The sequence below is a fragment of the Bubalus kerabau genome, chromosome 19 (genome assembly GCF_029407905.1).
Source record: "Bubalus kerabau isolate K-KA32 ecotype Philippines breed swamp buffalo chromosome 19, PCC_UOA_SB_1v2, whole genome shotgun sequence".
Classification (NCBI taxonomy): Eukaryota; Metazoa; Chordata; class Mammalia; order Artiodactyla; family Bovidae; genus Bubalus; species Bubalus kerabau.
The window spans coordinates 26,911,188-27,199,545 of record NC_073642.1 but is presented as its reverse complement, the minus strand read 5'-3'; the positions used below and the strand labels follow the sequence as shown (position 1 = coordinate 27,199,545).

General features: G+C 46.1%; 1 protein-coding gene and 1 long non-coding RNA gene across 2 annotated transcripts; one reads left to right on the top strand and one right to left on the bottom strand.

Moving 5' to 3' along the window:
* Nucleotides 1–2,468: 2,468 nt before the first annotated feature.
* LOC129633601 (uncharacterized) lies at nt 2,469–6,450 on the top strand. The gene is made up of 3 exons (XR_008705100.1): nt 2,469–2,558; nt 2,971–3,135; nt 6,304–6,450. It is a non-coding gene; the product is annotated as an uncharacterized LOC129633601 (long non-coding RNA).
* Nucleotides 6,451–74,078: 67,628 nt separating this feature from the next.
* Nucleotides 74,079–225,336, bottom strand: ARNT2 (aryl hydrocarbon receptor nuclear translocator 2). Its single transcript, XM_055556223.1, has 18 exons — nt 225,224–225,336; nt 217,620–217,667; nt 205,198–205,411; nt 199,829–200,042; nt 162,919–163,021; nt 160,226–160,291; nt 159,620–159,705; nt 125,542–125,618; nt 114,605–114,739; nt 112,028–112,102; nt 105,413–105,564; nt 95,731–95,803; nt 94,404–94,527; nt 89,528–89,627; nt 86,769–86,907; nt 85,899–86,064; nt 78,092–78,228; nt 74,079–75,744 (listed from the first exon to the last, which is right to left on the bottom strand). The coding sequence occupies exons 1-18, from the start codon at nt 225,334–225,336 to the stop codon at nt 75,646–75,648; spliced, it is 2,121 nt and encodes a 706-aa protein (XP_055412198.1). The 3' UTR covers nt 74,079–75,645.
* Nucleotides 225,337–288,358: the final 63,022 nt, after the last annotated feature.

The following is a 288,358-nucleotide window of genomic DNA, read 5'->3' as shown; positions in this document are numbered from 1 at the left end:
CAGTTTAAAAGCATCAATTCTTCGGCGCTCAGCTTTCTTCACAGTCCAACTCTCACATCCATACTGGAAAAACCATAGCCTTGACTAGACGGACCTGTTTTGGCAAAGTAATGTCTCTGCCTTTCAATATGCTATCTAGGTTGGTCATAACTTCCCTTCCAAGGAGTGTCTTTTAATTTCATGGCTGCAATCACCATCTCCAGTGATTTTGGAGCCCCCAAAAATAAAGTCAGCCACTGTTTCCCCATCTATTTGCCATGAAGTGATGGGACCAGATGCCATGATCTTCGTTTTCTGAATGTTGAGCTTTAAGCCAACTTTTTCACTCTCCTCTTTCACTTTCATCGAGAGGCTTTTTAGTTCGTCTTCACTTTCTGCCATAAGGGTGTTGTCAGCTGCATATCTGAGGTGATTGATATTTCTCCCGGCAATCTTGATTCCAGTTTGTGGTTCTTCCAGCCTAGCATTTCTCATGATGTACTCTGCATATAAATTAAATAAGCAGGGTGACAATATACAGCCTTGACATACTCCTTTTCTTATTTGGAACCAGTTTGTTTTTCCATGTCCAGTTCTAACTGTTGCTTCCTGATCTGCATATAGGTTTCTCAAGAGGCAGGTCAGGTGGTCTGGTATTCCCATCTCTTTCAGAATTCTCCACAGTTTATTGTGGTTTCCCTACTTTCTTCAATTTAAGTCAGAATTTGGCAATAAGGAGTTCATGATCTGAGCCACAGTCATCTTCTGGTCTTGTTTTGGCTGACTGTTTTAGAGCTTCTCTATCTTTGGCTGCAAAGAATATAATCAATCTGATTTCAGTATTGACCATGTAGTGATGTCCATGTGTAGAGTCTTCTGTTGTGTTGTTGGAAGAGGATGTTTGCTATGACCAGTGCATTCTGTTGGCAAAACTTTGTTAGCCTTTGACCTGCTTCATTTTGTACTCCAGAGCCAAATTTGCCTGTTACTACAGGTAGCTCTTGACTTCCTACTTTTGTATTCCAGTCCTCTATAATGAAAAGGATATCTTTTGGGGGTATTAGTTATAGGAGGTCTTGTAGGTCTTCATAAAACAGTTCAGCTTCAGCTTCTTCAACATTACTAGTTGGGGCATAGACTTGGATTACTGTGATATTGAATGGTTTGTCTTGAAAGTGAACAGAGATCATTCTGTCATTTTTGAGACTGCATCCAAGTACTGCATTTTGGACTCTTTTGTTGATTATGATTGCTACTCCGTTTCTTCTAAAGGATTCTTGCCCACAGTGGTAGATATAATGGTCCTCTGAGTTAAATTCACCCATTCCAGTCCATTTTAGTTCACTGATTCCTCAAATGTCGACGTTCACTCTTGCCATCTCCTGTGTGACCACTTCCAATTTGCACTGATTCATGGAACTAACATTCCAGGTTCCTATGCAATATTGCTGTTTACAGCATCGGACTTTCTTTCCATCACCCGTCACATCTACAACTGGGTGGTGTTTTTGCTTTGGCTCTGTCTCTTCATTCTTTCTGAAGTTATTTCTCCACTCTTCTCTAGTAGCATATTGAGTACCTATTGACCTGAGGAGTTCATCTTTCAGTGTCACACCTTTGTGCCTTTTTTTTTCCTTCAGCTAAGACAGCGAAATAGATGATTTATTGTACACGTTACATTCAGCCACAGCTGAGAAGAGAGCTAGTCCATAGTTATCACAGGTCCAGGGCAAAGAACCAAAAGGGACGGCTTTGATATGAGGTAGGTCTCTCAAAGGTGGTCAAGGGGATCAGAATGGCCATAGATGTTCCAGATCCATTGAGAGGTTCTAGATAGTAGGCATGCAGTCCACAATTTGTACCAGCGTCCCTGGCCTCTGGCTTCCCTTGTTTCTGCTTCTGTGGCTTCCATGGGTGTACAAGCTTACTTGGACCTCTGCCTCATCTTTCTTCTTTTGCGCTTCAGCCTGCGCATTCGCTCCATCCTCCACTTCACTCTCATGGCTCAGAGGTTTCTCAAAAGATGGTGCACCTTTTTGCCTTTTCATACTGTTCATGGGGTTCTCAAGGCAAGAATACTGAAATGGTTTGCCATTCCCTTCTCCACTGGACCACGTTTTGTCAGAACTCTCCACCATGACCTCTCTGTCTTGGGCGGCCCTACATGGCATGGCTCATAGTTTCATTGAGCTAGACAAGGCTGTGGTCAATGTGATCAGTTTGGATAGTTTTCTGTGATTGTGATTTTCATTCTGTCTGTCCTCCTATAAATAAGGATAAGAGGCTTATGAAAGCTTCCTGATGGGAGAGATTGACTGAAGGGGAAACTGGGTCTTATTCTGATGGAGGGGGCCATGCTTAGCAAATCTTTAATCCAATTTTCTGTTGATGGGTGGGGCTGTGTTCCCTCCCTGTTGCTTGACCTGAAGCCAAACTATGGTGGAGGTAATGAAGATAATGGTGACCTCCTTCAAAGGTCCCAGGCACAACTGCAACACTCAATGCCCCCGACCCTGAAGCAGGCCATTGCCGACCCACACCTCTGCTGGAGATTCCTGGACACTCCTGGGCATGTCTGGGTCAGTTTCTTGTGGTGTCATTGCTCCTTTCTCCTGGGTCCTGGTGCACACAAGGTTTTGTTTATGCCCTCCAAGAGTCAGTCCTGTGTAAGTTCTGGTGGTTCAATGGTGGGGTTAATGGTGACCTCCTCCAAGAGGGCTTATGCCATACCCAGGTCTGCTGCACCCAAAGCCCCTGCAGCAGGCCACTGCTGACCCATACCTCCACAGGAGACACTCAGATACAGTTCTGGTTCAGTCTCTGTGGGTTGGGTGTGTGTTTTTTGCCCTTCCCAGGTCAGAGCAGCTCAGGCAACCAAGTGCTTGGTGAGTGCACTGTCCCAGGTGGGCCATGCATCTTAATCACCTCCCTAGTCCCAATCACCCGGTTTCCCGGGTGCGTTGCGAGAGCACTGTCTCAGATGTGCCGTAGGTCTCCTCTGGAGAGCTGATCTCAGGCTGCGACCCTCCTGGCAGATGTCAACCATCCAGGATCTCAGGAAGACAAGGTTAATAGCTGGGAGCCTGCTCACAGTTTGGTGGAAGATGCCATCTCTGGGACTGAGATTGTAGCAGCTCCTTGCCTTCGGGCTTGAGAGTAAGGTCTAAACTCCTTCATATGGCCTCTGAGTTCTTTATCTTCTCTTATGTTGTCTTTAATCATGCCCTACCTCATGAGAATCTTCTCTCAATTCCTTACATATGCTACCCTCTCTACCTTTAGCCCCACTAGCCTGGAACCTCCAAGAGGGTGGGAACTCTGTTTGTCTCAAATATCATCATATCTTCAGGGCCCGGTGCAGTTCCTGGCCCTCAGTCTATGGTCATGCTCTGTGAGTCTGTAGCACTAGTCCAATTTCCCATATAAATGGTCATTTAAAAAGTGTATATGTTTTTGAATCTTCATATTCTTATCTTGAGTTCCTATCACACCAATCACCCTATTCTTGCAAGGTTGCCTTTATTATACTCTACTGTGATCCATATCGAGTCTTCTCAGGTGGCTCAGTGGTAAAGAATCTGCCTATTAATGCATTAGACGTTGGAGATTCAGGTTCAATCCCTGGGCTGGGAAGATCCCCTGGGGAAGGAAATATTAACCCCTTCCAGTGTTTTTGCCTGGGAAATTCCATGGACAGAGGAACCTGGCAAGTAACAGCCCATGGGGTCACAAGAGTTGGACATAACTTAGCGATTATTGTTCTGTTGCTAGCTCATTTCCAACTCTTTGCAACCCCATGAACTGCAGCACTCCAGGCTTCCCTGTCCTTCACTATTTCCTGGAGTTTTTTCAGATTCATGTCCATCGAGTCAGTGATTCCATCCAATCATCTCACCCTCTGTTGCCCCCTTCTCCTCCTGCCCTCAATCTTGCCCAGCATCAGGGTCTTTTCCAATGAGTAAGCTCTTTGCATCAGGTGGCCAAAGTATTGGAGCTTCAGCTTCAACAGCAGTCCTTCCAATGAATATTCAGAATTGATTTCCTTTAGGAATGACTGGTTTGATTTTCTTTCTGTCCAAAGGACTCTCAAGAGTCTTCTCCAACACCACATAAACTCTTTCAAATAATAGTCTCTTGTAAATCACGTAGCTCTTTCTGTATACGTTGAGCCTGTCTTCCACAGTAACTGCTTTCACAGGTTTTCTGGTTTTGTCTCCCTCTTCTTCTTTTTTTAAAATTATTATTGATTTATTTTTTGGGCCGCACCACAGAGCTTGTAGGATTTTAGTTCCTTGAGCCCTCTGTGGTGAAAGCGTGGATTCCTAATCACTGGACTGCCAGAAACTCCATCTCCCTCTTCTTCTAAATTCAGTCAAAAGCCCTCTGATCTGGTCATACTGTCCCTGTGACATGCGTAGTGGTCTCACCCTCTTGAGGGGCATTATTTCCTAGTCAGGTATAGTTTGCTTTTTCAAAGAAGGTCAGTGTTTGGCTTTGTTGTGATGTTGTTTAAAGACTCTGATTGTCGGACATTGTTCCTTTATGGTGAACAAATTACTCCTGCTTTAATTTTCACCACTCTCTTTCTTTGAAATGGTCAATCTAGTAAGGGAGGGTTTTACATATGCACCCCAGTCCCCACCCCCCATATTCTTCCAACCAAGAGTAGAGATCTAGAAGGCCCATTCCTACCCTTCATGGCACCCAACCTGGGAGCCTGATTCTCACACACTTACAGAAGAACCCTAGTCATAGATGACTTAGAAACTCCACTTCAGTTCTGAAAGTCTGAGGAGACAAAGTTTATTGTATCGTCTTGTGCAATCTCTGTTAAAGGGATCATGAATGTATCCAATTTTAAGCGACATATTATAGGAAAATAATGTGGAAGGTGTCTTATCATTTGCTGTGCCAAATAAGGAGGAGAAATAGATTTAAAATATATACCAGTTTGTCCTGAGAATGTAGAGAGGAAAGCCTGAACAAATTCAGTTTTTTTTTACCATGCCATGTGGCTTGTGGAATCTTACCTCCCCAACCAGGGACTAAGCCTGTGCCCCTCAGAGACCTAATCCCTGGACCACCAGGGAGTCCTCTTCTGTCCAAGGACTCTGTCCTTGCCAGTCTCCAGCCCTGGATAAACGCAAACACCTGTCTGATTCTTGCTCATGGGCTGCTGAACACCGCTATGACTATCTACAGCACGTTAACGCAATCTCAACTGTGCCCTCAATACCACTGACGATTCTTCTTGCTCATTCCTGGTTGATGTCCTTTCCCCAGTCCGACCACACCTGGGTGCTACGTGTCATTTTGGAGCCACATATCCAGATTCCTCCAGACAGGCTGAAGCACGCTCTCACACCCTGCCTTCTGAAGAGTTCTTGAAAGAACGCTCGATATTGAGTCTGAAGAACAAATCACGAGGGCTGACTTGGGAAGTCTGATTGTACTTCTGGAAGTTCCAAGGGCTAGAATTTGGACTCTGCGGGCATGGATGGCAGAGAGCAGGATTCAGGGGTCAGTCAAAGGGAGAACCACATCAGAGCTCTGGAAAAGCTGGATGGGTGGCATTAGAATAGAGTGTCCTCTCACAGCATCTGATTATATCAAACTTTATCTTCAATAGTTGGTGGAATGGGAGTTTGGGGATCCCTTGTAATCAAGAGAGCCTACTTTGTGTTGTAGCTTTCAAATTCACCGAGACATTTAATCATTATTTTAGGTGCAGGGGAAACACTCATTGTGATTGCAACTGGGTTTCTGCATGGGGGTCAGAGGATGCAAATGTGATCGAACTCCAAGGGTGTGTAAGATAGCACCCGGAAGAATGAGCGCTGCTGGGGAAGGGAGGGAATATTTTAGGAAAGGAGGTTGGTTTTAAGTTCAAAATTGTAGAATTTGACCAATATGTTCATATAGAAGAAGTAGCTAGGCAGAAGTATAGAAGAACAAATATCTGATGTAGAGACCCAAGTGGGTACAAATGGAAAGAAGCTTTAAAATTTTTTTTTAACTGGGGACTTTCCTGGTGTTCCAGTGGTTAAGACTCTGAGCTTCCACTGCAGGGCACCTGCTTTCAATCCCTAGTTCAGGAACTAAGATCCCGCAAGCTGTGTGGCTTGGCCCTCCCCCAGAAAACTGATTTAAGACCAGATTTTGAGGGACTTTCCTGGCAGTCCAGTGGTTAAGACTTCACCTTCCAATGCAGGAGGTGCCCGTTCAATCTCTGATGCAGAGAACTTGTGACCAAAGAAACAAAAGCATAAAACAGAAGCAGTATTATAACAAATTTAATAAAGACTTTTTTTTTTAAAAAAAAAGTATGTAAAACAACGGATTTTGAATGGCCCTCAGCAGCAGCAGCACCTAGAGCCCGTGCTCCACAAGAGAAGTCACCACAGTGAGGAAGCCAGAACTCCACAGCAGAGAGGAAACCCTGCTTTCTGCCTGTACGCAGCTACGACAACCCAGCACAGCCAAAAACAGATGAATAAATAAAAATAAAAATTTAAAATCTATGAATTCCATGAGCCCAAAATCTCCTTTTCTGCCTTAATGAGGAAGTGGGTTGAGTATCTGCCCCTGACAACCAAGTCCCCTAATTAAGACACATCAGCATCACCCTAACGATTAAAGCCCCATTAGCAAGTGTGTCTGTGTCCTCTCCTATAAAAACAGCTTCCCTCCACCTCTGGTTGTCTAAATCCTTCAGCACAAAGGCCACCTCTTAATGACAGCCTCCCTAAGCCCAGGAGCAGGAAGTGACCACTCCCATCTCTGAATCACAGGACACTGTCTAAGGATTCTCATTCCATGACCCACATTCTCCTTTGTTCTGTGGCTGCTTGGATGAGGGTATTAGCTTTCTGCTACAAACTGTAAGCCCCCTGAAAACAGGAACTATGTCAGTAGTTTTTTATTCCCCATCTCACCCTTCCACATCACTTACAGTGTAAATCCTCAGGAAGTCTGCTGACTGACTGTGAAAAACAAAGTTTCATTTTGTTAAACAAAGGCTCATGTATGTGTGCTAAGTTGCTTCAGTCATGTCTGACTCTTTGTGGCCCCAAGGACTATAGCTCGCCAGGCTCCTCTGTTCATGGGATTCTCCAGGCAAGAATATCGGAGTAAGGTTTGACAGAAAACAAAATTTTGTAAAGCAATTATCCTTCAATTAAAAAGTAAAAAACATTTTTGAAAAGAATACTGGAGTGAGTTGCCATGCCCTCCTCCAGGGGTTTTCCCAACCCAGGGATCAAACCAGCCACTCTTCTGTCTCTTGCATTAGCAGGCAGATTCTTTACCACCAGCACCACCTGGGAAGCCCAAACAAAGGCTCACTACCATATAAAGCTTGAGAGAAAGGAATGGAAAGAGATTTAGGACTGTTTCTCTGGAGACTTTTCAATCAAGTGTATAAATAGATAGAGAGTTCATAACCATTCAGAAATACAGTGACAATAAAATTGAGAAAATAGCATTACCGATACATAATAGTAATTTAATGAAAACATAACGGCTACCAACTTAAAGTCACAATTCCTGCCACTATCAACAGCCCTCCATAATAAAAATGGATTGCTTTCTTTTTGTCTAAAAGCAGAATAGCATGTTTTATATAACTGCTTCTCAAACTTTAGTGTGTACTGGACTCACCTGGGGCATCCTATTATAAGGTGGCTTCTGTTTCAAATTCCCAAGTGGCTCTGTGGCAAAGAATCAGCCTGCAATGCAGGAGACTCTGGTTCAATCCCTGGGTTGGGAAGATTCCCTGGAGGATGAAATGGCTACACACTCCAGTATTCTTGCCTGGAGAATCCCATGGACAAAGAAGTCTGGTGGGTTACAGTCCACAGTGTCTCAAAGACTCAAACACAACTTAGCACGTACTCTGTTTCAGTAGGTCTGGCTGTCATCTGAAATCCTGTCTTCCTTCCTTCCTTTTTCTTCCTTCGTTCCTTTCTTTCTTACTGGCTTTTATTCCTTTCTTTCTATTGAAGTATAGTTGAATTATTTTGGGTGTACAACATAATGATTCAATGCTCTTTACAACCCCATGGACTGTAGCTTGCCAGGTTCTCTGTCCATGGAATTCTCCAGGCAAGAATACTGGAGTGAGTAGCAGGGATTGAACCCGGGTTTCCTGCATTGCAGGTAGATTCTTTACTGTCTGAGCCACCAGAGAAGCTCTTTTATTGATTATACTCCATGTAAATTTATTGTAAGATATTGGATATAATCTCTGTGCTGTACTGAGATGATACATTTCTTTCTTTAAGATTTAAAAAAAATTATTGCATTTTATTTATTATTGTTATTTTTTGGCCACACCACACAGCATGTGGGATCTTAGTTCCCTGACCAGGAATCGAACCTGTGCCACCTGCATGGAAGCACAGAGTACTAACCACTGACGCACCAGGGAAGTCCTGAGATGATGCATCAAGGCATTAGCTCTCACCCACAGCATCCTGAAGAAGGTTCTCTACTCCTAGCTGAGGGAGGAAGGAAAAACTGATGCTTGGGTCATGCATGAATCAATCAGCTCTGCATGTTGGTTGTAGCCCAAAACAGACTGCTGTCCCCACAGGGACACTCACGGGTGGTCCTGAAAACAGTACTAAGGGAAGACACAGCTTCTCAGTGGACATCTGGTCCTCAGATGGACATGGAGGGGGAAGTAGCCTGACTTAATAAAACTGTCATCTTGAGGAAGAGAAAAGCATATTTACTTTAAAAAAAAATGACTTGCCACAGGATGATGCCTGACTGTTCCAGCTTGCGGTTATGACTTTTAAAGTGAACTAGTCAGGCTTCCCTGGACAAAGGATAAGAATCGGCCTGCTAATTCTTGGGGGCACAGGTTTGATCCCTGGTCCAGGGAGATCCCACATGCTGCAGGGCAACTAAGCTCATGCACCATAACTACTGAAGCCCCCACCCATGCTCAGCAACAAAAGAAGCCGCCACAATGAAAAGCCTGGGTATGGCAACTAGAGTAGCCCCCGACTGCCTCAATTAGAGAAAGCCCGAGTGCAGCAACAAAGACCTAGTGCAGCCAAATAAATAAATAAGCAAAGTGGACCAGACACCTAGATTGTGAACTTTCCTCCAATGACATTCAGGGGATCAGGAGCAAGGACAAGGAAAACCACAAGGGGGAATCAACCAGAGTGGGAGTTTTGCCAGGGAATGATGACAGAGGAAGGAAGAACAAGGGAAGTGAAGATATTTTAAAGAATAGATTGTGATAATGACCCACAAAGATATGAGGAAAGTAAAGGGATTTTGGAATTTTAATGGGGAAAAGAGAGAGGGGAATTGAGGCATTCAGATCAAAGAATTATTAGATTGGGGTGTTATAAAAGTAAGTTGAAAGGAGAGCAAGATGCTTGAAATGATTTCAGCAGCCCTAGGTCAGGAGGGTGATAATGGGAAGAGAAGGGCTGTGCTGGGTTGGAGGTAAGAGTCACCAAGGACTAAGGCAGGAGTGAGGGTGGAGAGGAAGGCAGAGAGCCAAGGAGACTTCATGAATATGGGAGGAGTGACAGGGAAGACAGTGGGCAGGTCAGGTTCTCAGATGGAATGAGATGGAAGGAGCTGATGTTGGGAGGGAGTGAGGGAGGAAGGAGAAATGACTCATTAAGAGACAATGGGGATCAAATAAATCTTTTTAGAAAATTTTTTTATTGAAGTATGGTTTATAATGTTTATGATGTTATGATTTATAATATTTTGTTAGTTTCAGGTGTACAGCAAAGTGAATCAGTTATACACGTACATATATCCACTTTTTTGGCCACACTGCATGGTATGTGGAACTTCTCTGACCAGGGATCGAACCCATTTCTACTGCAGTGAGAGTAAGGCGTCTCAACCATAAACAGACAATCAACATTGAAATCATGACTGAAATATTTCACATTCTTTTTTTTCTACTAAGTCTTTGAAAGTTGGTGTATATTTGACCTTTGTGGATGTGAAAAAGGGAAAATCACTCAATTGTGTCCAACTCTTTGGGATCCCAGAGGACCCGCCAGGCTCCTCTGTCCATGGGGTTTCTCAGGCAAGAATACTGCAGTGGGTTGCCATTGCCTTCTCCAGGGAATACTCCCCACCTCGGGATCAAACTCAGGTCTCCCGAATTGCGGGCAGATTCTGTACTATCTGTGGCTTCTCTTGTTGCAGAGCACAGGCTCTAGGTGCATGGGCTCCAGTAGTGTGGTACTCGAGGGTTAGGGCTCTTGGCCTCCAATAGTTGTGATGCACAGGTGGCATCTTCCTGGACTAGGGATTGAGGACCCATGTCCCTTTCATTGGCTGGCATATTCTTATCCACTGTGCCAGCAGGAATATCCTAACCTCATGCTTAAAGGATGCAGAGGAGTGGTCCAGGGAGGTAATGAAAATAAAGGTGTTCTTTGCAATGCCAGCAGCACGTGTGAAGACCTGGGAGGAGCACAGCATCTCTGGAAGCTGCTAACTTAATCCAATATTTCCAAGCAGAAGGCATGTGAGTGGAAAGTGACAGAGTGCATTCTGGGGCCTGTCAGTAAAGATCTGAGTGATCAATGAACATGGACGGATGCTCTGGTGAGATGAACCTAATGGCAGAGAAGATTCATGTCATTAAAATGAAAAGGCCGAGATACCACAGAAACTGACCAGGCACCAATACCGGAAGCCTTGTATTTCTCAAGCAGTCATCATCCCTCACGTGCCTGAACAGCTCATCTTTCAAAAAAAAAAAAAAAAAGAAGAAGAGGAAATGGGATTTATTGAGTATTGAACAATCGGATTTTCCATTTTATCCTAAAGCGAAATGTACTTCTCTCCCGGAAAACCACAACCCACTGAGGAGGAGAATAAACGAGACATAAATATAAACACACTCCCCTGAAGGGCAGTCAGGAGACAAAAGTCTTCTTGAGAAGATGTGCCAGTTGAGGTCATAGTGGAGTCAGATGCAATTACTCATTCCCATTCTATCCCCTGGAGGATGAAGGGGGAAAACCTGGAGAAGGTCGTGAAAACCGTGTGGATCGCAAATTATTCCAAGCAGTGCTGCCGCACCAGGCACTTCTGCTTATGTTGTTTTGCTATTTAGTCATGTCTGACTCTTTGCAACCCCATGCACTGTAGCCTGCCAGGCTCTTCCATCCAGGGGATTTTCCAGGCACGAATACTGGATTGGGTTGCTATGACTTTCTCCACGGGATCTTCTTGACCCAGGGTGACATCCTTTTGACAACAATCTCATCCAGGCACAGAATCTCTAGCAGAACAGCATCTAAGGGGAGCTGCTCAGCCACCCTCTGCCTTATCCTGAGGGTGCAAACTCCCCAGCATGCATTTCTCATTCAGTTCAAGCGTGTGGAATCCTGTCCCCAATTCCAACCCCCTGGCCAGTGCTACTGCTTCACAAGGGGCCCCTGGATGCCCTGCAGTGGCCTCCAAAAGCCCCTGAGGACTTCCAGACATCTGTCTGGCCTGGCAGAGCCCTGCAGGGTGGTTCTCACTGCCCCGGTGGGCCCTCCGTGGTCTGTGTCTCCTGTGAGCTCAGCCCAGACAGTCTCCTCTGGGAGGGCATACTCTTTTGAGGCCCCTCGCCCTCCTTATCATTCCCCTCTGAACTCACTCTTTGGGAAAGACCCTGATCCTGGGAGAGATTGAAGGCAAGAGGAGAAGGCAACAACAGAGGATGAAATGGTTGGATGGCGTCACCAACTCATTGGACATGAGTTTGAGCAAACTCTAGGAGATGATGAAAGACAGGGAAGCCTGATATGCTGCTGCTGTCCATGGGGTCGCAAAGAGTCAGACACAACTGAGCAACTGAACAACAATGGAACTCACTCTAGGCTTTCAGTGGCTTAAAAAAAAGGTTATGTGGGACTTCCCTGGAGGTCCAGTGTTTAAGACTCTATGATTCCTATGCAGGAGCCTTGGTTTGATCCCTGGTCAGGGAACTAAGATCCCACAAGCCCTGCGGGTGAGATCATAAATAAATAAATAAATATTTAAAAGGCAATGTGGCTTTAATTTTCATTAGCAGGAGCACAGAACCCAAAGGAGAGTGAGGATAAACCAGCTCTGAGTAGCCACACTCACCTGCCACCAGGGTCCTTGTGAGGGTTACCTGTAGAGTGCTTTGTTACACTTTTTAAAATAGAAAATATATTGGGGGTTTCCCTGGTGGCCCAATGGTTAAGAATCTGCCTTGCAATGTGGGGGACACAGGTTCAATCCCTGGTCCGGGAAGATCCCACAAGCCCCAGAGAAGCTAAGCCCGTGACTAAGCCTGCACTCTAGAGCCTGTGCTCCTCAACAAGAGAAGTCACTGCTATAAGAAGCCCAAGCACTGCAACTAGAGAGAGCCTGTATGCAGCAACAAAGACCCAGTGAGGCCAAAAATTTTAAAATAAATAAATTAAAAAAAAAAAGACTGTAGGAAACTAAGAAGAAATAACACAAGAAAAAAAGAGAAATTATATCTATTGTGCCTCTATAATAAATAAGCAATATAAAATTAAAAATTCAGAAGCCAACCCTAAAACTGTTATAATTCATTAAATCTAGAGAGATGATTCTTGCCCAGAGAGTCCCCAAGGACAGAGAAGCCTGGCTGGCTACACTCCATAGGGTGCCGAAGAATTGGACATGACTGAAATGACTTAGCACGCATGCAGAGAGATGATAAATTCAGTTTTTATAACTGGATACCCTATGTACTCAAGCTTATCAACCAGGGTGCTGTACCCAGGCAGGAAGCTGGAGGCTGCCCGCCAGCCCAGGGCAGACACTGTGTGGGGACTGACAGGCTGTGTTTGCAGGAGCCTCCATCTGAACTGACGCTCAGAGTTTGGTCCATTTGCAGTGGGATGAGAGGGCTGGCTGCCCAGCACAGGCCTGGAGGCATCACCTGCCCCAGTATACACACCCAGACAGACACAGTGCGCACTCTCCTCTCGGTCAAACCCTGTCTAGAACACAACGCCAGTCCCTCCCCACCTGACCTCTGCTTGCTGGGGTCTGCAGCACCTTGGCTGATAAGCTTGAGGAAGAGGCAAGGCAGGGTACCTATATGTGGGCACAGCCACTTGCTCATTACTGGCACCTGTGCGATCACCAGCCGATGGTGTCACCTACACCCAGGGTGACAGAAGCTCTCAGGGGCCTCCCAAGAAGCAAAATTCTCTTTCCTGCTCCAGAAGCCACAGACATTGTGAGGATGATGTCAGTGTACAAAGAGTCAGCACGTGACAGAATTTGAAAATTAAGAAAAGCTGATCTCCAGTGTCCATGGATCAACCTCCCATCAGCACCCAGCTCCTCATAGAGGAAGGCGATTCCAGGTTCTGTGGCCAGCTGGCTCAGCCCCTCATGACCTGTGTCATTTGGGCAAATTTCTTTTCCTTTAAGTCTTTACTGAATGTGTTGCAATATCATTCTGTTGTATGTTTTGGTTCTTTGGCCATGAGACATGTGGGGTCTTAGTTCCCCGACCAGGGATCGAACTGCACCCTCTGCATTGGAAGGCAGAGTCTTAACCACTGGACCACCAGGAAAGTCCCTGGGCAACTTACTGAAGTGCTCAGAGGCCCTGTTTCTCTACATATGAAGCGGAGCGTGTGGGGATGACAAACTGTCAACTGAAAAAAAAAAGCACAACCTAAATGTTGAGCGTTATGTTTTATTCGGTGGAAATTTTAAGGACTTAAAGCCAAGGATATTAAAAAGCAGAGACATTACTGTGCCAACAAAGGTCCATCTAGTCAGGGCTATGGTTTTTCCAGTGGTCATGTATGGATGTGAGAGTTCTGTGAAGAAAGCTGAACGCCGAAGAATTGATGCTTTTGAACAGTGGTGTTGGAGAAGACTCTTGAGAGTCCCTTGGACTGCAAGGAGGTCCAACCAGTCCATCCTGAAGGAGATCAGTCCTGGGTGTTCATTGGAAGGACTGATGCTGAAGCTGAAATTCCAATACTTTGGCCACCTCATGTGAAGAGTTGACTCATTGGAAAAGACCCCAATGCTGGGAGGGATTGGGGGCAGGAGGAGAAAGGGACGACAGAGGATGAGATGGCTGGATGGCATCACCGACTCGATGCACATGAGTTTGGGTAAATTCCAGGAGTTGGTGATGGACAGGGAGGCCTGGCGTGCTGCGATTCATGGGGTTGCAAAGAGTCGGACACAACTGAGCGACTGAACTGCACTGAAAGCCAAGGAGACACGGGACTCTCAGAACAATCTGAGGTTCTGCTCCAAAGAGGCAAGGGAGGAGCCAGGATATATAGGAGTTTTTGCAACAAAGATCAGGTAGTCAGAATATCAAAAGATTTCCAGACAAGCAAAAATTAAGAGAATTCCGCCAAACCAGCTTCACAACAAATGCTGAAGGAACTTCTCTAGGCAGAAAACAAGAGAAGGAAAAGCCCTACGCACAGAAAACAAACCCCCAAATTAAGAAAACGGTAATAGGATCATACATATTGATAATTAACTTAAATGTAAATTGGAGAAGGAAATGACAACCCTCCAGTACTCTTGCCTGGAAAATTCCATAGATGGAGGAACCTGGTGGGCTACAGTCTATGGGGTCGAAAAGAGTTGGACACAACTAAGCAATTTCATTTTCACTTTCGCTTTCGCTTTGAATGTAAATAGATTAAATACTCCAACCAAAAGACATGGACTGGCTGAGCAGATGAAAACATATGCATACATGCACTTCCACTTACCCCATCACTCTGCTTGACCCGCCAAATTGTATGTAATTATTTTATATTGTTAGGTTAATCATGTTCCTATTATGGGTTAAACAAAAAGAGAGAGGGAGAGAGAGAGATTACCGCTAATTAAAGAAACCAGACCTCTCAAGTAAAGGAATTTAGCACTTTTCTACGTATGGGATGGAGAAAGAAATGGCAACCCACTCCAGTATTCTCGCCTGGAGAATCCTATGGACAGAGGAGCATGGAGGGCTACGTCCATAGAGTGGCAAAGAGTTGGGCATCACTGAAGCAACTTAGCAGGAGCATGTGTGGGAAGATGCGAGTGGGCTCACTGAAAATCATTCCTTTTATATGCATCCTAACTGTCTGGGGCCAGCATCCTGTGTTTTCTCCTCCCGAGTCCCCTCAGGGCCCACTGTTGGGGCCATTATAATGTGATGAATGGATGGCTACAACAGTATTTCTTTACTGATTTGGCAGCAACATTTTTCATTCACAGAAGTGAAATAATATTTTTTTAAACTTTATTTTGTGTTGGAGTATCGCCAATTAACAATGTTGAGTCTCAGGTGGACAGCGAAGGGATTCAGCCATACATATACATGTGTCCATTCTCTTCCAAACTCCCCTTCCATCCAGGCTGCCGCATGACATCGAGTGAGTTCCTTGATGTCCTTGTTGGTACCCCTTTTAAATATAGCAGTGTGTACAGGCAAAGATTCCCTGGAGAGAATGGACTGGCAAACCAACTCCAGTATTCTTGCCTGGAGAATTCCATGGATAGAGGAGCCTGGCGGGCTACAGTCCACGGGGCTGCAAAGAGTCGGGCACGACTAAGGGACTAACACACACAGGCAACCATAAGTTCTTTCTCTAAGTCTGTGAGTCTCTTTTTGTCTTACATTTGTATCATCTCTTTTAAGATTCTACAAATAAGGGATGTCATACCACATTTCTCCTCTGTATGAAGAAGTGTGATAATTTAACCTTCTTGCAGTAGTTGGTTCACCAGGAGATACAATTTGCCAATAAGAGAAATGATACATATTTCACCTTCCAAGTTATCAAGGAAATGAGAAAAATATAACATGAAGTTCAGTGTTGAATAAGTGAGTAAACCTTTTGAATCACATTAATAATCGGGCTAGCTTCAGGAAATTGTACAACTCATCTATTGTGGAGGCATTGACGAAAGCATCCAGTGATGCCCGGTGCAGCTATTAAACTGGTGAAGTTTGTGTAGCAACATGGAAGAATGCTCGTATGTGAGGCTGAGTGGGAACAGCTGAGTTCAGAGTCAGGCCCTGCTGTGTTTAGTGCAACAAAACATTTTTGTATAAATGTCACCAGGGCCTGGAAAAGGACTTGGAAAAATAGAAACATCTGATGTATTAAGGGGAAAAAATTGTGGTTGTTTTATTTTTTTCCCCCTGATTTCTATTGTTGCTGTTTTACTTGTTTGTACAATAAATGCAAAGGAAGACCAACACCCCACAGTGACCCACTTTTCCTTCCTTACTGGACCTGTCATTCAGGATAGACTCTGCCAGACTGGCTGGGTGTCTCCACACTGAGCAAAGTTCCTTCCTCCAAACCCCTCTGGTTCTTGGTTCCTCCCCTCCAGTGGCCCTCATCTGGCTCCATTGCTGACTGTGTCTTAATCTGGGGCCTTGAAGGAGAGAACAAGATTCCACCCACTTTGTACTCACTCCACAAGTCTGACAGCCAAATGCTACTAAAGTTTTATTTGTTGAAGCCAAAAATTATTTTAAAAAGTATTTATTTTTGGCTGCTTCAGGTCTTAGTTGTAGCAAACAGGATCTTCGCTCCAGAGAGTTCAGGCTCAGTTGCCCCACAGCATGTGGGATCTTAGTTCCCCAACTAGGGATTGAACCGATGTCTCCTATATTGCAAGTTGGATTTTCAACCATTGGACCACCAGGAAAGATTCTGAATCCAACATTTTGCTTTCCTGTTTCTAGTTTCTCTGTCTGCAAGATGCAAACAGGATGGTGAAAGCCTGGGTGAAGTTGGAAAGGCCTGAAGTGTGTCAAAGCTATTGGAAGAGAGACAGTGGGTTTGGAGACTTTTTAGGGAACTTGCAATTCCTCGTAACGGAGGTAGGGAAGTGGAGGGGGAAACACCAGTATATCCCATGAATCCACAGACCCACAGCAATGGGTGTTGAGATGTTAAGGAGGATGGGAATACCGGAGCTGCATGTTGCGTCAGCCAGCACCTAGATCCATCTTCGGTACAGACGGAGAAGCTGAGGTCAGAAAGTGGAGTGCAGTACGCCCGATGGTGAGCCTCTCAGTTCTTCCTTAGTTCCGTGTCCCTTCCACCCTCCAGGGGCCAGCTCCATCAACAGCAGCAGCTGTCTCTCTGACCTGCCAAGGCACCGGAAATCTCTGTCATGCACGAGTCAGTCATTCTCTTCTGGAGTGACATTTCATCTGAGGAAGTCTTGCTAACTATTTGTTTAGTTTCCTGACAGTGGTAAAGGATGAACCCACTGTGGGCCAGACTGGATCACTTTGTCTAAAGTCTGCTAAGTCACTTCAGTCATGTCCGACTCTGTGCGACCCCATAGACGGCAGCCCACCAGGCTCCCCTGTCCCTGGGATTCTCCAGGCAAGAACACTGGAGTGGGTTGCCATTTCCTTCTCCAATGCAGGAAAGTGAAAAGTGAAAGTGAAGTCGCTCAGTCGTGTCTGACTCTTCGCGATCCCATGGACTGCAGCCCACCAGGCTCCTCCGTCCATGGGATTTTCCAGGCAAGAGTACTGGAGTGGGGTGCCATCGCCTTCTCTAGCCTCCTTTAAAAAACTAAAAAATAGGGCTACCATGTGATCCAGTAATCCCACTCCTGGGCATATATCCAGAGAAAACTATAAATTGAAAAGATACTCACACCCCTATGTTCATAGCAGCACTATTTACAACAGCCAAGACATGGAAGCAACCTAAGTGTCCATTGACAGATGAATGTATAAAGAAGATGTGGGACATATATACAGTGGAATACTACCCAGCCATAAAAAAGAATTAAATAATGACATTTTCAGTAATATATGTGCAACTAGAGATCAAGATACCAAGTGAAGTAAGTCTGACAGACAAATATTCACATTTGTGGAATCTAAACCTTACATCGGAGAAGGCAATGGCAACCCACTCCAGTACTCTTGCCTGGAAAATCCCATGGATGGAGGAGCCTGGTAGGCTGCAGTCCATGGGGTCGCTAAGAGTCAGACACGACTGAGTGACTTCACTTTCACTTTTCACTTTCATGCATTGGAGGAGGAAATGGCAACCCACTCCAGTGTTCTTGCCTGCAGAATCCCAGGGATGGGGGAGCCTGGTGGGCTGCCGTCTATGGGGTCGCACAGAGTCGGACACGACTGAAGTGACTTAGCAGCAGCAGCAGCAAACCTTAGATACAAATGAACTTATTTGTAAAACAGAAATAGACTCACAGACTTAGAAAATAAACTTATGGTTTCTGAAGGGGAAACCGGGTTGGGGGATAAATCAGAGTTTGGGATTAAAAATATACACACTACTATTTATAAAATAGATAACCAACAAGGGCCTACTATCACAGGGTTAATATCTTGTAATAACCTATAATGGTGAAAAATCTAAAAAAGAATATATATATTATATACATATATATATAATTGTTGTTAAGTGGCTAAGTTATGTCCAGCTCTTTGCAATTCCATGGACTGCAGCACTCCAGGCTTCCTTGTCTTTCACTGTCTCCCAGAGTTTGCTCAAACTCATATCCATTGAGTTGGTGATGCCATCCAACCATCTCATCCTCTGTTGCCCCCTTCTCCTCCTGCCATATTTCCTAGCATCAGGGTCTTTTCCAATGAGTCAACTCTTTGCATTAGGTGGCCAACGTATTGGAGCAATATATATTGCCTTATACCTGAAACCAACACAACATTTTAAATCAACTATCTATATTTCAACAAAAATTTTTTTAATAAGTCTAGCCTTAAACTAGGCCCTGGTGGAGAAAAAAGGTAAACTTCCATGGAAAAGGAAGGACTGAGGAGAGAAGCCCAGGCTGGTTGGCCAGGATGGTGGGGGGAGAGATGGGGGCATGAGGTCAGCCCATGGAGGTGGATATAAGAAAACAGGGTAGCATTGGGTGGCTGCGGGCTGCTTCCTCTGTGCCTTTTCCTTGTATTAAACCACAGCCTTGGCAAGTTTTCCTGAGAGTCGGCTTCTCCTTTCATCACATGGGGTAACAACACCTGCCCCCACTACCAGTCATTGTGAGGATCAATTGCAACAAGGTCATAGCACTTTATAACCAGTGGAAGCCATCTGTACCTGCTGGGCCAAGAGGAAGAATGAGTCAGAGAAGCCTGGTGTCCAGCCAGATGTCTCATGGCCCATCGGGGGCCAAACCATGGCCGCAGCAGTCTCCATGCTCCAGGCCAAGTCTCTGATGATGGAGAATTCTTGGATCACTGTTGAAAGGGCTCAAGCTTCTCCTGGACCAAGGTCATCATCCCAAGCAGCCCAGTTGGCAAGGTTTGCTGATGGCCTGGATATATCAATATGTCTGTGCTCCGAACAAGAGTGCTCAAAAATCCTCATCTCGGGTGCCCTCCTCTACTTCTGGATCCCAAACTTCTACCTACTGACTTTACTGAGCAGCATTTCCCACTACTGGGGTGTGAGGGTCCAGGCTTTTTGGCTTAGCACACAGACCCCCAGGACAGAGAAATAGAGTGCCAGGAGGGGGACGTAAGGCCAAAGTGAGAGAAGGGCTGGAAGCTGGTGCAGAAACAATGGGGCAAAGCACCTCATGGACCCTAGGAAGGACTGTCACTTACTTACATGCAAGCGCATTCTGTGTGCCTTACCTTTAATTCCCACAAGAACACTGTGCATCCCCGTTTAAAATTTTTTATTGATTTATTTTTGGCTGCCCTGGGTCTTTGTTGCTGCAAGGGCTTTCTCTAGTTGCAGCAAGTGGGGGCTACTCTCTAGTTGCAGTATATAGGCTTCTCATCGCAGTGGCTTCTCTTGTTGCTGAGATGGGCTCTAGGGCAGGGGAAGTAGCGGTGGCTCCTAGGCTCTAAACACATGCTCAATAGTTGTGGCTCACAGGCTTAGTTGCTCCCCAGCATGGGGGACCTTCCTGGATGGGGATCAAACCCATGTCCCCCTGCATTGGCAGGCAGATTCTCAACCACTGGACCGCCAGGGAAGTCCCAATCCCCATTTCACAGATGAGGAAACTGAGGCACAGAGAGAGGAAGTCACTTGTCAAAATTCTCACAGCTGGCATCTAGTTGAGCTAGGATTCGAACCTGGGCATGCTGATGCCCAGAGGCCCTGCACTTTCTGATTGCACTAGGAAAAGTTCCAGTGAAATGTTTACTGCCCATATAGTGTCATCTGGAAAAAATAAACCTGGGGGAGGTGGCAAGGGCTTGGCCCTGCTCCCAGCTCAGCTATAAATGTTCTGTTCATTTCCAACAAGATATCTGGAGGCTCTCTGGGTCTCGGCATCCCCGCCATAAAATGGGGTGGGGGCAGGGTGGGGTGGATTGCAGTGGCTGAAGTTGAGCACTTTCAACTCTGATGTGAAAAATATCCCCATTAAACCAAACATTTTTCCAACGGCATTATGTGGTTGTCTGCTTAGGTCAGTAGAGACAAAATCTAGAGGAAGTTGGAGGCTTCCTAGTAGCAGAAAAGTTGTTTCGCAAAGTGTTTTCAAAGATGAAAAGAACTTGTCAAAAACAATGGAGGCATTTTCTCTTATTTCCAAAGGAAGTGATTCAACCTAACCAAAGGTCACTAACGAAAGACATGAATTTAATTGCGTTATAAACATTAGAGATGGTGCAACTCTGCTGGGCCAGCTGGAGCTCCTGCTCTGTGTGTGTGTGTGTGTGTGTGCGTGCGCATGTGTGTGTATCCGTGCCCCTTCTAGAGGATTCTGCTCAAGGCCACCTTTTTTTAAAAAATCTAAGGTTTTCATATGTTTCAGGGAACTCAAACCAGGGCTCTGGGACAATCTAGAGGGGTGGGATGGGGTGAGTGGTGGGAGGGAGGCTCTAGAGGGAGGGGACATTCGTATACCTATGGCTGATCCATGATGATGTATGGCAGGAACCAACACAACATTGTAATTATCCTTCAATTAAAAAATTTAAAAACCAAGATTTTCTGACCTGGTGGCATTAGAATCACCAGGAAAACTTAAAACAAACAAACAAACAAAAATAACCAATGACTGGACCTCACTTCAAGCGACTGAATGGGGATCACCTTCTGAGGCCTAAGCTTCAGTACTGTTTTCAAACGAAGTCTCCCCTACCAGTTCTACTGAACAGTAAGGTTTTAAGACCGTTGTTTTTAAACAGCAGGGGAAGGAAATCCAAAAAGGATGGGATATACGGATGCATATAGCTGATTCACATCGCTGTACAGAAGACACTAGCATAACTTTTAAAACAAGTACACTCCAATAAAAAAGAACTGCTATGTGCTTGATTAAAAAAAAAAAAGAAACAGCAGTTCTCCCATTTTTTCACTTCAAGAATCATCTGGAAAGCATGTTAAAAAATACTTGAGTCATTAATTGCTAAGCCTGAGGTGAGACTCAGTAGTTGATACTTCTAACAAGTTCCCAGGAAGGACAAGTGTTTTTCAAACTCAGCTGATTCTGAAACCATTAGGTGTCCTTTTGGGCGTTCCAAAGAGCTCTGGTACCGTAGTCCTTTATGTCTCAGCACAGAAAAGAATTCGGCAAGAGAAAGGTGATGGATAAGAAGTGATTTATTAGAATAGGACGCTTGTGAGGTTTACAGGCAGTTGGGTGAGAAATGCCATGCCCTGAGAATTTATTGGGCTACAGTTTTATAATCAGAGGAAAAATGGAGAGGGGGAAAAGAACCTCTTTGTCTTTCTTGAGTAGACATCACGTTTTCGTCATCAGCTCCTCCTCCAGGTTGGGCAGGAGAGTTTTCTTGTCCCTACATGGTCAAGCTGAGTCCACAAATTATTGTTTTTTTATGTGTGCAGAAAGCATGTCCCAGGGATCATTAACTTACTGGGCTCATTGGACAGAATGTGGGGCTCATATTGTTGTTGCTGTTTAGTCGCTCAGTCGTGTCCAACTTTTTTTGACTCCATAGACTGCAGCCCACCAGGCTCCTCTGTCCATGGAATTCTCCAGGCAAGAATACTAGAGTGGGTTGCCATTTCCTTCTCCAGGGGATCTTCCTGACCTAGAGATGGAACCCTCACTGGCAGGAGGATTCTTTACCACTGAGCCACCAGGGAAACCCATACACGAGGTGTATATTTATGTTATTAAACTTCTTTTCCCTTGTTAATCTTTTACTGCATACGGGAATCTCAGCCACAGAACTTAGAAGAGTAGAGAGAAAATTCTTTTTCCTCCCCTTTAGCAACAGAGTCTCCGTGGAAACACAGACAGGCAGCAGGTGGTAAGTCCAGACAGACTCCGAGTGATGGGAGGGGTCCCAGTAGTTGGACCAAGCTGGGTGGAGCTGGATGGGGCTGTTTAGGAGGCTTCCACCCTACTGTTGGCCCTACATGTTGAGTTTGCTGAGGTGCTCAATGCCATTTTTGTGTTTGAAAACATTTGGATCCACCTCCTTGCAAAGATGAGAGTCCACTAGACAGCTCAGTCCCCTTGGCTATGCTGTGATTCACCTGACTCCTTACTCCTTTAAAAAAAGCTTGGTGGTGGGAATTTCCTTGCTGGTCCAAAGGTTAGGACTCTATGCTTTTAATGCAGGGGGCACAGGTTCGATCCCTAGTTGGGAAACTAAGATCCTGGGTGCTGTGTGGCACTGCCAAAACATAAAATAAAAATAATAAAAAGGCATGGTGGAATAAACAGAGATAGACGGTTTGTTCTTCAGATGGGGAGCGGGGAAGATGGCTTACCCAGGTGAGGTCAGGATGGCTACAGAGACATTCCAGACACCTCAACCCAGCAAAGTGCTCCAAACTTCTCTGCCACAAGCCTGTCCCATGAGAACTGTCTGTTTTCCTAATGACCAAATGTTCACACACAGAAAAAAAATCAATTGGGATCCAATGGAATTCATCAAAAATTAAATTAGAAAAGAGTCAATTCAATCAGAAGGAACAAAATTTTGATGAAATTAATTAAATCAAACCCATTTAATAAAAAAATTGAAACAGCACTTTAATTTTAGAGGTATCGAGAAGAGTGCATAGATTAAGACAAGGTGTGTTTACAGCACTGCTTTGCAATCCTGACTGTACGTGGTAATCGCCTGAGGTGTTACTGAGGCCTGAGTACTACTAAGTACTTAAACAAAAAAATTTACTGTTTTTATTTTTGGCTGCACTGGGTCTTCATTGCTGCAGTAGGGCTTTTTCTAGTTGTGGTGAGCCGGGCTACTTTGGCGTTGCAGAGCACGGGCTCTAGGCAAGCGGGCTCCAGTAGTTGCAGCTCGTGGGCTCCAGAGCTCAGGCTCAGTAATTGTGCTGCATGGGCTTAGTTGGACCACGGCTTACGGGATCTAGTTCCAAAACCAGGAGTCGAATCCATGTCCCCTGCCTTGGCCACCAGGAAGTCCCCCAATAAATTATTATCATGATTTAATTTGTTTGGGGTGGGACTTGGGCAAGAGGACTTTGAAAAATTTCCCTTTAAAGAAATTTCTTTGACATACATACACGCATGTATTTAGCTCAATGGGATCATAGTGACCATTTGTTTTTTTGATGTGGACCATTTTTAAAGTCTTTATTTAATTTTTTACAATGTTGGTTCTGTTGTTTATATTCTGGTTCTTTGGCCACAAGGCATGTGGGATCGTAGCTCCCAGACCAGGGATCAAACCTAAACCCCTGCACTGGAAGGCGAAGTCTTAACCACTGGATTGCCAGGAAAATCCCTATACTACTTGTTATTAACTTTGCTTTTTCTATTTTATTAAGTCATGTTATTCTGCAAGCATTTTTATATGTCAATAGATTCTTGTTTACAGGATTATTTTAACTTAGACATTTTAAAGGTACTATTCTATATAGTAGACTTAGCCTACATAGTACATTTCATATACTCTAAATGTATGATTTAGACCTTTAAGTTCTAAATAGTATTTCATATTGTCAAGTTACAATAATTAACTAACATCATGCTATTAGGTATATAGTCTTAACTTTTTCACTGTTGTAAATAACATGTCAGTAAAGAAGCCACTACATAATTTATTTTGTGCCTAACAATAATTGTTTCCCGAGAATCAATGTTTATCATATACATTAAACTGTCTACACGAGTAGAAGATGGCATTTCACTATTCTTTGTTTCTTTTTTTTTTAAAAATACTGGTGGAGTTGAACATTTGTGTATGTGCATGGTTGTATTATGTTTTATTTTAACAGCTTGTAGCCTTTTCTCCTTGAATTGTCTCCGAATGCTTCATCCTCCATAACCAGGGAGGAGCCTGGCTTTCCGGACTTGTTCTTGCCCCCTATGATAGTATTGTCCCTGGTCTTCTTTCAGAAGCTGCTGAACACATTTTAGATGACATTCTAGACCTTCTTAAAGAAATACCTTTATATTCACTCCAGACCTGGCATTCCACAGGTGTCTGGTCCTGGGGGACACCCAGAGATGCTGTGCTCGAGCAATTTGGCCAAAAACAGGGAAAAACAGGAGGGAAGTCCCTCTTCCCCTTTCCTCTCTTCAGTTTCTCTCTAATGCTTCTTTTTTGGCAAATTCTAAAAGGACTCCCTCTGGCAAGTGGATCCAAGAAATGGAGTTGGCAGAGTCTCTGCTTCAGCTCTGTTAAGCAGCAAATAAAAGGACGGATCAATAAGTAGCACACAGGGACTTACCTGATAGTCCAAAAGTTAAAACTCCAAGCTTCCAAAGCAGGGGACAGGGGTTCAGTCCCTGGTTGGGAAGCTAAGATCCCACATGCTATGTAGCCAAAAAAAAAAAAATAAATAATAATAATAATAAGTAGCATACAGAAGGGTAAGACCCAAGGGCACAGTGTCCTTGAGACACAGCTCACCTGGATTTTATCACCCATCTATCTCTATGTGTTTATGGCCCTCTGGTAGTTCCCACCATGAGAACGGTTCATTCCTAGTGCCGACAGGTGCCTCCACATATGGTCGGCTTCATGGTCACTGAGATGCTCTTCCTTTCACGAGCTGATCACCAGGTGCCCTCTGATAGGCTATTGGCCTCTTGGTTTTGGAAGACAACTCCATCAAGGTCGATTCCACTAAGTCGATGTCAGCTCCAGATGACAAAATGACACATACCAAACAGGAAATGAAATATTTCCCTTGCTATCTCTACAAAACACAATGAGACTGTCAACTTGACCTCTAGAGAATTCTCATATAACTTACTGACTTCCTGCCATGAGAACGTCAAGTTGCATGCGATGATGGCTTTCCTCTTCCTGCTGAGCCTCTGCATCCGGGTCACTCTGGCCACAGAACATCATAGCCAAGAACAGTAGAAATGTGCTGACCAGCCTTTCGTCCCTCTGGGTGGGAGACACCATGGTTTCTCCTACAGGCTGATGCTATTTAGTTGCTAAATCATGTCTGACTGTTTGCAACATCATAGACTGTAGCCCGCCAGGCTCCTCTGCCCATGGGATTTCCCAGGCAAGAATGCTGGAGTGGGTAGCCATTTCCTTCTCCAGGGGAGCTTCCCGAGCCAGGGATCGAGCCTGCATCTCTTGTATCTTCTGCATTGGCAGGTGGATTCTTTACCAATGTGCCACCTGGGAAGCCCTGTGGTGAAGGGGGAATACATGCAATCAAGCACATATATTTACAGAAGGTTTCTGCTAGTCCTGAGGAGCAGTCATCACCATGAAGGATTTTAGTGCTTTTCTAGATCTGAGGAGATACATAAATTGGGCTTGAGGTAGGAGTTAGACGGGCTCTAGTTTAGACATTTACAACTGCCCTTCTGTTTGCATTTCATGGGACACGAAGAAGTGGGCTTCAGGCTGGACACTTAAAACTAGTTTCCAGTTTGCATTTTCTGAAACAAGAGATAGGTGGGCTCCAGTTGAGGAATTTACAATCAGCCTCCTCTTTGCCTTCCAAAATGGAAATAACAACAAAAACAGGGTAAATAGCCAGTGTTTGTCTCTTGTAAACACCTAACCTGGAGCCCTTCTAACTCCTACCTAAGGCTCATAAAAATCAGCTTCTGAAAATATTTAACTATTCAAAGGCCTGTTCTGCCCATTTTTCCCAAAGCACAGAGTTCCTTTTCCTGTTCTCCACCCAGAACTCCTTCCAGGGGGTGTTAAAAGGCAGAAGCCACAGCATCACATGGTTTAACTCTTGTAGAAGTAGATGGCACGTGCCCATGACAAGTGCCAATTTTTATCTGTCACGTCTTACTCTATGTATTGCTTATTCACTTTGTTTATCCTTCATGTCAGATTCCTTTTTCTGTCTTTTGCTTTCTCCTTGAGACTCAACCTCACATCTCCTCTTGTTTCCATGCCCACCCCACCCAGGGTGGCTCACCAAGACCCGTTCAGCTGCACCAGAATCTCCTCTCTGGAACTGCCACATCTATTCACTGGGGCCACCGTGACCTGCTCCTTGGAAGAAAAGCTATGACAAGCCCAGACAGTGTATTAAAAAGCAGAGACATCAATTTGCCAACAAAGGTCTATATAGTCAAAGCTATGGCTTTTCCAGTAGTAATGGACAGACGTGAGAGTTGGACCATAAAGAAAACTGAGTGCCAAAGAAATGTTTATTTTAAATTGTACTGGAGAAGATTTTTGAGAGTCCTTTTGACTGCAAGGAGATAAATCCTAAAGGAAATCAAGCCTGAATATTCACTGGAAGGACTGATGCTGAAGATGAATGTTTAATCCTTTGGCCACCTGATGCGAAGAGTCGGTGGAAAACACCCAGATGGTGGGAGAGATTGAGGGCAGGAGGAGAAGGGGACGGCAGAGGACGAGATGATTGGATGACATCACTGACTCTATGGATGTAAGTTTGAGCAAACTCCAGGAGACAGTGAAGTTCAGGGAAGCCTGGCATGCTGCAGTCCATGGGGTCACAAAGGGTCAGATACAACTGAGCAACTGAACAGCAGCAGCACTCTGGCCTGCAGGGCATCCTTGTCCTCAGGTGCTTTCGTTCCTCCCCTCAGACTGTCCCTGCTCAGCTCACACAGAGGCTTCTCTGATTCTGTGTAAGGGTCTTGCCAGAGGAGCTGGAAGGGTGATTTTTTAAAAGGGGGATTGGCTTGGCTGAGGGTGAGGGCCATCTCCCACCATCATCAGCCTCCCCTCCCCCAGTAGGCGTCAATGGGAAGCAGGAGACAACTCAGCAGGACAGTGACCCTCCCCGGTGGATGCACCCTCTGTTCATCCCAACCCAAGGGTGGCTCTGCTAGGTGGTTGTGATCAGCAAAAGCTGAGGTTGGAGGGCACCAGGGGGCCTCATCTCATCACAGATACCCACTCCTCCACAATACACGCTCTTCCCCCAAACTCCCAAGTGCCTGTGGGGCCCGGTACTCTCAACACAGAGGACTCCTGTTGGTCCCTGGGCTTCTCTCTGATGCCCCCACTGGAAGTGGTCAAATGGACTTTGCCAGGCCAGTTTGTCCTAGAAAGCTCCACTCAACAGATTCTATTTAGAATTCAGTGCCGGAGAAAGGGCTGCCTCCTCAAGGAGAAGTTATGCTTCTGCCTCTTTAATAGAAAGACTGATGTGAAAGCTCTCTTTGCTCTCCTGGGGGTAAACTTCTAACCAAGCAGGACCCTCTGGGGCTGTCCCAGGACAGGCCTTTCCCCATATCCTCTGCTTTAGCTCCTGTCTGAATAGTATTTGACGCATATAGTGTTTAGTCCCTCAGTCACTCAGTCATATCTGACTCTTTGCGACCCCAAGGACTGTAGACCCCTAGGTTCCTCTGTCCATGGGTATTCTTCAGGCAAGAATACTGGAGTAGGTTGCCTTGCCCTTCTCCAGGGATACAAATAGTATTTGATGCAAATTTTCTGAGATGTTCTGCAGATGTGAAACCCCCCACCAAATGGAAGATGTTAACTACTTGAAGACCTTGAGCACACAGCCCCAGGCCTCTTGGACCCTGAGTTCACTCCTGTGACCCCCATGTTAGCTCACCATCAATCAGAGAATTGTGCATAAACTGATCACAGACCCTTTGACCCCCTGCCTCAGTGGATTTTAAAAGTGCTTTGTTGAAACCCTTCAGAGAGCTTGGGGCTTTTTAGGGCATGAAGGACTGAGCATGCAAGCACCCATCTCCTTGCATGGCCCTGCAATAAACCTTTCCCTGCTCCAAACTCTGACGTTTGGTGTGTTTGGCATCACTGTGTGTCGGGCACATACTTGCTAACACACTGAACCAAGAGCAGTGGCAAAAGAGGAGGAACCACAGCGCCAGCTTTGTAGGCCATTTCCTGAGCTTGTGAGCGGTGCCCAGCGGGGTGTCCGCACCCTCTCTCCATTGCTCTTGGCTCCAGTTTCTGTGCAGGACAAATGGTTACAGGGAATCCTCAAAGCTCACACAGAAACTTGGAGTCAGTAGGGTGTAAAAGAGGAAAAGAAGGACGCTTCCATCACTCACTGTTGGCTGGATTTTTGCTGGATTAATGAATAACTAAATGAACGTGCTTGTGAATGCATGAGTTAATAAGAGAATGGACAAACAAATCTGTTTTTGCTGAGACAAATTCACTCCGAGCTGATTCTCTGCCTGGGGTGCAATTGAGATACAGTCAGTCCCCTACATACAAACAAGTCTCATTCTGAGAGAGAGATCATAAGTCCAATTTGTTTGTTAAGTCCAACAAACTTAGCCTCGGTACCCAATTAACACAGTCAGCTGTATATTAATAGTACTGTACTGTCATAGGCTTATAATACTTTTCACACAAATAATACATGAAAAACAAACACAAAAACTAGAGAAAACTTTTTTTTAATTAATTTTTTTTATTTGGCCACACCATGTGGCATTCAAGATCTTAGTTCCCTGACCAGGGATTGAACCCATGACCCCTACATTGGGAATGAAGAGTCCTAACCGCTGAATTCTTTGGAACTCTGCATTCAGATGGAAATATCTTTCCTTTTCTTCTTTGCTTTTAGCTTCTCTTCTTTTCACAACTATTTGCAAGGCCTTCTCAGACAGCCATTTTGCTTTTTTGCATTTCTTTTCCATGGGGATGGTCTTAATCCCTGTCTCCTGTACAATGTCACAAAACTCCGTCCATAGTTCATCAGGCACTCTGTCTATCAGATCCAGTCCCTTAAATCTATTTCTCACTTCCACAGTATAATCATAAGGGGTTTGATTTAGGTCATACCTGAATGGTCTAGTGGTTTTTCCCACTTTCTTCAATTTAAGTCTGAATTTGGCAATAAGGAGTTCATGATCTGAGCCACAGTCAGCTCCTGGTCTTGTTTCTGCTAACTGTATAGAGCTTCTCCATCTTTGGCTGCAAAGAATATAATCAATCTGATTTCAGTGCTGACCATTTGGTGATGTCCGTGTGTAGAGTCTTCTCTTGTGTTGTTGGAAGAGGGTGTTTACTATGACCAGCATGTTCTCTTGGCAAAACTCTATTAGCCTTTGCCCTGCTTCATTCTGTACTCCAAGGCCAAATTTGCCTGTTACTCCAGGTATTTCCTGACTTCCTACTTTTGCATTCCAGTCCCCTATAATGAAAAGGACATCTTTTTGCAGTGTTAGTTCTAAAAGGTCTTGTAGTCTTCATAGAACCGTTCAATTTCAGCTTCTTCAGCATTACTGGTTGGGGCATAGACTTGGATTACAGTGATATTGAATGGTTTGGCTTGGAAATGAACAGAGATCATTCTGTCATTTTTGAGATTGCATCCAAGTACTGCATTTCAGACTCTTTTGTTGACCATGATGGCTACTCCATTTCTTCTAAGGGATTCCTGCTCACAGTAGTAGATATAATGGTCATCTGAGTTAAATTCACCCATTCCAGTCCATTTTAGTTCACTAATTCCTACAATGTCGACGTTCACTCTTGCCATCTCCTGTTTGACCACTTCCAATTTGCCTTGATTCATGGACCTAACATCCCAGGTTCCTATGCAATATTGCTCTTTACAGCATCGGACCTTGCTTCTATCACCAGTCACATCCACAGCTGAGTATTGTTTTTGCTTTGGTTCCATCCCTTCATTCCTTCTGGACTTATTTCTCCACTGATCTCCAGTAGCATATTGGGCACCTACCGACCTGGGGAGTTCATCTTTCAGAATCCTACCATTTTGCCTTTTCATACTGTTCATGGGGTTCTCAAGGCAAGAATTGAATGAAACCACTGAAGTGGTTTGCCATTCCCTTCTCCAGTGCACCACATTCTGTCAGACCTCTCCACCATGACCTGTCTGTCTTGGGTGGCCCCACATGACATGGGTTAGTTTCATTGAGTTAGACAAGGCTGTGGTCCATGTGATCAGATTGGCTAGTTTTCTGTGATTATGGTTTCAGTGTGTCTGCCCTCTAACACCCTCTCGCAACACCTACCATCTTACTTGGGTTTCTCTTGCCTTGGACAAGGGGTATCTCTTCATGGCCGCCCCTCCTGACCTTAAACTTGGAGTAGCTCCTCTCGGCCCTTCTGCGCCCGTGCAGCTGCTGCTCCTTGGACGTGGGGTAGCTTCTCTCGGCTGCCCCTCCCAAAGCCTTCTTCAGTGATCAATGCAAAGAAATTGAGGAAAACAACAGAATGGGAAAGACTAGAGATCTCTTCAAGAAAATTAGAGATATCGAGGGAACATTTCATGCAAAGGTGGGCTTGATAAAGGACAGAAATGGTATGGACCTAACAGAAGCAGAAGATATTAAGAAGAGGTGGCAAGAATACACAGAAGAACTGTACAAAAAAGATCTTCACGACCCAGATAATCACGATGGTGTGATCACTCACCTAGAGCCAGACATCCTGGAATGTAAAGTCAAGTAGGCCTTAGAAAGCATCACTACAAACAAAGCTAGTGGAGGTGATGGAATTCCAGTTGCTGCTGCTGCTGCTGCTAAGTCACTTCAGTCATGTCCAACTCTGTGCGACCCCATGGACTGCAGCCTTCCAGTCTCCTCTATCCATGGGATTTTCCAGGCAAGAGTACTAGAGTGGGTTGCCATTGCCTTCTCCGGCATTCCAGCTGAGCTATTTCAAATCCTGAAAGATGATACTGTGAAAATGCTGTACTCAATATGCCAGCAAATTTGGAAAACTCAGCAGTGGCCACAGGACTGGAAAAGGCCAGTTTTATTCCAATCCCAAAGAAAGGCAATGCCAAAGAATGCTCAAACTCCCGCATAATTGTACTCATCTCACACACTAGTAAAGTAATGCTCAAAATTCTCCAAGCCAGGCTTCAGCAATACATGAACCGTGAACTTCCAAATGTTCAAGCTGATTTTAGAAAAGGCAGAGGAGCCAGAGATCAAATTGCCAACATCTGCTGGATCATTGAAAAAGCAAGAGAGTTCCAGAAAAACATCTATTTCTGCTTTATTGACTATGCCAAAGCCTTTAACTGTGTGGATCACGATAAACTGTGGAAAATTCTGAAAGAGATGGGAATACCAGACCACCTGACCTGTCTCTTGAGAAACCTGTATGCAGGTCAGGAAGCAACAGTTAGAACTGGACATAGAACAACAGACTGGTTCCAAATAGGAAAAGGAGTACATCAAGGCTGTATATTGTCACCCTGCTTATTTAACTTATATGCAGAATATATCATGAGAAACGCTGGGCTGGAAGAAGCACAAGCTGGAATCAAGACTGCTGGGAGAAATATTAATAACCTCAGATATGCAGATGACACCACCCTTATGGCAGAAAGTGAAGAGGAACTAAAAAGCCTCTTGATGAAAGTGAAAGTGGAGAGTGAAAAAGTTGGCTGAAAGCTCAACATTCAGAAAACGAAGATCATGGCATCTGGTCCCATTACTTTATGGCAAATAGAGGGGGAAACAGTGGAAATAGTGTCAGACTTTATTTTTCTGGGCTCCAAAATCACTGCAGATGGTGACTGCAGCCATGAAATTAAAAGACGCTTACTCCTTGGAAGAAAAGTTATGACCAACCTAGATAGCATATTCAAAAGCAGAGACATTACTTTGCCAACAAAGGTCCGTCTAGTCAAGGCTATGGTTTTTCCTGTGGTCATGTATGGATGTGAGAGTTGGACTGTGAAGAAGGCTGAGCGCCGAAGAATTGATGCTTTTGAACTGTGGTGTTGGAGAAGACTCTTGAGAGTCCCTTGGACTGCAAGGAGATCCAACCAGTCCATTCTAAAGGAGATCAGTCCTGGGTGTTCATTGGAAGGACTGATGTTGAAGCTGAAACTCCAATACTTTGGCCACCTCATGCGAAGAGTTGACTCATTGGAAAAGACTCTGATGCTGGGAGGGATTGAGGGTGGGAGGAGAAGCAGACGACAGAGGATGAGATGGCTGGATGGCATCACTGACTCGATGGGCATGTGTTTGGGTAGACTCCAGGAGTTGGTGATGGACAGGGAGGCCTGGCGTGCTGCGATTCATGGGGTCACAAGGAGTCGAACACAACTGAGCGACTGAACTGAACTGAACTGAACTGAACCGAACCACTGAATTGCCAGGGAAGTCCCAAGAAAACATTTTTAATCTTACAGTACAGTACCTTGAAAAGCACAGTAGGACTGGTTACATCAGTGCTGCTTTTATGTTTGCTTCCAGACATTCTGGGCTTGAAATAAAGATGCTATGCTGTTGTGTACTATATAGGACTGTACAGTGAAGTACACACAAACACAACTGATCTCAGCGAGGCAGTAGTGAGAGGTGCCATGAAGTGAGATGTTAATTCCCTGCCTGGGAGTTGAACCTGGATAGCCTGAAGAGCCAGGAATCCTAGCTACCAGGCCTGCAAGGGCTAGAGGCTAGAAGCTATTTTCCCCTATATTTTGCCTCCAGTGAAAAATGCACTTATCACAGAGGCAGGAACTATAAACGCAGGTACAAAGTTTATTATTACAGACATAGCACAATAACAAGTAGGAGAATACACAGAGAAATTGTTTTTTTAGTTAAGACAGAAGCAAGGCAGCAATGCACAAGTGGAGAGAAGGGTATGGGGCATCCCCCCTAGTGAAGAGGAGCATAGTAAGAGGTGGTTAAGTCATTTAATACGTCTGTTCTTTGGGTCTTTGTCTTCCTGCAGACCAATTGTCTGGTTTCTTTTCTATACCTGATGTACCCTGGGACCCTCCTCTGGGCACATATGCACCCCTCAGCCAAGATGGATCTTGAAGTGAAGGTTTCTGGGAGGAAAAAGACTCATTACAGCCTGGCATTATCCCCTGACTTTTGATCCACAAGGAGCCATTTTCTGTGCATGTATAGTGTCTTCCTTGTCCCCAAAATGGAGGAACAGAGATCCCTTAATCCTTTACTCAAACAGGATTTGCCTCTTTGTCCTTACCGTGACTATTACCTTGACTATTACCATGACTATTACCTTGACTGTTACCATGACTATTTCCTTAAGGTGTTTACAAGAGACAAACATTGGCTATTTACCTTGTTTCTTTTACTTTCATTTCAGAGGGCAAACAGGAGACTGATTGTAAATGCCTTAACTGGAGCCCACCTATCTCTTGTCTCAAGAAATGCTAACAGTTCTAAGTGTCCAGCCTGAAGCCCACTTCTTCGTGCCCCACGAAATGCAAACAGGAGGCTAGTTGTAAATGTCTAACCAGGAGTCCACCTATCTCCTACATCACGACCACTTGGAGAGGACGCAAGCACATGGCAATGTACGCCAGACACATGAACTAACTTACGTGATTGGACATGTGAACTCACATTCAAATCTTTGAGAGTTTGCAGCTTGAAGGTTCATGTATAAGGAACTTACTGTACTTTCCTGTTTAAGTACCTCAGGTCATGAAAATCTCCCCCCTTCACTCTGTGCTGGTCATTTTGGCCCTCAGCCCCCTTTCCATTCCTCCATGCACTGTCTTGTGTGAAGGGAGGCTGGGCCCTGCACACTGAATTTAGATGCTGGCCTGGGGGGCACTAGGGGAAGTTTGGAAGATGGGGGATAGAAGGCTTTCCTAGCTGTTGTTCCTGCAGCAGCAGTGGGGAAGCTGGACTCCTGGGTTCCAGTTCAGGTTGCTGTGATGTGGCAGGAATGTAGGCGTTGACTTCCTGGAACACCAAAGTGTTGGCAGTTGTAGGGGTGCAAGCTGCCACTCAGGACTGTCTAGATCCCAGACTCCAGCACCCGCTCCCTGTCAGCTGTCTCCTGTAGGGTTCATTCCATTTCTTTTTCTGCTTCTCTGGCCTTTTCAGTGCTTTTGTAATCAACTCCCTGTATCCAGATCCTGCAAGCTGGTACAAGCTGGCTGCAGCCCACTACGGGAATGGGCGTGTCTGTGTGCTGCATGCTCAGTCGTGTCCGACTCTTTGTGACCCTGTGGACTGTAGCCCATCAGGTTCTTTTGTCCATGGGATTCTGCAGGCAAGAATCCTGGAGTGGGTTGCCATTTTCTCCTCCAGGATAGAACCCTTGTCTACTTCATATCTTGCATTACAGGCAGCCTGGGAAGCCCCCTTTGAAGCTTCCAGTTGAGCCTAAAGTGCAGATAAATTTGAATTCCACTGCTTTAGAAAAACAGCTCTCAAATTTTAACATACTTTGGGATCACGTGGGGGGCTTGATGAAACATAGACTACTGTGATAGGGACAGAATAAAGGGACAAAGTAGGTGATTAAATAGTTAACCCCACCAGGGGTTTATGGGGACCTCCCCTGTGGCTCAGGGGTAAAGAACCTGCCTGCAATGCAGGTAGACCTGGGTTGGGTCCCTGGGTCAGAAAGATCCTCTAGAGAGGGAATGGCAACCCACTCCAGTATTCTTGCCTGGAGAAACCCACGGACAGAGGAGCCTGGAGGGCTACAGTCCATCAAGTCACAGAGTCAGACATGACTGAAGTGACTTAGCACAGGGGATTATAAGTAGAATAAATATGGGATACCTGTAAGTTAATGATTACTCAAGAAAGCAGGTTTGCTTAACCACGGAACCAAGCAGGCTTGCTTAGCAACAAAACCATGCAGCAGAAGCAGGAGATATGCCCCCAAACAGTAAAACAGCGGTGGCATGAGCCCCACATCCTGCCCAGTGAGCTCAGCAAGTTAATGATCCCTAGGACACGCTCTCTGCACACATGAAAAACAGTAATTTGTGGACCTAGCTTGATCTGTAGGGACAAGAAAACTTGCCTGCCCAACCTGGAGGAGGAGTGATGATGGAAGCATGGCGTCTACTCAAGAAAGACAAAGGAGTTCTCTTCGTCTGCTCCACTTTTCCTTTCATTATAAAACTGGCCCAGTCCAGTATGTTCCCAGGGTGTGGCATTTCTCATCTGTCTGCCTATAAACCTCACAAGTGTCCTATTCTAATAAACCACTTTTTATCTATCATTTTGTCTCTTACTGAATTCTTTTCTGTGCTGAGACATAAACGATGACGATGGTACCAGAGCTCTCTGGAGGCCCCCTGAAATGACACCAAATGATTTCACTGTGTCTGCCCCCGCCTCAGCTTCTGACTTAGTAGGTCTACCTTGGGAGGAGAGAGTTGCGGGGGAAAGAACTTGCCCCTCTTACAAGTTCCCGGAAGACATTAATGTTGCTGGTCAGAGAACCATACTTTGATTAAAAATACACCAGCTTCAGTTCCTGGTTAACTTCCTTTCTCAGAATGGGCTGGGTTTGGTTGAAGCCAGTCTGTCTGAATTTCTTACAGATAGCAGTTCCCACCCAGAGGACAGCAAGCACAGTGAATGTCTGATGCCGTGGGATGGTGCTTCAACCTTGAAGATGCCCTGAGAGTTCTGCAGCCCCAGGAGCAGACTGTGAATCCTTACAGCCCCTCCCCCATCACCACTCACCCTCCTGCTCCCAGGGCCAAGGGTAAGTGGGTAGGGGGCGGGGAGCAAGCAGCAAAGCTATCACTCAGAAAGCCATTACCAGCTCCCTGGGGGCAGTTTCAAGTGCCTACCCCGTCACCATGGAGACTGACCATTGGTGGGGAGGGGCTGGGATCCAAAGGAATGATGACTGAGCCTAGACATAGGCAGACAGCTCCCTTAGCCCTTCTTGTCCAAAGACTATGGGAAGTCAGAGGCATTTTACCGTTGGCCTGAGAAGAGGTGTAAGAAAAGCTTATCAAGGTTTCTGCTACATTAGATAAAAAATGGACGAGGAGGTTTCATCAAGTGAGAGATAGGCAAGAGACTTCCTTGGAGGTCCAGTGGTTAAGGAAAGACTCTGTGCTTCTAATGCAGAGGCGTGAGTTTGATCTCTGGTCAGGGAACTAGGATCCCATATGCTGTGCAATCAAAAAAAAAAAAAAAGAAATAGGCAAAATGAAGCTGCATTTATTCTTTAAGGGACTAAGCAAGCAGTGACCTTCCTAAAGACAGGGATCTTGTAGTCAATATTACCCATCTGCCTGCAACAGCCATGCACAGGACCTGCTGTGAGCAAAGCAGGATTTCATAGATGTTTGCCAACAAGATGAAGGATGTACACCACAGAATCTCAAAATCAGAAGGAGCCTTATCTCTGGTTTTCCCACATTTCACAGTGTGATCTGAGAAGGCAGGGGATGGTGACAGATTTCTCTGTACCCTCAGACAACGACATAAACTTCCTCCGTTTTCTCATCTGTAAGGCAAAGACCATGTCTACCATGTGGGACTGATGAAGACATAAGTGACCAGGTTCACCATAAAGTACTGAGCTCAGTGACGGTGAGTAACAAACATTCACTGTTGTGTGACTCAGTGACCTGGGAAGCAAAAATGGACTAAAGCTGGCACCTGCTACTCTATCCCCATTGCTTCTGAGGCATCTGTGGAGCATCTTGCTGTTCAGTTGCTCAGTCATGTTCCATTCTTTGGGACCCCATGGACTGCAGCACACTAGGCTTTCCTGCCCTTCACTATCTCCCAGAGTTTGCTCAAACTCATGTCCATTGAGTCAGTGATGCCATCCAACCATCTCATTCTCTGCCACCCCCTTCTCCTTTTGTCTTCAATCTACCAGCATCAAGGTCTTTTCCAATGAGTCAGTTCTTTGCATCAGGTGGCCAAAGAATTGGAGCTTCAGCTTCAACATCAGTCCTTTCAATGAATATTTAGGGTTGATTTCCTTTAGGATGGACTGATTTGATCTCCTTGCCATCCAAAGGGACTTTCAAGAGTCTCCTCTAGCACCACAATTCAAAAGCATCAATTCTTTGGTGCTCAGCCTTCTTTATGGTCCACCTCTCATATCCGTATGTGATTTACTGGAAAAACCAGTAGTCTGGGGAGACCAGTGGAGCATCTAGGAAGCTGTATAGGAGGAACAGAGAACCCCAGCCTCCTAAGGACCCCTGTGATGGGCACTACACCCTTTACACCTTATGGTATGAGCTAGGATTCCACATAATGCACAGGGTGTGGACAAAAATCAATAAATAAATGTGTTTAATAAAATATGTGGGGAAAAGGCCATAAAGATGTTGTAAAAATACATACCAACATACTAACGATGATTATGGATAATTTTTTTGGTAATGGCTTTTTTGAGATACCATTCACATACTGTAAAAGTCATCCATTTAGAATACACAATTCAATGGTTTTAGTATATTCATAAAGTTGTGCAGTCATCACCACAATCCATTTTGCAACTTTTTTATCCCCCTAAAAAGAAATGGTAGCAATTAGCAGGCACTGCCCCTCAGCCTTAGCCAACCACAAATCACCTTTGTCTCTCTAAACTTGTCTATTTAATGTATGTTATGCAACTGAAATAAAACATTTGTGGTCCCTTTTATTTAGAATACAATAGAGTTAAAATATTATTTTTTTAGTTTTATCCACACTGTAACTTGAATCAGTTCAGTTCAGTTTAGTCGCTCAGTTGTGTCCGACTCTTTGCAACCCCATGGACCGCAGCATACCAGGCCTCCCTGTCCATCACCAACTCCTGGAGCTTGCTCAAACTCATGTCCATTGAGTAGGTGAAGCCATCCAACCATCTCACCCTCTGTCATCCCCTTCTCTTCCTGACTTCAATCTTTGCCAGCATCAGGGTCTTTCCCAATGAGTCAGTTCTTCACATCACGTGGCCAAAGTATTAGAGTTTCAGCTTGAGTCCTTCCAATGAATATTCAGGACTGATTTCCTTTAGAATTGACCGGTTTGATCTCCTTGAAGTCCTTCCCCTTTTATTTATGATTGAATAATATTCTATCAGGACTTCCCTGATAGCTTAGTTGGTAAAGAATCTGCCTGTAATGCAGGAGACCCCGGTGTGATTCCTGGGTTGGGAAGATCCACTGAAGAAGGGATAGGTTACCCACTCCAGTATTCTTGGGCTTCCCTCATGGCTCAGCTGGTAAAGAATCTGCTTGCAATGTGGGAGACCTGGGTTTGATCCCTGGGTTGGGAAGATCCCCTGGAGAAGGGAAAGGCTACCCATTCCTGTGTTCTGGCCTGGAGAATTCCATGGACTGTATAGTCCATGGGGGCACAAAGATTCGGATGTGACTGAGCAACTTTCACTTTCAGTATTCTAGCATATAGACATATCGCATGATTTTCCTTATTCATTCATTGGTTGATTGACAGTTGAGTTGTTTCCACTTTTGGCTATAATGCTGCTATGAATATTAGGCTTCCCTGGTAGCTCACCTGGTAAAGAATCCGCCTGCAATGCAGGAGACCCTGGTTCAATTCCTGGGTTGGGAAGATCCCCTGGAGAAGGGATAGGCTACCCATTCTAGTATTCTTGTCTCAAGAATCTCCGTGGACAGAGGAGCCTGGCGGGCTACAGTCCATGGGGTCGCAAAGAGACAGACATGACTGAGTGACTAAGAATAGCACAGATATGAATATTATTGTACAAATTTCTGTGTGAATACATCTTTGTGTTTCTCCTGAGTATATTCATAAGAGTGGAATTGCTGTGTGTCTTTTGAGGAGCTGCCCAGCAGTTTTCCTGTGTTTGCACCATTTTATAATCCCACCAGCAGTGTCTGGGGTTTTATTTTAGCCCTTACATTTAATCTTTTGATCCATGTTAAGTTAAATTTTGCACATGAAGTTGGACCCCCTAACTCATACCCCGTATGAGGTAGTGCGTCCAACGTTTTTCTTTTGCACGTGGATATACAGTTGTCCAAAACCATTTTGTTGAAAAGACTATTCATTCTCCATTGAATGGTCTAGGCACTCTTGTGGAAAATCAATTGACTTTAAATGTGAGGTTTATTTCTGGACTTTCAGCTCAATCCTATTGATCTATACATCTAACCTTATACTGCTATCACATTGGTTTCTCTATAATTGCAGCTTTATATATATGTATATATATATATTTTTTAAAAACTATATGTTTATATCTACTTATTTGACTGCATCTGGGTCTTAGTTGTGGTGTGCAGGATCTAGTTCCTAGACCAGGCATAGAACCCATGCCCCCTGCATTGATGGGGCGGAGTCTTAGCCACTGAGCCCTCAGGGAAGTCTCCGTAATTACATTTTTGCAGTAAGTTTTAAATTAGGAGGTATGAGACCTCCAATTTTATGTTTTATTTTAAGGAAATTTTAACTAATTTGAGTCCCTTGAATTTCCATATATATATATATATATATAGCCATGCAGCAAGACTTGTAAGATCTCAGTTCCCACACCAGGGATTGAACCTGGGCTCTAGCAGTGAAAGTCCAGAATCCTAACCACTAGACCATCAGGGAACTGCCTTCCATATATATTTTAGAATCAGCTTGTCAATGTCTGCAAAGAAACTAAGAGGAATTTTGAGAGGGATTGCATTGAATCTGTAGCTCTATTTGTATTGCCATCTTAACAGAACTGGCAGAAGGAAATGGCAACCCACTCCAGTATTCTTGCTTGGAGAATCCCACGGACAGAGGAGCCTGGTGGGCTGCTGTCTATGGGGTCGCAAAGAGTCAGACACGACTGACACGACTTAGCAGCAGCTTAACAGAACTGAGTCCTACAATCCGAGAACATGGGATGTCTTTCCATTTATTAGGTCTTCTAGAATTTCTTTCAACAATGTTTTATAGGTTTTGGAGTGTATGTTTTGCATTAAAAAAAATAATTTTATTTATTTTTGGCTGTGCTGGGTCTTCATTGCTGTGTGGGCTTTTCTCTACTTGCAGTGAGCGGGAGCTACTCTCTATTTCGGTGCGCGGGCTTCTCATTGCAGTAGCTTCTCTTGTTGTGGAGCATGGGCTCTAGGGCATGCTGGCTTCAGTAGTTGTGGCTACTGGGCTCTAGAGCACAGACTCAGTAGTTTTGGTGCCTGGATGGAGTTGTTCCTTGGCCTGTGGGATCTTCCCAGACAAGGGATTGAACCTGTGTCTCCTGCATTGGTAGGCAGATTCTTTACCACTGAGCCACCAGGGAAGCCCTGTATTTCTTTTGTGAATGGGTAATTTTTTCATTGTGATAAAATAGACATAAAATTTACCATTTTATTCATTTTTAAGTGGCAGTAAGTACATTCACTTTGCTGTCATCAGCATCCACATTCAGAACTTCATCTTCCCAAAGTGAAACTCTATCTGCAATAAACACTGACTGCCTGGTCCCCTCTTCCTCCAGCTCCTAGTCACCTCTACCCTACTTTCTGTCTTTAGTAATTTGATGACACTTGATACGTCACATAAGTGAAATCATATGTTCTCAGAACCCATCAACATGTCCCATAATTTGGGAACTAATAGATATTTACAATGGCTTCAACATGTGGTTCACGTAATCACTCTGCTGACAACTTGGAAATGTCTCATTTCCTTCCCTGGGGAGTGGGTCAGAACTCGACTGGCAAAAGTACAGTAAGTTCCCTACATACAAACAAGTTCCATTCTGGGAGCGTGTTCATAAGTCCAATTTGTTTCTAAGTCCAACAAAGTCAGCCTACTTATCCAAATAACACAATCTGCTATATAGTACCGTACTGTAATAAGTTTATAATACTTTTCACACAAATAATACATATAAAATCAAACAACACATAAAGGAAATATTTTTAATCTTACAGTACAGAACCTTGAGAAGTACAGGAGTACATAGTACAACAGCAGGCACACAGGGGCTGGCATCGAGTGAACAGGCAAGAAGAGTTACTGACTGGAGGAGGGAGAGGAGGTGGGAGATGGTAGAGCGGACAGGTCGTCAGCAACAGGAGATGGAGGGCAAGCTGAGATGTCACTCATGCCTGACATTGATGGCACAGGTTCTGATTCCTTGCTGGATTCAATTCTATCTACCCTCTTGAAAAAAATGATCCAGTGATGCATATTAGCATCTTTGAAAATCTGCAGCTTGAAGGTTTGTATATAGGAGACTTACTCTACCTTGGACTTTTCCTGTGAGCAGTAAGACCTGACTCTTGTGTCTACTCTGTACCTCTCACCCACCTTCACGACACGGAGTTTTATACCCGTTCCTGGGGCAAGGAGCAATGAACAGAGAAGGTGAGTCCTTTGACCTGTTGATTAGTGATAGCCTCTGTCTTCTGACTCTGGTCCTGCTACTTCCATTCTAACCATGTGGTCTTCCTTTCCCCAGGCGGCACAGAAAACAGAACAGAACAGAATTGAACACAGTGGTTTTGGCAAACAAGTCAGCATGCAAACGGGAATAAGAGCCCTGGGACTTTCCTAAGACAAACAAAGGATTTAAAAGAAATAACAATATTTAACAGAACTCAAAACCCCCAAGTCCAGATTAAGAAAACAACTTGCTACAAACAACGGAAGATAGTAAAATTAGCTGTATTTTTTTTTTTTAACTAGAAACTCTCTCATCACAGCACCCAAAAACAGGTACATCAAGTTTAAGAACTGTTTTATGATGGGAATAGAAATTTTCAGCTCCAGGAAGAATAACTACTGAATCCTCCACTGACTGGAGCTTCCCAAGTGTCGCTAGTGGTAAAGAACCCGCCTGCCAATGGAGACATAAAGAGACCTGGGTTCAATCTCTGGGTTGGAAAGATCCCCCTGGAGGAGGTCATGGCAACCCACTCCAGTATTCTTGCCTGGAGAATCCCACGGACAGAGGACTCTGTAGGGCAACACTTCATGGGGTGGCAAGGAATTAGACATGAATGAAGCAACTCAGCTGATCCACTCAGTGGCCTACCCCAAATCTTTGTTCATTCCTGCTTCCCCAAGTGCCTGGTTTCCTGTCAAACTGCTATTGTCCCGAAGCCTTCACGTTTCCTCTTGATCATGTTTCTTCCCCCAAGCCCTTTTTCAGCAGTGAGTTAAAGCTCCAGACAGTTGTCAAGTATTCCTCTTGTACAGGCCAAGCTTTCCAAGGAGTGACACCACAAAGTGAAGACGCAAACGGATGTGACGAGGCACTTGATGTTGGACTTGGCAGAGCCCTGGGCAGGGAAATGGAGCTGCAGGGGAGGATCCACGCGGAGCCAGGATCCACATTATTTCCAGAAGAGTCATTGGGATATAACTGCACGTGGCTCAAGTTCAGAGTCCTGGGTCAAAGCCCTTGAGAAATCCTATGGTCCAGAGTCTCTCACCCCAGCTGACACTTGGCATCAGTAAACATTCTAGACCAAGGGTCAGAAAACTATGGGCTCTAGGCCAAATAGGACCCTTGCCTATTTTTGTATGACTGGCAAGCTTCGAGTGATTTTTAAGTATTTGAAAAAAAAATTAAGTAATACTGTTGACATTAAAATGGTATGCAATTAAAGTTTCAGTGTCTAAAATTAAAGTTTTGCTGCATACCACCACATCCATTGACCTGTGCCTATGTCTATGGCTGCTTTCTTATTGTGTTAGAAGAGTTGAGTAGTTGTATCAGAGATTGTATGGCCCACAGGAGCCTAAGATATTTACTCTCTGGCCCTCTGCAGAGAAAGTCTGCTATCCTCGTATCCAATTGTTTTTAAAAATGATTTTATTTACTTCTATATATAATGGCTGTGCTTGGTCTTGAAAGGGGTTTCTCTGTTGTTGTTGTTCAGTCCCTCAGTCATGTCCAACTCTTTGCGATGCCATGGACTGCAGTATGCCAGGCTTCCCTGTCCTTCATCATCTCCTGGAGTTTGCTCAGACTCATGTCCAATGGGTTGTTGATGCCATTCATCATCGACTTTGGGATCTTTCTCTAGTTGTGGTAATTGGGGCCTCTACTGTTCATTGTGATATTCGGGGTACTTTTCTCATTTTGGTGGCTTCTCTTGTTGAGGGTGGGCAGGCTTCAGTAGCTATGGCTCGTGGGCTCAGTAGTTGGGGTTCCTGGGCTCTAGAGCACAGGCTCAGTCGTTGTGGTGCACAGGCTTAGTTGCCCCACTGCATGTGGGATATTCCTGGATCAGGGATTGAAATGGTGTCTCCTGTATTGGCAGGTGGATTCTTTACCACTGAGCCACCAGGGAAGCCCCAGTATTCAACTCTTTTTCAGAGACTGCAGTAGCAAAAGAAGAGAAAGGAACAGAGGAGAGCCAAGTCACAACCATCCCCTCTAAGATGGGGAGTCCAGCTGGTCAGACAGGATTAGAGCTTGGGAATCACTACTTAGATCTGGCCACTGTGTTTCCACAAGGGGGCCCTTGGATGCAGTGAGGGATGGGCCAGGCCTAGTGACTGCCCCTGCTGCTGTATCATCTCACCCTGCTACGGCCCTTCCTCGTCACATGGTGTGCCTCTAGACACATCGTGCCTCTTACGGGAGCAGCCATTGCCGTCCTCGTCTCCAGGACAGAAGTCTAAGTTCAGCTCCATTTGGCAGATGGAGAATTTGGGAAGACCTTACGTGTCACCCCAGCAATTCTGAGTGCCAATGACCTCCTCAAGATCGGTCCCCTCTCTCAATTCAACTTCTGTGTTGGCCCCTTGACCAGTCTCTGGGCTCCATTCTGTGTCTTGATAGAGCCTAGGAAAGGGATTAACATCTCCAGATATCCCAAGGGCCGTCCTGCAAAAGATGGTTCTATGAGGTCCCAGAGGTCAAACTAGTGTGAATGGGTGGAGTGAAAATAGCTTTGAACTTGCACGGGGAAGGCTCACCACACAATGTTTGCTGAGCAGAACCCGACCTTGGGAGGCAACGAGTTCACTGCTTTAGCAGAAATTATGTGGGTGATAAGAGAGTGGTGGGTCTGATGACCTCTGGCTGCTAGGATTGTCTGAATCAGAACTCATGGATTTGGGGGCAGAGTTTGACAACTCAGATACTGAATGTTTCCCAGGTGACACAGCGGTAAAGAATCTGCCTGCCAATGCATGAGATGTGGATTCCATCCCTGGGTCAGGAAGATCTCCCGGAGTAGGAAATGGCAATCCATTCCAGCCTTCTCGTCTGGAGAATTCCAAGGACAGAGGAGCTATAGTGGGCTATAGTCCATGGGGTCGAAAAGAGTCAGACTCGACTTTGTGACTGAGTGCGTACACACGTACACACACAGACACACACACACACACACACACTGAATGCAGTAGCTCAGAGCATGGGCTTTGGTGTCAGAGCTGTCCTAAAGTCAAACCTCAGGCTCAGTCACTTACTGACTGAGTCATTTGGTAAAGTTAGTTAACTCATTGTTGACTGGGGGATTTTTGCAGAAACTATCGCCTATGACGGATTTTATTTTGGCTGGCCCCCAAATTAATTCTGTTATTTCACTAACACTTTGCAGGTTATTACATTCAATAGTTATACCTGACACACCTGTAAAGCCTTCTAATTTTCATGAAATGTGTTCAACCCAAAGCAAAGGATTGACGCAAAGGAGCCTTCTCCAGTACGGTGAGTTTCATGTTCACTTTCTGTATCAGAATCAATCACTAAGGTGTTTTGTCTTTTTGTTGGTCTAATATTCACATCATCTGAATCAGAACTATGTTCTGAAGAACTGTCATCTTCTGAGACGTTAGTATATATGTCACTCGGACAATCAGAGAAAGTATAAAATTCACCAAAAACTTCACTCAAAATTTCAGGATGCATCATTTTTGAAATTTTACATTGATGATATATATAAAGTTGGAACAAAGACCTAATGTAACAAAATGTGAGTGATTATGACAATCATAAGTTGCATAATGGACACTTGATCAATTTGAAGCTCTAACAACTTCCCGTGGTGATGTTAATTGTATCTCTCTCTAACAGTAGATTGATAAGTCTCTGGTCAAAAATGCTCAAATAACACAACACGTAGTAATACGTCTCTGGTCAATAGTTAAGATGAGGGACTTTCCTGATGGTCCAGTGGTTAAGAATTCGCCTGCCTAAGCAGGGGGCACAGGTGGGAAGATCTTAAAAGCCATGGGGCAGCTAAGCCCATGCCCAACAGTTACTGAGCCGGCACACCCTAGAACCTGTGCTCCGCAACAAGAGAAACCACTGCAATGAGAAGCCCGCGCACCACAACTAGTGAAAAGCCTCTAAATAACAACAGAGACCCAGCACAGCCAAAAATAAATAAATAAAAAGTTAAGATGAGTCTCACTGAGCTCCCACATCTGTAAAGTGTGAGGTTGGTCATTATGAAACCAACATCCTGTTAGGGATGACAGCACATTTAGTGTCAACAAGAGGTAATTGTTGATGAACAATTTATTACAAGAAATCTTCGTCGGTTGCTGATTGCCTTCTATATCAGTGGAGTCCAAATCTTGGTTGGAAAAAAATTTTTTTTCCCCAAACCATTTGAGGGCCAGGAATGGAGGAAATGAAGAAATAAATGAAATAGCTCTCTTGGATCACACATCAGCCTTCAAGCAGGAGATGGTGACTGTTCTGCGTCACCATCTTCCTGGGGTCAGTGACATCAATGTGTCGCTCATCGACATGGTTGCTTCAAATGGGGTTGTTGAATCTCTCCCCGCGACTCCAAAGGGTTGAGCAGAGAGGAGAGATGCTCACCAGGTGTCTGAGGGGAATATATTGCTGCTGATGGTAGACAGGGATGTGGGAATCAGAGAACATCACATTAACCGCTTTCTTCTATTTTGCCCAAATGTTTTACGAAAGCATTAATCAAGAATCACATTTGGTGGAAAAACCAATGTTGGTGGTGAGTAATGAATGCCAGCTTCCGTCACTTTTGTCCTTTTCTGGGAGTTTCTAAAGTGCTGGACTTGCTGGTTTAATGGTTTACTGCCACCAAGGGAGATTTTTATAAACTGCAGCATCAACAGGCAGCTTTATTGACACTGGGGAGCTGAGCCACTTTGAAGAGAGCACAAAACAGGGTAGCTTAACATCTTCGGCTGGGATGAACGTTTCTTGAATTCATTTTATTTGTTTGCTTTTTTATAAATTATTTAATTAGTTTATTTTAAAGTTTGTTTTTTTTTTTAATGTGGACCATTTTTAAAGTCTTTATTGAATTTGTTACAATATTGCCTCTACTTTATGCTTTGGTTTTTTGGCCACTAGGGGTGTTGGGATTTTTGCTCCCTGACCCCGGATCGAATCCGAACCCTCTTCGTTGGAAGGGGAAGTCTTAACCACTGGACCACCAGTGTGTCCATGCTCAGTTGCTCAGTCGTGTCTGACTGTGACCCCACGGACTGTAGCCCACCAGACTCCTCTGTCCATGCGATTTCCCAGGCAAGAATGTTGGAGTAGGTTGCCATGCCCTCTTCCAGGGGATCTTCCTGACCCAGGGATCAAACCTGAGTCTCCTGTGTCTCCTTCATTACAGATGGATTCTTTATCCACTGAGCCACCTGGGAAGCCACAAACCACCAGGGAAGTCCCTTATTTATTTAGCTTTGCCAGGTGTTAGTTGCAGCACTCAGGATCTTCCATCTTCCTTGTGGCATGCATGAAGGATTTTTAACTGTGGCATGCGGGATCTTTTTGGTTTCGGTTAGTTGTGGCATGTGGTACCTAGTTTCCTGGCCAGGGGTTGACCCTGGCCCCCTGCATTGGGAGTCTTAACCGTGGGACCACCACGGAAGTCCCAGTTGAATTCATCCTAATCCTCTTCTCCTACTGGGTGCCGGGCACTGTATGAGGGTTTGGAGATACGGAAGTGAGCAGGGCAGCCACTGTCCTTAAGAGGACCATCTGTTGAGAAATACCCACAGCTGTTCCATGCAAAGTGGCCCCTGACGCAGATATGAGCCTGGGGGTAGGAACGCCTCATCAGGCCAGGGGCCCAGAGAAGGCTTCCTGGAGGAGTCAGGCCTGAGCTAAATTTGGAAGGACCGTTAGTTAAGGACTTAGGCATCAAAAAGAAAGTTGCTGCAAAGTCAAAGGCAAGGAGGCCAGAGACAGCCTGCAGGAGCAGCCAAGTGGAGGCCAGTGGGTGAGGGAAGCAACAGCGGACAATGAAGCTGGAGTGACGGGTAGGCTGGGCCTTAAGGCAGCGCTTGAAGGCCATGCGCCAAAGCAGGGACTCTGCCGGGGGGAACCATGAAGGGCTTTAGGAAGAGAAGCATCAATCAGATTTGCATGTTTATCTTTTCTAAATTAATTAATGTTTACTATTTGTTTGGCTGTGCTGGTTCTTCGTGGCTGAGCATGGGCTTTCTCAAGTTATGATGAGCGGTGGCTTCTCTTGTTGTGGAGCATGGGCTCCAGGGCGTGCGGGCTTCAGTAGTTGCAGCTTGAGGGCTCTAGAGCACAGGCTCAGTAGTTGTGGCACATGGGCTTAGTTGCTCTGTGGCCTGTGGGATCTTCCCAGACCAGGCATTGAACCTGCGTCCCCTGTGCTGGCAGGAGGATTCTTAGCCACTGGACTACCAGGGAAGCCCCAGATTTATACTTTTAAACAGATACTTTGTGAGCCACGGTGTGGAAGACCAGCTAGAGGGCGGGAGCCTGGGCTGGGTGGTGCTGAGAGGCTGCAGAGGCGCCGGGACAGTGGTGACCACTTCTCCTTTCCTTCTGGGTCCCCACCATCTATCTGCCCGGGTCATGTCCTCATGGTGGGGAGCAGGGTCACTCAATGTTTGCTGACTTAGCAGGAAGTTGTATCAGTAGACCCTAGTGTCCTGGGTGGTGAATGTACGTGAGTGTGTATCTATATCTATTTAAAGGGAGTTTCCACCGACCTTGACAGTGACAGGGAATCCAGACATGCTTGAATTATGCTGCACATCCATCAGATGTGAGTCATTTGCATTTTGAATTGTAGAGGCCCTCACTGAAGTCTGCCAGCAGAGGAAAAATGGTTCCTGTCATGGAGCTGACTTCATCATGGTCAAATTCAGCACTTGTAGGCGTCACAGGTACGAGAGAGCAGGACGTGTTAAGTGGGGAAGGGCACGTGAAGGACAGGAGGCAGATTTCCCAGGTGCACGGGGAGCGCTGCCCTCATGCATCATCCCCATGCATCTGCATAGCAGCCTTGGATGGTTGTTGTTGGGTCAATAAATCGTGTCCAACCCTTTGTGACCCCATGAACTGTAGCCCACCATAGAATTCTCCAGGCAAGAATACTGGAGTGGGTTGCCATTTCCTTCTCCAGGGGATCTTCCTGATTCCAGGATGGAACCCGTGTCTCTGTGTCTCCTGCACTGGCAGACGGGTTCTTTACCGTGGAACCATAAGGGAAGTCCCAAGTTACTGCCTTTTATATTAATACCCAGAAACACCAGAGGATGAGAATGTGGAGTAGTGAACACCCTGAAGGCTCAAATGCAGGGCTCCTGACTGTCCAGGGCTCTGTCCCTCCTCCTTGGTGTGTTGTGAGGCAACTCTGAGAACAGACCGTATTGTAACATGACTGCTTTTTTTAAAAGTTTTTTTGGTGTGGACCATTTTTATAGTCTTTACTGAATTCACTATATATTGTTTCTGTTTTTTGGCCAGGAGTCATGTGGCATCTTAGCTCCCTGACCAGGGATCAAATTCATACCTCCTGCATTGGAAGAAATCCTAACCACTGGACCACCAGGGAAGTCCCAACACGGCTGCTATTTGAGAACTACGGCACTTCTGATTGAATGAGACTCTAGTACACTTGGGAGGTGTGGTAGGCTTAACAATGCCTCCCAAAGAGGTCCACATGCTTATGCTTGCATCCTGGAACTATGTCACTTTATACGGTAAAAGAGACCTTACAGATGTGATGAAATTAAGGATCTTGAGATGGGAGATGACCCTGGATTATCTGGGTGGACCAAGGGAATCACAAACCCTATATAAGGGAGGCAGGAGGATTGGAATTGGTAGTTGAAGATTCTTGACTGTGAAAAGAAAAGGCTGGAGTTATTGGAGGGAGGGGTCTTGAGAGAAGGAGTGCAGGCAGCCCGAGGAAGCTGGAAAAGGAAAGGAATTTCTACCGGAACCGCCTGAAGAGAGCCAGTTGCAGACACCTTATTTCTAGAGCACAGAGAGACTAGGTTTGGATTTTTGACCTCCAGGACTCTCAGAGAGTAATAAACCAAACAAGTAGGGCCACACTGCATAGCGGCTACAATATGTACCTGGGATTTCAGAGAAAATCCGGAGTCTTGCAGAGGTTGATCTAGTGATGAATATGAGTGAGGGGTTGGGTGAGAGGATCTCAGGTCGGCCCGGAGGGGTGACCATTCTGATGGTATGGTTTATCTAGTCAACATGGGCTGAGAGGCAAGTCTAGTGTTGCTGAATACAGTGACAAGAACGCTCCTCTTTTCTCTTTCCAGCATGGAACCATAGGTGTCAGCAGGCTCCCCGCTCATAGCTGGGTTGGCTTTAGAAGAAGGGGGGCAGTCTACAAAATGGGATCAGGGGTGGAAGGCAGTGGTTCTCTGCTTCACAAGCTCCAGCCCCCTGTCGCATGCACACATACACACACACATCCTTGGAGGAGGATACGCCTTTCTATCAACCACCTGGCTGAGGATGCTGTGCTGTTTGGACTTGGCCCCCTTCTTGGACCACCCTCCTCCCTGTGCCTGTGCTGTTCATCTGGTTGTGAGACACAGAGGGAGAAGCAGGTGTCTAAGTCCAGCCTTGCTTTCCCTACTTCCCAGATGGGACCTCACACACCCTGGACAGGTCTGCGGGGGCTCCTGGGGGACACCTGCATCGCTCTGGCTTGGTGGTCAAACACCAAGACAGAGTTCCTCAAAGGCTGTACACCTGAGCGGGTATCTAGCAGTCTGTTCAGTAATGGGGCTGCTTGAAAGAGAGAGACACTCCCACAGTCCTGACTCTTTTCCCAGGGCTCCCCTGGTGGCTCACACAGTAAAGGATCTGCCTGCAATGCGAGAGACCCAGGTTCGATCCCTGGGTCAGGAAGATCCCCTGGAGAAGGGAATGGCAACCCTCTCCAGTATTCTTGCTTGGAGAATCCCATGGACAGAAGAACCTGTTGAGCTATAGTCCATGGGGTCGCAAATAGTGGGACATGACTGAGTGACTAACACAGCACATTTCTTTTCCCTAAAGACACACTTTGAGCTTAGCATCTCCCTTCTAGGAAATCCCAGAAAGCTGGTGTTCCTTTTTCTTTTTCTAATTTCATTTATTTTTGGCTGTGCTGGATCTTCGTTGCTGTGCGGGCTTTTCTCTAGTCTCAGTGAGCGGGAGCTATTCTGTAGGTGCAGTGCTCGGGTCTCTCTTTGCAGTGGCCTCTCTTGCTGTGCAGCATGGGCTCTAGGGCTCTGGGTTTAAGTAGCTGCAGCATGTGGACTCAGTAGTTGCAGCTTCTGGGCTTCAGAGCACAGGCTCAGTAGCTGTGGCACACGGGCTTAGTTGCTCTGATGCATGTGGGATCTTCCCGGACCAGGGCTTGAACCCAGATCTCCTGCATTAGCAGGTGGATTCTTTACCGCCAAATGCCTTAATTCCCCATCCACACTTCCCTTGTACTTGATGGCTGGATGCACACAAAGCCACACAGCACCGCATCCGAAACAAACAGACACATTTTAAGTTCTTTGCTTCTGTCAAGGCTATGCCCACATTCAGTCAAGCTGCTCCAGCCTTTTCACAGAGATGACTTCTGTGGCTGCCAAACAGTCTCTCGTGTTCAAGTTTCCCCTGCTGTCATGGAGGCATGGCAACAAGGTATAGCCACACCTCTCTTGTGTGTCAATACAACTTTATTTTTCTGAGACTGGACTCAGGTTAGTTCTGTAGATGGTAGGAAACTTTTTCTTTCACTCAACTCTGCTTTAAAAGTTAGTATCTTTGGAATTAAATCTGGGACTCTCCTTTCGCTTTTGCTCCACTTTTCAGCTCCCTGAAGGTGGTCTAATTTCTAGGGGATTAAGAGAAGTCTTGATCCCTAGACATTGGCAGGGACTGCTTCTCTTGTTGGTGAAATCCTCTGACCTTGCCACTTTCTGTTGTGGGCAAACCCAGGATTGGACACTGGGGGTTAGTATTGACCCGGGATCAGATACTGTGTGTTGTATTGATTCAGGATCAGACACTGGGTGCTGATATTGACCAGGATGGACTTCTCTGGTTGCTCAATGGTAAAGAATCCATCTGCAATGCAGGAGCCTCAGGAGATGTAGATTCAATCCCTGGGTCTGGAAGATCCCCTGGAGGAGGAAAAGGCAACCCACTCCAGTATTGTTGCGTGGGAAATCCCATAGACAGAGGAGCCTGGTGGGCTACAGTTCATGGGGTTGCAAAGAGTCGGACACATGGGGTTGCAGAGAGTCGGACACAACAGAAGTGACAAGCACTTTCACTTTCATGTTTTAAATGAGCAAGTGGCTCCCAAACTTGTAGTCAAAGGACAGATTAATATAAGACAAACAAGTTGGATTAAGGCTGTATAAACAGGAGTCCCACTAAATATGAAACTCAAAGAAGTGACCAGAACAGGTTTATCCCTTTCAGATAAAAAATACATGTATACCTATGGCTGATTCATGTTGATATATTGCAGAAACCATCACAACATTGTAAAGTAATTATTCTCTAATTAAAAATAAAATAAAGTTTTAAAAAAGAAATATTTGTGAAGAATTGACAGAAAAATAACTGGGGCTCAGTACAGTAAGATGATAAAAAAGTAATAAAATATTTTTCTACAGCCTTTTCAGCCCTTAACTCCCTGTCTCTGGTGATAAGGTTGCCTTCTACCCTCCTGGTTGTCGTTGTTTAGTGGCTAAGTCACGTCCGACTTTTTTGAGACCTCATAGACTGTAGCCCGCCAGGCTCCTCTGTCCAGGGGATTTCCCAGACAGGAATGGAAGGGCAATTTTATGGGAGATTTAGCTTCTGCTTTCAGGGGGCAAAAGAGGGTCAGATTGTGCATCCTGCACTGGCTGTTTCTCAAATATCTTTACTTAAAAATAATCACTATGCCAAAATGGCATATTTGGAGGTGACATATTCTGAACCCTTGCAGGCAAAAAGATCATTATTAGGCCATCATGAGTCTTCTGTACCCAAAGGGAAGTAAAAGCTCCTCAGCTCTCCAATCTTGGCTTTGTGTTTTTGTGTCTAGATCCTATAAAATGCTTTCAAACTTTTAGTACAGGCCGAATCTTGCAAAGTCTCTTCAGCATTTTCTCTGCATCTATATATAATCTCTCTTTTTAAAGGTGCTTTCTGGGAGTTTCCTGTTGTTCCAATGATTAAGAATCCACCTTGCAAAGCAGGCGATCCTTGGTTGTAGGTTGAAGACCCCATGTGCCACAGAGCATCTAAGCCCATCCACTGAAACTACTGAGCCCACACACTGCAACTGGAAGACTCTGCATGACGCAGCTAAGACACAACACAGCCAAATAAATAAATACTTCTTTAAAAAGTGCTTTCTATTCCCAAGATAGGGGCTCTTCCTGCTCCCTGAGTGGAGGCTGGGAAGGGCAGGAGAAGACAAAGGGAATGAAATATTCATAGTTTAATATTAAATCATTACTTATTACACAAATATAACTGAAATGAAGAATTCTCTGGGTTTAACTTTTCCTTATGTTGAGTAAATTTGATGTAATAAATTCCCAGCTTCTGAGAGAATGGATCAGAAGGTCTGCACATGGCTCTGTGTGGCCAAGGGTCTATGACTGAATGACAGAAACTCGCAACTGTCTTTTCTAGCCTCATGAGACCAACGCTGTATCCCTGAGATCAATAATGATAACTTAGTGGAGGAAGCACAGTGCACGTAGGTCCCATCTTTTATTCTTAAGACTGTCGTCTAAGGCCGGCACGTACAGCCGGCATGAGCGCAGCCTGGGTGAGTACTCCAATTACAATCCTTAGATGACCTTGAACATGTGCTTGTACAATAAAAAGTGTCCATCAGGGCCTCCCATCTCCCTGCCCCTTGGCTCTCTGCATGCTCCTGGGACCTCTGGACCTCACGACTTCACCCACCGGCTCTGCCCAAAACCATCAGGTCAACTAGATGCTTGTTTCATTCACTGAGTTTTTCTGAAAGCTGGATGTTGCCTTGTGATTGAGGCCTGGGGACATGTTTTTTTCCTGGAGTCTGTGCCCTTGGAGGCTAGTCTTCACAGAAAGGACGCCTGGATCCTGCCTTGGCTACACCACTGGCCTTGCTTTGGCCGGGTCCCCAGTGACTCCTAAGCTCCAAGGTCAGTGGACACTTTCCAGGCCGGATATTATTTGACAGCTGTGTCATTTGACACTGCTGATGGTACTTCCTTAATACATGTCTGTTAAAAAAAATTATGGTTCCCTTTTGGCTTTCTTGAAGGTTGGACACAAATTCATATCAGCATAACTGGAAAAGCATTTTGTAATTTAGAAATATACTGTACTTAAATATGCAGAGTACATCATGAGAAACACTGGGCTGGAAGAAGCACCAGCTGGAATCAAGACTGCCAGGAGAAATATCAATAACCTCAGATATGCAGATGACACCACCCTTATGGCAGAAAGTGAAGAGGAACTCAAAAGCCTCTTGATGAAAGTGAAAAGAGAGTGAAAATGTTGGCTTAAAGCTCAACATTCAGAAAACGAAGATCATGATATCTGGTCCCATCACTTCATGGGAAATAGATGGCAAAATAGTGGAAACAGTGTCAGACTTTATTTTTTTGGTCTCCCAAATCACTGCAGATGGTGACTGCAGCCATGAAATTAAAAGACGCTTACTCCTTGGAAGGAAAGTTATGACCAACCTGGATAGCATATTGAAAAGCAGAGACATTACTTTGCCAACAAAGGTCTGTCTAGTCAAGGCTATGGCTTTTCCTGTGGTCATGTATGGATGTAAGAGTTGGACTGAAGAAAGCTGAGTGCCAAAGAATTGATGCTTTTGAACTGTGGTGTTGGAGAAGACTCTTGAGAGTCCCTTGGACTGCAAGGAGATCCAACCAGTCCATTCTAAAGGAGATCAGCCCTGGGTGTTCTTTGGAAGGACTGATGCTGAAGCTGAAACTCCAATACTTTGGCCACCTCATGCGAAGAGTTGACTCATTGGAAAAGACTCTGATGCTGGGAGGGACTGGGGGCAGGAGGAGAAGGGGACGACAGAGGATGAGATGGCTAGATGGCATCACCGACTTGATGGACGTGAGTCTGAGTGAACTCCGGGAGTTGGTGATGGACAGGGAGGCCTGGTGTGCTGCAATTCATGGGGTCGCAAAGAGTCAGACACAACTGAGCAACTGAAGTGAACTGAACTGAAAGACTCATTTAAAAAAATTATTTTGAAATAATGATAGCCTCATAGGAGGCTGTGGAGAAATGTACAGGGAAGTCCCAAGTATCCTTTTCCTGTCTTCTCTGCCCCCTTGTTTCCCTCTTTCATAGCTTGCATGTGCAGTTCAGTCACTTCACTTGTATCCAACTCTTTGTGACCTCATGGACTGTAGCTCACCAGCCTCCTCTTTCCATGGAATTCTCCAGGCAAGAACACTGAAGTGGGTTGCCATGCCCTCCTCCAGGGGGTCTTCCTGACCCAGGGATCGAACCCAGGTCTCCTGTGTCTCCTGCATTGGCAAGTGGATTCTTTACTGTTGAGCCACCAAGGAAGCCCTTTTCATAGCTTAGATGACTGCAAACCCATGAAATTGACATTGGTGCTATCCACAGAGATTATTCGGATGTTACCAGTTTTATATTCACTTGTATGTGTGTGCACGTGTGTGTAGCTTTATGCAAGATGTGTGTGTGTGTGTGTGTGTGTGTGAGTAGCCTTGCAGAACCACCACCACAGTGCAGATATTGTAACATCTCCACAAGGCCCTCTCATGTTACCTTCCCTACCCACACCCATCTGTCCCTCCTTAACCCCTGGCAACCATTAATCCCCTCTCTGTCTCTGTAATGATGTTATTTCACGATGACTTTCACATTAATGGAATCAAGTAGCATGTATCCTTTTGAGAACGGCTTTTCTCAAGGCTCACCCAAGCTATTACATGAATCAATAGTCTGTTGGGTTTTTTTTTAATATCTTTTTATTGTGGTAAAATCACATAATGTAAAACATTCTATTTTAACCATATTTAACTGCACAGTTCAGTAGCACTAAGTACATTCCACTGTTGTGCAACTCTCACCATCATCCGTCTCCTGAATTTTCCACCTTCCTGAACTGAAACTCTGTCCCCATTAAACCCTAACTCCCTTTTCCCTCTCCCCCACTTCCCCTGGTCCCTGGCATCTACCAATGTATTTTCTGACTCTATGAATTTGACTATTCTAGGTACCTTGTATAAGTGGAATCAAGTAGTATTTGTCTGTATCTACTGCATATAGGGTCACAAAAATCAGACACGACTAAAGCAACTTAGCATGTACTGCATATTGAAATGCATTTTAAAGGTTAACTTTAAGTTAACTTTAGCTTCTTTTTTCCCCTGTGCTACAAGCTATTATGAGCATTCATTGACAGTTTTTTAAAATGTTTACAATTTCTTGAGTGAAAAATAAGTCTCCCTTTTCCTAAGATAAATCCCCAACAGGGCCATTACCAAGTTGTATGGTAAATCCACTTCTTTAGTTTTGAAAGGAGTTGCCAAACTACTTTTCAGAGTGGCTGTACTGTTTTGCATCCTCACCAGCAATGTCTGAGCCGTCTATCTTCTCCACATCCTCGCCAGTGTCTCGTGTTGTCACTATTTTTCATTTCAGCCATTCTGATGGATGGGAATGATGTCTCACTGTAGTTTTACTTTAGCTAATCCCCCAATATGTGAAGGCCTCATATTGTTGATAGGAAAGGCTTCCCTTATAACTCTAAAATAATCTGAATCAAATAAATCTTCTGTTGCAACAACCATAATGCCTAAAGTAGTGTGGAAAGCATTTTTGATATACATTCTAATGTCTTTTCTCTCTTAGTAATTTGGATAGGTTCTTTCTTCTTTTTAAATTTTGGCCACACTGGGTCCTTGCTGTGGCATGTGGGCTTCTCTTGTTGCAGAGCACAGGCTCTATAGGGTAAGGAATCAGTAACCCCGTGGCATGTGAGATCTTAGTTCCCTGACCAGGGATTGAACTCATATCTTCTACATTGGAAGGCGGGTTCTTAATCACTGGACCACCAGGGAGGTCCCTGGATATGTTCCTTCTGTAGGCCTTTCTGTGATTACAAACTCAAGGAACGGGAGGGTGGCTCACACCTAGGACAATGCAGTCCATTGTGTAGGAAGCAGAATGTGAAGCAGAAGAAGTTCTCACCCAGTAGGACGAGGAAGGAGGTGCTTCTGGCAAACAGGAGAGGGAAATTTAGAAATAATTAATTCATTTATCAAACATCATGTATCCATTGTGTGACAGGTAATGTACCCAGCTGCAGGGGAGATCAGTGAACTAACAGAGATCCCCAATCTCATGGAGCTGAGAACGTTGCCCTCCTCCAAAATTAGAAAAAGGAAACAAAAAACAAAGGTGAAATAAACCCCTTGAAGCAACAAATATGAAGAGAGAGTACCCAAGAATAAGATAAAATGATAAAATATCAGGGCTTCCCAGGTGGCTCAGTGGTAAAGAATTCACCTGCCAAAGCAGGAGACATGTGTTCTATCCCTGATCTAGGAAGATCCCACGTGCTGCGGACCAACAACTACTGAGCCTGTGCTCTAGAGCCCAGGAGCCACAACTACTGAGCCCACACGCCCTAGAGCCTGTGCTCTGCAACAAGAGAAGCCACCGCAGTGAGAAGCCCACGCAGAAAATAGAGAGGACCCCCCCGCAGTAATGAAGACCCAGCTCAGCTGGAAATAAAAACATTTTAAAAATTAAAAATAAAATCTTGGTTTAAAATATCTTTAAAAAATGATAAAATATCTAGTAGAAAAACATATAGGTAACCATGGTGATTCTGAGTTAGACAGAGATTTCTTAGCTTAGGAACACCAAAATCACATCCACAAAAACAAAGATTAATCATTGGGACTTGGGTAAAATTAAAGAAGTTTGCTTTTTGAAAGGCTGTTAAGAGAATGAAGTGGCATGTTAATACAAAGGAATGTTATTTGGCAATAAAAGGGATTAAAGTACTGATACACGCCACAACATGGATGAACTTTGAAACCCTTATGGCTAAATGACAGAAGCCAGACACGAAAGGCCGCATTCAGTAGGATTCCATTTATATGAAATGTACAGAACAAGCAAATCCATCCAGACAGAAAGGAGATTAGTGGCTGCAGGGGTTGAAGGGAGGAGGGGAAGAGGAGGGGTATGGGGTTTCCTTATGGGGTGCTGAAATGTTCTGGAATTAGTCACGATGGTTGCACAACCTTGTTTATAGGCTGAAACCACCACATTGGACAATGGAACATGCTATGTGAATTTTATCTCCGCTTGAAAAATGCAACACGTGTCACTGGAAGAATTTCAACAAATGTAATCACCATCCTCTTTCCAGAATAATCCTCCTTCTAAAACACACTCCCTCCTGTATTTTTGTATTCCTTTATGAACAGAAAAAGAGGTAAGATAGCATTGGCTGGTGTACCCATTCAGAAAAGGCAGTGTTCTCTAGCTCCATGCCTTGCCCAGTCACTTTTGCCTTTGACCCATGCCTGGAATGGGCATGGGTCTTGCTATCTTGGGTCCTCTTGCTATCTTATGTCAGCATGGACATCTCCTAGGTTGCTCCAGAATACCTCCATCTTCATCTTGTTTGAGTTGGAAATACCATTTTCCACCCTTCGTTCACCCCATGATAGAAGCACCTTCACAGACATCACCGATGCTGAGAAACGCAAACATGGCAGCTGGAGATTGTGTGTATCTGAACTGGAGCTGAACCCTGTCCACACGTACATTACACTCTACCCCACCACACTGATCTCATCTCCACAGATGCTCTGAGCCTCAGACTCAGCATGGTAGCTGTGACCTAGCTTTCCCCAAATACCCTCTACTATTAATAAAGGACCAGTGACTCCAAGGACTATGGCTTACCAGCCTACTCTGTCCATGGGGTTCTCCAGGCAGAAATATTGGAGTGGGTAGCCATTCCCTTCTCCAGGGGATCTTTCCCACCCCGGGATCAAAGCCTGGCCTCCCGCAATGCAGCAGATTCTTTACTGTCTGAGCCACCAGGAAAACCCAGATAAAGGACAAAGGAATTTATCTCTGAAATCTGAATGTATTTCCCTCTTTCTAAACTCAATCAGACTCACCATCTGACTGTTCCTCCCAAAACTGTGCTCCTCTCTTCTTGCAGTCTTCAGATCCGAACACAAATCGGATAGGCCCATATGGAAGCAAAAAATATACATAATGTAAATAAATAGGAGCAAAAGTCTGTGATTTACAGATCCACACACTGAGTCTCTGAACAACACTTCCAGGTCCAGGCCCTGCCTATCCCAGGCGTTCCTGTGTGGGGTCCCTCCTGGAAGATCCCAGGACTGAGCATCTCATCAGACTCAAAGAGGCTGGGTCAGGCAGCAGGCGCTAAAGGAACTGGAGATGAGACACTGTCCAGGAGATAAGCATGCGGACACCCAGCCCCTCCTTTGAGCTTTTTCCTACTCAACATTTGCCATTGATCCATAATCATCTAGGAATCTCCAGGGTCCACTGGGAATTTCTCTGGGATTTGTTCCACCCTTTTGCATGAATGATAACCCTCCAAAAGTCAGAGTTGTAATTGCAAGTTTAGGTCAACCTCCTGTAGTCTCTGTGTTTTTGTGAGTATGTCACCATTATTTCCAGGCCAAGGAGGTGAATACAGATGGAAGGTAGGGTACCCCAGTGGGCAAATTTATCATGGCCCTTGGATACACTTCCTCATATTCATTCCATCTAAAAACATGATTGATCACTTTTCCAGACATTGTGTTGGGGTAGAGATACAGAGATGAATATACCCGTACTGCATCCTAAGTTATCTATCCGTTCTAGGGTATTTCTGGAGCATAATCTTGGCCTCCTAAGAAAAAAGATTTCAGAAAGATAAGAATGCAATGTTTCTAATGCAAAACAAAACAAAGAAAAAAAGAACAAAAATCCCTAACCTTTGTCAGTGAACCTATTTGTTAGTCTCAAACCATGTGGATTCAGGGACTTCTCTGGTGATCCGATGGTTAAGACTCTGTGCCCCCAGTGCAGGGGGCCCAGGTTTGATTCCTGGTTGGGGAACTAAGATCCTGAATACTCTGTGGAGTGGCCAAAACAAATAAATAAAATAAAGAGATGCTATTTTTAAAGAAAATCAAAACATGTGGATTCACATTTTTGAGCACAGCTGGTCTTTCTCTCTGTGGTACGTGATTTTTTTTTCTCCCACACTGCCTTCTCTGATGGAGATTGCTGGGCAAGAAGAGACAGTTCCGGTTTTAGGGGACTTGTGCCATTTGCTCCTGTCCTGTCAGGGGTCTCCACTGCCCTGTTTCTTTAACCTCGCCATAATTTCTGCCTTCCTTCTGTCCCAACAAATTACAGAGCTGGGGGACTTCCCTCGTGGTCCAGTAGTTGGGAATCCACCTTCCAGTGCAGGGGATGCAGGTTCCAATTCTGGTCAGGGAGGTAAGAGCCCACGTACTATGAGGCAACCAAGCCTGGGCTCTGCAACAATAGAAGTCTGAGTGCCACAACTAGAGAAAGCCTGGATACAGTGACAAAGATCCAGGGCAACCAGAGAAAAATAACTAGTAAGAAAAATAGATCAGATCAGTCGCTCAGTCGTGTCCGACTCTTTGTGACCCCACGAATCGCAGCATGCCAGGCCTCCCTGTCCATCACCAACTCCCAGAGTTCACTGAGATTCACGTCCATCGAGTCAGTGATGCCGTCCAGCCATCCCATCCTCTGTCATCCCCTTCTCCTCCTGCCCCCAATCCCTCCCAGCATCAGAGTCTTTTCCAATGAGTCAACTCTTCGCATGAGGTGGCCAAAGTATTGGAGTTTCAGCTTTAGCATCATTCCTTCCAAAGAAATCCCAGGGCTGATCTCCTTCAGAATGGACTGGTTGGATCTCCTTGCAGTCCAAGGGACTCTCAAGAGTCTTCTCCAACACCACAGTTCAAAAGCATCAATTCTTCGGCGCTCAGCCTTCTTCACAGTCCAACTCTCACATCCATACATGACCACAGGAAAAACCATAGCCTTGACTAGACGGACCTTTGTTGGCAAAGTAATGTCTCTGCTTTTGAATATGCTATCTAGGTTGGTCATAACTTTCCTTCCAAGGAGTAAGCGTCTTTTAATTTCATGGCTGCAGTCACCATCTGCAGTGATTTTGGAGCCCAGAAAAATAAAGTCTGACACTGTTTCCACTGTTTCCCCATCTATTTGCCATGAAGTGATGGGACCAGATGCCATGATCTTCGTTTTCTGAATGTTGAGCTTTCAGCCAACTTTTTCACTCTCCACTTTCACTTTCATCAAGAGGCTTTTGAGTTCCTCTTCACTTTCTGCCATAAGGGTGGTGTCATCTGCATATCTGAGGTTATTGATATTTATCCTGGCAATCTTGATTCCAGCTTGTGTTTCTTCCAGCCCAGCTTTTCTCATGATGTACTCTGCATAGAAGTTAAATAAGCAGGGTGACAATATACAGCCTTGACGAACTCCTTTTCCTATTTGGAACCAGTCTGTTGTTCCAGGTCCAGTTCTAACTGTTGCTTCCTGACCTGCATACAAATTTCTCAAGAGGCAGATCAGGTGGTCTGGTATTCCCATCTCTTTCAGAATTTTCCACACTTTCTTGTGATCCACACAGTCAAAGGTTTTGGCATAGTCAATAAAGCAGAAATAGATGATTTTCTGAAACTCTCTTGCTTTTTCGATGATCCAGCGGATGTTGGCAATTTGATCTCTGGTTCCTCTGCCTTTTCTAAAACCAGCTTGCACATCAGGAAGTTCATGGTTCACATATTGCTGAAGTCTGGCTTGGAGAATTTTGAGCATTACTTTACTAGCATGCGAGATGAGTGCAATTGTGCGGTAGTTTGAGCATTCTTTGGCATTGCCTTTCTTTGGGATTGGAATAAAACTGACCTTTTCCAGTCCTGTGGCCACTGCTGAGTTTTCCAAACTTGCTGGCATATTGAGTGCAGCACTTTCACAGCATCATCTTTCAGGATTTGGAATAGCTCAACTGGAATTCTATCACCTCCACTAGCTTTGTTCGTAGTGCTGCTTTCTAAGGCCCACTTGACTTCACATTCCAGGATGTCTGGCTCTAGGTGAGTGATCACACCATTGTGATTATCTGGGTCGTGAAGATCTTTTTTGTACAGTTCTTCTGTGTATTCTTGCCATCTCTTCTTAATATCTTCTGCTTCTGTTAGGTCCATACCATTTCTGTCCTTTATTGAGCCCATCTTTGCATGAAATGTTCCTTTGGTAACTCTGATTTTCTTGAAGAGATCTCTAGTCTTTCCCATTCTGTTGTTTTCCTCTATTTCTTTGCATTGATCGCTGAAGAAGGCTTTCTTATCTCTTCTTGCTATTCTTTGGAACTCTGCATTCAGATGTTTATATCTTTCCTTTTCTCCTTTGCTTTTCACTTCTCTTCTTTTCACAGGTATTTGTAAGGCCTCCCCAGACAGCCATTTTGCTTTTTTGCATTTCTTTTCCATGGGGATGGTCTAGTAACTTTAAAAAATAATAAATAACATATTATTTTATAAATTACAAAAAAAAAAAAATTAGAGAGCTGGGAGCTCCCTCTCCAGAAATGGTCTCCCCTTCCATCTTTCACTTTTCAGTGAGTCCACTCTATTCCTAGAGAGAATGCAGTTAATTCTCAGCATCCTGAGAACCACCTCTCTGCTGGAGACCTTGCGTTCCCTCCCTCCTGCTGGGGTGAGGAGTCTGTGCCCTGGGGATCGGGGTCAGCTGTCCCGAGGCTTCTGTAAGCACCACGTCTTCTTCGTTGTTATTCAATTGCTCAGTCATGTCCGACTCTTTTCTGATTTCATGGACTGCAGCACGTCAGGCTTCCCTGTCCTTTTCCATCTCCCAGAGTTTGCTTAAATTCATGCCCATTGAGTTGGTGATGTCATCCAACCATCTCGTCCTCTGTCACCCGCTTCTCCTTCTGCCTTCAGTGTTTCCCAGCATCAGGGTCTTTTACAATGAGTTGGCTCCTCTGATCAGGTGACCCAAGTATTGGAGCTTCGGCTTCAGCATACGTCTTCCAGATCTGTGCAACTGTGGCGTAGCGCTGGTGGCAGATGGCGTGCTTGAAAGGAGGGTCTCAGGGAAGAGGCGGAACCCTCACGCCTGGTCAGTGCTCTCTGGCAGTGGGAGTCCAGGATGACCACCATCTGGCACTGAGGATGCCCAGCTGTTTGACATCACTCCTGAGCCTGCTGTTTCTGCATCAGTCATTCCAGCTCATGCAGCTGTTGTCTCTGCTTGTCCAAGTGCTTCTTCAGGACCCGACATGCTTTCCTTGGCTGCCGTGTTGGTAGTAGGGATGTTCTGTGTTGCTTCAGGCACTTCTGCATATTGTTTGAACCATCACACGTCTGAGACAGAAAGTCTGCATTCCTGCGTGTTCTGGTGGAAGACCAGGCAAGTGGAACTCTCCCCCCACCCTTTGCCTTATGTCATGGGTTGATTGTCCTGCCTACCTGCTCTGTTTCTTAGTCGTGTCCGACTCTTTGTGACCCCATAGACTATAGCCCGCCAGGCTCCCCTGCCCATGGGATTCTCCAGGCAAGAATACAGGAGTGGGTTACCATTGCCTTCTCCAGGGGATGTCCCTGACCCAGGGATGGAACCCAGGCCTCCTACATTGCAGGCAGATTCTTTACGATTTGAGCCACCAGGGAAGCCCCTTCTCAGAAATTCAACCTCAAAAACTCAGGGTTGGGTGTGATGAATTGGGAGATTGGGATTGACATATATACACTGTTGATACTGTGCATATATACACTATTGTAAAATAGAAAATTGATGAGAACCTTTAAAAAAAAAGTTATAAAAGACATTAAAATTAAAAAAAACTAAAAAACTCAGGGTTTTCGTCTGTGAGCCAAACTGCCAAGCCAGATTTGTGTTCAGTTGCTACTCCCTTTATGAGGTGGACTCGGGTAGAATGTGCACATGTGACCTAGTCAGTCTTTTTCAGGTCAAAGTGGAAGGGTCATTCTCCATACACCTGTCGCGTTGAATGTGATGCAGAGAAGAACAATGTTTTGCTTCAGTCATGTCCAACTCTTTGTGACCCCATGGACTGTAGCCTGCCAGACTCCTCTGTCCATGGGATTCTCCAGGCAAGAATACTGGAACGGGTTGCCATGCCCTCCTCCAGGGGATCTTCCCCACCCAGGGATGGAACCCTCATCTCTTGTGTCTCCTGCATTGGCAGGTGGGTTCTTTACCACTGCGCCACATAATCACCAGCTTCTCATGGGCTCTTTGTGGGTATGATTCTTGGACTCGTTCATCTAGAAGAATCAGGCTGAGATAAGTTTCCTCTATTGCCCAAGCTTCTGGGAAACAGAATAAACAGAATAAACTTCGGAACTCCCTTTTCCTTATCTGTTACCAAAATTCCCTCCAGCATTAAACTTCTGTGGTTCCATAAAACCCAGTCAGCATCTTCCTTCCTCTTCAGGGGTTCTATCTTTGTCAGGAAATGTTGAGGTCCTGGGTAGGTGACCAGATGTCCTGGTTTTCTTCATTTCTGCGACATAGGACTTTCACTGCTAAAAAGGGAAAAGTTTCAAGTCAACCAGGATAAGTAGATTTCCCTAGTCCTGGGAAAAATAGACTTTTATTTTTTGCTTTTTTTTTTTAGATGACCACTTTCTTCCTCATTCTTGTTTTTCAATTAATCAATCAATTTATTTTTGACTACACTGGGTCGGGTCTTTGTTGCTGTGTGCAGTGAGCAGGGGCTCCTCTCTGGTTGCAGCATGCTGGCTTCTCATTGCGATGGCTTCTTGTTGCAGAGCACAGGCTCTAGGGTGTGTGGGCTTCAGCAGTTGTGGCACCTGGGCCATGGCATGTGGATCTTAGTTCCCAGACCAGGGATCAAACCAGTGTCCCCTGAACTGGCAGGTAGATTCTCAACCACTAGACCAAAAGGGAAGTTCTGAAAAACAGGTTTCTTTGTAGACAAAGTCCTTTCCACATCTACACTATCAAATATTTCTAAAATTTAAGATTTATTTTAATTGAAAAGGAAAGGTGAAATTCTTTGCAGGCATATCTTTAAAAATATTTTTTAATTTCTTGTTTTTCTGACAGAAAAATGAAGTGTGACTGTTCCTATTCTTTGCTGCAGTGTAGTATTTGTTATAAGACTGTCATTGATCATTGGTAAAGGGCTGGTCTTGGCAGATGTAAAAATCTGAGGCACTTGGGCTCTGTATGCTTCTGCAAAGTAGAATCCAGCAGGCTGAGGACAGCCCTTCAATAAGGAGACCCAGATTCTTGTGCCTTAAAGTGAAAGCAGAGAGCTGGGGTGTGTGAACCTGGATGGAGGTCTGTGGGCAGCCACCTTTTTCTCCCTAGCAGAATAACAGAGTCCCAGGGATCTCTGTAGTCTGCTCAGAAGGTCTGAAGTCATGCTGGGGTTCAGTTCCTTTGGACGTTGGGCCATCTCCAGAATCGGAAGACCCTGGGCACACTGAGAACCAACATTCCCATCTTGGCCCTTGCCACACAGCTTGACTTTCTGCCTCTCTCCCATTACTTTAATTTCTTCTTCTTTTTTTTTTTTTTTAAATGGGGACCATTTTCAAAGTCTGTATTGAAGATGTTACAATACTGCTTCTGTTTTTTTTTTTAATGTTTTGGTTTTTTGGCCATAAGGCATGTGGGATCTTAGCTCCCAGACCAGGGATCGAACCCATACCCCCTGCGTTGGAGGGTGGATTCTTAGCCACTGGACCACCAGGGAGTACCTCTGCCCTCTCTTCTTTATCTTCAGGCTGTCTGTTTGGAACACGCCATTTCTCTATCACCTGGCTCCAGCATCATGAAGCTGTCTTCTCAGGCAACAGGAAGTGCCTTCACCCTTGGGTTCTCGTTTCCTGGATGTTGTTTTTTAGAAATCCTTGTTGATCCTGGTTCAGATTAGGCTAAATGCCACCCCTCACTTACCACTCTTCGCACCTCCTCACACTTCCTCCCTGACCACATACCCACAAAATTGTAGGAGAATCACTCAAAGTAAGGGGCAAAGCTCGAAGATTCCAGAGTTGAAGCTCTTACTTCCCCAAACCTCCTGATCTTGGTCCTCTTTCCCTTTGCCCCCAACCCCAGCCCATCCCTCTCACTTGAGCTCAGCCAGTTTTCATCATGACCCAATGCTAACCGCGTCTCATCCCAGCTCGCCACTGCCCTCCATGCGTTCCATCTCCCTGAGGCAGACAGGAATGACAATACAAGTGTGCACACCCATCCCTGGCTCAGACGCAGGGTCTGAGGCCTATCCAGAAACCTCTCAAGCTGCCAGCAGTCGTGATGAACTCACTGTGGAGCTGGACAATTGAGGAACCTGCCTCTGCCTCCTCTGTCCAATGCTTGTGACTTAGAGAAAAATGAATTTCTTATAGTTTTTCCAGAAAAATTTAATTTTTACTTTATATTGGAGTTGAGTTGATTTACAATGCTGTGTAGTTTCAGCTGTCCAGCAATTCCTTATCATTTAAAGACCATTCGCTGAGTTTCATGTACTTTCCGATGTATTGCACAGAGACTGGTGAACAGAAAGCCTGAAGAAGCCCCCACTGAAAGCCTCCTCAGGACCACATCCTGGGTCATTTCTCTCTTCTGTCCCACCTTCCAGGGAGCTGGCCCCTGGAAGAGGCCACACAGGAAGTGTGTGAGCACCCATGCCTAAGACAAAAGTCTCCTCCCCACCCCCCTTACATGGTGACTTGGAAGCGCATTAACACCTCATTCTGCCAGTGGGACATGAACCTAAGAAAACATAACTCCAAGGTTTCTAGCATCTTATTAGTGTTTGGGATCCTGGCTGCTCGCTGAGTTGATGTGACAAGGTGACTTTCCATGGCTTCCAAAGGCAGATCTCAGAAGACTAGCCAGGAGTCTGTCGGATCACCAAGGTTTCCAGTAACCCATGTGTGATGTCATCACGGTGGAGCTCAGTTCTGTGGGTCCAGCTTATGCCCCAATGTGGCCATGATGAAAACATGGCAGCCCTCTAGGGATGTGGAGACTCCGTGAGAAACATGAGCCAGCATGGCTTTTACTGTCAAGGACCCTGGGGGAATAGCAGGGCTCACACACTGATAAACCGCTGTGATGAAATATTTTTTTTCTTCCCCGTCAGCGCCAGGTCACGTTTCTTTGTTTTTGGCATTTTTATTTGAGTCTTAAGTGAAATGTGTGGGAAGAATTAGGAGCTGGGCTGTAGAACCAGAGGCCAGCTGCATTCCAGGCATTTTAATCTGGTGTCCTGCTGAGGGGCGGCTTACCTATTTCATGATTTATAAGGGTCTTGGGCTTGGAGACGGGAACCCATTAAGCACTTTCTGCAAAAGCGGAGCCAACAAGCTGGGCGCCCGGTGGGGAGGCTCTGCTTCTGATGGGCCCCATCTGTTGGGACCTATTGACGAAGTCATGCAAATCACAGCCTTCTGAATTCTTCCCCCAACCCACCTCCCTTTGTCCATCTGCAGGGTGGGTGCTCTCCACCTAAATCCTTAGCACTTTTATTTTATATTGGAGTATAACTGATTGACAATGTGACAGTTTCAGGTACACAACAAAGGGACTCAGCCATACATATACATGTATCCGTTCTCTCCCAAACTCCTTTCCCATCCAGGCTGCCACATAACATTGAGCAGAATTCCCTGGGCTGTACAGTAGGACCTTGTCGGTTATCCATTTTACTTTTTTTCTTCATGTAAAGATTTCTTTTTATTAACATAACCACAATAGAATGTTTTACTTCATATTAGCAATCAAAATGGGCATTTTAAAATGACATTTGTCATTCATTAATGACATTCAACAATGCTACTCATTCAATCATAACAACTAAATAATATCATTTATTAATTCAAACACATAAAGTGCCTTATTGCTGTTGTTGTTTAGTCACTAAGTGGTGTCTGACTCTTTGCGACCCCATGGACTGTAGCACACCAGGCTCCTCTGTCCATGGGATTTTCCAGGCAAGAGTACTGGAGCGGGTAGCCATTCCCTTCACCAAGGGATTGTCACAACCCAGGGATTGAACCCATGTCTCCTGCATTTGCAGGCAGATTCTTTACCACTGAGCCACCTGGGAAGCCCTATCAAGTGCTTGCTGCTTCTGCTGCTAAGTCACTTCAGTCGTGTCCGACATTGGATGAGACAAAGATAAAATTAGAGCAATAATTATACAACATCCCATCACAAATATGACAATAATTTCAGATATTTCATATCAAGGTTTTAAAAAAATTTCTAATGCATTTTTTAGAACTTTTTATTTTGTACTAGGGTATAGCTGATTATCAAAGTTGTGATAGTTTCAGGCGCACAGCAAAGGGACTCAGCCATACATATACATGTATCCATTCTCCCCTAAACCCTTCTCCCATCCAGTCTGCTACATAACACTGAGCAGAGTTCCCTGTGCTGTAACAGTAGGTCCTTGTTGGTTATCCATTTTAAATATAGCAGTGTTTACTTGTCCATCCCAAACTCCCTAACTATCCCTTCCTCCATCCTTCCCCCAGGAGCCATAAGTTAGGAACCTCATATTCTAGGGGTGGGGTTGGGTCTTCACTGTGTAGCTCTAGCCCTGTGTGCAGCAAGTGGCAGGTGCCACACAAATGTTTATTGAAAGAGCATGCTTGAGAGGGTTTGCAGGAGAATTAACTTCATAACTGTTGGGCTTCAACATGGTTAACAGGGAGATGACCTTATTTTCCTCCCAGAGGAAGATAAGGAGCTGTTGGGAGGGGAGGCTGGGAGGTGGCTCTTGGAAGTGGAGGGAGCACCGTGAGAACCTGGCCAACTCTTCCTGCTTTATTCCCCCTCCCAACCTGAGCAGCCTCACGCTTCCACATCCCTGTGCTTCATCCCCATTGCCTTTCACTGTTTATTGGGCCCCTCATCAATAACCTGAATCAGAATACAATCTTTTATTCTTCATGCTTTTCTATATGCTACACTCTTAAAAATAATGAGTGTACATCATTAGTAACATCAGGAAAAGAATTACTATTGCTCTATCTATGATGAGAGTGTATTTCTATTTAGTTGTCTATTGCTGGGGGAGGAATAAAGGGAGGATGCAGGTGAAGCCATGTCCTGGCAACTGTTTGGGCTTTTTTCACTATTTCTTCTCCTCTGAACTTACCTGGCAATTCCTGCACTGCCTGGTCTGGCATAGCTGTGTCCAGACATGGCTCTTTCTTTTTTTCCTTTTTAAGTTCAAAGTTTCAAGGTTCAAAAAAATTATTTATTTGGCCTTGCTATGTGGCATGCAGGATCTTAGTTCCTCGATGAGGGATCCAACGATTTCAAGGTAGTGTGGCTAAGTCATTTATTTTCTTATTCTGACAGGTGATTTGCTTTTCATTATTTTTCAAGACTTTATAAGTAATACATATTCTTCGTAAAACAAATAACATTAAAAATTACAAGGATAGGGACTTCCCTGGTGGTCCAGTGGCTTAGACTCTGAGCTCCCAACGCAGGGGGACCAGGTTCAATTCCCTTTTCGGGGAACTAGATGCTGCAACTAAGATTGGGTGCACTCAAGTAAGCAAATAAATATATATATTTTTTATTACATAAAAGGTAAATTCACTTGAGATTCTATTATGTGCAGATAGGCTACTAGAGTGTCATCTTTAATGAATATAAATGCACACAGAATTTTATATCAATGCAACGGAACATTCCTGGGTCAGGAAGATCTGTGGAGAAGGAAATGGCAACCCACTCCAGAATTCTTGCCTGGGAAATCCAATGAACAGAGGAGCCTGGTGGGCTACAGTCTATTGGGACACATAGAGTTGGACATGACTGAGTGACTAACACTTTTTCTACTATGCAGCAAATTTGAGAAAAGTATACCATATGCTCATCACCAAGATGAAATAGCTGTTTAACATTTTGCCATAACTGCTTCAGATACTTTTCTCCAGATGAATGGATAAAGAAGATGTGGCACATATACACAATGGAGTATCACTCAGCCATTAAAAGGAACAAAATTGGATCATTTGTAGAGACATGCATGGACTTACAGACTGTCACACGGAGTGAAGTAAGAGAAAACAGAAAGAGAAAAACACAAAAAGAGAAAAACAAATACCATATATTTCTCTTTATTTTCAATCAACGCCTCTTTCTTTCCTCTGCCTTAATCTGCTTTAAGGAATTCAACCACACAAGTCACTCTGTCCACTCTTCCTCTCTTTATTCACAGTTGTACCTATCCATTTAGGAGATTCTTTTTAAAAAATGTTTGCTGCATATCTATTTATGCAGAAACACAATACGTAATTGCCCTGAGTTATAAAATATGTACAATCTTTTAAATGTAATAGTATGTTTTTATAAGGTGCGCACACTTCTACAAAATCATTTTAAGTGCGGCACACAAATGTTGTGGGCCTACATCAATCAGTCGATTCATTTCTTTCCTGAAGGATGCTTAGGCAGGTTCCTGGTTTTTCACTGCAACAAGCAGTGCAGTAGGTCTCCTTTTACCTGCCTTGTCTCACACATGTGGGAGGTTTCCTAGGACAGACCCTTGGATTCACTGAGTCATAGGGTTCGTACATCTTTGACGTGTCAGGATATTGTGTAACCCTTCCCAGAGTGTCTGTCCTGTTTCCCCATATGGTCATAACAATTGAGTTATCAGACCTGGTACATCTGAGTGATAGACCTGATCTTGCTTGAATTTTGCATTTCCCTTCATTACTAGTGAGGTTCAGTCTTTTCTCAACATCTAATGCCACTGAGTTTCTATGAACTGACAATTCAAACTCCAATCATTTATCTATTAAAAACAATTCTTTTTGTTTTTTTTGATGCGGACCATTTTTAAAGTCTTTATTGAATTTGTTACAATCTTGTTTCTGTTTTACGTTTCAGTTTCTAGGGAAGTGAGCTCTTGGACCAAGGATTGAACCTGTAATCCCTGCACTGGAAGGCAATGTCTTAACAACTGGACCGCCAGGGAAGCCTCTGGTCACTTAGCTATTGAGTTGTATTTTTCTTATTGACTTTGATGACTCCTTATATTCAGAATAGTCTCTCTCAATGATGTGAATACCACTTCGTTAGGTACATACATTGCAAATATTTCTACCAGTTTATTGGTTGTCTTGTCCATTTCTTTAAGCTGATTATGTTTTAGTGACCTCAAACAAAACTTTTTTTTTTTTTTTCAAACAGAACTTTTAAAAATTTCTGTATAGTTTGTGGTCTTTTTGCCTGGTTTAAAATCTCCTTCGCTAACTGATTTCATGAATATATTTTCCCAGATTTTTTTTCTAAAGATTTTACATATATTGCTTTTCAACACTCAGATGTTTTCATCTGTGGGGAATTTATCTTTTGTACATTGTGTAAGATAAGGGTACACTTACTTCTTTTCCCCATGTGCTTTTCCCTGGCACCATTTATTGGAAGTCTGTCTGGTCCCATGATTTGTAATGCTGACTCTTGTAAATAACAGCTTTGGCTTGCTTCAGCGGTGCACATACCAAATATTCTCCTTTCTGAACATGTGCATACTTTCAGATTCTTTATGGTATTCTACTAATCTAGTTTTCTCTATGCCAATCCCACGTCTTCTTTTAAAAGAAAAATGTAGGCCATTTAAAAAAGTTTTTATTGAATTTTTTACAATACTTGCTAGTTCATGTTTTGATTTTTTGGCCACAAGGCATGTGGGATCTTAGTTCCCTGACCAGAGATGGAACCTGCACCCCTTGCATTGTAAGGTGAAGTCTTAAACATGGGACCACCACTGGACTTCCAGGAAAGTCCCTGGGAAAATTTAAGAAAGAAATGAGTGTTTGAAGAGTACAACAGATACAAGGTTTTGTAATGAGACCTAAGATCAACCTTTTGTGTTCTTAGATAAGTCACTTAACTTCTCTGAGTCCCAATATCTGAATCTATAAACCAGGAGTAATATCCACATCGCAGAGGTTAATAATGGTCACAAAAATAGCATTTGCAAAGAACCTTCCAGAGAGCCTTGCCTAACACACAAAGCTGAGAGTTATTAGCTTCTTTTAAAATTTTATGTACCCAGATCCCCTGACAGTCACTCTTTAGCATACATGCTTTCTACACCCTTTTCTGGGGACAACAAAACACAGCCCTTAGGAAGAGTAATATGAGAGCATCTACCCAACTTCAAGAGCAGGTTCTATAAATTCTTCAGTGAAAAAGCTGGCCTGGGCTATTCAGTGTTCAGAGCAAAGTCATTTTTATTGTAATGAAATTTTAAAAGGCAGTTCCATTAGTTACACATATACACAACTGACTTAATAACTGTTAGTCATAGAGAACATTCAAGAAATACAAATGATTTATCCACAGCACGGTTCACATTCATAAGAAGAAAGGTTAAAAGAGAAACGATTAAGTGCTGAAACTGTCCTCTGAAGCTCATCTGGGAATTATCTTGTTTTTAGAGGAAAATGAGATTGTTAACCAGAAGCAGGCTGCCTTGTTCCCATAAAAGGTGGAAAAACCTCCCTTTTTCCACCTCCATGGTCACCACTCCACAGTCTTTGGCCCCAAGACCCAGGCACACCTACCTATGCATGAAGAGGTGCCGGTATTCCAGCATGATGCCTCTCAAGCTGCTCCAGCCCACAGGCAGCGGGGAAAGGACAGTCAGATCCCTTCATACCCAAGATGAAGATCTGGCCAGGAGAGAGGGCTGAATGGACAAGTTGGGTTGTCCGTGGCAAGTCAGGACATAGTGACTTAATGATCAAACCCGTACTTCCCAGTAAAAGGAGCATTTCCACCCTGACTCATGACTGGCTACTGCTGTTAAGTGACCAGCATGGTCCTGCTTATGTCATATATGTTAGGGAGCAGGTACGTTGTGGGGGGGGGCCGGGGGTAGAGATTCAGGGCTCATCTGCTAGTCCAGGTGCTGACGTAGAGGGAAGGGAACACGGTCATTTCCCTGGGGCCTGACTCATCTCTAGGCTGAGCCTGGTCACAGCACTGACAGTGTCAAGGGTGGCTAGTCTGGGGGACAGAGTCTCTCATGGACTCAGGAGAGTCATGCTCTTCAACGTCAGTCCCATCAACTATCGGTATTCTCATTGCAACAGGTATTCACGAAACAACAAAAGGGTGAATTTGATCAACTGGGAAGCAGAGAAGAATGTGGGTGTCTGTGATGGCTCTGTTGCTCCCTGAAACCAAAACTACAGATGAAGCCAGTGGGAGGCATATGGGGCAGAACGTTCCAGAAGCCCTGTAGCCACCGTCGCAGTCACTGAGCCAGCCTTGGCCAAGCCTCAGCGTGGCTGTGTCTGTGTGCTCACCAATGGTTCAGGCAGCCACCACATGGCTCTTTTTGGGGGAGAGCCTTCTGCTTGCTCAGCCAAAGGAAGCCACTGGAAGGCCTGGGAGATGCAAGATTAGGTGTGAATGAGGAAGAGAGTCCTGGAGCCAAAGTCCTAGTGTTGTTCCCCTTCCCAATCCAGCTTTTTGTCCATCTCCAATAGGAAAGGAAGTTGAGCTGAAGGCCACGCTGACGCAGGGTCCATGGGCATCCTGGTCTCCTGGCTGGGCAGGACCAAGGCTTCTACAAACTGGCATTACTAGGCTCTCCAGGACTTTAATGCTCATTTGTCTCAAAATTCCTTGTGTGTGTGTGGGGGGGGTGGTGGTGCAGAAAACATCCCTCAGACATGTGGTCCTCTGGGTGCTCCCTGTTTTCTGAGTGGCCACATGGTGCTTCTAACACTCACAATCAAAGCGTGGAATGGGGAATACAGAAAACAGAAAACTCAAACTGCCAGTCACACTACAGCCACACACCCTTCCAGGGCTCCTGGGACACAGCTGGGAGGGGAGGTGGGCTTACTTATTTATTTATTTTTTTGGCCACACTGTGCTATGTGTAGGATCTTAGTTCCCCGACCAGGGATCGAACTCAGGCCCCAGAAGTGGAAGCTCAGAGTCTTAACCACTGGACCACGAGGGAAGTCAGGTTGAGGCTCTTTAGTTATGACGCTCTCCATTACATCTGGCTTTCATTTGCTCACGAATCCTTGCCTACTAGGACTAAGAACTGAGAGGTCCTCATCCTAGACCTTGTGTAAGTAGATGAAAGGTCCTGGGGGCAAGACTGTTCTCCTCTGTCCTGCATCCCCTCAGCACCCAGTACAGCCCGGGTGGGTGGCAGGCTCCCAGTCAGCGTGCCGATCAGTGTGTGCGCCTCAGAAAACCCCCAAACTCCCTCCAAAACCAGAAGAGACAAACATACCTCCCACCTCAAACTCAAATTTATAGACTCAAAGTCACAAGAAGTCTGTTTTCATTTCACCGAGAACCCATTCTTTGATCCAAAAGCTATTTTGGTGTCTCTTCTTGGGAAATAATTAAGTCTACCGTCTGGGACAAGTTCAAGGCTGCAGGGGGTGCAGAGGTGACCCCAGGAGCAGGGCACACCCAGGGGAGGCCCCTTCTGGGTCTTGGTTCTGTCAGGGTCAGGGGACGTTCAGCCACCTGCCATTTTCCCAGGAACCAAAAGGCTTCTAAAGGTTAAAAATGACATCCGTGCGTCTAAACCCCAAATCCAATCGCCACTATATACACGAAGATTAAAAACCACTCTAGAAACTGTCAGGTCAGTTTTAATTTAGAGCCCATGACCTGGGATCACACAAAGCTGGCTACCAGCCAAGGGTAAGCTCATGAACAATGCTGGACTTTAACAGCTGGAGCTTCCCAGGCCAGAATGAACGCCCATCCGCTCTGGATGCTGGCCAGTGCTGGGGTTGATGCAGTTTTCAGAGGATGAGAGCAAACACTCTCCACGTGGCTCCTTCCTGCAGATGGGGCTCACTCCCGGCTCAGGTAGCCTAGAAGCGACTCCACCCCGCCGGGCCCCTCAGAACCCCAGGAGGAGGGGTACAAGGATTGTTCCTAGCCAGGCGCCTGCAGGGGGCAGGGCTCCTCTGCCTGCTGCGAGGTGGCCACGGGTAGGTAGCCTGTCTCCCTATGGGTGTCGGTGAGCTGATGGGATGGGGAGGCAGGACAGGAGGGGGACTATTGGGAAAAGAAGAGGACACAGGAGTTTCCTTCCTTACTGTAAAGGGCACGGGATGGAGTGGTGGTAAGTAAAAAGGGGGAATCATCTCAGATCTGAGAGAAACAACAAGCCAGGGACCAGGGGCTCAGAAGTTAGCCAGGCAAGCTTCTAGAAGTCAGCTCTCACTCTGTCTTGAGACAACCTGAGGGATTCAAGGCCCTGGGGTGGGGGGTGTGTGGCAAAACCAGAACTGGAGCCCAAGTCCTCTCCCTCGAAGACCTGCCCTCTGCCCCTCCTGAGAAGCCGCTGTCCCCTGCCTGGACTGAAGAACTGACCTAGCAGAGCAAGCAGCTCTGGACCGGGACTCCTGGGGTTGCCATCAAGTGCCCGCCTGCTCAGTTCAGCCTGTCTGCCTGGAACCCAGGCCCCAGGCCTGGCTCCCTCTGGTCAGGGCATCCTCCTCAGCTTGGCCGGGGCTCCACCTCCACCACACACCCTGGATTCTAGACACTCGCTCTTACCACACACGACAGACACGGGCACAGCACATCCTTCAGGACAAGGATTCACATCACGCGGCACAAAGTACATGCCTCATGGCCACACGGACGGACGGACGGACGGATGTGGCTGAGCCAGGAGACAGAGGAGCCGGCGTCCACCTGGGGGTCCCCGGCTCATGGCCACACGGACGGACGGACGGACGGATGTGGCTGAGCCAGGAGACAGAGGAGCCGGCGTCCACCTGGGGGTCCCCGGCTGCTCACCTCCAGCTCTGAGAACACAGGCTTTGTGCCCTCTCTCCTCACTACTCCCTGAGCCCCACGCGGACACAGAAGTAAGAAGCCAGGAGAAACCAGATTCCAGCTTCCAGGGCAGGCCTGGGCATGCCGCTTGGGCTCTCTGGGCTGTAAGTGAACTTTACATAGACACAAATTGTCCGATAGGAGATTATTCACAACCAGATTTTAGGAACCCAATGGGTTGGCCTCCCAAGCACACACAAGTAAAATACAATAAATAAACCCACCCCTGACGTCTACCAGGCTCCTGTTTGGTGGCGGAGCAGCCACTGCTGAGGGTTAGAAGCTGAGCAATGCGACAGTGGCAGGGGGAACACGGTGGGGGCGGGGGGAAATGAGGTGTCTTCTGCTGCGGGGGGTCCTGCCACAGGACAAGCAGGGCAAGGGGGGCCCCTGTTCACGACGGCGTCGACGTCACAGCAGGGGGGACACTGCTCTGTGAAGCCTGGCTTTGCCCGCAGCTACTCCGAAAACGGCGGGAACATGCCCAGGTCGGCAAAATCTTCAATGTTATAGTTGCCGGTCCCCTGGGTTGGATCTCCGGGCATGGGCAGCATGTCCTGCAGGAGAGAGGAAAAGAGCGCAGGGGAGTCGGCTCATCCCTCATTCTCCCGGGCAGTGGCACGTCCCAGGAGCCCAGCCTGCCCACCACCCTCACGGCATCTCTCCAACAGGGCAGCCTGGGAACACGTACCCTCCCCACCGCCCCCACCATCTGACAGATGCTCTGCTGGGTTCCTCCAATGTCTGAAACCCTGGGAAGCTTTGCTGTCCTGGGAGATGTCATTGCAGCAGGAAGCTCTGTCTGTTTAAAGCCTAGCCAGGACACAGGGTGCACAAGAGGCCCACTGGTACCAGTCTGGTACCAAGCAAGTTATACACACAACCGACAATCAAGATACAACAGCACTGTGGTGCAGGGAAGGGCAGGAGGGCTACGTGGAAGGAGAACTGCGTGGGCTGTCTTCACCGTGTACATCGAGGACAAGGCCAAATCCCTGTGGGGTTAGACTTCACCTTTCACGAGTCCTTCAAGTTCTCTGGGACTCAGACTACCCATCCAGAAAATGGGCAGAGCTATATTTCAATCCTTTACGGCAATTTCCCCAAAGTGTGCTGTGTCCAATTCCCAAAGTGTGCTGTGTCCAATTCTTGGCCCATGAGACACTCTGGGAGAAAAGAATTCTGCGGACAAATGAGTTTGGGAAACGAGGTGTACTTTGCTGCCCTTCTGTAAACCCTCAGTCATCATTAGTACATAAAGGCTCTGTTAAGTCCTGTAGTCATACAGATGAACCTATCTGCAGGGCAGGAATAGAGATGCAGATGTAGAGAATAGACGAGAGGGCAGAGCAGGGGAAGGAGAAGGTGGGACAAACGAGACAGTAGCATTGACCTATATATACCACCACGTGTAAAACAGAGGGCTATTGGGAAGCTGCCATATAGCGCAGGAAACTCAGCTCTGTGATGACCTAAAGCAGTGGGATGGCAGGGTGGGAGGGAGGCTCAAGAGGAAGGAGATACATGTAAACATATGGCGGATTCACTTTGTTGTACAGCAGAAATTAACACAACATTGTAAAGCAATTATATTCTAATTTTTTAAAAAAGAAACTGAATAACTGTTTAATCATGTCTCACAAATGTATTTGACCAAAAATTCCTTTTAGCATCGTGACCATGAAGAGCCAGGTTAGGGAAATCTGCTTAAATGGTGACTGTGAGGCACAAGGAGGGGCCAGGGCTCAGCATGACGGATGGAGGAAGCGGGGATAGTCATCATGGGTCAGGGGTGGTCAGGTGAGGGCCTGGGTGAGGCACCTCTCTGCAAGTATAAAAGGATTTTGTCTCTTCGGGGACCTGGGTTCTACAGCTTTGCCTGTAAAGGTGCTGCTTGAACTGGTGGGAAAGGAGCTTGAGGCATTGCTGCTGTTTAGTCACTAAGTCATGTCCAGCTCTTTGTGACCCCATGGACTGTGGCCCGCCAGGCTCCTCTGTCCATGGCATTTCCCAGGCAAGAATGCCGGAGTGGGTTGCCATTTCCTCCTCCAAGAGATCTTCCCGACCCAGGGATCAAACTCGCGTCTCTTGCATTGGCAGGCGAATTCTTTTCCACTGAGCCACTAGGGAAGCCCCAGCTTGGGGTGAGGGTGGGGTAAATGGAGAGCTCTCCCATGAGAGCTTTGTAGTCCTGTGGGTCCCAGGTGAGCCCTGCTCCAGCCACGCCTTGAGGGGCAGGCTCTAGAATGTGACAGAAGGCACCGGGGGCTCTTGTTATCAGGTGTTTCTCCCTCATGAAGACCTGGTAGGATGGACGGGACACACCCCCACTTGGAGCCTCTTCCCAGTGAGAACTTTCCTGGCTGAAAGTGGGGCTCTGACACCCAAGGGGGCCGAGTCCTGCACTGTGGTATGCCAGCGATATCTGTTACTGCTGCACACTTAGGGAATGGCTCAAACCGGGGGTCCCCAATCTCTGGTATCCAAAGCCTGATGATCTGAGGTGGAGCTGATGTAATAACAATAGAAATAAAATGCACAATAAATGTAATGCACTTAAATCATTCCGAAACCATCCCCTCCCACTATCCGTGGAAAAACCGTCTTCCACAAAACTGGTTCCTGGTGCCAAAATGGTTGAGGACAGCTGGATCAAACAATGGAGGAGTTGCAAGGCACCCAGGCAGCTTCAATCAGCAATACGTGCCTGGGGCTCAAGAAGGGAGCCTCGCCTCTTTCTCCTCCTGGAGCCCCTGGAGTCGGGGCTACGACCTTCCCGGGAGGGGCCAGAACTCACAATCTCTATCAGCAGTCGGTGCTACAGCAGGGAGGCAGAGACCGAGGGGGAAAGGAAGCAGAGAGAAGTCGCGGGTACCTACGAGAAGGCGGTGCTCGCTGATTTACCTGGAACACTTCAGTCTGACCGGGCTGCTGGTGGGAGTGCGGCTCACCGCTCTGCTGTCCGTGGTGCTGGCTTTGCCACTGCGACCAAACTTCCGAGGGCCGCCCTTGGAACTGCCCGCTACTCTGTCCGCTCTCAGCTGAAAGATCCGACATAGAGGACACTTCCTTTAAAAGCCAGCCCATGACTTCGGGAGACCCAAGAACCACTACAGCCCAGAGGACCCCCGCACTCCATCCAGAGCGGGCTGACAGTGCTTGCTGTCCCCCTCTGCCTCATGCTGGCTGACAGATAAGAAGCTGGTTTGGCACCCGAGGCCTGGATGGGTGAAACAGAAACAGGAGCTCTCTGACAGATGGTGCGGGTACTGGGCAGTGAGGGTGGTTCTCCCCGAGCGCATCTGCCAGGGTAAAGTCTTACAGCCCTCAGTCCTTCATGATCACTGCTGGAGGCATGTCTGTGGCCGAGAAGCCATCTCCTAGATGTGCAGGAGAATGGATATGCAGTCTCTGCCACTCCAGATACCCCAGCTCACAGGCTGCTCTTTAAAGGAACCCTGACCTGCCAGTAGAAGAGCCTCACTCAGCAAAACTTGACCTCCACCAGCCTCACTGCCTTCTGGGTAACTCAGCTGAAGCCACACATGGCATTCCATGAGGGTCCTTCCATGGGGGCCAAGAGCCATGGCTCTTTCTGCCCGTCTCTTTAGCAGAGTGTTTCTCAGCTCCACTAGCTAGAGAGGAAAGGCATTTGGGTACAGCTTAGACAAGGAGATAGGTCTCTTTGTGGGAATTGCTGGATAAATTTGTGAACAAGAGCGACCTTGCTTCTGTCCACAATTTACAAAAAATACCTAGTGGAAAAACAAAACTTAGAAAAAAAAGAGCAGAATTTTGCCTAAAACATTTTAAAGACTAACCCAAGGGGGCGAGAAAGGGAATATTTCCTTCCATATATGTAAACAAGGACGTCACAGTCATCAGCAATTGCAGACACCATGATGGGGAGCTGGTGAGCCCTGAGGGAACCGAGGAAGAAAAGAATACCTGCCGTCCAGCCGCCATCAGTCTGCAGCCACTCCCTACTGGGAGCCTTGAGGAAACTCAGGATGTGAAAACATAGGATACTGGCCCCAGATAGGTGAGGTGTACATCAAAGGAATGATTTCAGTGAGCCCAGACTCTTGTATCTTCCCATACATGGAAAAGTGTGAAATTCCTTAACCTGGCTATCTGGTCTTCTTTAACAATAATCTTTTGATGTTCAGACTACCTGCCCTTTGTTGCAAAACTTCTATATCACCTGGCTTCTCCCCTCACCTCTTCTGAGCAGTTCTCTAAGGGTTACTTGAAATGCTGCCTCACAGGCTTGAAGTCCTAAATCCTGTGCATGCTCAGTCATGTCTGACTCTTTGCGACCCCATGGACTGTAGCCCGCTAGGCTCCTCTGTCCATGGAATTTTCCAGGCAAGAATACTGGAGTGCGTTGCCATTTCCTACTCTAGGGGATCTTCTCAACCCAGGGATCCAACCCTGGTCTCCTGCATTGCCAGGAGGATTCTTTATCATTGAACCATCAGGGAAGCCCAGTCCCATCAAATAAAACATAATTCTCAACTTTCAGGTTGTGAATATTTTTTAAGTCTACCAGGGTTGGTTTATCCTAAGGCATATTAAAAACTGCAGGCACTTTTCCTTGTTGCAAACCATTCAATGACATTTTGGAGGTGACAGGCTCACTGTCCAGCTCTAGAGAGCAGAACAAGTCCCATCTTGGCCCTACTTGTTCTTCAACAGTTGTTCTGACCACGGGCGACCCCACTCCCCACCTGATAAGTGGGCACTGGGTTCATCTTGGGTGGAAGTTTAGATGGTGTTCAAAGGGAAGAGTCAATCCCTTTCTATCTCACATCTCACCTACTGCCTGAGACATGAAGGGCTTTAATAAAACATATACTCCCTTGAATGGTTCACCACAGCACCTTTCAAGCTCTGCGTGACCACAGTTGGTAAAGGGATCCAGAAACTCAGGTAAGGATACTATTCCCGATTGCACACAAGAAGGAGTTAAATCCACTGTGCATACAGGATTCTGTTGTTTAAACAAATGCATCTGGCTTTGCTGAAATGCCTTTCCCGAACACTCTCTCATGATATTCCATGGGCCAGGGACAACTTTTTCATAGAATCATGTCCCCTGGCCCGATTTGGGAATGGTGGTGGTTTAGTTGCTAAGTCGTGTCCAACTCTGGTGACCCCATGAACTGTAGCCTGCCAGGCTCCTCTGTCCATAGGATCTCCCAGGCAAGAACACTGGAGTGGGTTGCCATGATTTGTGAATAGAACAATCTAGAACAGTCCTGGTTCAAAACTGTAGCAATATTAAATGCATAGGACTTCCCTGAGTGTCCAATGGTTAAGAATCTGCCTGCCAGGGGAACCGGGTTTGATCCCTGGTCTCGGAAGATCCCCCATGCCACAGGGCCATACCCACTGAAGCCCGTGCACATTAGAGACTGTGCTCCAAAACAAGAGAAGCCACTGCAATGAGAACCCTGTGCATTGCAACTAAAGAGTAGCCCCTGCTTGCTCCAACTAGAGAAAGCCCACATGCGGCAACAAAGACACAGCACAGCAATAAATAAATAAGTAAATAAAATGCTTAAAAAAAGAAGATGAAATGTGCAGCAGCCCCAGCTGGAGCAGTGATGGAAGCCCCACTGGTCAGATACCCACCCCATCCTGGAGGCCCTGAGGTTGAGCACGAGCTGGGCCATCTGCTGCTGGGACAGAGGATGGATGGACACAGGCACCTCTGCTGAAGGTGAGGCTGGGGCAGACCATGAGGGTTGTCCTCATGTATTCAGGGATGACTGGCTTGGTGTCGCTGTACCTGTGTTCTCTCCGGCGTGTGCGTCCTCCCCCTGTTCTGCGCCTGCAGGATTCTACTTGTACTCCGAGACCTGATGGAATGTGACCTTGAACGACTGACTCCATGCTCTCTCCTCAGTTGGCCTGTGGCACTTGTGCTGTCTCTCAGGATGGTGCCCTTCACGCTAAGATGACTCATCCCCAGATGTGAATAACTTAAGGCCAGGGACCTTATCTATTAAAACGTCTGTTCCAGGCTTCACTGAGTACAGTGCCTGGAATAAAGCAGAAGTATCTGCTGGGATTTCCCTGGTGGTCCAGTGGCTAAGAGTCTGCATTCCCAATGCAGGCGGTCCAGGTTGAATCCCTGGTCAGGGAACTAGATCCTACATGCCACAACTAAGATCCCACACAGCCAAGTAAATTTTAAAAAGTATCTGCTGAAGGCAAGAATGAAGGAAGGAAAGAGGAGTATAGGAGGAAGAAATAAGAACGCTCTATACACTTTCACTTCTATTCCCACTGGAGGCTTCCTGGATATCACTAATTTATAATGAAGCTAATACCCATCTTCTCATCAGTCTTCCTTGGTGACAGCCAGAGCCAGGGGAGGGGGAGGATTAGAGGAAGACTAGCTTCCCCAACTTGTGTCTGGGGGTGGTTGTATTCATGAACAAGACAAAATTTCAGAACAAAAATTCTTAAACTTCTGGGAAGGGAAGTGCTTTTCTTAACTGCATGCAATAGAAAAAAAATTAATGAACTGGATTGCTTTATTCATTTATTTATTTTTATAGGGATGTAAATGCAACATGATGACTAAATAGTTAATACTGTTACAGGGTATGCCTATTTATTTATGACCCTGCTGCGCGGCACAGGAGATCTTAGCTCCTCAATCAGGGATCAATCCCATGCTCCCTGCACTGGTCATGTGGAGTCTTAACCACTGGACCACCAGGGAAGAACTGGTTTGCTTTAGAAACAGCATAAGCTAGCTAAGGAAGCAGGGAAAGGGCTTGGTATTTTTGGAGTACTGACTAGGTGCTAGGCATCCCTCGGGATACTTTTTAGACATTCTTTAATTTCTTCTTCACTCTGACGCTAAGAGATGAGTCCATCTTCCACATTTTTCAGATGAAGACACTGGGGCTCAAAGATGTCAGGAAATGTGCCCAACTCATTTAGCTTATGAATACCAGAGCCAGGGTTTGAACCGAGATCTGTCTGATGCTGAAGCCCACGTGCATTGATTTGATAAATAGTTTTCATAGTGAATGCTATGTACCCGACACTGAGCAGTGGCTGGGGATACAGTGGGTTGCAATGGCCCAATTCATTGAGAAAGACAGATGAGTAACTAGGCAATTGGAATTGTTGTTTGTTTAGTCGCTCAGTCATGTCTGACTCTTTACAACCCCATGGACTGTAGCCCACCAGTCTCCTCTGTCCATGGGATTTCCCAGGCAAGAATACTGGAGTGGGCTGCCATTTCCTTCTCCAGGGGATCTTCCCAACTCAGGGATTGAATCCAGGTCTCCTGCATGGCAGGTGGATTCTGTATTGCTGAGCCAGCAGTGAAGCCCAATTGAAACTGTTAAGACTGCTTATAAGGGAAGCACAGGCAATTGGAAGGACAGGGCTGTGAGACTTAAGTCAATCTGCATCTTCCTGGAGGAAGTTATATCCACCGACAATCTAGAAGATGACCTCACCCGTCATGTGGTGGGACAGTTAAAGGGGAAAGTCCGCCATGCAGTCTCTGCTCCTGACATTTTTTTCTGAGCTGTATCAGTGACCTCTCTGATTAAAGAATGAGTAATAACTACAACATAACCTCCCCAGGATGATAGAGCCCTGTGGGGTCTTAGACTAAACCCTGGCCCCGACTGACCAGTACCACAGACCATAAACAGGGCATGTTTGTGGCCCACCCCCAGGATATGTACCTACAAGCCTCTTTCTGGAAAAAGCCCCAGTGTTGCTTCATCGATCCGAAAGCCACGTGTGTGACTGCAAACCTTAAGCATGGGTTCCAGCCACGCCGTGCTTCTTGTGTTCTGCGGGCTGCCTGCGTAAGACCTAGGCTGCTACATCTCCTGGCTGGATGCCTGGGCCACCTGCCAGCCCAGGGATTCCAAACAGAATATACGAGTAGGTTGCTACCATCTGGGCCGACTGGCTGGGCTTTCACAGCAAGAGTCGGAATCTTGGGGAGCTTGTCAATTTCTAGACTGTAGACAAAGGGGATGACAGCTTCCTTAAATTATTGGCACTCAATGTTCTCTTTTCAGCTTTTGCTAACTAATAATTTTGGTGAGATTCATTTGATTTGGAAAGTGCATTAAGACTCAAGGTTTACCTGAAGTCCCATTCAGAGGTCCTAAGTGGTTGAGTTTAGCTCAGTGCTTCTCAGGCATGGGTGATTTTGCCCTTAGCCGCCATCCTGGAGGGACATTTGGCAACGTCTAGAGACATTTCTTTCTTTTCTGATAGGTAAGAAGTAGACCTTTTTAGAGAGACACACTTCACAGACAGGGTGCGGGCCATCTCAGAAGGCATATGTATGTGTGCGCATGCTCAGTCGCTAAGTCGTGCCTCACTCTTTGTGACCCTATGGACTGTCGTCTGCCAGGCTCCTCTGTCCATGGGACTTCCCAGGCAAGAAAACTGGAGCGGGTTGTCATTTCCTGCTCCAGGGGATCTTACCAACTCAGGGATCAAACTTGTTTTTCTTATGTCTCCTGCATTGTCAGGCGGGTGAGTTCTTTACCACTAGCACCACCTGGGAAGCCCTCCATGAGCTTTAAATAAATTCAAGTGTGTAAAGCATTGAGCACAAAGTAAGTATGTGGTATGAGTGAGCTGCTATCATAATTATTACAATATTATCATCATCCGAAGTAAGCTAGCTGCATGGCAGCTGTAGCAGCGGCTGCTTAGCCTGGAGCCCCGTTTGTGCAGTCCTGCTCTTGGTCAGAGAGTTGTGTGGCAGCCTCAGCCCCTGGCTCTGTCCTTCCTGCGTTCCACCTCCATTCGCACTTCAGAGCCCAGCATTTGGTAAGTGGAGACCAGACAGAGGCACAGAGCTAAAGGCTCTAGCCGCTGGGGCAGGGGGTGGCGTCCCCTCATTTCTTGTTAGGGCTGCCCTGAGATACTTCTAGGCATACCAGGGGGAATGCTGACTCTCCTGGGAGCCTCTCCTGACTCCCCCACTCGCTTCCAGCAGACTTGGCTGTTGCACCTTCAGCACTGGCTTGCCCGCCTCTCTGTAGCTGTCTCTCTCCCCGGCCTCGGAGTCTGCACTGTGACCTTCTACCCGGTCAGAGCTGAGTCTCCTCCCAGGGCTCAGCACAGGGCCTGGCATCAGGAGGGCCAGCGAGTAGGTCAGTGCCCGGTGGGCCCTGTGCTCCCAGGATGGACTAGGTGCCTGCATGCCAAGTGTGCTCAGATTGGTCATAGGGGTGGTGTCTCTCCACATGCAGCGAGCAGGGGGCCCTCCTGGGAACCAGGGACCTCCAACCTCAGGGTGGGTCCAAGTTGAGCTCCTGGCTGACTTGAAAGCAGCTGCCTTTCAGGAAGGCCCTCTCCTTCCTGAAACAGGGGGCTGTGCTTCTAAACTCACCGTATCATCTGGCAAGGATATTTAAAGGCTGAGTGTGAGACCCTGCTACAAGTCTATGGGATTCACGCAGAGAGACACCTGAATCTGAGGGGGAGGGACAGATAAAGGGTTGGGAAATGCTTGCCCAACCCCCAGGCCTGGGGCTGCGGGGCCAGAAGTGCTCTATTAGCGGTGGGGTTGGACAGGGGGTGGGGGCAGCTGACGACTCAGGTGTGGGCCAGGGGCAAGGCACCACATACTTCCTAAAGCTGACATAGCCCTAAAAGGACACATGCAGCTCAAATGGAAACGCAGGTGTCTGCTTCATGCTTGCCTGAGAATGATCCATTCTGGAAAGGAAATGCCCCCTGAGCATGACTGTCTCCACAGACAGCCCTGCAGGAAGGGGACACCAGCTCAGGCTTCTTGCCAGCACCAGGATCCTTTCTGAGTTCCTGCTCTGTGACGTGGCACTCAGACCCTGGCAGACACACGGAGTGGGTCATTTAAACACCCGCAGGGTGAGCAGTGGCAGGGGCTCCTGGGAAGTCCACCAGAGGGAGCAGACGGTTAACCCTTTAGGGCCTGAGGTTGTGCAAACAAAGCTAAGCAAAGTGTTCTTCCATGGGATAGGATCCCTCTTGTAATATTAAAGAGAGCGAATTTTATGATGTTTATCATGTACACAATTTATTGACACAATGCATCCTCCCTATGACCCACACTTCCCCAGCTTTTTGAAACAAGATCACAGTAAGTTCCCTATATAAAAACTTTCAAAGATGCGAATATGCCCAGCTATTGTACTGCAGTACTGTACTTTTCAAGGTACGGAACTGTAAGATTAAAAATACTTGCTTTTTTTTGTTTTTTTTTTATGTATTATTTGTATGAAAAGTATTATAAATCTATGGCAGTACAGTACTATATAGCCAGTTGTGTTAGTCTAGGCTAACTTTGTTGGACTTACTAATGTACTCTTGGAACAGAACTCATTCATAAGTAGGGGACTTACTGTATAGGGTTTTTGACTTGGGTGATCTAAAAGTCCTTGCCAAGGGCCATAAATGGTTAAAATAGCACTCAGATGACATCAGTGCACAGGAGACCCAGAGCCTTGACAATAATAAAGTCGATCTACAAAGCCAAGGTCTAGGCAGCAAGTCCCTTAGGGACACCACTGGCCTCCTGATGGCCAGAGAGAAGAGAATTTGGAAATCTCCAGACCTGGTACCAGGGTTCTGAGAGCCTAGGGCTCAGACCCCCAAACCCAGAATGTTCAGAAATGATCTTAGCTGGCTCTCCCAGGAATTCTTCCCCTCTGTCCCCACCTACCGAAACCTGGAGTCCTGTTGGCCAGGCTGGAGTAGGCGTTCCCGCTGGGCGAGGAGGTAGCCGGACTGGAGAGAGGGCTGTAGGACGAGGGGTCTGCGGGATATGTGTGGCTCGTTCCGATCCCAAAGGGAGAAGACTGAGTCTTGCTGGACTGCGAGGGGAGTTGCTACAATCAGGACAAAGCGAAGAGAGGGCCAGCATCACCAGCAGGCCCCCTCCCCCCACCCTCCATGGCCCCGCTTGGTCACTGTCACGCGCAGGTCCAGCCTACACGGGCAGCCCTGCTCTGGGCTGATAGTGACTCCAGTGGCCTCCTGGCCTGCTGGGCACCATGCCCAGGATCAGGCCAACATGTGCTGGCCCAAGAAACAGGACTCAGGTCCTGGATCTTCAGGGTCTGGTTGAAATTGCCCTCCAGGGACTCAGTGGTCTAAGTCCTCTGCCTTCCGCTTAGGGGACCTTGGCAAGGTCCAGGATACAGATGTCCCCACAGTGACAACAGGGAGGCAGGTGCATCCCCATGTTGACAACCTCATGCACTCCGGGGCCAAGGGAACTGAGGTCCTGAGTGGTGAGGGGCTTGCTCCTGATGGACGGTCTCTGAGTGCCTGTCCCCTCCCCTGGTTTCCCAGAGCTGCCTCCAGACTGCTGGGAGAAAAGGCTGTGAAAACAGACTTGGTACCATTGATGGGTACCTGGTTCTCAAAGTACCCTTCGCCTCCATGCTCCCTGGAGCCTGGCCGTGGTTGAGGCAGTCAGCTCCAGCTCCATGCGCTGACTTGTTCTCAGAGCCGGGATCCCCAGAGAGCACAGCTCAGGTGCTCTGCGCCCTCTGGGGACCTGGGGCAATGCCCTTGCTGACGCCCATACCTGTCCTGGAAAGGGCGGACGGCTTCCTGTCCAGGCCACCTGACTCTGGTTGAGCTGCCTGGAGATCTGGGACATGTTCTGACTTGTTGAGGATGAGGACTGGATGTCGTTCACTCCAGGCACGTGCACCACGGCAGAGCTGCGAAGGAAGAAAGAGCACCATGGGACTTTCCTGGTGATCCAGCGGTAAGACTCCACCTTCCAACACAGGGGGCTCAGGTTCCACCCCTGGCCAGGGAACTAAGATCCCACGTGCCTAGGGGCAACTAAGCCTGTGTGCCACAACTAGAGACGCCACAGTGCCACAATGAAGACACAGCACAGCCACAAAAAAAAAATTCCTGCACTAACCGTGATTAAGAGGAACTTCACTCCTGAGATCCCTTCCTCACTTAACACAGGGCTCCTTTCCCATCTCTTGATGTGTGTAAGTGACCTCGGGGCCTTTTCTGATCACTGTTCTCTATTGGGGTGGCGGGAGTCTCCTCCACCGCTTGGCCCTGGCTGCCCTCACAGCACTGACTGGAGAGCTGGCAGGAGTGCTGTGGACCCCAGGAAAGGTGCCCTGGTGCACAGGGCCCGTGGGACCACAGCAGGACTTGGGTGGGGGACAAACTTAGGGACGTGCAGCCACAGCTGTGCCATCCTGCCAAGGGCTCAGTGCCACTCATCCCATGTCCCTTCCCACTCAATCCAGCTCAGGCCCTGCAGATGTACAGGAAACTGGCCATCCTACAAGCTTACAGCTTCATGGCACTCTTTTAACTAATTAACCCATTCGTTCTATAGACCAGTGATCTAGTGAGAGCCTCCCCAATGCCAGGCTCCACAAGGGGACCGGCCCCTTCTTCTGTTTCAGTGACAACAGCTGGTGCAGACTCAGCATCTCTGGCTGGACCATCTGTTCTAAGCACCTGCCTGCAGCCGCAACTCCTCCACTCCACCCCTTACACCCCGTCATCACAAACTTTCTCCAGGACCTTGTTTCCTCAAGCCCCTCTTCTACCATGAGTCGTCCCAGTGATGAGTCCAAACTCCCAAGTCGAGCACAGTAGTCAAGACTGATATATTCATCTCATTCTTTTCCTCCCAGACTCCAGGAGTCCCCATGTCTCCTGCCCCTGGACTCCGCTCAGCACAATCCTGATGCCTATGCACCTACCCTTGCAGCAGGTGGCCATCTGCTTTTTTGCTTCCGGGCCTCCCCCTCCTCCTGCCCCCACCATGCTGTGCCTGGCTAGCCCTCCTCACCTCTGGCCTCTGCTCCATCCTGGCTGCCCTCTGTCCAGATGGCAGGGGGCGGGGAGGGTGAGGGGGAAGCAGCAAGTGCTACAAGGACTCGATGAACACAGGCCTAGGCGGGCCTGGCATGGAACTACAGCAGGTCACCATGTGCTGAGTGGGTGAGTAACCAGCAGCAGGGGAAGAGCCTGGAGCCTTGGCCAGTGCTCTGCAGAGCCAGGTGACCAGCATGGATTATGTCTCAGGGGCAGCTCACAAGGGGCCACCATCTTGTTCTTCCATCCCCAGACTAGAGAGTAGCTGCTCCAGGAAAGAGTTCCCCAGAGACTCAGAACAAGTCACCATCTACTACAGCCCAGCTGCGGGGCTGGCAGAGCTACTCTGTGACCTCAGGGGTTAATGTCTCATGGCGCAGTTGCTGACCACCTGCTGCCTCCCCTGAAGTTGGTCCACTGACCCTTGGTGAGGGCCATCCCGGCTGGGACCTGTTCCTGGGGTGGCTGGCCCACCTGCCCAGTCTTGGTCCCTGCCTGATTCTCAACTGGACATTCAGCTCTGGCCAAGTCAGCCAGAGGCTGGGCTGCTTGGGGAGCCCCATCCCACCAGGCACGGGTCTGAGATGCTTCTGCTAGTGGGTCTGGGGGTACCCGATGGCTACCACAAGTGCCCACCACCCTCCCTGAAGGTGTCTGTGCCCTAGCTGAGCTCCCCAGCCCCTGCTCCTGCTGCCCTGGGAGCCCCTGGAGCCAGGCCCCATCCCTGGTGGTGTTGCTGGCTTCCTCAGTGACTTACAAGAGACCCCTGATGCTAAGAACCAACCCCCGGAAGCACAACATCTTACTTATACCTCCCATGAGCAGCCCTTTAGGCTGAGACCCCAGGCGTGATGGGCTGAGTGGTCCTCTCCCCCTTGGAGTTCGCTGTGGCCTCTAGAAACCCAGGGACAGGGTACTTTCTGCTGCCCTGTCAGGTGTCCCTAGGTCTGTCCTGGCTTGAGCCACCTCACTCCCTTCTCCATGGCAGGCACCTCTGCAAACACAGTGGCTGGCACCTTTCACATCCAAGAAACAGCAGCCGACACTTTGTATTTATGGTGGCTCATCAAGGGCTTGCAGGTCAGAACTGGAGCTCCCGGACCCCTCAGCCTGGCCCTGGCATACAAATGTGTGTGTGTGCTCAGTCATCTCTGACTCTTCGCGACCCCATGGACTGTAGCCCACCAGGCTCCTCCGTCCACGGGATTCTCCAGGCAAGAATAGTGGAGTGGTTGCCACTTCCTTCTCCAGGGGGTCTACCTGACCCAGGGATTGAACCCACATCTCCTGCACTGGCAGGTGGGTTCTTTACCACTGAGCCATCTGGGAAGCCCGGGCATTCGAATGGGTAAGCACTAAGTGAGGTTGGCAGTATTTGCTGCACACAGAGTCATACTCTGAGACCCAGGGCTTCACTGAGTAGAGGCCTCTTCCTGCCCTCTTGCCCACCCCTGCTCCATGTCCCGCACTCCCAGCTTGTACCTGAAGGCCTTTCCCGAGTGTCCAGCAGGGAATGGGCTTCCTTGGGAGTAGATCTGCTGTGTTCCTGCTGCAGAAGCTGAGCTCATCATCTTCTTCTCCGCTGGGAAAAGTAGAGCAAGGGTCACCCTGGAGGAGTTCCCGCCCTATAGACTCCAGGGCAGGGAGCCCCGAGCACCCCCACAGAGAGGCTCAAGAAATGGGCTCAAACCCCAGCTGGGCCTTTAGATCTGACATGAGCAAGAGGGTGGTAGTTTGAGAAACAGCAATGGGGATGGGAGCTCTCTCACTCTCTCTTGTAATCGAGGGGTCCGGGGCTCCCTCGAAGCACCCTCCCATTTCCCCAGAAGCTCAAAGACCCCACTTGCATCTTATTCCTATAATCTCTAACATCTCCACTTGCAGTAAGATACCAGAATAAAGGAGATGCAGATGAGTTACATGGCAGCTATTCTGTGCCTGGACAGACCCCACATCTGCACCTATCTCTGGCTTGCTGGTGGGGAGGTGGGCAGAGCGGGCAGATCCTTCCCTGGGTGACCATGAGCAGAGATGGACACTCAGGATCCCAGACTTGGGGCCCAGGGATTGGGCTAAAGGGACCATGGCTAAATCTCCCACATGTGTCAACAAACCTCCATGATGTTTTTAAAAACACGGAGGCACTGCACAGTTTTACTGCTCCATTGTCTTTTGCTGTGATGACGGTGTTGCTCAATGGGAAATCCCTACAGGATGGAAAGAGATCGGATCTTGGGTGTGTATTTCTAACCTAATCATAAGGCCTTGGATCTTGGAGAGAAAGAGACGAGGCTAAAAGTTGCAAGAGGGGGGCTTCCCTGGCAGTCCAGTGGTTAAGATTCTATGCTCCCACTGGTGGGGGCACAGGTTTGATCCCTGGTCAGGGAACTAAGATCCTGCAAGCCACATGGGGTTGCCAAAAAATAAATAAAATTAAAAGTTGCAGGAATAAGAAAGACTTCTGAATTTCTCTTAACTATAAACAAGCCATTTTTTTTCTCATGTATTTAAGATTTTTGGTTGTTGGTTAAATAAGAAACATTTATTTTTCTCAATGCTCCAGAATGTTTGTGGGGTACAAAATTACATATGTCTATAAAATCACATGGGCTTCTCAGGTGGTTCAGTGGTAAAAAATCTGCCTGCCAATAAGAAGATGTGGGTTCAATCCCTGGGAGGGGAAGATCCCCTGGAGGAGGAAATGACAATCCACTCCAGTATTCTTGTCTGGGAAATCCCATGGACAGAGGAATCTAGTGGGCTATATATATAGTCCATGGGATTGCAAAGAGTCAGACATAACTGAGCACGCATGCACATAAAATTATATATATATATATATAAATTTTAACTTTCTAAATCTTTCTTATTACTTTGAGCTACATGAGTGGTTAGAGATGAAGAAAGGCATATTGAAATCTTCCACTGCAATTTGGCTTTATCAGGCTTTCTTGTGTTTCAAACTATTTTTGGATTTCACATTTCAATGTTCATGATGTATCTTCATTTTTAGGTTCCACCTTTTATCTATATAAAATAAGCTTCTTTCCCCACTGAACGCTCTAACTTTTCTTTGTGCAGCAAGGTCAACATCTCTGCTTTCCTCCTTGGTTTTGGAGCACCATCAGCATCTATTCTTTCAGGTTAAATAGTTTCACTCTGTTATCATATTTTATCATATCATATCATATCATATCACTCTGTACTATCATATTTTGGGGGCATACCATTCCAGAATTAGCAATCAGGAGCCCTTGGACATCAGCTTATTGCACTACTCATGCTATTCATAGTTTCTTCTATTTCACTTTATTTTTCTTCTGAGTATTTTGCAAGTTGCTAAAAATGTCCTTGTCTTTTCTTGGAAATGATTTGGAAGTGAGACCTCTTTCCTTTCCTTTTTTTTTTTTTTTAATCATTCATTAGTAGTTATGTTTTTAATACTTGAAGTTATATATCTTTGTAAATGTCAGAGATAAAAATAGTATAGACTGATGAGAAATTTCTGTTCCTAGTATCCTCGCCCAAAGTATGTATTTTTGCTGAACTGATTTGACTTGGGTTTTTATTTATTTTTACGTATCTTTTGTATCTTCTAAGAATTTTTATATTAATTCTATATGTTACCAGTTTCACTTTTTCATTGCTACTACTTTTCCAACCTATCATTTCCAATCTTGGGTTCTGTATTTTGATTCATTTCACAATGAATTCTCCTGCAAGTGATTTTTTCCAGGAAGTATAAGTAGATGGCATATATCTGAGAAGGTCCTTTTGTTCCTTTTTTTCTTTCTTTGGCTGCACTGGGTCTTCCTTGTGATGTGTGGGTTTCTTCTCTAGTTGAGGCACTAGGGCTTCTTATTGTGGAGCACAAACTCTGGAGTGTGAGGGCTCAGTATTTCTAGTACGTGGGCTTAGTTGCTCCATTGTGTGTGGGATCTTAGTTCCCCGACCAGGGGTCAAACCCACGTCCCCTGCATGGAAAGGCAGATTCTTAACCACTGAACCAACTCTCTGTTGCTTTTTCATATAGGAAAGCAGCTTGGCTGGTGGGAAAATTTTGAGATTACATATTTTCTTTCCCCTTCTTTTTCCTTTTCTGTTAACTTTTTTTTTTCTATTTTGTCATCTCTATGGGAAGATGTCTATGTCTGTACAACATTAAAATTTCAAATGGATTTCCCAGAAATGCTGTGGGTGTGGCCAAATATTTCAGGATTATCTGAGAGGAAGAGGAACCAGTGATATGTGGGACTGTTTCCTCTTGCTGGATGAAACCACATCTCTCTATGAAAGTGGAAGAAATACTGTTATGGGCAACTGGCACATGTGGATGACCAGCGATGGGGAGGAGGGGGAGCACCAGCAGGGAGCCCTCGAGTCATGCTAACAGGTCTGTCCTCTGCTCGGAGCCGGGCGCTGGGCTGCGCTGGCACCTGCTGCCCTCAGTTCAGGCTGTGCTGTGCTTAGTCAGTCAGTCGTGTCCGACTCTTTGTGATCCCATGGACTATAGACCGCCAAGGCGCCTCTGTCCATGGGGTTCTCTAGGCAAGAATACTGGAGTGGGTTGCCATGCCCTCCTCCAGGGGATCTTCTCAACGCAGGGATCGAACCCAGGTCTCCTGCACTGCAGGTGGAATCTTTACCGTCTGAGCCACCAGTTCAGGCAGCTTCCTGCTTTCTAGCATCCAGTCCCCAGCCACATGGGAATAGGGCTGGGGTCTTCCACCGCACGAGCTGACAGCAGGAGGCCTGGGACTGCTTAGGGCCTCTCTGTCCTCCCCCAGGCCACACTGTCCCCGTTCCCTGGTCCTGGGAGGATGGTACCGGGGGGTCCTGTCCCTTTACTGCGTTTCCCACGATTCTGTGGGATGAGTCAGCAATATCTCCCTAAACTGATTCCAACTGTGCTGTATTTTGCTAATCACATGAAAATGGAATCTTTTTTTCTGAATTTTGGAACTGACAACAACATTTCCAAGTTTTATATGTGATCACAGACTGATCTCTGTGGCAGTCTGAGTTGGGGAGTGAGGCGGCTACACAAGTGGGTTCCATGTGACACCTGAACTTTGGACAGCACCATTTTCTTTATTAGGTTTCTTATATTGTTTTGTTATTTATTTATTTTTTTGGCTGCGCTGTGTGGCAAGTAGGGATCTTAGTTCCCTGACCAGGGATTGAACCTGGAACCCTTGTCGTGCAAGCACAGAGTCCTAACCACTGGACATCAGGGAAGTCCCATGAATGGTACCACTTTCTCTAATAGCGGCACTAACACAGGTGGACACTCTGGTGACCACCGCAAAGGATGACTTATGAACACTCATACAATGGAACGCTACGCAGGCAATAACAATGCAGATTATTTAATAACCTAGAAAGATGTTCGTAATAGACACGTGAAAAAGTAAGCTACCAAACAGTATGAGCTCAATTCTGTATATAAAAAGAATTCATATGTGTAGAAAATGGTCTTGCTCTAGTGGGCAGGGCCATGCTCAGTAAATCTTTAACCCAGTTGTCTCCTCCTGGGAGGTTGTGCTCCCTCCATGTTAGTTGTTTGGCCTTCAACATCAAGAAGATCAAGCCAGTCAATCCTAAAGAAAATCAACCCTGAATATCCATTGGAAGGACTGATGTTGAAGCTGAGGCTCCAATACTTTGGCCACCTGATATGAAGAGCCGACACATTGGAAAAGTCCCTGATGAGAGAAGTTGAGGAGAAGTTGAGGCCAGGAGGAGAAGCAGGAGATGGAGGATGAGATGGTTGGATGGCATCACTGACTCAATGGACATGAGTTTGAGCAAACTCCGGGAGATAGTGAAGGACAGGGAAGCCTGGTGTGCTGCAGCCCAGGAGATTGCAAAGAGTCAGACACAACTTAGCAACTGAACAACAACGTGTAGAAAGACAAAAAGGACAAGCTTTAAAAAGTTAAAAAAGATTAAATGTAGGTGGTATGATACTGGATCATTTTTATTTTCCTTTTTATGCATATTTTTATTTTCAAATATGGTCCTCTCTACATTAGAGATTAAAATTTTTTTAAAAATAGGGACATGTCTTTGGCTTGATAATACTAAACTGTACCATGATGAATAGAGCTCATTTACTCCAATTCCTCACATTTTGAAGATGAGATGTCAGAGGCCCATGAGATGTCAGGTGGTTGCCCCAAGGTAACAGGTAAATGAGAGGTGAGTTTAAGAATAGAGAGGATTCATTAGGACCCCTGAATTTGGTGTTCCTTTTACACCTTGCAGTAGTCGCTGAAAATTCACCCTCAAGGGTGGCCAGCTGGAGGCAACTATAAATCCCACCATCTCACCATGTCAGCACTCTTTGTGAACTTACATGCACTGATTCCTGCAAACATTTCGGCAAACCGCGGATCTCTTTCCTGGGAAAAGATTGCATCTGCCTTCTCCACGGACTTCCCTGCATCATGAACTCCAGCTGGTAGGTTGGGGACAGGCACCTGTTTGCATGTGAAAATATAACAGCATCCCTGGGTGTGAGGGGCAGAACAGACACACCAGATCCCTCTCCCTCAGAATTGCTGGCATCTCATGCTGGGGTACTGGGTAGGGCAGGAAGCTTTTGTATATGTGAAAGATAGAACACACAGGTGTGGGTGTGAACAAAGGGTCACAGAAGGCTCACTGGAGTTCCACCGATCACTTGGAGAGAAAGAAATAAAAATGATCAACTTAGTCTAAATATCAGGGAGAGTGAACATAAAGTTTAATTGGAGAGAAACGCCAAGTACCAACACAAGCTTCAGTTTCTCTAAGGCCAGAAGCAGTGAGAAGAGAAGGAAGGAGAAGGGAAGGAGGCGGGCCTGAGGAGATGGCCAGGAAGAGGTCCCCTGAGAACATCAGGGTACAGACTAAAGGTGGGAGGGGCAGCAAGGAGGCTGCAGAGCTGACAAGGTTCAGAGCTGGGTGGTCTCCAAGTTCCCACACAGCCTTTGGATCTCAGTACCAGTAAGTCCCTTACATACGAACCAGTTCCATTCCGAGAGCATGTTCATAAGACCAATTCGTTTGTAAGTCTGACAAAGTTAGCCTAGGTGCCCAACTAATACACTCGTCTATATTGTACTTTACTCTCATAGGTTTATAATACTTTTCACATATATCTGCACAAAAAAATGAACACAAAAAAAATTAAGAGAACATGTGTAATCTTACAGTACAGTACCTTAAAAAGTACAGGAGCACCAGCTACATCATCACTGCTTTTATGCTTGCTTCCCAACACCCTGGGCTTGAAATAGACACTGCACTGCTATCCCCTATATAGTACTGTACAGTAAATACACACGAGCACAACCATTGTACAGGCTGTACACACGTGATAGTGTATGCCAGACACGAGAACTAACTCATGTGATTGGATATGCAAACCCACATTTGCATCTTTGAAAGCTCACAACTTGAACTTCGTATGGAGGGAACTTACGGTACTGGCTGTCCGCAGCTCCTAACGCTTGTGTTCTACACTCTGCATGGGAGAGTCACGGTAGACCTCCACTGCACACACACACTCTCTGGGGGCCAAAATGCTTTCTGCAGTGTGGGTGGAGGGAGCAACACCACCTGCTGGGCGGAGGGGATTTAGTCTGCAGTCCTTTGGTTGGAGACAGTTCTAACTGGGAAAAAGTTTTCCAGAAATTCACCTGCGACAAGTCGTACGATGACAGCCCGTCTCTCTGGTGCACTTCCAGCTCTGCCTGCTGCTGCTGGAGCTGCCTGTGAAACAAGGTCAGCAGAGAGTCAGGAAAAGTAGACGTGGGGATGACAGGGAGGAGCCTGAATGTCCCTTGCTCCCCAGTGGCACAGCGGGTGACACCTGTTGGATCTCTAAATCGTTTTCAGTGTTGATTGATTTTATTTCTTCATGTTCCAAATCAAGGCTCCAAGTCTTATATTTTAAGTTGGAAAGTGAAAGTGTTAGTCGATCAGTAGTGTCTGACTCTTTGCGACCCCGTGGACTGTAGCCTGCCAGGTTCCTCTGTCCATGGGATTCTCCAGGTAAGAATATTGGAGTGTTGCCATTTCCTCCTCTTGGGCCGGAGGCGGGGAGGTCTTCCTGACCCAGGGATCAAACCCAGCTTAGGTTGCCAATATTTAGGAAATAAGTGGGTTTTTTCAAAAAGTCAATTTTATTGAGTATAGTTGCTTTTGTTTCCCTGGTGGCTCAGCTGGTAAAGAACCTGCCTGCTAACACATGACATGCAAGAGACACAGGTTTGATCCCTGGGTTAGGAAGATCTCCTAGAGAAGGAAATGGGATTTCTTGCTGGGAAAGCCCATGGACAGAGGAGCCGAGAGGGCTACAGTCCATGGGGTGGCAGAAGAGTCAGACATGGCTTCACAACTAAACAACAATAATACATAAATATATATATATATATATATATTTATATATATATATTTATATATATATTTATATATATATATACACACACATATAATGAGCAAGTAGGGAAATATTTTCACCATTAAAATAAGCAAAATAAGCGCAAATTAAAATAATCTCAAAGTACAATTTTTCACCTACTAAGTTGGTAAAAGCACGCTCAGTGTGCTGGCATGGTACTGAAACTATCTTGCTCACACCCTGCAAGAGAAGCCTGTGTGGATGCAGTCTTCTCGGAAAACAGGACAGTGGCCACATCAGAAGGGGCGGCTGCGGTCACAGCCTTGCAGGTGGTCGCCCTGAAGCAGGGGCTGTACTAAGGAAATGATTCAGGGGCAGGAAACAAGAGCTGTCCCCGCACAGCTGGCTGTGACAGGGGAGTGGCTTTGTAAACTACATCTATTCATTTGCTGAGTAAACACGGTCAGCAGCGGAGGCCACAGTGAAGACTGGAAACACCACAAGGTATGACAAGAGCGTGCGGGAAAGTTCAGCACCAAATGTTACGGATGCTGTGATTACAGCTACAAACGTTATGTCCTGTGTGGGTGAGTGAGATTTGGAACATGGAAAAAAAATATCTTAAGAGTTTGCATTAACTGGAAAGATTTTCCGTGTTCATTTTCACTATGAAAGTATGAATGATGCTAGGGTGTCCCTTTGTCATTCCTGGCCACACCCTGGACAGGAAGTGGCAGGCAGAACAACGGCTCACAGATCCCCTGCCCTCTTCACTTGCGGCCTGAGGTGTATGGAGGAGAGCCCGTGAGGCCCTTCCTGGAGAGGACAGGCAGCTGTGGAGCTCAGTTAGGGAGTAGGGCCCTGGAGAGGGGCAGCTGCTGAACAGTCACAACCTGAATCAGCATCTGAGGACCTGGAGGGCTCCCGTTCACCCTGCCCTTTCGGCTCAGAGTCTGCATTCATATGGACCACGTTAGCCTCACAATGTAAGCTCACAGCCCTTGGGGTAGAGATATTTAAAACTCCCTTTATATTTAAAACTCCCAGGTGGCTTAGACGGTGAAGAATCTGCCTGCCAATGCAGGAGACCCAGGTTCAATTGTTAGATTGGGAAAATCCCCTGGAGGAGGGAATGGCTACCCACTCCAGTATTCTTGCCTGGGAAATCTCATGGACAGAGGAGCCTGGCAGGCTACAATCCATGGGTTTGCAAGAGTTGGAGACAACCGAAGCAACTTAGCACGCACGCACCTCCCTACGACTCCGAGTTTGAGTTCCAATTCTGCTTTGGAGAAATACAAAATAACTTGAATTGTGGTTCTCAACTCTTTTCCTCAGCATTCAGAGGTGTACAATCTGAACACTGTTCACTCCTCCAGTCACGCCTTTTAATTGGGGCCCCTAGCATGTGTGTCCCCCACAAGGGAAGATGTCTTAAAAGAGGACCCCACCCAGTTGGAAGACGCAGTGAATAGTTCATTTAAAACTAAGCCCGGCAGGGCTTCCCTGGTGGCTTAGTGGTTAAGACACCGAGCTTTCAATGCAGGGGGCGCTCCAGTGTTCTTGCCTGGAGAATCCCAGGGACAGGGGAGCTTGGTGGGCTGCTGTCTACAGGGTCGCACACAGTCGGACACAACCAAAGTGACTTAGCAGCAGGAGCAGCAGCAGTAGGGAAGTAAGATCCCATATGCCTCCAAGTGCAGCCAGAAAAAAAGAAAAAAAAGAACTAAGCCCAGGTGAGCCATGTCTTCAGTGAAGTGTGCTGAGCTATCTATGCCAAGTATCTGCCAGGCACTGGAGAGAAAAGATAACTCAGAGCCTATGTGGTCTCTGGCCTCGGGGAGTTGACAGCCTCCAGGGGCAGACAGATAAGTTGGCAAAAACAATGGCAGTATGCTGAGTTAGGGATCACAACAGAGGAAGAAGGGAGGTTCTATCTGAAAGTGAAAAGTGTGAAAGTGTTAGTCGCTCAGTCGTGTCTGAGTCTTTGTGACCCGGTGGACTGCAGCCTGCCAGTCTCCTCTGTCCATGGGATTCTCCAGGCAAGAATACTGGAATGGGTTCCCATTTCCTTCTGCAGGGGATCTTCCCAACCCAGGGATGGAAGCAGTGTCTCCTGCACTGGCAGGTGGATTCTTTACCACTGAGCCACCAGGGAAGTGCACAGTATGTCTCCCAACCCTGGTGTCAGAGCCTGGAGAAAAGCTTAACAATAAAAGCAGCACCATGTGACTGCCCACCAGTCAGCCTAAGCCCGGCAACACCAGGAAACAGGAGCACTAAAAATAATTTTCAAAAAAAAATGGACATTTCAAAAACATTTTAAAGAATTGATATAATCGTCTATTGAAAAATGACAACTTTCTGTATTTTCTGATTCTGACTTGACAGCTTTGCTGTTTTACTTTGATTTACATCTTGTGGGCACCCTCATCTCTCATTAGCATGCCCTCTAAAATCCAAGTGTGGTACACAGAGCCAGAACCTCATCAATGTTTTCACATCTCTGAAAAACATCCCATATTACAGATAAAGAAACTGAGGCTCAGAGAGTTCAGTGACGTGCCCAAGGTGACATTGGTCAGTACGGCAAACCCAGGATTCAAAACCAAATGTGTCTGGCATCAGCCCCTGAACTCCATTCCAAAGGTGTAACAGGAACCACCTTTCCACGTGTCCCATCCCAGACCTGTGAGCCCAAGACACCATCCTGAGCCGCCAGGTAGGAGAAAACAAAAATCTGTGCTTTGGGATTTTTGTGGGATTTTTGTAGCAGTGAGCTCCCCTCCAGGGCAGGAATCCATGGACCACCCCCTTCTTCCTTTCATAAGCTTTCAGACGCTCAACCTTGAACACAGAAGAGGGTTTCCAGGAAATAAGGACCACTCCTACCTCGTGGTTCAGCCCTGGTGTCCAGCCCAAGCACAGAATCTTGATGAGTGGGCAGCTGTGCTGCTGTGCCGGGGGGCCTGGTGCTTGGGGTGAACAGGGCAGAAACCCAGCCCTTTCCACTTGCCCAGCTCTGCGCCCTGGGGTGTGTCTGTGATGCATGGAGGAGGGCGAGGGCTTTAGTTAGCACAGAAGCATGATCAGACATGATCAGAGCCAGAGTGTGTCTGCTCTCTGCACTGTTGAGCTCTGGGGGCTCTGAGACCGCAGACAGTGACTTTCGCTGGGATGTGGAAAGAAAACAAAGTCTCAGGCCTGGCTGGCAAAGATCCAGGATGCCAACCTCACTGTCCCTGTGGTCTGGACATGAGGTGCTCGGTCTGGGCCTTTGGTTTCCGCTTCTGCAGCTGAGCGCGTGGGGAAGAAGTGCTGACCTGTGGGCTGCCCCATTCTGAGAAGCGGTCCGAGGAGCTTTTTCGGACATTTCATGGCAATGGAATGAAAATAAACCTTGGTGTGCTTGCAAATTCCAGAGAGGGAGAAACACGGTGGCTGGGCTGAAAGCTGACCCATAGCACACGGGAGGGAACCGGATCCCGTTCCACAGACTGCTGCCCCCGCCCACCACCCATTAGCTGGGGTCCAGAGCTAATGATCAGCGAACAGACACACCAAGCATGGGCTTCCTGTCAGAGTGGCCTCTCTGCATCAGGAGGTGCAGCATGCTGGCAGATGCTGTCAATTATCTCTGATGCTCCCAGGACAGAGGTTTTTACTCAGCCAGAGTAAGTGAGCAACCAGCCATTAGGGGAGAAGTCGGGGGCAGCCTGCCATCGTACCCCTGGGAGTAACAGGAATCCGGCTCACAGCCATCAGGGTGGTGGGGGTCAGGGGGTGCGCAAGCTCAGCTGATCAATTTGCTCTCAAGGATAATAATATCCTGCCCCCTCACCCCCATGGATTGAGCACTGTCTGCATGTCCCCTGCGAAGGGCTCTGGGTGCCTGTGAAAGGGTTCGGAATTGGTCTGATCCGGGACAGGGAGCAGCCTGAGTGTGGTTTTAGAGACATGCTTCCAGGGCCGGATGGAAGGCAGGGAGAACCGGCAGCAGGGATGATGGATGGTCACACGGGAGACGGTGAAGCCTTGATGGAGGCAGAAGCAAAGGAGGAAGAGGTGGGTCAGAGGACCCCAGACACAATCCGTGCGCCCCGGCTCTCTGCCAGGTGTCTGCCTCAGAGAAGAGGCAGAGGAGGAAGAGGTGGGCCCCAGACAAAATCCGTGGGCCCTGACTCTCTGCCAGCTGTCTGCTGCAGGTGGACTAGAGGGCGTCTGGACCCAAGATAAGATGGGGCTTGGTGATTTGACAGGGTGTTTCGGCTTCTTTCTGACTCTAAATTCTGCACAGACCAGGAGCAACACCTTCCCTGTAGGTTGTCTTTGCTTCCTTTTACTCTCTGCTTGCACATCCTGCCAACTACCAGCCAGGTGGGCTGGACCCACCAGGAAGCCATCCCGGAAGACATGGGGACCGTGGAGTTTCAAGGACACACATACACACCAGCACAACACGCAGCTGTGGTCATGTAGACCCGCAGTGACTCTGTAAGGGGTGGTTGCACAGGAGGGCGCGTGCTCAGCCCCAACAGATGCACAGGAATGCCTTCCATCCCTAAGGAGAGGGGGGGCACAGGAAGGTACAGCGCCTGGGTCGTGCGAACAGCTCCTGCTCAGCGGCAGCCCACAGCATGTCTCCCTGATGGTGTTTTCCCCAGACACCCAGATGTGGGCACTTTTCAAAGCTGGGCCTCTAGCATGTAAAACGGGAGCCTGTGTTTTATGGACTTTCCCTTTTCTTGCCTCGACGTAATAGGAAAACAGGCAAGCGGGCGACAAAGAGGCCTCCCTTCCAGCAGCTTCCAATGCTAATCACACTCTGTTTCCCTGGGCTGTTTCTTTTGGATGGTCCGGACTGAATGCAACTGGGTTTGCAATTCTCCCTGTCCCCCACAGGCAGAGAGCATGAAAGAACCTTTCCACAACAAGTCTGCCTATTGCTCGCGAGGACAGTCAGGTATAAACTGGAAGCCGGACTGTTCACATGATGGCTGTCACTGCCCTCTGCTGTCCACAGGCAACATTTGCTACATCCTCACCCAGAGGCCCTTAAAAGCCAGCAGACACTAGTTCAGCCTCTGCTGTGAGTCCGTGTGTGGGGTGGCTCCTCACTCCGTCCAATCTCAGTGAGCTGCGGGCAGTGATCGTTCTGAGAAGAGATGTAAGGACATCCCCGGGACAGAGTGTTCTGTTTTGTCCATGATGCCTGACTTCCAGGAAAATAGGTCAGAGCCTCTGCCTGTGGCTGCTTTTAGGAGGAGGGAGCTTTCCTTTCCTTCCAGGCCTCCCTGTGACACTACCTGCCAGGGATGCGTTCTCAGAGGCCCTGCGTGTAAATTGTTGATTCTCTGCCTCCCATGCGCCCTCCTTGTGGCCTTTTACTCCCTCCTGCGTTCCTTCCCTCCTGCCACTCACTTCTCACGCTCTCCATGCAATGGGAGACACCTGGGGTGGCAGGGACCAGAGCAGAGGCATCCTGAGAGTACTGGACGCCTGGCACGATGCTCAGTGACCATCCATTGTGTTGCATCACAACAAAGCATGCAACTGTGAGTGCTGAAGCTTGTATTCATGTTGGAAGTGAATGAAGCATGGGGAGGACTTCCCTGGTGGTCCAGTGGTTAAGAATCCACTTGCCAATGCAGGGGACATGGTTTCGATCCCAGGACAGGGGTCTGGGAAGATCTCACATGCCTCGGGGCACCTAAGCCTGTGCGCCACAACTACTGAAGCTCAAGTTCTGGAGCTCATGCTCTGCAACAAGAGAAGCCGCTGTAATAAGAAGCCTGCACACCACAACTAAAGAAAGCCCGTGCAGAGCAATGACGATGCAGTGAAACAAACAAAAGAATAGTCATAAATATAAAACAACCAAAACCCCCAAAGGGGCAGCTTCAGTCTGTTCTTCTGCCCCAAATCCAGAGGACTCTACCGATCCCCAACCTGGGATCCTGCTCTCTACTGCTGAGTGCAGCCTGCATGTAAGTGGCTTCATTGACAGGCGGGCTGTTTGCACCACACCCTCCGAGGTTCCCTGGATCAGGCCATGGACACCAGGCATCACACACACAGAGGGAGGACCAGGAGAGAGCCCAGGTGTGGGGAGGAAGGCAGACAGGGTGAACAGAAGAGAGGAGGGGCAGGATCATAAGAGGAGGTAGCTATCACTAAAAGCTGGTTAATATGTTGGCATCAAAACCGTGGACGTTCTAGGATGCTGCCCATGGCCTGGCATGGTGGTAGGCTGGCCCATCTCCATAGCTTTGGGCACAGGTAGCTGGTGGGGCTGGGACAGGCGAGGTGAGCCTGCAGATGAGCTGCAATTTGAACAGATGCTGAGCAGACCTGCTCTCTTGTTCGTTTCAGCCTTATTCCCTGGGGCTCCTGCTGCCCAACCCCAGCTTCAGGCCAATGAGCCCACCTGTTACTTCCTCCTAGAAGCCCCTGCAGGTCTGGCCTGTGTCTCACTTCTACACCCCCAGCTGCTGAACAAAGAAGGAGCTTCGAGATTCTACATGCTGCGTATCTCACTCTTCCTCCTGTTTCTCAAGCTTCATCATTTTCTCCAAGGCCAGGGCAGGACACAGGCCCAGCACTAACAGGCACCACTCTGCTCCCTCTCCTGCCCAAGTTGGGAAGAGTGGGAAGCAAAAACTCCTTCACTGGAGTTTACCAAGCAGTGACTAGACAAAGTCAGATATTAAAAAATAATAAAGATATGGGGCTTCCCTGGTGGTCCAGTGGTTAAGACTCTATGCTTCCACTGTGGTCAAGGGGGTGCGGGTTCAATCCTGGTCAGGGAACTAAGATCCCACATGGCACAGGCCAAGCAAAAGAAAAAAAAGTTACCTTTTTGCATTAGTGGATCTACAACTTAACTAGATTTACTCCTGCTATTCTTACCACCAAGAAAGTCTTGACTAGGAGAAGGAGGTGTAAGAAGAATCAGAGCATCAGGTGAGTCAAGGGGTAAGATGTAAAGAGAGAGGAGATGCCCTGACAGTTAGGGAAAAATGACCAGTGAGAACGGGTTATTGACGAGGGTCCCTGGTGGCTTCTGGGAGAGCAAGTTAGCAGAGTTGGTACCACACCAGGTTCTCGGGGGTCAAGGGGAGATGAAGAGCGAGAGCGTCCAATACAAACACGTGGCAGGGCAGGGAGGGAAGCAAGGAGGGTGGCAACAGAGGGGTTTTCTAAGATCAGGAGGCATGTCCCCAGGTGAGGGCCTCCGGAGGAAACCTGCAGCTCAACTGGATGAGTACCAGCCCATGGGAGACAGGATGCACCAGGAGCTAGAAGAAGGAAAGTGGAGGGCTTGGTCCTGGAGGGGGTGGCCTCGCCCTGGCTGGAAGCCAGCAGAGCAGGAGAGGAGGGTACTAGACAGACCCACATGAACAAGGAGGGGTTCACACAGACGGCCCCTGGCTTCCCTGTTCGCTGGAAGACAATACAATGTGCTCAGAGTTAGAAGCAATGCATGCTTAGTCAATCTGGTGGAACTGGCAGAGAACAGCCAAGAAACTGCCGTGCAGCTGCGCCACGTGGCAGGGAGGATGTAGCTGCCTCCATCAAATCAGTAATGATCACTGGAGACCCCCCATCTCACTGCCCAGGGCTGCTGCTCCACCAGAGAGATGCAAAAGCACCATCCACACTGAGGATCCAAGGGTGGGCAGGTGGGTGGGGTCCGTCATTCTCCCCATTTTACAGATGAGCAACTGAGGCTTTGAAAGAGCAGGTGACTTGCCCAGGTGGGAGCTGGGACTGAAGCCCAGGTCACCGGTCCTCTGAGGGGTCTTGTGTGGACCCATCTGTCCAGCTCTGCGCCTTGTGGTCCAGCAGCAGAGCCAAAGCCGAGACACTCAGGGTGGTGCTAGAAAGGAGGCTGCTTCCGGGGACCCAGAGGGGAACCGCCAAACTCAGGGAGCCAGGGATGGCAATGGAGAGCTCTGGGCAAGCCAGGAGGTCACTCACGTGATGGCCTGGAGGTGCTGGTGTCTGGGGAGGGGGGGCTATCATAGATGAGGACAGGGAGGTGGCCAGGGTGGGGACAGACTCCACAGCTTAGTGTGGAACCTGGGAAAGTGGAGGGCAGCAGTGCTGCTGACCGGAGACACGCGGACGCATGGGCACGGTTTCCACCATGTAAGCTCGTCTCACGCCCTGCAGACTGTGCCCCCTACCCCAACACTGGGCACGGCTTCCACGTGCTCCCATGCATGTGGACATCATTTTGCCTTTGTCCATGTTGGTTCTTTGGATTGCTGATATTTCCTCAAAAATAAGTCCAGAGAGGAGGCATGACCTGCCTGTATCTAGAAGCCCGACCTCATCAAACCTTCCGGGGAACCTGAGAGACAGTTGTTATCACCCCTTCCACCAATGGGGAATGAAGGCTGAGAGATGAAGGGACACAGTCAAGGTCACACAGCAGGGAATCAGGGGCCATGATCGGAGCTCAGGTCTGTGTGTTAACACATGTAGGGTACAGCAGCAAAGCCAGCAGGGATCTCAGAGGACTGCGTCAGTGACCAGACAGCCAAGAAGCCCTGTGACCCTGAGGTACTCACCCGCTGTGCCGCCTGCCCCCCATGCCCCAGAACTGCCAAGAGGCTCAGCCTCACTCAGCTGGCACAGCAGAGAGCCCCAAGGAAGCCCCCAGCTCCACTCTGCTGGGTTCTGCACTCGGGGAGGAGAAGATCATGGAAACCAGAGCATCTTGAACTGACCAACCGTGTGATGGAGAGGGAGTACCACCAGGGTCATCAGTCAGCACTGAGGGCTCCCAGTCAGGAAAGCCTTGAGAAGGGGGACCCGGGAGGAGATAGTGAAGAGGGGCCAGTGTTGCCTCGTCCTGCTCCTTAGTCTCCTGCAGGGATCTGCAGCTGCCGGCAGAGCCAGAGCCTGCAGGGAGGAGAGCGTCACAGAACACAAGCAGGCTGGGACCTGGGGAGGGGCGGGTGAGTACTTACTTGACGTTAGTGTTGGTGCAGATGATGTACTCTATCTCGTCGGAATACGGGTTCTGGAAGGTGAAGCTGCTGGTGCGGATCAACACCCACTCGCGGTTCTTAGTGCGGAACCGATACATGACCGACAGCACTTGGCCTTTCAGCTTCACCACCTGAGCAAACATTTGGAGAAGGAAGTCAGCGGGAGGAAGGAAGGTGCCAGACGGAGCGGGGAGGCAGCAGGCAGTGCAGGCTTGGCGGGGGCCAGCGGGAGCCCAGGACAGGAGCATCATGGCCACAGACAGGCATGGAGGGAGGGCGGTCACCCTCAGGGAAAGCTCGGTCCACTCCCCCTTGAGAAGGGACACTGCACTTGGGTCGTTCTGTCACCCCCCAGTGAGAAACCAATTAGTCAATGCCCTTTTTAAAATACTGGCGTATAATTGCTTTACAATGTTGTGTTAGTTTCTGCTGTACAACAACGTGAACCAGCTCTACATAAACATATATCCCGTCCCCTCTTGAGCCTCCCTCCCTCTCACTCCCCATCCCACCTGTCTAGGTCATCACAGAGCCGCAAGCTGGGCTCCCTGTGCTAATCAGCACCTTCCCATTAACTAGCTATTTTACACATGATAGTGGATATATGTCAATGCTCCTCTCCCAATTTGTTCCACCCACCCCTTCAAAGCCCATTTTATATCAGAACATTTTAGCTTTTAGAAATCAGACCATGAAAACTCTATAAGCTGGAGGGTTTCCCTTTTTGCCTTGGCTACCAGGGCACTCTGAGTTTGGTGCCCATGCCCCGGATGCAGTTAACTCAGGTACGTAGTGACGTTGTACTCGTGGGTTTATTTCTTCATGCTTCACGTTAAGAAATTCTTAAACTCCATTTAACATTGCAGATTGGATTAAATATACTCTCTGGGAGGAGATACAATAAAATAACAAATTTCTATGCACTATCTATTATTACTTTTTTGTGGCCCCCTCAATGAGGCATACAAGATTTTAGTCCCCTGACCAGGGATGGAAACTTTGCCCCCTGAAGTGGGAATCTTAACCACTGGACTGCCAGGGAAGCTCCTCTATTATGACTTTTATGTTGCAGTACAGTTTCCAAGATACTTCTCAATGTAATCCCTCACAGGAACTTGAAGAGGTGGGCTTTTACTATTTACAAAGATAATGCTGAGCATCACAGAAATAAAATAAGTTGCCCGAGATCAGACGACTTGGGTAGAAAAGCTGGGACAGGAACCGAAATCTTATTTCCAAACCACGAGTATGTTTCAGGGGACACACAGCTGGCTTTCCAGCTTTATGCACACACAGAACCTATCCCACGTAGAAACCCCAAGATGCCAAGACTAGATGGCACGGTGTGGGTGCAGAAGATGACACCAGGGGCAGTTCTCAGCTGAATCAGGAAAGAAGGAGAAAGGATACAGATGGCTGGTGGGTCCAGGACTGGGTGTGATGATGTCTCCAGGACAAAGCAAGGGGAACAGGAGCACCCCCTTCTGGTCTGCGCATCCCAGATCCTGGGGCTGGGAAGCAACCAGCCTCCTGACTGCAGATCACAATGCCAGAGATAAGAACTGGGACCCAGGTCCTTGCCCCCTAACCCTAGGCACCTGTACTTTATTCTGGTTGAATGTCAGCAGCAGCTAGGGTCACGGACCCCATGGTCACCAAGAGCATGCACCATCAGCCCAGGACCCGGCAGAGAGTAGGTGCCTCAAGCACATTTCCTGAGCTGACTCAACATATCAATGTTGTGGGGTGAGGCCAGGCCAGGATGCCCAGGGGTGCCCGCTAGCAAAACTACAGCCTCAACAGGAAGCTGGCCAGAGGTCAAGGCCATGTGCCCTTCAGGGCCGTTTTCCGGGGGTTCTCTGAGTCTGCACAAAGCACCTGGGATGCAGGCAGCGCCCCCATGGTGAGACCATGTCTACTGTGTTCTGAAGCTTGAGGATGGTGCCTTTTCCTGCTTCCTCCAACCAGGATGCCTGAGATGTGTGAAATTTTTTAACTCCATGGAACACACACTCTCAGGCACCGCCTGTGTGCGAGCTCAGCCCCTGCCGTTAGTCGCTCAGTCATGTCCAACTCTTTGTGACCCCATGGACTGTAGCCCACCAAGTTCCTCTGTCCATGGGATTCTCCAGGCAAGAATATTGGAGTGGGTTGCCATTTCCTTCTCTAGGGGATCTTCCTGACTCAGGGATTGAACCTGCATCTTCTGCATTGCAGGCAGATTCTTTATACCATCTGAGCCACCAAGGAAGCCCCTTGGCCCCTGGAGCCATGGGTAAAGACCAAGGGCGGGAGGGAGCCCAGACTTGTACCTGCCGGGGGCTGACCTACAAATATCTTGTGCAAGTCACCTCCTGTGGTCCTCACAAGTGCCTGGTGTATCTGGAAGCTGAGCCACAAAGGAGGGAACTCTCCTGCCAAAGCCTTGTGACAGAGGAGGTTAATCTCAAAATTAAAGGCCTGCTGTCTTCAACTTGGAAATGAAAAGAGCCCCATTCATCCCATTCACATGGGATAGAAATCTGATTCTGCCCATTGGGCACCATGAAAGGAAAGGTTAGTTTCTTTTTATTTATTTATTGGACTGTGCTGGGTCTTAGTTGTGGCATGTGAGATCTAGTTCCCTGACTAGGGATGAAACCCGGGTCCCACACATTGGAAGCTCAGAGTCTTAACCACGGGACCACCAGGAAAGTCCCAAGAAGCAATTAGCTTCCACTGCATCTGGCCAAGTATCTCCGAAGTATTAGAGAACTAAAAAAGATATAACACAGGGCACTTGAATGGCATTGTCGACTCAATGGACATGAGTCTGAGCAAACTAAGGGAGATAGTGAAGGATGGGGAAGCCTGGTGTGCTGTATGTAGTTCATGGGGTCGCAAGGAGTTGGACATGACAGAGCGACTGAACAACAACAACGAAAATAGGGAACTCTCCTGCCAAAGCCTCATGACTGAGGAGGAGCAGAGGCAGGAAGGAACCCCACGTCTACCTGACCTCTGTCTTTCCCCAACTCGCTAGAGCTGAGACAGAACCATCGTATCATCCCCAGAGAGCCTCTCACCAGCACAGGAGGGGCAGGCACATGGGTAATTGTAACTTGGAGAGCAATCACTACAACAGAAACATACGATCAGGTGCCATGGGTTACCAAGAAGTCAAGGGCAGGCTTTCTCAGGATCCAGAAAGGGTCCTGGAGGGAGGTGGGTTTGGGTGACATGCTGGCTGGTAAAGCTCTGGCTGAAACTGAAACTCCAGTACTCTGGCCCCCTGATGCGAAGAACTGACTCATTGGGAAAGACTCTTGATGCTGGGAAAGATTGAGAGCAGGAGAAGTAGGTGACAGAGGATGAGATGGTTGGATGGCATCACCGACTCCATGGACATGAGTTTGAGCAAACTCTGGGGGATGGTGAAGGACAGGGAAGCCTGGCATGCTGCAGTCCATGGGGCTGCAAAGAGTCGGACACGACCGAGTGACTGAACAATAACAAAGCTTTGGAGAGGGTTTCCCTGGGGCAGAGGGCGCAGATGAGCACATGTCTGGGGGCGGGGAGACCTAAGGTGCTATGTGGGTGGGACCACGCATGTAAGGCAGTGGGGGTGTCACAGTCCAGGCCTGGAGACCAGGCTGGTGCATTCACCTGTGCTTTATTCAGGTATGATGCTAGTACCTGAGACCACCAAGGCCAGGTATAAAGCCAGCCCAGCCCAGCTGTTCCTGCAAACACCTTTACTCATCACCACCACCACCACCATCATCACTGTGGAAGACATCTAAACAGAGAGAAGGAGGAGCCTGCCTTAATCTCCCTGGGTCCCACTCTTCCATCTGACATCCAGGTCACCTGGGATCTAGAGAGGGCATCAGAGTCCAGAGCAGACTCGGGATCTCCACCCCATCGGGGCCCCGTCTGGCATGCTGTCATCTCACCAACCACAAATTCCTCACAAATTCGCGATCCCACTCTAAAGTCTCACATCTGGGTTGTTCAAAACGTCTGTTTAAATCCAGAGTTCAAGGACTTGCTCTGAACTCACACAGCCTCCTCTGTGCTTTTTGCAAAAATAAGTCACTTCCTTTTATCAACATTTGTCCTCCACCCCGACCGCTGGTGGCTGGAACCCAAAGAACACAGGCGAGGAGCCCTGGCCTGGCTCTCCAGCATGTCCTTGTGGCTGCTGGTTGCTGCCTGCTGAGCCAGGTGACCCACCCTGGCCGCCGGCTATCGGGTGCGGCTGTTTTGGTTTCACCTCCTGCCCCAGGAATGAGGTGGCTGCTCTCAGAGCGAGGGTTACTTAAGCAGAATCCTGGGGTGGGATCGATGTCTTACTCCTTCTCTTTCTTTTCCAAACTAACTGGGTTCTGACAGTGTCAGCAGTTTAAAATCTCTGAGGTGCTGTCAGATGGAGAGGTCTGTGTGAGGAGTTTGGGGTTGGAGGTGGACACTTCAGAAGGAGGCAGGCTCTGACTCCAGTTCTGTTATCACCTTGCTGTGTGACTTGGAGCAAATGACTGAATCTCTCTGAGTCCTGGTTTTCACTGCAAAAAGTAGGAATGATAAGATATTGTGAAGGGTTGAGGATTATACAGGATAAAATATGTGTGACAAAGGGTTCATTGTTATTCAGTTGCTAAGTCACGTCTGAGTGTGATCCCATGGACTACAGCCTGTCAGGCTCCTCTGTCCATGGGATTTCCCAGGCAAGACAGCTGGAGTGCATTTCCATTTTCTTCTCCAGGGGATCTTTCCAACCCAGGGATCAAACCCATGTCTCCTGCATTGGCAGGCAGATTCTTTGCCACTGAGCCACCTGGAAAGCCCAAGGAAGCTGTTGCAAAACTCAAAATACATGGCCTGGGCAAGGTCAGTAAGAACAAGAGAGGGAGAAGAGGGCAGGTTACTGGTGTCTTTTGAAGGGGGCTGGAGTCAGGAGGACCGATTGGGCAGGATATGGGAGATCAAGGGAACAGTGAAGACTTTTTCTTGGTTTCTGACCTTTGTATCCAGAAGACCAGTGGTACAAAGGAGACTGGGGGCTGTGAGAAGAGAGTGGAGCACTGTGTTGGAAGGTTCATGGGCACTCAAGTGCAGATGTGGTCTAGGTATCTGCACATTCGGAGGTGATGATCTGGACTGAACTCATCCAGTAGGTAAAATCACCTGGATACTAGGGAGAAGGAGATGTAGGCAGAGATGAAGGATGGACTACAAAGCAGTCTAACAGGTGGAAAGGTAACCAGGAGCTGGTGATATTTGGGAAGAACAGAGCAGCAGGGCACACGTCAGGTCATGTGATCTGCACGCACAGGTGTGGTGTAACTGGAGCCCTAGGTCTGTGCATGCAGACAGCTCCATGCCTTTCACAGGAGAGCTCAGTGTCGGAGGCACTCATTCTGAACCACTTGCAAAGCAGAATGTCAAGGACTTATTCTCTCAGATGAATGACAAACCATGATTCCCTCTTAAAAAGCAATTCAAAGGCCCTTCTTCTGTAACATCACCCATCCTTTTCCCTGCAGGGGCTGAAGCGAGTCCTTGGAACCCTTCGAGGAACTGGCTCTCTCTCTCCTCCCAGGTGGACCCGGGCTCAAGAGGGGGCAGGTCCGCAGTGACAGTCCTGCTCCTGTCACTCCCCACCCACCTGACCTTATGGAATTCCTTCACGAAGCTTCACATGACTCGCCTGAAGCACGAGGATAATCACACCCACTCCTGTGACTGTTGTGAAGTTTCAGGAAAGCAGTGTGTGCAAAAGGGGTTTCCACACTGCCTGGAACACAGTAGGTGCTCAGTAAACAGCATCTAATTCTAACGATGCTCTGGATGCAGTGAGCACAGTGGCCTTTCTCTCAGACCTCCACGGTCACCCTCAGTCCTTCTCTCTCCTTCACTGTCTCTATTCACATTGTCAGCATCGCTACCCAGCAACCACCTCCTCTGCTGCTCCTGCCCCAGTTCTGGTCTCATCACTAGGGCAACCGAAGCAGCCTTCTGATTTGTCTTTTGTTCCATTTATTTCGCATCCTTGTCTCTTCCACATACCTGGGCTGCCAAAACGGTTTTTCAAAAACATCGCTCCACTTCAAATCCTCAAGGGAATTCTCACTTAAACGATTCAGGAGAGATTTTAAGTTCCCGGTGATAACATATGAGGCCCTTCAGAATCTGGCCTCTTCTTTGACCACTGCCCACCTCCTCCCTACAAGCCGGCCAGTGTCGCTCTAGCCATGAGGAACTACTTAAAACTCTCCCAACAGGCTGTGCTCTTCTTTGCATCTCTGATGCTGGCCCCTTGTCTAGAATGTTCTGTCATTTCTTCTCTGCTCATCTGTTAAGACCCATCCTGATTGTTGCCTCCCCTTAAAGACTGTTGCTCACCCTGTCAATCTTGTCCTCCTTTGCTCTTCTCTCAAGACATGGAAATTCCTTACTGATGGTCTGCCCTCCCCACTGGACTGCGAGCTCCTTCATTCCAGGGGCCCTCTGATGCCTTGGAGAGGGGGTCCCTGCTGCCTGCCTGGCAAATGGAAGGACCACATCCACGTGTACCCGGCTTCTACATCAGCTGGAAATGAACATTCATGGTACCTGCTGGAAACTCTCCCGAAGATGGCTCTGATCCTCAGAGTGGCAGAACTCCAAAATGTCCTTTCCTAGAAGATCCTAAAGAGAGAGAGACAAGCTTTAATACTCCCCAACTCCACATTTCATTGTTTCTATATCACTGTTAGACAAGAGTGTTCACATACATCCCCTTCAACTCATCTCCTTTAGCTCACACCATCATAAGGGGGAAAAAGTGGATGGAAATGTTCTCCTTGAGCGATTAAGGAGCTGGCATCTGGTGCTCCATCCTCAGTGCCTCTGGCATGTTCAGTACTGACTTCTAATTTTGCTAAGGCACTAGAGCAGCAGCTTCAGAATGCAATTTTATTTCTGTTTGCCTTGGAAAGGCAGAATGTACAGGCGAGCTCTAATAAACATTTTAATAAACATGAAAGGAACACAAGTGGTTGCATGAAGATGGATGTGTAGCCTATGAAACCTGGAATCGTTTAAACTGGGGGAATTGCAGCTCTCTTGTGCCTGGAGAAAAGCAGTTATCATAAAATAACTAAACTTGTTAAGTCTGTTGACTACCTACCTTCGTTCATCTATGTTTTATTCAAAGGACCCAGCGTTAACCCCAAACAAAAGTGTTTTGCAATGAAACCAACTGGAATGAGAGAAACCGTCCAAAAGCAAATGGGTTATAGGAAACTGGTCCAGTTGGAAGTATCTTCAGCAGCAAAGAGTTTCAACAAAGTCATCGATCAGAACCCAAATCAGCAAATGGCCTCAGTGGGTGCTGACACTGACAGGGGAAAGGAGTCTTATCTGTGCCAAGAAACACCTAGATCCAGATGCCCATGGAAGGTGACCGGCGGATAAATGAATCTGGCTGGAAACAGAAGTCATCAGAGGTCACAGTGAATTTGGAAAGAGATTAATTTCCCCCTTCATTCCATCCCAGTATTCTGAGGTTTACATCAGTCTAGAGATGAAGAATTCGATGAATGGTTCCCATATTTCAATTTGGTCTGTTTCTAGTTATAAAATAGACATGTAATTAAAAAAAAAAACCATCAATGTCACCCAAACTCTGTTTCTCAGAACAAAGATTCTTTTTCTTCTTTCTTTTTTGTTCAAATGCTTTTTATATTGGAAGAAATTTAAATCTACAGAAAAGTTGAAAGGGTAGTGTAATTCACACCTGTGGGTCGTTTTAACTGGATTCATCCACTGTCAGTATTTTGCCACATTTGCATTTTTCTCTTTCTTTCACATATATGCAAATATAAATGTATAAGTGAAACATAAAAAGTAAATACAAATGAAATATCATACCTATGCACAAATATATCTAAAATATATTTATATATATCTTATTTTAAAATACATTTAAAATATATTTATATATTTAATTTTTTGTTGAATCATTTGAAAACAATTAGTAGGAATCACGACACTCCTCATATATGAAATACGTGTCTCTTTGCGACCCCATGGTCTGTTCATGGAATTTTCTTTTCTTTTTTTTTTTTTTGAATTTTCTAGGCAAGAACAGTAGAGTAGATTGCTATTCCCTTCTCCAGGGGATCTTCCTGACCCAGGGAATTGAACCAGGGCCTCCTGCATTGCAGGCAGAATTTTTAGCATCTGTGCTAGCAGGGAAGCCCCATATAAATGACATTTTCTTACAAATCCATAATGTACCATATTATACCTTAAAAGATCAATTTGATAAAATCACCTAACATATTAACATTTCCTCACTTGTCTCGCAGTTGTCCTTTATAGCTATATGTCTTCAGGCTGAGGACCCAAGGAAGGCTTTTACCTTGCATACTGTTATTTTATCTCTTTGGTTTATCTTAATTTGGAACAAACTCTCCTGACTTTTGGTATTTCTTGTGACTTTTGTATTTTTCCACTTTCTTAAAAAAAAGACCTTGAAAATGTGCCTCCTGTAAAAAGAGGATCCATATACATTTGAGAAACAAATGGTGAGACAAAATTCAGGGAACATCTTTAAGACATTTCAGGGTCTTTCACATGAATATAATGTTAAAGTTTCTAAGGAGATTTCCTGTTTGGTATTCATCAAAATTAATTGATAAGAGAGTCTCTTTTTCATAGAACATCTTAATTCTAGTTTGAGAAAAATCTAGAGCGAGATTAAACAAAATGGTTAGCACAAAAAATGGAGAGTTAATTTTAAGCAGTGTAGTTGCACACAATAACCTTTTTTGCTTTGGAAGGCCATTACCCAGGCAAGGAGATGGATTTTTATGCTGTGTTTCCCTGTATCATCACTGTATTATATCTTGAACAAATGAGGTAGGTGCATTTTAAAAGTGAAACTGTTAATCGATCAGTCGTGTCTGACTCTTTGTGACCCCATGGTCTATTGCCTGCCAGGCTCCTCTCCATGGGATTCTCCAGGGAAGAATATTGGATTGGGTTGCCATGCCCTTCTCCAGGGGATCTTCCTAACCGAGGGATTGAACCCAGGTGTCCTGCATTGCAGGCAGATTCTTTACCATCTGAGCCACCAGGGAAGCCCAGGTGCATTTTAAATAAAACTAAATCTCTAGCCTACTCCATGAGCTCAAAACCACCTACCTGAGGCTGGTAGCCAATCACACTGATGCATCTTGGGTCCACAAATGTGATGATCCCATCAGAGTTATGCCGTGATAAGAATTCTGTGGGCACCGACATCCCACTCATGTCCATGCACACAGGAGAGCTGGTCACCTGGAATGGAGAAATCCACAGGGAGGCAGTTTTAATAGAGACAGAGGCAGTGATGGAGACTGAGTTAGAGAACAATCCACGTGGATTTAATTTCACAGATCCTTCCAGGTCATGAGTACAATGAGTTCAAAATGTTTGACAATAAATGCAGGAGAGGGTGTGGAGAAAAGGGAACCCTCCTACATTGTTGGTGGGAATGTAAATTGGTGCGAACAGTAGGGAGGTTCCTTAAAAAAAACTAAAAATAAAACTACCGTATGACCCAGGAATCCCACTCCTGGGCATATACCCTGAGAAAACCATAATTCAAAAGATACATACAGTGGAGAGCAAATAGGGAATTAATTACTGGCTAGATTGCTCTCGCCCATTTTGATTCCCCCTCTTCTCCTCCTGGTCACCTCTATCACCCTCCTCCCTCTTCTCTTCTCTACGTAACTCTGTGAACCTCTCTGGGTGTCCCTCACTGTGGAAAATCTTTTCACCATTAACCTAGATGTTTTGTCATTGGTGCTATATGGATGGAGAAGTCTTGAGGTTACTGTAAGAATAACTAAAGCCAGAGGCAGGAAGCTTAAATCCAAAACTTGAGAACACCAGAAAACTCCTGACTCCAGGAAACATTTATCAACAAGAGCTCATCCAAAAGCCTCTATACCTACACTGAAACCAAGTTCTACCCAAGAGCCAACAAGTTTCAGAGCAAGACATACCAAGCTAACTCTCCAACAACACAGGAACTTAACCCTGAGCACAAAAATACAGACAGCCAAAAGTCACACCAAACCCATTGACTACCTCAACACTCACTACTGGACACTTCACTGCACTCCAGAGAAAAGAGATCCAGCTCCACCCACTGGAACACCAACGCAAGCTTCCCTAACCAGGAAGCCTTGACAAGCCACTCGTCCAACCCCACCCACAGGGAGGAACCTCCACAATAAAGAGGAACCACAAACTTCCAGCATATAGAAAGGCCATCCCAAACACAGCAACCTAAACAAGATGAAAAGGCAGAGAAATATTCAGCAGGTAAAGGGACATGATAAAAGCCCACCAAACCAAACAGAAGAGGAGGAGATAGGGAGTCTACCTGAAAAAGAATTCAGAATAATGATAATAAAAATGATCCAAAATCTTGAAAACAAAATGGAGTTACAGATAAATAGTCTAGAGACAAGGATTGAGAAGATGCAAAAAAAGTTTAACAAGGACCTAGAAGAAATAAAAAAGAGTCAATCAATAATGAATAATACAATAACTGAGATCAAAAGCACTCTGGAGGGAACCAACAGTAGAATAATTGAGGCAGAAGACAGGATAAGTGAAGTGGAATATAGAATGGTGGAAATAAATGAAGCAGAGAAGAAGAAAAAAAATAATTAAAAGAAATGAGGACAACCTCAGAGACCTCTGGGACAATGTTAAACACTCCAGCATTTGAATCTTAGGAGTCCCAGAAGAAGAAGACAAAAAGAAAGTCCATGAGAAAATAACTTGAGGAGATAATAGTTGAAAACTTCCCTAAAATGGGGAAGGAAATAGCCACCCAAGTCCAAGAAACCCAGAGAGTCCCAAACAGGATAAACCCAAGGCGAAACACCCCAAGACACATATTAATCAAATTAACAAAGATCAAACACAAAGAACAAATATTAAAAGCAGCAAGGGAAAAACAACAAATAACTTACAAGGGGATCCCCATAAGGATAACAGCTGATCTTTCAATAGAAACTCTTCAGGCCAGAAGGGAATGGCAGGACATACTTAAAGTGATGAAAGAGAAAAACCTACAGCCCCGATTACTGTACCCAGCAAGGATCTCATTCAAATATGAAGGAGAAATCAAAAGCTTTACAGACAAGCAAAAGCTGAGAGAATTCAGCACCACCAAACCAGCTCATCAACAAATACTAAAGGATCTTCTCTAGACAGGAAACCCAGGAAAGGTTTATAAGCTCGAACCCAAAACAACAAAACAAATGGCAACAGGATCATATTTATCAATAATTACCTTAAATGTAAATGGGTTGAATGCCCCAACCAAAAGACAAAGACTGGCTGAATGGATACAAAAACAAGACCCCTATATATGCTGTCTACAAGAGACCCACCTCAAACCAAGGGACACATACAGACTGAAAGTGAAGGGCTGGAAAAAGATATTTCACGCAAATGGAGACCAAAAGAAAGCAGGAGTAGCAATACTCATATCAGATAAAATAGACTTTGAAATAAAGGCCGTGAAAAGAGACAAAGAAGGACACTACATAATGATCAAAGGATCAATCAAAGAAGAAGATATAACAATTATAAATATATATGCACTCAACATAGGAGCACCACAATATGTAAGGAAAATGCTAACAAGTATGAAAGGGGAAATTAACAGTAACACAATAATAGTGGGAGACTTTAATACCCCACTCACACCTATGGATAGATCAACTAAACAGAAAATTAGCAAGGAAACACAAACTTTAAATGATACAATGGACCAGTTAGACCTAATTGATATCTATAGGACATTTCACCCTAAAACAATGAATTTCACCTTTTTCTCAAGTTCACACGGAACTTTCTCCAGGATAGATCACATCCTGGGCCATAAATCTAGCCTTGGTAAATTCATAAAAGTTGAAATCATCTCAAGCATCTTTTCTGATCACAATGCAGTAAGATTAGATGTCAACTACAGGAAACTCTGGGCTGGAAGAAGCACAAGCTGGAATCAAGGTTGCTGGGAGAAATATAAATAACCTCAGATATGCAGATGATACCACTCTTATGGCAGAAAGTGAAGAGGAACTAAAAAGCCTCTTGACGAAAGTGAAAGAGGAGAGTGAAAAAGTTGGCTTAAAGCTCAACATTCAGAAAACGAAGATCATGGCATCTGGTCCCATCACTTCATGGGAAATAGATGGGGAAACAGTGTCAGACTTTATTTTTTTGGGCTCCCAAATCACTGCAGATGGAGACGGCAGCCATGAAATTAAAAGATGCTTACTGTTTGTAAGGAAAGTTATGACCAACCTAGATAGCATATTAAAAAGAAGAGACATTACTTTGCCAACAAAGGTCCATCTAGTCAAGGCTATGGCTTTTCCAGTGGTCATGTATGGACGTGAGAGTTGGACTGTGAAGAAAGCTGAGCACCAAAGAATTGATGCTTTTGAACTGTGGTGTTGGAGAAGACTCTTGAGAGTCCCTTGGACTGCAAGGAGATTCAACCAGTCCATTCTAAAGGAGGTCAGTCCTGGGTGCTCCTTGGAAGGACTGATGCTAAAGCTGAAACTCCAATACTTTGGCCACCTCATGCGAAGAGTTGACTCATTGGAAAAGACCCTGATGCTGGGAGGGACTGGGGGCAGGAGGAGAAGGGGATGACAGAGGATGGGATGGCTGGACGGCATCACAGACTCGATGGACATGAGTTTGAGTGAACTCCAGGAGTTGGTGATGGACAGGGAGGCCTGGCGTGCTGTAATTCATGGGGTCACAAAGAGTCGGACATGACTGAGTGACTGAACTGAACTGAACAGGAAAAAAACTATTAAAAATACAAACATAAGGAGGCTAAACAACACATTTCTGAGTAACCAACAAATCACAGAAGAAATCAAAAAAGAAACAAAAATATGCATAGAAACGAATGAAAATGAAAACACAGCCCCAAACTTATGGGATTCAGAAATGGCCACCCACTCCAGTATTCTTGCCTGGAGAATCCCATGGACGGAGGAGCCTGGTGGGCTACAGTCCACGGGGTTGCAAAGAGTCGGACACGACTGAGCGACTTCACATCACATCACATCACATCAAGGGGAAGGTTCATAGCAATACAAGCCTACCTCAAGAAACAGGAAAGAAATCAAATAAATAACATAACTCTACACCTAAAGCACTAGAAAAGGAAGAAATGAAGCACCCCAGGGTCAGTAGAAGGAAAGAAATCATAAAAATTAGGGCAGAAATAAATGCAAAAGAAAAAAAGTAGATCATAGCCAAAATCAACAAAGCTAAAAGCCGGTTCTCTTTGAGAAGATAAATAAAATAGACAAACCATTAGCCAGACTCATCAAGAAAAAAAGGGAGAAGGATCAAATCAACAAAATTAGAAATGAAAATGGAGAAATCACAACAGACAACACAGAAATACAAAGGATCATAAGAGACTACTATCAGCAACAATATGCCAATAAAATGGACAACTTGGAAGAAACGGACAAATTCTTAGAAAAGTAAAACTTCCCAAAACTGAACCAGGAAGAAATAGAAAATCTTAACAGACCCATCACAAGCACAGAAATTGAAACTGTAATCAGAAATCTTCCAACAAACAAAAGCCCAGGACCTGATAGCTTCACAGCTGAATTCTACCAAAAGTTTAGAGAAGAGCTAACACCTATCCTACTCAAACTCTTGCAGAAAATTGCAGAGGAAGGTAAACTTCCAAACTCATTCTATGAGGCCACAATCACCTAATATCAAAACCAGACAAAGATGCCACAAAAAAAGAAAAGTACAGGCCAATATCACTGATGAACATAGATGCAAAAATCCTTAAAATTCTAGCAAACAGAATCCAACAACATACTAAAAAGATCACACATCATGCCCAAGTGGACTTTATCCCAGGGATGCAAGGATTCTTCGATATTCACAAATCAACCAATGTGATACAATGCATTAACAAATTGAAAGATTAAAAACCATATGATTATCTCAACAGATGCAGAGAAAGCCTTTGACAAAATTCAACATCCATTTATGATAAAAATCCTCCAGAAAGCAGGCATAGAAGGAACATACCTCAACATAATAAAAGCCATATATGATAAACCCACAGCAAACATTATCCTCAATGGTGAAAAATTGAAAGCATTTCCCCTAAGGTCAGGAACAAAACAAGGATGCCCACTTGTACCACTACTATTCAACATAGTTTTGGAAGTTTTAGCCACGGCAATCAGAGAAGAGAAAGAAAGAAAAGGAATCCAGATTGGAAAAGAAGAAGTAAAACTCTCCACCATTTGCAAACCCTAAAGACTCCACCAGAAAATTACTATAGCTAATCAATGAATACAGTAAAGTCTCAGGATATAAAATTAACACACAGAAATCCCTTGCATTCCTATACACTAACAATGAGAAAACAGAAAGAGAAAGTAAAGAAACAATTCCATTCACCATTGCAACGAAAAGAATAAAATACTTAGGAATAAATCTACCTAAAGAAACAAAAGACGTATATACAGAAAACTATAAAACACTGATGAATGAAATCAAAGATGACACAAATAGATGGAGAAATATCAGGGATCAGAAGAATCAATATAGTGAAAATGAATATACTACTCAAAGCTATCTATAGATTTAATGTAATACCTATCAAGCTACTAACAGTATTTTTCAGAGAACTAGAACAAATAATTTCACAATTTGTATGGAAATACAAAACACCTCAAATAGCCAAAGCAATCTTGAGAAAGAAGAATGGAACTGGAGGAATCAACCTGCCTGACTTCAGACTATACTACAAAGAAACAGTCATCAAGACAGTATGGTACTGGCACAAAGACAGAAACATAGATCAATGGAACAATATAGAAAGCCCAGAGATAAATTCACACACCTACGGAAACCTTATCTTTGACAAAGGAGGCAAGAATATACAATGGAGAAAAGAAAATCTTTTTAACAAGTGGTGCTGGGAAAACTGGTCAACCACTTGTCAAAGAATGAAACTAGAACACTTTCTAACACCATACACAAAAATAAACTCAAAATGGATTAAAGATCTAAATGTAAGACCAGAAACTATAAAACTCCTAGAGGAAAACATAGGCAAAACACTCTCTGACATAAATCATAGCAGGATCCTCTATGACCCACCTCCCAGAGTAATGGAAATAAAAGCAAAAATAAACAAATGGGACCTAATTAAACTTAAAAGATTTTGCACAACGAAGGAAACTATAAGCAAGGTGAAAAGACAGCCTTCAGAATGGGAGCAAATAATAGCAAATGAAGCAACTGACAAAGAATTATCATCAAAAATATACAAGCAACTCCTGCAGCTCAATTCCAGAAAAATAAATGACCCAATCAAAAAATGGGCCAAAGAACTAAACAGATATTTCTCCAAAGAAGACATACAGATGGCTAACAAACACATGAAAAGATGTTCAACACCACTCATCAGAGAAATGCAAATCAAAACTACAATGAGGTACCATCTCACGCCAGTCAGAATGGCTGCTATCCAAAAGTCTACAAACAATAAATGCTGGAGAGGGTGTGGAGAAAAGGGAACCCTCTTACACTGCTGGTGGGAATGCAAACTAGTACAGCCACTATGGAGAACAGTGTGGAGATTCCTTAAAAAACTGGAAATAGAACTGCCATATGACCCACCAATCCCACTTCCGGGCATACACACCAAGGAAACCAGAATTGAAAGAGACCCATGTACCCCAATGTTCATCCCAGCACTGTTTATAATAGCCAGGACATGGAAGCAACCTAGATGTCCATCGATAGACGAATGAATAAGAAAGCTGTGGTACATATACACAATGGACTATTACTCAGCTATTAAAAAGAATGCATTTGAATCAGTTTTAATGAGGTGGATGAAACTGGAGCCTATTATAGAGAGTGAAGTAAGTGAGAAAGAAAAACACCAATACAGTATATTAACACATATATATGGAATTTAGAAAGATGGTGTAATGATGACCCTATATGTGAGACAGCAAAAGAGACACAAATGTAAAGAACAGTCTTTTGGACTCTGTGGGAGAAGGCTAGGGTGGGATGATTTGAGAGAATAGCATTGAAACATGAATATTATCATATGTGAAATAGATCGCCAGTCCAGGTTTGATGCATGAGACAGGGTGCTCAGGGCTGGTGCACTGAGATGACCCTGAGGGATGGGATGGGGAGGGAGGGTCAGGATGGGGAACACATGTACACCCATGGCTGATTCATGTGAATGTGTGGCAAAAACTACTACAATAATTGTAATTAGCCTCCAATTAAAATAAATTTTTTAAAAAGATACAGGCATCCCAATGGCCACTGCAGCACTATTTATAATAGCTGGGACATGGAAGCTAAATGTCCATTAGCATAGGAATGAATAAAGAAGATATGGTACATGTATACAACAAAATATTACTCAGCCGTAAAAAGGAATGAAATTGTGCCATTTAGGCAGGTGGATGAACCTAGAGACTTATACAGAGTGAAGTAAGTCAGAAAGAGAAGAACAAATACTATATAATATCGTTTATCTGTAGAATCTAGAAAAATGGTACAGATGTGCTTGCTGGAAAAACAGAAATAGAGACACAGATGTAGAGAACAAACATTCGGACACCAAAACAGGGAAGGGAGAGTGGGATGGATTGGGAGATTGGGACTGACACTTATACCCTATTCATACTATGTATAAAATAGATAACTAATGAGAACTGTACAGCACAGGAAATGATACTCACTGCTCTGTGATGACCTAAATGGTAAGGAAATCTAAAAAGGAATATATGTGTAGCTGATTCACTTTGCTGTACAGCAAAACTAACACAACGTTACCTGAAAGCAACTATCAGTTCAGTTGCTCAGTCATGTCCAACTCTGCGACCCCATGAATCGCAGCACACCAGGCCTCCCTGTCCATCACCAACACCCGGAGTTCACTCAAACTCATGTCCATCAAGTCAGTGATGCCATCCAGCCATCTCATCCTCTGTCGTCCCCTTCTTCTCCTGCCCCCAATCCCTTCCAGCATCAGAGTCTTTTCCAATGAGTCAACTCTTCGCATGAGGTGGCCAAAGTATTGGAGTTTCAGCTTTAGCATCAGTCCTTCCAATGAACACCCAGGACTGATCTCCTTTAGGATGGACTGGTTGGATCTCCTTGCAGTCCAAGGGATTTAAAATTAATTTAAAAAATAAATAAAATGTTTGAAACTGCCTTGGTCATACCTTGGACTAACTGGAACAGTGGACCACTTTCTCTACATTTCTGAGCTTCTTTTGTGACCCCATGGACTGGAGTCCACCATGCTCTTCTGTCCATGGGATTTCCCAGGCAAGAATACTGGAGCGGGTAGCCATTTCCTTCTCCATGGGATCTTCCGGGACCAGGGATTGAACCCGCTTCTCCTGCATTGGCAGGCGGATTCTTTACCACTGAGCCACCAAGGAAGCCCAAACGAGTCTAAGGCAGTGATTATACTGTTTGGAAATTCTACATTTGTGAACTGAATTCACCCAAGTATTCTTTCTTCCCCTGTTTGCAAGGAATAAACAATGCTTATCATGTGTTAATGAAAAAGCTTATTCATCTGTCTGAAAACAGTGAGATCCAGGAAGCCACAGACATGCAGTATCAGTGTTCTCTGAACTACATCTACTACGGCCTCACCATCAGTAACTGGAAGGCCCTCAATGCCACAGGAAGAAAGACTTAGTGGCTACTGGGTGCGCCAGCCATCAAGCCAGTGGGATTTATGCATTAATACATTATTCAGAATATCTAATTCTCAAAAGATGAAAAAGACACATTTCCTGCCCTTGAGGAGTCTGCAAGGAAGGGCCTTACCCTCAACTAACTATATGAAAACAGCAAAGAAACTTAACTGACATACAAACTCGATGCTGGGTGAGTAGGGAGGCGAGTGATTCATTTTGACTAAGCAGACAAGGGAGTCGTTTCACTGGATCTTGAAGGATGAGGAAACAGAAGTAAACAAGAGGAGAAGGAGGTCTCCTGTTTAAGGAGCCTCCTTTAACAACAGGCAGAAGTAACAGCCTGTGGATGTCCACAATGGTGGGCATGTGCATGGCAGGCTTGTGGAAAGTGGATGATGTAGTTTGGGAATAGGGCATGGGAGAGGGGAGGGAGGAGACGGGGTTGTAAGGTGAGTGGGTGCTTTATCCTGCAGACCACAGGGAAACACTCACAGTGACTAGACATGGGTGCGAAACAACAAGGACTGACAGTATATACAGTACAGGGAACTATATTCTGTATCTTGTAATAACCTACAATGGAAAAGAATTAGAAAAATATATACAATATCATTTATATGTGGATGCTTTCGAACTGTGGTGCTGGAGAAGACTCTTGAGAATCTCTAGGACAGCAAGGAGATCCAACCAGTCAATCCTAAAGGAAATCAACCCTGAATACCCATTGGAAAGACTGATGCTGAAGCTGAAGCTCCAATACTGTGGCCACCTGATGCAAAGAGTCAACTCATTGGAAAGACCCTGATGCTGAGAAAGGCTGAGGGCAGGAGGAGAAGAGGGCAGTAGAGGATAAGATGGTTGGACAGCATCAGCAACTCTATGAATTTGAACAAACTCTGAGAGACGATGAAGGACAGAGGAGCCTGGTGCACTGCAGTCCCTGCAGTCACAAAGAGTTGGACACGACTTAGCGACTGAAAAAACAAATATGTAGAATCCAGAAAAGTGGTACAGATGAACTTATTTGCAAAACAGAAATAGAGACAGAAGTAAACAACAAACTTATGGACACCAAGTAGGGTGGAATGCACTGAGAAATTGGGATTGACATATATATATTACTGATGTGCTAAATCGCTTCAGTTGTGTCTGACTCTTTACGACCCTATGGACTATAGCCCACCAGGATCCTCTGACCATGGGATTCTCCAGGCAAGAATATTGGAGTGGGTTGCCATGCCCTCCTCCAGGAGATCTTCTCCACCCAGGGATCAAACCCACATCTCTTGTGTCTCCCTCATTGGCAGCCGGGTTCTCAACCACCTGGGAAGCCCAATACTATGTATAAAATAGCCACCTTATGCCAAGAGTTGACTCATTGGAAAAGACTCTGATGCTGGGAGAGATTGGGGGCAGGAGGAGAAGGGGACGACAGAGGATGAGATGGCTGGATGGCATCACCGACTCGATGGACGTGAGTTTGCGTGAACTCTAAGAGATGGTGATGGACAGGGAGGCCTGGTGTGCTGCGATTCATGGGGTCACAAAGAGTAGGACACGACTCAGCGACTGAACTGAACTGAACTGAATGAGAACCTACTGTCCAGCAAAAGGAAGTCTACTCAGTGCTCTGTGGTGACGGGAAGGAAACCTAAAGAAGAGGGGATATTTCTATACATAGAGCTGATTCACTTTGCTGTATAGCAGAAAAAAACATGAAATTGTTAATTCACTATCAGATCAGATCAGATCAGTCGCTCAGTCGTGTCCGACTCTGTGCGACCCCATGAATCGCAGCACGCCAGGTCTCCCTGTCCATCACCAACTCCCGGAGTTCACTGAGACTCATGTCCATCGAGTCAGTGATGCCATCCAGCCATCTCATCCTCTGTCGTCCCCTTCTCCTCTTGCCCCCAACCCCTCCCAGCATCAGAGTCTTTTCCAATGAGTCAACTCTTCGAATGAGGTGGCCAAAGTACTGGAGTTTCAGCTTTAGCATAATTCACTATACTTCAATTAAAAAAAACAACAACAAAAACGGGTGTGATGTGAGCAGAGCTCAACTTTGCAATAACTGGTGCATATCAGGATGGGCTGACACAGACTCTCATTGAAGTGAGAACTCTGCCGCTCGCAGGTCACAGTTCCCCCATTCTTCTCCCAGATTCAGCCTCATCTTCTCCCATAAGGTGAGACACAGAACCCAACAATGCTAAGGACACGGGAGATGGAAAAAGTCATCCAGACCACAGACTCTTGCTCGCTGCAATAGCAAGCCATCCTTGGAGATTAAAAAGGCAGTGACTTCCTTCTTACCTGGAGTCGTCCAATTGCCACTAGGCAATATTTACTGCCTTGTCCCACATCGGCATCTTCTTCAGGTATAGTCATTCCTGAAATGAAAGATGCCAGAGTCAGCAACATGTCCAGGGAGACTTGAAAAGAGGTACAGGTGTCCATGATTTTACTTACATGATCAAAAATGTAGATCCACTGTGGACCCTGCAGGGTCTAGGAAATCAGTCAATGAATTAACCAGTCCTTTGCTCATTTCCTGCTCAGCTCTCTGCCTGACGTCTTTTGATAATTTGTTTTTCTAATATATATATATATATTTTGGTGTGGACCATTTTAAAGTCTTTATTGAATCTGTTGCGCTATTGCTTCTATTTTATGTTTTGGCCCTGAGGCACACAGGATCTTTCATGCAGGATCTTTTTTAGTTGAGGCATTCGAACTGTTCATTGTGGCCTGTCGGATCTTAGCTCCCTGACCAGGGATCAAACCTGCATTTCCTGCACTGGAAGGCGAAGTCTTAACCACTGAACCACCAGAGAAGTCCCTCTTTTGATAATTTCATGGCACATTATCATCTGCATCTACAGAAGATGCTGAAGAACTGAAGGAAGATGAAACAAATTATTCATGTATAAATTTGCAAAACTTGGCTAAAACACTTGGTTATAAGGGTAAGTTTGGTAAGAAGTATATACAGACACTTCAAATTATGGAGTGGGTTGCCATTTTTTTCTTCAGGGGATCTTCCTGACCCAGCGATCAAACCTGCATCTCTTGGATCTCCTGCACTGGCAGGCGGATTCTTCACCACTGAGCAAAGCTCCATCTCAGCCTGCATTAAAACTGAGGTCCAAAAAGGTATGATATAGTCCATCGCATGCTGTGAGGCTTGAATGCGAGGACGGTGTGGAACCTCCCTCAGCCCAAGACCCAAATGTCAGCTTCTTTTTCACTTCCCTGACTTTACTCCTCAATTGCTGGTAGCAGGTATATTTGTGGGCATCCCCAGTGGCTCAGTGGTAAAGAATCCACCTAGCAGTTCAGGAGATGCAAGAGACACAGGTTCGATTCCCTGGGTTGGGAAGATGCCCTTGAGGAGAGCACGGCAACCCACTCCAGTATTCTTGCTTGGGAAATCCCATGGAGAGAGGAGCCTGGTGGGCCACAGTCCACGGGGTCGCAAAGATTTGGACATGAATTAGGCGACTGAGCATGCAAGCACAGTGTATTTGTGGACAAAGAGAACAGTGGGTTCAGATACACCTTTGCCACACTAAGGATGAGGGTGCTATGCTACAGTCCAGAACAGGAAGCAGAGGAGACAGTGAGTGGTGGGAAGAACCCTTGAATCCAGTCAGGATGAAAAAATCATGTTTTTCTGTTTTACCCTGTGGAAGGAGGAATTCTGCAGGGCGAGGTTGTCACTGGCTGATCCCTGAGACTATCTGCCTAGAGACACCACAGTTCATTTGCTGATTCATTCTTCACCCCACCAGTGTTGAGTGAGAGCTTTTGTATATTTTTAAAAGTAGTCACAAATGCTCTTTATGTACCTTCTATCAAGACTGGAAGTTAGATTTCCTTGAGACTACTTTGATCAATGAAAGAAGTGGAAGTGATGCTCTTTGGCTTCTAGACAATGAGCCCCAGACATTGTGGAGCAGAGGCAGGTCATCCATATTGCACCCTGTCTCCATCCCTAGCCCACAGAATCTGAGTATAATAAAATGGTGGTGGTTTTATCAACAAAATGCATGAGTGTGTGCTAAGTCGCTTCAGTTGTGTCCAACTCTTTGCGACTCCATGAACTGTAGGCCACCAGACTCCTCTGTCCATGGGATTCTCCAGGCAAGAATACTGGAGTGGGTTGTCATGCCCTCCTTCAGAGCATCTCCCCAATCCAGAGATAGAAATCTCTTACATCTCTTGCATTAGCAGGCAGGTTCTTTACCACTAGTGCCACCTGGGAAGCCCTGTTTTATCATCAAAATAAAATGTCTCGATTAGAAGCTGCATCAGGAATTCTCCAGTGGTCCAGTTAAGACTCTGCCTTCCAGTGCAGGGAGCTTGCGTTCAGTCTCTGGCCAAGAAACCAAGATCCCACATGCTATGTGGTGCAGTCAATAAATAAATAAATGTAATTATTTTAAAAATTAAAAAAAAAGAAGGTGCATCAGCCTAGACATGCAGAGGAGAAGACTTAATGGAAGCCAAAGATACAAGTCCTTTAAGTGTATAAAAACTACATCATATATATATATATATGTATAATATATATTATATTATAACGTGTATAAAGAGTACATTATGCTAAATGCTGGGCTGGACAAGCTGAAATCAAGATTTCTGGGAGAAATATCAATAACCTCAGATATGCAGATGGCACCACCCTTATGGCAGAAAATGAAGAGGAACTAAATAGCCTCTTGATAAAAGTGAAAGAGGAAAGTGAAAAAGCTGACTTAAAACTTAACATTCAAAAATCAAATATCATGGCATCCAGTCCCATCTCTTCATGGCAAATAGATGGGGAAACTATGAAAACGTGACAGACTTTATTTTCTTGGGCTCCAAAATCACTCCAGTTGGTGACCAGAGCCATGAAATGAGAAGACGCTTGCTCCTTGGAAGAAAAACTATGACCGACCTAGACAGCATCTAGACCAACCTAGAAACTAGAGACATTACTTTGCTGACAAAGGTCCATCTAGTCAAAGCTATGGTTTTTCCAGTAGTCATGTAGGGATGTGATAACTGGACTATAAAGAAAGCTGAGTGCCAAAGAATTCATGCTTTTGAACTGTGGTGTTGGAGAAGACTCTTAATCCCTTGGACTGCAAGGAGATCAAACCAGTCAATCCTAAAGGAAATCAGTCCTGAATATTCATTGGAAGGACTGATGCTGAAGCTGAAGCCCCAATACTTGGGCCACCTGATGGGAAGAACTGACTCATTGGAAAAGACTCTGATGCTGGGAAAGATTGAAGGCAGGAGGAGAAGGGGATGACAGAGGATGAGATGGTTGGATGGCATCACCAATTAGATGGACATGAGTTTGAGCAAGCTTCGGGAGTTGGTGATGGACAGGGAAGCCTGGAGTGCTACAGTCCATGGGGTCACAAAGAGCTGGACATGACTGAGTGACTGAACTGAAGTGTATAAATAGGCTCCTTTGTAAGAATGCATTTTAATACACCAGCTAAAATTATGTTACCATAATTTGGCTTTGCAGAAATGAAGTGGAAAGTTGCAACTTATTAAATAAATAGTTTTGGTCTTAATGTGGGCAGGCAATCTTTAGTTGTGAATGAAAGCCAAGTAAGTGTTTGTGAAATATCCAGAAAATTCTTCAGTAAACCCAAACTTCCTTAAAGAAATTGATTTCTGTGCCTGTCTCAAGGTTCTCCTCAGGATGCTGGGCTCAGTTTTCCCATGGAAGGGCTGGCACCTAAAACACTGGGGCTGAATATTTGCATAGGTGGCTCTGACACAGCCTCACGAGCAGCCATAGGGACCCCAGTGCCAAGGAAGCTATGATCATCACTGCTCAGACTACCAGGGTCTGGAGGAGGCTGTGGGTGACCACAGGAAGGCAGGGGTGGGCTCTGGCACCAGCTGGCGGAAAGGATTCAGGATCAAGCTCTCACATGCTTTTCTGACCAAAAGCCTCTGACAGGGAAATGATGTGTAATCTCCAGATTATCATCCAGATTCTGGATGTTCTCTATTTTCCAAATGTTTGGGTAATATTCTCAAGTAATAAATGATCTTTTAAAATGGTTTTGACGGTTAGTACTCATCAATAAAAAGACAAATATAGCCCCAATTAACAAAAGGGCAAAGGATGTGAACATTACTCCAAAGGAAGTATACAAATGGTTAGTAAGCATATGGAAAGATACTCGACATGGTTAGTCATCAGGGAAATGCAAGTCACTACCATAATGAGAATACTTCATATCCATTAGGATGGGCTACAATTTTTAAAAAATGCAATAACAAGTGCTGGTGGAGATGTGGAGAAACGAACCGTCAAATACTGCTGGTGGGAATGTAAAATGGTGCAGTCGGTTTGGAAAACAATCTGGCAGTTCCTCAAAGGGCTAAACATTGAGCTACCATATACCCCAGAAATTCCACTCCTAGGTGTGCACCCGAGAGAAATGAAAACGTATGTCCACTAACATATGTCCATGTGTACATAGATGTTCACAGCAACAACAGCCCCAGAGTGGAAACAACCATGCTATCTGTTAAGGGATGAATGGATAAACAAAATGTGGCAGATCCAGATACTAGTATATTACTAGGCAATAAAAAAGAAAATACTGACACCTGTTACAATATGGATAAATCTTGACAATATCATGCTAAGTGAAAGAAGTCCATCACAGAAAGTCACATATTACATGAGTCTATTTATGTGAAATGTCCAGAACAGGCGATTCCATAAAATCAAACAAGTAGATTAGTGGTTGTCTAGGATTTGGGGGGAAACAGGAGTAACTGCTAACTGCTAATAGGTGTGCAATTTCTTTCTGGGATAACGAATATATTTTAAAACTAACTGCAATGATACAGTTGTAAAACTATGTGAATACACTCCAAACCACTGAATGGTACACTTTAATTTGTACACTTTGTGATACATGAATTATATTTCAACGCAGCTGGTATATAAACAATATTTTGAAAAAAAGGGGGGGTAGAAATAAGGGGAGTAAAAAGCCATCTACCAAAAGAATATAAAAAAATGATGTCTTGGTATATTTCTGGCCAGTCTTTTTGAAGCAAATTTACAAGACTATATGATACCATTTTTTATTTTGGCCACACCATGCAGCATCTTAGTTTCCTGACAAGGGACAGAACCCATGTCCCCCTGCAGTGGATGCACAGAGTCTAAACCACTGGATCTCAGGAAAGACCCTAGAAAACTATAGATAAATAAAAAGATAAACATTAAAATTAACCTTGATTACAGTAAAATCCTTATGTCCTTTACTGTGTGTATATGTGTGTAATAAAATATCTTTTTTTTCTTATATATTTTTTATAACCTGCTTTGGAAACTTTTCAGCTTATTGAGAAACATTTATGTGTTTTCATCTTTCCTCTGTATGGATGTGCTGTGATTTCTGTAACCCCATCTCTCTGATACTAGTGCATTTTATTTTCCCCCAGTTTTTCACATACACAAGAAATACAATCCCATGCATCCTTCTACACAAAATCTTAGAGCATATCAATGATTTCTTTAGCATATAAATCCTTGGAATGAAACTGCCATCTCAGAGAGTACACATGGTATTTTATTATTAGTTATATTTGCTTTTCTTTGAACATATATTTGTTTTCCATTTGGTCTTTTATGGACAGCCTGCACACAATTTTGCCATACAAAAGTTCTGTTTGTGGGTTTTTTCCTTATTTATTTAAAAAGTTCTGTGATGTATTAAGAATATAGGTGGGTCTCTCACAGACTTAGAGAATGAGCTTATGGTGGCTGGGGCAGGGGGAAGAGATAGGGAGTTTGGAATGGACATGTGCACACTGCCATATTTAAAATGGATAACCAACAAGAACTACTGTGTACAGCACAGGGAACTCTGCTCAGCGTTCTGTGGCAGTCTGGATGGGAGGGAAGTTTGGGGGAGAGTGGATACATGTATATGTGTGGCTGAGTCCCTCTGCCGTCCACCTGAAACTATCACAACACTGTTAACTGGCTATACTCAATACAAAATAGTTTTTTTTTTCTTTTTTAAGAATATATGTGGGTCTCATTTAAGTTATTTTTTTGTTTTTCTTTCCTTTAAAGTGTTTTCTTCATTTATTTCTACAATGTTATTAAAGTATAGATCATCAAAACTGTCCGTTTTTACTCTGGTTTTTGCCTTTGGGGGTCATTCTTTGAAAAGTACAACCTCTACCCAAGATCATGTAAAATATTCACTCATGTGTTCATATAGCATAGTTTCACATTTACCTTTAATAAACCTGAAATTTTTGATGTGCTGCATCTCATGGTTTTGCAAATGATCAGTCAGTTGTCCTCACACTGTGCACCACTTTTTCCTGTTGAAAATGCTTCCCTCATCAAACACCACGTTTCTAAAGATACTTGGGTCTGTTTTAGGTCTTTTATGTTTGTTCAATAATTGGATTTAGAAAGTTCATTGATCACATCTTAATTAGTTAGGCTTTAAAAGATATTTTCACATATAGTAAAGCAACTACTCCCAAGTACTGTTAATGAAAATTTTACTAGCTACTTTTATATTTAGTGGACTATACAAATTTCAGAACTAACTTTCTTTTAAAAGAAATTCCACGGGGACAGTTATTAAAATTATATTAAATATACAGATTGGTTTAGAAAAAACTGAAATCTTTGTAATACTAAGCCTTTATATCAAAGAATACATGACTCTCCACTTAGCTATATTCATACATAATTCACATATTAGTTACATTCATATCCCTCAATATTATTTTGTAGTTTAAGAAACATTTTGCATTTCATGTTAAGGTTACTAACATGCATTTTATTTTTTTTTAATTTTATTTTATTTTTAAACTTTACATAATTGTATTAGTTTTGCCAAATATCAAAATGAATCTGCCACAGGTATACATGTGTTGCCCATCCTGAACCCTCCTCCCTCCTCCCTCCCCATACCATCCCTCTGGGTCGTCCCAGTGCACCAGCCCCAAGCATCCAGTATCCTGCATCGAACCTGGACTGGCAACTCGTTTCATACATGATATCATACAACTAACATGCATTTTAAAGTGTTGCTATTTTTTTTAATTAATTAATTTTTTAATTGGAGGCTAATTACAATATTGTAGTGGTTTTTGCCATCAGTTCAGTTCAGTCGCTCAGTCGTGTCCGACTCTTTGTGACCCCATGAACCACAGCACGCCAGGCCTCCCTGTCCATCACCAACTCCCGGAGTTCACTCAAACTCATGTCCATCGAGTCAGTGATGCCATCCAACCATCTCATCCTCTGTTGTCCCCTTTTCCTCCTGCCCCCAATCCCTCCCAGCATCAGAGTCTTTTCCAATGAGTCAACTCTTCACATGAGGTGGCCAAAGTACTGGAGTTTCAGCTTTAGCATCATTCCTTCCAAAGAACACCCAGGGCTGATCTCCTTTAGAATGGACCGGTTGGATCTCCTTGCAGTCCAAGGGACTCGCAAGAGTCTTCTCCAACACCACAGTTCAAAAGCATCAATTCTTTGGTGCTCAGCTTTCTTCATAGTCCAACTCTCACATCCATACATGACCACTGGAAAAACCATAGCCTTGAGTAGACGGACCTTTGTAGGCAATGCAATGTCTCTGCTTTTCAATATGCTATGTAGGTTGGTCATAACTTTTCTTCCAAGAAGTAAGCATCTTTTAATTTCATGGCTGCAATCACCATCTGCAGTGATTTTGGAGCCCAATTGACATGAATCGCACATGGGTGTACATGTGTCCCCCATCCTGAACCCCCCTCCCACCTCCCTCCCAATCCCATCCCTCAGGGTCGTCCCAGTGCACCGGCCCTGAGAGCCCTGTCTCATGCATTGAACCTGGACTGGCGATCTATTTCACATATGGTAATATACATGTTTCAATGCTGTTCTCTCAAATCATCCCACCCTAGCCTTCTCCCACAGAGTACAAAAGTCTGTGCTTTATCTCTGTGTCTCTTTTGCTGTCTCACATATAGGGTCATCATTACCATCTTTCTAAATTCCATATATATGTGTTAATATACTGTATTGGTGTTTTTCTTTCTGACTTACTTCACTCTCTATAATAGGCCAGTTTCATCCATCTCATTAGAACTGACTCAAATGCATTCTTTTTAATAGCTGAGTAATAGTCCATTGTGTATATGTACCACAGCTTTCTTATTCATTCGTCTATCGATGGACATCTAGGTTGCTTCCATGTCCTGGCTATTGTAAACAGTGCTGTGATGAACATTGGGGTACACGTGACTCTTTCAATTCTGGTTTCCTCAGTGTGTATGCCCAGCAGTGGGATTGCTGGGTCATATGGCAGTTCTATTTCCAGTTTTTTAAGGAATCTCCACACTGTTCTCCATAGTGGCTGTACTAGTTTGCATTCCCACCAGCAGTGTAAGAGGGTTCCCTTTTCTCCACACCCTCTCCAGCATTTATTGTTTGTAGACTTTTGGATAGCAGCCATCCTGACCAGCATGAGATGGTACCTCATTGTGGTTTTGATTTGCATTTCTCTGATAATGAGTGGTGTTGAGCATCTTTTCATGTGTTTGTTAGCCATCTGTATGTTTTCTTTGGAGAAATGTCTGCTTAGTTCTTTGGCTCATTTTTTGATTGGCTCATTTATTTTACTGGAATTGAGCTGCATGAGCTGCTTGTGTATTTTTGATAATAATTCTGTCAGTTGCTTCGTTTGCCTTCATTTTCTCCCATTCTGAAGGCTGTCTTTTCACCTTGCTTACAGTTTTCTTCGTTGTGCAAAATCTTTTAAGTTTAATTAGGTCCCATTTGTTTATTTTTGCTTTTATTTCCATTACTCTGGGAGGTGGGTCATAGAGGATCCTGCTGTGATTTATGTCAGAGAGTGTTTTGCCTATGTTTTCCTCTAGGAGTTTTATGGTTTCTGGTCTTACATTTAGATCTTTAATCCATTTGAGTTTATTTTTGTGTATGGTGTTAGAAAGTGTTCTAGTTTCATTCTTTGACAAGTGGTTGACCAGTTTTCCCAGCACCTCTTTTTAAATTCAGTTCAGTTCAGCTCAGTCACTCAGTTGTGTCCGACTCCTTATGACCCCATGAACTGCAGCACACCAGGCCTCCCTGTCCATCACCAACTCCCAGAGTTTACTCAAACTCATGTCCATCAAGTCGGTGATGCTACCCAACTATCTCATCCTCTGTTGGCCCCTTCTTCTCCTGCCCTCAATCTTTCCCAGCATCAGGGTCTTTTCAAATGAGTCAGCTCTTTGCATCAGGTGGCCAAAGTATTGGAGTTTCAGCTTCAGCATCAGTCCTTCCAATGAACACCCAGGACTGATCTCCTTTAGGATGGACTGGCTGGATCTCCTTGCAGTCCAAGGGACTCTCAAGAGTCTTCTCCAACACCACAGTTCAAAAGCATCAATTCTTCGACACTCAGCTTTCTTTATAGTCCAACTCACATCCATACATGACTACTGGAAAAACCATAACTTTGACTAGACGGATCTTTGTTGGCAAAGTAATGTCTCTGCTTTTTAATATGCTGTCTAGGTTGGTCACAACTTTGCTTCCAAGTAGTAAGCGTCTTTTAATTTCATGGCTGCAGTCAGCATCTGCAGTGATTTTGGAGACCAAAAAAATAAAGTCAGCCATTGTTTCCACTGTTTCCCCATTTATTTGCCATGAAGTGAGGGGACCGGATGCCATGATCTTAGTTTTCTGAATGTTGAGCTTTAAGCCAACTTTTTCACTCTCCTCTTTCACTTTCATCAAAAGGCTCTTTAAGTCTTCTTCACGTTCTGCCATAAGGGTGGTGTCATCTTGTTAAAGAGATTCTCTTTTCTCCACTGTATAGGTGACAATAGGTGTGTGGATTTATATCTGGGCTTTCTATTTTGTTCCATTGATCTATATTTCTGTCTTTGTGCCAGTACCATACTGTCTTGATGACTGTTTCTTTGTAGTATAGTCTGAAGTCAGGCAGGTTGATTCCTCCAGTTCCATTCTTCTTTCTCAAGATTGCTTTGGCTACTCTAGGTGTTTTGTATTTCCATACAAATTGTGAAATTATTTGCTCTAGTTCTGTGAAAAATACCGTTGGTAGCTTGATAGGGATTGCATTGAATCTATAGATTGCTTTGGGTAGTATACTCATTTTCACTATATTGTTTCTTCTGATCCATGCTGCTGCTGCTGCTAAGTCGCTTCAGTCATGTCCGACTCTGTGCGACCCCATGGACTGCAGCCTACCAGGCTTCTCCGTCCCTGGGATTCTCCAGGCAAGAACACTGGAGTGGGTTGCCATTTCCTTCTCCAATGCATGAAAGTGGAAAGTGAAAGTGAAGTCGCTCAGTCGTGTCTGACTCTTAGCGCCCCCATGGACTGCAGCCTACTAGGCTCCTCCATCCATGGGATTTTCCGGGCAACAGTACTGGAGTGGGGTGCCATTGCCTTCTCCCTCCGATCCATGAACATGATATATTTCTCCATCTATTGTGTCATCTTTGATTTCTTTCATCAGTGTTTTATAGTTTTTTATATATAAAGTGTTGCTATTTTTATAGATGGGTATTCTTTTCACATTTTATTTTCCAATGTGTTACTGATTTTTTTAGTATTTTATAAATGGCTTTGTATCCAATTCTCTCAAATATTTTCAGTAGATTTGATTTTATATTTTAGGTAATCATATTTGCTGCTGCTGCTGCTGCTGCTGCTAAGTCGCTTCAGTCGTGTCCAACTCTGTGTGACCCCATAGACGGCAGCCCACCAGGCTCCCCCGTCCCTGGGATTCTCCAGGCAAGAACACTGGAGTGGGTTGCCATTTCCTTCTCCAATGCATGAAAGTGAAAAGTGAAAGTGAAGTCGCTCAGTCGTGTCCGACCCTCAGCGACCCCATGGACTGCAGCCCACCAGGCTCCTCCGTCCATGGGAGTTTCCAGGCAAGAGTACTGGAGTGGGGTGCCATTGCCTTCTCCGCATATTATCTGCAAGTAATGTTAATTCTATAATTTTCTTTCTTTTTTCCCTTTCAAGTAATTATGCTTTATTCCTTTTCTTATTTTAGTTCCTGGAGTAAAAATTCCAACACAAATGCTGATTAATAGAGGTAGAAGTGAACATTCCTCTTATATTCTTCATTTTGATAAAAACCCTTCTAATATTTCACCAGTCTGTAAGATATTGATTGTTGGTTTCAGATATTTGTATTGTTTGCACTAAGAAAACATATTTTATTATTGATTTATAAACACTTATTTAAAAACATTAATGATAAAATTAATTCACTCCCCTCCATTAATGAATTATATTAACAGATCTCTTAATATTAAACCATTCAAGTAGTCTTGTAATTAATAAATATATAATTTGATGTTGTATTTAGCACCTGTATGTTCATAAATGAAATTGGGTTCATTGTTTTCCTTTTTGAAGTTCCCCTGTCAGGTTTTGTATTAAAGTTTTGGGAACTTTAAGAAATAAAGCCAAACACTTGCTGTCTTCCTATGCTTTGTAAGTGTTTAAATAATTTGCTCATAAAATCTTGAAGCCTGGCACCATTGGGAGAGCTGTTCTTTGTTCTTGAAAAACTAGCTTTTTCAAGTTATTGCTTAGTTTTGATTTCCTCTCATAAAAAAAAAAAAAGACCTTTCTTTGATTCAATTTTCCCAGAAATTAACTTTCTTCCCAAAGATTTTAACATGTATAAATTTAAATTATGCACACTATGTTTATAAGGTTTTAAACTTTCTTTGATAAATCTCTTTACCATTAACATGCATTTATTTTTTTTTTTTTTAAAAATAAGGATTAGACTTATTAGAAGTTTTCCCTTTTACCAGTCTTTATTTATTTACTCATCTCACACACTAGCAAAGCAATGCTCAAAATTTTCCAAGCCAGGCTTCAACGGTATGTGAACCGTGAACTTCCAGATGTTCAAGCTGGATTTAGAAAAGGCAGAGGAACCAGAGATCAAATTGCCAACATCCGTTGGATCACTGAAAAAGCAAGAGAGTTCAAGAAAAACATCTACTTCTGCTTTATTGACTATGCCAAAGTCTTTGACTGTGTGGACCACAACAAACTATGGAAAATTCTTAAAGAAGTGGGAATACAAGACCACCTGGCCTGCCTCCTGGGAAATCTGTATACAGGTCAAGAAGCAACAGTTATAGCTGAACAAGGAACAGCAGACTAGTTCAGAATCGGGAAAGGAGTACATCAAGGCTGTATATGGTCACCCTACTTATTTAACTTATATGCAGAGTACATCATGAGAAATGCTGAACTGGATGAAGTATAAGCTAGAATCAAGATTGCCGGGAGAAATATCAATAACCTCAGATATGCAGATTACACCACCCTTATGGCAGAAAGCGAAGAAGAACTAAAGAGCCTTTTGATGAAAGTGAAAGAGGAGCGTGAAAAAGTTGGCTTAAAACTCAACATTCAGAAAACTAAGATCATGGCATTTGGTCCCATCACTTCATGGCAAATAGATGGGGAAACAATGAAAGATGACTTTTTTGAGCTCCAAAATCACTGCAGATGGTGACTGCAGCCATGAAATGTAAAAGACGCTTGCTCCTTGGAAGCAAAGTTATGATCAACCTAGACAGCATATTAAAAAGCAGAGACATTACTTTGCCAACAAAGGTCCATCTTTGACCATAGTCAAAACTATGGTTTTTCCAGTGGTCATGTATGGATGTGAAAGTTGGACTATAAAGAAAGCTGAGTGTCGAAGAATTGATGCTTTTGAACTGTGGTGTTGGAGAAGACTCTTGAGAGTCCCTTGGACTGCAAGGAGATCCAGCCAGTCCATCCTAAAGGAGATCAGTCTTGGGTGTTCATTGGAAAGACTGATGCTGAAGCTGGAACTCCAATACTTTGGCCACCTGATGCTAAGAGCTGACTCATTTGAAAAGACCCTGATGCTGGGAAAGATTGAAGGCAGGAGGAGAAGGGGGGATGACAGAGGATGAGATGGTTGGATGGCATCACCGACTCAATGCAGATGAGTTTGAGTAAACTCTGGGAGTTGGTGATGGACAGGGAGGCCTGGCGTGCTTCAGTCCATGGGGTGCAAAGAGTCAGAGACGAGTGAGCAACTGAACTGAACAGAACTGATTTATTTACAGTTGAAGTATAATTCTTCACAATGTTGTGTTAGTTTCTGCTGTACAACAGCATGCATCAGCCATATATGTACACATATATCCCCTCCGTCCTGAGCCTCATTCCCATCTTCTCCATCCCATCCCACCCCCTGTAGGTTTTCTTTTACCAGTCTTGATGAATAACTATTATCAACAGGATAATAATTTTGTTTTCTAATTTAATCTTTTTCATTTATATTTGTTCATTAATTCTATCCTTTTGGTTTGCTCATGTTATTTTGTTATTCTATGTTTGTAAGTTAAATAAACTCTATTTTCATAAGTTAAATTCCTAATTCATAAGGCAAATCCTAGTTTTCCCACATTTAATAAGAAAAGCACTTCAAACCACAGCTTTCCTATAAGCACTGTTTTGGTCACATCCACGAAGTCTTGATATGGAATGGGGCCTTAGTTGTTAATTACAAAATAGTCTGTAATGAGAGTTTAATTTTGATTTCCACTTTTCAAAGATAGGTTTCTTTGCACAAAGGTAGTAGCTGGTTTACCCTTTTATAAGGACACAAGTCGTACTGGATTGGGGCCCACACAACATCAGTATGATCTCATCTTAACTTAATTACATCTGCAAGGGCTCTACTGCCAAATAAGGTCACATTCTGAAATCCTGGGCTTCAACCCATGAATTCTGTAGGGAGCTCATTCCAACCCATAACACCTCTGTGAATGTTCTATGTGTTCATTTTTTAACATATAGGTTAGCCGTGACACAGATCTAACATGTGAACTGAGATACCCCCTTTCTGTATCCAAGACAAGCATCACTAATCACTAATAAATAATGGCATATTTCCCCCCCTCCAGTTATTTTATCCATTCATTCATTCATTTATTTGGGGGCATCAGGTCTTAGTCACATGTGGGATCTTTTGATGTGACGCACAGCCTCTCTAGATGTGGCAAGTGGGCTCCAGAGCATATAGCTCAGTACTTGCTGTGTGTGGGCTTAGCTGCTCTGAGGCATGTGGGATCTTAGTTCCCTGACCAAGGATCAAACCCTTGTCCTCTGATTTGCAAGGTGGATTTTCTACCACTGGACCACCAGGGACATCCCTCCCACCAGTTACTGAAGCAGACACAAAACAGTTCATCAAAGCAGGCTGTAAAATAAAACCTGTTTGCTGCTTCTGTTTCCTTAGCGTAGTGTTTTATTATAAACTTGCACAAAGTCTTTCCATAGCAATGACTAAATAACAGTGTTAAATAGTGGTATTAGTAAACCTGGGTTCCTTCTGGGTAGGTTCTGCAGGGTGCATGAGCAGGAGAGGAAAGAGAAACTCAGTCACCAAACACTCACCGGGGCCCCTCTGTGTTCTAAGCCCTGTGCTCAGTAGCTTAAATAATACAGCAATGTATATGATCTGGTCCTGTCATAAGCAGCAGAGACAAACAGATGTAAAGTATCTATAACAAGAAGTACCATGTGACACACCTCTTGGCTGGGAAGTTGTTGGCAGAATACTCCTGAAGGCTTTATAGACAAGGGTTCATCAGAGTCGGGTGTGTCTCTGTGTCTGGTGGGACCAGCGTTGGCCAGAGAAAGATGTCTCTGGGGATGTGTCAGGGGAAGGAGGTGTCTTAACAAGTCTAGCACAGTTCCTTTACAGCATCACAGTTCTGAGTCCCATGCAGTCAAGGCCGAGGCACCGAAGAAGTATTTCTCATGTAAGAAAAAAGCCTACAAAAGCCACCTCCTCCATGAACAAATTTATATTTATCAGTCTCAGCAAACCAGAACAAGGTCTCTACCAGCCCTAACAGATCTCAAAGGTCATTCACTACAGTCTGGGCACTTCGCTCTCAGGAAAGGCTGTCAGCCCCACTCACAGTCTATTTCATTCCTTCTGTCCATGGTACCGACAAGTTACTATTGGTCTAGACCAGTAGTCCTCAATCTTTTTGGCAATGGGGATCAGTTTTGTGGAAGACGATTTTTTCATGGAAGGCAGTGGGGATGGTTTCAGGACGATTCAAGCCCACTGCATTTATTACGCACTTTATGTCCATTAGTATTACATCAGCTACACCCCAGGTCATCAAGCATTAGATTCCAGAGGTTAGGGACCCCTGGTCTATATCATGAAGGACGGCGTGGCATGCGTGCTCAGTTATGTCCAACTGTTTGTGACCCCATGGACTGTGGCCCGCCAGGCTCCTCTGTCCATGGGATTTCCCAGGCAAGAATACTGGCGTGGGTTGTCATTTCTTCCTCCAAGGATCTTCCCAACCCAGAGATTGAACCTGCATCTCCTGTGTTTGCAGGCAGATTCTTCAGCACTGGGACATCAATTATGCCACCTGGGACATCAATCAGCTCCACCTCAGATGATCACGCTTTGGATCCCAGAGGTTGGAGACCCTTGGTTTAGACGATAAAGGATGAGAACCAGAAATCTGTGATTGGATAGCACAGTATAAAAAGAGACACCTGGAAAGAATGAAGTTATTTACCACCAGGTGAATTTGAAGACAGGGAATCCTTACGGAGCATAAAAAGGAACAAACAACAACCCACACACAAAAAAACAATAGCCGCAAGGGAGACAGCAGTGAGCTGAAAACCCTTGAGGACACCTTTGAATTATCCTTTCAATTCCCATCCAGCTCTAGACTTTTGTCAAGCCAACTCTGAATTATTAGGGGAAAAGACAAGAGCATGTTCTGGGCCCCTTATGTAAGCAGATGAGAAATTCTGTGCGATGAAAGATAATACAGACAAAACGAGAAGAGAAACAACAGCCTGGAAGAAAAGATTTGCAACACACAGTAGACAAAGGTATAATATTCATAATATTATAAAGACCTCCTATAAGTAATGGCAACCCACTGCAGTACTCTTGCCTGCAGAATCCCAAGGACAGGGGAGTCTGGAGGACTACAGCCCATGGGGTCACAGACAGTAGGCTAGGACTGAGCAACTAACATCTGGACAAGTAAATAAGGAAAGCACAAATCACTCCACAGGAAAATGTGCATATATACCATGGACAAGCAACTCACAGTAAAGTACAGATAGTCGATACATCCAGAAAAGATGCTCAATTTCACTAATGAAGACAATCTAATTAAAATATATCATCTCCCCTCACCCCCCCAAAATACTTATCAGATTGGCAAAACTTACAAAAGAATGAAAACATTCAGAGTTGGGAGGAGAGGGGAAAAATGGACCCATTTGCAATCTGCCTTGTAAGGTAATTTGATAACATCTATTAAAATATACTTGCATCATCCCATTCCACTTCTAAGACCATCCTGCAGAAACACAAGTGCTCATGGGAAAAGAATCATGTGCAAGGACATCCACTATGGTACTCTTTGCAAGTGCCCCAAACTGAAAACAATCTTCAAAAACATTTTTTTTGATTTATTTTTAATTTTTGGCCATACCTTTCAATATGTAGGATCTTAGTTCCCTGACTAGGGATTGAAGCTGTGCCCCTTGCATTAGAAGGTGGTCTCAACAATTGGACTGCCAAAGAAGTCCCTGAAAACCATCTTAAAGTTCCAATTTGGGGAGCAGCTGATGGAATACTATACAGTCATTTAAAAGAATTAAGTAGGTGAAAGTGAAGTTGCTCAGTCGTGTCCGACTCTTTGCTACCCCATGGACTGTAGCCTACCAGGCTCCTCAGTCCATGGGATTTTCCAGGCAAGAACACTGGAGTGGGTTGCCATTTCCTTCTCCAGGGGATCTTCCTGACCCAGGGATCAAACCTGGGTCTTCAGCATTGTAGGCAGATGCTTTATCGTCTGAGCTACCAGGGATTGCACAGTTTAAGTACTAACTTGGAAACATTTATGATACCCATGAAAAATTAAAAATGTCTAGAATAGAACAAGGGTGGAAAGGGAGACTTCTTTTTTACTTCATAATACATTAAAATGTTTTAAAATGGGTTTTCAGTGGACTTCCCTGGCAGTCCAGTGGTTCAGTTCAGTTCAGTTCAGTCGCTCAGTCATGTCCGACTCTTTGTGACTCCATGAATTGCAGCACGCCAGGCCTCCTTGTCCATCACCAACTCCCAGAGTTCACTCAAACTCATGTCCATCGAGTCTGTGATGCCATCCAGCCATCTCATCCTCTGTCGTCCCCTTTTCCTCCTGCCCCCAATCAGAGTCTTTTCCAATGAGTCAAGTCTTCGCATGAGGTGGCCAAAGTACTGGAGTTTCAGCTTTAGCATCATTCCTTCCAAAGAAATCCCAGGGCTGATCTCCTTCAGAATGGACTGGTTGGATCTCCTTGCAGTCCAAGGGACTCTCAAGAGTCTTCTCCAACACCACAGTTCAAAAGCATCAATTCTTCAGCACTCAGCTTTCTTCACAGTCCAACTCTCACATCCATACATGACCACTGGAAAAACCATAGCCTTGACTAGATGGACCTTTGTTGGCAAAGTAATGTCTCTGCTTTCCAATATGCTATCTAGATTGGTCATAACTTTCCTTCCAAGGAGTAAGCGTCTTTTAATTTCATGGCTGCAGTCACCATCTGCAGTGATTTTGGAGCCCCCAAAAATAAAGTCTGACACTGTTTCCACTGTTTCCCCATTTATTTCCCATGAAGTGATGGGACCAGATGCCATGATCTCCGTTTTCTGAATGTTGAGCTTTAAGCCAACTTTTTCACTCTCCTCTTTCACTTTCATCAAGACGCTTTTTAGTTCCTCTTCACTTTTTGACATAAGGATGGTGTCATCTGCATATCTGAGGTTATTGATATTTCTCCTGGCAATCTTGATTCCAGCTTGTGCTTCTTCCAGCCCAGCGTTTCTCATGATGTACTCTGCATATAAGTTAAATAAGCAGGGTGACAGTGTACAGCCTTGACGAACTCCTTTTCCTATTTGGAACCAGTTTGTTGTTCCATGTCCAGTTCTAACTGTTGCTTCCTGACCTGCATATAGGTTTCTCAAGAGGCAGGTCAGGTGGTCTGGTAACAGCATGAAAAGGCAAAATGATAGGATACTGAAAGGGGAACTCTCCAGGTCAGTAGGTGCCCAATATGCTACTGGAAATCAGTGGAGAAATAACTCCAGAAAGAATGAAGGGATGGAGCCAAAGTAAAAACAATACACAGTTGTGGATGTGACTGGTGATAGAAGCAAGGTCCGATGTTGTAAAAAGCAATATTGCATAGGAACCTGGAATGTTATGTCCGTGAATCAAGGCAAATTGGAAGTGGTCAAACAGGAGATGGCAAGAGTGAACGTCAACATTCTAGGAATCAGCGAACTAAAATGGACTGGAATGGGTGAATTTAACTCAGATGACCATTATATCTACTACTGTGGGCGGGAATCCCTTAGAAGAAATGAAGTAGCCATCATGGTCAACAAGAGTCCAAAATGTAGTACTTGGATGCAATCTCAAAAACGATAGAATGATCTCTGTTCGTTTCCAAGGCAAACCATTAAATATCACAGGAATCCAAGTCTATGGCCCAACCAGTAACGCTGAAGAAGCTGAAGTTGAACGGTTCTGTGAAGACCTACAAGACCTTTTAGAACTAATACCCCAAAAAGATGTCCTTTTCATTATAGTCCAGTGGTTAAGACTTTGATTTCCAATTCAGGGGGTGTGGATTCGATTCCCTGGTTGGAAAACTAAGATCCCACATGCCTCATGGCAAAAAAAACAAAACATAAAAACAAAAGCAATATTGTAACAAATTCAATAAAGACTTTAAAAAAGGTCTGCATCAAAAAAAATCTGTTAAAAATGGGTTTTAGGTGAATTTTATTTTTTAAGATTTTATAGACTTCTAAATTTAATAAGATGGGCTGTTTTATAGTAATGATAATAAAAAATGATTAAGGAAAAAGGCTGGCCTGTGATGTTCGTATTTAAAAAGGTGGGCTTCACACACCTGGGGAATTTTCCCAGTTCACACCTCATTCTCCAACCATGTCAGAAACATGAACGTATTGTACTTAAATCCAGCCTTTAGAATCCTGCTCCTGATTACCAAACTGAAGGAAAATGCACATGATGATGCTGGACATTTAATTGTCAAATGTTTGGCAGAGATACATTTCTTTCCAAATTAACTGCCATTGAATCATGAAAATTAACACGCCATCTTCTTGTGCCTAAAGGGAAGGCTGTAATAAACTTGGACTCCGAAGATAGAGCTTCATTTCCAGAAAGGCGTCATCTATAAACAAAGGGCTAAGGGCCTGTAACAATAAAGCCACACTGGGGTCCAGCAGGATGTCAGGAAAAAAGGAATTAGGGGGCACAAGGACTGCCCTTTCCAGGCCTGAGTCTCACCAGGGGTATAGAGAGGAATGGGCCACGAGGCTCCCCTAGGTTTCCTGCCCACCTCAAGACTCTTGAGTCCATGTTATCTCCCCCTGACAGAAGAGGGATGTCATTAGAAAGCAGTGGACTGTTTTCCAAAGGAAGCTCAGATGACTGACCCTCTCATTCTCTTGGTGGCTTAGCTGTGGCTCTTCCCTGCTATCTTTAGCTTTCAGTTATAGAAAGTTCAGGCTCAGACGGTAAAGAATCTGCCTGGCAAAGTAGGAGACTCAGGTTCAATCCCTGGGCTGGGAAGATCCCCTGGAGAAGGGCATGGCAACCCACCACAGTATTCTTGCCTGGAGAATCCCCACAGAGTCGCCTGGTGGGCTACAGTCCATGGGGTCACACAGAGTCAGACATGACTGAAGGGACTTAGCATGCAGGCACATACAAAGTTCAGAAATAAATGACATGCTTCATTGATTGACTTCTCCCCCATTTCTAGCTCCTAGAAGCTATAAATCCTCACTGGTGCAGAACAGGCATCTAAAAGGCAGGGCTGTGTCCAGCAGCCCACCTGTCACCCATCCCTGCTCTGGGGCTACACTGTCTCTCCAGCTTCTGGTCACAATACTTTTGTCTTGGGCAGGCTGGGCACTGGCTAGCACGAAGAGTTCTGCCATGATGCTAACTCACCACTCATTGTAGCCAGTCCCCCAGTAGCACTCACATCCTGATTCTGCTGTCATTTCTCACCACCATCAGTGTCTTGCTGCTTTCTGCTCCACATTCCTCTCCAATGAAGACCAGCCTCCACCTGGCCTTGCTCAAAGTAACTAGCTCCCAAATAACCTTCTACATGGTCCTTGGGAACTTCATCCTTTGTAGTTGAAGACTGGCATCCTTGGCTGTCCGCATCTCATGGGCTCTGCGATCTGGGTGCTTCCATCTCCCTGACTGTGGCCCCCTCCCCAGGAGAGGATGTTCCTTTCTCCAACAGCCCCCGGTCACGGACACTGGACCCCTCCAGACACCGCCTTCACACAACCCTCCTGTTGCGTGCACGCTCAGTTGCTTCAGTCGTGTCTGACTCTTTGCGACCCTATGGATTGTAGCCTGCCAGGATCCTCTGTCCATGGCATTCTCTAGGCAAGAATACTGGAGTGAGTTGCCATGCCTGCCTGCAGGGGATCTTTCCAACCCAGGGATCGAACCAGCAACTCTTGCACTCCTACACAGGTGGATTCTTCCTGAACCACTGGGTAAGCCTGACCCTCCTTTTACAGGTGCTCAAAAGTCTCTTCTTCTAGCACGTACTCCAACCATCTTCCCTCCTTGGCCCCACCTCTCCCTATGCTATTGCTACTTTTCATTTTGCCAAAGCACAGCCTTGACCATATTTCAAGCTTCTTTTCCAAAAAACCTCAAAGGCTCCCCACCAGTCACCAATTTCAGGGCCGGAGGGGTTGCAGAGTCAGACATGACTTAGCGACTGAACAATAACAACAACTGGCAGGTGGGGCTCAATATGTCCAGCTCTAGTTTTTGCTATGATGCTGGTGATGGCTTCCCCGACACTAGTCAATAGACACAGAATCATCCCATTCCTGAGTGGCCGCTTGGCATCTGAACTCTGCCTGGCTGCAGGTTTCCCCTGCAGGGTCTGGGCTGTGGTCAAGGGGAGCGGAGAAGTGCTGGGGTCAGCTGAGATGCGGAGTCTTACAGGATTTTAGATTTCTCCTCTGTGGAGAGAAGGGGCTGGCTTGGGGTAATGCTGAAGGTTCTCTTTAACTCTGACTTTCTTAGCCCGACACCAGCTCAGAGTTTGGCCATGGGATCAGTTTGACATACCTGTTGAGCACCTGTTAAGTGCCTGACAGTAAGGGATTCAGCGTGCATTCCACCAGCTCCTGCTCTCAAGGAGTTGCCAGCAGGTGGGGGAAGCAGAGAACCAGAGCATCACAATGCCAGGTGGTTAGTATTACAACAGAGAAAAGAACAGGCTGCTTTGAGGAAGGGCGGGTGGCCAAGGCTGGATGCCAGGGCTGGCAGGGATGGTGTCAGGAGGGAATGCTTCCTGGCAGGAACCTCAGCATTTCTCAAAGTGGTTTTTAATAGGAACGGAATAATTCCAGCCATTTAAACAGATCTCAATGATTTCCTAATTGGTTTCACAAGCCCGTTTTGCCCCACATTCAATTACCTTTTCTTTGGAAATACGCTCCACTAACGCCAGCTCTAAATAAACCCCGAGTCATACAAACAACACACAAGTGAAATGTAACTGGAGACTGCCGTCTCGGATGAAGCTCAGAGTTGTTGGCCAGAAAGGCTTATTCATGTTTAACTAAAGGGTTGCATTAACCCTGTGCAAACACTCACGGAAAGTTGGGTTGTTTTTCAGTAATGCTGGGTGGAGTCTATTCTGGGACTCACATCTTCACATGAGAATTAAGACTTTTTTTTTTTGCATTCCACCAAACACAGGGGGAAAAAACAGCCACTTGTTCACAGTATGTTTCCAAAGTATTCTCTGGGGAACAGTAAAAAGTTTTAGTGGGAAAAAACGATTCTCTGGCCAAATACATTTGGGAAACACGGTTTAAACAAAGACAAAAAAGTTTCATCACTGTAGGCATGCTCAGGAAACATTGAACTTCGGAGTATGAGTCTCTAAGAGAGAGAAAAGTACCCTAATTATTGACCAGGGACTCCTTTCTTTATGAAGTATCTCTGAGACTGAGATCTCAGGACACACTTTAGGAAATGCTGACTTGTAGGTGTTTTGCATTTCAGGGTTCCTGGTGGTGATCTTAAAGACCTGGCTCTCCCACTTTACAAAGGACAGCTTAGAAGTACAACAGGTGCTTTGGGGTCAAAAGAGCAACCTGAGACCACATGAGTAACTACCTGTCCCTCCCAAGTTACTGTGGAAACTCTCAGAGTCTGAGATGAGAGACGAACATCTCAATACCAGAAACCAGGGAGGATTGTTTGGGCAAGATGGGGTGAAGGGAAGTGCTGAGGAAGCTACATATGAAGGAAAAGGGAGGCTGTGGAAGGGTCCCCAGCAAGACCAAACTACAAGCTCAGAACTGCTTTGGCTTGACAGTGGCAAGAACGGGGGCAAGTCTTGAGGGATCGACTCTTCAGGTGCTCAGTGGTAAAGAATCTGCTTGCCAATGCAGGAGATGTGGGTTCGATCCCTGGGTCAGGAAAATCCCCTGGAGGAGGCAATGGCAACCCACTCGAGTATTCTTGCCTGGAGAATCCCATGGACAGAGGAGCTATAGTCCAAGGGTTTGCAAAGAATCAGATACACTCAGCAACTGAGCATGCACACAGGAAGGGCTTAAGTCTGCAAACTGAAAGGGCCCACGTGGCACTGAGACGTGATATCAGATATGGAGGAAACATAGTCCAGAAGCCAGCGGAGGTGAGCAAGTAAAGCAGGAAGATGGAAGAATTGTCAGTAACAGAGTCCTGGACTTGACTGCAAATGGCAGGCCTGTTTCTTGAAAGACAGATGAATAATATAAAATAATGACCACATGCTGCAGTCCATGGGGTCACAAAGAGTCAGACATGACTGAGCGACTGAACAACAACAACAACATATCTAAAATCTAAATTGCAGATCCAAAGTCCCATGTTATTTACACATTAATTGGCAGGGGTGGGGTAGGCAATCTCCCATAGTTCTTAAAACACATGGACTCTGCGGTATGGCCTGCAAGGGGTTGAATTCCAGCCTCCTCACCCACCAGCTGTGTACCCAGCATGGCCCAGCCCTTACCTGTTTTCTCCCATCAGCTCACATCTCCCTGCTGTCCGTACACTCGACATGCACCTCTCCATCTGCACGGCCACTGCCTTCGTTCAGGCCTCACAGTTTCTCCTGAATCAGTCCTCTCTGGCCCCCCCACTGTCAGGCCTATCTTTGCCCCTCCTCTCACTTCAATCCAACTTCTAGAATGATCTTTAAGAACTTTCAGTGGCTTTTAGTAACATTCCATAGAGAGCAGAGGAGGGTTCCAAACCCCCAGGCTTAGCATACAAGGCTTCACCTCCAGGATCTGATTCTACCCACCTGTCTGGCCACATTCCCTCCAGCCACAGTCAATCACACACGATTCCCAAGGCAGCAACCTCTCTTCTCCCCGACATCAGAGCATCAGTAAGGCCTAGATTCATTCCCAGACTTGGCTGCTTACTAACTGTGTGAACTGGGCTGATTAAGTTGCTATGCTGACCCTCCAGCATGTCACCTGCCCGACAGAGGTAATTACAATGCCTGGACCTCATGAGAGTTGTTGTGAACACTGAAGTGGGCTTCCCTGGTAGCTCAGATGGTAAAGAATCTGTCTGAAATGCAGGATACCTGGGTTCAATCCCCAGTTTGGCAAGATGCCCTGGAGAGGGGCAAGGCAACCCACTTCAGTATTCTTTCCTGGAAAATCCCACAGACAGAAGGGCCTACAGAAGCAGGTTATAGTCCATGGGGTCGCAAAGAGTCAGACACAACTGAGCAACCTAACATTTTCACAAACACTGAAGCACAATGCACAGAGTCCTTGGCACAGTGATCCGCATGTTGTGAGCACTCTGAAATGAAGACTGTGATCATTACATACCTCCTCTACACTCACCAACACAACTCAGTATGCCTAGAAAGCAATTTTTTCCACCTAGAAAACTCCTTTATGTTCATGTTTCAGCTTAAACGTTACTCTCCACCTATTAGGCTTTCAGCAAGGCTTGGCCTCAGAGCATAGGAGAGAGCAGACAACCTTGACACTCCCAGTAGACGAGATCTCTTGTCCTTGTGCTTCTCTCATGAGTCCTCTGTGTGACCCTTGATCTGGGGCTTTGCAATGACCCACATGCCTAACTGTCTCCTCCACTGTGCTGTGACTTCTTTTAGTTTAATTAAATATTAACTTGTTCACTTATTTTGGCTGTGCTGGGTCCTCATTGCTGTGTGCAGGTTTCCTACAGTAGCAGTGAGGTGCGGTCACGCTCCTGTGGAGCATAGGCTTCTCACTGCAGTGGTTTCTCTTGTTGTAGAGCACAGGCTTCAGTAGTTGTGGTGCACAGGCTTAATTACCCCAAGACATGTGGGATCTTCCCAGACCAGGGCTCAAACCAGCGTCCCCTGCATTGGCAGGTGGATTCTTAAGCAACGGACCATAAGGGAAGCCCACACTGTGAGCTTCTAAAGGGCAGGTGCTATATCAGACTCCCCCTAGGGTCCCCAGGAACTAGGAAAGTAACTGGCCCATGGCTGGTGCTCAGAAAGTATCCATTGAAAGAAATGGAAGAGTGGCTTTGCCCTGCCTGAGAATGAGGAGGACGGAAGAGGTGGCCAGTGCTCCATCTCACAAGTTAAGGTCATGGCTCTGATGTCCAACCAGAATATCAAACATCAGCATGTCCAGCTTGGGCAGGACAGTATGGCTGAGGGTTGGTGAGACGAGGGAATCCAGCCTTGCGGGTGCATGGCTTCCACACAGAAGACCAGCCTTTGGAGACTTTCAAATGAAGGGAAAAAAAAAACAACACACTGTGTTCAACCAGCAAACTGTGAGAAGCGCAGGGCTGTCGTGGATGAGCTCATGGTGGGGCTGAGCTGTCTGGTGAAGTGGCAACACTGGTCTGACCACTGCAGATTCTAGCCAAAACCCCGAAATAACCTCAGGCCTCTGGCATGCTGTGGCCGAGGCTTACTGAAAGTCCAGCAGCATCGTGAAGGAAAGCATCAGCCTCACTGATGAGAAAGCACCAGAGGCTGCCAAGAACCAAGCCTCTTCCTGATCAGGATGGTCCCAGAGGGAGGTAACCTGATCTCAGTCAAGCACACCCCCTCCACTGGGGCAGATCCTGGCTCTCCTGTGCAGACACACAGCCAGTTAATCAGACATTTTCCACGTATTATTCTGTGGTGATGAACCAAGCACATCAGATGATGATGAATAGAGGAGAAGTCCCTGTGATAGACATGGAGTCTGGCTCAAAGCAGGATGCCAGTCTGAAAAATGCAAGGCGCTGGGGCAGTGACCATGGAGTGGAGGCAATTCCCATCTTCAGAATTTCAAAGCTACCCCTGGACTCTAAGCATACCTCACACACTGGAAAATGCAACCTGCTGTGGGTGATCTCTTCTGCACCGAGGGTGATGTCTCCTTTGCTACGTTGAACACAGAATATTAACTTCTTTAGAAGGAAGGATTGGACAGAGCAACTGTAGAACTCTGTATTTGCTTTAGTCATACACCAGGTTTTTTTTCTTTTTAGCTGCACCATGTAGCATGCCAGAATCTTAGTTCCCCAACCAGGGATGGAACCTGTGCCCCCTGCAGTAGAAACACAGATTCTTAACCACTGGACCACCAGGGAAGTCCCTAGCTCAAATATTTTAAATGAAGCTTATACAGTATACTTGGTGGTTCAGATGGTAAAGAATCTGCCTACAGGGCGGGACATCCAGGTTCAATCCCTGGGTCGGAAGATCCCCTGAAGAAGGCAATGGCAACCCACTCCAGTATTCTTGCCTGGAGAATTCCATGGAGAGAGGAGCCTGGTGGGCTATAGTCCATGGGGTTGAAGAGTCAGATACAAATGAGCGACAAACATTTCACTTTCATAGAGTATACAATGCTGTGAGGCTAATTGGGAAAGTCACTCTGTAATAGAAAGGGTTTCTGGAATATAGCAGAATTTTGGGGGACATTTATGTTTTCGATGGAGTCAACAGGTACCAGGTAAAAGTTTGCCTGCACAACTTGTTGGTTCAGAAATAAGCACAAGTGTTGCCAGCAGGCTGTCAAAGAATTATTCACAAGGTCCTTGCTTGCTTCACAAAGTCTACTGCTTCTACTCACCTTTAGAGACTGCTAAGGTCGCCTGTAGATATTCTGAGCAACTTTGGTGCTTAGGCACCTTCATACCTCCTAACCAAGTCACTGTTTATAATTAAGGAGTCTGAGCCTATGAGCAAGTAGGGACAACATTCCTCGTGGACATTTACAAGGCATCATTCAAGCATCAAGTGAGTGGCTGTTCCAGTGCTCCGGTACCATGACCTTATTATACAGTAATCGTGCCAATGACCTTACTCAAGCCACCTCATCTATGTCAGATGGCTGTCTGTGCCGTCTCAGAAGATTTCTGGGAAAGTGGATTCTATAAACATCTTTGGAAATTCTGGCAAAGAATTCTTTCAAAACCCATTCCCCTTAGGTTAACAACTATTTTTTTTTAAATCAAGGCAGACTCTTTTCTTCTTTCCTTTCACACATCCATCCACCCATCTGGTCTGTTGTTCAGTTACACAGTCATGTCCGACTCTTTGCGACCCCATGGACTGCAGCACACCAGGCTTCCCTGTCCATCACAATCTCCTGGAGACTATGTGAAATGTAATACATTTTACATGCCAGGTCTGAGCTCACCACTGGGTTGAGAAAATGAAGCATGCATTTGGTCTTGAGAGCTCTAAATGTAAAATAGTGTGTGATATGTGTAATGAATGGAGTTATGAATCAAGTAAATATGGTCCACACTATGTCTAAAATGGCAGAGAAGGCAATGGCACCCCACTCCAGTACTTTGCCTGGAAAATCCCATGGGCGGAGGAGCCTGCTAGGCTACAGTCCATGGGGTCACTAGAGTTGGACATGACTGAGCGACTTCACTTTCACTTTTCACTTTCATGCATTGGAGAAGGAAATGGCAACCCACTCCAGTGTTCTTGCCTGGAGAATCCCAGGGACGGGGGAGCCTGGTGGGCTGCCATCTATGGGGTCACACAGAGTCGGACACGACTGAAGCGACTTAGCAGCAGCAGCAGCATGTCTAAAATGGATAACCAACAAGGACCTAGAGTAGTATAGCACACAGAACTCTGTAAAATGTTATGTGGCAGCCTGGATGGGAGAGGAGTTTGGGGGAGAATGGGTACAAGTACAAAAATGGCTGAGTTACTCTGCTGTGCACCTGAAACCATCACAGCATTGTTAATTGGCTATACTCCAGTATATTAAAAAAAGTTTAAACAGAAAAAACAATGGACTTATTAATCAAGAAACAGTATTAACAGCCACAGAACAAGATATATATCAATTCAGGATACTGGAGGCATGATTGAATCGTCATGTGTGCATACAAGCTTAATTTCCAGAACTTTCATCTTTATAGAAACACAGCAACCAAATACAACAACCAAACCAAAAAAAAAAAAAACCAAACAAACAAACAAAATACACAATTTCTGAATTCACAGCAAACCACTCAATCCAGTGGTATGAAATGCTGTTTAGAAAATTCTGCTTGATTGCCTAAAAATGCCGTTTTTTTCTGATGATGGAAGTCATGTAAAAATTTGGAAAATGCAAGACCGAAGACAGAAGAAAAAAGTAATCAACAATCTACTACACAGAGATACGATTACTATTCTACATACAATTTTTCAACACATAGATACACCATTCACTTATAATCTAAAAATAAAATTGGGATCATGATTGCATAAACTGTCATTCTTTTTAATACTTCTTAGCACTTTGCTTCACTCTTTTTTTTTAAGATTTACTTGTGTATTTGGCTATGGCATGTGGGATCTTTGATCTTTATCATTTTGGCATACAGAATCTTTTAACTGCAGCACATGAATTCTTAGTTGTAGCATGTGGAATCTAGTTCCCTGACCAGAGATCGAACCCAGGCCCCACGCACTGGGAGTAGAATCTTAGCCACTAGACCACTAGGGAAGTCTCATGCTCCATTCTCAAATACCTTCTGAAAGCACGCCTGTTTAATGGTTGTCTAGTATCCGATCATGGCTTCCCTGGTGGCTCAGACGGTAAAGAATCCACCTGAGATGCAGAAGACGTGGGTTCCATCCCTGGGTTTGGAAGATCTGATAGACGAGGGCATGGCAACCCACTCCAGTATTCTTGCCTGGAGAATCCCCAGGACAGAGGAGCCTGGTGGGTTACGGTTCATGGAATCACAAAGAGTTAGTCACGACTAAAGCAACTAAGCATAGCACACAGCGCAGTATCCTATCATATAGGCATTTCATGCTAGTTTTAGCCAATTCTTTATTATTGAAATTTAGATATTCCAATATTTAGACTTTGAAATTTAAAACAATTCAAGGTTTTCACAACAATGTTTAACCATACAATACACACATCTCTGATTAATTCCTATATATTGATTGCACATTTTAAGGCATTTAATATATACTCTGAAGTTATTCTACAGAAGATTTGTACTGATTTAAATTCCCATCAGCAGAACATTGACCTTCCCAGGTGGGTACAGAATCCGCCTGCCATGCAGGAGACTTAATGAGACACAGGTTCAATCCCTGGGTCAGGAAGATCCCCTGGGGAGGGCATGGCAACTCACTCCAGTATTCTTGCCTGGGAAATTCCATGGACAGAGAAGCCTGGTGGGCTACAGCCCATAGGGTTGCAAAGAGTCGGACATGACTGAATCAACTGAGCATACACGCACAGAACACAAAAGTGTCCATTTTTCTGAACCTTCCCAATACTGTGTATTTTGTCTTATAAATTTTTTGCTACTTGATAGATAAGAGAAGATGGTATAAAATTATTTTAACTTGCAGTTCTGATGAACAGGAGGCTGAATTCCTTCCAGATGCTTAGCATGTGTGTGTATTCATATTTGTAAATGTATGTAACACCCTGTTCAGAGCTTTTGCTCATTTCTTCCTATTCAGTGAAAATCCGCCTTTTGGTCCAAATTGTGCCCTCTGGAACTATCCTAAGTAAGTTTAATTCCTCCTTCATATGACACCCCCTCAAATACTTGAAGACAAAAATCATGTCTTGCTTTCTCCAAGATAAACACTCCCGGCTCCTTCAACTGTTTCTCATGTGGCAAAGTTTCAAGGGTGGTTGTTGGAGATTTAATGCCTCACAACTCCTTCCGCCCTGTTAGTCTGTACCCTTCAGCTCTCTCGTGTATAGAACTCCACAGGACTCCAGAAAAGCTGGCCTTGAATCACTTTTTAGAATTTTTCTTTTTGGCCACATGACAAGTGGAATCTTAGCTCCCCGACCAGGGATTGAACCCATGCCCCCTGCATTAGAAGAGTGGAATCTTAACCACTGGACCACCAGGCAAGTCTTGCCCTGAATCCTCCTGGCAGACTCTCTGGATGCAGTCACCTGCCTGCACCTTGGTCCTCAGCCTCCTTTCTTGTGATAGGCAGGTGTGGCAGTCAAATAAAATGGTAGAAAAAGAGCACTTTGAGGCCAGAAACGGGAAGAGAAGTTTGCCTGGTATAAGAAGGACGATGAATTCAAATGAGGAAAGCATCAAGAAGGAGATGATCTGCTGGTCCCAAGAGGCTGAATTTGGCAGGACTGGGGTAGCTTTCTACAGAGTCTCATCTGGGGAGCCTCTCCTGACCCTGGGGCAGGTGAAGGACCCTGCCTCCATCCACAGCGCTGACTGCCTGCCCACACTCTCCTGGAGTCAGCTGTGTACCTGCTTGTCCCCCACCAACACATCTTTGCATTCCCCAAGGGCTGGGCCTCTGTCTAGTGCCCAAGAGCCTTGCTCAGCAGATGGCATGGATGAGGCCATCACATGTCACAGTGAGCCACGGCTAGAAGTCTTTCACCAGGCTGCCCACAGCCCTTTGCTCTTCTTTGCTTTTCATCAAACAACCTTCCAGCACAAATGTGTTGTCTCAAGTACTTTCAAACCTCATAGATTTCCTGGACAATAGCCATGGGCATCCATGCCAGTGACGAGGAAGCCCCAGGGCATCACAGAGTTGTACCTGATTAACACGTCAGCTTTGGAGGACTCTGTCTAAGAACCCTGGATCTGATGAGTTCTGCAGCATGGTCAAGACTATGGATCTACAAAGCTAAGGTCCAGGCTCTGGACACTGTAAATGAATCACTGCCCTCTGAGTTTCTGTCCTTGAGCCCAACCTTAAGGCAAGCAACACCTTGATGATTTTATGCATTATGATCTCAGTATGGGCTTCCTAGGTGGTGCAGTAGTAAAGAATCTGCCTGCCAATACAGGATACACAAGAGATGCAGATTCCATCACTGGGCTGGGAAGATCTCCAGGAGAAGGGAATGGCAACCCATTCTAGTATTCTTGCCTGGAAAACTCCATGGACAGAGGAGCCTGGTGGGCTGCCATCCTTAGGGTTGAAAAGAGTAGGACAGTACTGAGCAACTGAGCATAGGCATGAGCATGGTCTAAGTAGAAAAACATATACAAATAAGATATACTATAAATAAAACTGATATATTGATATCTGTCTATCTATATCTCAAACATTAAACATTGCCAACTTCAGTTCAGTTCAGTTCAGTTCAGTCGCTCAGTCATGTCCGACTCTTTGCGACCCCATGAATAGCGGCACGCCAGGCCTCCCTGTCCATCACCAACTCCCGGAGTTCACTCAAACTCACGTCCATTGAGTCGGTGATGCCATCCAGCCATCTCATCCTCTGTTGTCCCCTTTTCCTCCTGCCTCCAATCCCTCCCAGCATCAGAGTCTTTTCCAATGAGTCAACTCTTCGCATGAGGTGGCCAAAGTACTGGAGTTTCAGCTTTAGCATCATTCCTTCCAAAGAACACTCAAGCAAGATTAATATAAAACCTCACAGTAAAGACCTATTTACCTCAGTTCTTATTACCTGATATATCGCACTTGGATTTCAACAAAGATTTACAAGGTATGCTAAAAGGCAGGAACAAACATAGCTCAAAGAGACAACTAAATATCAGAACCAGACTCAGATATGATACGGATTTTGAAATGACTAGGTTGGGAATTTAAAATAACTATGATTAATATGTTCAAAGAGCTAGTGGAAGAAGTAGATAAAATAAAGAACATATGGGTAATGTAAACAGAGAGATGGAAACTCTAAGAAAGAATAAAAAGGAAATCCTAGAAAAACAAAAAAAAAACCACTGTAACAGAAAACAAGGCCTTTGCCGTCTCATCAGTAGACTGGACATAGTCAAGAAAAGAATCAGTGAGCTTGCAGATATATCAACTGACATTTCCAAAACTGAAATGCAAAGACAAAAAAGAATAAAAAACCCAGAACAGAATACCCCCAAACTGTAGTCCAGTTTCAAAAGATGTACATGTAATTGGAATACCAAAAGGAGAAGAGAATGAAACAAAAGAAATATTTGAAGAAATAATGTCCAAGAATTTTCCAAAGTTAATGACAGACCCCAAACCACAGACCCAAGGAGCTCAGAAAAAAATACCAACCGATAGGGCTTCCCTGGTGGCTCAGTGGTAAAGAATCCATCTTCCAAGTAGGAGACGCGGGTTCAATCCCCGCGTTGGAGTGATCCCCTGGAGAAGGAAATGGCAACCCACTCTAGTAGTCTTGCCTAGAGAATCCCATGGACAGGGGAGCCTAGCAGGCTACAGTCCATGGGGTCACAAAGAGTTGGACACAATGGCACCCCACTCCAGTACTCTTGCCTGGAAAATCCCATGGATGGAGGAGCCTAGTAGGCTGCAGTCCATGGGGTCGCTAAGAGTCAGACAGGACTGAGCAACTTCACTTTCACTTTTCACTTTCATGCATTGGAGAAGGAAATGGCAACCCACTCCAGTGTTCTTGCCTGGAGAATCCCAGGGACGGGGGAGCCTGGTGGGCTGCCGTCTATGGGGTTGCACAGAGTCGGACATGACTGAAGTGACTTAACAGTAGCAGCAGGAACTAAAAAACAACAACAATAATAACCAAAAAATCCCACAAAAACTAAGCAAATTATACTATCATGTTCAAACTTCAAAAATCCAAAAACAAAGAAAAATCTTGAAAGAAGCCAGAAAAAAAGTCCCACGCTACATATAGAAAAATGAGGATAAGAATCATGTAGACTTCTCATCAGAAACCATGCAAACAAGAAAGTGAAGTGAATACTTAAAGTGTGGAAAGAAAATAACCACCAACCTAAAATTCTACATCCAGTGAAATTGTCCTCCAAGTGTGAAGGAGAAATAATAACTTTCTATGAAAAACAAAAATGGTGAGAATTTATCACCAGCAGAGTTGTCCTGTAAGAAATGTTAAAAACAAGGTCTTCATGAAGAAGGAAATGATATAGATCAGAAACTCAGATCTCCACAAAGGAAGGAAGAGCATCAGTGAAGGAATATAATTAAGGTAAAATAAAATATTCATATACTATAAAATTTGCCATCTTAAAGAACACAATTCAGTGGTTTTTGGCAGATTTGCACAGTTGCGCAGCTATTACACTATCTAAATTTAGAACACTTTTGTCACCTCGGAAGGAAACACAACCCTGAATATTCATTGGAAGAACTGATGCTGAAGCTGAAGCTCCAATTCTTTGGCCACCTGACGAGGAGAGCCTACTCACTGGAAAAGACCCTGTGCTGGGAAAGAGCGAAGGCAAAAAGAGAAGGGGGCGGCAGAGGATGAGATGACTGGATGGCATCACTGACTCAGTGGACATGAATTTGAGCAAACTCCAGGAGATAGTGGAGGACAGAGGGGCTTGGCATACTGCAATTCATGGGGTTACAGAGTAGGACACGACTTAGCAACTGAACAACAACAACACCAACCATTAGCCATCACTCCCAATTTTCCTCTCCCCCCAGAACCTGGAAACCACAAATCTACTTTTTGTTTCAATGGATTTGCCTATTCTGGATGTTTCACATACATGGAACTGTAATGTGGCCTTTTGTGTCTAACTTTCTTTTACTTAGCATGATGTTTTCAAGGTTCACCCATATTATAGCATGAATCTGTAATTTATTGCTTTTTTTTTCCCCTCTCCAGCCCTGGCATCTGCCAGTCAATTTTAATTGCAGGATAATTCTTTACAGTGTTATGTAAGTTTCTTGTGTAAACAATGTGAATCAGCTATAAGTATACATATAACCCCTCCCTCGTGAGCCTCCCTCCCACTCCCGACATCACACCCTTCTAGGTCATCACAGAATACTGAATGGAGCTCTTTGTGCTATATGGCAGCTTTCCACTAGCAGCTATTTTACATATGGTATTGTATTAATGTATATATCAATGCTACTCTCTCAATGTGTCCCACCCTTTCCTTCTCCTTCACTGCTTTTTATTGCTGAATTATTATTAGCTTAGCTTAGTGCATTGAAGCTATCATATGGGTATACCACTTTTTATTTATCCATAAATGTACACATGTAATTTGATTCCACATTTTGGCCATCAGGAATAATGCTGCTATGAACATTCAGGTACAATTTTCTTTGTGAACATATGCTTTCAGTTCTCTTGAGTATATATACCTTGGAGTGAAACTGCTGAGTCATATGGCAACTCCAGGCTCAACATTTTGAGGAGCCTCCAGATTGTTTTCCAAAGCAGCTGTTTCATTTTACACCCCCACCAGCAAAGGATGAGGGTTCCAGTTGCTCCAAACCCTTACCAACAGGCATTATTGTCTGTTTTAACCATACTAGTGAGTGTGAGAGGTATTTCATCATTGTGTTTTGATTTGCATTTCTCTAGTGACTTGAATACAATTATCATTTCAAATGTCCCTCTGACTTTCCAGAGTGCTCTCAGTGACAGATCACAGAAAGGATTTGTGAAGCGCCAATCACCTTTGCAGGATTGCTCTTTTACAAACCTTTGTTTCAAGTAGCAAGACTTTTTTCCATTACAAAGACCATTACATTCTTTTTTTTTTTTTAACTTTACATAACTGTATTAGTTTTGCCAAATATCAAAATGAATCCGCCACAGGTAGACCATTACATTCTAACTGCAAAGGAAAATAACAGTATTTTCCAGTCTCTTTCTATAAGAATGCATGTCTAACAGGATACATGGTGACATGAATCAGCATTCAGTACCCTAGGAATGAAGATGCAGGTTCTCCTTACCTGCTGGCGGCCAAGCCTTGATGTAGCCTGTGCAGTGGACCACAGCATACTGGGCTTCTCCTTCCTTCACAGGGCCAAGGCCATTCCTAGAGAAAGAACGTCATGAGCTGGCTTTCAGCAGCTGGGGGTGAGGCAAGGCTGCCCATGACTCCTTTAGTACTAAGCTTCTGGGTTCACCTGTTGACCTTGTGTTTCTCAATCTTCACTTCCACGATCCCTCTTTCCCTCCTCCCTCATAGTATGCATATCCAAAATAAATCCACCCAACACCTTTCTCAGCTGAGCCACAGTAACTCTGACGTGTGAGTCTCTTGGTGCTTTCTATGGCTAAGCCTGTCTTTAAGTTCAGCTACTCCTTAGCTTAGTGCATTGAAGCTATCCACTGCATAGCCCCCAAACATCCATCATGCCTACTGGGACTTTCCTGGTGGTCCAGTGACTAGTACTCTGTGCTCCCAATTCAGGGGGCCCAGATTTGATCCTTGGTCAGGAAACTAGATCCCACATGCTGCAACTAAAGATCCCATGTGCCACATCCAAGACCCAGCACAGCCGAATAAATAAATATTTTTAAAAATAAAGATAAAAACGGAAAGGCCTACTGACCTGAACCTCTTCCTCATGGTGGTTAGTCTGTTTAGAGGAAGATGGTCCAAAGGAGCATTTCCACACCTAAGATGTGAGAAACACATTAGAACGAGTGAAGAGCCAGCCAAGCATATAAAGCCCACAGTGCTGCAGGCAAGTATATTTGTTGTTGTTCAATCACTCAGTCATGTCTGACTCTTTGCGACCCCCTTTGGACTGCAACACACCAGGCCTCCCTGTCCTTCACTATCTCCTAAAGTTTGATCAAACTCACGTCCATTGAGTCAGTGATGTTATCCAACCACCTCATCCTCTGCCGCCCCCTTCTCCTCCTGCCCTCAGTCTTTCCCAGCATCAGGGTCTTTCCCAATGAGTTGTCTCTCTGCATCAGGTGGCCAAAGTACTAAAGCTTCAGCTTTAGCATCAGCCCTTCCAACGAATATTCAGGGTTGATTTCCTTTAGGACTCACTGGTTTGACCTCCTGGCAATCCAAGCAACTCTCAAGGCAAGTATATGGACCTTATCTAATGTGACCACACTTACTCAGGTGAGCTGTATAGCTAATTTCTTTCCAAAGTGCAGAAGCAGGGCTGCATGTCTATGAATTCCTATCATCACCAAAGGCAAGGGAGGGGACCCATTCTTCAGTGCACAGGTAGATGGTCTCCGGTCCAGCCCAGAAGCCAGAGACCTATGGACAGACACTCGGAGGATCCTGGCCACGCTCCACCCTGCAGATCACTTCAGTGTAATTTGGGGGCTTTCAGGGAACAAGGGAAGGGTGGTGATGACAGCTACGGCGTCTCTTCAGGCCCGAGCAGAGGCATCAACTCCAAACAGATGTTGCCAGTTGACAAACATCATCTTCTCAAGCTTCAGATTCACAGTGTAGAAAGTCCCTCCTCCCCTGCAATGTTCTGGCACTAGGAATGAGCAGACCACTGTGAGCCTGCGGATGGCAGCAGACAAACTGGGGACAGGAGGAGGATGAGTCTGGAATCAGATCTTTCTATGGGTCCGTCTCTGGGAGGGAGGCGGTGTGAGGTGTCCCATTGCCCTTTCAAGCAGCATCTTTTCTGCCTCCCTTCTCCATAACTGTCTCTGCATCCCAGGCTCCAAGCATCCACAGCCTGCATTGTGGCCAACCTTTGACCTGTGTTCTCAGTTCACACTTCCATTTCCCAACTTCACAGTAGATGATGTCCTCAATGCCTTGGTATTCAGTGCAGCAAAGACAAGAGTCCAATTATACTCTGAGGCCTGGGGCAGCTGCCAGAATGGGCATGTTTTCACAGCAGGATCCATCCAAGAGGTAGCCACCTAGGGATGCTGGCACAGCCTTCTGCCCTCTGGCAGGCTGTGCCCAGTGTCTTCCTGAAATTAAGCTGCTTTATTTGGAGGGGAAGGCCAGGCTCTCAGCAGATGGCAGTGCTCCTTGCTTCATAGGTAAATCCAGGTAGTGTGGGTGTGGCACTGGGAAAAGCAACCCAGAGGTTACCAGGGCAGGGAGGGGACCACCTGGTTCTGGTCGATAGGTCAGTGATAATGGTATTGGAGGGCTTCCCAGGTGGCACAGTGGTAAAGAATCTGCCTGCCAATGCAAGAGACCTGGGTTCAATCCCTGGGTCAGGAAGATCTCATGGAGGAGGAAATGGCAACCCACTCCAGCATTCCTGCCTGGAAAATTCAGGCTCTAGTCCATGGGGTCGTAAAGAGTTGGAGACGACTAAGGAACTAAACACAGAACAGTAATGGTATTAGACTTCCCTGGTGGTCCAGTGGCTAAGACTCTGTGCTCCCAATGCAGGGGGCCTGGGGTCAATCCCTAGTCAGGGAACTAAATCCCACATGCCTCAATTAATAGTTTGCATGCTGCAACTAAAGATTCCGCATGCTATAATGAAGATCAAATATCCTGCTATAACTAAGACCCAGCACAGACAAATAAATTAATTAAATAAATAGGGGCATTGGAGGCTACTTAGGAATGGAATACTTGATGCTTCCAATAAATTTATGCACAAGGCAACTTCTTAGATGGCACAATGAAGAATTCACCTTGCTGTGCTACACTGAATGTCCATCTAGCTAGGATGGGCATTTACTCTACTGGCCAAAGCACTGAGGAAAGCCCTTGCTGTGCTGGACTGCATTAATTGATGCATTTTGTCCCTGGGTGGACACTAATGCATGTGAGTCTGAGCCACTCAGCTTGTCCCTGACGGCTGAACAGAGGGAAGACAGTCTGTGCAGTTGTTAGGTTGCTCAGTTGTGTCCGATTCTTTGTAACCCCATGGACTGCAGCATGCCAGGCTTCCCTGTCCTTCACCATCTCTCGGAGTTTGCTCAAACTCACGTCCAAGGAGTTGGTGATGCCCTCCAACTATCTCATCCTTCGTTGCCCCCTTCTCCTCCTGCCCTCAGTCTTTTCCAGGATCAGGGTCTTTTCCAATCTCTCTGATGTCAACCCTCAACTCTGTATCTTCAGCCCCAAGCTCTCCCATGAATTCCAGAATTCTATGTCCAACTGCTGACTCCTCTTCTCCCTTTACAGGTGAGACAGACCAAGAAGGAGGTAACATGGGGCTGTAGTCAGGAGGTGACGTCACCATGGTGAAGGTGTGATCTGAGAGCCCCTCAGGATGCTCAGCAGCAGAGGGGAAGGGAGTAGCCCCACCAGAGCCCCAGCCCACTGCTTCCCCAAACAGACCTCATCCTGCAGATGAAGGACCTCCGGGAACCCATGCACATTCTCATGGATGACTGCTGCCCTTCTTTCTTGACTGTCCCAGTCTTCAGGTCCAAGATCCGGCCTGAGACAGAGACAGAGAGAGAGAAAAGACAGTTGCATGAACCTCTGTCTTTGACTGTGGGGTGCAGGTGAGGGGAGAGTTCTCCAAGTGAAAACACATGGAGCCATGCAAACTGTTTCTTGGAATTCCCAACATTCTTAAAGCAATGAAATCCACACAGTCCTAACGCTTTGTTTCTCAAAGAGTGGTCTACACTGGACATCTGTACTTTGTCCAATTCCATCACAAGTCCCCCCCAGGTCGGCTTTGTCTTCGGCGGCTTCATGGAAACGGCATTCACCAAGGTCACTAACGACATTCTTATTGCTAAATCCAAAACATGCTTTCCCTTTGACTTATCTGACTGCTTTGGCTAAGGCACAATGATTCTTGAAAATCCTCCCTCCCCTTGACTTCTGACAAGCACTCTCCACTCGCCTCCCCCAGAGGCTCCTCCCTCTCCCAGAGGCTCCAACCTCAGCCATGGTTCTATGGCTTGTTCTATGTATCTATCCCTTATGTCAGGAGTCCCCAACCTCTGGGCCATGGACTGGTCCCTGCAGTCAGATCAGCGGCAGCATCAGATCAGAAATAAAGTGCACAAGAAATGTATTTAAATCATCCCGAAACCATCCTTCCACTCCCAGTCTGCAGAAAAACTGTCTTCCATGAAATTGGTCCCTGTTGCCAAAAAGTTTGGAGACCACTGTCCTGTGTGATTTTAGCCACTCCAAGGTTTTGAGGATCACCTCTACCCTAATGAACCTACATCTACACCTGAAGCACCAAGGTCTAAACCACCAGTGGATGACTGCACACCTCAAAGGCAGCATCAACCCCACCCAGACACGAGCTAAAGCATCTCCAGCCAACAACAATCGAAGTCAGAATTCTAAATGTCATTTCACCTTCCTCTCCCTCACCTCCTGCACACTCAGTCTCGCCATCTTGTCTGGCTCATCATTTATTCCTCAAGGGAGACTCACTTCCAGCCCTCAGCATCCTTTCTCCTTGATCCACCTTTCACATGGCTGATGGCTGTCTAGACAATACATATCTGACTGTGCACCTCTTGGCTTAAAACTGCATTGCTAGATGTAAGTCCCTGTCGATTATTTATTTTATATGGTGTGTGTGTGTATTAGCCACTCTGTCATGTCCAACTCTTTGAGACCCCATGGACTGTAGCCCACCAGGCTCCTCTGTCCATGGGATTCTCCAGGCAAGAATACTGGGGTGAGCTGTCACTCCCTTCTCCAGGGGATCTTCCCAATCCAGGGATCGAACCCAGGTCTCTTGAATTGCAGGCAATTCTTTACCATCTGAGCCATCAGAGAAGCTCCATGTAGTAGTCTGTATATCCTGACCTCTTCATGTATCCCTACTGTAAAGCACAGGGAGCTCTACTCAATACTCTGTAATAACGTATATGAGAAAAGAATCTGAAAAAGAATAGATATATGTATTTGTTGTTTGGTTGCTCACTCATAACCGACTCTGCAACTCCATGGACTGTAGCCCGCCAGGCTCTTCTGTCCATGGAATTTTCCAGGCAAGAATACTGGAGTGGGTAGCCATTTCCTACTCTACAGGGTCTTCCCGACCCAGGAATAGAACCTGTATTTGCTATGTCTCTTACATTGACAGGTGATTCTTTACTGTTGAACCACCAGAGAAGCCCAGATACATATGGAACTAAATCACGTTGCTGTACATCTGAAACTAATACAGCATTGTAAACAACTGTACTCCAATATAAAATAAAAAATTTTAACTGCATTGCTTACAGGAGCTCCTTAGAGAGTCTTTGGTCCCTGTCTGCCACTCAATCTCATTTCCCCTACACTTCCAAGTATCCTGTCCAAGAGAAACATACTAAGAGCCACCTATGTAATTTTAAATGTTCTAGCAGAAGCAGTTTTTAAAAAGTTAAAAGAAACAGGTAAAATTACTTCTAAAAATATACCCCAAATATTATCCTTTCAACATGTAATTCATGCAAAAATTATTAATAGGCTATGTCGCTTTTTCTCATACTATATCTTTGAAACTGGTGTGCATTTTACAAGAGCAGCACATTTCAATTCTGACTAGCCCCGTTTTGGGTGCTCAGTAACCAGATGTGGTTAGAGACTTCCACGTGGTACAGGGAGCAGCTCTGTGGACCACGGCCTCATCAGAGCCCTCAGCAGGCAGGTGTTTCTATAAGTGCCTTGTGCCCTCTCACATTTGCAGATGTGGTCCTTCCTGCCAGAAATTCTGTCCCTGTTCCACACAAGCTGTTGTCCTGGTGAACTCATCCTTCAGGACTACCTCATACAGCACTGCCTCTGGGAAATCTTTTCTAGGTTCTTCATGCAGAGCTTCATATATGTTTCTTCCTTCTTCCCTTCTTTCCTCCCTCCCTTTCTTCCTTCCTTCCTCCCAAGGAGTTGGACATGGCTGAAGTGACCCAGTACACACGCACGTACATTTACACTGTTATTACATATAGCCGTTACAAGTAATCAAGAAATGAATTAAAGTGTATAGGAGGGGGACTTCTCTGGCGGTCCAGTGGTTAAGACTCTAAGCTTCCACTGCAGGGCGCAAAGGTTTGATCTCTGATTGGGGAGCTAAGACCCCATGTGATGTGAGGCATAGCAAAGGATATGTACAAATGCTATACGATTTTATGTAACAGATAGTACCCCATTTCACAGAAGAGATTTGAGCCTCTGTGGATTTTGCATTCTGTGTCAGGTCCTGCATGGGCTCTGAGGCAGGACTATATATGCTAGTTGGACCGAGTCATTTTTATCCATCCACAAAAGGACTGTTTAACACAATTGGCATTAAGTAACATGCTAGTATGGGGGCTTCAAAGACAGTTCAGTGGTAAAGAATCCACCTGCCAATGCAGGAACTGCAGGAGACAAGGGTTCAACCCCTGGGTCGGGAAGAACCCCTGGAGGAGGAAATGGCTATCCACTCCAGTACTCTTGCCTAGAGAATCCCATGGACAGAGGAGCCTAGTGGGCTACAGTCCATGGGGTCACAAAGAGTCGCACACAACCAAGCAACTAACACTTTTATCTTTCATTGAATCTACCATGATAACCCTTCTGCTCCAAGTTTTTTGGTCCTTTGGCCATGAAACATGTGGAATCCCAGCTCCCCAACCAGGGATCGAACCCATACCACCTGACACCACCTCCTACCTCTGCTGCTGCTGCTGCTGCTGCTAAGTCTCTTCAGTCGTGTCCGACTCTGTGCGACCCCATAGATGGCAGCCCACCAGGCTCCCCCGTCCCTGGGATTCTCCAGGCAAGAGTACTGGAGTGGGTTGCCATTTCCTTCTCCAATGCATGAAAGTGAAAAGTGAAAGTAAAGTCGCTCAGTCGTGTCCGACTCTTCGGGACCCCATGGACTGCAGCCTATCAGGCTCCTCTGGAAGTCAAACTCCCAGCCATTGGACCTCCAGGGAAGTCCCTGAATGGGTTTCTATCACTTGAAATCAAAAGGTCCTTGAAGTAGGCACAACCCCCCAGCCAAAATGGCTCGCACTGCCCCAAGCAGAGAAGAGGCAGCAGGGGCTTTGAATGGCGGGATCAGCTCTCTTTCCCCATTACCTTCTGCTGCAGCAGCTGGGACCCTGCAGCCTTCAAACCCCATGTGGACCAGGGCTCTGTAGGGTGTGGGGCACTCAGCTCTCTAAACACCAGCAATTACACCATGCCCATTACAGAACCACACATCTTTAAGCAGGACATGTACCCCAGAATTCAAGCCCATCAGGGGCCCAGCTCTCACTCTGCTGGTCAGGGGTGGGAGAGACTCTGGCACTTCCCACGCAGTGGAGACCCTCGGTGTCTGTCAGTGATTCAGTGCTGTCTACATCCCAGGTTTGACACCTGTCTATCAGATGTCTTCTTTTCACAGCTGTTTTAGTGGAAATTGCCACTGGCCTTGTCATCTACCAAATGGCAAATGGCTTCAGCTGAGAAGAAGGCCAGCTTGAGAGTCTGTCAAATTCCAAAGTGTGCTCTGAAAATAAATCACAGCTGCGAAGCATATGAGCCCTGGAACATGAGGAAATGAGAAAACACACTTCCACGGTCTGTCGTCGTGACCCCGAAGGATGACTCCTTCGGAGTTTATTTCTCTGTGCGCTTCTACAATTTCCTCTGGCACAATGAACCCCTTTCCAGGCTCCTTAGGAATGGAAAGCATGCCTACTTTCTGCAGTAGGTGTGTTCCTGAAGGGCTTATGGAAACTGGATTTTTGACAGATTTCATAGCAGGGAAGATGTATGGAGTATGAGACCATCCCCTGGCCCTGGGCAGTGAGTCCCAGCACGATGGACGAAGAATCACTCCCTGTACCATGGACACCTGGGAATTGGGTTTACTTATGATAGGGTTCCCCAGAATATGGAGCATAGCTACTATTTATACTGCTCTTCCCAGGTGGCACAAGTGGTAAAGAACCCAGCTGCCAAGACAGGAGACACAAGAGACACAGGTTCGATTCCTGGGTTGGAAAGATCCCCTGGAGTAGGAAATGGCAACCCACTCCAGTATTTTTGCCTGGAGAATCCCATGGACAGAGAAGCCTGGTGGTCTACTGTCCATGAGATCACAAAGTCAGATATGACTGAGCACACACACGCACACACACACACACACTCACACACACACACACTGCTTTTACTTCTTTCCTGACCCACAGAAACCTCGGGTCTGCCTCGAACCAGGGGTCTGGATATCTAGGGCAGGTCCCCAGTGGGTCTCTAAGAAGCACCATCAACCAGGCCAATGCTGACACCTTCCAGAATCTCCTCCCACCCCCAACCTCATCCACTGGGTCAGGAGGACTCCCTCCTTGTCAATGCCATCACTGGCTGATCCCACCAGGAATCCCATCCTGCTTTCCTGCAGCCAGTGCCTAAACTCCCGGCCACTCCAGTCACTTCTCCTCTCTGTCCTCATTCTCGCCATCCCAGGCCCCTGGTCCTCTCCTCCCTAATCTCCTCCAGGGTGCCCTTTGGAATGTCCACTCTGAAATAAACAAATGTGTACATCCTCAACTCCTTTCAGAAAGCCTGACCTTCTCCTTCCTCGGTGGCATCACTTCTCAGAAGAAACCTGTTCGACCATATCCTATGTGTTATGGGCTCAGAGGCAGATCTGCCATCTTCCTGGGCATCCAGAGCCCTTCCAAGTCAGCACTCCTCTCACATAACCCTGGCTCCTCCCAGACGCACCAGGTCAGCCTCATCCACCCACCAGCCCTCGTGGTCTCTGTAGTCTTCTAACCTCAGGGTCACTTTCTTCTTTCATTTTAGACATCAGCATATCACTCATACTCTTTCTCTTTGCCCCCAAGACCTGCTACCACCATGGATGGGCTCGGCACCCATGTGAAGGATCCACCCAGCCTCCCTGCCTCTGTCCTTGCCCTCCTCACCTCTGAGCCTGCTCCCCCCACTCCATGGCAGACAGTACAGCCACCACCACTTCGTGGAACTCACAGGCATCCACAACTGCTCCCTCTGAGGCTTTACATTCAGATATCCCCTTCTGGACCACAACTTCCACATCCACTAGTCCCTTCACTCTGGCTCTCTGGCTTCATCATTCTTTGAACGCAGTCAGTCCGGTGCCCAAAGCCTCCCACCCAATCAGCTTCCTTCTTCTAGGACAAAAGCCACAAGCTTTTCTCTGAGCTGGTCACCAGGGTAGAGGGCTCACACTACACAATGGCCCCTTTGCCAAAGAAGCCCCAGAAATGTTCCACACAACAGGCAGCTGTGGAAGCAGGTATTTTGTCTGAATTCAATGTACGAAGGAGAACTGTTGGTGACATAGCCCAAATCTGGGAGAGATTTGATGACATAGCCCAAATCTGAAGTTGTTTAGTCACTCAGTCGTGTCCAATTCTTTGTGACTCCATGGACTGCAGCACACCAGGCTTCCCTGTCCCTCACCATCTCCTGGAGCTTGCTCAAACTCATGTCAATTGAGTCGGTGATACCATCCAACCATCTCGCCCTCTGTTGCCCTCTTCTCTTTCTGCCTTCAATCTTTCCCAGCATCAGGATCTTTTCCTATGAGTCAGCTCTTCACATCAGGTGGCCAAACTACTGGAGTTTCAGCTTTAGCATCAGTCCATCCAATGAGTGTTCAGGGTTGATTTCACTTAAGATTGACTGGTTTGATCTCCTTGCTGTCCAAGGGACTCTCAAGAGTCTTCCCCAGCACCACAGTTCAAAAGCATCACTTCTTCGGCACTCAGCCTTCTTTACAGCCCAGTAAGTACAACCATGCATGACTACTGGAAAGACTATAGACCTGACTACATGAACCTTTGTCAGCAAAGTGATGTCTGCTTTTTAACACACTGTCTAGGTTTGCTACTTTAAAGTGAACAGGGCAGCAACAATAGGAGTCACAGCTCCTGTGTGTGCAAGTGTGGGAGAGGAGCAGGTCACCTCCTTTCTCTGTGTTTGGTCTCCTTCACTGGAAACAGGATCAGACCTGTCTGCTTTGACGGTTTTGTGGGGATTCAAAGACTTAAACAGAGGAGCTCAATAACCTCCTTTGAGAATTAGAATATAAGTGACTGGCAGGCTCCAGGCAGCTGCTTTGTGAGCTTTAAGATAACTGTGTTGAAATACAGGGCAAAGGTCTGAGAAGCTCTCTTAGAGTTGGCCCAGCCCCTGCCTCTTGGCTTCTCTAAGGAAGATTCTAGAATAATGCACACAACACTGTCTCAGGCTAAAAGATTGAAGAATTCCTTACTTTTTTCCTTAAAATAAAATTTTTTAAATTATAAAACTAAAGTGTTAGTCACTCAGTTGTGTCCAACTCTTTGCGACCCCATGAACTGTAGCCCACCAGGCTCCTCTGTCCATGGAATTCTTCAGGCAAGAATACTGGAGTGGGTTGCCTTTTCCTTCTCCAGGGTATCTTCCTAATCCAGGGATTGAACCTGAGTCTCCTGCATTGCAGGCATATTCTGAGCCACCAGGAAAGCCTCTAAAACTAAAGTGATCTTTAAAAAAATTTAAAAAAAATCAAGCAACCATACATATAGTAAAAGCCCAGATAATCTTCCTCTCCAAACTATTGAGTTACCAAAAAGTTCGTTCAGATTTTTCCGTCACAATGTACAGGAAAACCTGAAGCACGTTTTTGACCAATCCAATATCAACACTTAGGCATATTTTCTGTCAATCTTTTTTCTATGCGTGTCTGCTCATTTCTTTTAACTAAATGAGGTTTCATGGTGTATATTTTTCCACTTTATATTACAATATAAACTCATAAGGATTTAATTATCAATGTTATTTGAAAGGCTCTGTGGTTTTATTTTGAGTAGAGAATTTATTATTGAACATTAAGTCATTCTTAGGTTTTCCACAGCAAATAATGCAGTGGTAAATAACTATATAGGAAAAAATAGCCATATCATCTTAGGACAGGTTCCTGAAAATGGAACTACTGCATCAGATGAAAAAAATTTTAAGGCTCTTAATACCAGCTCCTAGTGAACCCTGTGATCAACACATTGACCAATATTCAGTGTTTCCACTCCATGGAATGGAAAGAATTATGACGCATCTCAGATTTTAACTACAATTTTTCAAAGACAGTTAAAAAGAAAAGATGCTTTAGAACAAGAGTTGGCAAACTCTGACCTATGACCCACAGCTGGCTCAGTCTCTGGTTTTTAAATATTTATTGGAACACAGCCCTGGCCATTCACTTATTTACTGCCTATGGTTACTTCCAGGCTATGAAGGCAGAATTGAGTAATTAATTGTGAAAGAGAATAAATACATCGCTCACAAAGCCAAAAATATTTCCTATCTGACCCTTTACAAAAAAACATTTGCTGACTCCTACATTAGAAGAGCAGTGATTATAACGATTCCAACAACAGAGTAGCCTTTTCTATGGGCAGAGGGCCCTTCTATAATTGTTTTCAGTAAGCTGATTTTTTAAGTACTATTTTGGTCAGTAGTAACTTTTTGAAACAAAGAAGGATCCTAAGTTTGTCTTGGATAAGATCACAAAAGAAGGCTTTGTGCTCATAAAACAGCTCCCCAGGCTACCACAGAAATACAAATATAAATTAGAATTATTTCATCAAAAGAATCCTTAAGAAAACTGGAAACATCTTATCTTGGTTTAAAAGGGAGGAAAACAAGAGAAAATGATTAGCAACCAAAGCACAGTGATGGCTCCATGATGGACAACATTTGATGTTGTTTCAAAAATGTGTGGCCCCTGAAAGGGGAGCCCAGGGGCTAGAAGAGACTTTGGTTGCTGTTCCAGTGACAATGTGTCCTCATTCTCAACAGGTTGAGCCCAGCCACGAGAGCAGCTGTGCACACAGGAACAAACACCACCCCCCACCCCACCTCCACAACCCAGGAATCTAAGCAGTGTGCATGAGGCCTGCTCCAGACCATGAACTGCATCTCTGGAGCCTGGGCTAGAGCCGCCCTTCTGCCACTGAGGTGGATACATCTTCTTCATAGTTCACTATCTCTGCCAGGTGTTGACACAGCTAAAGGGAACAAATATACCAATTCTCAAGTTGTCGCTACCGTTGTTCAGTCATTCAGTCATGTCACATACTTCACCATCTCCTGGAGTTTGCTCAAACTTCTGTCCATTGAACTGGTGATGCTATCCAACCGTCTCATCCTCTGCCACCCCCTTCTCCACCTGCCTTCAATCTTTCCCAGCATTAGGATCTTTTCCAATGAGTCAGCTCTTTACATTAGGTGGCCAGAGTATTGCTACTTCAGCTTCAGGTCCTTCCAGTGAATAGTCAAGGTTGATTTCCTTTAGGATTGACTGGTTTGATCTCCTTGTTTTCCAAGGAACCCTCAAGAATCTTCTTCAGTACTCAAGTTGTAGCCAAACTATTTTCCTCTCAAACGGGAAGAGGGGGTCTCTGGGTAGTAGAGTTACTAGGGACATCTGTTTTTCCACCTACCCAGAACTTCCTCCATCACAATGCTTTTGTACTATTCTCTTAAAAAAAAAGTTTTATTTTATTGTAGTTGATTTACAAAGTTATGTTAGTTTCAGGTGTACAGCAAAGTGATTCAGTTATACATGCTCAGTTTCTTCAGTTGTATCCAATTCTTTGTGACCCCATGAACTATATATAGCCCACCAGCCTCCTCTATCCATGGGATTTTCCAGGCAAGAATACTGGAGTGGGTTGCCATTTCCTTCTCCAGGGGATCTTCCTGTCTCAGGGATCGAACCCATGTCTGTTACATCTCTTGCACTGGCAGGTGTGTTCTTTACCACTAGCACCACCTGGGAAGTCCATCAGTTATACATACACATATACATATATTCATTCTTTTTAACACTCTTGCCTCATATAGGTTATCACAGAATATTGGGTCAAGTTCCCTGTGCTATACAGTAGGTCTTTGTTGGTTACCTTGTGCTATTCCATTATTGGCTTCCCTGGTAGCTCAGATGGTTAAGAATCTGCCTGCAGTGTGAGAGACCTGGGTTCAATCCCTGGGTTGGAAAGATCTCCTGCAGAAGGGAATGGTGACCCACTCCAGTATTCTTGCCTGGAGAATTCCATGGACAGAGGAGCCTGGTGGGTTACTGTCTATGGGATTGCAAAGAGTTGGACATGACTGAGCAACTAACACATATTATATTCCATTATTATGAAAGTCAAACAAGAAGCGGTCATCTTATAAGATCCCATCCCCTAGGCTACAGTGATTGGGTTGAGTGTTGGGTACCTAACACAAGTTGGACCAATCATAGTACCTCATCCACCCTATGTCCATGGTGACTGGCTGAGGACTGAGCAAATGACACAAGTTAGGCCAATCCTAGCACCTCATCCACCTTATGCCCATAGTGATTGGGTTAGGGTGGGCCAACCTGACACAAGTTGGACCAATCACCATACCTTACTCCTCCGTCCTTAGTGATTGGCCAGAAGACTAGGACATGATCCAGCCATGTCAATCAGGATCCTCCAAAGGCAAAATATGACGACTTCTACCACTCCTCTCTTTTCCTTTAGGAATCTGAACATGATTTTTTCAGCAGTAATGAGACTAACTTCATGGAGAATTGTATCTAAGACAATGAAGTTGATTCTAAGAAAGCAATGAAAACATAAACCAGTGAAAGAGTACCCTCTCAGTGTTCAAATCATTGGTGCCTCAAAGTTCCCTCTTTTAATGCTTAAACTAGTTCAATTTTAATTTCTGTCACTTGCCTGGAGAATCCCAAGGACAGAGTAGCTTGGAGGGCTACAGTCCATAGAGTCGAAAAAAGTCGGACACAACTAAAGCATGCAATCAAATAGTTCATATCAATACAACAATCTCTGACTTTGGACAGAAAAGGAAGGACAAAAGATTAACCTTTAGAGGATTTTACTAAGGGCTGGTTATTATCATAAAATATTATTAAGCATTTTCTGTGCATTATTTGTTTGATCTACCTCACAACCTGAGGAATTAGGTCATAGTGGTGTACCAAGTTAGACTGGGGAGAAAGGTGTTGGGAGCCATCAGCCTCAGAGGGGAGAGATATTTTATCACTGATATTGCCAAGAACTGCTGGTACAGGGTGATCATAAACAGCCATTAACTTTTACTGGGCTTTATTTTTTTTTCCCCCTGGAATAAAATTTCTTTACAATGTTGCCATAGTTTCTACTGTAAAACAACATGAATCAGCTATACGCATACATGTATCCCCTTCCTCCTGAGCCACGCCATCCCATTCCTCCAGATCATCACAGAGCACCGAGCTGAGCTCCCTGTGTTACAGTGCAGCTTCCCACTAGCTAGCTATTTTATACCTGGCAGTGTATTTATGTAAATGCTACTCTCTCAATTCATCCCACCCTCTCCTTCCTGCCTTGAGTCCACAAGTCCGTTCTCTACATGTGTTTTGTAATTCTCTGTAAACAATGCAGCCCTTTATTCCTGGCACCCTGGGCAGAGACCCACAACAACATCCTCTTCTTGCTAGCCCCTGGGTGGATTGCATCGTTCCCATGGGGAAACCGAAGCCCAAAGATACTGGAAAACCCAGCCAAGATGGGCCTCATCACAGGGGAGTAGGGAGTCAGGATCTGATCTAAAGTCTGTGCTCTTCACAGCATACTTCCCTCAGCAGCAAACAAGATAGCACCCACCAAGCAGAAAACAAGATGGCACCCACCAAGCAGAAAACAAGATAGCACCCACCAAGCAGAAAACAAGATGGCACCCACCAAGCAGAAAACAAGATGGCACCCACCAAGCAGAAGCAGATGGGCAGTGAGGGGACAGGAGGCCAGCCATCTGCAGGGGATCGTAGCCAGCCAGTAGCTGTTTCAGGATCAGAAGCATAGACTGGGAAAATGCCAGTTTTTTCCCCCTTGTAATTCTTATCATATGTTTACTGCTTTTCAGTTTTTCCTTCTGATTTTAGACACCTGTAGATCATGCTAGCCCATCTCAGTCATCCCAAAGACACCACTGGAAGGGATTTTCATCTGTATTTGGATGGAGTTCTGGAAGGGGCAGCACCCTCAGGGCAGGTGTGGTTAGAATGACCACACCTGCACATACCAGCTTTTGCCTAATGATCCAGCATGGTTATTAGTGGGGTCTCTTTTCACTCTCAAGGTGTCCATGTTTGGATGACAGACTCTATACATGTGGTCTCTCTTTACAGGTGACCTCAGAGGAAATCAGGGTGAGAGATGGATCCTACCCTAGGAAGATGGAGAAACTCGGCTACATTTGAGGCTACCTAGCCCTCCAGTCCCTCGCTCTGGCTCCTCTGCTCCTGGACAGGTTTCTCTTTTTTTTAATTGGTGGAAAATTGCTTTACCATTTTGTGTTGGTTTCTGCCCGACAGCAACAGTAATCAGTCATATTATATACATACATACATATATATATATATATATATATATATATCCATATATCACTTCCCTCCTGAGCCTCCCTCTCCTCCCCTCACCACACCCCTCTAGGTCATCACAGAGCACTGGGCTGGGCTCCCTCTATTATTTAGAAACTTCGCACTAGCTATCTGTTTTACACATGATAGTGTATATATGTCAATGCTAATCAGTTTCTCTCAGTTTGTCCCGCCCTCACCTTCCCCACTGTATCCACAAGTCTCTTCTCTACTAGGTTTATCAGTACCATTTTTCTAGATTCCATATACATGCCTTAATATATTTGTTTTTTTCTTTCTGACTTACTTTGCCTCTTATAAGGCTCTAGGTTCATCTACCTCACTACAACTCAAATTTGTTTCTTTTTATGGCTGAGTAATAATCCACTGTATATATGCACTACAACTTCCTTATCCATTCATCTGCCAATGGACATCTAGTTGCTTCCATGTCCTGGCTATTATAAACAGTGCTGCAGTGAACACTGGGGTACATGTGTCTTTTAGAATTGTGATCTCAGGGTATATGCCCAACAGTGGGATTGCTGGGTCATATGGTAGAGATGGCCAATAAACATGAAAAGATGCTCAACTCGCCCATTATTAGAGAAATGCAAATCAAAACTACAGTGAGGTATCACCTCACCCCAGCTAGAATAGCCATCGTCAAAAAGTCTACAAACAATAAATGTTGGAAAAGGGAACCCTCCTGCACTGTTGGTGAGAATGTAAACGGCCACTGTGGAGAACAGTGTGGAGATTCCTTTAAAAATCAGGTTTCCATTTGTCTTTAGGGACAGAGGGCAGTTCTCCAAGAGCGTCTCAGAGAATAGGGTGGGCTAGCCATGCAGTCCACGGTTCAGTGGGACAGGTTCACAAAGAGCAAAAGCTCATTCAAGTTTGGGAAAGGAGAGTGAGAAAGCTCCTCTCCAGAGAAGCCTCTTGGGGCCCGGGAGGAGTGGCTGACTGGATTCCTGCTGCTCTGCTCCGAGCTGTGCCAGGTTAATGCCACCCAGAAGCACTGCCCGCGTCACACTCAGGGGTCTGATGTTGCAGACGCTTGGAGATGAACATGAAGCTGAAGCTATAAGATGAAATGTATCAGAAAGTGCCTCCCTTTCCCCTCGTCTCTAAAATTCTTGCTCTGGAAAGACTTTTCTTTTCCACATTTTTTTTCTCATCAAGAATAAATTCATAATTATCTCGTCTGCAACACTGCTCTACCCTTTCAAATCCACATGCAATCATTTACTAGTGATGACAGCCTTCAGGCTTCTCAGGACAGGGACTTTTTTTTTTTTAATGTGGATCATTTTTAAAGTCTTTATTGAATTTGCTCCAATATAGCTTCTGTTTTATGTTTTGGTTTTTTGACTGCAAGGCATGTGGGGAATCTTAGCTTCCATGTGTATGTGTGCTCAGTCATGTCCGACTCAGCTCCCAGAACAGGGATCAAACCTGCACCCCCTGCTTTGGAAGGAGAAGTCTTAACCCCTGGACCACCAGGGAAGTCACAAGGGACACTGTGTTATTCCTCTAGGAATCCCCTACGGCTCAGGGAATGCTTTGTTCTCTGATAGGATGGTACCTCTATTCCTTTCAATTGTGTGTGTGGGTGCTCAGTCATATCTGACTATTTGCGACCCCACAGACTGTAGCCCGCCAGGCTCCTCTGTCCATAGCATTCTCCAGGTAAGAATACTGGAGTTGGTTGCCATTTTCTTCTCCAGGGGATTTTCCCAACCCAGGGATAGAACTCTGTCTCCTGCATCTCCTGCACTGCAGGTGGATTCTTTACCTTTTGAACCACCACGGAAGCCCAGATTTCCCAGGCAAGAATACTGGAATAGATTGCCATTTCCTCCTACAGGGAATCTTCCTGACCCAGGGATCAAAGCTGCATCTCCTTCAAACCCACTTCTCCAGTAAATGGCAGGCTATGAGTGTCACACTAGCCCATTCAGAGCTATTTATCTGCTGGGAACACTGGCACTTGACTCTGGAAGGTGTTTTATGAGAAAGGACACATGGTTTAATGGCAGCAACCAAGGGAGGCCATTCTACCCAGCTAGAGTTACATGCTGCCCATCGAGACCATGTGCTGGGCAGGCTCTCCCACATCACATCTAGTGTTCACAACTCACAGAAGGAGAGGAGAGGAGGGCGGTAGCCATCCAATGAGTTTGGGACAGGAATGGACTACAAAAGGCAGCCCAATTACCCAAAAATGGAAATAAACCACACAGTAGTTTTTCGTCAAAATAATATTGTCAACAGAAGGTGCATGGAAGCTCATGAACAACTAGAAGCTCACAGGGAGCAGGAATCTACAAATCGGCTCCACTTGATGGAAACTTCCAAGTGCAGGTTTCAGCAGGCTCACAGTTAGGGGGAGACAAGACACCATTCTCGTCCAGCTACTCAACCAACTCAACTGAGGAGGAGCAGTGCAGACAGGGCACAGACAGTGCAAGGGCAGCACAGAGCAGAGAGCGCTTCATGTTAGACAGCGCCAAGGGGTATCAAGGGAAGCTTCCTGGAAGAGGAGGTGTGAAGAGGAGCCCTGGAGGTCCAGAGAGGTGGAGCTGGAGAGGCGGGATGCCCCAAGCCCAGGGATAGTGGAGTGAGGGGTCTGCAAAAGGGCTGCAGTCCTGTCCAGATGGACCTCAATGTGAGAGGCTGAGGCCCTGCCATAGGGGCCAGGAAGGCATGAACAGGAGGGAACAGAGGAGCCCAGCCTTCGGGGCTGTTCCGCCATCTCTCACACAGAGGCAGATGAGCCAGAGTTGCCAGATTTTAGGAAATGTGCTTCACACAGACCCACCCATCCTCTGATGTCGCTGGCAACAGATACTGAACGTGCTTTGCAAAGGCCTCATCATACTGAAAAAGCAAACCTTCTAACTGCCCCAGAACTGCCTGGGAAACTCATATGATTTGTACTTTAAGAGCAAGAATAACAATCATTTTGATTTCAGAAGCAAAAAACTTGTAAGGCGAGCATGACTCTCTAATGTTGCCCACCTCTGCCACTCAGGGAAAGAGAGATGCCAGACTTGGGGATTCACGACCCCAGTTCTCCACAGACAGCATTCAGTCTGCAGTGAAAGAGCTGGCTGGTGTAGACAGAAAATTGTCGCCTGTCTTTCAGGTAAACAACAAATGTTGCCTGCCATCAAGCCATCAGCATCTGCAGCCTCCTGATGGTGTGCCCTGAGGGGATTCAGGATGGAGAAAAACAGGATACTGGCCCCAGATAGCAGAGATGTGATCAGAGGAATGATTTCATTAAGCTCAGACTCTTGCATCTTCCCATACAAAGAAAGGACTAACATCTTTGAGATGTCTGTTTTTTGTGATTAACAACAATGTTTGCGTGTTCAACTATCTGGCTGCATTTGTTTTTGTTTTTAGCAAAAACTCCTATATATCTGGGGCTTCCCTGGTGGCTCAGTGGTAAAGAATCCATCTACCAACCTGTGGCAGATTCATTTTGATATTTGGCAAAACTAATACAGTTATGTAAAGTCTAAAAATAAAAAAAAAAAAAAGAAAAGAATCCATCTACCAATGCAGGAGAGGCAAGTTCTATCCCTGGGTTAAAAAGATACCCTGGAGAAGGAAATGGCTACCCACTCCAGTATTCTTGCTTGGAGAATCCCACGGACAGAGGAGCCTGGCAGGCTACAGCCCATGGGGTTACAAAGAGTCAGACACAAGTTAGTGACTGAGCACAGGAGCACCTGTATATCCTGACTCTCCCCTTACATCTTTGGAGGAGTTCCTCAGAGCAATCTGAGTGGCTGATTCCCAGGCCATAGTCCTCAGTAAGGTCCTTGGATAAAACATAACTCTCACCTTTAAGTTGTGGGGTTTTTTTTCCTAAATCAACATTGAGAAGAAGTAACTGACAACAGGAACAATGTCCACTGAGCAGAACCATCTCCTGGGCAGCCCTGGAGTGGACTGCTTTCAGGAGCAGAGATAGTTTTGAGGGGTAACATTGATCCTCTGAGCCCTCTAGCTTTTCTGGACCAAGGGAACTAGTGACTGGGTTTGGGTTATAACTCTAGCCTGTAGCTGTGAAACAGGGAAATTAAAAAAGGGCTCATGGGAACCCTTGACTAGAGCTGGCAAAAAGGACTGAGCACAGTAACTAAGAGGCTCCGAGCAGACACTGAGAAGGAGCCTCCCTGCCAGGCAGTCTGGTTTTCATGTCAGTCTTTCTGTTTCCCCCCACCCCACCATCCAGGGAAGGTGCTAATGAGCCACTAACTAGGCAGGAGTAGGTGACATCTCTGCAAAAGGAGGGCATCAAAGGGATAATCGCTGTATGCAATGAGGAAAGTGAAAAAGCTGGCTTAAAATTCAACATTCAAAAAATTAAGATCATGGCATCTGGTCCCATCACTTCCTGGCAAATAGATGGGGAAACAATGCAAACAGTGACAGACTTTATTTTCTTGGGCTCCAAAATCACTGCAGATGGTGACTGCAGTCATGAAATTAAGATTCCTTGGAAGAAAAGCTATGAAAAACCTAGACAGCATATTAAAAAGCAGAGACATCATTTTTCCAACAAAGGTCCATATAGTCAAAGCTATGTTTTTTTCCAGTAGTCATGTACAGATGTGAGAGTTGGATCATAAAGAAGGCTGAGTGCTGAAGAATTGATGCCTTTGAACTGTGGTGCTGGAGATGACTCTTGAGAATCTCTTGGACATCAGGAGATCAAACCTGTCAATCCTAAAGGAAATCAACCCTGAATATTCATTGGAAGGACTGATGCTGAAGCTGAAGAACCAATATTTTGGCTACCTGATGTGAAGAGCTGACTCATTGGAAAAGACCCTGATGCTGAGAAAGATTGAAGGCAGGAAGAAAAGGAAGCAACAGCAGATAAGATGGTTAGATGGCATCATTGACTCAATGGACAAGAGTTTGAGCAAGCTCTAGGAGATAGTGAAGGACAGGGAAGCCTGGCATGGTGCAGTCCATGGGGTCTCAAAGAGTTGGACACGACTTAGCTACTGAACAACAACAACGACTAGCCCAAGACCAGAACATCTGGGGTAAATCCAAAGCACAGAGTTCCACCACCGGTGACTAGCCACATCAACCTCAATCACCTGAACAACAGTTCTCAGAAGTCCCTGAAAAGACCAAGAGCCTGACCACTTTCTCCAGTGCTTGCATTCCAAACATGAATCACATGAGTGCCTCGTGCTCAGCCCAGGCTCTGCTATTCATTATAAAATCGTCACCCCTCAGCCCCCCTGCGGCCAGAACCTCTTCTGCTATTTAATCTGTAGACAAAGTACAAATTCCTCATCCTGTTTGGAATATGCTGGAGTGTGATTTAAAGAAATACATTCCTCTCAGGGTATCATGCTTCAAAAATGCCAGAAATGCAAGCTCAAGGGGGAATGATTAACCCTACTCTCCGTCCTTGGCTGGAGAAGGGCTGCCTGGGGTGTGAACAGAGCCCAGGCTGACACGCAGTTCAAGAAGGCAAATGCAGGTCATGCATCGCCTGCCCTGAAAATTGCTCCTGAAATGATCAGAGAAATACAAAAGGAGCATGGATGGACCCAGAGGCTGTCATACAGACTGAAGTGAGTCAGGAAAAAACAACTGTCACTTTTATGTGGAATCTAGAAAATTGGTACAGATGATCTTATTTGCAAAGCAGAATAGAGACACAGATGCAGGGAACAAATGTATGGACACCAAGGGGGAAGGGGGTGGTGGTGGGAGGAATTGGGAGATTGGGATTCACATATATGCACCACTATGTATAAAATAGATAACTGAAGAGAACTTACTGTACAGCACAGGGAAGTCTACTCAGTGCTTTGTGGTGACTTAAATAAGAAGGAAATCCAAAAGAGAGGGCATATGTGTATATATATGGGCTTTAGTAATAAAGACTCTGCCTGCAATACAGCAGATGCAGGGTTTGATTCCTGGGTCCAGAAGATCCCCTGGAGGAGGTAATGGCAAGCCACTCCAGGATTCTTGCCTGGAGAATCCCCAAAACAAAGAAGACTGGTGGGCTACCATCTATGGGGTCTCAAAAGAGTCGGACACAACTGAGGTAACTAAGTATGCATGCATGAATGTATATGTATACACATAACCGATTCACTTTGCTGTACAGCAGAGGGATCAGAAACATGGAGGGATTTCTGCAAGAAACTGTACATCTAAGGATGTGATGGGAATGGATATGAGCAGTCGTGTAGCCCAACAATTGCAAAGGAATAGGCTGCCTGAGAAGGATGTAAAAGAGTTCCCTAATAGAAGCCTCTATGGGAAAGACCCTGATGCTTGGAAAGATTGAGGGCAGAAGGAGAAGGGGGTGACAGAGGATGAGATGGTTGGATGACATCACTGATTCAATGGACATGAGTTTGAGCATACTGTGGGAGATAGTGAAGGACAGGGAAGCCTGGTGTGCTGCTTCCATGGGGTTGCAAAGAGTCAGACACGACTTAGTGAGGACCAACAACAAATTCTGCAAGCAGGAAAGAGACAGGGGGTCAGAAAGCAGAGGAGAGGTTGCCCAGGGTCTAGACCCAGAAAGGCCAGGGGCAGAGCTCTCACTCACATGACCTTGACTTACAGCAGCCACCTGCCCCATAAATTGGAGAGGCTGCTTCCAAGGGGCAGCATTTTGGTTAGAGTAGTGGGCGACGCTCTTGCCAGCTTGAGGCTGCCCAGTACACATAGCTGCCGCTGCCTGCAAAACCTCAGCCCTTCCCAGACAACCAGGCCCTCAACCTAAACAAACTAAGTTTCAAAGAAATATACAGTGACTTGAATCATTTCAAGTTTCAATAAATGTTAGGAACCCAGGATTAAAAAGGTGAGGGAGTGGGCAAGGTTAGCTTAATAGATGAAAATCATTAAAAGATGAAAAAATTCTACTCCAAAAAGAAGGAAGTTGATCTGAAAAGTTAGAAGAATACCATACCACTCCATGAAACACATTCTGAGACAGAAAACAATATTTCGGAATACCAAATCTCAGTGATATTTGAGGAGATCTTCTATAAATAAAAAAGGGAACAATCTGAGACAAGAAAAGATTAGTTTTAGATGAAAAACATGATTTCGGCATTGAAAACTCAAGTGGAGGCAGTACAAAGTGACCTTGCTGAAAGCTCAGTTGATGAATTAGAAGGACCCACTGAGAAATTGTCCCAGAAGTCACAGGAAAAAACGAAAAAGGAGGTGAGTGTGACAAGCAAACATCTAACATTCTGCGGGAATCATCAGGAGATCATCACAGGAACTGCAAAACAGAGTTGACAGAGGAGACCAACACAGAATAGAAACAATATAGTGACAAGTTAAATAAAGACTAAAAATGGCCCACATTAAAAAAAAAACTATATGAAAATTCAGTAGAAAAGGGACAGTCTTTTCAACAAAGGTGCTAGAACAAATGGATTGTTGTTGTTCAGTCACTCTGTCAAGTCCAATTCTGCGACCCCATGGACTACATATATAGCATGCCAGGGTTCCCTGTCCTTCTCTATCTTCCGGAGTTTGCTCAAACTAATATCCATTGAGCTGGTGATGCCATCCAACCATCTCATTCTCTGTTACCCCCTTCTCCTCATGCCCTTAATCTTTCCCAGCATCAGGGTCTTTTCCAATGACTCAGCTTTTCACATCAGGTGCCCAAAGTACAACTGGATATCCATATGAAAAAAAAAAAAAAAAAAACTCCCAAAACCACATCTTGTCATGAGGATTAAATGAGAAATATTTGTGAAGTTACTTCACAGAGCATCTCTCTATATATTAGTTCCCTTCATTCTTGGATTCCAAATGAAACCATTTCCTTCCCTGGAGCAAAAAAGGCATAAAAATGAAGAACAGATTATGTGAATGTGCTTTCAGGGACCATTTCTTGCACATGGTTTGAATTCTAGTGCATAACTGTCCTCCAGGGCTACCACGGCCTGGTCTTTCCCCTCATCACACTGCATGGCCTTATTTACCTCCCCAAACCCTACAGCAGCTTCCATGCCACAGGGCCTTTGCACATGTCAGTCCCATGGCTAGGGAAATGCTTGCCACTCCAGGCCCTAGGGCTTCCCAGGTGACTCAGTGGCAAAGAACCCACCTGTCAATGCAGTAGACCCAGGTTCAATCCCTGGGTTGGGAAAATCCCCTGGAGAAGGAAATGGCTACTCACTCCAGTATTCTTGCCTGGAGAATCCTATGGTTGAGGAACCTGGCAGGCTACAGTCCATGGGGTCATAAAGAGTCGGACACGACGTAGCAACTAAACCACCACCACAGGGGTGACCAAACTGGCTGAGCACAAGGATATTATTCCAAAGCAGATGGGACTGACTGCCGAAGCCGTCAGCTCTGCCCCTGTGGACATTCCACAAAGAGTCAGGCATGTTCTGGAAGGTGCAGCATGACCCAGAGAAGTGTTGGCCTTGTGACTTCTGGGGTCCACACAGCACACTGCTCTAATGATTCTAGGTCCCCAGCATACAAGCCTTCAACTCAAGGTTAAAGAATGACACTGTCAGCTACTCACTGGAGAGTAATTCATGTCATCACCAGAGAGCAGAGAACTGAAACCCGGATGGCTGCCTGAGAAAACTGGAGGATAAGAAAAGAATCCACAAAAATAACGGGAAAACTGTATGCAGATGTTTTCCTCAATTAACGTCTCCTGAGCAAGCAATAAACAGGAAAGATCAGTGCTAAATGTGCATTTTTCTTTAACCGTTAGGCATGAGTCACAACCTTTCAGAGGGGAGTGTGTCTCTTTTTTTTAATGAAGTGAAAGGAAACTATTTTAATTTTCTTGATCACACTGGGGTTTTTGCAATTGAGTTATTTTTAACCAAAGCATTACAAAATATGACCATCACGTGAGAATATTACTGAAACTGAAATCATACCAGCAGGAAGCAATGAGTCCAGATAATTTCATCTGTCTGAAAACAGTGCTACTCTACGTTATTTTTGTTATATTTACCTCTTATATTGATACATGGAGGGGAAAAGGGTCCTTGTCTGTATTTCTTGAGCACCAAAGTTAGGACAAAAAGGGACTCCCCAGGTGGTCCAGTGGTTAGGACTCCATTCTCCCAGTGCTGGGGGCCTGGTTTCAATCCCTGGTCAGGGAACTAGATCCCACGTGCGGCAACTAAGAGTTCACATGCCAAAGCTAGCAACTAACACCTCGAGCAGCCAAATAAATACATTTAAGAAAAAAGACACAAAGTTAGGACAAAAGATACTTCATTAAGAAATCAAGACTCAGACTTCCCTGGTGGTCCAGTGGATATGAATCCACCTGATAATGCAGGGGACACGGGTTCCATCCCTGGTCTGGAAAGGTTCCACACGCCTTGGAGCAACTAAGTCCACGTACCACAACTACTGAGCCTGTGTGCTGCTGCTACTGAAGCCCGCTCACCTGGAGTTTGTGCTCCGCAAGAAGAGACGCCACCGCACTGAGAAGCCCGCATACCACAAATATAGAGTACCCCCTGCCTGCCACAACTAGATAAAGCCCGAGCTCAGCAATGAAGACCTAGTGCAGCAAATAAATAAATAAATAAATCATTAAAAAATAAAAGGAAATCAAGACTCTTGCAAAGAGGTTCAAAAATGCTGAAGTTGCTCATTTTTCAATGGTGTTGTTAACTGATTACATTTTTAATACTTTGTGTCTTTGTGGTTTTGATCTTGCTGAACTCTCTCTCCTGGTGTAAAGCAAACGAGGCTGTATTATTTGATTGGATGGGGTTTTATCCGGCAGGAGATGCCCCAGGGTGCAGCATCTAGTTCATACTGAAATCACCAGGGCTGCTTTTACAAACACAGATGCTGGGCTTGACACAGTGGAATCCAGAGAAATGGGGTGAAGACCTGATATCACAATTGTTAACACATCCAGTGAGATTCTGATGTGCATGGAGATTTGAGAACCACTGTTTCAGGAGGCAGGAATTTTAAAAACGTATTTACAAAGTGGTTGTGTTTCAAGCACTTCTTGGATGTTCCTCGGTTCAAGAAAAGCCAGGATACAAAAATGGGCCTGTAGAAAACAGATCTTTAGGAGGCAATCTTAGTTTCAAAGAAATGCACCAGTGGTTCTTTCATGTGGTGAAATCTCAGAGTGAATTTGAAGCAAGATTCAGAGTTCTCAAGTCTAATCCACATGCCTTTATAATGGGATGGAAAACATATTGTTGTGTTGTTGTTGTTTAGGTGCTCAGTCGTGTCGAACTCTTTGTGACCCAATGGACTGTAGCCCACCAGGCTCCTCTGCCATGGAATTCTCCAGGCAAGAATACTGGAATAGGTTGCTACTTCCTTCTCCAAGGGATCTTCCAGACCCAGGGATCGAACCAGGTCTCCTGCATCGCAGGCAGATTCTTTACTGTCTGAGCCATTGGGGAAGCCCAATCAAGCTATACCCAAGTTAAAATGAGGTCACGCTCCTATCAAGGAGGCTCCTAATTCAATACAATTGGCATCCTTAAAGGAAGAAGAAATGTGGACATGGAAACATACAAGCATTTGATGATGGAGGCAGAGATGGGAGTGGCATGTCTGCAAGTCAAGGAATGTCGGGATTGCTGGTCACCACCAGAAGCCAGGAGAGAGGCCTGGTACAGTCTCCTCATAGCTTACAGAAGGACTCAGCCCTGCTGACATCCTGATTCTGGACTCCTGACCTCCAGAACTGGGAGACAGTAAATTTCTGTTGTTTTAAGCTGCTCAGTTTGTGGTGATTTGTGAGTGCAGCTCAAGGGCACCATCCTAACCCCTGCCTCCATCACCTCCCCTGGACAGTTCCAGCACCCGCGTTAGCCTGACTCCTCCCACACCCCAGGCTGGCTTCCCTACACGTTCTCCACTCGGTAGCTGCAACGAGCTTCTCAGAAGCAACATGGAAGCCAGGACTCTTCTGGTTAAAGACCTGCAGTGCCCTGGGTACGTACTGCTCTGGGACTAAGCACCCACGCTCCTCACCCTCCACCGCCATCTCCGTGGGTAGCCTTCAGCTTCCTTGCCAGGTCTCACAAAGCCTCATGCACTCACAGGAGCCCACTCCAGCCTGCCCCGACAATCCAGATTCTATGTTATTCATTCTCCCTGACCCCCGGCCTCTGCCTTCTTAACACTTGTCATAGTGTGTTGCGAGTGATCATTTCTTTGCTGTTTCTCTTCCCCACTGAACTGTAACCTCCATGAGAGCATCAGTCTGGTACAGACTGCATCAGTTTCATGGGGCTTCACAGGTGGTGCTGTTGGTAAAGAACCTGCCTGCCACTGAAGGAGATGTAAGAGACACGAGTTCGATCCCTGGGTTGGGAAGATTCCCTGGAGGAAGGCATGGCAACCCACTCCAGTATTCTTGCCCAGAGACTCCCATGGACAGAGGAGCCTGGTGAACTACAGACCTTGGGGTCGCAAAGAGTGGGACATACTGAAGCGACAGCACATGTGTATCCCCAACACTCAGTACAGCATCTTGCACAAAACGAGTAGGTACTCAATAAATACGTGCTGGATGAACGAATTAATCGACAGAACAAAGGGAGAAAGAGAGCATGCACATCTTCACACCCCCTCCTCCTGAATGTGCAATAGATGATCTTGAGCACAGGGTGGGAGGAGGAAGCCATCCTTTCACGATTGGACAAAACTCAGAAAGTCTACCTGCCTTCCCTTGTCAACAGTGCCAAAATCCTAAGTGACACTTTATTGGGGCAAGAAGAGGAATAAAGCAAGCAAGACAGTCTGGAAAACCACTGATTCAGATAGATGTTTGAATCTAATTTTCAATTATTTAAAAGTGAATGAGGACTTCCCTGGTGGTCCAGCAGTTAAGAACCCACCTGCCAGTGCAGGGGACATGGGTTCAATCCCTGGGCCGGGAAGATTAAATCCCTGTGCAACAACTACTGAGCCTGTGCTCTAGAGTTGCTGCTCTGCAGCAAGAGAAGCCACTGTAATGAAAAGTCCGAGCACCGCAACTAGAGAGTAGCCCCTGCGTACCACAACCAGAGAAAGCCCACTTGCAGCAACAAAGACCCAGCACAGCCAAAAATAAATAAATAAATATTTTTTAAAAAGTGAACGAAACCTCCCCAGTTTTCAAATGCAATCATTAATACTATCCCACATGTCATGTCAGGCTTCCCAGGTGGCTCCAGTAGTAAAGAACCGACCTGTTCACGCAGGCAATATAAGAGATGTGAGTACGATCCCTAGGTCAGGAAGATCCCCTGGACAAGGGAATGATAACCCACTCCAATATTCTTGCCTGGACAATCCCACGGACACAGGAGCCTGGTGGGCTATAGTCCATAGTGTCACAAAGAGTCAGACATGACTGAAGTGACTTAGCACGCATGCATGTGTCACATCGTGCAAACTTCACCACAGTCCTGTAGGTCTGTATCTACAGGTGAGGAACTGAGCCCAGGAGGGTTAAGTCATTCACCCAAAATAAAGGGTCGTGAACCATAACTGTCAGCAGGTGCATCCAACTCCACATGCAGGGATCCTTCCATGATCCCCAGTGGCCTCACCTCACCCCCATGCCCACCCCCATCATCCTCCAGCCACCCTAGTGAGCACACACGCAGGCTGGGGGAGCTCTCTCTGCTCTCCCTGCTGGCGGAGAAGTCGACTCTCCAGCCACAATCTGTGGATGTTTGTGCAAACCCTGTCCGAGCCCTTTATCTGCTGCGACACCACAGCGATAATGAACCCAGCAGCCCCAGTTGGAAATCTGTCCAGATTCATGAAATAATTTTCACCATAAACAGGAGAGAAAAACACCAACGTTTGAGCAGCATCAGCAAGCTATGGACACAGGAAAGCAAAACAAGGCAGGTTGTATAAATATTTAACAATGAGAAAGAACTGAACAGGCGCCAGAGAGACATCTGGGGTAACACATCTAAGCAGGCTGTGGTTTCCAGTGGGAAAGGCACTAGGAAGACCTGAAAATAGCTAGCCCGCGAGTTCAGATTTCACTCTCACGTGCGTTCACCAAGCACCTCTGGCAACCCAACTCTAAACGCTTTTTCCAGTGGCCTAAGTGTTTACTACACAATTGGGCAATTTCTAAGGAGCTGGAATCAAATAAACATGATTTCCTTGCCACTAACACACTTTATTTTGATTTCAAACAACAGAAATGCTATAACGGTGCTCATAGTTGACTTGGATAAAGTGGGGATCTTTTTTTTTGGCAGGGGGCACATGTATTGACGTTACCTAATATGGCAACAAACAGATGAACTGCTGAAGGTGTTTAGGATTTCAGGGTCTGGCATCAGTCCAAAGATGAAGTTTGGGTATTCCAAGGAAAATAAGCTATAGATTTTCAAGTCTGGTTCTCATGAAGTTACCTTTATGATTGACATTTGGAAATAGACCATCTTTCTCCAGAACTGATACCACCGGGGTGGACTTCCCAGTTCAGGGACCCCTGTGGGACCAATTATTGGCCTGACATTCTTCCCTGAAGGACCCAACTGTGTGGCTGAGGCTGACACAATTCTGTCCTCGCCCTCCTGTGCAAAGTGTCATGAAGGAGGCCCAGCTGCCTCGGTGGGTGAGGCTCAATGCTGACAACTGTTGGCTCTTTTCCCAGGCATGCCTGCTGTCCTCTGTGCCGTCATTCATAACCAGGCTTGCTTCTGCTCCAGCCCGGGTCCTCACGGGCCATCCTCAGCTCCTTGCTCCCCTCCTCTTCCCTGGTGGAGGATGGTAACCACCGAGCCTGCAAACTTCCTCCCAACACGGATGGAGAGTCTGCCACATGTGAGCTACTGAGCAAGGTCCCAGGGCTGCAAACCTCCTCCCCACATGGATGGAGAGTCTGCCACATGTGGACTACCGAGTGAGGTCCCAGGGCTGCAAACCTCTTCCCCACGAGGACAGAGAGTCTGCCATGTGTGGACTACTGAGCGAGGTCCCAGGGCTGCAAACCTCCTCCCCACACGGACAGAGAGTCTGCCATGTGTGGACTACTGAGCGAGGTCCCAGGGCTGCAAACCTCCTCCCCACGCGGACAGAGAGTCTGCCATGTGTGGACTACTGAGCGAGGTCCCAGGGCTGCAAACCTCCTCCCCACATGGACGGAGAGTCTGCCACGTGTGGACTACTGAGCGAGGTCCCAGGGCTGCAAACCTCCTCCCCACACTGATGGACAGTCTGCCATGTGTGGACTACTGAGCGAGGTCCCAGGGCTGCAAACCTCCTCCCCACATGAACGGGGACTCTGCCATGTGTGGACTACTGAGCGAGGTCCCAGGGCTGCAAACCTCCTCCCCACACAGATGGACAGTCTGCCATGTGTGGACTACTGAACGAGGTCCCAGGGCTGCAAACCTCCTCCCCACACTGATGGACAGTCTGCCATGTGTGGGCTACTGAGCGAGGTCCCAGGGCTGCAAACCTCCTCCCCACACTGATGGACAGTCTGCCATGTGTGGACTACTGAGCGAGGTCCCAGGGCTGCAAACCTCCTCCCCACACAGATGGAGAGTCTGCCACGTGTGGACTACTGAGTGAGGTCCCAGGGCTGCAAACCTCTGAAGGCTGCTCCTCCAACTGCTCTCCCTGAAAGCTTGGCCTTGGACCCAAGAGCTGGGCAAATCCAAGCTGGTCAGCAGAAATTGCTGGGCCAGGACTTCCCTGGTGGTTCAATGGTTAAGACTCTGCATTCCAATGCAGGGGGTGTGAGTTCAATCCCTGGTCGGGGAGCTAAGATCCCACATGCCTCAGGACCAAAAAACCAAAACATAAAACAGAAACGATGCTGTAACAAATTCAATAAAGACTTTAAAAATGGTCCACATCAAAAAAGTCTTAAAAAAAAAGTTGCTGAGGCCAATTCTACCACTTCCTGCCAGTACCCAGCCATGCCTAGCAGTCAGAGGATGCCCCTGACCCCAGCTGCTGCAAGCCCCCAACCACAACTTGCTGAATTCTTTAGTTCAGGGCTTCTCAGTCTAGACTATGCACATAAATCCCTTGGACATTTCACTAAAATGTATTAGGTTGGCCAAAAGGTTTGTTCGTGTTTTTCTGTAACATCATACAGAAAAACCCAGATGAACTTTTTGACCAACCCAACAGACTCTGAGTCGGCAGGCTCAGGATGGGGCCTAGGATTGCATTTCTAAGAAGCTCCCAGGAGACGAAGGTGCTGCTGGTTCACAGAGCACACTTACTACATCTTACCAGGGTCTACCTTCCAAGGTCAGATACACATGTGCCTTCAGCTTCATTGTTCATAAGACACTTTATAAAACCATGTATCCCCATCTTTCTGAGGAGGACTGCTAAACTCAAGACATGAAAGAGCTTGACAAGGTCAAAATAGAGGTGGACTCAATCCGGGTGATTTTAGCTCAAGTTCCAGGATGGTTTCTGGAAACCAGTGATTCTCAGATTTCAGCGTGCATCAGAATGATGTGGAGGGTGGGAAAAAATACAGATTACTGGGCCCCTGGAGCCTCTGACTCAGTAGGTCTGGGGTTCAGCCCACAATTGACATCTCTAACAAGTTCACAAGTGATGCTCACACAGTTGGACCAGGGACCACACTTTGAGAACCACTGCATTAGACCAGGGGACCCTGGAGACCCCTGGGGAATCTGACTGTAGTCTCAAAGCTCTGACACCATCTACAACTCATGTGACCCTGAACTGGACTGTCTTCCCTCTGAGCAGGGCTCCCAGAGTCCAGGGTTGGACTGCTCTGCATGTGCTACATCGGGCCAGGCCAAGGCTTTCCAGGCTTCTTTGTATCTCAATGCCTCAGAAGAAACAGATGTTTTGTCTGCACTGAGGATGAGCTCCATCTGTAGAAGCTGCTGGGCCTCAGCTGTATGGTCCTGGGAAGCTCCCAGTGAGATGTCAAGCTCCATGCTCCTCACCTGTGAAATAAGTTCAACACAACCACCCCCACTACCACCCGCTTTCGCCCCATGAACAGAACTGCACTCAGGCCCAGAGGAGTGAGGGTTCTGAAGCCCACCTGTGCATCAGAGTCACCAGAAAGCTTTTATAAAGTACCAGTGCCAACCCCTTCCCCAGTCCTAGGGCAGGACAGGTGTATTGGTGTATTGGTCACCTCTCCTCACATGATTGGGTCTAATCTGCAGCTTGTTTCTACTAACATAGGGTAGAAACGTGCTATAAGAATGTAAGACAAGGGCTTTCCCGGTGGTCCAGTGGTTAGGAATCCGCCTGCCAATGCAGGGACACCAGTTTGATTTCTGGTCGGGGAAGATTCCACACACCTCAAAGCAACTACGCCTGTGTGCCACAACATTCTAGAGACTGCATGCTCTAGAGCCCGTGCTCCACAAAGAGAAGCCACCACAACTAGGGAGTACCCCCCAATCGTCTCAACTAGAGAAAACCCTGTGCTCAGCAGCGAAGACCCAGCACAACCAAAACAATACATTATTTATCTAATTAATTAATTTAAAAAGGTAAAAGAGTCTGCTATAGCTATGAATAGTTCACTGTTGGGGTTGGGTGAGAAAAGAAAAGTGAAACGAGCACTGAGTCCCGCAGGCGTCATCCCCTCTCGCAGACAAGCAGGGAGACTGCAGAGCCTATGTAGCATCCTAACCCCTCCCAGGAGCAGTGTGATGACACGTCGTCAAGCCGAGCTGGATGAGCAGGCTTCCTGGGGAGCTGCTCCCTGTGGCCCGACCGCGGCCCGGCCAAACCCAGTGATCCAAGACTGAAAGCATCTCTGGACTTCAGCAAAGCTCTCGGGAAGATAGGGAAGCTTAATCACAGCTGATTGGGACATGTGAATCACGCACGGGAGCTTTCCGGCTAAAGCCTTTGGGGAGCAACCCTGCTGAGGCTCGCCCCAGATTATCAAAAATCATTTGGAACAGTTAGGAAATGGGGGTCCATTCATCCAACAACAGTTGGAAACGCCTGTCGGTGATGAGAAGGAGAGGCTGTGTCCCAGATGAGCTTTCTATGGCTGTGCAGAACAAGTATTTGTTGAATGAATGAATACATGACTTAAATTTTAAAGACTTTACTGAATTTGTTACAATACTGTTTCTGTTTTATGTTTTGATTTTTTATCCACAAGGCGTGGATCTTGGCTCCCTGACCAGAGATCGAACCTGCACCCCCTGCATTGAAAGGCGAAGTCTTAACCACTGGACCAAAAAGGAAGTCCCACATACATGACTTTTAAAAAGTAATGACTGGATAAAGAAAGAGATGGAGAGAGGAAAGAAGGAAGGAAGACAAGGGAAGGAAAGAAGGAAGGAAAGGAGGGAGGAAGAGAAAGAGAAAGGGAAGAAGGGAGGGAGAGGAAGAAGGAAAGAAGGGAAGACAGAAAGAAAAAGAAAGAAAGAAGGAAGGAAGGAAGAAGAAAGATAATCCAGCCTTGCTTATACTCTGTGCCTTTGGACACTTTTAACAACTGCAAAGTTTTTCCTTATATTGAACCAAAAGGCTGACCCAATTCTCTGAATAAAGAGCCAAGCAGAAACAGAGCCACAGAAAATCAAAGTGGGGAAAGGGACCAATAAACCTAGTCTGACAAGTCCATGGATCCAGGCACTTCCTACACAGCGCAGTGCTCGAGGTCACTGAAGAGGAGTCTCCAGTGTCTGCTAGCCAGGACCAGGGCTGTCCCTGTCCCACAGGGACAGGGTTGGGGGACAGGGCTGGGGGATGGGAGGGGTCTTGGGCTACATCGTGTAAGACACAGAGAAGGGCTTGCCCGCTCTGTGCTCCCCTGGGCAGCTGGCTGCACTGCTGGCCCCTCAGCCCCACCCCTTGGGCGCATCCTGTTACAGTCACAGACTCTGCTACCACTGGGACCCCCCTTGGTTCCTCTCCCTCCACACAGTGAGCTGGGGCTCAGGTCACTCTGAGATACATAATAATTATTTCTCATGGAGGGCCCCTTCCTCCATCAGCCTTCTACCTGACCACTGCCCTCCTTCATACCTGACACTGGCTCCATCTTAAGCTCAGAATCCTGTCACCCCAGTCTCCCCAGCATTCCCAGTAAGAGGAGATGCTCCCCATTCTCTGGGAGAACACCCACCCTTCCCCAGGATCACCCTGAGCCTGGTTCTCCCAGCCAGCGCCAACTTGAGGTCTGCCTCTCAGCATTCCCCTCTCCCTTTGAGTGACTGCACTAACTTCCCTCCAGGAAATCACATCTCCCCTGCTCTTGGGTCCAAGTGTCTTGGGTGGAGACGCCAGCTCAGTCTCCCTGGCCACTGGAATAGGGCAAGGCAGGTGGCCCAAGCTGATCCAGGAGAGCCAGTCCCAGGATTTTTGCTAGAAGTATTGAAAAGGCAACCTATTTCTGCTGGTGTTATAAAGCTTTGTTGTTCAGTTACTAAGTTGTCTGACTGACTCTGCGACCCTGTGGACTGTAGCCCTTTAGGCTCCTCTGTCCATGGGATTTTTCAGGCAAGAATACTGGAGTGGGTAGCCATTTCCTCCTCCAGTTTTGGAGGGGAAGGGTATGTTTAATACCTTGAAGCTGGTAATGGTATATGGGTGTGGGCCTAAGTCCAAACTCATCAAATTGTATACATTTAATATGTGCAATCTTTGGTATATCAATTGCACCTCAATAAAGCTTTAAAAAGAAACAAAGCTAGAAGAAAAGAAACACAGTTGATTCTCACCATTCGCAGTAGTTCTGTTCTGTGGAGTCACTGCAAACAGTGAATGAGCAAACACTGAACCATTGCTCCTAAGGGAGATTGAGCGTTATGTTCCTGCCAGCCTCTGGTCACAACACTCTTATTAATCACTGGACATAGAGTCTTATTTTCTGTGTTTCTATTTAAAGACACCTTCTTTAACACATCTTGATTCATAACACTGAACTCACAGTCAACAGCATTTATGACTCATGCCTGAACGAGGTTTATCCAACACACGTCTTCTCTCCAGAAGGCACATTACAGCCCTGTGCTTAAGGACACTAGAGAGACTTCAGCACTGCTCTAGGGGGTCACGTTAAACAGCAAAATCACTGACAGAAAGCACAAAGAGACCAAACGTCACAGCACAAAACACGAGAAGAGCACGTGTTTCTAGTTATGAGGGCTGAGAACAGAAGGCAGGGTGTCATCCCGTGTGGCCTCTGTGCCAGTCCTCAAATGACCTCTAACACTTCGTGGGTACTGATGTTGGGATTACAAGTAAATTTTGCTACTATCAAATTCATCAACATCGAATGTGCGAATAACAGAGACTGACTGTGCTTTCGCTAGCAGGGCTCAAATTACCTGGATCCTTCTGAGCCTGAAGCCAATACACCCCTTTCAGTTCCACGAGCCCATGAATTTCCTTCTTCACTCAATCCCCTGGAGTTGATCTTCTGTCACTTGAACCACGCCGGTTCCATGGCTGCTCTTTCCTATTGGCATGGAGGTCTCTGGGAGGAAGGCACTGGTTCCCTCTCATTAGCCTTAGAACCCTCAACATCCCCATGACCCCTGCAAAGGGAAAGTTCAGCACTGCCTGCCCCCACCCCCCAGGCATTGTTTGCAAAGAGATTTTCCAGGTTTACATGCAGAGTCACTCAGCATGAGATGACAGATCCCTTTGACTCTCCTACCAAGATAAATTCTCACAAGGAGCTGGGTTCTTCTTGTGAGTAAACACTCCTCAGCAGGATCCCCCTCAAGCTACAGCCAATCCGAGTCTTGGAGAATGAATATGCTTTCTCTATGGCTCTTCTTTTTCCCTTTGGGAACTTTATTGATTCAAACCTAAGAAGCTGGATGTGCAAAATCTCCTGGTTACTGGCTATCCAATTTCAATTGGATACTGGCCATTGAGAATTCCTTTATAGTTTCAGTCAGGCTTCCCAGGTGGTGCTAGTGGTCAAGAACCCATGTGCCAATGCAGGAGACATAACAGACACGGGTTCAATCCCTGACTCAGGAAGATCCCTTGGAGGAAGTCATGGCAACCCTCTCCTGGAGAATCCCATGGAAAGAGGAACCTGGCAGGCTGCAGTCAATAGGGTCACAAAGAGTCAGACACGACTGAGAGACTTGGCATGCACACAGTTTCAGTCATTTCTTGACCTCTTTTCCTTCTACTCAAAATCCACTTATATAATTTTTCAGAGACAGAAAACTCCACCCTTATTACATGATGCATGTCTCTGTGTAGCATTTTAAAAACAATTATTTAAAAATAATACTTAAAGTATAATTTTAATTTTCATGGAAAGCTAAGATTCAATTAACTTTTTCTTAGAGATCTGAAAACATTTCCCCACTTACTTTTGATGTCCTGTGTTCTGCATAGCTCTGGTTTCCAGGGCCAATGTTGCCACCCTGCCCACCAGGCTGTGACAACCCACAAGGAAGCGTTCACGGGAGTGGGGTCCAGAGGGGCCTGTGGCTGTGGCCCTGAGGCAGGAACCTGGTGGCAGCTTTTAGTTCCTCTTCTCCAACCTCCTACCATTTCTCCAATCAGTGGATTAGATTCTATACCGGGGCCTTGGGCAAGAGGGTAGAATAGAGCTAGAAGGGCCCTAGCAATGTCCTAGGCTGAGATAAGCAGAACAAGAGGCAGAGAAGAAAGGAACCAGCCAAGATCGCAGACTGTAAACCAGCAAGGGGCTCCCAAGGCCCTCCCAGCACTTTCTCTATGAGCAGTGTTGCTGCTGCTAGGTGAGGGTTTTCCCCAGCCCCTCCTCACATTGATAAACCTCAGCTTTTATTCACAGACAAGTCACATCATTGCACTGGTCCACACCACTCCATGAGATGGTTGGATGGCATCAGCAATTCAATGGACATGAATCTGAGCAAACTTCGGAAGATACTGGAGGACAGGGAAGGCTGGCATGCTGCAGTCCATGGGGTCGCAAAGAGTCCGACACCACTTAGCAACTGAACAATTCCATGATGCCTGGTTTCCATTCCAAGGAGACTTTGTGAATCTTCTGACACACTCTTTGTCACCACTCCTCCAGCCATGGTAAAAATTTTAATTCCACAAAGAAGAACTCCCTCATCACCACCACCCCCAGTGACAGCAGTTCTGTGCAAGCACTGTTTTTCTGGGATCCTCAAGTCAGCATGGGCATCTGCAGGCCCACTGTCATTAGGCGGCTTGTCCCCCAGTCACCACGCGCATGCAAGGCCCCACATGCTCAGTCCAGGATGCCCTGCAAAACCTGTGCATGGAACAGGGACTCCCTACTGACTGGGAGGCTCAGAGAAGGGGAACTTTGTTGGGTCAAGAGTGCCAGGCTGCCCTGGTTAAATCAGCCCCACCCCAGCAGTCCTTGCCTGGTTCCCTGCCCCCACACCCTGCCTCCCACCCTGATGGCCCATCCAATGGGCCATGTCATCTCTCTCCGGGCCTGAAACCCACCATGCCTAAGGACAGGAGGGTTGAGAAACCCTAGTCCAATCACTGAAGGCATCATATCGTCCCTGTGGTTTTTTATTACTAGTTTTCATTACATCTGCACTTTGGCTGGCTACAAAGCCCAGCTCCCGCCCAGTCCTTGGTCCAGCAAAACCCTGAGGCCCTATTCCCAAGCTTCCTGCGCCAGATCAATACACTTTTACGCTGTGTGTCCTGGGAGATTCGCATTGCACGCTCTCTGGTTCAAGAAGAGACCCGGTCCTCTTCACCACCCTTCTCCACCCAACCTCATGGAGCCCAGCCACTCAGGGTTCACTGGCTCTTCTCTGGCATCTTGGAGGACTCACTCCACTACACCAGCTCTGGCTGCCAAGGCCACCATCCAACGTCCACTCCAGGGACCTTTCTTTCCAAATGTGGTTCACGCTGCCCCTTTCAACACTGCCACACACATTAAAACTTCCCACAGACATAAGTGTCCACCCAACTCTGGCAAGCCAGTTTGTTAAACCCTTGATCCGGAAACTGACCTGCCTTTGACCATCACTTCCCCCACCCACTGACTACCACAGCTGGGTCTCCTGACTGCTTTCATAAAGCCACATCCTGTGTTCACATACTGGAGTTGGGGGGAAAAAAGACCGCTCTTTTCAGGGAAGGTGATTTCAGCTGTCAAACCAACACTTCCTGGCTGATGTATTCTCCCTTTCACATCCCTTCCAAGATCGTTAACTTCCCAAGGCGTGTCCCCTACGATGTCTGTAGGGAGTTCTCTCATTCAGCCCCAGCTGTGCAATGGCGGACCATGTCTTTCTCTGAGTCTGTTTCAGCACCGTTGTTTTACACATATGGAGAGCTCATCTCTGCACATCGTAGACTCTGTCCACATACCTTAATCCTTCATTATCTTCCTCCTTTGTGTGTGTCATTGATAACCAACACTGAGAAAATTACTATTATTGTTCAGAAACAGCGGTACTCCTGTCACTTTTTAAAAACATTTTAAAAATTAATTTTATTGGGGTATAGTTTGGTTTATTGGAGTATGGTATAGACCCAGCTCATCTTGAGTGGTGAGAAGATTGGACATGGGACTCCTATCCAGAGATTTGAGCCCTTTGGAGGGAGGGGCTTCCCCGGTGGCTCTGACGGTAAAAAACCCACCTGCAATGCAAGAGACACAGGTTTGATCCTTGGGTTGGGAAGATCCCTTGAAGAAGGGAGTGGTAACCCACTCCAGTATTCTCACTGGAGAATCTCATAGACAGAGGAGCCTGGAGTGCTCTAGGCCATAGGGCTGTAGAGAGTCAGACGCGACTGACTGACGCGAAAAGGTGGCTGTCTACAGCCCAAGAGAGAGCTCTTACCAGAAACCAAACCTGTCAACACCTTGATCTTGGACTTCCAGCCTCCAAAACTGTGAGAAAATAAATGACAGTGGTTTAAGCCACCCAGTGTGTGGTATTTTGTTATGTCAACCCTAGCAGACTGCTGCTGCTGCTGCTGCTAAGTTGCGTCAGTCGTGTCCGACTCTGTGTGACCCCATAGACGGCAGCCCACCAGGCTCTCCCGTCCCTGGGATTCTCCAGGCAAGAACACTGGAGTGGGTTGCCATTTCCTTCTCCAATGCATGAAACTACAATATAAAAGCACTGCCTCACTGCTCACCAGGCTTCTGCTGGACACCTACTGTGTGCCAAGCATTGAATGAGGTACTTTAGGCAGACTCGGAAGAAAATGAGACTCCAGTGGCTCTCGGTGTTGGTAGGAAGAACACGCTGCACAAACAGATCTGTCATAAAGCGGAATGTAGGGATCATGGTATGAAGTGTTGCTCAACCACGTCCGACTCTTTGCAACCTCATGGACTAGAGCCCCCCAGGCTCTGCTGTCCATAGAATTCTCCAGGCAAGAATACTGGAGTGGGTGGCCATTCTCTTCTCCAGAGAATCTTCTAGACCCAGGGATCAAACCTGGGTCTCCTGCATTGCAGGCAGATTCTTTATTGTCTGAGCCACCAGGGAAGCCCTATTATGGTATACTCAGCTCTACTATAATGCTTTTTTGTAAAAGCAAATCTTGGGACTTCCAAGGTGGTCCAGCAGTGAAGAGTCCGCCTTGCAATGCAGGGGGACACAGGTTCATTCCCTAGTTGGAGAATTGAAACCCCACAGGCCAAAGAGCAACTAAGCTCATGTGCTGCAACTATTGAGCCTTCAAGCCACAACTAGAGAGTCTGCGCACTGCAATGGAAGATTCTGCAAGACTCAACAAAGAACCTACATGCTGCAACCAAGACGCAACACAGCCCAGTAAATAAACAAAATAATTAAGAACGCAATTCTGCTCCAGTGCCACTGATACGCTGGGTGACAGTTCGATCAGAATGTGAATTTTGTGTTTGCTTATGCTTGATTTTATCTGTAAGAAGTACTACATGAACACAGAAACTGCACCCAGCGGAATAAAGCCACACAGGAATTCACAAAATGTACACACTCTGGCACACAGCAGCTGCCTTGATTTACCACGTGTGTTATGAGCCACAACTATCCACATACTATGTTACAGTTCTTGATTTCTGCCTGATTTCACACAATGATCCTTGGACCACTTTCACACCAACACCCAAGTTCTGAGGCTCACTTAAACAAGTCAGCTTCAAGTCAGGTTTCAAGGTCAAGTGCCATAAATTTCTTAACCACTTAATGTGTCAAGCAATGCTCCCATTTTCATTAGGTTCCTAGTTTTGTTCTTATCTAAAAATCTAGCCCACTTTCCCCTCCCAAGCCCTCTGGTTTTTATTTCATGATTTTGTTTCTTGCAGTAATTTTTATAGCATGTTATTTTGTGGTATAGCAGAGCTAACTGTATTTAAATGTCTCAATAAGAAATTTCACTTCCCATAAGTAAGGCCTGGAAAATCAACACCTATGATTAGGCTCACAAATAATCACACACTTATGGGTTGTGGCTAATGTGTAAACAATGCTTCCTAGTGGCAACATCCCATAATTGGAGGTAAAATATAGGAAAAAATCATGCATTAAAAATGAATTTTTAACATGTTACAGGATAAATGAAACTATTAAACAAGCTAAGTCAAACATATCCTTCACCTGTAGGCAACTTTTTCTGACCTCAAACTTCCCAGTACTTTTAGAATTTACTTATTTTAACTGGACAATAACTACTTTACAGTATTGTGATAGTTTCTGCCATGCATCAGGGTGAATCAACCGTAGGCAAACATGTGTCCCCTACTATTCTGTGCCCCCCACCCCATTCCTCCAGGTTGTCACAGAGCACTGGCTTTGGGCACCCTTCGTCATCATCAAACTGCCACAGGCTATCTATTTTACATATGGTAATATATTTGTTCCAGTGTTATTCCTTGGTATGTTTAAGGAAAGAAGATTTTCTCTAGGGAGAAAACTTCATGGAGAGAGCGACACTGACCTGTCATTGAGTTTTCTGAGGTGCACAGCTGCTCTCTCAGCTTCTCCACGTCGTCAGGATGTACCTGCTCATAGAGGGTGCTCCCGAACCACTCTGACTGGGGTTGATTCAGCACAGGGGTGACAGAGTCGGACACGTAAATCACTCTGCCCGTCTCAGCTGCCACTACAAACAGAAACCCGTCAGCCGCTTCAAGGATGAGATGCTTCAGTTCCTGGGAAGAGAAGATCACAATGAGGACCTGACATGGACAAACCCAGGTCAGGTAAACCGTCTTATTAGCAACCTTCAATTTTCATTCAGAAGCTCATTATGATACACAAATGCTTTTAGGAACTTTTTTTTTTTTTCCGGAAAATGAGCTTTAAAAGTGCACAAAGCAGACTTCCCTGGTGGTATGGAGGATAAGAATCTGCCTGCCAATGCAGGGGACACGGGTTCAATCCCTGGTCCAGGAAGGTTTCACGTGCCAAGGAGCAACTAAGTTTGTGCACCATAACTCTGAAGCCCATGCGCCTAGAGCCTGTGCTCCATTAACAACAGAAGCCACTGCAATGAGAAGCCCCCACACCACAAGGAAGAGTACTCCCTGCTGTTCACAACTAGAGAAAGTCCACTCAGCAATGAAGACCCAGTGTAGCCAAACATAAATGAATAAGTTATTTTGTTAAAAGAAGTTCAGAAAGCTCACACTAAGCCCTAAGATACAGCTGCTCCAAACACAGTTAACTGTCTTTAACTAGTCCTCTTTTTTATGATTTTTTTAAAAATGTGGATCATTTTTAAAGTCTTCACTGAATTTGTTAAAATATGCTTTTATTTGGCCATGAGGCATGTGGCATCTTAGCTCCCTGCCCAGGGATCAAACTCGCACCCCCTGCATTAGAAGGCAAAGTCTTTATCACTGGACCACCAAGGAAGTCCCTTAACTTGCTCTTGCTTAAGGAAAGAGGAAATTCCCAGCCCAGTGGAATCAGAAGGTATTGGGTCACAGAGGTGTGAATGGCCTCTCCTACATTTTCAAACTGCAGTCATGTCACTGGAGCACACGATGGTCCAGGAAGGGAGGGGAGGACCACGGGAAAGTGGGAAGAGAGAAGGAAAGGCACCAGGCGTCTCCCCAGCCACCGCCTGCCATGCTGTTAGTGCTCCCACTCCTCTTCTCTTCCTTTCTGAGCTGAATGCTGGCAGTGGATATGAGGGCCTCACTTTACATCGTCTGTCAAACTCCCAGAACTCTGTGACAGCTGACATCTCAACAGAGTCCCAGGGTAATCCCAGGAGGTGGCAGGGATACCAACATTGTCCATGTCCCTTGGCGGTGAGAAGAGAGTTTAGCTGTGCCAGCCCTGGAGTCACACTGACTCACAGGCTCATGACTGTTGGTGCCGGCAGGAAGGATGGATGAATGGGCGGCAGGAAGCCCTCAACATCCCGAGAGGGATGCAGAGTGGGCAAGATCAACTTTGTTCAAATGAGATGCCTTTTCTTTGCAGCACCTGCAGGCAGCCCAGGGGCAGCTGTCTCCCCTGTCAGTCTCATGTCAGGCTCAGGGGCCCTTTCCTGCTGAATGCAAGGGGCTCCGTCCTTACAGGACTTGGGAACCAACTCTTTCACGTGTGCCGGAGTCCACAGCCAGCTCTCCATCCACCTCACACACTGCTCAGGCCCCAAAGAGAAAAGGGATTCTTCTGGTCAGTGGTTGGCAAACAATTCTTGCTGGGAATTCTTTGCTGTTTTGTTGTTTAGTCGCTAAATTGTGTCCGGCTCTTTTGTGACCCCATGGATTGTAGCCCGCCAGCCTCCTCTGTCCATGGACTGTCCACAGACTGAACCCACAGCTCTAACATCTCCTGCACTGGCAGGCGGATTCTTCACCACTGAGCCACCTGGGAAGCCCCAAATTCCTTGCTTCCATGTAATTGCTGGTGGGCTTCCCTGGTGGCTCAAGTGGTAAAGAATCCATCTGCCAAAGCAGGAGACTCAGGTTCGATCCCTGGGTTGGGAAGATCCCCTGGAGTAGGAAATGGCAACCCGCTCTAGTATTCCTGCCTGAACAATCCCCAAGGACAGAGGAGTCTGGCAGACACAGAGGAATCCATAGGGTCACAAAGAGTTGGAAACAACTGGGTGACTAAACAACAACAACAAAAATTGGAAGCCCTGCTGTAACAGAGTAAGGGCCACCTGTGTGGAGCCTGGAGCATCCGGCCCCGCCCTTGGTGTCCGACCTAAGGGCACCCAAAAGCTCAAAGACTAGGAAACATGAGTCAGCTGGTGAGCAGAACCCAGGGAGGTCTCCGAGCCCTCTCGGCTGAGTCAGAACTCTAACATCCTTTGCCTGGGAATTGGGTGCGGAAGCGGGCTATACAATCATTTTTTAAAGAAACGTTTGTTTTCCCCCTTTGTCTTGTTTCGCACTTCCGCTGTGCCATCCCTCTTGATGATGACTTAGTTCAGAAGACTGGGTCAGCAGTTTTATTTTCAGTGTTGAGATGGTCTTCCCAACAGGAAGGACGGTAACACATAAAACAGGTTGTCTGGGAAAGTAGAGAATTCTGTCTCCGAAGGAGAGGAAGTGGACAAGTTGACTCCATTTATGTTTTCACAGTTTCAGCCCTTTTTAGGGACTGTGGGAAGGGCTTATGGGCCAGAGCTCACCCTCCTCACGGGCCCCTCTTTCTATACCCTCCCCTCTGGTTTTCATCTTTTGGGAGCACCCCCACTCATGACCAAGGTCCTGTGCCCTGAATCCAGAAGCAGTCTTGCCCCTATCTTTGTTAAGCCAACAGGAAGGTCTAAAAGCACAAACGGTGGAGTCAAAGGAGACCACCAACTCCAGCTCTTCCACTCCACTGTGCAAGTCTGGGCTCCGGACGTAGTATCTTTGGCTTCTGGTTGGTTTTTTTTTTCATGCTTTTTTCTTGGGGTGGGGGGAAAGATTTTGTGAGGTTAAATGAGATCTTGAATGTGAAGGACTTAGTAAGGGCTTGGCGAACAGTAGGTACTTAACATATGTGGCTGTTGTCATTATCAACAGCCTACCAAGGAACGGAGGGGTGAATGGGGGGAGAGGATGCATGTGACTTGCATAATTGCCTTCTCTCTTCTCTCCATTTTCTTTCTTTTTTAAAAAACATTTAAAAAATATATTTATTAATTAGGCTGCATCAGGTCTTAGTTGTGGCGTGTGGGACCTTCAGTTGTAGCATGCAAACTCTTAGTTAGGGCACGCAGGATCGAGTTCCCTGACCGGGGATCAAATCTGGGCCCCCTGCATTGGGAGCACAGAGTCTTTAGCCACTGGACCACCAGGTAAGTCCCTCCATGTTTTTAATCCCCAGTCACTTAAAGAGATTAATGTCAAATATGGACCCCAGCAGTGTTTTTATAAGGATTAAAGAAATGTAGAGGAAAAGCCTTTTACTAACCCCCGTGGTTAGGACATGCATAATGCATTTCTGTCTGCTTACCTGCCAGCTAGGCTTCCCTGGTGGTTCAGATGGTAAAGAACCCGCCTGCCAATGCAGGAGACTCTGGGTTCAATCTCTGGTCGAGAAGATCCCCTGGAGGAGAGCATGGAAACCCACTCCAGTATTCTTTCCTGGAGAATTCCATGGACAGAGGAGTCTGGCAGGCTATAGTCCATGGGGTCACAGAGAGTCCGACATGACTAAACGATTAACACTACTTTCACACTGTCCACCAGCTAGTCATCCTTCATTCCACTCCAGCTCCGTGTTAAACACCCTACTCTGCTTCCTTCCTTACCTGTCTCCACAACCCTGCCAGGTGGGACCCATCGCTGTGTTAACCTTAACCCTTTTACAGAGGTGGAAATGGGTTGGGCATTCTGCCCTGGACTACCGTGTTCCACGGCTCCCAGCGAGGATCACTCCACTGCCACAGCTCTTCAAACCTTGAGATGAAGAGCACATGGGCACTGGGATGACAAAAAACCCTTGCTAAAAAGTCTGCCACACAGGAATTCATGTGAGCTCCTCTTTCCTTGCTCTTTTTCTAAACCTAATGCTTAGATTCCTCACTCCAGCAAAACACACGATTCTGTCTCTGGACACATCTTCTCACCCCTTCCTTCAAGGCTCTGTTCTCACCGGTTTCCCAAGTCTCCTCATGTGGAACCCTTTCCTCTGCTCTCTTTCTATGCACATGTGGGGCTCCCTCCCAGCAGGCCAGCGCTGAATCTGTCCCGGGCAGCCCCTGACAAGCCTGAACACTTTTTCCTGCCCGTGTCCCTGACAACACATCACTTCCCTGTCCCCCTGCCGGCACCAAGTCCATTGTCCCCTTTATCCCGCAGAAGCCCTCAGGGTCAGGAAGGCAGAAAGCTCATGTTTATCTACAGATGAGCGAATACAAGCTGACAATATCTGACCAGCACGGGGAAGAACAAGGACCCAGAACACAGGCCTTCCAGGATGTGGAATGGTCAAATTACAATATATCAATACTTCCCACAGACCACCTCTCGGGTTCACTGTTCCCAACTCTGCAAAGACCAGGATAGCTTTTAAAATACATGGTTCTGGGGTCTGACCACCCTGTGTCAACTCTTGGTCTGCACTGAGCAGTAGACACTTTCAAAGCCTCCACTTCTTCATCTCTAAAGCAGGGATGAATAACAGCAGCTTCCTCCTTGAGCCAGAACAAGGATTCAATGAAATCCTGCACAGAAAGGACATGACTTCAACTGGGCTCAGGGCAGAGGCCGGCTACGTGCTGGCTGTTAAGTCCTTGTCACCATGATTGCTGTGACATCTACCAGAACTTCCATCACGATGACGACCGTCACTGCTAGTCCAGCACAGAAGAACTGGGTTTGCTGGCTCTTTCCCGGGTTAGCATGTGCTAAGCACAATATCTCTTTTTGCTTTGAGTGATGTCTGATTAAGGTGGTTGTTGTTCAGTCACTCAGTCATGTCTGACTCTTTTGCGATCCCATGGACTGTAGCCAGCCAGGCTCCACTGACCATGGGATTCTTCAGGTAAGAATACTGGAATGGGTAGCCATTTCCTCTTCCAGGGGATCTTCCCAATCGAGGGATCAAACCTGCATCTCCTGCACTGGCAGGCAGGTTCTTTACCACTGAGCCATCGGGAAGCCTGTCTTATTAAGGTACATGGTGGGGGAAAAAAAGCAGAGGATGCAAAATCAGAAAGACAGTCCCCAGAAGAGAGTTCCCTAGTGAAGTGTAGGAATATAATTGCCTGCTTTCGTCCCCACCTCAGCCTTTCACCCCACGCAGTTTATCTCATCTTGGTGACGCTGTCATTCTCGCCACTCTCTGCCCTCCCAGGAATGTGGTTACCAGGGGAGCAAGGAGCACAGACGAGGAGTGAACAGGTACCTGTTCCGTCAGGAACGAAGGCTTGTAGGCGCCGTCCGTGGACTTGTTCCCGGTGCCCCGCATGGACTTCATGTGAGAGACAGCCATGCGCAGGATGGTGAGCTTGTCAGGCTTCCGGGCCAGCGCGCTGCACGTGGGGACCATGTCCGAGAGCTCGGTGATGTACTGAGTCATCTTGTTCCGCCGCCGCCTCTCGATCTCACTGTGGTTCTCTCTTCCCGAAAGCACGAGATCAGGGTGGGGGAAGAGAGACGGATCAGACCAGGGCTTACTGTCTAATGGGGTAAAACGGCACATCCCTAACACCAAGTCACCAAACGACGAACTCGTGATGGCTCATTCAGTGCCTTATGTGAGTGTGTTGGTGGGGTATATAGCTGCTTTACAATGTGTTAGTTTCTGCTGTACAACCACGTGAATCAGCCATATGTATACATATGCCCCTCCTTCTTGGACCTCCCTCCCATCCCATGCCCCATCCCACCCCTCTAGGTCATCACAGAGCACCGAGCTGAGCTCCCTGTGCTATACAGCAGCTTCCCACTAGCTCTCTGTTTACACATGTAGTGCATATATGTCAATCCTACTCTCTCAGTTCGTCCCACCTCCCCGCATATCCATTCTCTGTTTGCATCTCTATTCCTGCCCTGCAAATAGGCTCATCTGTACCATTTTTCTAGATTCCACATACATGTGTTAATATACATTCCATCCATACATATTTGTTTTTCTGACGTCACTCTGTATACAGGCTAGATCCATCCACATCTCTGTGGATAAATGACCCAATTTCGTTCATTTTTATGACTAAGTAATATTCCACTGTATATATGTACCAATCTTCTTTATCCATTCCTCTGTGAATGGACATCTAGCTTGCTTCCACGTCCTGGCTATTGTAAATAATGCTGCAATGAACACTGGGGAGTGTATGTCTTTTTGAATTATGGTTTTCTCTGGGTGCGTGCCTAGTAATGGGAGTGCTGGGTCATATGGCAGTTCTATTTTTACTTTTTTTAAGGAACCTCCATGCTTTGAACACATCTTAGAGCAGCTTCTGGACACCTTAGCAAGCTTCTGTCTCAGGGCATGGGGTGGGAACAGACTTCCACAGATACCTCAGTCTCGTCTCTAAATATCTCTTCAAAGCTTCCACTGCTCGCATGTACCTAGGTATTAATACTTTTTAATAAGCATAAAGAATGAAGACATGACCCTTCAGGCATCCAAAGTGAACCAAACACGCTTTCCAAGTGCACCCACGAATGCTAGGCTTGCACAAATATCCACACACATTGAACGTAATAGTTATCACCGACTTGAACAAATGGTTTACCTTGACCCACAATGAGAAACACGTCTAGCCTCCTCGCCATTCCTGGCATCCCTAAGCAGACAGCCACACCACAGACCCACATCCCATCACGTTGTGAACAAGCCCCTGCTCTACCGGCAGCACATTTTCTACAGCCTCGTAACAGAATATGCATACCTGCTCTCTAACAACAGAGCCAAAAAATCCCAGCACTGCCAGGAATTCTGAAAGTGACACTCAGTGACGTGCTTAAGATAAAAAACGAACAGAAGGGACAGCAAAGTGTTTCTGTCTCGAAATGATCACCTCTAGGCTTGACAGGGAGTAACAGCCAATCCAGTTCCACGACATGGAGACAAAGCTGTCACGTGGGGCAAAAGAATTGTCTAAAAACACAGCACACGTCTCTGGTGGGATTTAGGGTTTCATTGGTGCTCATAGGATGAGGGTGGCAGTGACAGCAAGAAAGGAAGAGCCCTGGGCAAGGCTGCCTCACACACTGCTTGTATTCACGGGACTTTGCACACCCTGCCCTCCAGGCCAGGAGCAGATGCCAAGTGGGCCTGATTGTGGGCAGGTCTCACGTGAACATACAAACAAAACGGGGGGAGTGAGACTGTGGTGAGGGAATTTCCCCGGTGGTCCAGTGACTAAGACTCAGCACTCCCAATGTTGGGGGCCCAGGTTCCATCCCTGGTCGGGGAACTAGAGCCCACATGCCTCAGCTAAAACTCCTGTGTGCCACAACCAAAACTCCATGCAGCCAAATAAATAAATATGAGTAAATAAATATTTTAAAAAATAAAAGCCTGGAGTGGACCTGGGTGGGCCTGGTGAGCACCTCTGTACGGAAAGCACTGAGCCAGGTGCCCAGAGAGGACGGGCCCAAGGGACCAAGGAATGTCCCGCTCCTGTCCTATAGGAGCGAAGCGTTTGGTCAGGACAGAAAAACATCACCTTGAAGAGTGGAAATGAAGGCAGAAGTGATCAAATGCTCTGAGAGGCACATGGAAAGTAAAGCCCACAGGAGAAAGTAAGGGAGGAGAGGAGGAGGTGGTCCTGGGGGCCACAGGGGCTGAGAGGGTGCGGGAGGAGCTGAGAGGCAGTTGGCCCTGACCTGGCAGCAGGTAAAGGGGGTGCACTGTGGGAAGAGCATCAGTGGGATCAAAGAAAGGGCCGGAATTGGAGTGAAGCCTTTGGGCAGGAGCAGACAGGCCCTCAGTTCAGTCTGTGTGCTGTGATCCTGTGGATATTCCAAAAACGCAGACCCAGACCTTCCTCTCCATTCCTTCAGGCATGCCCCAAATATACAGGGTAGAGTCCAACCCCCTTCCCTCCCTGCTTCCTGTTAGTTACCACAGAGACCACCCCAAGGCAGGACTAGGGCATGCCTACTTCTGATCCCATTTCCAAAAGACCCACAGACCAACTTGTTTTGTAAAACATCTGAGAAGAAGAGTCTTTGTGAAGTTCTTAAAATGGATCTAAAGCAATTTCGTCACCACGTTGATTCAACCCAACTCATGAGAACAGGTGCTTGAAGGAGACATGAGGACAACTGTTTAAAACAGTATCGATTGGCTAGTGCAGAAAAGGCTCTACTTCATGAAATGAGACTGAAAGAGTTACCAACAGAAGGTCAAAATGAGGAAGAGCTGCAAATTACCTAGCAACAAGCTCTGATAAACAAGTGAGTGTAGCTACTGAATCTATTAAAATATATGTAAAATATGTATATATATGGTTTTATTTTGAAGGATCACGGAGGCAAGAAACAGGAACAATGCCATCTTGTGAAAACAGAAGGAAGTGTCTCCAGGACCAAAGCCACCTCCTCCACAGGGTGCGGAGCGATGGGGATCTGCTTGGAGGAGTTGCAGGGGCAGCCTGTGAACTTAGCATCTGAGTTCCATGGGCCCCACATGCAGCATCGATAAAGCAATGAGCCCCTCTGCACGTGGGTGCCAGGGCGGGGGCCTTGTAGCAGTGACCGCTGGGGACACAGCACAGCATCAGCCGTGACCCCTCCGCTGGGACCAGAGGGCCGACCGCCTGACCCAGGAACATGGCTGCAGAAGCCAAGGGCAAGGAGGAGCTGCGGCTGCACGCTGCCTCGCGCTTCTCTGCCAACTCAGGGCCCGTGGGTCTGCGAAGGGAAACCAGAGCATGGGATCCAAGTCCATCCCACACTGTCTTCAGGAATGTCCTTTGTGTAGGACGACCCTGGGGCTCAGAGTGGGACTGATTTACCAGGACTTGAACTCGGCTCCCCAGCAGAGCGTTGTCTGGTCCCAGAGTCAGAGCTGGAACACCGGGGAGACAGATAGGCAGAGACACTTAAGGCTCGACAGGGAAGAGAAGCCTGGTAGCTTCTACAGACACAGCTTGGGGCTACTTATGCCTCCAGAAACGATCCCCTCTTCCCCACAAAGCCTGGGGTCATCCAGGACTGTTGGCTTCCCCAGTGGCTCAGCGGGTAAAGAATCCTCCTGCAGTGCAGGAGACGTGGGTCACTTCACATCAAGGTTAACCTCTGCAGAAGAACAGAAGGAGCTGGGGTCACTGAACAAGGAGAGCAGGACATCAGAATTGAAGCTGATGACATGAGAGTCAAACAGCTATGAAGAGGTCACTGATTCAGATAGGCCTGATGGCAGAGGACTGTCTCCACTAGACACAGCATTAATCCCACAGCTTCCAGCCCTAATCTCAGCTCCAACCCACCAAAACAACAAGACTGTCTCAGGCTATCTCCCCTGGTAATTTGGTTCCTAACAGGCTACACTGTTCCTCAGAGAACTACACCCAAGTTCTCTGCAAGACTTCTCTGGTTCATAAGAACTAAGCCTGACGAAGCCACTATGGAGAACAGTGTGGAGCCTCCTTAAAAAACTAACAACAGAGCTGCTATATGACCCAGTAGTACCACTCCTGGATATATACCTGGAGAAAACCATAACTCTAAAGGACATATGCACCCTGATGTTCATTGCAACACTATTTACAATAGCCAGGACATGGAAGCAACCTAAATGTCCATCAACAGAGGAATGGATAAAGAAAATGTAGTACATACATACAATGGAATACTACTCAGCCATAAAAAGGAATAGAACTGTACTATTTGCAGAGACATGGATGGACCTAGAGATTGTCATACAGAGTGAAGAGAATCGGAAAGAAAAAAACAAATATTTTATGTGCTTGCAAAGTCACTCAGTCATGTTCAATTCTTTGTGACCATATGGACTGCAGCCAGCCAGGCTCCTCTGTCCATGGGGATTCTCCAGGCAAGAATGCTGGAGTGGGCTGCCATGCCCTCCTCCAGGGGATTGTCCCAACCCGGAGATCAAACCCACATCTCTTACATCTCCTGCATTGACAGGCAGGTTCTCTAATACTGCTTACAAGTGAAATCTAGAAAAATGGTAGAGATGAACTTACTTGCAAAGCAAAATTCAAGTCACAGATGCAGAGAACAAACTTACCAAGTTTGTTAATTACCAAGGGAAGAGGGGAGTGGGAGGAACTGGGAAATTGGGATTGACACATATACACTATTGATACTGTGTATAAAACAGATAACTAATGAAAACCTACTGCATAGCTCAAGGACCTCTACTAGGTGCTCTGTGGTGACTGAAATGGGAAGGAAATCCAAAAAAGAAGAGATCGATGTATAGTGACTCACTTTGCTGTACAGCAGAAACTAATACAACATTGTACAGCAACTATATTCCAATTAAAAAAGAAAAGAAAAACATCACAGTAAAAAAAAAAAAAAAGGGAACGAAGGCTGTCGAGGCAGGGACAGAGTCTGGAAAGGCTGAGAGTGCTCATTTGGGTGTTTATTCGGCAGTGTCAGAAGGCTCAGCTGAAATTCTCCTTACTCTAAACAGAATCCACATGGCCAAGTCAGGGTGTCCCCCACAAAGTGACTGATGAGATGAGGGTAATCCTTGCTCCCTCCTGGCCGTCCTCTCTGCATCAGAAGTACTCTGAACATCCTCCACCTTGAAACAAAACGCCTGGCTCTCTAAGCTAAGATGCACACTGAGAATTCTGTGAAATGACAATCTTGTTCTTTTTTCTGCCAGGAAGGAAATGAAGGACACATCCACATTGCATGTTTCCCCCTTATCAACGGGGTTTTGATGGTCAGAGCTCTAAATAAAACAGGGTGATGAATTCAGGAAGAAAGATGAAAATACCATCACAACCCAGAGAGACAGGGAAAAAAAATATCCACAAGCACAAATACTGCACAAAACCAAGAGGAAAATGTAAAAATGGGTGTGATAAAAAAGGAAAAAATTCTGTGGAAACCTTCCTATCGTGGTTAGCTTTACTTTTAGATAATGTTAGCAGTTCACTGGCGAAACCCTACAAAATATCACGACTCCTTATGAGCTAATGCAACTGGGTTTGACCATGTCCGAGGGAACATTTGAAAGTCATACAGATTAAAGGTGGAACCCCGGGAAGGTCAGAGACGGTCCTCAAAAGGTAAAGGGTGAAGGAAGGGGTGGAAGAGAGGCTAATAAAACCCATCCAGGTCTTTTGATTCCAGGTTTGTGGACGGCCCCATGCACTATAGCTGAATTCAGAGCAACAGGTATGAGAACTTCCAAGACCTTCTGAGTCTCCCGAGAAAGGATGCAGAATGAGTGAGAACTCAGCAAAAAATCAGGGTGATAGCACATAGCAACAAAAATGAAAAGTTTGGGAGTGAGCACTTGGGTGTTCCTAAGATGTAAACTCCAAATTTAGAGACTTCCCTGGTGGTCCAGTGGTTGAGAATCCGCCTTCCAATGCAGAGGCCTGGGGTTTGAGCCCTAGTCAGGGAACTAAGATCCCACATGCCATAGGGGCAACTAAAGCCCATGTGACACAACTAGAGAAGCCTGAGCACCACAAGGAAGACCCAGCATGGCCAAAAATTAAAAAAAAATAAACCCAACATTTAAGAATATCTCTATTTCATGTGTCCGCTCTCCTGTTTTAATGACCACTATACAATACATGTGGCTCAGCAGTAAAGAATCTGCCTGCCGATGCAGGAGCCACAGGAAACCCAGGTTCAATCCCTGGGTCGGGAAGATCCCCTGGAGGAGGAAATGCCAACCCAATCTAGTATACTTGCCCGGGAAATCCTATGGACAGAGGAGCCTGGCAGGCTATAGTGCATGGGGTCACAAAGAGTCAGATGGCACTGAGTGACTGAACAACAAACTGCTCAATAAACTGTCCCCTCTGGTCTTCGGTTCCTCATCCCCAGTCTACTCCTCGGCCCCTGCAGACCGGCTTCTGCCCCCCAGGCTGCCCTTGACTTTGTGTGTGGGGAGGGGAGCACCTTGGTCAGCAGAGCCCTGTCCTGCATGTCACAGCCCCCAGAGCAGCATCAACTGCATGTGGGAGGAAGCCTGAGACCCGGGGATGGTGAAGCGAGTCTCGGGGCATTTCTGGCCCTGGCACTGAGTGTGTGCACCTTTGCGTGTGCACAGGTGTGTACATGTGCCCAGCAGCTGAGTACCCCGACACAGTTCCTCCAGAACTGGTGAAACCGAAAGTAAAACATCTGTTGACAAATCAGCAAAAATCAGCTGTAAGACGACAACTGCAGAAAGGAGAAGCAAATATAGTCACCAAGCAATAGAGAGAAAACATGCAAAATATTAAGTTTGGAAGCAGCTAGCTCTAAGGGAAAAGTAATATATTTAAGACTTGGAACATTTTTCAAAAAGTTACTTGGGGTTGCCCTGGTGGTTAGGAATCTGCCTGCCAACAGAGGGGACACCGGTTCAATCCCTGGTCTGGGAAGATCCCACATGCCTCAGAGTAACTAAACCCATGCACCACAACTACTGAAGCCTGCATGCCTAGAGCCCACAAGCCCTTCTCTTGTGGTGGGGGCAACAAGAGAAACCACCACAATGAGAAGCCCACGCATCACAACTACAGAGTAGTCCCTGCTGGCTGCAACTAGAAAAGCCTGCCCACAGCAGTGAAGACCCAACACAGCCAAATAAAATAAATAAATCTTTTAAAAAGCTTTTTGCAATCCCTTTTTAAGCCACCATCAGTATTTTTTGGATTAAGGCAGGGGATATATACATATATATATAAGGGCTTCCCAGGTGGCGCTAGTGGTAAAGAACCTACCTGCCAACGCAAGAGACGAGAGACATGGGTTCAGTCCCCGGGTTGCGATGATCCCCTGGGGGGAGGAAATGGCAACCCACTCCAGTATTCTTGCCTGGAGAATCCCATCCCTTAAGGGCTATGGCCATGGGGTCGAACAGTGAGACATGACTGAAGAGACTTAGCACATACACACATATATAAATAAATCCTCTTTTATCTATTTAAAAATGCATGTGTGTACATCTGTGTGATCTGTAAGCAGCTTAACATCTGACACCTGCTGTGAGAACATAGGAAGCAAACCTAATTGGCTACAATGTACCTCCTATGTGACTGTGACCATATTCTCCAAATCCGAAATTGAGACAGAACGTCTGATAGCACATGGGACATTTGAATTTGGGACCACCCTCAAAAGAAGCTGGGAAAGCTGGCTGCACACACATCAGGGTGATGTAAAGAAGTGAAAGTGTTAGTTGCAGAGTCATGTCCGACTCTTTGCAACCCTATGGACTGTAGCCCACCAGGCTCCTCTGTCCATGGGATTCTCCAGGCAAGAATACTGGAGTGGGTTGCTGTGCCCTCCTGGGATCTTCTGGACCCAGGGATCAAACCTGTGTCTCCTACGTCTCGTGCACTGTAGGGGGGATCTTTACCATCTGAGCCACCAGGGTAGCTCAGGGTGACACAAACCATGGCCTAGCATGCTGGCTGGTTTCTGAGACAGCAAACTCTGCTGGCGAGACACCTGCCTCTCAGCCCCTGTCTTCCGACACCTGGCCTGAGGGCTCCCTCGGCTAACTGTGAACACAGGAGGAGGAAACAGAAACCGCCCCAAGGCATGCCATGCCTGCTGCCGAGGGAGACAGCCTGCAGCAGTCTCTCTGGCCTACCTCTGGATGGTGGCCAGTGCAGCTGGCAAAGCGAAGGGAGGGGTGAACTCAGTGGTCTCCCCAGCTGGGAGCAGCTCAGATGTCCCCAGCAGCCGACAGGTCCATCAACCCTTCTGCCGTCAGAGTGAAGCGGCCCCAGGCTCCCACCGGCACCAGCATATGTTGTAAGCTCACCCCATCTTTCCCTCTTATTTTTAATGTGAGGGGAGGGGGAAGGATGTGGTTCACAGAAGCCCAGGTTTGAACCCTGACTTCCGTACAACCTGACTCAAGGGCAGGCTTACAGCAGAGTCTAGGATCTGTTTCTTCCTGGTGGGACTCCACACGATGAGTTCTCTGTGTCCCTGAACTATTATTTCATCACTGACACTGATCTTCCATCAAGCAAATGTCACTCATCTCTCTCTTCCTCCTTCTGTTCTGAGACCCAGGAACCGTCGCTTCCTGAGGTCAACACGCTATGGAACATTATCTCCAGGGGAATTCTGATCCAGAGGAATCACAAGGCTTTGTTTCCTCACAAAAGAAGGCTGTGTAAGGCAGGCGCAAATCAAGCTGGGGTGACATGTGCCCTTATTTCCCAGGTCAGCTTCCTTTCAGGAACACAGCGCTCCCTGCTATTCACATGTATCCTAAGAAAGACATGGACATCAAGCTTGGGTTCTGTCTGCACCCAGGGGAAAATAATACATGCTCTTGTTGTTGAAACCTGTGTCTTGATTTGATTAGAAGGGTCATCAGAGATCAAAGAGGGTTCCACTTCCTTGCTCCTGTCTCACCAGAACTGAGTGGAGGGCGGAACTCAGAGTTCTCAGGGAGGAAAGTGAATCAAGGTTGAGACTTCCAATGGACCTGGAGAGTCCAGGGAAGCCCAGAAATAGGAACTAGATGCCTGTTTCTCTTGGGTTTGGGGAAAGGATGCTCAATTCACACCTATAAGATGGGTAAAAGGAACCTGACCAAAAGTAACTTCCAAGAGAATGAGCAAACTGGGGGAGGTCATGGGTACAGAGTTCAATACAGACATCATTCTTCTAAACATTTTTTTTAGGGTTTTTTTTTTTTTTTTAATGTGGGCCATTTTTAAAGCCTTTATTGACTCTGTTACAATACTGCTAATACTGCTTCTGTTTTATGTTTTGGTTTTTTGACCACGAGGCATACGGGATCTTAGCTCCCTGAACAGGGATCGAACCCACACCCCTTGCATTGGAAGGCAAAGTTTTAGCCACTGGACCACCAGTTCAGTTCAGTCGCTCAGTCATGTCTGCCTCCTTGAGACCCCATGAATCGCAGCACGCCAGGCCTCCCTGTCCATCATAAACTCCTGGAGTTCACTCAAACTCACGTCCATTGAGTCAGTGATGCCATCCAGCCATCTCATCCTCTGGTATCCCCTTCTCCTCCTGCCTCAATCCCTCCCAGCATCAGAGTCTTTTCCAATGAGTCAGCTCTTCGCATGAGGTGGCCAAAGTACTGGAGTTTCAGCTTCAGCATCATTCCCTCCAAAGAAATCCCAGGGCTGTTCTCCTTCAGAATGGACTGGTTGGATCTCCTTGCAGTCCAAGGGACTCTCAAGAGTCTTCTCCAACACCACAGTTCAAAAGCAACAATTCTTCGGCGCTCAACCTTCTTCACAGTCCAACTCTCACACCCATACATGACCACAGGAAAAACCATAGCCTTGACTAGACGAATCTTTGTTGGCAAAGGAATGTCTCCGCTTTTGAATATGCTATCTAGGTTGGTCATAACTTTCCTTCCAAGGAGTAAGCGTCTTTTAATTTCATGGCTGCAGTCACCATCTGCAGTGATTTGGGAGCCCAGAAAAATAAAGTCTGACACTGTTTCCACTGTTTCCCCATCTATTTCCCATGAAGTGATGGGACCAGATGCCATGATCTTCGTTTTCTGAATGTTGAGCTTTAAGCCAACTTTTTCACTCTCCACTTTCACTTTCATCAAGAGGCTTTTGAGTTCCTCTTCACTTTCTGCCATAAGGATGGTGTCATCTGCATATCTGAGGTTATTGATATTTCTCCTGGCAATCTTGATTCCAGCTTGTGCTTCTTCCAGCCCAGCGTTTCTCACGATGTACTCTGCATAGAAGTTAAATAAGCAGGGTGACAATATACAGCCTTGACGTACTCCTTTTCCTATTCGGAACCAGTCTGGTGTTCCATGTCCAGTTCTAACTGTTGCTTACTGACCTGCATACAGATTTCTCAAGAGGCAGATCAGGTGGTCTGATATTCCCATCTCTTTCAGAATTTTTCACAGTTTATTGTGATCCACACAGTCAAAGGCTTTGGCATAGTCAATAAAGCAGAAATAGATGTTTTTCTGGAACTCTCTTGCTTTTTTGATGATCCAGCGGATGTTGGCAATTTGATCTCTGGTTCCTCTGCCTTTTCTAAAACCAGCTTGAGCATCTGGAAGTTCACGGTTCACGTATTGCTGAAGCCTGGCTTGGAGAATTTTGAGCATTACTTTACTAGCGTGTGAGATGAGTGCAATTGTGCGATAGTTTGAGCATTCTTTGGTATTGCCTTTCTTCGGGATTGGAATGAAAACTGACCTTTTCTAGTCCTGTGGCCACTGCTGAGTTTTCCAAATTTGCTGGCATATTAAGTGCAGCACTTTCACAGCATCATCTTTCAGGATTTGAAATAGCTCAACTGGAATTCCATCACCTCTACTAGCTTTGTTCGTAGTGATGCTTTCTAAGGCCCACTTGACTTCACATTCCAGGATGTCTGGCTCTAGGTCAGTGATCACACCATTGTGATTATCTGGGTCGTGAAGATCTTTTTTGTACAGTTCTGTGTATTCTTGCCACCTCTTCTTAATATCTTCTGCTTCTGTTAGGTCCATACCATTTCTGTCCTTTATCGAACCCATCTTTGCATGAAATGTTCCCTTGGTATCTCTAATTTTTCTTGAAGAGATCTCTAGTCTTTCCCATTCTGTTGTTTTCCTCTATTTCTTTGCATTGATCACTGAGGACCACCAGGGAAGTCCTAAAAAACTTTTATTAAATAACCGAGGCTGTCAGTCCAAACTGTGGGCTGTGCATACCAGAGAAAGGTACCCATCACCCAGGGGAGGTTTTCAAATTCATCAGCAACCAAGAATTAGGAATTCTTGGGCAGTGGAGGGGGTGGGGGGGTGGAGTGAGGAGGAATGTCACAGTAGGTCCTTCCATAAGTAAACTGATGTAGATGGGAAGTTTGCTAAGGTTGATGGAATGATCTTTGCTCTTTTTCTCAACCTTGCCAAACTTTCTCCCATAACTTAAAACAAGATAATAATAATAATAAAGAGCTATGGGACAGGGCACGCCTCACCCTTCATGTAAGTGATGCACCTACCATCACAGCACCCACGGGCTAGCATCCTTCTGGAAGGCAGTCTGCACTCCAGACAGCCCTGCAGAGCCTAGTTAGAGATGTTGTCATGTGGCCAGCGAGTGACGTAGCTCTTAGGAACTTAAGGTCCAGTTTTCTGCATCCAGAACAGGGCCACCCAGGTTTCTTATATTTCTCCTTATTTCCCATGGTAGAAAAAGAGGCTTTATCTTGATTGTTTTTCTAAACTTGAACTCTAGGCCTGTCTTTTAAAAAGGGATCCATTAAAACTAGCAGTCTGTTTAATTTAAAAAGCCAACAGAGTTAATCACTTGTTAATACTTAACTTTTGAAAATCTAGGCTGGGATATGGCAGATTTTGCTAAGAGTTACCTGTCCCTGAGCCAAATATAAGCACAGAATGAAGGACAAGGCCGTCAAGCTACAGGCAATGGCTTTCTTCTTCTTTTTTTAAAGGTTTTAAAACTATTTTGTATTGGAGTACAGCCATTTAACAATGTTGTGAGTTTTAGGTGCACAGTGAAGGGACTTAGCCATACATATACACATATCCATTCTCCCCACAAACTCCCCTCCCATGCCATGTAACAGGCAATGGTTTTTTTTCAATGACAAAAGACATTCAAACCCCTATACATTCCAATAAGGTGATAACTGGCTATTTGGGCTTCTTTAAATCTAGGGAACACAAAGGAAACTCACCTTGAAAACTTGCTGGGGCCTTCGCCATCTTCATCATCAAAGTCCATTCTGGAAAAGTCAAGTTCACAAGTGAGCATTCATTAGAAGTAGAACATTTAACTGGACACATGAGCTGTTGGCTTGAGGGGGGTTGATTTGGTCAGACTGCTCTCCAACAATCCCAGCCCTTGACAGTGCGATAAACAGCATCTCCACACAGTCCTCAAACAGGTTTGGGACAAGAAAAGGCAAAATGAAAGGTCTACGGTACCAGCGTCATTAATCACGTGGTTGAGGGCTTCTGCACAGTGCTGAAATACTGACTCGACCCTTCAAGAACCCTTTACAGGCTGCCGTGCTGGAAAAGTCAGCACCCCATATTTCCCACCATCTTTGGGGACACCTGCACCCCTCCACATCATGTATCAACACTGGACTTCCTCCTTTGACTATCTAGTGGTATATTAACAGATGGAGAAAGCTCCAGGGAGCTTGGAAACAAGAAGCTTTAGAGGCAAAGAAGGCATACTGCTAGTTGTGCCATGTGACGACTTGGCTGGCCTCGATGAGTTAAGTGAAAAAGGCATTTAAGGCCATTACCCTATAAACTCTGGGTCCAAGTAAATGGATGTGGGAGGAGATACAGTTGTTTAGTGCCTGAGTTAGTCAGAGTGGCTGTCTGCTTATTGAAACTTACCCAAGACATACTCAGATTCCCACTTTACTGGGTCTCTCCAAACAAACATAGAAAAGTTTTGACTGATATTTGTTTAGCTGATATCCCAAACTCTCCTTCTCAAAAAAAGAAAAACAACAAAGCAGCCCTCCCTAATGTCAATTAATTTTACTCCTTGAAGATGTTACGGCAGAACAGTTAATTAGTACGAGGTGTACCCAGAGTCTTCAGGAACAAAATAGAAACAGTACAGATGTTTTGATTCTCCCGGACATTCACGGGGAGTGGGCTTCCTTGAGGAAGAACGTCTCAGGCATTCTGCACTCCCCATCTTGTTCTTAGGGGGCCTGATGGATTGAGCGGGACACAGTTCCCGTGGCCTCCAGGCAGAAGGGAATCCAGCCTGCCTGGTGGCCAGGAGCTTGCCACAAGAATGGCGGGTGTGCTCCAGAACCACACTACAGGTGCCACGGCTGCTGGCCTCATGGGAGACATGACCCCACCCGCAGCTCTCAGGCTGGGGCGCAGGGCGTAGTGGTGACGTGGGGAGGGCTCGGGGCTCCCAGGCCAACTTTCAAGGGAAGAGCTATCACTCCACAAGCACATGGGAGAGGGCCCTAAAGAGGTAAACTCTCCAGGCTTTGGGGTTACTTGGGGAACCAAAGGACTGGGATGACACAGGGCAAAGGAACACTGTTTTTTCTTTACAATCATTTGTTTATTTTTATCTTGTTTTATGAGCAGTGTGACCAGAGTTCTGATCTGAGATGACCTGATGGGATTTATGCCCATTTAGAACCCCCAAGTTCCAGACTTGAGGGCTTGCATTCAGAATAAAGGAACAAAAGGAGTTATATAACTAAAGAGATGACGGTAACAATAACAAAAATACTTGTGCACAATTAGAAGAGGGGAGGCAGGGAAGAAAAATTATAAGAAAGGAAAAATAGAATTAAAACATCCCTGGGAGAGAGAGACAAGGACCCCCCACAATGCAGAGTGTGTAACGGGGTACCAGACAGCAGCAGCAGAGTTGTCTACGTTGTGGGAAAATGAAGGCTGAATGCACGACTTCCTAAAGGAAGGAAAGTCACCAATACGCTGCTTAACTACTAAGGCTTCGCCTCACCTTTCCTGAAAATTACATCTGGGAGACCCCATAGACGGCAGCCCACCAGGCTCCCTCGTCCCTGAGATTTCCCAGGCAAGAACACTGGAGTAGGTTACCATTTCTTTCTCCAATGCATGAAAGTGAAAAGTGAAAGTGAAGTCGCTCAGGCGTGTCCGACCCTCAGTGACCCCATGGACTGCAGCCTTCCAGGCTCCTCTGTCCATGGGATTTTCCAGGCAAGAGTACTGGAGTGGGGTGCCATTGCCTTCTCTGACATCCAGGAGAAGAAAGCACTAAAAAGCCTGTCTCTGGGCTTCTGCAGCGCTGCAGAACCACACCGTCACCTAGTGTTCATCATGGGTAAGAGCGACTTTGCTGCAGACAGAAAGGTTACTTAACACCCCTGGGCTGTCAAAAACAGCTCAGTGGTTAAGAAAAAGAAATCGCATTTTCAGAATTCCAATGGATTTATGCAAGCATTTAGATAAACCTCAAGTGGGTGCGAGATGATCAGTTATCTTTAAAATGCCTTTCAGCTCCAGTTGATAGGACTGTGATCATCTGGCTCCTGCAAGATGCAGTTTTTTAGTCAGCCGTCCCTCCTGAGCCTGCAGATCTTTGGGGTGTTGAGGGTGACATATGTCCTGATTTTCCCAGGAGGGGATCCGCGGGGGGGAAGCGCTTCAGTGCTGGAGCCGGGGAAGCCCCGGGCCAACCAGGGCTATGTCACCCTCATTTTCATAAGGACAGCTCAGTTCTTTACCCCATCCTCAAGCGGCAGACGGGTAGAGAGGAGAGCCTCAGGGTAAACGGTCCCGGTCTGGACCACGTCAACCCAATCAAGCAGAGTGTAAGAGACGGAGTGCCAGGCTCTGGAGGCAGTTTTCTGAAGACTGCTGAAAACTGAGGAAGCAGGACTTCTCTATGAAAATTCAGGGACCACAGATCTGTACCTTTCTACCCATGCAGGTGTGTGATCACATATGAGCTGCGATCACATGTAGGAATTGTGAAATGTATCGTGTCGGGGTGAACTCAGGAGAGAAAACAGGACACAAACGACTGTTTAGATCCTCAGGGTAACTCACTTGACCCCAAAACGACTCACTGCTCATCAGCCACACAGAAAAATTGCAACTTCTGAGGACAGAAGGATCTTTTGGAAGACTCCTTGCCAAGACCCTGCCTTTGGGTCTTCTGTCATCAATTCAAATGCTCCACTTTAAATATGACTCCAATAGCTCTGTTTATTTCTCCTGCTATAAAAACTCCAAGTAAATCATCCTTTGTTTTGTATCTTTTATGTATCTCTATTATACCACAGCATCTGGATAATAAAGGAGAGAAATCAAAATATGACTTTTAAGTCCTATTGTGTTCACTTTGAAGAATTTGGTACCATCAGTGGATGAGGTAAGAGTCCTCCAAAGGTGGGCTGAAGATGCCTTCTGCCTCACTTTCCTGTTCTGAGCATGATTTCTACCCTCAATAAAAAGTCGTGAAAGGCACTTTTGAGCTTGCATCTGGTTCAGAGTGAGCAATGTGAATCTGCCTCACAGCGATTGTGTAATAATAATAATAATGCATCATCCACTATGAGTCATCAAAGAATCCACTTTTGCTCTTATGAGAAAAGATGACAGGCCGTGCCCGCCAGGCTGGTTGTAGAGCTCAGCAAAGGAGCAACCCTGGGCTGCTCGAAGCTGCTATTGACAAAAGGTGAAGGGACATGGGTGCCAGCAAATGCCAGATGACAGCATCACTACTGCATAATCCGAGCCAAGCGAAACATGTACTTACGTAACCACATTCCAGCAGCCACGGGCTTACACTGCAGGGAGACGCTGGTGTACTGGCTGCACACGATTTGGAAATCATTCTCCTCAATGATGATGCTTTAGAAGCCCAGCATCTGACTCCAAGGCAGCGGGAAGGGGCTAGGACTCCTGGTCCTCACCACCCTTACCTCCCCTTCCCGATAGGGGCTGACTCTGGAGTGGGCACAACCTGTCCACAACAATGACAGCCCACCCCCCTGTCTTTTGAAAAGAACCCAATGTGCCCTGTGGGTGCCCCCCAGCCCCATCCCATCCCCTCACCGGGATCAGGGAGTCCTCTACAAAAATGCAGCCCAGGTGACTGGCTTCTGCTTCCTTCCCCCACACATGTGGAATCACTTTGCAAAGAATCTGAAACTTCTGAACCTTCACCTTGTGTCCCCACTGCCCGCAGAGCACGGAGCTTGCTAAGACGTGTACTGGGGAGCCTGTCAGGGGAGTGGAGGGAACATTCGGGCCAGAGGATCCTCGGCACTGGGCCAGGCATGTGGCCAGGGGAGCCAAACCCACTAGGGGTCAGTTCTACTTGGCTCTGAAACCCCAGGGCTGGGTAGTTATCCTGGGAATCGGGACAAGTTCCTCCACCAGAATAACCAAGTCAGAGTGGGAAGACCTGGGTAGGGAAGAGGAGCGGGAGGAAGGATCCTTCCACCCGCCACAGCCCATCTCTTGGACAGCAAGGAGATCAAACCAGTCTATCCTAAAGGAAATTAACCCTAAATATTCATTGGAAGGACTGATATTGAAGCTGAAGCTCCAAGACTTTGGCCAACTGATGCAAAGAGCCAACTCATTGGAAAAGACCCTGATTCTGGGAAAGATTGAAGGCAGAAGGAGAAGGGGGAGACAGAGGATGAGATGGTTGAATGACATCACCAACTCAATGGACATGTGTGCTAATATGCTAAGTCACGTCAGTCATGTCCAACTCTCTGCAACCCCATGGACTGTAGCCCACCTGGCTCCTCTGTCCATGGGACTTTTCAGGCAAGAATACTGGACATGTTTGGGCAAACTCCAGGAGAGTGAAGGACAGAGAAGCCTGGCATGCCGCAGTCCATGGGGTCACAAGGAGTTGGACACGACTGAGCGACTGAACAACACAACCCACCTCTCCTCTCTCCTTCTCCCCCTCCCTATGTCTCTAACTGTGCTGAACACTCTAGGAGAGAAGGAGGAGGAGGGGCAAGATGGCAGGGATGGGGAAGCATGTGTAAATGGCCACAGTTCATGGGCAGGGACCCCAGTGGGGTGACCTGCTATTTGAGGAACGTGACTTACATCGGGGTCTCCTTTGTACAAGCATGGGGGCTGAGAGCAGAAGAGCCTTATCACTGCTGTGGCTACTCTACAACAGTGAAGGCCTCCATCACAGAATTTCAGCAAAACATGTAAAAATATCAGAGGTAAGAATTACTCTGGAAACCACCCTGTGAAAAGGGAGGTTTCTTTGTGAGACACAGAGCTCCCCCCGTGAGTCCCAGGGGCTTAGCAGAAGGAAGCACAGTTTTCTGGCTGCTCCCTCTGAAGGGGGAAATGGAGTCAGGTGTAGGGCTCTAAGAATGAAGATAATGAAGGACAGGCCTCCGGGAGGTGGCTGGTTCCCTGATCTGCCTCCGGAGGTGTGTGTCCTCCTCCTCCTGCTTGGGAGGGTGTGTCAGCAATTGCTGCTCATCCCCTTGAACCTCTGGTTTTTTTGCTTGGCATTGGGCTTCCTTGGTTCTAAGTGGAGCAGAACTCTAAGCCAGCAGTCCACAACCTTTTTAGCACTGGAGATCAGTTTCATGGAAGACAATTTTTCTGCCGATGGGGCTGGGGGAAGGTTTCGGGATGATTCTCATCAGGAGCGAGGCAACCCAGATCCCTTGCATGTGCCGTTCACTGTAGAGTTTGAGCTCCTATGAGAAGCTAATGCCCCCACCGATCCAACAGGAGGCGGAGTTCAGGTGGTGATGGGAATGATGCAGAGCGGCTACAAGTATAGATGAAGCTTCACTCCATTGCTCGCTGCTGCTCACCTCCTGCTATGCAGCCCAGTTCCTAACAGGTCACGGACCAGTACCGTGGGGGACCCAGCAGGTTGGAGACACCTGCTCTAGGTTGTGTCTCAGTCTCACCCCACCAAGGTCCTCCTCCACCTCCGGAATCACACTGAGTATACGTGCTCTGGGAGGGAAAGGGGCAGCTGGGAGGACTCCTTCACAAAGAAGCCTGAGTCCACTGTCCGATCATCAGCTCAGGGAGCCAGCAGAAGTCAGGGTCCAGATGTCAGGCTGGGGCCAGGATCTCGGGGGCGGGGGAGGGGAGTAGCCTCAGCTCGCTGAAGCCTAGCACACACTCTGCAGGGGTTGGGGGCGGGCAGGTGGCGGGGGTCGGGGGAATGGCACAGACTCCTGGCAGAGTCTCTCAGAGACCACTTTCCTTCCCGCAATACTGGGCTCCAGCCTCTCTGCCTGTGCCTGGTGCCTGGCCCAGCCCTACCTTCCTGCATCAGAGAGTCCTGTGCCGCCTTCTTAAAAAGGACTGGGCCTGCACTGAGGCTCTGTCCCCAGGGAATGGACGTGAGAGAGCAAAGGCATTTAAAATAATTTTTTAAAGACCTGGATTCTTTAAAAAAAAAAAAATGCAGTAAGTTGATATGTTGACAGCAAGTGCATTCTTTTAACAACCCAGACTCCACTGAGCTTAGCACCTAGTTAGAAAGAAGAGCTGGTTAAAGGAGGATATCTGGGTTTGCAGTAAGCGCTGGAGGCAGGCTGATCTGAGGAGTGTGGCCCCAAGCACCCCACTGCTCACAACAGCTCAGTGGGTCCCATGTAAAGATGGAACTCTGGCTGCATCAGCACCCTGGGGGCATTCAGGGGTGGGAGGGAGCTGAACCAAGGGAAAGTGGGGAACCAGGCTCCATAACCCCCTCCATAATCACCAAAATCTTAGCCCCTCTTTTGAAGACCAGCACACAGGCAGCAGTCTTTTCACCATCTAAAATGATAACACTGAAGGCACTTTTTCATCCTATCCTATTCCATTCTAGATCCTCAAAATACACCTGCCCCCCACCTCTACCCCTGCTGGGGGCAGCCCAGGCACCTTTAAGAATTGCATTGGTTAAGAGGAAACTCTCGGGTTTAAAAATGCGAGACCATTTTACAAATGAGGAGCCCTGTCTTCCTGGGGAGAACCTGTGTTATGGGAAAATGCATTCATAGGACAAACTGACTTTATGTGAGAAACTTTGTATATCAAATATTTCATTGAAAATGAAGTTGATTCAATGAAGAAAAGGAGTTGGTTGATAAACAAGAGTCTGACCACGTAGACTCTGTTCTTCTTGCAGGGATCTGTGATGGCTGATTTGTTTCTGAGACCTGCACTCAGTTACAGATGTGGTACATCATGAGTACATGCTGTTTTGGGTTCCATCGGCTCAAGAGTGATGGTCTTTCTGGTCACACCAGAACTCATCACTCTTACCAACATTACGGGCAGAGTAGGTTACAGTGGAAGCTGCCCAGCCTTTAGATGCTGGACTAGAGCCAGGTGTTTTGTTTTGTTTTTTTCTTTTTTTTGAGAGGAATTCCTGCACAGCACCTGGCAAAGACTGGTACCCAGAGCAAAGAACAGAAAGCACCAGAGGGATCCTTGCTGCCCACAGGAGCTGAAGCTCGACCCTCAGGGTGCCTCTGGCTGGTGGGCTCAGGCGGACGGATGGGTGAGCCCCCTCCCTGAGAGAGATGGCTGGAGCAAGGCCCAGCAGGACCACAGAGCCGTTCTCACAGTAAGAACAAGCAAACAGAAGTCCCCAGCTGGGTGCCGAGGCCCAAAAACACTTAGAGGCGATCACATGCCTGGTTAGGAATCCCACGGAATCTAATAAACAGGATGCAAACTGCTGAGCTCTTACTCTCTGGGACAGGGAGAGACAATATTTTCCTAACAGGTCAAGAATGTTGTGCAACGCATATCCAACGCAGTTCCCAGAAACACCGAGGGGGCTTACCCGGATCGCCGCTTTCCTCCTCGGGCGGGCATGGCCCCCGCCATCCTCACCTGTCCAGTGGACGCCATGGGGGCGACGGGCAGCGTCACTGAGCCAGGGATGTCTGAAGCCATTTCTGTAATTCAGCAAAGAGGAGAGGTTTTGTTAATGACAGAGAAGTCCAGGAATGAGCAGAAAAATTGTCCAGCTAACCAAAAGCACCACCTGGGAGGAGAACCGGGGAACCTGGGTACTGGCCCTTCCTTAGTCATGTGACCTGACTGAGCCCTTCCCTAGTCCGGGCTTTGCCTTTCTCCTCTGGAAAACAACATCCCAGGCAGCATGACTATATTTAGTTTCAGTGGTTAAAAAAAAAAAGTTCTCACAGCTAACAGCATTCATAAAGAACTCTTGTTTCCTGTCACGTGGAGGCAGGTAAGATGTTCAGAAGTTCAGGCACATGGCACAAGCTACAGGGAAAGAACCACTGCTGGTCCCAAATACTGGTAGCCCACTGGGGCAAACCTAGAGAGCCAGTCTCCTGCAGCAGCATCACAGATGCTCCGACCTCACCCTGGGCATCTGTGTTCAAGCAGAAAGTCTGCTCCCTGCTTAAATTTGGACTCAGAATCCCTGACTGTAGAGCCCTTCCTGGCCCTCCATTCACGATGAAGACCGTGAGGTCCCAGGGCCTTAAAAACACCCCCTCAGGCCACAAGAAAGGAAAACTACGACAAACCTAGACAGTGTATTAACAAGCAGAGACATCTCTTTGCTGACAAAGGTCCATATCATCAAAGCTATGGCTTTTCCAGTAGGGATGTATGGATGTGAGAACTGGACCATAAAGAAGGCTGAGCACTGAAGAACTGATGCTTTTGAGTTGTGGTGCCAGAGAAGACTCTTGAGAGTCCCTTGGACTGCAAGGACATCAAGCCAATTAGTCCTAAAGGAAATCAACCCTGAATATTCACTGGGAGGACTGATGCTGAAACTGAAGCTCCAATACTTTGGCCACCTGATGTGACCTCATTAGAAAGACCCTGATGCTGAGAAAGATTGAGGGCAGGAGGAGAAGTGGACAACAGAGGATGGATGGCATTGTCGACTCAATGGACATGAGTTTGAGCAAGCTCCGGGAGATAGTGAGGGATAGGGAAGCCTGGCATGCTGCAGTCCCTGGGGTCGCAAAGAGTCAGACACAGCTTAGAGATTGAACAACAGGCTGCATGGCAAGCCAGTGAGGGCGGCTCTCTACAGCCAGGCCTCCGAGGCAGAAATATTAATTTAAAGCATAAGTAGGTCTGTCATTAGATGAGAGTGCCTTCCCCGTGCTTCACTACCATAATATATTATTTCTTACGAGCTAGAAATTTTCAGAAGCTTGTTAAGGCAATGATCAGCATTCTACATTTCAAAGAAACCACAGTTTAAGAATTTCTCCTTCCCACTTGTGGCAAGCTCGTGAACTCAGACGCCCTGTCCTCAGACCATTAAATGGCAAGAGCAATCCTCCAGTGGCCTCTCTGATCCTGTTTATTGCTCTTGGAAATGACTTGCACAGGGCTCGATTTTCTCAGCCTAACTCTTATCCAGGGCAGAAGGGAAGCAAGAGTCTACAAAAATGTATTTCAGAAAGACAGTCTGGGATAAATATGAAAATCTGGACCCTTGTTAGTGAAGGAATGCTGGTGATGCTCAGAAGTTACAGCTCTGCCTCCTCCCAGAAACCACAGAGGCATCTGATCCTCAGTTATGTCCAAAGACATTGTGTTTAATAAACATATTCAAGAGAAGGCAATGGCACCCCACTCCAGTACTCTTGCCTGGAAAATCCCATGGGCGGAGGAGCCTGGTAGGCTGCAGTCCATGGGGTCGCTAAGAGTCAGACACGACTGAGCAAGTTCACTTTCAGTTTTCACTTTCATGCATTGGAGAAGGAAATGGCAACCCACTCCAGTGTTCTTCCCTGGAGAATCCCAGGGACGGGGGAGCCTGGTAGGCTGCCCTCTATGGGGTCGCACAGAGTCGGACACAACTGAAGTGACTTAGCAAGGTCAACTTAAACTAGTCCCCTTGAAACTTCTGAAGAAAAATCTCACAGTACTAACAGACATAATCTTAATTTAGCTACTCCACTAGATTCACAAAAATTTGAGAGCTATCAGGTTTTTCTTTCAACTAATGTAATCCTCTCCACTGTAGACAGTGAATGTACTGTATTTGTTACAGCTAGGCAGTACGACCAGCAATGACTTGATAATCTGACATCTGCCTGCTTCTGATAAGAAATTTGTATTTTTTCCTGAAATGGAGGCTAAACCATGTTAAGTCCATTAAGGCCTCAAACTGAAGGCTGAGTCACTGCCAGTGCAAACACGGGCAAAACAAAAGTCACCACTTCCCAAAGTAAGTCTCATAGAACATCAGGCCCTTAAGATTTTCCAAGAAAAGGGTTCCATGGTCAAACGCGCGAGGGAAAAGCCACACCTTTTTTCCCCTCTCCAAGATTCCAAAGTCCACCCAAAACAGACTGAGAAGTCCTAATAGGAGGACATTTATTTAACTGTGACTAGTGGAAACAGTGTCAGACTTTATTTTTTTAGGCTCCAAAATCACTGCAGATGGTGACTGCAGCCATGAAATTAAAAGACGCTTATTCCTTGGAAGGAAAGTCATGACCCACCTAGATAGCATATTCAAAAGCAGAGACATTACTTTGCCAAAAAAGTTCCATCTAGTCAAGGCTATGGTTTTTCCAGTGGTCATGTATAGATGTGAGAGTTGGACTGTGAAGAAGGCTGAGTGCCGAAGAATTGATGCTTTTGAACTGTGGTGTTGGAGAAGACTCTTGAGAGTCCCTTGGACTGCAAGGAGATCCAACCAGTCCATTCTGAAGGAGATCAGCTCTGGGATTTCTTTGGAAGGAATGTTGCTAAAGCTGAAACTCCAGTACTTTTGCCACCTCATGCGAAGAGTTGACTCATTGGAGAAGACTCTGATGCTGGGAGGGATTGGGGGCACGAGAAGAAGGGGATGCCAGAGGATGAGATGGCTGGATGGCATCACTGACTCGATGGACGTGGGTCTGAGTGAACTCTGGGAGTTGGTGATGGACAGGGAGGCCTGGCGTGCTGCGATTCATGGGGTCGCAAGGAGTCGGACACAACTGAGCGACTGAACTGAACTGAACTGATCCCAGGATACCATAAAGGTCTCTAATTAATGTTTATCAATTAATTAATTAATTTGGGGGGCTGCACTGGGTCTTCATTGCTGCTCACAGGCCTTCTCCAGCTGTAGTGAGCAGGGGCTACTCTTTGTTGCGGTGTGCGGCCTCTCACTGCAGAGGCTTCTCTTGTTGCAGAGCACAGGCTCCAAGGCGTGCGGGCTCAGTAATTGTGAAGCACAGGTTCAGTTGCTCTGCTGCATGTGGGATCTTCCTAAATCAGGGATCGAACCCATGCAGTATCCCCTGCATTGGCAGGCAGATTCTTAACCACTGGACCACTAGGGAAGTCCATGTGGAGACTCCTAAAATGCGTTTTCTGAACAAATAATGTTTCACGTGACTCTAGTTTTTTAAAGTCAACTATCTCGTTCCTGCCTTTGAACTAAGGACATGTCAAGCTTTGAGAAATTTTTACCCGTGTCTGCAGACTTGGAAAGGCCCACCTGCAGTCACCTTCTGGCTCAGAGGTTGGCAAGGAGGAGGAAGGAGTAGAAAAAGGAAGACAATGTGCAGTTAGGAAAGAAGATGATATGTGTCCCATTTTATGTGGACTGTAATGCTCCACAGAAACCCTGTCTATGGGGCAAGGGTTGAGGAGTTTGGAAAGTCCAGTTCTTTCCTCAAAGAGATGAGGGACACAAGGAAAGAGAGATTCAGTGACTTGCCCAGGTGCGCCCCCTGGACCAGGGGCCGGGCCACAGGGAGGGCCCAGACTTGCTGTCATCTTATTCTGCGTGACCATTTCCCATGATTAAGTTTCATCGGCCCAGAAGAAGGGCCAGTGAGGACAGGCCCACAACCAGCTTGCCTCCATCAACGCCCACTGGGTATATTCTTGTGCCCTCCCAGCGTGGTGCAAGATGCCAAATGTAAGTTGGCAGGTAGACACAAGTAGTTTCTACCATGGAGAAAGCATATGCTTCATGAAGGTCACCTGACAGATACACTGAGCCAGCTGCAATCTTTACATGTGACGTGAGGGTGTCATAAAGCCAGAGCATGGTGGCTTTAGGGGGAGAGGAGCAAGGGAGCAAATACATTAACAGAATCTGAAGACTGAGAGGCACAAACACCTCCCCAGCAAAGAGGGCTACCCAGACAAAACAGACGGATGTCGGCTCACCAGCCACAATGGCCAAAACGACCCCTTCCCCAACTCAAGAAGCATTTCTTTTTTAATTAGTTTTTATTGGAATGTAGTTGCTTTACAATATTGTTAAATTTCTGCTGTACAGCAAACTGAATCACTTATATGTATACACATATCCCCTCTGTTTTAGATTTCTTTCTCATTTTCAAGAAGCATTTCTAAGAAAACGTGGCTCATTCTAGTTCTACTTTTCTCTTGTAAATTGCATTTGTATATCTTTTTTTATTTTATGTTTATTTTTTTAGATGGAAGGATAACTGCTTCACAATGTTGGATTAGTTTTTCTGTACAATGAAGTGAATCAGCCACAGGTATACATATATCCCCTCCCTCTTGGATCCCCCAATCCCCCTGCATTCATATATCTTATATCCATTTCTCTTCTAAGTTTCAGATGTTCTTTCTCATCTAGTTGTAAGATGCTTTTTATGACAGATACTGAAGCTTTGCCAAATTTTCTGAAAATACTTAACAATCTTTCTCCTATTTGTTGCTTGCTTTTTTAGGTTGAAAGATTTTTTTAACACTAGACAAAGCCTTAAGAGGTAGAGTTTTAAGATGTATTGATCAGCTCCAGTTGCCATAACAAAATGCCATACACTGAGAGGCCTGAACAAAAGAAATGTATTTCCACCCAGTCTGGAAAATGGGAAGTCCAAGATGAAGGTGCCAGCCAAACTGGTTGCAGTAAGAACCCTCTTGCTGGATTACAGACTGCCACCTTCCCTCCATGTCATCACATTTTCTCTTCTTATAAGACTACTAATGTTCTTGGTGTTCCAGTGTTCTTGCCTGGAGAAATCCAGGGACGGCAGAGCCTGGTGGGCTGCCGTCTATGGGGTCGCACAGAGTCGAACACGACTGAAGTGACGCTGCAGCAGACTCATGACCTCATAACCTCATTTAACCTTAACTACCTGCCATAAGCTCTATCTTCAGAACAGTCAACTGGGGTGTTAAGGCTTCAACAAATGAATTTTGGGAAGATACAGTTCAGTCCACAGCAGAAGAAAAGATCAATTGTCCTAACCTCATTTATTCTAGTCCTTCCTTTTCCCCGTAAGTTTTTTTTTTAAATAATGACTAACTTCTTTAACACTTTCATTCTATTTACTTATTGATTTGGCTGCTTCAGGTCTGAGTTGCAGCATATGGGATCTAGAGTTGCAGCATGCGAACTCTTACTTGTGGCAATGTGGGGTCTAGCTCCCTGACCAGGAATCAAATCTGGGACCCCTGCACTGGGAGCTCAAAGTCGTAGCCACTGGACCACCAGCGAAGTCCCAGCATTCAGTTTATTTCTACTTTATGATGTTACTATGATGTGACACTGTATTGTGTATTATGATCATTGCTACTGGTGTGAATGAGATCACCTTTCCCAGATACTTTCTGATTGCTTAGTAGCTATGAAGACAATTGTGCTGCAGTAACTCTTCACAAGTGATATCAACTGATTTGACCAGCAGCTAGATAGGCGCTGCCCTCCCCTCCCTTGCTGTTCTGTGTATGTATTATCGTTTCAAAATCTGAATTCCTGGATAAAGAGTTTCTAGGGCCATTGCCATGTGTCCTGCCGTTTCACCAAATTTTCAAATTTGCTCTAATAATTTGTCATTAAGTCTTATGAATTTTCTAATTTTACCAAGCCTATGGGCTACCAATAATACTATTTTCTCACTTCAAATAGTTAAATGTTTGATTTCTTTTCAAGTCTTATTTCATTGACCAGAGTTTCCGAGATAATTTGATAATAATGACCAGTAAGTGGGAATAGAAAGGCCATGGGGTTCTGCAGTGAAACATATCTGGTTTCAAATTACAACCCAAAAACTTCTTAATAATAATCTACTTTAAAGGATCACTTGAAAAATTAAGGATAATGTTTATAAAGAGCCTCAGACAGTGTCTGGGAAGGGAAAAAACTCTCAAGCACCAATGATTAAAATGATCATGATTATGGTGATGGTAAGTAAACTTGCTTGGTCCTTGAATATAATTGCGGGTTTAAGACAAATACAGTTTATGACGTCAAGGAAATCTGCTGCTGTTCGTATTTCTTAACTGATTCATGGAATGGATGTCTCATTTTACCAAATATCATTGTGGTAACTAACACAGTGTTTTAGATACCAAACAAACCAAGCAAAATATGCAATCGATGAGACCAAAATTCACTTGAAAGGTTAAACTTTTCTCTAACATCTTTTAAAAACCACTCTTAGTACATTCAAATAGAAATATAAAAAATACATCTCTCTCATCTATAACCTACATCCATATCTACCAACTGATCCGGGGGTGTCAGCCTTCTTTGGATAAGCGACTACCTGCTCCCTAAACCTGGCAATTTCTCCATATGATTTGAATATAAGTTAGCAAAGCTCCTAGGACATCCATCCAGGAAAAGTGGGCAGAGAAAGTTCACTCACTTGGTGTCAGAGGTGAGGGTCTCCAGGCAGAGCATGGTTTTCAGTGGAATAGAAAATGCTATTCAATTAGATGGAAAGTAGTCCTGTGAGTACACTATTGATGTGCAGGGTTTCTGAATTTCACTTCAAAAGGAAGTAAAGTGGAACCTTGACTATAGCACTGGGCAGAGAGGAAATAGCATGAGATACCTAACAGGTGACGACCTGGCCACAGTCATACCCTGGGGTGTGCAAGAACACAGCCTCTGTGTAGGAGGACTTGGCAGTATGTATCAAGAGACATCAAATTACCCATGCCTCACAAGGGCGTCCCTGGTGGCTCAGCGGTAAAGAACCTGCCTGCAACACAGGAACCACAGGAGTATGAGGATTCCATCTCTGGGTCCAGAAGATCCCCTGGGGGAGGGCATGGCAACTCACTCCTGTATGCTTGCCTGGAGAATCCATGGACAGAGGAGCCTGGTGGGCTACAGTCCATGGGATCTCAACGAGTCAGACATGACTGAAGCAGCTGAGCACGCACGCACAAGAGGATGCCAGGGCAGTGCGTGTGTACTTGCCGTATGTGCAGAAAAAGACAGGAAGGCGGATACAAGGACACCAATGTGTTAAACTTGGCTACTTTTGTTGTGGGAATTATAGGTGGGTTTTATTTCCTCCTAAAAGCTCTTTTTATTTTTGAATATACTAGGATTTTTTCCCAAATAACTTGTGCTAATTTAACATTAATCAAATGATGTGTTAATTTAATGAACACAAATAGAGAAATAAATATTTTTAAAGGGTTTCACTGTAAGACACATTCGAAAGCATACACAGCTGGAGAGCTAGAAGCAGTGAATGAATGAGTCAAAGGAAGAGGATGACTTCTTAATAAAAAGAGTGTCCAACAATGGAATGTGTTGGCTTAATGATGATGATAAACATCAACATATATACACTTACTAGGGGCTTCCCTGGTGGCTCAGATGGTAAAGCATCTGCCTGTAATGCAGGAGAGCCGGGTTCAATCCCTGGGTTGGGAAGATCCCCTGGAGGAGGAAATGGCAACCCACTCCAGTACTCTTGCCTGGAAAATCCCATGGACGAGGACCCTGGTAGGCTACAGTCCATGGGGTCGCAAAGAGTTGGACATGACTGAGCGACTTGCCTTTTACTTTCACTATGTATAAAATCAATAACTAATAACCTACTGTACAGCGCAGGACACTACTCAGTGCTCTGTGGTGACCAAAACGGGAAGAAAATCCAAAAAGGAGGGGCTAAATGTATACCTATAGCTAATAGGTATAGATTTACCTAAAAGATTTACATTAGGTGCTTACCCTGTTCTAATCTCTTCACATGAGCTTTACATCCAGCCTACAAGAGAGGCATAAATCAGCCCATTTTACAGACAAGGGAGTTGAGGCAGAGAGAAGTCAGTGCTATGCCCCAGCCACAGGGCTGTGAAGGGGGAAAAAGAACTCTCATGGGTCAGTCCCACCTCTGTAGGGCCCTCGCCTCCTCAAGGGGCCCAGGCAGAGGCTGGGCAGCCAGCAGACCCTTTCCCAGTTAGGGCAGGTGGGGCAACAGGAGCCATCGTAACATCCAGACTCTAAATCACAGATCCAGGTGGACATTGTGTGACGTGCAGAAAGTTTCCATGCTTTGGGGTCACTCTGCGGCCACAGGCAAATTATGGATCGTCCCCTAAGCAACAGACTCCTCATCTATAAATAACGAAAATGCCCACATTATCCACAGTTACTGTGGGGCTTAAGGAAGATCCCTTATGTCAGATACCTGGCAGAAGGTATGGTCCCTCTTTTCCTTTTACTTCCCCCCCAAGACAAGAATGCTTTTTAAAGCAGATATTGTGTGTGCGTGTCTGTACTTTTCCAGAACCCTTGAGCAAAAGTTCGCTTCTCTATGCCTCAGTCTTCTGTCTAGAAAATGGCCATAATAATAAACAGTAAATTCCTCATGACATTGCTATGAGGATTTAAAAAGCTAATATCTGTAAAGCACTTAGCATGATGTCTGGAACACAAAAGGATGTCTAAGCCTTTGCTAAGTAACACACCCGTGCACATGCTCAGTTACTCAGCTGTGTCAGACTCTTTGAGACCTCATGGACTGTAGCCCTCCAGGCTCCTCTGTCCATGGGATTTCCCAGGCAAGAATACTGGAGTAGGTTGCCATTTCCTTCTTCTCCAGGGGATCTTCCTGGACCAGGGATTGAACCCACATCTCCTGTGCTGGCAAGCAGATTCCGTATCACTAGTGCCACTTGGGAAGCCAGGTAACATATACATAGACACTAACAAAACTTAGTATAATTTCTTTCTGTAAGGAATTAGATCACTTCTGCAATTTGGTTTGTATGGCTATGTCTCACAGGAGTGCAGGAAAGGGACAGTGGGCCACAGAAGGGAGCTGGCCATACGACTGACTCCTCTGCAGCCCCCACGCAAAATGTCTTCAGGGTGACGCCCGTGCAAAGGGAGGCCAAGAGGGGCTGCCACAGCCCCGGGAGCCTGAGCTGGGATTCTTGTCCTTCACTGACCTCACTCCAGCTCCCTACCCAGAGTTCTGCCTTTAACCTGGCTGGCCTGCCCCATACCCCAGGGGAGGGTCAGCAGACAGACCCCGAGAGTGCGTCCACTGGCTGCCCCCAACCTCCACTCTCCCAAGGTCCCTGAAGGACTTCACCCAAGCACACCCTCCCCCCGAACCAATGTGGACACGCCTCCCTCCTGGCGACGCCATGCTTTCATCCGTGAGAGCCTCACCTGAAGAGGTGCACGTGCCCCTGTCACAGCCCTGGGACCCCACGGCCCTACACAGCTCTACTCGGCCTTCAGAGTGTTCACACAGCCCGGCAGGGGAGCCCAGAAATCCTGGGTGAACCATCTACATCCTTTCCACTCTAGTTTTCTTTGGGTGTCCCAAGTGGGCACCAGCAAAGGAATTCCACTGAGAGGTGTGTGGAGGTCATGGTCAGCACCTTAAAAAAACAACAAAACAGAGGCTTGGGACTTCACTGCTGAACATCCAGGGAAGTGGCTAAGATTCCAGACTCCCAGTGCAGGGGCCCAGGCTCCATCCCTTGTTGGGGAACTAGATCCCATGTGCTGCAACTAAGAGTTCACATGCCACAGCTAAAGATCCAAGTGCCACAGCTAAAACCCGGTGCAGCCAAATAAACAATATTTTTTTTTTAAATAAACAGATAATGTAACCAGGGTAGGAGTAGTGAAAACTTTTTTCCTTCTCGTGGACACGGAGAAAAAACTAAAGATCCTGCATGCCGCAACAAAGACCCGGTGCGATCAAATATATAAATAAATAAAGTTTAAAATGGAAAGGCTTGAGTGCCACAGAAACATGAACGCATCCTACTGATCAAAACACCACATATCAAAATGCAAATCGACCCTAAAAGCAGATGAAGAACTCATCAGAGTAAGAGTTGTCACATGGGGCAAAGTCACTGCTCCCCGTCGCGTCCCCTCAGGATCTCCCCACCCCCCAGTCTCCTTTCAATCCCTCTCCATCAGGCCTGTGTCTCTGTCACCCTGCTAGGGAGCTGCCATGATCATGGGGTCTCGTCTCTACCCCTCCCTTCTCTGCCGGGGGCAGCTGCCCACTCCATCACCAGACGCTCCTGGTCGCCAGGGGCCGCATCCTCTCCCTGCAACCTCGCAGGCCCCTCCTCCTCTCCTCAGCCAGCTGCCCCTCCTCTAGGCCTCCAGGCGCTTACACAGCCCCCTCTGCTCTGCTCTCTCTCCAGGTGAACTCACGCAGGCAGCGGCATCAATACTGTCTCTTCAATGGCAATTCCCAAACCCAGCCATCAAGGCCTGCTGCCACATCCTCGCAGTCCCTCTGTCCCCTGGGTTCTGCTGCTGGCCTGTCACAGGGCCTCCTCCCTTGGTCTTTCTGCTTCTAGTCTCCCCCCTCATCATTCACAGGGGAGTTGGAGCTGACCGGTCCAGCCTTTGCTTCTTTCTATCCCCCAGCAGTTTCTCTCTGCTCTCAGCACAAATGTGGAGCTCCCAGCCAGTCCCTGGGTGGTCAGACTGCCGTCCACCTCTCCTGCCCACCTCTTGGGCTCTGGACACACTGCCCCAATCGGTTTTATGAACACACCACATTCCCTCTCACCTCAGGGCCTTTGCATGCGCTATGTCCTGTGGCCAGAAAGTTCTCTCTTCTCTCTTCACCAAGCTAACTCCGAACACTCATTCAGATTCAGCTCAAACATCACTTTTCCAAGGAAGCTTGTCCTTGGCCAGTCCCTGCCCCTCCCATTCTAGGTCTGGTCCCTGGTGATTCATTCTTCTTGTACCTGCACTTCTCCTGTGAATGACTCAAGGTCACGATGGTCCAGGTGAAAGATGACAGAGCCTGAATGATGGAGCCACCAAGAGGCGTTCAGGAGGAAGGAGATGATGTCAGTGCCTCAGAATACAGGATGTGTCATCGTCAGAGCCCAGAAGGGAAGATTCTAAAAAGCCTTGGTCACCTGATCCTCCTACACTGAGACTGCACAGGGCAAAAAATTTCTGGAGGAGGAAGAAATATGTGGTTGGTTCGGTCGCATATTTACATCAACCACTCCATGCACTTGATATGTGGGGACTCTGGAGAAAAGTGGAGACATGAGTGTCTACACCTTCCTCCGCACTAAAGAGGCATCTGCTTCTAGTTCTGGCTTCATTGCCACGAGACTCAGTTTCCCCATCTATTCTTCAACTAAGAAATGGGGTTAATCAGGACATCCCTTCTTTATGCAGAAGCTGCTGTAAGAAAACAGGGCCTGTACCCACTACAAACAGCATTTGCAAAGCTCTGATTTTGAGCCAGGAACTGTGCTTCAAGTGGGAGAGCTGGAGACGAAAAGACCCCATCCTGCCACTGACAAGTTCAGTCTTGAGTGTGATGACACATAGCTGGGTAATTTCACACTGAGCTGTGAGTTGTGCAAAAGACTGGACCCTGGGTGGTGGGAATGGCTGGGGAGATCCAAGAAGGCTTCCTGGAGGAGGCTGCACCTGCGCTATCTTGGCCAAGGACTGTAAATGTTTCAGAAAGGAATGAAGCATGGTGTGAAAGATGCCCTTTTCCCAAATGGATTCCTTCTATTGCCCCATGATTTCTGAGCAGACACACTCACGCCCCGCTTTGAGGGGCATGCCCTCTTGTTCCTGTCCTTGCAGGTATTTTCTCCCAAATGCAGCTCCCAACAGGATCTAGAATGAAACCCCCACCTCAAATGCAACCCTCCGGCATAGCTCCTTGCTCAGGCTCTCTGGTCGTAACCAATGACAAATGCACAAACAGACATGCATAGCTCTATCCAGAGCAACCCCACCCCAAATGCCAATATCCATCCCCCCACCCCAGGAAACTCTGTTTCCTGTCACACACAGGGATGGAATGACTCTGCCCGCCCTTACCCAAAGTTGCAGGTTTTCAGCTCATTTCAACATCAGCACAAGCTGAGGCTTTTGAAAGCTTCACCATAACACAGAACACAGAGCTGGCTTACGATGCAGCATCTAGCTAAGGACTATTTCACATTTCAAATGCAGAGGCGGTGTATAGAATTTCTAAAACACAGTATAGGCAGCGAAAACCTGGGGGAAAATGTGAAACTTGAGAGCATTACAGATAAAAAGAACGTGAGAAAATGGAAAAACATTCTGTTTCATCTCCCCTCACTACTATTTCATATGAATCTAAATAAGGAAAAATATCCCTTGATTGTCACATTGCAAAAAAAAGATTAATGACATGCAAACTTTCACAATACGACAATGCAATATTTTAATAACCATTCAAATAAGCAAAAACCCAAAAGGGTTCCCCCCATGATTGGGAGGGAGTGAGGGGCAGCTAACCAAAGAAAAATGCTCTCCCCACTATTCATCTCTCTTAGAACAATTTTTTTTTCAAGGATAGCACATCAAATATCACCGCCATACCTTTACAGAGGGATTAAACAAAGATCTTTCTTCCTTGTGACCAACACCTTCTTGGGAGAATCTGTTATCCGTGTAGAAGAAATGTCAGAAAGCTCTGGGAGGAAATGAGTTACATTTGTATTCCGCTCAGAAAATGTCATCACAGATCTGTTTACCTTAACTGTGGACCATGATTCAGCCATGACAACTGTCTTGCATACTGATCAATTTATTTGCAGCAAAATTTCTAATGTTAACTGCTTAGGTTCTGAAAAATTGGTGATTTGGATTTCTTGCGCAACCACAATCTATACTGAAATCTCTAGATTGTTATCAAAATATTTCAGCGAGAGATCAAAAAGGAGTCCTCCTAGCAAGCAAGGGAGAAAGGGTCCTTTCCACTTCTGGAAGGAAGGTAAGGCACAGAACTCCCAAAGATCCTCTGGAGGGTGGGATTTTTATAGCACAATGTATAGGAAAAGGGTGCTTCCCTGGTGTCTCAGCTGGTAAGGAATTCACCTGCAATGCAGGAGACCCCGGTTCAATTCCTGGATTGGGAAGATCCCCTGGAGAAGGGACAGGCTACCTACTCCAGTATTCTTGGGCTTCCCTGGTAGTTCAGATAGTAAAGAACTTCCCTACAATGTGGGAGACCTGTGTTTGATCCCTGAGCTGGGGAGCTCCCCTAGAGGAGGGCATGGCAACCCACTCCAGTATTCTTGCCTGGAGAATCCCCAGAGACAGAAGAGCTTAGCAGGCTATAGTCCATGGGATCACAAAGAGTCAGACACGACTGAGTGACTAAGCACAGCGCAACATAGAAAAGGGACTTACTTCCCTAGCGGTTCAGTGGTTAAAAGACACTGCACTTCCAATGCAGGGGCATGGGTTTGATCCCTGGTCCAGGATGATTCTGCAGGCCTCAAGGTGTGGCCAAAACAAAACAAAACAAAAACAATGTACAGAAAAGCCATTAGACTGAGAAGCAAGGAACTCTAACTCCAAGTCCTTTCTAGACTTTAACCTGTTGTACATCCTCTGTAAGGCAGCCTTCATCCACAAACAGGCAATAGTGCGGGAGGTGGGGGGTGGTGGGGGGGGAAGGTGCTCTCTGCAGCAGGGCAGGAGGTGCTGGACAGGGTAAGAGATGGCCAATGGACCCAGGAAAAGAAGAAAAGGCCAGTCCTGCCTCCATCAGCTGATGCCTCCCACCTGGACACAGAGCCCTGGCTGCAGGCCTGAGTCACTTCTCGCTGGCAGGCAGGTTTGGTGTTAGGGAACTGGAACCAGTCCCAAGGCAGCCTTGGGAGATGGCCTCCCATCTCAGCTAATGATGCTTGCTTATGCAGAGCCCTGCTCCCTGGCCCGCCTGGGCCGTGCTGTGCCCTTTGGAATGCAGACATTGCACCAGAGTCTACTAGGGTGTCAGCACTTGTATTGCTGCTCTGTCCAAGCCCACCTTGAACTTTATAAAAAGGGCAAAACCCAGACCCCCAGGGAGAAAACAGGTAACCAATAATGGCAGAAGAAAGGTCGGGAGGTCACTGGTAAGGTAACAACTCTAGAGGAAGACAGTTAAGTGTGAACTCAGCACTCAAATCTGCCCCCTCTGGGAGATCACAAACAAAGGCCCATGTCTTTAACCACAGTGGGGCCTCCACCATGGATCATCTCATGCTTGAGTCAAATCAACAGCCAGAGACCATCAGAGGAAAGCGGGTCTCATGGGTCGGGCAGAAGACAGGGCAGGTCACCTGGGTTGAAGGCTCAGAGTCAATCAATGCACAGGTTGCCCTGAGAGGGTCTTAGAGGGAGCCTCACTTAAAACCCAGGTTGAAGAAGAGTCCTTGAGGCAGAAGGAGAGATGAAACTGTCTTCAAATATGCAAGACACCTTCCTGTATAAAGCAGAAGAGGCCACTTCTTGATTATTGCGAGCCCTTGACATGGTGGCCAAGGATATGAAGGATAAGGGAAAAATGAATGACTCAGATGCATGCTGTCCAAATACAGTTTGAAGTTGAACAGAAACCAAATGAACTAAAACATCTGACATAAAGTTAAAAGCTAATAAATTATGGAACACCCACACAGATAAAAATCACTCAGCCATTAAATATCACGATTTCAAAGAATAATGTCACAGGAAAATGTTCAGGGTACATTAGTAGGGCAGGATACAAAAGCTTAGAGACAGACATAGATGTCAGGGATCCAGTGAAATTCAGCTTTACAATATTTACCCTAGCATCTGGCCCTGGCTTCTGAATGAATGGCTCAACCTTTGAATGGTCAAGCAGTGAAATACCTATTTCAGGATCGTTTCTGGCGTCCTTGAACTTGTGGGTGATCAATGACCCTACGATCACATGGGTCATCATCATATCTACATTGATAGTATAGTAACAGCGATCCCAAGACAAGGCATGCCACACGAACTTATTGTTCTCCAAATATTCAGTTTCAAATGTACATAGGCATTCTAGATGAGCTAAGATTGAGAATCTCCCAATATATAAGATATATGCGGCTTCCTTGGTGGTCCAGTGGTTAAGAATCCACTTGCCAATGCAAGGAATACATGTTAGATCCCTGCTGTGGGAAGATCCTACATGCCAAGTGGCAACTAAGCCCGTGCACCACAACTATTGAGCCTGTGCTCTTGAGTCTGTGCTCAAGAGAAGCCACTGCAACGAGAAGCCAATGCACCATAACTAGAGAGTAGCTCCCACCCGCAAGCAACAGTGAAGACCCAAGCTATTAGTAGATGCAGACTGCAATCCCTCAGAAGACAGATTCAGGAATAAGGAGGAGTTGTAGTAGAATTGAAGAGCAGCAGAGAATGTTCCATGAGACAGGATGGGACTGTCTAAATGCCTTATAAATGATCAAGTCACCAAGAGAGTGCCAAGCAGGGCTTGGGGTGCTATGGGGCCACCTGTATCCTGGGGATCCCTGCCATGACTACAGGGTTAAAACAAAGGACTTTTATCTTCCTAAGATGTATGACTATGTGATCTTCAACTACTTGGCAATAATGTATAGAGGTGGCTCAGTGGTAAAGAATCTGCCTGCAATGCAGGAGATGTGGGTTCAATCCCTGGGTTGGGAAAATCCCCTATGCGAGGAAATGGCAACCCACTCCAGTATTCTTGCCTGGAGAATCCTAGGGACAGAGGAGCCTGGCGGGTTACAGTCCATGGGATCTCATAGAGTTGTACACGACTCAGCAACTAAACCACCACCACCGCAGCAGTATCACAGTTAACCTCAACCTCTGTATTTTAAGGGTGTCCCCATTGGCTCAGATGATAAAGAATATGTCTGCAATGCAGGAAACCCAGATCCAATCCCTGGGTCAGGAAGGTCCCCTGGAGAAGGGAATGGCAACCCAATCCAGTATTCTTGCCTAGAGAATTCCATGGACAGAAGAGCCTGGCAGGCTTTCCTGGATCGGAAAGAGTAGGACACGACTGAGCAACTTTCAATTCACACTTCCATAGTCTAAAATGGAACTCTGTTTTTCCTTCCCAAACCATCTGGTAAGCTGATTTCCAGTCTTTCCATCAGCAGAACCTCACTTGTTTTCAGTCTTGAGGCTCAAAACTCCCTGTTTTCCTTCCGCTAGGGTTTTCTGAGCACCCATCTTCTATCAGGTACCACCAGTCACTGCCGCAAATGCAGAATGGAGTGGGACAGTTCAGTGCAGAATCAATTTGAGCGGTGAACCAAGAAGTCACTCTTAAATGTCTCAGAAGAGAGACAGACAGGGACACAAAGCACCATGCTCAGGTCTCAGAAGAACAAACCACAGCCACAGAGCCCCACCTTGCAAGTCAGGTGTCCTTTCTCACTTTTTCCACCGGAGTCTAGGATCTTATCACTCCAAACACGGATCACTACAATAAGCATTCCCGATGGCTCAGTAGGTAAAGAATCCACCTGCCAATGCAGGAGACACAGGAGACGTGGGTTGGATCTGTGGGTCAGGAAGATCCCCTGGAGGAGGAAATAGCAATCCACTCCAGTATTCTTGCCTAGAACATTCCATGGACAGAGGAGCTTTGTGGGCTACAGTCCAGGGGGTTGCAAAGAGTCGGATTCGATGAAGCTCACATGCATATCCTAAAAATAATTTTGTGCCAATGCTAGGGATTGAAGGGTGTCCCCTTGGAAGTCATGTTGAAACTCTAAAACCTAATGGAACGGTACTTGGAGGTGGGGTCTTTGGGAGGTCATAAGGTAGTAAGGATGATGCCCTCATGATGGAATTAGTTTCTTTTTAAGTAGAGATAGGAGAGAGCTGACCCACTCCAGTGTTCTTGTCTGGAGAATCCCAGGGACAGGGGAGCCTGGCGGGCTGCTGTCCACTGGGTCGCACAAAGTTGGACATGACTGAAGCGACTTAGCAGCAGCAGCAGCAGCAGGAGAAAGTTGGCATCCCCTCCTTGTTTCTCTGTTCCCAGCCTGGGAGGACTCAGAAAGAAGGTGGCCATCTACAAGCCAGGAAGTGAGCTCTTGTCAAGAACCAAACAGGCCAGCATCTTGACCTCAGGCTTCCCAGCCTCCAAATGGTGAGAAAATGAATTTCTGCTGTTGAAGCCACCCAGTCTGCAGTATTTCATTATCATGGCCCAAGTGAAGATAGCTGTTCAACAGCACTGTGTCAAAAAGAACGCCTTTCATTTGTGAAATGTGTTCTAAACAAGATAATTTAGGGATTTCCCTGGTGCTCCAGGGGCTAACGCTCCCAATGCAGGGGGTCCAGGTTCAATCCCTGGTCAAGGAACTAGATCCCACATGCCACAACTAAAGATCTCACAAACCACAGCTAAGACCCAGTACAAGCAAATAAATATTCTTTTAAAAAATAAACAAGATAATTTAACCAGGTTAGGAGAAGTGAAAACTTTGTTCCTCTTCGTGAAGTTGAGAGAAAATCACCCAGTGACTGATGACCACACCCATGTGTTCACCAAATCCTTTCTTTGCTTGGCCCTGCCCCTCTTATGTAGTAGCCTTGGGAGAAAGGCACCATTAAGAAGTTGGGTTTTGCTCTGATTGAAAGAAGATCGAGAGGAACTGAATTCTGGTGGCAGCCTGGAGCTCCTGTAATTGCTGTTTTATGTCTTCTCTAAGATGATATCCTAAAACCCAACTCTACTTGTCCAGCTATGCTCAAAGTAGAAAATATGGGGACAAGGGGACTTTCCCAGCAGTTCAGTGGTTAAGACTTCATCTTGCAATGCAGGAGGTATAGGTTTGACCCCTGACTGGGGAGCTAAGATCCCACATGCCTCAAAGCCAAAAACCCCCAAAATATAAAACAGAAACAATATTGTAACAAATTCAATAAAACCTTTTTTAAAAAATGTGCTCAGTTGCTCAGTCGGGTTCTACTCTTTATGACCCCATGGACTGTAGCCTGCCAGGCTCCTCTGTCCACGGGATTTTCCCAGCAAGAATACTGGAGTGAGTTGCCATTTACTTCTCCAGGGGATCTTGGAGACCCAAGGATTGAACCCAAGTCTCCTATATCGCCTGCATTGCAGGCATATTCTTTACCAATGAGCCACCTGAGAATCCTTTTAAAAAATGGCCCACATGAAAAAAAAAATTTTTTTGTAAAAAAGGAAATACGGAGACCAGCATGACCCAGGAGCTGTTAGGAGCTACCAGTAAAAACCAACATTTATCTTGAGAAGAAACACAGACCTCAAGAATCTACCTTCCTGGCCACAGAAGGAGAGAGGCAATCAATCACAGTTCCATCTTTTCTCTTTTATACATACACCAATAAAATGATAAACCTCTAGTTCTAAAGTACTTAATTCAATTGAGCCTCATGGATGGACTGGGGAACCTGAAATAGAGATCATGGGCTTACCTGGTGGCTCAGATGGTAAAGACCAATGCAGGAGACCTGAGTTCAATCCCTGGGGCAGGAAGATTTCCTGGAGAAGAGAATGGCAACCCACTCTGGTATTCTTGGCTGGAGAATTCCATGGACAGAGGGGCCTGGCAGGCTACAGTCCACAGGGTCACAAAGAGTCAGACATGACTGAGCAACTAAACAACAAGGATCAGAATCCCCAGGGGTCATCCCGTAGAGATGCTACTGATACAGCCATCTTCATGGAAGAGAGTGGAAAAGAAACGTGCCCATTATGACTTCAGATTTTAAAACAGCCATTCAGAAAGCCACACTTGCAGAAGCACGAAGTCTATCCATTTAAAAAGTCAATGACTATACAACATTTCAGGTTCCCAGGAAGGACATTCTTGTTTGTCTTGAGCTATTTAAAGGCTCAAGTCCCTGTTCTGAGTGCCTGTTCATCTTCATCTTGATTATCTCATTTATGTTCATCTTGACAGAAGCAAGGCTACTCTAAGCAGACCTTCAGTGGACATCCCTGGTGGCTCAGACAGTAAAGAATCTGCCTGCAATGCAGGAGACCCAGGTTCAATCCCTGGGTCCTCCATAAATACAGGGAGAAAGATGATATCAAATAAAACTCCATGGGAGCTTCCCTGCTTGTCCAGAGGTTAAGAATCTGCCTGTCAATGCAGGGGACATGGGTTCGATCCCTGGTTCGGGAAGATCCCACATGCCTAGGGGGAATTACTGAAGCCTAATCACCCTAGAGCCCGTGCTTCGCAACAAGAGAAGCCACCGCAATGAGAAGCCCGCACACTATAAAGAAGTGTAGTCGCTGCTTACCACAACTAGAAAGAGCCTGCACACAGAAAGAAGACCCAGCACAGCCTAAAATAAATAAATAAAAATTTTAGACAATATTTTATAAAAACTTCATGGGAGCTTTGTGCAAGCCAAATGAGGTAACTGAAACCTGGAAAACACAAACGCAGCTGATCAATTAGGGATAATCCAGAATGTCTTGTACTGCCTGTCCCGACGTCCCCTTCTTCACTTCAGTGACAGTGCTGAGAACCACATCTCAGGTATGTCCCCCCTTCCACTCATAGTCTGTGTGGCTCAAGTGGGACCCAAATGCATACACCTCAACTAGAGAGCCCAAGTGCCACAACTGGAGAAGCCCACGCGCCGCAATACAGATGGAGCACAGCCAAAAAGTAAAAGTAAAAAAGACCTGTAAACATAGAGCCAGATATGTGAAAGTCAAGACAAGGTGAGGCCAGATAAAACATCTAAAGCTGTGATGGAGACTCTCTTTACAGAGAGAGTCTTTCTTTCTCCTTCCCAAAGGTGGGCACATGCCCAGGTCTGTTCAGAGCACTGCATGCCCTGGCAGGAGACCCCGGCTCAGCAATGTCATCTGACTTCTGCTGGAGTTCCGCTGATGAGATGTAACGTCACCACCACTAGGGGGATTCTGCCTGAGATTAAAACCAGTACAAGGAGGGAGGGCGAGAGGACCTAGTGAAGATAAACAGGGTGAAAGGCACAATGCCAGCACCTCTGGATCTTTACCTGAAACGAAATGCGCACCTGGCTATCTTAACTTTAGGGACAATTACTGTTTGGTTTGAATTGGGCTGTCTTTTTTTTTTTTTTTTTTTTTGATTTTTTTTTTTGATGTGGATCATTTTTAATGTCTTTATTGAATCTGTTACAATATTGCTTCTGTTTTGTAGTTTTGGTTCTTTGGCTGCCAGGCATGTGGGATCTTAGGTCCCTGATCAGAGATCAAACCCAGAGCCCCTGAACTAAAAGGTGAAGTCTTAACCACTGGAGCACCAGAGAAGTCTCTGGGATGTCTTCTGAGAGTGAAATAATCCTGACAAATATATTGTGACTTCCTTTTCTCTGTGTCTCCTCTCCTTCCTCTTCTTGCTACTCTCCTATTTCCCCTGCCCCCCTCCTCCCCTGCTTCATCTTTCCCGTCTTTCTTTTTTCACCTCCTCCTTCTTCTCTCCTTTCCCCTCCCCTTCTTTCTCCTTCTTCTCTCTCACAGACACAATGAATATTTGTAATCTGTATATATGAATTATTCGACAAGCACACTTCACCGACTACACTGCAAATTCTGTATTTGCAAAAACACCTCACTCGTTAATATGGATGGAAAATCCCTAAATAAAATCTTAGTAAATCAAATCCAGCATTATCTTACAATAATAATATTAAAAGAACTGTGCAGTGTTACCATGTTCCTTTTATTCCAGGAAGATGCAGATAATTCACCATTAGGAGATCTATTAATAGCTTAAATAAGCTTTTAAAAAAAAAGCCCTGAGTTTATCTCAATAGACGCTGAAAAGGACATGTGACATAACTGATCATGGGACATGCTGCTTTGACAGGCTTGTGTTCCTAGTGTTAGGAGGTGCTGTGTGCTTCCACGCCTACTGCTCAAGGCTGCCATTGCTCAGATCCATTACGAATCATTTCTCAGATCCCTGTGGAAATGGTCCTCGGAGCCAGAATAACTCCAATGATAGGAAGGGCCAACACATACTGAGCACAGACACTGCCCAGCACACTGCTAAGCACCACTAAACACCTTACATCTCATTTCAACAGCTCACCTCACCTGCTCCTGAAGATAGGTATTTGTTATTATTCCATTTTACAGATAAGGAAACCAAAGTAACCCCAAATGGAAGGTCTCAGGCACAGGGAGGACTCAAAGAGAGTGATGAACACAGAATAAATATAAATATGCATTGACTATAAGTAAATAATACTAGCATGTGCTTCATGGGGTGATCTGAGGTGATGCTAGGCCATTCCGTATTACTAAAGTCTGCTGAGTGTGTGTAATCATGCTTTCAAAGTGGTAATTAACACGCATACTATATATGACCTCCAAACTAGCAGAGCAAGAAAGAACAGAATGCTAAATATGACCTTCATCTCCAATAAAACAAAGGAGGGGGGAAGAAAAAGACAAAGTGGGACAAAAAGGAAAAAAAGTGGTAGAAATAAGTCTGTACATATAAATGGTCCCAATAAAGGCACTCAGTTTTCTGGATTAGGAAACAAAGACTGTCAAACTATGCGTTAACAATAAATAATTCATCCATCAGTTTCCTAATTTTGCTTATTTTTCGGCACTGTAACTTCCTGATGGCCCACCTGAACTAAACAATAGACAGCCCGTTTCCAGTTCTCCTGAGTGCTGTAAGGTCCAAAGGTGTCACAAATGACCAAAGGAAGGGGCGAGGAGGGGGTCGTATTCCCCAGGAAACATGAAATGGGATGTTCCAACAGCCAGCTGGAAGGGATAGGCAGGTTTAATCTGATGGCTAAAAATACACCAATAAGATGGGCATTCACTGCAAGTGATAAGAAATTCATATCAATTACAAAATGTTGTTTGGTGCATTAAGATCAAAACCAACAAATCACAGGGTAATAATTTATTCTTACCATTAGATGTTTTGACAATAATTTCATTTTTACTGATTTTAACTTTGTGACCACAGCTTTCTTTTTGTCTGCACTGGCCTGACACACCAAGGCTGGCCCTTCTATTTTCAAACCTTTAAATCACTTTTTCCATAATGGTACATAATGGTATAGTTTGGCTTCTGTTGTTTTACCCAATTAGAAAATCTTTTAAAAGAAAAAGTGAATCTAGATGCTTCTTTGAAAAGCCATTATTTTCTGGGACTTCCCTGGTGGTCCAGTGGTTAAGACTCCACACTTCCAATGCAGCAGGTTCAATCCCTGGCTGGGGAACTAAGATCCCACATGCCGTGCAGCACAGTCCAAAAAAGAAAAAGAAAAGAAAAACCACCATTTTCCAATTAAAGGCAGCACAATGACATATGCCTCATCCTCTCTACCTTCCCAACACCATCCCATTAATGATAATAACAAACTTCTAACCCCTAATGCCAATGGGCTGACATTTCTCCCAAGGAATGAGACTTGAAGGTTTGCTTTCTAAAGAAATATACCCCCTACACAGAAAACAATCAAGGAGCCGGGGAACGAGAGAAGAGATAGAGAATCAATCCAGGAGGTCTGCATCTAACTAACAGATGTCTTAACCACTGGAACAGGGAGCCCAGGTTCCATCCCTGGTCAGGGAACTAGATCCCACACACTGCAACTAAAAGCTTACACACCACAACTAAAGATCCTGAGTGCTGCAACTAAGACCTGGCAGAGCCAAAGAAATAAATAAAGTTTTAAAAAAAATTTTTTAAATAAAGAAATACAAATGTCAGGCCAATCTTCTTTCAACTTGACCACCGCCTATGGGCAGAGCCTCTAGAACCGGGCTAGGGGCTAGTTCTAGCCAGCACTGGGTATTAACAAGCAGGTCTAATTCCAGTGACTGAGCTACCTGTATATTGTCACCCTGCTTATTTAACTTATATGCAGAGTACATCATGAGAAACGCTGGGCTGGAAGAAGCACAAGCTGGAATCAAGATTGCCAGGAGAAATATCAATAACCTCAGATATGCAGATGACACCACCCTGATGGCAGAAAGTGAAGAGGAACTAAAAAGCCTCTTGATGAAAGTGAAAGAGGAGAGTGAAAAAGTTGGCTTAAAGCTCAACATTCAGAAAACAAAGATCATGGCATCTGGTCCCATCATTTCATGGGAAATAGATGGGGAAACAGTGGAAACAGTGTCAGACTTTATTTTTGGGGGCTCCAAAATCGCTGCAGATGGTGATTGCAGCCATGAAATTAAAAGGCGCTTACTCCTTGGAAGGAAAGTTATGACCAACCTAGACAGCATATTCAAAAGCAGAGACGTTACTTTGCCAAAAAATGTCCGTCTAGTCAAGGCTATGGTTTTTCCAGTAGTCATGTATGGATGTGAGAGTTAGACTGTGAAGAAAGCTGAGTGCTGAAGAATTGATGCTTTTGAACTGTGGTGTTGGAGAAGACTCTTGAGAGTCCCATGGACTGCAAGGAGATCCAACCAGTCCATTCTAAAGGAGATCAGTCCTGGGTGTTCTTTGGAAGGAATGATGCTAAAGCTGAAGCTCCAATCCTTTGGCCACCTCATGCGAAGAGTTGACTCATTGGAAAAGACTCTGATGTTGGGAGGGATTGGGGGCAGGAGGAAAAGGGGACCACGGAGGATGAGATGGCTGGATGGCATCACCGACTCGATGGACGTGGATTTGAGTGAACTCCGGAAGTTGGTGATGGACAGGGAGGCCTGGCGTGCTGCGGTTCATGGGTTCGAAAAGAGTCGGACACGACTGAGCGACTGAACTGAACTGAACTGAGCTACCTGTGTGACTGCGCCACCTAGTGGTCAATAGGCACAACAACACCTATGTTCTGTGAAAGGACCAGAATATCCAGCCTGAATGACTGCTAGCAGGCTACGGCTGGAGACTGTGGATGCTCAACGGCATAGACTGTGCTGTGCTTTCTAACCAGGATAATCCCAGCACTTAAGCACCATGATTAACAAAAGGCAGACAGTTAATGAATACTGGTTGAATGCACGAAGACGAACGAATAAACTTAAAAAGACACACACGTTCTAATGCCCATTCTGTCCACAAAGTGTTTGTGAAATTGAAATGTCTTAGGATGCAGCCTGAGGCCCAGTGAAGCCAGGTTTAAGAGGTGGAAGGAGACAGGGTGGGGGAGAGTGCCAAGCCACTGCCTGCAGCGGCAACGTCCAGGCATCCAGGTGTAATGTTTGCAACTGCAGCAGCCCTGGGCATTCAACGGGGGACCCTCCTGGGTGGGGAGCCCTTCACAGTCTGTCTAGAGGATGGAGGGGCCAGGAGGGAGACTCGTCCTAGGGTGATGGGACCCTCCCCCCACCCTACTATGCCCGTGAGGGAGGAGAAAGGGGGGTGACAGGGCATTATGTACTGGTCTGCACTCAGGGGCAGGACCAAGACGGGGAGTCTAGCAAACAGGGAGGGATGGCAGGAAGGACAATCGCAGCACAACAGGAGGGGAAAGCTGGAGTCCAGCGGGGTGGGGGCAGGGGCGGGGACTGCCGCCACGGCTGATGGCCTTCTTCCCAAGGAGGAGGAATACTGGAGCATGGACAGCTAATGACCCCCACATGCACAGAGGAGCCCCAGAAACCCAGACTGCCTACTGCACAAGAGCCCCATCTCTTTCATAAGCACATTTGGTTATTTGCTCCCCAAGTTTTCCCTGCCCAGCTGGAAAGCTGTCCTTCGAAGACTCCTGAACCCTGTGCTGTGTTCCACGTCCTGACAAGGAGCAAAGGCCCCTCTGACCCAGTGTTTACCATGTGCCAAGCCGCATCCCCAAAGTTCTTAAGTAGAACCATCTAATCCTCCTCAAAACCCAGTGAGGAGCCCCTCTATACAGGTAAGGAAGCAGTGGAAACGAGGAGGTAACCAGCCAGCCCACAAGCCACAGACACCAGGTCCGCCATGGCCTGTCTCAACCCCAGGGGGCAGTGTCCTCCTCATCTCTGAATTCTGAGCACACAGCACAGTCAGTGCTTGATAGAGAATTCAGCGTATTTTACAGAGGGGAAGACTGAGGGCCTCACCTATACCATCTCCCAGTGGATGGTGTTTACATCGTCACCACTCACACAGTCAGAGTCTGGGTTTTTACATACCTGCAGCACCCCACTCCAGTACTCTTGCCTGAAAAATCCCATGGACGGAGGAGCCTGGTGGGCTGCAGTCCATGGGGTTGCTAAGAGTTGGACATGACTGAGTAACTTCACTTTCACTTTTCACTTTCATGCATTGGAGAAGGAAATGGCAACCCACTCCAGTACTCTTGCCTGGAGAATCCCAGGGACGGGAGAGCCTGGTGGGCTGCCGTCTATGGGGTCGGACATGACTGAAGCGACTTAGCAGCAGCAGTAGCAGCAGCAGCAAGATGACCCAGCATGAACTACTGGGGTGATCTGAACATTTCCACCCTGTCTGGTTCCTTTGGGTCTTTGATGAAAGAGAAGTGGGAGCAGGGAGGGAGAGAAGGACAAGGGAGGGAGGACAAATGGAAGAAAGGAAGAGGTGGAGGAGAAAGAGATAGAAGGAGGAAGAAATAAGGAAGGAGACAGGAGAGGGAAGGGAGCAGAGAGGAGAGAACGAGGAGGGGGAATTCTCGGACCTTGGGAAAAACTCAGCAACTTTCTGCAGGCAAATTACTCACCCCCCAAATCTGATTTTTAAGTCACCAGGTCTTTCTTTAGGAAGTTACAATAAAATGCAAATGTGTTTTTAAATGGACCATAGAAGCAGCAGCAGACTTCCCTCATGGTCCAGTGGTTAAGATTCCATACTTTCAATGCAGGATGTTCAGGATTCCATACACAGCGCAGCCAAAAAAAAAAAAAAGCAGCAAATTCACTTCCTAAAATAAACACAAATACATATCTAACCCTAGATACGCATCAGCCACAAAGAACAGGTCAAATCATACACTAATTACTGTTTGAATGGAGATCTGACTGTTAATTGCAATGCGTTTCAGGAATTCCACATGAGCAACTTACCTGAAAAGCTTTCCAATTTGTATGTCAGGAAAGTTGGTAATTAAACCCTTCAACTTCCTATTGACTTTATTAGAGATATGATCATCCTTACATAGTTAGATTATAATTATTTGTCAAATGAAGTCGATACTTATTTAGGAAAATGTTACCCTTACAGTCTTTAAAAAATAGAAAAAAACCTGGGACTTGTACTTGACAAGGAACACCTGAAGCTGCCTATGTAGGGTGTATAGAACCCACAGAAGTTTGCCGAGCACACAGGGAAGGGTTTCCCAGGCGGCTCAGATGGTAAAGAATCTGCCTGTAATGCAAGAGACCCAGATTTGATCTCTGGGTCACAAAGATTCCCTGGAGAAGGTAATGGTTATCCACTCCAGTATTCTTGCCTGGAGAATTCCACGGACAGAGGAGCCTGGCAGGCTATAGTCCATGGAGTCACAGAGAGTCAGACACGACTGAGCAGCTAACACACTCTCTGCATCTACACAGGAAAGGGCATCTGGAACCACTAATCAGCTCTGCTTAGCCTTGTCTGCACAAGACCTTGACTTATCAACCCAGAATCTTGCTTTTTAAGTAATGCCTGCTAAAAACAGCCTTGTGATATAACATCACTTTTGTTGTGTCCTTGATAACAGACACGTTTAAAAGCACAATCCCAAGGTCATCATGCAGCAACATCAAACAAAACCAGATTGCAGGGTATTTTACACAGTGACTGGCCTCTACTCAGTAAAAACGTTATGGGGGGTGGGGGTGGGGGGGCAGGGGTGGGGAATCAGGGCAGTTATTGAAGGAGCAGTTAAATAAGGAGACTAAAGAGACATCATAAGTTGTCATCCTAGATTAAACCTAGAGCCAAAAAAATGGTTTTGGCTATGAAGAACAACTGGTAAAAATGAATAAGGTTTTCAGCTTAGAATACACTGTTATATGAATGCCAACCTCCCGATCTTGCTCATAAATCACAGTTCTGTAGAAGGATGTACTTATTTTCAGTTTACACACATTCAAGTGTTTAGAATTAAAATGAGGCCCAGGTTCGATCCCTGGGTTGGAAAGAGCCCCTGGAGAAGGAAATGGCAACCCACTTTAGTATTCTTGCCTGGAGAATTCCATGGACAGACAAGCCTGGTGGGCTACAGTCCACCGGGTCACAAAAGAGTCAGACATGACTGAGCGATTAACACTTTCATTTTCATTTTTGTCTACCAGGTATTATCAAATTGTTCAGAAAAAAACTGTTCAGAAAATAGAGGAAAAAAACCTGAAGAAACTGATGAAGCAAACGTGAATGTTAACACTTAAGGAATCTAGATGATGGGCATACAGGAGTTCTGTAGTCTTAAGACTTTACTGTAAGCCTGTAATTATTGCAGCATAAAAAGTTACTAAAAACAAAAAAATGAACCTTGTCATGGTCACGCTGCTTTGCATTGGTTTTAAATGTGGGAGACTGGGTGACCAAACCATCCATCCATCCATTCATTCAATAATATTAGAGATGTTGTTGTAGTTTAATTGCTAAGTTGTTTCCAACTCTTCTGCGACCCCATGGACTATATAGCCCACCAGGCTACTCTGTCCATGGGATTTCCCAGGCAAGAATACTGGAGTGGGTTGTCATTTCCTTCTCCAAGGGATCTTCCTGACCCAGAGATGGAACCCGTGTCTCCTGCTTTAGCAGGCAGATTCCTTACCACTGAACCATGTGGGAAGCTCCTAATATCGAGGCTCCTACAGTGGAAAAGAAAATCTCAGCTCTAAGCGAAATGAAGCAACTTGGGGGGTTTCTGGCAAAGCCCCACCTACATGCCTTGAACTCTTGATGCCTTAGACTCAACAGGTCCAGGACTGAATCCATCACCTCCCTGCCCCTTCCACCAAAATACCCGCAAACACTGGGACTTCATCAACAATCTCTGTCTTGGGAAATGGTACCCTGCCTTTCCAGGGACTGAATCAGGAACCTGGCCACTGCCACGCTCACCAGCTCCATCTGATCCATCATCTGGTTCTGATCTGGTTCTGTTGGCTTCATCTCAGGGGTTCACCTGCTTCTCTCCATGTCCACTGCCACCTAGAGAGGGCCTCTGCAGTCCCCTCCCTGGACCATGGGGATGGACGCCCTCAGCCTGTAGGCCTGATTCAACAGCCAGAGAGGTCTTTTCAAAATTCACCTCCTGCTCCCAACACTTCAATGGCTTCCTATTGCATCTGGATACAAAGACACCTTTTTCCCCTAATACTTACTTTAATAATACTGTCCTGCTCATGACTCTTTAATAAACAACCAGTTCTCCCCACAGGGATCTCCGTGGGCGTGGGGACCACGCCTGGCTTTGCACACTGCTGTGCATGCACAGTTGGCATTCAATTAATATTTGCTTAATTAGGTGGATAAGCAATTAAAATAATTAACGTCAGGCTTGGACCAGTAAATGGAGAGTGATGCCATTCACTGCTGCAGGGGACCTGGGGAAGGGGTACTGGCTTTGCAAAATGAGGGGGACACGTGGACGGAGATGCTGGGTGGGCAGCAGGAAATAGAGACCTGTGGTTTGTGAGGCTGACGTTAGGAAAAGGCATATACTCTGGTGCTAAAATGAGCTGTGCACCCTTAAGCCAGCAGTCCCCAAACTTTTTGGCACCAGGGACTGGATTCATGGAAGACAATTTTTCTACAGACAGGCAGAGGGGTAGAGGGGATGGTTTGGGGATGATTCAAGTGCCTTACATTTGGTGGCTCAGATAATAAATAATTTGTCTGCAATTCAGGAGACCTGGGTTCAATCCCTGGGTCAGGAAGATGCCCTGGAGAAGGGAATGGCAACCCACTCCAGTATTGTTGCCTGGGAAATCCCATGGACAGAGGAGCCTGGTGGGCTACAGTCCATGGGGTCGCAAAGAGTTGGACACGATGAGCGACTTTCACTTCACTCACTTATTTCTATTATTATTACATCAGCTCCACCTCAGATCATTAGGCATTAGATCCCAGAGGTTGGGGGCCCCTGTTCTAAGCCATTCCTGTAACTCTCTCTCTCTCTCTGCCCTTCAGGAGGAGCTGGTGGGGGTCCACGTTCTCGCCTGTCCGTAAGAGTCCACCGGTCATTGGCATAAGACTGTCCCAATACTGCCTGTTGAGGAGACCAGCTGCACACACAGTGCAGCCAACCTATTTCACTCAGAATCTCTCTACCCGCCCAGAACCCGGTACAGCGGGGCAGAGGGGTGCCCAGGGAAGGCTGGCTGAACTGAATTAGAAGTTTTCTGGTCTGAAATGCTTTCAAAGAGAAAGAACACAGCTGTGATCCTTGATCACATTCATTCATTTCATTCTTTGGGGGGCTTGGAATCCATCAAGCATATAAAATTACGGCAAATGAACCCAGACGAGGCCTCATTTCGAACTTGCTGATGTGATAGAAAGAGCAATGCTGTTCTAAAAATAATAATAAAAAAAATTCATGCAGTTCTGTTATTTCACATTTAAATTAACTTTCACTGCGGATATCATAATTTTCCGAAAAGTACCATCTTGTTTCTAAAGCCACCGTGGTTTCTTATTCTGAAGTGGTGGCCTCGGGGGCCAGCCTCTTTGTGTCTTGTCAGCCACATGCCCCATGGAACTCTCAAGTTCCTTTCCCAGTGGCCACTGCCCAGAGACCCACGAGAAGTCCTGTCCCTGTAGACCGGGGTTTCTCAGCCTCCCACTGGTGACCCTTAGGGCTGGATCATTCTTTGTGCTGGGAGCTGCCCTGTGCTCTGGAGGATGTTTGCCAGCATCCCTGGCCACTACCCCCAAGATGCCACCTCCCCCCACCTTCCCACCCACCCTGGTATTGTGACAACCAGGAATGCCCACCCCCCACCGCAGCTCATAAGCACTGTATGGACACATCTCTGGGCCCCCGTGTCTGGGTTCTTAGATGCTCTGCCACTTGGCTCAGTCAGAGTCTCTTCAAATAAGAAAGAGAATAGCATCTGGTGATAACCAGGAATAAAATGCTTCCCTGGTGGCTCAGCAGTAAAGAATCCACCTGCCAATGCAGGAGACGTGGATTCCATCCCTGGGTCGGGAAGATCCCCTGGAGAAGGAAATGGCAAACTGTATATTTTATTCCAACACAGAATTAATTTACAATATACAATATGTAATATACACTAAAATTCTATTTTGTATTAATTTCTAATGTTTTTTAAGATCTGTAACAACATATGCAAAAGTATTAATAGCGGGTAGGAGAACTATCTTAACACTTTTGTGTATTTTCCAAATTTCTTATAATCCACACATTATCTTTCTTGTTCCATTCAGGGCAAAGTGATTATGGGGAAGAAAGAAGCCAATTCCTCAGAAGGGTGCTGGGAGAAGACCCTCTCCAGGCTCTGCTCAGCTGCCCTCGCAACATAACCGGAGCAGTAAAAAATGCCCCACACGATGTCCAAAATCAAGAACTCCTTACTGGTGAACATTTTTGCTTTTCTATGAATTTGCCCGGAAAATGGCCCAACTGTCACAGTCTGGAAAACCATGCAGGCTCTGCTTATCTGCAAAGGGCCTCGCTTCCAATTGCAAAGCCAGTGGTCCTCAATGCCACCTTCTTGAGACCCGTGTCGACCCCTGGGTTGGCGGGGTGGGGGAGGCAGATGAATGAGAACCAGCCCAGGGGGCCTTATCCGTGACTGCTGGTGCTCACACAGGACACAGCAGCAGTCTCACACCCAGAGCAAAAGGCTGGGAAGGGGAGCACCTTGTGGGATTTCCACAGGGATCTGGTGAGCGTACGGGTCTTCCGAGACTACCAGTTGGTCCCCAGGCTGCTACCGGTCTGACCTGTTCTCCTGCAGCAGTGGCGGTGGTGGTTGTTCAGTCGCTAAGTCATGTTTGACTCTTTGTGACCCCATGGACTGGTCTGTCCAAGGAATTTCCTAGGCGAAAATCCTGGAGTGGGATTTCTTTCCATTTCCATCTCCATGGAATCTTCCCAACCCAGGGATCGAACCCGGGTCTCCTGCATTGGCAGGCGGATTCTTTATCACTGAGCCATTGATAAAGGGATCAAGAGAACCTCTTCCAATGGAGTAAGAATTCAAGCTGAGACCAGAAAGAAACAAAAGGAGTGGCATGGGAGACAACGGTTAGGTGTGGGGAGTGGGTAGGAGACAGCAGGAAGGACAGGTGAGCAGTTCTTCATCCTCAGAAGAGAACACAGCAGCACAGGCTAAGGCCCTCAAGTGGGAAAGGCCTTGACGAGAAGTGGGAGACCTCGCTTTTCTTCACTGAACAAGTGCTGTGTGTTCAGCTAGTCCACCAGCTTGACCCGCATGACAGCGGCTCTGCCTGCTTCTGTGTGAGGGCCTCTTTGGCTCCCCATGCAGTGGATCCCACCCCTGGGCAAGTCTACTGCACGCTCCTTTCCTAAGGACAGCCCAGCACTGAGCTGACACTCGCAGTGGAGTTGTAGTTCTAGAAAAGATACCAAAGTGACTTCCCCACGCATCTCAGCATAGGCCGAGGATGAGGCAGTTATGGAGGTGATGCTGGAGGACTCAAGGGATGTGGTTCAGGTGTTCCACTCTTGGGGAGTTCACATCCCCCAAGGAAAGGCCTTAGAAAGCTGCTGAGAGGCTGGCAAACACCACTCTTCGCTTACATCTCCAGCCCTGGTTGCTCAAATCCACTTGGCCCACGGCCTCCCCAGCAGCTCCCTGCCAGTGTCTCCATGGGACCTCCACCCCAGTGCTAAGTGCAGGAGCCTCATGGACACCCCACGGCCACATGCACCTCACTATCTCCCCATCATCTCCTACCACCCAGGTGTTAGGAGTCAACCTCAACTGTTATTTCCCCCAACCCCACACCATAAATGGTGCTAACCCAAAAAAGGGCTGCTGCAGGCAATGTGGCCAAGGATATAACTGGTGTCTCCGGAGCTGCTCAGCACAGCAGTCTGCCCTCCAAATAGATCTCAACTCCATCCCCTTCCCTCCATGCTCACCGCCGCCCTTGTCCATGTCAACAAGCTCTAACAGGATGCTGGCTTCTCCTCTTGCCTCCATCCAGTCCACTCTCTCCACTCTCCATACAGCAGTCACTGCAGGTGGTACCATGTACCTCCACTGCTCAAGACCCTTTGAGCTCTCTATTGCTCTTAGCACCAAATCTCAACCCCTTATCCCAATCCATGCCTCCCATGACTGGCTTCTACTCCCTTCTCCAACCTCCCACATCACCATCACCCCTGCTCACCCACTGTCCTCTGGCCACCCTGGCCTTTTCTGGGTCCTCAAACCAGCCCAGCTCTTCCCAACTTCAAGCTAGCACAGCACCTAGCTACCGACACATACTAGTTGCTCAATAAATCATGCCCGAGAAATAAATATATCTCTTTTTCAGATATCACTCCTGTTTTTTGACAGAAGCTACTTCAGATGGTGACTGCAGCCATGAAATTAAAAGACGCTTACTCCTTGGAAGGAAAGTTATGACCAACCTAGATAGCATATTCAAAACCAGAGACATTACTTTGCCAACAAAGGTCCGTCTAGTCAAGGCCATGGTTTTTCCAGTGGTCATGTATGGATGTGAGAGTTGGACTGTGAAGAAAGCAGAGTGCCGAAGAACTGGTGCTTTTGAGCTGTGGTGTTGGAGAAGACTCTTGAGAGTCCCTTGGACTGCAAGGAGATCCAACCAGTCCATTCTGAAGGAGATCAGCCCTGGGATTTCTTTGGAGGGAATGATGCTGAGGCTGAAACTCCAGTACTTTGGCCACCTCATGCGAAGAGTTGACTCATTGGAAAAGACTCTGATGCTGGGAGGGATTGGGGGCAGGAGGAGAAGGGGACGCCAGAGGATGAGATGGCTGGATGGCATCACTGACTCGATGGACTTGAGTCTGAATGAACTCCGGGAGTTTGTGATGGACAGGGAGGCCTGGCGTGCTACAATTCATGGGGTCGCAAAGAGTTGCACACGACTGAGCGACTGAACTGAACTGAAAAGGCTATTGGACAGAAATGGTATGGACTTAACAGAAGCAGAAGATATTAAGAAGAGATGGCAAGAATACACAGAAGGACTGTACAAAAAAGATATTCATGATCAAGATAATCATGATGGTATGATCACTCACCTAGAGCCAGACATCCTGGAATGTGAAGTCAAGTGGGCCTTAGAAAGCATCACGGAATTCCAGTTGAGCTATTTCAAATCCTGAAAGATGATGCTGTGAAAGTGCTGCACTCAATCTGCCAGCAAATTTGGAAAACTCAGCAGTGGCCACAGGACTGGAAAAGGTCAGTTTTCATTCCAATCCCAAAGAAAGCCAATGCCAAAGAATGCTCAATCTACCGCACAATTGCACTCATCTCACACACTAGTAAAGTAATGCTCAAAATTCTCCAAGCCAGGCTTCAGCAATATGTGAACCGTGACCTTCCAGATGTTCAAGCTGATTTTAGAAAAGGCAGAGGAGCCAGAGATCAAATCGCCAACATCTGCTGGACCATCGAAAAAGCAAGAGAGTTCCAGAAAAACATCTATTTCTGTTTTATTGACTATGCCAAAGTCTTTGACTGTGTGGATCACAATAAACTGTGGAAAATTCTGAAAGAGATGGGAATACCAGACCACCTGATCTGCCTCTTGAGAAATCTGTATGCAGGTCAGTAAGCAACAGTTAGAACTGGACATGGGTCAACAGACTGGTTCCAAATATGAAAAGGAGTTCATCAAGGCTGTATATTGTCACCCTGCTTATTTAACTTATATGCAGAATACATCATGAGAAATGCTGGGCTGGAGGAAGCACAAGCTGGAATCAAGATTGCTGGGAGAAATGTCAATAACCTCAAATATGCAGATGACACCACCCTGATGGCAGAAAGTGAAGAGGAACTAAAAAGCCTCTTGTTGAAAGTGAAAGAGAAGGGTGAAAAAGTTGGCTTCAAGCTCGACATTCAGAAAACTAAGATCATGGTATCTGGTCCCATCACTTCATGGCAAATAGATGGGGAAAGAGTGAAAACAGTGTCAGACTTTATTTTTCTGGGCTCCAAAATCACTGCAGATGGTGATTGCAGCCATGAAATTAAAAGATGCTTACTCCTTGGAAGAAAAGTTATGACCAACCTAGACAGCAAATTAAAAAGCAGAGACGTTACATTGCCAACAAAGATCCGTCTAGTCAAGGCTATGGTTTTTCCAGTGGTCATCTATGGATGTGACAGTTGGACTACAAAGAAAACTGAGCACCAAAGAATTGATGTTTTTGAACTGTGGTGTTGGAGAAGACTCTTGAGAGTCTCTTGGACTGAAAGGAGATCCAACCAGTCCATCCTAAAGGAGATCAGTCCTGGGTGTTCATTGGAAGGACTGATGTTGAAGCTGAAACTCCAATACTTTGGCCACCTGATGTGAAGAGCTGACTCATTTGAAAAGACCCTGATGCTGGAAAGGACTGAAGGCAGGAAAAGAAGGGGACGACAGAGGATGAGATGGTTGGATGGTATCACAGGCTCAATGGACATGAGTTTGAGTAAGCTCTGGGAGTTGGTGATGGACAGGGAGGCCTGGTGTGCTGCAGTCCATGGGGTAGTGAAGAGTCGGATATGACTGAGTGACTGAATTGAACTGAACTGATCTTGCCATCAACAGTCTTCTAAATGCCATGAAATGTAGTGTGTAAAGACACTGGACATGGGACTTCCCTGGAGGTCCAGTGGTTAAGAATCTACCTTCCAGTGCAGGGAACATGAGTTTTATCCCTGGGTGGGGAACTAAGATCCCACATGCCCACGCAGCAACTAAGCCCAGGTGCCACAACTAGAGAAAGCCCACACCTGGCAATGAAGACCTAGTGCAGCCAAAAATAAAATAATAATAATAAATTTTAAAAAATCAGCCACTGCCATAGTATCAGCAACCAAGACAGGGACAGCAAATGACCTAGAAGTAGGGAGGGGTCCCCAGTGGCTCACTTGCCTGCCAAAGCAGGAGACACAGTTTGATTCCTGGGTCGGGAAGATCCCCTGGATGACGGCATGGCAACCCACTCCATTATTCTTGCCTGGAGAATCCCATGAACAGAGGAGCCTGGTGGGCTACAGTGCATGGAGTCAAAAACAGTCAGAGACGAACAAGCAACTAAGCAACAGCAGCAGGGAGGGGTCAGGGGCCCCAGGAGATGGGAGCTAAACCCACGGACTATGGTGGCAGATACCATAAGAGCAGAGGGCCAAACCCATCCTGCTCCAAAGACCACTCCTCCTCGCTGAGTAATTGGTAGAATCCAAAACCCAAACAGGGCACCTAGAAGGGGCAGGTGGTTAGAGTGTGAACCTGGCTCAGATCTCCTGAATACATGAAACTAGGAAGATTCCAACTTCATATTACCTGGTCCCCAGAGTGCCCCTACCATACAGCACAGACAAGTGTCACTGCAAATGGGTCTGCTGGTCTGCAGGGCTCAGCTGGAAAAAAAGGAACAAGTGGGTGGGGTGGGGAAGTGATGGCCTGTCACCTTGGTATCCTGAACAGAGATAAACATTAGAAAAAAAAAAATCGGGTGCCTCCCAGTCCACTTGTCTGTGTTTACTAAGCTCTTATTCTTGGCAAAACAACAACATCTGGGGAGAGAGGTGAGCTGGGAGGAGGAGGGAGCATTCAAAGAAGCATCATGTGACTCGTGCCTAGGAGAGGTGAACTCTGGGTACCCAGCTCAGGTACCTTGCCTCTCTTGGTTGTAAATTGCCAGAGAAATCTGAAACCTGTCTTTGGGCTCTAACCTTTAGTTGTCTCCCTTAGGAAATACACCCTTTCCCCAGAGAAGTTCAAGATTTGCTGCAACAAAGACTTAAGATCCCCAGTGCCCAACTGAGACCTGGCCCAGCCAAATAAATAATTTCTTTTTTTAAAGAAAAGATGGGTAAGTAAGAGAAAAGTCAACCACCTAAAGGAATTTTTTCCCTTGGGAAGATCACATCATGCTCAGTATCTCTGGTATCACTGCCAACAGAGAAAAACAGACACCCACTGTCTCTATCAAGCAAGTTGGGTGTTAATAAATAATAAAAACAACTCCCTCCACTTGCACAGTTCAAGTGTTCCAAAGTCTAAGGCACAGGCAGTCATGTGCTCAGCATGGTCAAGGCTGGCAGTTGCCCTGTATTTATTACATTTGCCTCACGGAACAATGTGATACATAAAATGTATTAAACAGCAATGTTATGCTATGTATGTATGTATGTATGCATGCATGCATGCGCGCGTATGCACGTGTGTGTGTGTGTGTGTGTGCATGCTCAGCCGCTCAGTCGTGTCCGACTCTTTGGGACCATGGCCCACCAGGCTCCTCTGTCCATGGGATTCTCCAAGCAAGAATACTTGAGTGGGTTGCCACTGGGGAAACCCCATAGCCTACATATATTAATGTACAGTGCCTCTGATTTTATTCCTATTTCCATTATAAACCTATATTGGACTAAAATATCCTCATTTAACGTCCTTTGCTTTTCCTAATATAACATTTAAATCCATCAACTTAACATTGATCTTTAAGTAGCTGAACAGGTTGAACTTGTAGGCTTCAATCACAAGCAAACTGGCAAAGCTGTTTTCAAACTCAGCATCTGGACAGGAGACTCATCTGTTCTTCCTAGACTCCCTATTTCTGCAAATGGAACCTCCGTCCTTCGAGCTACTCAGGCTCCTCACCTCTGTGTCTGTGTCTCCTTTAAGCCTACCCCTAATCTAAGAGGTGCAAGTCTGAGCTCCTCCACCTGCCCAACAGTATTGTCCTTCCTCTCTGTGTTCCAAGCCAGGGCCACTAAGTCCCTCCTCCCCAGCACCTGCCTCATCTCAACCCGGCCCCTCTGTTTCCAGTCCTGCTCCCTCATTCCTATGTTACCTCAAACCTGAGCTAACAAATTAATCTTCCAGAAGCACTGTGATCATGTAACTTCCCTGTGCAATATCATAGAGAATTCTCTTAATGTGGAATGCGAGAGTCCATACTCCTCAGTCGTTCCACTCTAAAGCCTGTTGTTGTTCAGTCCTATCCAACTCTTTGTGACCCCATGAACTGCACCAGATCCGGCTTTCCTGTCCTTCACTATCTCCTGGAGTTTACTCAGACTCATGTCCATTGAGTCGGTAATGTCATCCAACCATCTCATCCTCTGTTGTCCTCTTCTCCTACTCTGAAGTCTGCTGCTGCTGCTGCGTCACTTTAGTCGTGTCCGACTCTGTGCGACCCCATAGACGGCAGCCCACCAGGCTTCCCGTCCCTGGGATTCTCCAGGCAAGAACACTGGAGTGGGTTGCCATTTTCTTCTCCAATGCATCAAAGTGAAAAGTGAAAGTGAAGTCGCTCAGTCGTGTCCGACTCTATTGACCCCATGGACTGCAGCCTACCAGGCTCCTCCGTCCATGGGATTTTCTAGGCAAAAGTACTGGAGTGGGGTGCCATTGCCTTCTCCACTCTAAAGTCTGGCCACTGCCAAACCGCTCGGTGTGAAATTCTCCGGCTTAGAGCCCCATCACTCACTGTATCTGCGCATGCTCAGAGTTAAGTCCACCGTGACTCACACCATCCCTTCCACCTGCAAGTGGCTTTCGCACCTGGGTCTGTGTTCCAACTCTTCAAAGTGCAGTTCTAAAGTGTCCAGTCTCCAAAAGCTTTGCCTTACCACTTCAGATGGAACTGACCCTTCCTTTCTAACTTTTTTTTTCCTTTGCTAGATACTGCATATGTTCGCCCCCGCCCCCCGCCTCCACCCTACGACCTCCGACCTCCGGCTACCAGGAATTCCCCGAGGGCTGGCCTCTGTCTGACTCACTCGCACCCTCCACCGGGGCCGAACACCACGCCACGGCCATAGCAGTCACTGCACAGCACCCAAAACTTTGTAGCAGTCAGCCCAGCTGTCCGCCTTTCCATTCTCAGACACCTTTCCGGCCGTCCTATTCACAAGGTAGAGCATTTCTCCAAACACAACAGAATTTCTCTGCTACTATTCCAAACCATGTCGTTATTCCCACTTGATCAGGACCTCTTCTCATTTTTTTTGAAATCTGCCCAGTAAGCAGAGTTGTCATAGACAGCACCCTGGGAGCTGGTCAGCCTTATAAAGCAGAGGACGTTGAATTGGCCTGGGCTTCTCCACGCTGTTTCTACAGGCTGTGTGCGTGTGTGTCCATTAAAGATGGGGACACACAGTAGCTAGTCGCCAAGGGATCAAAGGACCAGAGCTTGAGGGGACCATCCCGGAGTTCCACCCTGTTGAATCCTGGCTCCGAACTTTTCCCTTCATCAGCGCTGTACCCTCCTACCCGTCCCGACCGGCTGACGCCTGATGCTACAGGGGCCCGGGCCGGAAGAGAAAAAGGCGCTGGATGGGGAAGGCGAAGGTGGGTATTTTAGGAACTTCAGGGGATCCCGGACAGGCGCTTCTGGTTCCCAGCGATGCGAGGCCGGCGTGCGCCGCCCGCGGACCGAAGGGGACGCATCCCCGAGACCGGGACGGGCAGAGACCGGGATGGAGATCCTGGAGCTGGTGCTGAGGCTGAGGCTGCCGCGCAGAATGACAGCGCCCCGCTCTACCCTACCCGGGGATGGGGGTGTCCAGCCCCCCCGCTCCGCGTCCCCGGGGGCGCTCGGCGCGCCCAGCCCCTCCCGCCCGCTCCGGCCCCAGGCAGGGCCCGCGGGTTGCGGCGGGGCCCGCGGCCGCTACTCACCCGGAGGGTTGACGGCCGCCGGGGTTGCCATCTTGCTCGGGAGGCTGGGCGCGCGCCGGGCGGGGGCGCGGAGCGGGGGCGGCGTGGAGCCGGGCGCCCCCCGGGGCAAACGCGGCAGGCGCAGGCCCAGGCGCCACCGCCGCCGCCCCTCCGCCGCCCCTGCGCCGCCACACAAAGGACGGCGCGGGCGGGCGCTGCTCCGCGCTCTCCCGCCGCCCGGCCGCCCGCGCCCCCGCCTCTGTCGCCTCCGCCCCCTCCCCGGCCTCCTTCTCCGGCCTCAGCCTTTGTCACACGCGGGGGGCGCCCGGCCGCCGCTCCCCGGGCCGGGCCGCAGCACCGCGAGACTTGGGGCGGCGGGCGGCCGGACCCCCGAGTCGGGGGCCGCCCCCTCGGGGCCGCTCAGGTGCCCAGGCTCGGGCTAGAGGCGCGCCCCCTCCCCGCTCTCCAGGTCCGAGTCTCCCCCTGCCCATCCCCACCCCGGGGGTCCCGGACACTGCTCGAAGGGGCGCTGTTCCTGGGCCAGGGGGCCGGGCCCGAGAGGGTGGGGGGCCGCCCATTAAGATTCAGAGGGAAGATGGAGAGAAACAAAGGCGCCCCAGTGCTGCCCACTTAGCATGCCGGCGCCGCGCCGCTCGGCTCCCAGGGCCGAGACTCCTAAGGCCCCCGGCACCTCCAAGGCCACGGGCACGGAAGGACAGCTGCCGAGGGCACCCAGCGAACACCAGACCCGGGAAACTGCAGGATTCGGCCCTTAGAAAGGCTGTCAGCTCGACTTCCCTTTCTGCACAGTGACTGTCTTTGGTTATTACCCGAAGTTGTTGCAGGAGCTTTTACACAACCACCTAAGAATTTAAGAGTCTCTGAGAGCTTTTGTTTGCCTATCCTGGTGAAGTTAGCCATAGAGAGCTGGGAGGGACTGTTTCTTCGCCAGACAGCACGGTTGATCATAGGAAGGAGATGGCACCCACTGAGAAGGCTCCAGTGACGAATGAACCCCTCCCAGGTGAGACCCACAAAGGGCAAGACGGCCTCTTAATGTGGACACGTTTGCAAAAACATCAGACTGTCTTAAATCCTTACAAAGAAGCACTTGGTGGAGAAGGAGAGGGCGAGTAGAGAAAAAATGCTTGGGATGTTATTTTCAAATCAGCATTTTCTTCCAGGGGAGTATTTGTCACTATTGATTTGACTAATAGGCACTTAATGATATTCATTTGTTTATCGATTCCATGAAATTGAATGTCTGCTGTGTGCCTGGACAAGGCGATGTATTGGGTGGACCATGGAAAGAGAGCCACAGGGGCTCTGCCCTCCCTGTACTTCTAGTCTGGGTGGCCATGAGGGCAGCAGAATAAGGTGTTTGTACTCCAGAAGCACACAGCTGCTTGGGGCTCAGTGGGGTCACTGGTGAATGAATGAATGGGGGCAGAGAGAGGCCAAAGTGATGAAGAACACACACACTATTCTGAAAAAATGAGCAGAATATGACAAGGGAAAACTAGGGCATGAATGCAACCAGCACCAAGGTGGGCCAGGCTGGTGGGACTTCCCTGGTGGTCCAGTGGCTAAGACTCTGACCTCCCAGTGCAGGGGGCCCCTGGGTTCCATCCTTGGTCATGAGGCAGGAGATAGATGGGCCCCACACTGAACAGTTTCTCCCTTATAGACAGAAACTCCATAATAGCAGAAATCCCAGGGCTTACCTGGTGGCTCAGTGGTAAAGAATCACCTGCCAATGTAGGGGACCCAGGGTTCCATCCCTGATCCAGGAAGATCCCACATGCTATGGAGCAACTAAGCCCTAGCACCACAACTATTGAGTCTGTGCTCCAGAGCTGAGAAGCCACAACTACTGAACCCACGTGCCCTAGCCACCAAAGGTCACATGCCCTAGAGCCCATGCTCCCCAACAAGAGAAGCCACCACAATGAGAAGCTCAAGCACTGCAGCTAGAGAGTAGCCCCTGTTCACTGCAACCAGAGAAAGCCCACGTGCTGCTAGGAAGACCCAGCCCAGCCAAAAATAAATAAATAAAAATTATTTTTTAAAAAATAGCAGAAATTCCACAAAAACAGGATGACAGAGGAGGCTGTGCTTGCTAAGTCGCTTCAGTCGTGTCCAACTCTTTGTGACCCCATAGACTATAGCCCTCCAGGCTCCTCTGTCCATGGGATTCTCCAGGCAAGAATACTGGAGTGGGTTGCCTTGCCCTTCTCTAGAGAATCTTCCCGACCCAGGGATCGAACCTGAGTCTTTTATGCCTCCTGCGATAGCAGGCGGGTTCTTTACCACTAGCACCACCTGGGAAGCCCAAGGAGGACACTGGGCCCTGCCCAAATAAGACATAAAAGACCACATATTCCTCATTCTCAAAGTTAAGGAGGCCTCCCCAACTATACATGCACAGAAAGGCTCCATGGTGGTCAAAAAGGGAGGGGGCACCACCCTAGTGAGAGAAGGCAATGGCAACCCACTCCAGTACTCTTGCCTGGAAAATCCCATGGACGGAGGAGCCTGGTAGGCTGCAGTCCATGGGGTCGCTAAGAGTCAGACATGACTGAGTGTCTTCACTTTCACTTTTCACTTTCATGCATTGGAGAAGGAAATGGCAACCCACTCCAGTGTTCTTGCCTGGAGAATCCCAGGGACGGGGGAGCCTTGTAGGCTGCCCTCTATGGGGTCGCACAGAGTCAGACACAACTGAAGCGACTTAGCAGCAGCAGCAGCAGCAGCAGCCACCCTAGTAAGTGTTATCAACCTACCCATAGGCCTCTTCACTAGAGTCTGCCTTGGCTAAGAGATGCCCATGCGTACACTGAAGGGATCCTGAGATATACCAAATACAGAGTCAGTACCAGGCAAATCTAAATGATTGACCAGAGGAAACCTGGAAGAAATACCCCCTAAAAGTGATTCAAACTACCACCAGGGCATGACTCTCTCTGAGCCCGCCTGTGTGTCTATCCACACCAACTGTACTCTAGTAAATACTGGTTTCACGACTTTCTATCTCTGTGGGAACTCTTTTCTGCAAAGCTGAAGGGCCTTGTCACTGACCACTGACCTAGTGGCTAGGTCCTCTTATCTCCAAGACCCCATCTCAATCTCTGGTGGGGAACTGAAGCCCCACTTCAAACCACTGCAGGCCGAGGTTACCTGAGGTCAGTCAGGGGACTAGATCCCATGTACCACAACTATAAGACCAGGTGCAGCCAAATAAGTTAATAAATATTAAAAAAAAAAAAAAAAAAAAGGTGGACCAGGCCTAGACAGATAATGAGATATAGAGAGAGAACAGCTTGGGTACACCTCATCCTTGTATCAAGTCGCTGCCCCTGATTTTCCCAGCATCAGTTAAATGAGAGCTCAGGCTCTCTTCCACATCCTCCCAAATGGCAGCACACTCAAATACCCCCATGCACTTAACAAATACACAGGGCCTCCTTGATGGCTCAGTGGTAAAGAATCCACCTGCCAATGCAGGAGACACAGGTTTGATCCCTGGGTCAGGAAGATCCCCTGAAGGAGGAATTAACAACCCACGCCAGTATTCTTGCCTGGAAAATCCCATAGAAAAAGGAGCCTGGGGGGCTACAGTCCACGGGGTCACAAAGAGTCAGACATGACTAGCGACTAATCAAGAACAACAGGGATATTTGACTGAAGATTTGTCACTCCATCTCAAGCAAGGTAAAAATCCATTTTTAATGCTTCTGCTACCCAGGCGATTCTTTTTTAGGCTCTGCCCTTAAGAGTATCTTCACATAGGCCCCAGCATCACTGTACCCTCACTGCCACCAAACTCTTTCCCTTCTCCAACTTTCCACACCCCTTAGAAGTAAGCTAGTTTCTCTCCTTGGCATTCATATGTCAGCCACTCCATGTGCCTCATTTTGGTATTATCTCCAAATATATTTTTTAATAGTCTCCCTAAAAAACTAAAATTGTAGCAAACATGACCGTTTTACTCACAGACACACATATATTCAACTGTGCTGCTGAAAAGTGAAAAGTTAAAGTGTTAGTCGCTCAGTCATGTCCGACACTTTGCAACCTCACGGACTGTATCCCAATAGTCTCCTCTATCCATGGAATTCTCCAGGCAAGAATTCAGGAATGGGTAGCTATTCCCTTCTCCAGGGGATCTTCCCGATCCAGAAATTGAACACCTACATTGCAGGTGGATTCTTTACCGTCTGAGCCACTGGGGAAGCCTTAACTGTGCTGTCGCCTTCTCCCCATTTTTCTAAAATGCTACTGTGCAAATATCTTTAGTCCTTCTTTTTGCATTTGTCCATGGCAATAAAAGTTAGAATGTGGATGACTACAAAACACTGGGACACTTTGTGTCTTATAGTCTGCTTGGAGTCTGTGGTGCTGTGGTTTTTAGTAAGTAATAAACATATTTGAGTTTTAACAGAGAAGGAGACATTTCATCTTCTCCCCCAATCCCCACACCTTCCAGGTGGAAGGGACTTTTGGCATCACCCAATTCAGCCCCCAGAGTTTGCAGATGAGGGAACTGAGACTCAAGGCAGGGAACTGACTTTCCCAAGGTCACACAGCTCAATAGCTAGATAAGATTTGGTGTTTTGTTTTGTTTTCTATTGAGCTGCATGAACTGTTTGTATATTTTAGATTAATCCCTTATCAGTTGCTTCATTTGCACATATTTTCTCCCATAATTTGTTGTTGTTGTTCAGTTGCAAAGTTGTATCCAGCTCTCTGAGACCCCATGGACTGCATGTAGCATGCCAGGCTTCCCTGTCCTTCACTGTCCCCCAGAACCTGCTCAAACTCATGTCCATTCAGTCAGTGATGCCATCCAACCATTCCATCCTCTGTCATCCCCTTCTCCTCCTGCCCTCAGTCTTTCCCAGAATCAGGGTCTTTTCCAGTGAGACAGCTCTTCGCATCAGGTGGCCAAAGTATTGGAGCTTCAGCTTCAGCAACAATCCTTCAAATGAATATTCAGAGTTGATTTCCTTTAGGACTGACTGGTTTGATCTCCTTGCTGTCCAAGGGACCCTGGAGACTCTTCTCCAGTACCACAGTTCAAAACCATCAGTTCTTCAGCACTCAGTCTTCAATGTGGTCCACCTCTCACATTCGTACGTGACTCCTGGAAAAACCATGGCTTTGACTAGATGGACCTTTGTCGCCAAAGTGATGTCTCTGCTTTTTCATATGCCATCTAGGTTTGTCATAACTTTTCTTCCAAGGAGCAAGTGTCTTTTAATTTCATGTTTGCAATCACCATATACATTATAGGGGTTGTGTTTTTGTTTTCTACATGGTTGTCTTTGCTCTGCAAAAGGTTTTAAGTCTAATTAGGCCCCATTTGTTTATTTATGTTTTTATTTTCATCATTCTAGGCAGTGGGTCAAAAAGATCTTGCTATAATTTTTGTCAGAGTGTTCTGCCTATATTTTCTTCTAAGAGTTTTATAGTATCTGGCCTTACATTTAGGTCTTTAATCTATTTTGAGCTTAATTTTGTGTATGGTGTTAGGCAGTGTTATAATTCCATTCTTTTACATGTAGCAGTCCAGTTTTCCCAGCACTACTTATTGAAGAGACTGTCTTTTCTCCATTGTATGCATTTGCCTCCTTTGTCACAGACTGTGCTGTGTGTGTGCTATGCTAAGTTGCTTCAGTCATGTCCAACTATTTGCGACCTCATGGATGGTAGCCCACCAGGCTCCTCTGTCCATAGGATTCTCCAGGTAAGAATACTAGAGTGAGTTTCCATGCCCTCCTCCAGAGGATCTTCCCGGCCCAAGGATTAAACCCAGATCTCCTGCATTATAGGTTCTTTACTGTCTGAGCCACCAGGCAAAGAACCCCTTTGTCATAGATTAGGTGACCTTAGGTGCATGGGTTTACCCCTAGACTTTCTATCCTGTTCCATTGATCTGTATTTCTAGCCAGATAAGACTTGGAGCCAAGTGACCTACAGTGCCGGGATTTGGGGCGAGGGGATGGCGGTGGAATGAGGAGGGTGTTGAGAAGTAATGAGGAATGAGTGATTTGGGTGCTCATCCTCTCTCGTCTCTCAGTGTTAAATAAGTAACTACCCAGAAACATCGATTGTGGATGAAAACCCCACTCTTAAGCAAACAGTCTGAAACAGAGTGGTTAGTCATTGTTGAAAACTGAGTGGTGTTTGCATAATACAGTGTCTCTTGCTAATTATGAGAACTAGTAGACTGTGACCAGTTAACAGGCTCAGGAATTCCACTCAAACGTTAAACAACCTAGAACTCTTTTAAATTCCAAATGAGGATCTTGCTTTGGAAGCTGAGATTTGCATTAAAACACACACACACACACACATACACACACACAGACCCATGGGACCCACAGCATGTGATTCTGGGTATGGTATTCCCAGAATGACTTGGGTTGCCAGACACAATGCTGATAAGACTGGGTGAGGGAAAGCAAGCACCTTGACTCTGCTTGTATCCCTTTGGTATGAGAGAAAGGATTTCCTTTGTATGATGCATAACATCCAAGGAATTGTTATCTTTTAACTTTAAGATGGCAAGAGGCCAGGAATGCAAACACATGGCATGAAAATGTATACAACAGATGCTACTAGAAATTCAAGAAGAAATTGGAGGGGTGGGATGGGAAGGAGGCTCAAGAGGGAAGGGATATATGTATAAGTATAGCTGATTCACATTGTTGTACAGCAGGAACTAACACAACATTGTCAGGGAACTATACTCCAATTAAAAACATATATGAAATGGAATTCAAGAAGAAACTGACAAAAATCACAGTACAGATTTTAGCTAAGATTTTTCTGGTTGTTGACAGAATAACAACAAAAGCAACTATAAGACATGCTGATTTGAAGTTTATTATTTACTCTTGGCTATAACTCGGGACCCCTAAGACTCTGCTCCTGAATCTGACTGAAACTCTTCCTCTTAGCATGAGCCAGAGTTACTTGGCCCCCAGGGTGGCTGTGATTGAGTGGGTTTGCAGACAGTGACTGGACCATATAGGACAGGCATAATCTTCCTCCCTGGAGATGTTCGTCTCTTGGGAGATGCTCTCAAACTCTCTGAAACTCTCTGTGGCCCCCATGAACGGAGAGAGGCTGGGGCTAGCCCTGGCTCAGATGCCTGCCTCTACGCCAGCTGTGCCCATGAGGCAGGTGACTTTGTCCCTTCTTGGGATAGGAGACCTGATCATGTAAGAAGAACGAGGCTCCTGATGAATCCCTGTGGCTGGAGCCATGAAGAAGCAGCACTCAAGAACACAGGGCTGCCATTCCAAGAGAAGGATGGAATGGCTAGGAAGACGTTTGCACAGATGGCCGCTGCAAAATGAGAGAAATGAAAGAAGGAGAAAAAATTAACAAAGAGAAATGCAGAAAGTGATATAGCAGGTAACGAAAGAAGCACTTACCAATTAGTCCAAGGGCTGAGCCTTTGGAAAGGACCTTTACCTCTGACACTCAATCTCCATTCCCCATCAACAATTACATTCTAGTAAAGTTCTACTGCTGCTGCCAAGTCACTACAGTTGTGTCCAACTCTGTGCGACCCCATAGACAGAAGCGCACCAGGCTCCCCCGTCCCTGGGATTCTCCAGGCAAGAACACTGAAGTGGGTTGCCATTTCCTTCTCCAATGCATGAAAGTGAAAAGTGAAAGGGAAGTCGCTCAGTCGTGTCCGACTCTTAGCAACCCCATGGACTGCAGCCTACCAGGCTCTTCCGTCCATGGGATTTTCCAGGCAAGAGTACTGGAGTAGGGTGCCATTGCCTTCTCCGTAGTAAAGTTCAGGACTTGTTATTTCCTACACACACCAGGAGGCTTCCTTTGCCCCCGCCCCACCCCCATTCCTAATGGCTCAGTGGTAAAGAATCTGCTTGCCAAGGCAGGAGACATGGGTTCGATCCTGAGGTTGGGAAGATCCCCTGGAGAAGGAAATGGCAACCTACTCCAGTATTCTTGCCTGGGAAACCCCATGGGCAGAGGAGTCTGGCAGGCTATACAGTCCATGGGGTTGTCAAGAGTCAGACTCGACTTAGTGACTAAACAACAACAGCAACCCATGACCTTCTTACCATTATTGCCTCCTCACTTAAAAGCAGTGACTTCATGATTTCTCCCACGGAGGGGCTCCATTTCCCTCCGTTTCCTTCATTTCAGCACATATCTCTCTATACTGGGGTTGATTTTTTATGTTTTTGTTTCACTAAGCTGTGAGCTACTGCCTTTATCTTTTTTTTCCTTTTATACCGAGTTCATATCCTGACCCCTTTGAAGCATTCTGGGGCTTTGCTGGTGGCTCATATGGTAAAGAACCTGCCTGTAATTCAGGAGACCTAGGTTCGATCCCTGGGTAGGGAAGATACCCTGGAGAAGGGAGTGGCTACCCACTCCAGGATTCTTGCCTGGGGAATTGCACAGACAGAGGAGCCTGATGGACTACAATCTGTGGGGTCAACAAGAGTCAGACATGACTGAGTGACTATTTTTCTTTTTCTTCTTTTATGAAGTATTCTAATATTCATGGAAAGAGTGGTTAAGTATCTTATCAGACATGAGTGAGCCTGTAATCCACCATGCCTCCCTACTGTTCCCTCCTTGATAGGATACACAGAATGAAATGTTGCTTCTATCTGTAACATCTCACGCATTTCCAGTGATAGGGAACCCTAGCATCTCTGTTTTTTAACTTCTCTAGGCTGGATTTTTATTTTTAATTTCCTGCTATAGTTTTGATCCATGTGAAAAGCTACATCAGTTACTCTTGGAGAACAAGAGGGAAATGAGTATGAAAAAAGGTCTTCCACCCAAAGTTCAATGCTCTATGCCATGTAGTGAAGTGAAAGTGAAATTCACTTAGTCATGTCCCACTCTTTGTGACCCCATGGACTATATTGTCCATGGAATTCTCTAGGCCAGAATACTGGAGTGGGTAGCCTTTCCCTTCACCAGGGGATCTCCCCAACCCAAGGATCCAACCCAGGTCTCCCACACTGTGGGCGGATTCTTTACCAGCTGAGCCACCAGGAAAGCCCATGTAAGTCTTCCTTTTTTCCCAGTGCATGAGAAGGATTATAATAATTCCATTTCCAGTAGGAATTATAACAACTCTTCTATGTACAGCACTTTCTGACTCTCACATCACTCTGACACTACTATTTCACGAGCTAGGGCATTTTTGATTTGGTCTTATAAATGAAGAATTTCAGCATGTGAAAATAATATTTTGTTAGATAATCACTTTCCTGTTTGTGTTAATCCATTTTGGAAACCACCTCACAAACGACAACAATTTTCTCTTTCAGCATAACCAGATTCTCTGGATGTTTTTATCGGATAATATTGTGTGCATTGGGTCTTCTCACATGTTACATATTTACAGAGGTAATTTTTGCTTAAAAATGCCCAGTGAATTAACAGAGTTAATGATCAATCTCTCTTTCCAGGTGATATTCGAAATTCTGTTGGCATCCACAGTGGTCTCTCTGATACAACACGTCTAGACCAAATTCATTATCCAGCCAACTGGTCTGTGACTGTTCAATCATTTGCATGCAAATGACCACAAATAAAGGGCAGGTGACAATGATTTCCTTTCCTGTAGGTCACAGTGTTCAAGGGAACTCTGTTTCTGTTCAAGAACATTTATTTTGGGAATGCTTAGTCTCCCTCATTGAGGGGTTAGCTTTTGGTCTTTTGAATATCTACCTGTTTTAATCATGGTCAGAGACTTCTAGAGGGGAACTTGAAAACCCATCTAGTACATGATTTAGAAGTGAACCTTTGAAATTTTCCATTTCTCTCTGCTTGTTGTATCTGTTGTTGTTGTTTAATCACTAAGCCTTGTCTGACTCATTTTCAACCCCATGGACTATTGCCCCGACAGGCTCCTCTGTCCCTGGAATTCTCTAGGCAAGAATACTGGAGCGGGTTACCATTTCTGTCTCCAGGGGGTCTTCCTGACCCAGGGATCAAATCCATGTTTCCTGCATTGGCAGGTGGATAATCTTTACCACTGAGATATCTGCCATTCACCCCAATCATTAACATTTCACAGTACTTGCTTTCTCATTTCCTCTCTCTGTGTACATCTTCAATGGTTTCAGTCCAAACCATTTGAACAATCTCAAATGGCTTATGAACCATTTGAGAATAACTGGAGACATGACAGCCCTTTCTGCTGAATACATGCTAAGTCTCCAGTCGTGTCCAATTCTTTGTGACCCCATGGACTGTGGCCCATCAGGCTCCTCCGTCCACGGGATTTTTCAGGCAAGAGTACTGGAGTGGGTTGCCATTGCCTTCTCCAGGGGATCTTCCCAACCCAAGGATCAAACCCACGTCTCTTACGTCTCCTGCATTGGCAGGTGGGTTCTTTAGCACTAGTGCCACCTGGGAAGCCCTGCTGAATACTTCAGTGTGTATTTCCTAAGAACAAGGACTCTGTCTTACATAAGCACATTATAATTATTCAAATCGAGATGTTATCTCTGATTAAATAATTATCTAAGCCACACACCCTACTTGTTTTTCCCCAATTACCCGAAAAATGTTCCTTATAAAAAAAAAAATTCTGTCCCGTGCAAGATCATATGTTGCCATGTCTCTGTCATTTCCTCTAATCTAGAAATGTTTCCACTTCTTTCTTTAGTGGACTGTATATTTTTTGGAACAGTTTTAAGAGTCACAGCAAAATTGAGCAGAAAGTACAATAAGTTCCTATATACCCTCTGCCCACACAAGTGCAACCTCCCCACTATCAACATCATACTCCAAAGTGATACTTTTGTCACAGCTGATGAGTCTAGGGACTGCCCTGGTGGTCCAGTGACTAAGACCCTGCACTTCCAATGCAAGGAGCTGGGGTTCAATCCTTAGTCAGAGAACTGGGTCCCTCATGCTGCAACTAAGAATTCGTTGCCTCAACTAGACCCAGGAGAGCCAAATAAATAAAAATAAATAAATATTTAAAGCAAAAACAATTGATGAGCCTACATTGATACATCATAATCACTCCAAGTCCATAGTTTATATCATGGCTCACTCTTAGTGGTATGTAGTCTATAGGTTTTAACAAATATATAAAAACATTCATCTCTTATTACAGTATCACACAGGGTAGTTTTTGAAATGTTGATAGAAACATCTCGCAGCCACACACCTACGGAAATGGTGAAAACCCAAGTGTTTCTTGTGTGTGTGTGATTTTTGCTGTGGTACATAAATCAATTATAAATAAATATATTTTACAATTGATGGTGTCAATGAAATACAGTGTTGTGCCCATTGTTCAGATAAGGAAGCAGAGGCTCAGGGTGATTAAGTAACTCACCAAGCGAGTAAGAGTCAGATCCAAGGTCTGACTGCACACATCAGCTCTTAGGCAGTCTGCCCCACACTGTTCACAGCTCTGGTTTCGATGTTACGGTCTCCACCTACTTTGCCCTCCAGGTCTTGTAGTACAGAGTACTCACACACAGACGTTTGGCTCTGTCTTGAGGCAGTACAAGTTAACCAGTGTCAACTATAAATTGGCACTTGCCGTCTACCTCTACAAGGATTAAATCAGGTGCTTCTGCAGCTGCTGACCTTCAGCACCCCCGGAAAGGAGTTCAGGCTGGAGAGCAGAAATGAGGCACTCTGTGCTCTGGGAAAACTGGCAGGACAAGTCTTTAGATACATATTTTCAGGAGCTGGTTTCAAATTCTTGCATCTCCTCACATGTAGAAAAGCACTAAAATCCTTCATGGTGACCACTGCTCCTTGCGACTAACAATCACCTCCTGCAAAAAATACATGCTAGATTGCATGTACTCCCCCTTCACCAAAATCACATCTATACTGACCTTCCCCCACTGCCCCTCTGGACCAGTTTCTCAGAGCTCTTTAAGGTGCTGTTCTCCTGGGCTATCAACCTCATTTTGTCCCGAATAAAGCTTAACTCACAACTCTCACATTCTGCATTTTTTTAAGCCGACACCAGAAATCCCCAAGCCCATTGAGATGATCTTGGGAGCAGGGACCTGGCATTCCTGAGTTCTTTCTACTCCTGAGACTATTTGCAAATGAAAACAATGGATTCTTTCAGTCTCTTTTAAGAAATATTCCTTGTCTCCTACAAGACCTGGGCCTCAGGTCTTTTTCTGAGATTTCAAAATGAAAATCAGAAGTAATATTAACATGTAAGATAACAAAAAATGTCTGTGTAAGCTGAGTCAGGAAAAAATAGAACACGATATAAATTCAAGTAAAAGATGGCTTTGAGGGGCACATAAGCAGAATATTCTCAGCTTGTGTCCCCCCTAAAACATTGTGACCCACATAGCAGCATGCTCACTGTTATTGCAGCTCAAACGGTGAAGGCAAAGCACAATACACAGCTCAAATGCTCTTTTTTTATTTGGCTCTTGCACCTCATAAATATGTTCAATTATTTAAATTAAATTGTACCTAAGCCAGCTCAACCCAAAAGATAACATTTCCTGCTCTCACAAGGCATTTGTTCTATTTATATCCCAGAACACCATCAAAGAAAACATACTTCAGAACTACTTTCTTATTTTGCTGAAAGTAGCATGTACAACGAAGGACATCAAACTCAATTAGCACATTAACATAATCACATCAGGCAAGCACTTGACAGTTGGAAATTGGGTAAATCAGAGCGAATGATTTTAGCTCCTCACTTTACAATTAGGCAAAAAGAAAAAAGAATAGCTTAAATGCTATCAGATGCGTTTACTATAGTTGTATCTAACTGATAAAGCTGGAATTGTTGACACTCCAAGAGTGCTTAAATTTCTCTTCATATTTAAATAAGTCAGAAGTTAAACACATGTATTGGATGGTTTGGTGGTAAAGAACTCACCTGCCAATGCAGGAGACATAAGATACGTGGGTTCGATCCTTGGGATGGGAAGATCCCTTGGAGAAGGGCATGACAACCCACTCCAGTGTTCTTACCTAGAGAATCCCATGGACAGAGGATCCTGGAGGGCTATAGCTCACAGGGTCGCAAAGAGTCAGACATGACTAAAGCGACTTAGTACACACACATTGTCCTACTTAGAGGCTTCCTTCTGACCATCTGTGCTAAATGTAGATGCTCTCTTGCTTTCAACGGCATCCCACACTGGAGCTATCATGCCACTGTGAGAAGTTTTGCAATGAAAACACCTGGTCATGCAGCCTAGCCACAGCAGTGGTCCTTTTTGGAAGCTGGGACCAGATCTGTGGAAAACAATTTTTCCAGTCAGAGGTGTGGAGGACAGTTTTGAGATGATTCAAGTGCATTATATTTATTGTGTACTTTATTTCTATCATTATTGCATCAGCTCCACCTCAGATCAGCAGGCATCAGATCCCGGAGGTTGGGGACCCCTGGGCTATAGGTTGGGGATCCCTGGGCCATAGTTAACAGTACTGTGTTATAAACTTGAAATTTGTCTAAAGAGTAAACCTTAAATATTCCTACCACAAAAAAAAAGTAATTACACTAAGTGATGGGGGTATTAACTAACTCTATTGTGATAAGTATTTCATAATATATAAGTGTAACAAATCACCATATTTTACACCTTGGTGGTGGTTTAGTCACTAAGTTGTGTCCAACTCTTGCAACCCCGTGGACTATGACCCGTCAGGCTCCTCTGTCCGTAGGATTTCCCAGGCAAGAATACTGGAGTGGGTTGCCATTTCCTTCTTCAGGGGATCTTCCTGAGCCAGGGATAGAACCCAGGTCTCCTGCAATGCAGGTGGATTCTTAACCAACTGAGCCATCAAGGAAGCCCATTTTACATCATAAATTTGTGCAATGTTGTATGTCAGTTATAGCTCATTTAAGCTAGAGGTAATAAAAATAAAAATAAAAATTCTAAACCCGTAACAGAAGGTGATGTCGACTAAAAAGATGCACAATGTGAGAGTTGCCAGTTAAGTTTTATTTGGAAAAATATGAGGACTGCAGCCTGGGAGATGGCACCTCGGATAACTCTGAGAGACTGCTCCACAGAGGCAGTGGGGAAGTTCAGTACAGATGATTTTGGTGAAGGTGGAGTTCACACAATCAAGCACTTATTTTACAAGAAGTTTTCTGGAGTCACAAGGAGTTGATGTCACCATGAAAGGATTTAGTGCTTTTCTAGAGGAGATGCAAGGACTGGGGTCATGAAATTAGTTTCTGAAAATATCTAACAATCTAGAAAGACCTGTTCCACCAGTTCCTCTGGAGCACAGAGTACCTTACTCTCCATCCTGAACTCCCTCCAGGGTATGTCAAAGGTCAAGAGCTGCATCAGCACAGGGTTCAGTCTCCACAGAGGCAGATGGCAGATGCCCTTGGCAAGGGCCTGTTTGTAGTTTGACAGTGGGCAAAGACCTGGTGAGAGTTTTCTAGGCTGACCTTGTCTTGTATTTTGTACCAGACATTTTCCAAGAATTTGCATGGATACATAAGAGTTTAGTTCAGTTCAGTCCCTCAGTCGTGTCCGACTCTTTACCACCCCATAAACCGCAGCACGCCAGGCCTCCCTGTCCATCACCAACTCCCGGAGTTCACCCAAACCCCTGTCCATTGAGTCTGTGATGCCATCCACCCATCTCATCCTCTGTCATCCCCTTCTCCTGCCCTCAGTCTTTCCCAGCAGGGTCATTTCAAGTGAGTCAGCTCTTCCTATCAGGTGGCCAGAGTATTGGAGTTTCAGCTTCAACATCAGTCCTTCCAGTATACACCCAGGACTCCTTTAGGATGGACTGGTTGGATCTCCTTGCAGTCCAAGGGACTCTCAAGAGTCTTCTCCAACACCACAGTTCAAAAGCATCAATTCTTCAGCGCTCAACTTTCTTCACAGTCCAGCTCTCACATCCATACATGACTACTGGAAAAACCATAGCCTTGACTAGACAGACCTTTGTTGGCAAAGTAATGTTTCTGCTTTTTAACATGCTATCTAGGTTGGTCATAACTTTCCTTCCAAGGAGTAAGTGTCTTTTAATTTCACGGCTGCAATCACCATCTGCAGTGATTTTGGAGCCCAAAAAGATAAAGTCAGCCACACTTTCCACTGTTTCCCCATCTTTTTGCCATGAAGTGATGGGACCAGATGCCATGATCTTAGTGTTTTGAATGTTGAGCTTTAAGCCAACTTTTTCACTCTCCTCTTTCACTTTCATCAAGAGGCTCTTTAGTTCTTCTTCACTTTCTGCCATAAGGGTGGTGTCATCTGCATATCTGACATTAATATTTCTCTTCTCTTGTGTTGTTGGAAGAGGGTATTTGCTATGACCAGTGTGTTCTCTTGGCAAAACTTTGTTAGCTTTTGTCCTGCTTCATTCTGTATTCCAAGGCCAAATTTGCCTGTTACTCCAGGTGTCTCTTGATTTCCACTTTTGCATTGCAGTCCCCTATAATGAAAAGGACATCTTTTTTGGGTGTTAGTTCTAAAAGGTCTTGTAGGTCTTCATAGAACCATTCAACTTCAGCATCTTCAGCATTACTGGTCAGGGCATAGACTTGGATTACTGTGATATTGAATGGCTGCCTTGGAAACCAACAGAGATCATTCTGTCATTCTTGAGATTGCATCCAAGTACTGCATTTCGGACTCTATTGTTGACTATGATGGCTACTCCATTTCTTCTAAGGGATTCCCACAAATTCACCCATTCCAGTCCATTTTAGTTAGCTGGTTCCTAGAATGTCGACGTTTACTCTTGCCATCTCCTGTTTGACCACTTCCAACTTGCCTTGATTTATGGACCTAACATTCCAGGTTCCTATGCAATATTGCTCTTTACAGCATCAGACCTTGCTTCTATTACCAGTCACATCCACAACTGGGTGTTGTTTTTCCTTTGGCTCCAACCCTTCATTCTTTTTTTTTTTTTTTTTTCTTTCTTTTTTTTTAATTTTATTTTATTTTTAAACTTTACATAACTGTATTAGTTTTGCCAAATATCAAAATGAATCCACCACAGGTATACATGTGTTCCCCATCCTGAACCCTCCTCCCTCCTCCCTCCCCATTCCATCCCTCTGGGTCGTCCCAGTGCACTAGCCCCAAGCATCCAGTATCGTGCATCGAACCTGGACTGGCAACTCGTTTCATACATGATATTTTACATGTTTCAATGCCATTCTCCCAAATCTTCCCGCCCTCTTCCTCTCCAACAGAGTCCATAAGACTGTTCTATACATCAGTGTCTCTTTTGCTGTCTCGTACACAGGGTTATTGTTACCATCTTTCTAAATTCCATATATATGCGTTAGTATACTGTATTGGTGTTTTTCTTTCTGGCTTACTTCACTCTGTATAATAGGCTCCAGTTTCATCCACCTCATTAGAACTGATTCAAATGTATTCTTTTTGATGGCTGAATAATACTCCATTGTGTATATGTACCACAGCTTTCTTATCCATTCATCTGCTGATGGACATCTAGGTTGCTTCCATGTCCTGGCTATTATAAACAGTGCTGCGATGAACATTGGGGTACACGTGTCTCTTTCCCTTCTGGTTTCCTCAGTGTGTATGCCCAGCAGTGGGATTGCTGGATCATAAGGCAGGTCTATTTCCAGTTTTTTAAGGAATCTCCACACTGTTCTCCATAGTGGCTGTACTAGTTTGCATTCCCACCAACAGTGGAAGAGGGTTCCCTTTTCTCCACACCCTCTCCAGCATTTATTACTTGTAGACTTTTGGATCGCAGCCATTCTGACTGGTGTGAAATGGTACCTCATGGTGGTTTTGATTTGCATTTCTCTGATAATGAGTGATGTTGAGCATCTTTTCATGTGTTTGTTAGCCATCTGTATGTCTTCTTTGGAGAAATGTCTATTTAGTTCTTTGGCCCATTTTTTGATTGGGTCATTTATTTTTCTGGAGTTGAGCTGTAGGAGTTGCTTGTATATTCTCGAGATTAGTTGTTTGTCAGTTGCTTCATTTGCTATTATCTTCTCCCATTCTGAAGGCTGTCTTTTCACCTTGCTAATAGTTTCCTTTGATGTGCAGAAGCTTTTAAGGTTAATTAGGTCCCATTTGTTTATTTTTGCTTTTATTTCCAATATTCTGGGAGGTGGGTCATAGAGGATCCTGCTGTGATGTATGTCAGAGAGTGTTTTGCCTATGTTCTCCTCTAGGAGTTTTATAGTTTCTGGTCTTACGTTTAGATCTTTAATCCATTTTGAGTTTATTTTTGTGTATGGTGTTAGAAAGTGTTCTAGTTTCATTCTTTTACAAGTGGTTGACCAGTTTTCCCAGCACCACTTGTTAAAGAGATTGTCTTTAATCCATTGTATATTCTTGCCTCCTTTGTCAAAGATAAGGTGTCCATATGTGCGTGGATTTATCTCTGGGCTTTCTATTTTGTTCCATTGATCTATATTTCTGTCTTTGTGCCAGTACCATACTGTCTTGATAACTGTGGCTTTGTAGTAGAGCCTGAAGTCAGGTAGGTTGATTCCTCCAGTTCCATTCTTCTTTCTCAAGATCGCTTTGGCTATTCGAGGTTTTTTGTATTTCCATACAAATTGTGAAATTATTTGTTCTAGCTCTGTGAAGAATGCTGTTGGTAGCTTGATAGGGATTGCATTGAACCTATAGATTGCTTTGGGTAGTATACTCATTTTCACTATATTGATTCTTCCAATCCATGAACATGGTATATTTCTCCATCTTTTAGTGTCCTCTTTGATTTCTTTCACCAGTGTTTTATAGTTTTCTATATATAGGTCTTTAGTTTCTTTAGGTAGATATATTCCTAAGTATTTTATTCTTTCCGTTGCAATGGTGAATGGAATTGTTTCCTTAATTTCTCTTTCTGTTTTCTCATTATTAGTGTATAGGAATGCACATCCCTTCATTCTTTCTGGAGTTATTTCTCCACTGATCTCTCGTAGCATATTGGGCACCTACTGACCTGGGGAGTTCATTTTTCAGTGTCCTATCTGTTTGCCTTTTCATACTGTTCATGGGGTTCTCAAGGCAAGAATACTGAAGTGATTTGCCATTCCCTTCTCCAGTGGACCACATTCTGTCAGATCTCTCCACCATGATCTATCCATCTTGGGTGGCCCCACACAGCATAGCTTAGTTCCACTGAGTTAGACAAGGCTGTAGTCCATGTGATCAGATTGGCTAGTTGTCTGTGATCGTGGTTTCAGTCTGTCTGCCCTCTCATGCCCTCTCTCAGCACCTACCATCTTACTCGGATTTCTCTTACCTTGGACGTGGAAGGAATAAGGAATAAAGGGAAGAGGGGGCTGCCCATGAGAACAGGGCCAGCAAGAAGAGTATAGAAACATCCAGTGGGCTGGGGTGCAGAGCAGCGTCCACTCATGCTGGCTAGGAAGAGTCCACTGCTGAATATTCAGGACTTTTGTGAGTTTGCTGACATCATGTGTCTAAGGAACAGAGCTGGTCAAAGGTTTAAGCTGGGATTCATTAAGCTCAGGCCATTTCCTGTCTTTCCCTTCACATCTCTTAGGCCAGGAAGCAGATAAGGATGTTACTTTGAATAAACTCTTCGGATTACTGTTTCCTTTAGGGTCTCAGTGATCCAGTCAGGGCTTCTGACTATAAACAGATCTGTCATATAAACTCTTAACCAAGGAAGGGGTGGGTAGCTGTCAGGAATCCCCGTCCTCCTCATTAAGTAGTGGTGGGCTTCAAACTTCAGTGAGTGGGGCCAACCCACTGTTCTCAGTATTTCCCTCCCCCCACCAACCCCTGTGGGTTGTAGCAGTAATATGTTGTTTGTTGTGACTCTGTGTGACCTCACAGACTGCAGCCCACCCGGCTCCTCTGTCTATGGGGTTCTCCAGGCAAGAATACTGGAGTAGGTTGCCATTTCCTTCTCCAGGGGATCTGGCCATCCCAGGGATTGAACACGCATCTAGTAACACTGAAGAAGCTGAAGCTGAATGGTTCTATGAAGACCTACAAGACCTTTTAGAACTAACACCCAAAAAAGATGTCCTTTTCATTATAGGGGACTGCAATGCAAAAGTAGGAAGTCAAGAAACACCTGGAGTACCAGGCAAATTTGGCCTTGGAGTACAGAATGAAGCAGGACAAAAGCTAACAGAGTTTTGCCAGGATGATGCACTGGTCATAGCAAACACCCTCTTCCAACAACACAAGAGAAGACTCTACACATAGACATCACCAGATGGCCAACACCGAAATCAGATTGATTATATTCTTTGCAGCCAAAGATGGAAAAGCTCTATACAGTCAGCAGAAATAAGACCAGGAGCTGACTGTGGCTCAGATCATGAACTCCTTATGGCCAAATACAGACTTAAATTGAAGAAAATGGGGAAAACCACTAGACCATTCAGGTATGACCTAAATCAAATCCCTTATGATTATACAGTGGAAGTGAGAAATAGATTTAAGGGACTAGATCTGATAGACAGAGTGCCTGATGAACTATGGACGGAGGTTCGTGACATTATATAGGAGACAGGCATCAAGACCATCCCCAAGAAAAAGAAATGCAAAAAGGCAAAATGGCTGTCTGAGGAAGCCTTAGGAATAGCTGTGAAAAGAAGAGAAGCCAGAAGCAAAGGAGAAAAGGAAAGACAAGCATCTGAATGCAGAGTTCCAAAGAATAGCAAGGAGAGATAAGAAAGCCTTCCTCAGCGATCAATGCAAAGAAATAGAGGAAAACAACAGAATGGGAAAGACTAGAGATCTCTTCAAGAAAATTAGAGATATCAAGGGAACATTTCATGCAAAGATGGGCTCAATAAAGGACAGAAATGGTATGGACCTAACAGAAGCAGAAGATATTAAGAAGAGGTGGCAACAATACACAGAAGAACTGTACAAAAAAGATCTTCACGACCCAGATAATCACGATGGTGTGATCACTCACCTAGAGCCAGACATCCTGGAATGTGAAGTCAAGTGGGCCTTAGGAAGCATCACTACGAACAAAGCTAGTGGAGGTGATAGAATTCCAGTTGAGCTATTTCAAATCCTGAAAGATGATGCTGTGAAAGTGCTGCACTCAATCTGCCAGCAAATTTGGAAAACTCAGCAGTGGCCACAGGACTGAAAAAGGTCAGTTTTCATTCCAATCCCAAAGAAAGGCAATGCCAAAGAATGCTCAGATTACCACACAATTGCACTCATCTCACACGCTAGTAAAGTAATGCTCAAAATTCTCCAAGCCAGGCTTCAGCAATACGTGAACCATGAACTTCCAGATGTTCAAGCTGATTTTAGAAAAGGCAGAGGAGCCAGAGATCAAATTGCCAACATCCTCTGGACCATGGAAAAAGCAAGAGACTTCCAGAAAAACATCTATTTCTGCTTTATTGACTATGCCAAAGCCTTTGTGTGGATCACAATAAACTGTGGAAAATTCTGAATGAGATGGGAATACCAGACCACCTGACCTGCCTCTTGAGAAACCTGTATGCAGGTCAGGAGCAGCAGTTAGAACTGGACATGGAACAACAGACTGGTTCCAACTAGGAAAAGGAGTACGTCAAGGCTGTACATTGTCACCCTGCCTATTTAACTTATATGTAGAGTATATCATGAGAAACACTGGGCTGGAAGAAGCACAAGCTGGAATCAAGATTGCCGGGAGAAATATTAGTAACTTCAGATATGCAGATGACACCACCCTTATGGCAGAAAGTGAAGAACTAAAGAGCTTCTTGATGAAAGTGAAAGTGGAGAGTGAAAAAGTTGGCTTAAAGCTCAACATTCATAACACTAAGATCATGGCATCTGATCCCATCACTTCATGGCAAAAAGATGGGGAAACGGTGAAAACTGTGGCTGACTTTGTCTTTTTGGGCTCCAAAATCTCTGCAGATGGTGATTGCAGCCATTAAATTAAAAGACGCTTACTCCTTGGAAGGAAAGTTATGACCAACCTAGACAGCATATTAAAAAGCAGAAACATTACTTTGCCAACAAAGGTCTGTCTAGTCAAGGCTATGGTTTTTCCAGTAGTCAGGTATGGATGTGAGAGCTGGACTGTGAAGAAAGTTGAGCGCTGAAGAATTGATGCTTTTGAACTGTGGTGTTGGAGAAGACTCTTGAGAGTCCCTTGGACTGCAAGGAGATCCAACCAGTCCATCCTAAAGGACATCAGCGCTGGGTGTTCATTGGAAGGACTGATGTTGAAGCTGAAACTCCAATACTCTGGCCACCTGATAGGAAGAGCTGACTCATTTGAAATGACTCTGCTGGGAATGATTGAGGGCAGGAGGAGAAGGGGACGACAGAGGATGAGATGGGTGGATGGCATCACAGATTCAATGGACATGGGTTTGGGTGAACCCTGGGAGTTGGTGAAGGACAGGGAGGCCTGGCGTGCTGCGGTTCATGGGGTCGCAGCGAGTCGGACACCACTGAGCGACTGAACTGAACTGAACTCCGTATGAATTTATTAACGTAGTCCAGCTCTCAGACTCCAGACTGTTGTGGAATCCGGAGTCACAAAACACACCTCGGAGGACACTCAAGACAGTGGAGTACAGTTTATTATGACCGCGTGTCCGAGGGTAATCAGTTCCCAACAAGGACCTTGATGTTTCTGACAGGACCAGTTTTTTACCCCCCGCTACGTGACTGATTACTTGTTAGTGAGAGAGTCACTTCCTAGGCAGGTTGATAAGAAGTCTGGGGTCCTTGAGGAAGAGGAGAAAGAGGTCTGGGGTTCTCAAGGAGGAGATAGGGGTCTAGAATTCTCAAGGAGGAAGAAAGGACAAACATCTTTTTTCTCTACTTTCCTTAGTCTTAGTCACATAAAATGTTTTTTTCTTTAAGCCCGGAACTGATGATTACACAACAAACAACTCAGTTTAAACTCTGTACTAAGGGTTATATGGACTTCCCTGGTGGCTCAGAAGGTAAAGCATCTGTCTGCAATGCAGGAGACCCAGGTTTGATCCCTGGGTTAGGAAGATCCCCTGGAGAAGGAAATGGCAGCCCACTCTAGTATTCTTGCCTGGAAAATCCCATGGACCACGGAGCCTGGTAGGCTACTGTCCGTGGGGTCGCAAAGAGTCAGACAGGACTGAGCGACTTCACTTTCACTTTTAAGGATTATATAACAACAATATATCCTGCTTGAGACCATTTTCTCCTTCCTGAAAACCTTCTGGCTAATCCTGTTATCTTAAAATGTAAATTATGGGAGTGAGTCTAGTAAGATCTTTACAACCTCAAGACATTCTTCTGATTTATTGTAATAACTAATTAAAAATGTATATAATTCCCTTGCTAACACTAGCAAGAGGGGCACTCTCCACCCCCCCTTCTGATGTCTATGTCAGAAGCTTTCTCTATCCCTTTGCTTATTTTAATAAAACTCTGCTACACAAAAGCTGTTGAGTGATGAAGCCTGGTCCCTGGTCCTGAAGCTAAATCTTCTTTGGAAATCACAAATCCGACATCATTCACCATAAGCTATCATCTGCAACCTCTGTTGTATCTGACTGAGTTTTACAACAGATAGGTGCTAGAAGAACAAACAATTAAAGTTAAGGGTGGCGGGGGGGGGTGGCGATGATTATACATCAAGGGGGGATGTCTCCATGGTTAATCTAACAGGGGCAGCCTGACCTCAACTACAATCTCCGTTTGTCATCTGTAGGGAGGGAAGTCTCCAGGAGACCTGGTTTTCACTAGCAACAGTTTCCTCACTCTTGGACAGGGTTCAGGCCCAGTTCACATCCTATCTTTAAGGTAGGTGACAGGCTTCAAGATGGAGTCTCTCCTGCTTTCCTCACACTGGCCACAACACAGACCACTTCCTGGTCTGGGACCGTGTCCTGTCCCCCATCCCATGCATCCTTCAGGTCTTAGCCCTCTGTGTGGCTAAGTTGGACCACCTTGATCTCTGTCTGCTGCAGCTCCGTTCTGATTCCTGCACCTTCTGCTGGCTTCCCCGCTTCCCTCTGCTCAAACCTTGTTCTCACCTCACCCCCAGCATCCGTCCAACTTTCAGGCAGGTGCTGTTTTGTTTTTTTCCCCCACATTTTATTCACGAATTACATTTTACAGGTCCTCTCCCTTCTTTGCAAATTCAAAGGAAGATATTGATTCATGAAAGAGGTCTAGTTTGCACAAAGAGGGGAAGCAGAGCCAACCATGGGTCAGGAAGCTGACAGTTTCTCCTTACTTAACTCCTGAGATGTTATATGAAAAACGTGCCTAATACCCAGACCTGAGTGGCAAGTGGGAGAAGACAGAGATTTTGCTTTGGTGTCCTATGGAAAAGCTGCCAAACTGTGATTAAGCTTTTTGAGTTAGGAAACTTATTAAAAGTGCTTTTGCTATCAGTTTCCATGGCTGTCCAATGAATAGAATGAATACTTTTATAGGAGACACAAAAGGTGGTTTTAGAGCTGGGCAGGATGGAAGTATTCCCTCTACTATTTGCTCCTGTGATCTTAGTGTCCCAGACTCTCTCAGGAGCCTGGAAGATGCTGGTGGGAGCGTTTTCTTTACAAATCCTGAGCAGGTTGAAACTTCTTTGTAGATAAGGAAAAGACCTGGATGTTGAGAAAGACTCAACATCTTACTAAAGAGCTTCTTACTTTTTCTAAGAGCTTCTTACTTTTCCCAAGATAGCTGTCCTTGAAGAAAACAGAAGGTAAAGAGGCTCTCTGGTCTCCTATTCTAAGGGGATCTTTGGCCACAGGGAAGATGCCACAGCTGCCTCCGCTTCTTCTCTTGGCCACCAGGACTGTGGTGAAGGAAAATGTGACCGAAGTAGTAAAAATCAATGGGGTGGTGAGGTGGCAACTCGGAATAATGAAAAAGGCTGTTAAAGAAGCTGTGGTACATATATATATATAATGAAATACTATTCAGCCTCAAAAGGAACAAAATTGGCTTATTTGTAGATACATGGATGAACCTAGAGATTGTCATACAGAGTAAAAGTAAGTCAGGAAGAGAAAAACAAATATCGTATATTGACTCATGTATGTGGAATCTAGAAAAATGGTAGAGATGATCTTATTTGCAAAACAGAAATAGAGATGCACACGTTGAGAACAAACATATGAACACCAAGAGAGGAAGGGGTGGGGTGAATTGGGAGATTGGTATTGACATATATTAACTATTGATACTATGTGTAAAATATTAATAGATAATTAGTAAGAACCTACTGTATAGCACAGGGAACTCTAGTCAATGCTCTGTGGTGACCTAAATGAAAGGAAATCCAAAAAAGAGGGGACATATGTATACTTACG

Bases quoted from the DNA above. Each gene is read 5' to 3' on its own strand.
- ARNT2 (XM_055556223.1), bottom strand. From the start codon at position 225,336: ATGGCTTCAGACATCCCTGGCTCAGTGACGCTGCCCGTCGCCCCCATG. The intron at 112,103-114,604 runs GTAGGTGGTTTT...CTCTCTCTTTAG, and splicing joins TGATTGGCTACCAGCCTCAG to GATCTTCTAGGAAAGGACAT. The intron at 94,528-95,730 runs GTGAATTTCTGG...ACATGCAAACAG, and splicing joins CATCGTACGACTTGTCGCAG to GTGCCTGTCCCCAACCTACC.